Source organism: Plecotus auritus, assembly GCF_963455305.1.
Source record: "Plecotus auritus genome assembly, chromosome: 6".
NCBI lineage: Eukaryota > Metazoa > Chordata > Mammalia > Chiroptera > Vespertilionidae > Plecotus > Plecotus auritus.
Window position 1 is genome coordinate 55,600,031 of NC_137773.1, and position 288,358 is coordinate 55,888,388.

At 43.1% G+C, this 288,358-nt stretch overlaps 2 protein-coding genes across 4 annotated transcripts in view; one reads left to right on the forward strand and one right to left on the reverse strand.

Moving 5' to 3' along the window:
- The window catches only part of LOC308251646 (uncharacterized protein C4orf51), a gene marked incomplete at both ends in the record, with an annotated part of 22,813 nt that extends 16,224 nt beyond the window's left edge, over nucleotides 1–6,589 (forward strand). Inside the window, 2 exons of the mRNA XM_080675390.1 lie at nucleotides 3,279–3,373; nucleotides 6,553–6,589. Of these exons, the coding sequence (XP_080531516.1) occupies nucleotides 3,279–3,373; nucleotides 6,553–6,589 (132 nt within the window). The remainder of the gene's footprint in view (nucleotides 1–3,278; nucleotides 3,374–6,552) is intronic.
- Nucleotides 6,590–21,939: 15,350 nt separating this feature from the next.
- On the reverse strand, nucleotides 21,940–196,207 carry ZNF827 (zinc finger protein 827). 3 transcript variants are annotated; one of them, XM_080671756.1, is made up of 15 exons: nucleotides 195,697–196,207; nucleotides 163,828–164,883; nucleotides 152,491–152,663; nucleotides 145,985–146,465; nucleotides 129,765–129,998; nucleotides 107,970–108,209; nucleotides 105,571–105,628; nucleotides 86,268–86,371; nucleotides 40,742–40,879; nucleotides 36,332–36,503; nucleotides 35,109–35,275; nucleotides 29,852–30,043; nucleotides 29,355–29,532; nucleotides 27,672–27,738; nucleotides 25,087–25,925 (listed from the first exon to the last, which is right to left on the reverse strand). In XM_080671756.1, the coding sequence occupies exons 1-14, from the start codon at nucleotides 195,737–195,739 to the stop codon at nucleotides 27,714–27,716; spliced, it is 3,261 nt and encodes a 1,086-aa protein (XP_080527882.1). In that variant the 5' UTR covers nucleotides 195,740–196,207; the 3' UTR covers nucleotides 25,087–25,925; nucleotides 27,672–27,713. The 3 variants fall into 3 exon arrangements, with proteins under 3 accessions (XP_080527881.1, XP_080527882.1, XP_080527883.1); XM_080671757.1 differs by lacking the exon at nucleotides 27,672–27,738 and adding an exon at nucleotides 27,350–27,382 and having other exon boundaries at nucleotides 25,829–25,925; XM_080671755.1 differs by lacking the exon at nucleotides 27,672–27,738 and having other exon boundaries at nucleotides 21,940–25,925.
- Between the last annotated feature and the right edge of the window lie 92,151 nt (nucleotides 196,208–288,358).

Here is a 288,358-nt window from a genome sequence, read left to right on the forward strand (position 1 = left end):
ACTGTTTTCCATCGTGGCTGCACCAGTCTGCATTCCCATAAACAGTGCAAGAGGGTTCCTTTTTCTCTGCATCCTCGCCAGCACTTGTCAGTGATTTGTTGATGATAGCCATTCTGACAGGTGTGAGATGGTATCGCATTGTCGTTTTGATTTGCACCTTTCGGATGATTAGTGACTTTGAGTATGTTTTCATGTCTCTCAGCCTTCTGTATGTCTTCTTTCAAAAAGGGTCTATTTAGGTCCTTTGCCCATTTTTTGATTGGATTGTTTATCTTCCTTTTGTTAAGTTGTAGGCATTCCCTATAAATTTTGGAGATTAAACCCTTATCGGAGATAACATTGGCAAATACTAGTATGTTCTCCAATGCAGTGGGCTTTCTTGTTGTTTTGTTGATGGTTTCTTTTGTTGTGCAAAAGCTTTTTATTTTGATGTAGTCCCATTTGTTTATCTTCTCCTTAGTTTCCATTGCTTTAGGAGCTGTATTGGTAAAGACATTGCTATGACAAATGTCTGCTATTTTGCTGCCTATGGCTTCTTCTAGGATTTTTATCCAGTAATTTTTAACAGTATGTTAAAAACGGAACTCTTCTTATGTCTTAGAGTTCTGGCAGAACCTCTTAGAGAATGAGTTGAAAAAATAAAAACTGTTTTCTGCAAGTACCCTACTGACTTTACCTCATTTAATATAAACATTACAACTGCTTTTGCTATCCTATTGCTTTTGGCTATTAAGATTTTTCTAAATTAACTTAAAACAACAACAACTCAGGCTTATTCTAAGTAATTATACAGGATGGGGCAAAAGTAGATCAATAGTTGTTCATATGGAAAATAGTATAATAATTCCTATCTAATAAAGAGGGAATATGCTAATTGACCCTCACGCTATCACAAAGATGGTGGCACCCACAGCCAATAAGGAAGGAATATGCTAATTGACCCGCCTTCAAAGATGGCGGTGCCCACAGCCAATAAGGAGGGAATATGCTAATTGACTGCCCTGCCCTCAAAGATGGTGGCACCCACAGCCAATAAGAAAGGAACATGCTAATTGACTTCCACGCCCTCAAAGATGGCGGCGCCCACAGCCCCAAGATGGCAGCACCCAGTCCCCTCAGCCCCACCAGGGCGGCAGACGCGCATCAAGGCTGGGCCCACCCTTAGGTGGGCTCTGCATGCTTGCCTTCGGAATCCCCCAGTCTCCTCAGTCCCCCAGCCACCCAGGGCCGGCCTGAGGCACAGGCAAGCCTTGGATGGTGGCTAACCAGCTGCCCAGGGCTGGCCCGAAGTGCAGGCAAGCCTCAGATGGTGGCTGCCCAGCTGCCCAGGGCCGCCCGAGGCTCAGGTAACCAGGGCCGGCCGAGGCTTGCGCTGCCAGCAGTGGCAACAGCAGAGGTGTGATGGGGCATCGCCTTCCCCTGATCGCTGAGTCACCTCCCACCCCTGAGGGCTCCTAGATTGTAAGAGGGGGCAGGCCAGGCTGAGGGACCGCCCCCCTCCAGTGCATGAATTTTCATGTACTGGGCCTCTAGTTAATAAATAATACTATAAGAATAAACTGTGTTTTGCATACTCATAACTATAAACCTACTTTTGTTCCATCCTGTAGTCACAATACTCTGGGTTTGGTATGCTAGTTATGTGAATTAGAAAAAAGAAAACCTAACCATTAAAATAAAAAGTGTTATTCAAGAACCACCAGTTCTATAAAGATATCACTCTGGAAAGTGCTATCTGTAGGAACCAACTTGCTAATCTGATTAATTTAGCTAATGGGACAGGGGGTGGATGGCCCTCCTCGGTTCCCAGGCCTATTTAATGGTGGTCTTCCAGATATAGTGCATTTTTCTTGATTTTTCTGTGGTTGGCCCTGGTAACTTTCCTCTGGAGCATTTCAAGCATGGGAAGGCAGCATGGTGGCTGGCTGTGGAGGGAGTTATTTGGGAGCATTTAACGCTGGGCAGTCCACTGAACATTATAGTGTATGGCAGCCAGACCTCCCTTTGCTGTAGCGTTGGTACATGCCTCGAGGAAGGGTAGATGATTTCCTGAAAGTATAGTTACTGCTCGCTGGGCCCCTGAGAGTTGCTTAGGAGAATCATTAACTATTGTTAAATAAATCCCTCTTGCTGCATGGAGTTGTACCCGGGCCAAGCAATTCCACTGCCAGCGCCCGCAGCTGTTCTGGGCAACAGTTGCCTTTCTCTTTGAGTTGCTTCCTCGACCCCCTCCCCTAAAGCGAATTCTCTATATCACAGTAGCCTCTTTAACATCCACAATTCCTGACAAATTAGTGACATTACATCCTGCTCTTGTTTTTACGGTACAACAGCAAACTAAAAGTACACACACACACACACACACACACACACACACCACAATTCATATGAGGGACTTCTTTGGGAAACATTGGGCCTATAGTTTTTTTTCCCCAAATTTTATTGATTTTTTTTTAAGAGAGAGAGGAAGGGAGAGGGAGAGAGAGAAACACTGATCAACGGCTCCTGCACACCCCGCACTAGGGATCAGGGATTGAGCCCAAAACCCAGGACATGTGCCCCAACCGGGAATCCAACTAGCAACCCCTCAGCGCATGGGATGACATATAACCAACTGAGCCCCGCTGGCCAGTGACAGCCTACAGTTCTGGCCAAAAAATAAATCAGGACTTCTTACTTACTAGATAAGGAAAATTATGATTTTTAAATAGATGCTGTGTTTTGGGGGAGGAAAACAGCTTTGAGATATAAAATGTACATATTCTTGCATCAGCCACAAATAAGGATTGAATGAAATTTTCAACCATCATTAACAACATTCTCATTTTAAAAAGTATTTGCTTGGTGTCTAATGCCTTTGATAGGCAACTTCTAAATATTTACATTTCTGGGCCCAATCTTCAAGAAGTTCATGATGTAAAAGTGAAAGCAGAGAAACTCATGCCACCCAGCAATGTCCAGACCAAAGGATAGAAGGAAGACAGGCAAGAATCTTGCCGCTGAAGGATGGTTAAGGGGCGGTAGGGAGCAGTGGGCGGTTGTGTTAGTGGTTCCAGGACTTCTTGCCTGGTTTTCTTTCCTCTTTTCCTCTTTTTGAACTGGCCTCACTGACAGAGACGGGACAGATGAATTAGGAAGGTTAAAGGAGCTGGAAGAAAGAGCAGGAACAACCCCAACTCCCACTCCTGAGTGATGTCTGGCAATTTCATTCCCAATTCTGTGCAAAAAGTAACCTTTGCGGTTGGGCGCGTGCTGACAACTGGGCCATTTTTCAACAGCCACGGCAACCACGTAATTCGGCCAGCAAGACTGAGTCGTCTGAGGACTCGGATGCTGATCAATACTACGTTTACAGCCTGGGAGGACCGTTAAGGTAATTTCGCTGAGTCGGAAAACAAAGCCACAAAGCTGTACGCCCTGGAGTTTGCCTAATGACAGACTTTGAGGAATGAGCAGGCCTTGGACTACCTGGACCTTGGTAGGCTGCCTTTCTTGCACCCTTCCCTGGGCTTCAAAAGCCTTCATCCCTCATTTTTTCCCTTCTCTTTATTGGAAGAGGGGACAAATGTTATCGTTACCAATATTATTAAAGTTTCCTTTAACATAAATGTTGGCACCCCACGTCTCTGCAAGAATTACAGAAATAGTGTTGGGGCCCCTACACTGTAGACTCCGGCGTCAAAGAGCCCATCCTTCCATCGGGGCGCCTGGGCGGGCACAGGGGCGTGAGAAAGGCGCGTTTGTATTCAGAGCGGTGGCCCCATGCCCCGCAGCCTTCCGCGGGCACATTGTCCTCCAAGCGAGGCGCCGACAGAAGCAAATTGGCTCCAGCCGTCGGGCAGGCGGGAGCGACCCAGGCGGGAGCGGGAGCGGGAGCTTCGGGTCCGGGAGAGTGGGGGGCCTTTCACGCCCCGGCTCTCTCTGCAGGGGCCCTGCTCCCCCAAAGCCCAGCCCACGGCCCGCCCCATCCACGGCTCCGCCCCTCGCCTGGGTCTTCCTCTCCACCCTCCTCCCCTCGGTTCGCCTCTCCACTTCCCAGTAGGTACTCCTCCTCCTCCCTCCACGATTCTCCTCCTCCCTCTACAGCCCTTCTTCCCCTGTAAGCCCCCCAAGATCCGATCCGCTCCCACCCGTTCTCAGTGCGCTGGAGGGGGCGGGGGGGACCTGGCTCGGAGACTCGGAGACCCTGCGCGCGCGGGGAGACCCCGCTGCTGTCCGGGCAGCACTGCCCCAGATGCTGCTGCCCTGGGAGGAGAGGCGGAACCACGTGTGATCAGGAAAGTAGCCCCCTCCTGCCCCTTCTGCCTCCCCACCCCAGCCGCTCTCTGCTTCTGCTTCACTTACTCCCGGTTACCAAGATCATCCTGTCCTCATTATGACTGATGTTGAATTGAAACGATAATTAAGTCACACCATCACCCCCCCCCCCCCAAACAAAACGAAACAAAACAAAACAAAACAAAACAAAACAACAAAACCTGCTAGTGGTTACTTCTGTTCTTTAGGCCAGGTTAGGCAAAATACATTCCTGGCCAGCCATCTGGCCTCATTCCCGGGTCCCTTCGTATGGTTTCCATTAAGCTCGCCAAACCCTGCTTTGAAAATGCAGCCCTTGGAGCCACTCAGAACCTCCAGGATTTGTGCCCTGGCAGCTGGGTCAGAGGCTCTCAGGCCTCTGTTTCAGTCCTGTCCCTAATGATCCTGGTCTTACCTGTAATTAATATGCTTTACTACTCCAAGAAAATTAGTTCTCCGTGTTATGGTTATTATTCATTCATTCAGTATTTTTTAATTGTATGCAAGGCATCGCTTATTAGAATTCTGTTTAAATTCTAAAAATCTATGTTAACATCTTTGCAGATGATTTTACAAAATAACCTGGCCACAGAAATTCATTTTGAGCCGTAACATTTGTATGGCTGGGTCAACCCTGCTGTCCCCATTTACTTATACCCCCACCTCCCAAAGACAAAACAACACACAAATGTTAGCTTGTGGGAAAATATTCCTTTACACTTGGGTTGGGGCTTGTGGTCCAAGGAAAAAGGGATCAGGCAGGTTCATAGAATGATAGAGTGTTGTAACTGGAAAGTTCCTTAAAATTTACCAAAATGAGTCTGCTCATTTATTGAGGAGACTCTGAAATTGTGGGGCTTAGGGGAGGTCCCAGAGCTTATGAGTAAAGTACTCACTCAGAACTGCAGCCTAATTTGGGAAGGCAACCTAGACATCAGTGTTTCATCAAATGCAGCCAAAAGGATTTTGATCACACTCAGTTCAGCTGCAGCTCATCCCCGCCCCCCCCCCCCCCCCTCTCTCTCTGGCCCTTCACCCTGTAGTTCCCTCCCTGTCCTGCTCTGGGTCTTGCCTATTTGGGGAGTTACAGCCTTTTCTTTCTTCCCCTCCTCACCTGGGCTTCCCTCCCTTCTCGCCCTTTCTTTCCTTCCTATCCCCCAACCCACTGGAGCCCTGACCATGAGATTTTATTTGGGATTTTAAAATGAAACCAGGTGCTGCATAAAACAAAAGCAGAGTAATAACAAGGAAAGACTATCCAACGCCTAAGGAATGTGCTGAGTTTTATGACTCAGGCTGTCCTGGCAAAGAACTCTGACTTACATGGAGAGGTGGGTGGCACGGAGCACAGACCATACATGGTAGCCTGGCCTCCCCAGATAGGTTGGTCAGGGCAGCCTGTGACTCATTTCGCAAAACCAGAGACTCTGTTCCTTGTGGAACAAGACTTCCCGGAGGCTAGAGCCAAAGGATCATCAACGATTCCCGACGGGGCCAGTTCAGCCTGACATAGCAGGGGCCACCCTGAGGTTTGGAGGGGAAGGGAGCCTGGGCAGAAGGCCATCCCTGGGAAAGAAACAGGCCTGATGGACTTGGGCAAGGGTTTCTGGTGCATTTAAGAGATGATGAATCACATGTAAGCTGCAAAGGGACATGAAAGTCAGCCTGTATGCTGTGAAGACAATGGCTTGCGAGCTCCAGGTGGCAGGATTGTCACAGTGCCTTGGAAGAGGAGAGTGTGGCGGTGCTGCTGAGGTCCCGAGGTGTTTGCTCTTTGTAGGGGTGCGTGGTGAAGAGTGCAGGAAAAGTGGGTCGGACTCCGGCGGGGATTCTGAAGGTGCCATCGCTAATGCAATCAGGAGGGGTAACTAGGAACAGGAGTGGTGGACTTTACATAAACATCCAGGCACACTTCCTCACATTCTGAGAATTCTTTACAAATGAGCAGAGTAATGGGGTGAGGTGCACATTTTTTTCTGTTACTAAGAGACGGGCTGAGAGAGCTGAGAGCGCTAAGGAGACCATCTCTGCCGGCAGAGGTGGTGGGAGGGGTCTGCACTTGAGGGACAAGGATCTGTTTGTGCCTCTTCATTACACAGGCCTGGGCTGACTGGGCCTCTGGCTTCTGCCACCCCAGAGAAGGCTGTCAGTTTCTGAATGAGAATGAACCTTGACTGGTGCAAATGAGATCTCCAATAGCAGCCTCACAGACACAAGGCCTTATTTCTTTTCTTCTTTTCCTCTTTTCCTTCCCAGGGACTACCCATGGAAAAGCTACAGTGACTATCCGTAATTGCAGGAAGAGCTCTGCTCACTTTTTCATTAAAGTCTACTTACCTGGAAAAATAAAGTCTTTTAAGGACCGTGACTTCATAAATATTTATAGTGCAAACAGGCGTCAATCCGGGTTCTGCAGGAGAATGGGCTCATTCAGTTTTATTTATGCTGGGACACTCGGGTGAGTGACACCCGTCATCTGGGTTGGCCCTACACTCTGTCCCACTGAAGCATGTTTATGGAGTGATTATGCCTGCAAATAGTTGCTATATTTAGTCTTCTCCTTCCCTAACCCCCTCTTAGCCCTCTTAACTCCCCAAACCAGCAAAAAGCCAAGCTTACGGTCTGGGGAGGATTTGAACCCTAATGACAAGGCGCAGGAGCTTGAACAAGCACTGCACGAGCGGTGGGCGAGTTTGGAGGCAATTAGACGGGGAATGATGGCTGTTATTATAGCCTTTATACACTAAGGTGGTTTTGTTGGGCCTGTGTGTCGTAGGTGAGGGCACTCAGCTGGGCATGAGGGGTTTTGACAGGTGATGGGCACAGCCCCGAGTGACGAGTACAGATGGACATTTATGAAACTTTCCTTTTGGGGAGCTTTCTCTGGACAGGATCTCAGATCTGTCACCGTGCAACCCAGAGCTCTGGGGCAGAGGATGGTGGGAGCTCTGTTTCCTCCCCTGGGTCAGGGTTTCTGGTGTAACCAAAGGCTGTCCCCTCTCAGCCACACCTGGCCCCTGGCTGGGGGACAGCAGCTGCCCTCCACCAGCCGTGAGGAGGGAGGGCCACCTCTGGCTTTTTGCATTACAGCTGCACATGCCCTGGCCTGGGCACTCCAGGCTGGACTAGGCCTGCATCAGAGCTCAGTGCTTGCCTCTGATCAGCTTGGCCACCTATTGTTTATTCTGGGAAGGGCCAGGTCTTGGCACAGGGGCCTGAAGGGTTGCCAGCACTTTATTTTTAGAGACAGGAAAATGCTTGCTTTTTGGCAGCTGCTCCTTTTTTGACACATACTGGGATGGCGTCAAAAAGTTCAAGTGAAAGATTCCAAGCCCTAAATCCATGGCGAATGTCATGGGCCATAGTACCATGAGCCTCTCACCAGAAACCTTTGTGGCGCCTAAGAGCTTTCATGAGCAGGCCTGCACAGAGCAGGTCCCACCCGCTACACACCTGGCAGCAAGGCCTCTAAGTCCTCAGACCTCATGGCCGGGACAGCTGAGTCCTTTTCCAGTGAGTCAGCTGGTCTGAAGTTCTATAGTTCTTACCTCCATTCATCTCCTTCTCTGCCAGTTGGTAACCTAGTCCCACTGGGAAAGCAGAGTAAGAAAAACAATCATTCTGCTAAATCAGAAGTTCATCACCCCAACCACTGTCACTGTCATCATGATGACTGATGCAAGGCAGCCAGCTTCTACGGCAGGGGGCGCATTATTACACTTGGCAATGCATTTCCAAGTTTTATTGGAATGATTATTGGTCCCCACTATGGTCCCTCTTAAAACATATTTTTGCAGGTCCTGTGATTTTGGCTACTGACAATTTATCTAAAAGCAGTTTGTAAATTGTAATGACATTATGCTATGGAAATAAAAGTAAAGAATTAAATTGTTTCCTACTTTCCTTTCTCCCCAACCCTCTCAAAAATTACTTTTTAATTATCAAAATAAAACACAAATGAATTCTCCTTTGCCTTTTGATTACATTTTGGATTCCTTTTTCTTCTTGCTGGAGTACATCCTCTGGTAGGTTTTCTTTTGTTCTCCCTCCTGTCTCCTCCAGAGAGTGTCTGTGGATCATACATTTTTCTGAGAACTTCTGCACCTGAGAATTTGCTTAGATTTCTCTCTCTTTTTTAGATAAAGTCGACTTTATTTTTTCAAAGCATGTATTTAAAACATTTTTTTACAATATACAAAATAAATCTATTACCAGATTGTAGATACAAAATAATTAGCCATTTACATTCAATAAACATTAATATTTCAAGAAAAACTATTTAAAATATAATAATGTTACATGCAATAAACATTAATATTTCAAGAAAAAGATTTTAAATATAATAATATTACCAAAACTATGCTAACATAGTATCATATCACAAAAGTTGTAGGAAATATTAAAAATCTGCAAATAACAGGTTTACTTCTATTATAATCTAAACTATTTTTCTCTGACTCTATTTTTGTTCATCAGTTTATGTTGTTCATTACATTCCTCAAATGAGTGAGATCATGTGATATTTACCTCTCTCTGACTGGCTTATTTCACTTAGCATAATGTTCTCCAGGTCCATCCATGCTGTTGCAAATGGTAAGAGTTCCTTCTTTTTTACAGCAGCATAGTATTCCATTGTGTAGATGTACCACAATTTTCTAATCCTCTCATCTGCTGATGGGCACTTAGGCTGTTTCCAAATCTTAGCTATTATAAATTGTGCTACTATGAACATAGGGGTGCATGTATCCTTTCTGATTGGTATTTCTGTTTTCTTGGGATATATTCTTCCAAGTGGAATTACTGGGTCAAATGGGAGTTCCATTTTTAGTTTTTTGAGGAAATTCCATACTGTTTTCCATCGTGGTTGCACCAGTCTGCATTCCCACCAGCAGTGCAAGAGGGTTCCTTTTTCTCTGCATCCTCGCCAGCACTTGTCAGTTGTTGATTTGTTGATGATAGCCATTCTGACAGGTGTGAGATGGTACCTCATTGTCGTTTTGATTTGCACTTAGATCTCTCTCTTGAGTGTTTTTTTTTGGCTTGTTACAGAACCCTAAGTTTGAATTAATTTTTCCTGAGCATTTCTAAGCTACTGTTCCATTATTTTCTTGCAACTGCTGTGGTTGATGTGACTCTCACTCCTTTGTATGTCATCTCTCTGGGTCCTATTGGCCTTTCAGGACTGCCTTTTTTACCTTGGTGTTCTGGAGTGTTATTATGCTATCTCCACGTGTGAGTTTATTTTTAAAGTTTGTCTTGCTGGGCACTGACAGGCTTGTTCACTCTGTGAGCCCAGGTCTCTCTTTAGTTCTAGAAAGTGGGGTGGCGAGTTAAAACCCAGAAAGATTAAATCGATCTATATAATAAAGTGCTAAGCAGAAGGGAAAGGGGCTTGTGGCCTGAGTGTTGGGAAGAATTTTAAGGGGTTCTAGAAAGACAGAGAAGAGTGAGGTTGGGAGGACTTCATTGCCAGTAGGTAAGGAAAATGCCCTCAGAAGATTTCTAACATCTTTGGATGTACATCAAGAATGTACTCCCTCTTTGGTGTTTTATGGGGAGGCTCTGGCTTGAGTGGCTGTTAATTACATTTTGTCATTGGGACTGTTTTTTTCTGTAATTTGATGCTGAGACAAACACAAGACTGCCTGGGGTTAATAGGAGTTATAGAAACAATTATTATTTAATTATTAAGCAAATATCTTTCTGTCTCTCTCTCCTCTTTTACTTTCCCCTACCCTGTCCAGGCCTTGGTTTCTTCTTTTTTCTTTTTTTTTTTTTGTTAATCCTCACCCGAGGATATTTTCCCATTGATTTTTAGAGAGAGTGGGAAGGAGGGGGAGAGACAGAGAGAAAGAGAGAGAAATATTGATCTGAGAGAGATACATCGATTGGTTGTCTCCCACACGCGCCCCGACCAGGGCCAGGGATCGAGCCTGCAACCGAGGTATGTGTCCTTGACCAGAATCAAACCCAGAACCCTTCAGTCCATGGGCCGATGCTCTATCCACTGAGCCAAACCAGCCAGGGCCGGTTTCTTCTTTTATGAGTAAATATAATTAGATGCTCTGAAGTCCTGCCATTTCTCTATACCTCTCATTCTCTCACTCTTACTCGTCTTTCACTGCCTACCTAAATGTTCTTTTTTATGGCTAATAGCTTACAAGAAGAATAGACAAATAGTTTGTTCACTCATTTCTGTAATTAGTCACTGTCTGAGCTGTCATGAATAGATTACAGATTTGGACAGAGAAGACAGCGCAGTGACCAAGCTTAGAGCAGGTCAGGACTCTTGGCTTCAGGGGTGGTGTATGAAGCTCTGCCGGCCTCCCCAGAAGCTCACTCCTCTATGCCGAGGAATCCTTCCAGAGATTCTCTCAGTCCACCCACTGGAGTTGACGTGTGGCCCAGGGCGGAGAGATTTGGGAAAGCTCAACCCACAGTAGCGTCTCTGAGCAAATAAAGGCAGAAGATGCAAACAAAATGAAGTTATTAATCTTGAAACATAATCATTGAATTCATTTTTATTTTATCATGTGCATGTGCTGCCTTTTAAAAAGAACAAAAATAGTTATTAAACTTTCAAATGTATGAGGAATATACGAGTAGCCACTGAGGGTCCCAATTCTCCTAGGAGATTTGGATCGCATAAGAACTGGCTATTTCTTCCACTTGCAATATACACCTTAAAGCAGGCATCCTAAAACTGAGGCCTGTGGGCCACATGCGGCCCGCCGAGGGCATTTATCCGGCCCACCGGGTGCCGCTGCCTGTCCTGCTTAGCAGCCAACGCGTCCCGGGCCCGCAGTGCGCATAGGAATTTGTTCATAGTTTTTTTTTTTAAACTATAGTCCGGCCCTCCAACGATCTGAGGGACAGTGAACTGGCCCCCTGTTTAAAAGTTTGAGGACCCCTGCAAAGTATTTGATATGAGAGATGGCAAACGTGTGCAGCCTGTGTAATTTGAATTACTCTCCTAACTAGACGGTTTGAGCAGCTGCAGCCCCACCACTGACAAGCACGGAGCTCCTAGTTGGTAGTTGCTGCTATTCTCACTAGAATTTGAGACATCCCGAGCAAGTAGTGTGTCATACTAATGCCATTTTGATGTGTAACATGGCCCGTTACAGATGACTCATGCATAGTGACTGAACCTGGGCAGGTGGATGCCTGATGGTCTTGAAGGGAATAAACTGTCACGTACTTGAAAGCTGTCAAGGTCAAGCTCTGCTGAACTCCCGTTGTCTAGACTGTGGAATTTGTTCCATAGATTCTCTACATCCACTCATTGGAGTTGACATGTGACATAAAGGAGAGAGATTTGGGATAGGGTCAAATGCAGAACCCATATTCAACCCACAATTGCATCTCTGAGCCAACAGAGGGAGAGATACAAACAAAATTAAGTCCAGGAATCCTCTGAAAATGTAGGGTGGCCAGGTGAACACAGTTCACCGGGCTTCTCAAGGAAACCGGACATTTCTTCCAGCTGTGTCAGCATTTCTTCTCTTCTGGATGCAAGGTTTCCTCCACTTTGTGTGTAACGGGTGCTCGATCCATCCCCAGAGAAGGTGATATGCTTTCCAAATGATATATTTATATCCCCTCCTTCTGCAAAAGATGTGAAGTTTTTAAAACTGCATTTTTATATTAGAAAAACAACAACAAACCAACCATGCATATACCTTATTTTTTAAAAAATATTTTTATTGATTTCAGAGAGGAAGGGAGAGGGAGAGAGAGATAGAAACATCAATGATGAGAATCATTGATCGGCTGCCTCCTGCACGCCCCCGACTGGGGATCAAGCCCGTAACCCAGACATGTGCCCTTGACTGGAATTGAACCTGGGACCCTTCAGTCTTCAGGCCAATGCCCTATCCACTGAGCCAAACCAGCCAGGGCCCATGCATATACTTTAATTTAAAGTTGCTGTTTTTTCAATTTTGGGTTAGTCTAGAATGGATGGTGGCTCCCAATTCTTTAGATTTCCTACATTCTCCTTCCTCTTCCCTCCAATCCGTACATTAAACAATGAATGCTCCAGAAGATTGTCCATAAACACCCTTCCGGAATTCGGTGCCCAAGCGAGAGGTTCTGAAATAATAACCACCCCTTGTTTTGAAGTTTTCGGTTTTCATATAACAGCATTTGTAAAAGCAGGCCCACCTCTAGAGAAACACGTAACAAGTATCTAGCAGATGTCATTACTGCAAAGTGCTCCCTTCAAAACCCTTACATTTTCACTGCGTCTGGATCTGCCGCTTCCGTGGACGGGCCGGCGTGGTGACACATTCCCTCTGCTTCTCAAAGTGTGGTCTGCGTGGCTCTGCCAGATGGCCTCCTTCAGAATGAGTGCTTGCAATATGATAATATTTACATTTGTGCTTCTGGCATGAATTAATAACTTTCTCATGCTATTTAATAAAAAACAGATTATTTCATCTCTAGCTCATAAAACCCAGTAGCTTTCTTTCTGTTCTGTTTGAGGAGAGTCATTTTTCCCTGTCGGTGAGGTGGCAGCGAGCGTGGCTTTTTCCCAGCGGCAGTGGTGTGCCCCTTAGAAGGGTTGGAAAGCCTTGATCTCAGTGCAGCATGGGCCCAGTTCTCCAACATAAATCACTTCTTTTAAGCTTCCCGGTTTACCCAGGTCTCATCTTCAGGAATTTTGGTGGCTAAGTCAGTGTTCTCTGGCCATGTCCATCAAGTTTTTAGAAGAGACGTGTCATATTCCCTTCTAATCCTTTATCTTTCCACACTGCAATCTTAAATATATACACTGAGTGGCCAGATTATTATGATCTCTGAACGCATAATAATCTGGCCACTCAGTGTATATCCTATGTAATAAAAGGCTAATATGCAAATTGTCCCCTCAACCAGGAGTTCGACCAGTAGGCAGGCTGGCCAACCGCCCATATCCCCTCCTTCTGGCCTGGCTGGCTGGACCCCACCCATGCATGAATTCATGCACCAGGCCTCTAACACACACACACACACACACACACACACACACACACACACACACACACACACTGAGTGGCCAGATTATTATGCGTTCAGAGATCATAATAATCTGGCCACTCAGTGTATATATTGATTTCAGAGAGAAACAGAAAAGGAGAAAGAGATAGAAGCATTAATGATGAGAGAGAATCACTGATCAGCTGTTTCCTACATGTCCCACACTGGGGATCAAGCCTGCAACCCAGGCATGTGCCCTGACCAGGAATTGAACCATGACCTCCTGGTTCACCAGGAATTGAACCATGACTTCCTGGTTCACAGGTTGAGGCTCAACCATTGAGTTGCTAGCCAGGCCACACTGCAACCTTTATTTTATAATTCTGGCCACAGTACAAGGATAGTGGGGTGACTCTACCCCTGGGCTTTTTTTTGCACTTCTCTAGACTCTTATATTTGGGAGAAGTGCTGTTGAATCTTATCTCTGCAGCCCATTTCTTGCAGATTTCTTTGGCTGAAGAAACTGGACCAGGCAGATAGCAATAGCAGGGATGGTGTGAAGATAGACTGAGCCACTTCAAAGGATGAGTTATATGGAAGGGAATGTGAAAAATTGGTCAGAGTGTGGCTGAGGATTGTAACGTGGGCAGCTTTCGCTTCTCTTCTTTGAAGGCATGTGAAGTAGGAATGGGAAGGGTTAGCTTTCCCTGAGAGGGAAGGGTGTATTTGGCATCTCCTGGCAAGCACTAGATTGGCATGATTGTTTTTTCTCGCAGTACCAAACTTAATACAAGAGCTGACTTTCTCTTTGTTCTCAGCTCCTCACCATCAATCCATTCTTTAATCTATTGCAATTAGGTTTTTACTCCAACCTGTCACTGGAACTGGATCCTTAAAAATCACCAAGGACAATCAAATTGATAGAAAGTCTCTAGATTCAACCTCACCCACTCATCCTCTGTACAAGTTCATATCAAAACCTCTCTAGCCTTAGCTTCTCCTAACAATGTTGTGCTTGGCTACAGCTCCTCTGATTATTTCTTCCCAGTCTCTTGTGTTGCTTCCTCCTCTTCTCCATTAAAGTTGGCATCTCCTATGGTGCTGTCTTTGGGGCTTTTGTTGTTGTTGTCATTGTTGCTATTGCTACCGTGGTATTATCACCCTCTCTGCTGGCTCTGAATAGCATCTCTGTGTCTACAGGTCCGATCATGAACATCCTTCTGAGCCTTGGAATTAATTTTTTCACAGTCTTTTCTACACAGGAATGTCCTATTCATACAGGAAACTATTGCTAGAACTGGCAAGGATGCTGAGGACCTGCACCAGGATGTTCTGAATCTATCTTGATTCATGAAGTACATTGTAGGTAAACTAAACAGGACTCCAATGGATTAGCTGTCCAAGGAAGGGGGTGGGTGAAGTGAAAGCAGGAGGAGAAATAGAAGGGGAAAAGTTGATGCCCCGTTTTGTAGCTTGGGTAACTTTGAGGAAGGGTGTGCCTTTATTGGGCTAAGGAATACATGATTAAGAGGCAGATCAGAAGAAGAAGATGATGGTTTCAGTTTAGGACATGTTTGAACATACCTCATCTCTGCTTTTCTGTGTGTCTTTTGAGCCTTGCTTTTGTAGTGCTGCTAGAATTATCTTCTTAAAATACAGGTCACATCATGCCATTCTCCTCCACAAACTTTTTTCTTGGTTCTTATTAACTAGAGAGTAGTTTAGATGTTTGGTCCCTTTAACAAGGATTCCGAAGCCCTACACAAGATGGCTTTGTTTGGTTTCATTATGATCTTCTAGCTCAACAGAGCCTCACCATGCAATTTCTCACAGTCTTGTCTTTTCCCAAGCTGTTCTCTCAATCTGGGAAGCCCTCCCACTTTTCCTACCCATGACAACCTCACCCACCCTTTAGATTGCTATTTGCATGCTACATTCCCCCCTCCCCAAAGTCTCCTCTCACCTTGTTGGAATTAGGAGCTCTTTATTCAACAGTTCCACAGCAATTTGTGTGTGTTTTTCCTGATATTACAATGAATTTATTCAACATGTTTCTTCTATTGGTTGGTAAACTTCTTAAACCTAGGAAATGTGTCTTGTTTATCTCCATTTCTTATCAGCTACTAGCATATGACTTTCCACATACTTGTTGCTCATTAAATAATGAATAAAGAGCAGAGAGAAATTGGTCAAGGTTAGAGTGGCAGAGGAGCTCCAGCAGGGGGTAGGGTGGGAGGTGGGGAGAGAAGGGATTGGTAGAGAGCTTTTACCTGATTCTCATTGGCTTGGACTTGCTTTAGAATATGGCCAAGGGAATGACATCTTTGGGTTGTGAAGAATAAGTGTAGAGAATAATAATGAGAGAGGCATTGGATTATGTGTAATGTGAGGGACACATATTTGTAGACAGGATGCTATGACATATTTGTCATATTTGTAGACAGGATGCTATGACACAAAATCATGCATGTAGCCTTATTCACAGGCAGATAAGCCAAATTGTCAAGTCCTTCATCAGCAGGAAATTTAATTATCTGCCCATCTGAGAAGATACATGGCCTCTTAGTGTAATCAAGACTCCTGCATATTCAGCTATCACTGCTGGTGTGTTTATTGTCTGATGCCATAAAGAGATGGGAGCCTGACTGATAGTATGGTGATGACCCATGGCTGTGCCCATTTATTTAATTGTAGGAAAGATGGGCAAGGGGATATTGATTAATGAGATTTCTTTGACCCTTAATTATTCTTTTCATATGTTACTCCTTTATCAATCTGTATTTATTTTCATCAGTGCAAAGGAAAAATGAAAACTATTCTCTTTTAATATTGTGACTCCCAGGATAATAAAATTCATGATTCTCCTTCTGGATGCCCTCACCCAAAAACATATATATTATGTTGATATCTATATTACGTATGTCCTCTATGCCATATATATATATATCAGTCCATGCTTAGCCCAATCTTCCATTAGTAAAAAGGCTGCTGGTTGTGGTTAGAGATGGAAAGAAACCGAGATCACCTATATTTCGATTTTCAATCAGCTGTTTTCCATGAGGACAGATACTGCCTTGTTCAGCCCAGGTTCCTGAGGGATATATATGTACAAAGAAAATGCCAGGCAAATGTAGCTTCTTTATTCCTAGCTGAGGTCTGGCTGCCAACCCCAGTGTTGTACCCCCATTCATAGTAGGTTGGGACCTTGGAGAGCCCCAGGATGCCTTTTGCTTGGGCTTGAGCTGGCCTCAGTGCCTGGGGGCTGGCCCCTTTCTTCCAGCCTCATTTGGGCTCTCCTAGGGCTTTCCTAGGGCTCTCCTAGGGCTCTCTGAGGTGGGAGGCAGCCCATGTCCCTGTCAAATGACTTCCTTTTAATGGTTTCTTAGAAGAGCTCAATCCCAATAGAGAAATCAAAAAGCAAACCTCAAGGAAGGGAGGACTCTAATGAGACTTTCACAGAGATGAGAGAGCCTTTACCTGCTTCTCATATGCCACCTCTTCCATTCTTTAGCACCATGACCCAGCACTGTCCTTGGGGGGAAAGAAGAGTTTTGAGCTAACCTTATAGGTTGGATGTGCACCCAACACTGGTTTAGAGGCTAAAATGATGCCAACATTCTTGCCAAATATGATCATTTTATTGGAAACCTGTTGTTCCTCATCTTACAAACTTACCTTCTTAACCCAGGCTTTGCTGTAACAACCAGCTACAGTCAGGTGTGATCGACAGCACTTCACTTCAGCTTCCCCAAGCATCTCTTGCAGTCAGCACTGCTGGCTCCTTTGCCACCTCGGTGCCTGCCTGTGGAACGTACTCAGCCACTCTCAATGATGGGCAAACCTGGAGGTGCAAAGGAGTCAGCACTCGCTGGGGCTCTGCGAGCCCCTTCTTCTTCCTGTCCCTGGGCTGTGGATTCTGAGGTGCCCAGAGGGGCTGCCACCCTGGTGCTCACAGCAATGACAGCCGAGCTGGCCAGTGCTCTTACTTGCCTCACTTTTTCTAGTTCCCCACTTTTGTTTCTGGGATTGCTTTCCAAAGCAAGCTATTGTGAACCAGGCAAAACATTCTCTTTTGCTGCTTTACCTTTTTTATCAACCATCACAGGTTCATGGGGAAGGTCTTTAACGATAGCGCTTTAAAATGGGTTTTAGCCAAAACCGGTTTGGCTCAGTGGATAGAGCGTCAGCCTGCGGACTGAAAGGTCCCAGGTTCGATTCCGGTCAAGGGCATGTAACTTGGTTGCGGGCACGTCCCCAGTGGGAGGTGTGCAGGAGGCAGCTGATCGATGTTTCTCTCTCATCGATGTTTCTGACTATCTGTCCCTCTTCCTTCCTCTCTGTAAAAAATCAATAAAATATATTAAAAAAAATAAAAAAATAAAATGGGTTTTAAAAAATGTTTTCACAGTGTGCTTTATTTATTTATTGCTTCCGTTTCTTTCTCTGGTACCTTCCTTTGAATGAACTATTACTTGCATTTGAATAGATTATTATTTAGCTTTCTAAATTATTATTTATTTCTTAATAACTATTAAAATAAATGATAATTCAGGGCCCTGCATTTTAGGGGAACCCAGAAAATAGATAGATAGATAAATAGATAGATAGATAGATAGATAGATAGATAGATAGACTGAGACTGCAAATGCCAATCAAACCCAGTGCACGGAGAATGTTCTAACATACTCTGCTTGAACTGGGACCTAAGGGGAGCGGGGCTTGGTGTCCTTTACAAAGCACACTGAAAAGTCTGTGGACCACCAATAGGAACTGCAGTTAAAAAAAAGCTAAGAGAACACCGAAGCCAAGAGATGGCTTCTCCTACCTCACAATCTTTCAGGCTGGACAGACACAGCATCCTGGGCTGGTTTGGGTGGAACCCACATTCGGGCCAGAGGGTGGCTAGATAAACCTCCCCGGTCCTCTCCTGGTGCATGCTCTCTGGGCCTTACTCGTCTGATGTTGGGGACAGATCAGTTACTTCGCCGTGTCTCTGTAAACACGTGGAGTCTTTCCATCCAGTGTGAGTGCCTGGGAGCTTCCATGGGCTTAGAGTTCTTGGGCTGAGAGTCTTTTTAAACAGGTGGCAGAATAAGAACGTTTAGCATTTTCTTTCATTGTATTAAAACTAACATGCCTTTCATTACCTGGTAAAAGAAACCATTTGTTCTTCTATGGAAAACACTGGGAACGTGGTTGGCAGATTTCTCAGAGGTCACCATTGCACACGTCACCTGGAGGAGATTGGAAACAGTCGTGTGGTGGGAAAAGGCGGGGCGAGAGGAAGAGACATGGAGCCGGGCAGGGCAAAACCTTCCCATCCCCATCCTAACTCATCCCAGCAGATTGGGTACCGCCATTTGATAAAATAGGTTGAACCACCCTCAAGATGACTGCAGGCAATCCAAGCCTGATGAGTTAGTGTTTAATCACAAGAGAAACATTTTAGACCTCCCAAACTCTGAAGTGGGCAGAAAAACATTTTTAGCCATTTTTTCTCTCTCCCCCTTCAGTCTGCTGTGGCTTGAAAATGTCAATGTGCCATTTTTACTATAACTGCCTTGCAAAGATTCCTCTCTGTGACCACTTTTGCTTGTTTAGGAAGAGTCATAGAATCCTAGCACAGCAAGTCCTCAAACAACGTACTTTCGTCCACGGAGTGTTTATTGTAACGTTGGTGAGATGATGTAGGAACTGAACTCTTGTTTCAGTTACACTGGGGTAAAACTGTTTCTACAGGTTACTCTGCTTAAAGTCGAAGAACCTCTGATGATATTGAGTGAGGACTGACTGTATATTGTAGGTTATCTGTTAGGTGGGTATAGATAGGTCTTGGAGATCATCTAGTTCAACCTTTTTTAAAAGATGCTTCCAGCGGGGCTGGCATGGCTCAGTGGTTGAGTGTCAACCTATGAACCAGGAGGTCACAGTTTGATTCCCGGTCAGGGCACATGCCCAGGTTGCAGGCTCGATCCCCAGTGTGGGGTGTGCAGGAGGCAGCTGATTGATGATTCTCTTTCATCACTGATGTTTCTCTCTCTCTCCCTCTCCCTTCCTCCCTCTGAAGTAAATAAAAATATATATTTAAAAAAAGATGCTTACAAGCCAGGCTTTGAACTAAGGTGATCTGACTCCATGGTTATGACCCTGTAATCCAGACATTCTCACTCCATCGGGTGGAAAGCCACCCACAGGACTGGGGTAGAGGAAATCATAATGAAGTATGAATTGAGGTAGATTTTCTGCTCTAGGTCTATAATTCTATCAAAAACTAAGGCGTGATTAACACTCTATCAAAAAGGAATTCCAGCATGGCCTGTGTGGCTTAGTGGTCGAGCATCGACATATAAACCAGGAGGTCAGGGTTCAATTCCTTGTCACAGCACATGCCCAGGTTGCGGGCTTGAAACCTAGTAGGGGTGTGCAGGAGGCAGCCAATCAATGATTCTCTCTCATCATTGATGTTTCTACCTCTCCCTTCCTCTCTGAAATCAATAAAAATATATTTTAAGGAAAAAGAAATTCCACAGGGATAGGACAATGGATTTCCTTTCCCCTGTGACGCTCCTACCAATGCGAGGATTTGCATTTCGTGTTCCATACCCAGCTGACAGGACAGTTATGAATGGGAGGTCTGCTACCTCGCAAAGAAGTGATCTCCATTGCTAACCTGAGACCATTCAGACCCTGGGTGGGTCGAAAGAGCAGTCCCCATAGTCACTGTACTTTACCTACCCCAGAGTCTGCTTGATGGGCACTAGTTGCAGTTATTTGCAAAATAAACCTCATTTTAGTGGGACTGTTCTGCTCTGAGAGAGTGATAGTAGTAAGAATGTTGGCTGAGGTCTCTTGAGTAGACCCTGTGAGCAAAATCGCAGGATAAAAACGGACACTGGGTGGGACTCCATTCTGAGGAGGCATAAACCACAGATTCTCCTGTGGTTTTGCTCACAGGGTCTAAGGCCACATGGAGAAGGATTCCAGTTTTCCATTCTCTGTCTTCTGGAAGCAGGGATGAAATCGCTCAGCTGCTCTCTCTCCCCTTCCTTCCCTCCTGGCCCATTCAGTGCACTGAGCAACTCTTGGTTCTCCTTCCCCACGATTGGAAGCACGGGACTTGATTTCTGTGTTTCAGCAACTAACCAGATGTGCCTTTCCCTTCAAATTTTCACGAGCCCCCCATGCCTGTTGGCAGGAAGTGGCCTAAGGTGAGGCTTCTGACTCTGGGGAAGGAGCTGCCTGTGTCCGCCAGGCCTTAATGCTTGACCCTGTTCCTGTGACCAGAACTGTGGCTGTGAAAGGGCCATGGGCAGTTTTGGGGGGCCCCTGAATGGAGCCAATCAGATGCAGACACATTATGGAAAACATGGCCTTGAGTCTCAGCTTAAGATAGATTGAACGTGACAGGAGGGAAAGTTTAAGTATGATCTTGGATTGAATTCAAACAGGAGCTGCATTGCTGGCTTGGGGAGGCCCCACCCACGTCTCTGTAGGTACCTGGAGATGAGAGGGGTGTGGCCTGCTCCAACGTGGCCGGGGATGGCTCCCACCCAGCCATTCCTCAGTCCCCACTACAGGGGAAACAATTACCAAACTGATGATTATTTTCTTGACATTTCTGGCTTTTCTCAATCACTGGGAAAATAGGTGACGTAGGTATGTGGAATCGAAGGAAAAAACTCTGTATGCAAAAGGAGAAGCCACTCCTGCCTCTAGTGTTAGCAAAAAGCAAATAAGCCTGACTTATTTTAATGTTTTCAATAAACACCAGCCACCCCAGAACAACACTGGAATTTGAATCACATGAGAGAGCTTGATTCAATCACCCTACGAAATAGCTATTGTATGAAAAAATGGAGGGGAAAACTGTCTGATGAGTGACTAGTCACTTTCAAAGTGGTTTCTCCTACATTACCTCATTTTACAAAAAGTAAATTTGATCTTTCTGAATGTTATGTGAAGCAATTCGTAATTTCTTGCGATGAGCCGATGATGTTACATTTATAAACATGCCAGTTGTGAACCAGGCAAAACATTCTCTTCTGCTGTTTTACCTTTTTAATCAACTATCACAGGTTCATGGGGGAAGGTGGCTAATGATAGCACTTTAATATGGGTTTTAAAATATTATTGTTTTAACAGTGTGCTTTTTATCTTTTCTTTCTCTGGTACCTTTCTTTGAATGAACTATTACTTGCATTTGAATAGATTATTATTTAGCTTTCAAACATACCATTCCCACCTCTCCTCATTAAAATCTCATAGTTGTCAAACTTCATTAAGATAAGTGGAATTATTCATCTGTCCCCCTGCCCCCCAACCCCACCCCTTGGGCTATGGGGTTAATAAAATGATGTTAAGCAGGAGAGGGTAAGGCTGGTGAACACTTTTAAATGTCACGAAGTAATTTCTGGAAGGAGCTGGCTTGCAATTGTACTGAATGATGGTTATACTCTCAATCTAATGGCTGCTAATGACTTAACATAATAAATGTGCATTATTAGCATGGCTGTTCAAAACTTGCATTTTGTAGTTGTTATACCTAGTAGTGGGCATTTCCTAAACTCATTTAAAATACACTTGAAAAGTAAAAATCAGAACAATGCAAGACAAACCAAACCCTGAGACTAACACGTAGTCAAGGATGGCAACCAAGAAAGAAAAAGAAACAAGAGTATAGCCAACCTTTTTTTTTTTAATTAGAGTATATTATACTTCCAAACTGGATACACTAGAAATTGGCAATGCAACATAAGATGCAAAGGAATATACCAGTTACTGTCAAAATGACCCTGTACAGCCTTGTAATGCAAAAAGCTTTATACAATACAAATTTTCAGTAATGTACACAAACCTTGATGGTATGATCATCTGAACATAATATGAGGGGTTAAAAAAAGGATAAGAAGGAAAGTGCTGAGAACACTAACTGCATTGCTATAGGGGAAAATAAGCTAGCTTTCATCGAAGGATGCATAGTGAAAACAACTGAAGTTAGTTGGCAGGTGAATTTCTCAAAGACGTTAGTGTTTTACACGGAAAGGATATCTATGGAATACATCCTTCCCTGAGTATCAAACTGCAAACCAAATTCAGGGGTACATATTACCTCAGTGGAGTCTGAAAAATGCTGTAAATTTTTTTCTTTATTAATAACAATAATAATAATATAAAAAGTCAAACAAACTCCAAACACACCTTTTCTCACTCAGAAAACTTTTTATAATTTACCAGAAAGATTGATGACTCTTTCCAAAGTGCTAAAAAAGTTGCCCAATTACATTAAGCATAACGAAGTAATTCAAATACAAGTTCAGTGGCAAGCAGGGAAATACATGGCATTCGAACGGTAAATGTCTCCTTCCTTCCAACGCCTCCCTCGGTCTTGTAGGTTTCAGCCGAGGACCTCATATTGCACAAGTGGCATGCTGTAAGAGCTGTCATCCTGATAGTCAGGGCCACCCTGTCAGGTTCTTAACCTGCTGGTGCATGATGTGAGTCACCTTTCCTGCCAGCCTCTGTGGGATCCCGTGGCCCTCTTTCCTGTCATCACTGAACTTGTAATTTTGAAAGCACATTATTAGCCAAGTGGCACATTCTCCATTATATGGGGATAAAGACATAACTTAAAAAAAAAAAAAAGAAAAAACACCGAAAACCAACCCACCCATTAGCCCGGTATTCTTGGAGTGTATTATACTTGTCTATAGTGTCTTTAACTGAGACAGTGACATGGTGAGGTTGGTTGGTGGTTCACACATGGCCAAGAACAGATGTCTGCTGGAGGATGATAGAAGGTGCAGAGCTTCCCGCCCTAGCCGGCTCAGCCTCCCTGTCCCCGGGCATCTCCGTAGTGTAAACAGGCTTGCCAGGGCCCATGACTGGCAAAGGGAAGTGGAGTAGACCTGCTAGGTCTGGGGGAAGAAGGGTGTGTGTGTGTGCGTGTGTGCGTGTGTGTGGGGGAACCATGGTGTGGACAGATGGTATCGTCTTCTGGCTTCCCGTACAACTGTACCAATTTCAAGGGGGCTCTCAGTGAAGCAAGCTGACTAGAGGAAGAACATCAGGGATGCTTTCATTTTCCCCTGGTGAAACGGATGAAAAAAATAAAATTCCCAACTCTAGGATAACACCTGATGGAAAACAGCAATGCAGTAAGAAGCATTCCTCCTGTACACAGTTCTTCAATAGATAAATAATATATAAACTTTTATATCCCAAGCTACCCATCATTATACAAAGCACATTTCTCTGCTCCTTTAGCCTGTTTCATACAGGAAATGCTGTTGTCTTAAAAATACAAGCACTTAACATATTCAACCAAAGATCCTTTTCCTCTTCTCCTTTTTAAATCACCCATTACTTTGAAAGATTAGCAAAGGGCTATGCTACCAATCACATCTGCTTCTTGCTGCAATAAAGTGCTGCACATAAGTTGCCATTTTAATGACCACAAAATAAGAGCTTTAAATAAGTATAAAGTTAGCCTCCTAGCAGATTACATCTACCAGGCGTTAACAAAATGGAATACAGAATTATTACCAACATGGAGAATACCTCTAGAGCCAGACGACCTGCAAACACAATGGACACGTCTCAGGGGCATAAACGGAGCCGCAGGACTAAACAGCACCTTGTTTTTGGGTGGTTATATGTCAACGAGCTTGTGACAAAATTTTCAAATATACAGTCTACTCGTTCCATATAAAAGGTACATTTTCTTTCACTTTCATTTTTTTTTTTTTTTTGCAGATGAGAAACAAAAACTAGTGCAAGACCAAAGCACTGTGCAAAACTGCCGTTTCTTTTTTTTTTTTTTTTTAGTCTGAGCATTTATACCCAGAATTGATCCAAACCCCTTTTAATCTCCTTGGCTGGATTTATCAACCATAAAATTTCCCACTCATACTATTTTTTTTTCTTGCAAACAAATGGTAACCACTGAATTAATACATCATATATATATATATATATATATATATATATATATATATAGTCTGCCCTTAAAAAACGATGCACTGCGTGTGTCCCACACGCATTGTGTATGTATGGACACACACACACACAACACACTTAAGTTTTGTGATGTTGGCCTCGGTGCTGCGGGACATTTCTTCCAGACGGGAATCTTGCTGCCTCGCATCTTCATAACCAGAGGAGATTCTGCGCGAGGTCTCCAGCTCTGTGGGAAATCTCCAGCAGCACCATGGGTGTCTACCATTCCTTCATGGACTGCGCACCAGGCCCCACCACTCGGCAGCCGTAAAACGGGTGGTGAAGAAGGGGCTCGGGGAAGGACTGCAGTGGATGAACAACCCAGGAGGGAAAATCATGTTCATCGTGGTGAAAGAAGCCAGCACAGAGAATGTGCAATAGAAATCTCATGGCACACGACACACGGCTTTCTCTTTCAGAATCCACAAATGCCCACACACCCCATTCACCCAACAGAAAACAAAAATGCACCAGTAGATAAGCTGACAAGTGCTGATTGCTATTAAGGACACTCTCTTTAGGGCTGAGCAAGACAAAATTCCTTTCAGGGAAAGGTTGGGAGCAGGGCTGAGAGTGGGCGCGGGGGCCGGGGAGGCATGCCTCTGAAGGTAGATGTACGCAGTAGGTCACCTCTCTGGAGATCGGATAAAGCAGCTTTCAGGTCAATGCAATAGGTATACACACAGAGCCAATTCTCTAGTCCTTCCTAAAGATATACAGTACACGTGGTTCAGACCCACGGGGGTCTGTGGGTTTTGCAGCAACATAAACCTGCTGGGGTTGTGTGTAAGTTTTGTGGGTTTATTTTGTTTTCGTCTCTGTCACTTTGTTTTTGGTACGGAACATGCTGCCCTCAGACAGTCTCTGCTCTTTCTCTCAGTCCGAGATAGGCGAGGAAGGAGTGTTTGGGGGACGGGATGCTGGGAGGCGCAGTCTGAGGTCGGGGCGGGTGGAATGTGAGATCCAAGTGGTTCTTGGGGTATAACATTGTCAAGGGAATGAGATGGGCAAAATCCGAGTTCCGGTACTTGTCAAAGCGCAAAGGGGAGCCGTTGAAGGCCAGAGCCTTGAGTGCCAGGTTGGGCTCTGAGCTGCTGCCGTGGACAGCCGACAAGGCCACGGTCTGCAGAGCCTGGGAGGCGGACATGACCGACAGGGGAGACAAGAGATTCCGAGAGCTCCCGACGATGAGGAGCGGGGCCCCGGGGCCGGCTGGTTTCTTGGGGGCCGGACACAAGCCCTTCTTGTCCTCCTCGGGGCAGTCCCCACTCTGGTGCTTCTTGACGTGGCGGCTGAAGACGAAAGGGTGTGTGGTCTTGAACAGGCACTCTTCGCAGCTGAAGGTCTGGCGAGGGGCGTGCTTCAGCTTCTTGTGCAGGTTGAGATTGTCCTTGCGTTTGCAGCTGTAGCTGCACTGGTCACAGTGGAAGGGCCGCTCCCCGGTGTGGACGCGCACGTGCTCGATGAGCTTGTTGGCGGTCTTGGACAGGTAGCCGCACTGGTCGCACTTGTAGTGGTTGCCAAGGCGATGCTCCCGGGTGTGCGTCTCCAGCTCCAGCTGGTTGGCCTTCACCATCTGGCAGATCCGGCACTTGTACTCCATCTTGTAGTGGGTCTTGAGGTGGCACTCCATGGCGGCGGGGCGGTTGGTAGAATAAATGCAGAATGGGCACCTGCCGGGGGAAGCAAGGGAAGGGAGGGTCAGCCAGACAGGTCCCGCCGCGGCCCTGCTTCTCCCCTCCTCACGGGCCACCCTGCAAACCCTGAGGCCTGGCTGCCCCTGCCCAGCCCAGCCCTGCTGCCTCTCAGAGGTGAAGAGGACCCTCTTGGGCTCTCTGTGCTGGCAGAGCCATCCCCCCGGAGGGGGAGCTAGCTCTGAGGAGGTGCGCTCAGCCTACTCTGGGTCTCCTGGCGGGAGCAGCGAACACCAACCCTCAGGAAGGGGAGCAGAGAAAGGGTGAGAATTACGTTAGCTGTGGCTCCCCTCCATCCTCCCGCCCCCTCGGAGCCCTCCCCACCCCCCACGGACACAGCAGAGGTCTAACCCTCATGACCTCCCCTCGAGATGGGAGCAACACAAAGAATCGACGTTTCATGCACCACACCAAGCACACGCAGAAAGGCTAAGAGTTTTAAAGAACAGCTTACAGGGGAAAGCTACCTCCAGCAAACAGAAAGTCGTAGGCTCAGAATCGTGCTTATGAAAGGTTAGGACGAGAAGGCCTGTGTGTGTGTGTGTGTGTGTGTGTGTGTGTGTGTGTGTGTGTGTGTGTGTGTGTACATAGGCCTGTACTCTAGGACCTGTCTCCTGCAGCTGTTTACCCACCAGGGAAGGAAGGTGAGGACCAGGACAGGGGCATGGGAGAAGGACGCCCACCCCCCAGCTGTCTACTAGGGAGGGATAAGAAGGGCGGGTGACACCTGCTCTCTGGAGCTTGAAGACATTTTTCGTACTTTATGACATCATCATGCTCAGGGGGCAGGACCACAGCTAACATTTCCTCTGGATTCTGCCCAGTGCTTGGTAAGTGCTCAGCACACGGTAGGCACTGCGTTATTATTGGACTGGTCTCTACACATAATTGAGGCAGATTCTGGCCCCAGCTCTGCCACCTAACTGGGCTCTAGCTGGATAAGCCCTGGGCCAAAGCCTGGGCCTCTCCGTGGCTCGGTTTCTCCACCCTCCGCAGTGAGGCTACACTCCCCGCAAGCCTCCTGGCTGTCCAGAGGGGCCAGGAGGAGCCATGAAGGCATGTTTACAATTTCTGCTCTTTGAGAAGCTGCCGGGCTCGAGTCAGTGGCTGATATGATAGCGGTAGCGTGTTTGCTCTCTTTACAAACAGAAAGCAAATGCAAAAGTGGCTGCCTGAGCTCTGGCCGGGCGCCCGCAGGGCAGGCCCAGGAGCGAGGTGTGCTGAGGGTTTGGAGAAGTGTTCAGCAGAGCCCAACACAACCAGGTGCGCCGTGCACTGCTCCTCAGCGCCAAGCTCGCCGTTAGCCTTGGACCCTCAGCTCACAGAAGAGTGCACACGAGAGAAATAAAAGCCCATTCCCAGGTCAGGTGCACACACAACCCCTACGCCAAGCTGGGCCTTACCTAGAGGAGTCTGAAACTCACCACTGTCCTGAGCTACGGCAAAAGAAAAATAATAGTATAATCTTATTCGATCTGCATTATGAACAGGATATAGAGTACAAGCAGTTCCATCACAGAAAAGCAATTTAGACATCGGCAGTCTGTTTCACTTTAAGGACATTTCTGTGACCCACAGCTCAATCTTTCTTGCGCTGCTCAGGGGAAGTGCTAAGGGTGTAGCAGGGGCCCGTTATTTATCGTCACGGCACTCTCTCAGGCGAATTAATGCTCCGATATGGCAAAGGGAAAACAAAACAAAACAAAAACAAAAACAAAGACTCACTGTATAGCCAGAAGGCTTTATCAATTTTTTCAAAGTATTCTTCTACTTGGTCATCCTAGAACATAAACTATTACACAGGGGACCGTTAGCACCGCACGGGAAGTGTCTGTACCGCAAAAGCATCAGGGTCACTGTGCATTCTCCCCAGTGGCTCAGAGCCTGGGACCCCTTGGGTCCCCGAGGAAAGGCTGACTGGCAGGGCCATGACTGGCCAGGCCGCAGTGCATGGCTGTAACTGGGCAATCGGGGAGGGCAATGAGCATAGTCCAACCACAGAAGTATATGGCTTCTCTTTACAAATAAGAGTGCACAAATATTTAGAAAGGGACAGTGGGAACAAACCCAATCACATTCCCCTTTACTGGTTTTCTTGAGTTATAACTGCCCCTCCCCCATCCCTTAAGACCTCCCCTCCCCGCTCCCACCTAAGCACCCCCAAGACTGAAACAAAATGGAAATCCACAGTAGGTGTTGCTCCCTGATTCTGCTGTTTGGGCAGGATTTTGAGGAGTGTCCCCATGACCGGTACGTGCGGGGGTGGGGGGAAGACAAGCCTGTGCTGCCCCCCCAACACTCGACTCCCAGGGTCCTGTGTCTCTCCATCCCACGCCCAGTCGGGAGAGTCATGCCACCCCTCCGGCAAGTTGTGAGTTTCAAAGGCCAAACTGTTTTAAGACAAGGTTTTTCCCCTTGTATTAAGTAAAATGTAATTTTTCATTCATTGAAATTACACGATCATTTCAGCTAAACATGAACAATTCCTGCCTCGAAAGTTGTGTGTCTTTCTGTGCCCAATGGCATAAGCTTCTTTCTCTTTCCTAGACCATAAGTGCCTTGTGAACAGGGACCCTGATTACCGACTCTCGGGAAGATTAAATTCTGGTCATGGTAGGACATACACTTCCTGAGGGTGGAAATTAGGTTTTATTCCTTATTTGCCCTCTAGCACCTAATCAAGCCAGACGCACCGTACACTGGATAATGACTGATTAGTCTCGCTTCAGACCGAGGGCTTCCTGCAAATATTGGTTGATGATGATGCTAACTGCCTAGGTCTCTGGAGGGAGGAATCTGTGAATATGTGACAGAAAACATCAGCTCTCAGGCAGGGAATCCCAATTCCAGGTCCCGGGAAGGCATAAGGCATGTCTGCAGGGACCTGAGAGGTTCATGGGCCTTGCGTGGAAAACGCTGCCTCCTGCCTGTTCAAACCGGCAAGGTTCCATTATTTGGGGTGGGGTGTGGATGAAGTGGTTGTGATACTTATTTAAAAGATACATGGCAAATCGCCTAAAAAAACAGAGATGGTGAAGTGCAGTGACAGTGTAATGATTTACACTTGGGGACACTAACCCAAGTCCATTACCATCAAGTCTGAACAAAACCCAGGCAGTGTGGGATGAGTCTACCCCTGCGTGCTCAGATGCTCCAACATGCCTTCCTGCTTGCTCCGAATCCCGGGCTATTTGTACAGTGGATTCTCCTGCTGATGTCTGCTGACCCCCTTGGGGACAGGTCTAATTCACACCCAGCTAAAAGCAGCAGAGGTGCCTGTCTAACTCCCCTCATGCCAAGCTCTTCCTCTCCATGACCCCAAAATCTTCAGGGGAGGGGCCGGGGTAAGGGTGGGGGAAGGGTGTTTAATAACAACACAGTAAAAGGTTCTGTACTTGCTTTCCTTACTTGAGCCCACCGGTGGGGACAGTGTGGCATTTCTTATGCTCCAGCAGCTGTTCGGGGGTCTTCATGAACTTGTGGCACACGTCACACTCAAACATCCGGGTGATGAGGTGTATCTGCAGATGGCGCTCAAACATGTTCTTCGTCTTGCAGACAAAGTTGCAAAAAACGCATTCGAACCCTGGAAGGACCGAAGCTGGGTGTACAGGTGTATGGGGTAGAGGGACAGGAGGGCAGGAGCAGGGCCAAGATCCCCTTTCTTCACACCTCCCCCCAGTTTTTTATACCCTTCCAGACGCTGTTCCCTGCATCTCTGTGCTAAAAGAAGTTACAGCTTTGGAGTCAGTGTCACATTCCCCATCCTTCACCCCATATTGGGTGCAAATCAAGCCAAAAGGAATGTTCTGGGACCCAATATCTACTTCCAACATCACTCCTGACAAGGGGTCATGCCTCCAGAGTGGGGAGGGCTAAGCAGGCCAAGCCACCTCCTCCCTTACCTTTCTCGGGCTTTTCCTCACTATTCAGTGAGGGTTGGCTCCCGGGCACAACAGAGATGACCAGCAGGTTGTTCCCGCTCTTGTTTTTCTGGGAGCTGTCTGAGTCATCTTTGCTGTTAGCTGAATCACTTAGAGCTGAGAGGGAGGATGATGAGGGGCTATTTGATTCACTTGGGGTCTTCCTGTCTTCCACTAAAAAGAAAAAAACCCAAGTCTGTTATTTAGGAGATGGAAACCCTGGAATAACAGAAGTTGGGAGGTGTGGGGTTGTGTCTCATGGCTACACCATCATTCAGGGGGCATAAGCTGCGGTCTCCAGCTCCTCTAGTGCACCTGCTGGGGTCCCAGGTCGCAGTCACCTCTGGTGATGACACTCATGGTACTTGGGGCCAAGAGCAGGCCCTCATGCATTTGAGGAGGGTTTATGGATATCTTACTATAATGGAAATAAATGACAATAGAAGCTAAGATGTACTGAAAGTGTTGCCAAGTTCCAGAATCTCGGTCATGCTTTAAATGCCTTATCTCATTTTATTCTAAAAAAAACTGCTGAGGCACAACTATTATCACCCCCATTTTACAGATGAGGATGGGGAGGCACAATGAGGTGAGTCAGTTGGTCTGACTCTAGCATCCATGTTCTTCATCAGTGCACTGAATTCTCTCTCAAAGCCAGCAGTAAACAGTCAATAGACCATTAAAATCTAGTGTCAGTAGACTTCTGCTTCCATTCAAGAGACGGAATTTATCATCGCTACTGAAACAACTAACAAAAAGACAGTCAAAACATATCAAACAATAGTTTTCACAATATTGGACACCAGGCAATGAAGAAGAATGACCCCTGAGAGGCAGGAAAGACCTTCCAGACTGCAGCATAGGGAGGGGTATGGAGGTGGAACCCAGTTGACTTGCTGATTTGAGGAGACAAGACTGGCGGTCTGGGAGATCAACATGGTGGCACCTTGAAGGACAGAGTACTAGAGGGGAAGAACTCAGAGACCTGCAGAGGATCTTCCAGAGTATTCAGCAGAGTATGGATCGGAGCATGTGTTGGAGGGAAAATAAGCCATCTGAAAGGCTTAGAGAACAGTGCCTATTTCCACCAGCCAGATTGGAAAAAACTTGTAATTCCTAAGGCATTGGGTAGAAAACAGGAAGTTCTTTTAGTAGTGGGTGATAATTAGCCCTAGATGGGGCACTGCTCCAGACCCATCAGACAAGTCATAAAAGCAAGACCCAAGAGGATCAAAGTTTCAAGAATATTTATAGGAATATAAAGTATCTGGCACCTAATAAGGTAAAAATCACAATGTCTGACACTCAAAAAGATTCTCAGGCATGCAGAGAAACAAAACACAACCCAAAGGGGAGAATATCAACCAATGAAAACGGACCCAGTTGTTGGAATTTGTAGACAAGGACATGAGAACAGTAATATAATTGTATTCCATATGTTAAAAAAGTTAAGTAGAGAGATGGAAGATACAAAAAAAATACCCAAATCAAATTTCTAGAGATGAAAATTACAATGTCTGAGATGAACAATACACTGAATGGGACCACTAACAATTTAAACACAGTAAAGAAAAGATTCATTGAATGGGAGGTGGGGGGTAATGGGGGAATAAGGACACATATGTAATACCTTAATCAATAAAGAAATTAAAAAAAAGACTCATGAACCTGAAGATAATAGCAACAGAAATTATCTGAGATGAAACAGAGAGAAAAGAATCACAAAAAGAAAAAGAGCACCCAGTGAGCTGTGGGATGCCTTCAGGCAGCTTGGTATAAGCTTAATTGGAGTCCCTGATGGGGCAGGGAGGGCAGGAAAATATACTTGAAATAGTCAAAAACTTTCCCAATTTGAGGAACACCATACAACCATTGATCCAAGCAGTGCAATGAGTCCCAAGCATAAGAAAGATGATGAAATCTATACAAGGGACATCATAATCAAATTGCTCATAACCAGTGATAAATAAAAAGTCCTAAAAGCAGCCAGACGAAAAAAGGACACATTATGTGCAGAGGAACAAAAAAAGGATGACAGCAGATTTCTCACTGTACACAATGCAAGTGTGAAGGAGTGGAACAACATCTTTAAAGTATGAAAACATATTTCACAAGCACAGGCAAAAGAAAAAAGATATATAAAAGCTGAAAGAATTCATTACCTGTAGACCTGAATTACAAAGAAATGTTAAAACAAATTCTTCAGGCAGAAGGGAAATGACACTAATGTAAAAATGGATCTACATAAAAGAATGGAGAGCACCAGAAATGACAACTACATGGGTAAATATGTGAGTTTTTCTTATTTAAATCTCTTTAAAAAGTAATAAAACTAATTTTGTTTAAAAAACCATTAATAATGTAATATTCATAGCACATACATATATGAGAACAATAACATAACAGCTGGTGGGGAAGAAATGGAAGTATGCTATTGTGAGGTTTTATACTACATGTGAAGTGGTATGGTACACTGTGATAAATTAAAGATGTACTTATAAATCCAAATAACTGGAGGCATATAATATTCATGGTTCAGGAGACTCAATATTAAGATGTCAGCTCTCCCCAAACTAATTCAGTGCAACCCCATAGTTTTTTTTACGTTAAGGTGAAAAATATAGGGAAACTGTACTGCAGATCCAAGGAGTGGACTTATCCTACTCTACTTACATATTTCCTTAAAATTAAATTTTAAGTTAAAATTAATATTTTGCTGGTTGATTTTTTCCCCTACAGATAAATTCCCAGAAGTGTGATTACTGGGTCACAGAGCATTACATTTTCAAGCCTCTTAGTATACATTACCTAAATAGTTTACCTACGTTCTGTTCCTTTGCAGGCCATAGACACAAGAGTACCAGCAGCACCCAGCAACAGTGGGTGACACTATAAAATGTGCTCCTAACTTAACAGGGTAAAATAAGCCACTCTTGAGCTTTACTTTGACTGCTCAGTGAGGTTGAGCATTTTTTCTTATGTTAAGCAATTAGCTTTTACTTTTTTTTTTCTTTACTGTGAATTGACTGTTCATGTTCTTTCCAAATTCTAAACTAGAGACCAAAAGTGTTTCTTACCCAATTTATATGAACTTTCTATATAAATACATGAGCTTTTTGTTATTTTTACAAACACATTTTCAGAATGTGGGTGTTTTTTTGTTTCCCTTCTCTTCTTCCTTTCTTTTGCAAAAAAAGAAGTTTTTAAGTGTCCAATCTCTTGATTCTTTTCCTTTGTGATTTCTTGTTATCCATTAAGCATTTACAAATCTTCCTCACTGTGTTTGATGAATATTCTATTCTATTTTCCTCAAGCCTTTCTAGGACAGATAGTAAACAAGGATTGTGTAGGTTATTTTGGTGTCAGTGTGAGGTAAATATTGATGGCTGTATTTTCCAAATAGCTATTCAAATTCCTCACCACCATTATCACAACTTTTAAAAATTGCAGCAAAATTTGCATTGAGGATATCACAGCAACAGAAGGAGTATTTTCCCCTTGCTGATGTTCTCCGCAGGGACAGGAGCCCGGAGAGGGAGAAAGAGAGTAAGGAGGGGTCACTGCAGAAACACACCATTCCCAAGCATACCTTGGCTAAGAGTAGCCAGTAAGGAAGTGTGAGAAAGCACATGGGTTCTGTGGGTGGCCAATTATAAATTTTGTGATGATTAAAGCTCATCACAAGTTCATTTAGGTAACCAGATGGCATTGCAGATCCCCTAGGCACTAGAAGAAAAGGTGCCTGTTCCTGTGACAGGTAAATCCAATTAGAGAACAGGAATGGCAAAATTAGAGATTTGAAGTCCAACTCCCTTCCAGCCATTGTGGTTTCTATGGTTTTCTTGAGGTGGGGTGGGGGGCGGTGGAGGGAGGTTCTGGGCTGGGTTTAGGCATACTTTGGGGTGGAGAAGGCTAGAAGAATAGGAGAATAACAGAAAAGAGAGTATCTGAAGAGCCCGTGGAAATGGGGGAGAGGCTGTCTTTCCCTCCAGAAGCCACTCCAGGAAACGTTGGATTTAATTTGTCTTCGACGTGGGTTTCCCAGCTCACCTGCTGCCCACGGTGCTAATGTGGTTATGGTCAGACAACCGACTGTAAAAATGGCACCTTCTCACTCAGCAGAACAGCTCTCTGCAGACCTCCAAGTCAGAGCTGCTCAACTTACTGACAAAAACAAGCTTTTATTGCTGTTGGCACCACGGACCCAGAGCGGCCAGGAAAGCACAGAGAGATCCTTCTTGACCATGCACATCGTCAGCACAAATGTCAGGGAAATTTCCCTTCCTGAATCCTTCAAGTGCCAATGATGTGAGGGGCTGCTCCAGCACCCAGGCCTGCAGTCAGCAACCCCAGCTTGTAATTTGTAGCAAAGGCAGGGAGCTCTTCCTCATTCTCACATAATGACTCCTCCTCAGTGTCATTTGTAACCATCACTTGCGAGAGGATAATTGCATGGCAAAGTCAAAATGTTAACTTCATTAAATAGAAGAAATTAACCAGAATGGCAAGAGTCTGAAATGAAAGGGAGCACTGGCAAAGGCGTGGCTGTGGCCCGGGGAGAGACTGGGTCAATTCAGGAGCATCTAGTCTTCTTTGCCCCTGAACAGACGGGCCACGCAGCATCATGGAGCGTGTCAGGCCTGCTGAGTCACGCAAGGAGCAGAGCCTGCAGAGGTAGGTGCATGGTGCCTGGCCCAGCAAAACAGAGGTCCAGCCTTTGCCAAGGTTTGGGTGGGGCTGCCAGAATGTCAGCGACTCAGACAGAAGGTTCTAGAATGATGACTGTTCTGGTGTGAGTTTCTGGAGTCATATCCTAAGGTTGACCTTGGACAGAATACCTCCCCTCTGTGAAGCCTCAGCTCTCAGCCTCTGTAGTATGATAACAGTAGTGTGGGCCTCAAGGGTCGTTAGGAAGCTTATATGGGACCCAGCATGCAAAGGTGCAAGCCTGGGGCGTCGGGAAAGCAATCGCTGTTACTAGATGATGATGGCAAGCAGACAGCTCAGCCCCTCTCAACCATCCCAACCTATGAGTGTTTCAGATCAGCCGGTGCACAAGCCGTGCCTGCCCATGGTGCTGTGGCCACAGGGAAGTGTGGCTCTGCTACCCCCGGGGACGTTTTTACTTCTGAGGAAAAAGATGTCAGTGTCACATGGTGATGAGGATGCTTCTGCCAGGTGGACAGGCAGTCTGGGGTGGCAGGGAATAGAGGAGAGAAGGACCGATGAGAATGGTCACCTGTGTGCTTGGTGCCAATGTGAGCCTTTATCTCTGCCTCCTCCATGGTGACGAAGTCGCAGGCAGTGCAGCAGATGGAGAACATCCACTGCTCCTTGTCCACGTGGAGGGACATGTGGCTGACAAACTGGACGTTGAGCTCGGTCTCAAATCCACACACATGGCAGCTACATGAGAGGACGAAGGAAAAGAGGGGGAGAGAGGAGCGATATTCTAAATGCAGGCTGCCCACTCATGCCCAGTACACTCAGAAAACGGGCTTGTACCCACTGCCCTCTCCATTAGGAAATTCTTCTGCTTTCTTGGATGCCTCTGAAGTGGTCGCTGGGCTAAATGGATTTAGTGCCCGAATAATGTAACAATCCCATACACGCTATAACGATGCTAAATAATCAGAGAGTTAATTAAAGATTCCAGATTCCAGATGCTGCATGCCTTCTCACGATTCCTTGGGGCAAAGGGATGCGGCACAGCCTTGCCAAGACATGAGTGCGGCTGGTACACGGAGCAGCGTGGCGCGCCCTGCACTCCCTCGAGCCTCCCACTGCCTCCCACGGCCTCCCACTGCCTCTGGAAACCTCCTGGGTAGCAGTGAGAGCACACAGGTCGTTGGATGGCACTCCTGCCTGTGACAATTCCCGATAGAAGCCACCCATCCATGGAGACATTTCATGCAAATGCAAGTTTCTACCAATCCCTACAGCCTCTCTCGTGGGTAAGATTTGGGGTTTTATGGCACCCAAACCAAATACTGATTTATGGCCAGAATGGGAAAAAACCATAAAATTCCAGCCACTAAAGGACAAAACACGACTGGAGGAGAAGAAGCTATGCCTTCACGGCTACTTCCTCAGGGTTTTTGGGTTTATTTTTCCCAGTCTGTTTTCCTTTGGACACTTCTCAGGAAGCAGCAAAGTGCTCAGTTACTAGGGCAGGAGCTTGCCAGCTGCCCAGCCCTGGAAGCTAATAATCCCCAGAGCACTGCCGCTCTCTGGAGCTCCTCCCCGCCCCGCGAGAGCCACCTCTCAGACCGTTTCCCTTTCAATTCATTCCACCAGGGCACCATGCCAGGGGGAGTCATTGCAACTGTAGGGTCTCATCTAAGCAAAGCAACTATGACAATGCAGGCCAGTGCGTCTGTTGAGCAGAGGTGCCTGTCAGGTCTGCCTCGCAGACGGCAGGGAGGGTGGGAAGGCTGGACTAGGGTTCCAGCCCCAGCTCACCTGTAATAATAAGGGTGCTTCCTCCCGTCACTGCCTTCAGAGGTGACGGCGCTGACAATGTCCTCAGTGTCCGTACTCACCAGCTTCACCGAGTGGACGGTCAGGTGCTGGTTCAGATTCGCGCGGCACTTAGCAGCGTAGGGGCACAAGTGGCATTTGTATTTTCTTTCCTCTGGAGGAGAAAGAGCAGAAAACCCCCAGCTGATCTGAGAAATGAAATCCCAACACCTTGCAAGGGACCACTTAAGGGTATCAAGGAAGAGTGTGGGGGGGTGTTCAAGTCTCATTTCAAGTGGGGACAAAGGGAACACCTTGGAACTGTAAGTCTCTAAAAAGTCTTTACCCAGCAGGTCACTCCTGTATTAACATTTCCAAAGATAAAAGAAAGTCCCCAGGCAATTGGATCATCTACTTTTTCCTGCATACCCACAGGCTAAGGCTAGCGAAAGTATATTAGTGCATGTGTGTGTATGTGCGCGCGTGCGTGTGTGTGCATGAAAGTGTGCTGTGAGTGTGTGTGTGTGTGTGTGAGTGTGCTGTGAGTGTGTGTGTGCATGAGAGGGTGCTGTGTGTGTGTGCATGAGAGTGTGCTGTGAGTGTGTGTGTGTGAGAGTGTGCGTGTGTGCGTGTGTGCGTGTGAGTGTGTGAGCACACGCCTCCCCACGTGTCAGGTGTGGGTGGGTGCTAAACCAGGGAAGGGGGAGTGAAACTGTGTTCGCAGGACTGGTGAGTAAAAGAAGCTCCATCATTTTCCCTAAGCTCCAGGCCTGGGTCAGCCAAGAAATAAAAAACTAATGAAATTAAAGGAATAAAAAATGACTCATGTGATATAATTGAATTGGAAATTTACATTTTACATAAAATAAAATTTCTCAATTACTTTCTTAATGGGAACTCTCTCCTAGCACTGACAGTGTTTCGGGACTATTTCCAGAGTGGCCGTCTGAATACATTTGGTGAGTCAAGCAAATTAAAGTAAAAGGAGCAGCCCCTGCTTTCACTGTGCAGATAAAGGCAACCGAGGGCAGCGGAAGACAAGAGCTACTTCATTTTCTGTCCTTAGTGCTCTTCCTCTGCGAACTGAGCTGGCCTTCGAAAAGAAAAATACCTGTCTTGTCTGCTTCACAGGGAAGGACACAGACAAGTTTTTCCACAACAACATGTAAGGCATGGCTGTTATTACAGGTGGCCCCCAACATCTGAGGGGCTGCCGGCCTGGGCTCAGTGGGGCTAGGGAAAGGGGCCCTGAGGTACAGATAAGAGGGTCCTCTCTGGAATTTTTGCATTTGTATTAATAAGCAAGGTTGTTAATTTGGTATTAATGAGAATTGCTGAACTTTCTTTTTCTATCATTTGGAAAGGTTTATAATACTGGACTTTCCTATTCTCAAAAGGCTACAAAGAACCCATCTGGACCTGACACCTTTATCAATAATATTATCTCCTTCATCATCTTTCCAAATTTCCCTTTGGTAACTGATTTACTTAAGTTTTTTGTCCCCCCCTGGGGTCAGTTTTGGAAACTGTGCTTAAATTAGCTATGTCATCTAAGTTTTTAACAGTTCTTTTCTTTTTGTCATAGAGTTGCCCTTATTCTCCAAAAATTCTTTAATAGCATTAATGGTTAGGCTTCCTTTTCCATTCCTAATTTTGAATAGTTTTGCTTCCTTTTCCTTTCTTAATCAGGATTAAAGAAATTAATCTTTTTTGTGGTATTTTTCTTCCTAGATTTTGTTTTTCTTTTACCAGTTCTTTTTTTTTTTTTTTAATCCCCATCCGAGGATATTTTTCCATTGATTTTTAGAGACAGTGGAAGAGAGAGGGAAAGACGGAGAGAAATATTGATTGGTTGGTTCTTGCAAACATCCTGACCAGGGCCTGGGCCAGGTAGGAGCCTGAAACCAAGGTATGTGCCCTTGACCAGAATTGAACCTGGGACCCTTCAGTCTGCAGGCCGATGCTCTATCCACTGAGCCAAACCAGCTAGGGCTTTTTTACTAGTCTTTAAGATGAATGCTAAGTTCCTTTTCTTCTAATTAAAACATTTAAGCCTATGAATTGTCCTCTGACCAGAGCTGAATCTGTTTGTTCCAGGCCTAGGAATGAAGTGTTCCCCTTTTCATTTCTTCTAGATGTCTATAATTTGAGTTTTGATTTTCTTCCTTTTCTTTGACCTGGTTAGCTAGGGCATTTTATTGACCTTTGGTTATTTTAAATTTCATTTAAGTATGAGTAGAGCATGTGACCTATAAAACTCCACTTTTCTGAACATGTTAAAGTTTTCTTTGGGCTTAAGTATATGACTAAATGTTGTCTAGTGATTATATATATATATATATATATATATATATATATATATATATATAGTAATCTTGTCATATTAATACTGCCTGTCCTGCCTTCTTTATGATTTCATGTGATATGGGAAATCTCTACTTATTTTCTTTGTCATTTCCTATAAATAAGATACACCTGAACTTTTAGAAAGTCTGACCTTGGGTGTAAATATGGAAAACTTCATTTTATTATTTCTATCTTGCTTTATGTTTACAATCAATTCTACTGTATTTCTTTTTGTCTTCACTTATTTTTGCTGCATTGATTAAGTTAATATGTATTCCTCCTTTATTCCGGAACTTGGTTGCTTTCCCTTTCCCAGCACACAGAATCAACCGTATTTCTTTACTATCCTATCTAATAAAAGAGTAATATGCAAATTAACCATACCTCTGCTACACCCACCAGCCACGCCCACCTGCCAATCAGGAGGGAATATGCAAATAAACCCAACCAAAATGGCTGCAGCCAAAGAGAGAGCAGGAGGGAGGCTTGGGTTTCTCTGGCGATGAAGGAAGCCAAGCTTTCCGCCTGCCCTTGCCGGACTAGGCCTGTACTCAATGCTACAAAGTTTCAATTATAGAAGATAAATAAATCCCAACAGAAATGGCGGCAGCCTCGGAGCTGGAGAGAGCAGGAGGCTAGGGTTGCCCGCGGCGATGGAGGAAGCCAAGCTTCTGCAGCCCTGGCCTGCTTTGGACTCCGCTTAAGGCTACAAAGTTTCAATTATAGAAGATACATAAATCCCAACAGAAATGGCTGCCACCACTGAGCGAGCAGAAGGCTTGGCTCCACTCCAGGCTACAAAGTTTCAATTGTAGAAGATAAATAAATCCCAGATCCCAGGGCTTCTGCTTGGGTCGTCGGGGGCCGTGGCTGGCATGCAAACCACCATAGGCCCCTCTCCCAGGCCGCCCCATGCCCCAAGGGAACCCCCACCCTGATCTGGGACACCCTTCAGGGCAAACCAGCTGGCCCCCACCCATGCACCAGGCCTCTATCCTATCTAATAAAAGAGTAATATGCAGATTGACCATCACTCCAACACACAAGATGGCTGCCCCCATGTGGTCAAAGATTCTGCGCCCATGTGGACACAAGATGGCCACCACAAGATGGCCAGCAGGGGAGGGCAGTTGGGAGGAACAAGGCCTGCAAGGGAGGGCAGTTGGGGGTGATCAAGCCTGCTGGGGAGGGCAGTTAGGGGTGACCCGGCCGGCAGAGGAGGGAAGTTGGGGGTGACTGGGTCTGCAGGGAAGGGCAGTTGGGGGGGGACCCAGGCCTGCAGGGGAGAGCTGTTGGAGGGTACCAGGCCTGCAGGGGAGGGCAGTTAGGGGTGACCAGGCCTGCAGGGGAGGGCAGTTAGGGGTGACCAGGCCTGCAGGGGAAGGCAGTTAGGGGCAAACAGGCTGGCAGGGGAGCAGTTAAGCATCAATCAGGCTGGCAGGGGAGTGGTTAGGGGGTGATCAGGCTGGTAGGCAGAAGCGGTTAGGGGCAATCAGGAAAACAAGCAGGCGAGCAGTTGGGATCCAGCAGTCCTGGATTGTGAGAGGGATGTCCGACTGCCCGTTTAGGCCCGATCCCACTGGGACATCCCTCTAGGTGTCCCAGATTGGAGAGGGTGCAGGCTGGGCTGAGGGACACCCCCCTCCCCCGCACGAATTTCGTGCACCGGGCCTCTAGTTATACATAAACAAGGACAGTACCTGTTCCTCCACCAAGGTGTCCCTATTGCTCCCACCTACAATAAGATGAGCCCAATAAGATGGGATACAGCTCCATCCCCTGTGCCAACAAGATCAATAAATTCCTTACAGTTGAGGAATTTTACCCAACTATGCTTAAATGTGCATCTTTTCTCATCAATCCTACTTGAACTCTGTGAGTCCTTTCAATACAAATAAGAAACCCTATCCAAGGCCTTATTTGAACACGCCCAGTTAAATGGCTTGAGGTCATGATAAAACACTCCCATCACTTCCTGTAATAATTCTCTTAGGGCAACTCAGCTTCTTGGTAATGGAGGCGCTGGTGATCCAGACCCAGGAAGGCATAGCAGTGAGGCCGACTCACCTGTGTGCAGCGAGAGGTGTCGGGACAATGTCTGCTGTCGGCCGAAGACTTTCCCACATACATCGCAGGGGAAAAGCTGGTCATTGAATTTCCAGGATGGCAATCCGTTGCCTGCCTCTAGCACGAGCTTTTCTGTCTCTGCACCAAAAAAACATGAGGAATAAGCAAGGCAACATGAACGAATTTCAGTTTAGTCAACATTCAGGAGTTAAGCAGAGGCTTCCTTTGACGAATGTGGCTGGTACCTACAAAGAAGTCCCAGTAACCTCTGGTCTTTATGCTCATTTGCTGTCTCTGAGAAGGCTATTCTTGAACGTTGTGGTGGCAAATGAATCCCAATTTTAGTCAAGTCTCCGGTGTTTTCTTGCTTTCATCACTAAAGGCCAGCCGACCCAACCTTCTAGTAGGTGGGTGGCATGGTTTAGCACTGTGTCCACTGTACAATCAGTACTCAATAAAAAAAAAACTGTGGAACGAGTCAATGGTTGAGTTGCACGTTAAAATTCCAGAAATGTTGACTTTTGCTACAAGGTAGTAAGTAAATCAAGAATGCTGAATCTCAGATTCTGATGCGAAAACAAATGGTTTGATCCCTTGAAAGGAAATACACTTTCACTGCCCTTTATGGGGAAAAGTTTTGTCCTATGTTCAGAAGGGTCACACAAAGTCTTTAATGAGGAACTTATGCTACAGAGAATCAGTGACGACAACTGCAAGCTGCTTGCTGTGGTCTGAATGTTTGTGCCCCTCCCCCACATTCATATATTGAAATCCTAATCCTTAAAGTGATGGTATCAGGAGGTGGGCTTCCGGGAGGTGCTTAGGTCATGAGGGTGGGTTAGTGCTCTTATAAAAGAAGCCCCAGAGTTCCCTCATTCTTCCCACCCTGTGAGGACACAGTAAAAATATCTGCGATCCAGAAGAGGTCACATGGCCACACTGGCACCCTGACCTTAGGCGTCTAACCTTCAGAACTGTGAGAAATACATCTAGGTTGTTTATAAGCTGCCAGTCAGTGGTATTTTGTTATAGCAGCATGAACACACTAAAACACTCTTCCACAAAAAACTCCCTAATGCAAGATTGCACAACCTGAATTTATCCCAAGGTTTCATTACGTTCAGAAAACGGTGAGCACCACAAGTTATCTGTCTATAATTCACAGCCATAAATGAAATAAGTGGATGTTAATATGTTCTCTATCAACTTAAAAAAAATTATTTTCTCATCAGCATCCATAGGATTACCTTGAATTTTCTCAAACTTATTTCTTCTCACTGAACTCCAACAGATTATCCTATATGATAAAAGGCTAATATGCAAATCAACCGAATGGCGGAATGACTGGTTGCTATGATGTGCACTGTCCATCAGGGGGCAGACACTCAACACAGGAGCTACCCCCTGGTGGTCAGTGTGCTCCCACAGGGGGAGCGCCGCTCAGCCAGAAGCCGGGCTCATGGCTGGCAAGTGCAGCTGTGGTGGCGGGAGCCTATCCCACCTCATGGCAGCACTAAGGATGGCCTAGCCGTCAGTCAGACATCCCCCAAGGGCTTCCGAACTGCGAGAGGGTGCAGGCTGGGCTGAGGGACACCCCTCCCGCCCCAAAGTACATGAATCTCATGCATCGGGCATCTAGTCCTTTTATAATAATGCTAGAGGCCTGGTGCACGGATTCGTGCACCATGGGGTCCCTCAGCCTGGCCTGTGGGGGTCAGCTGAAATTTATGTCCCCTGAGGGTTGTAGTAGTGCACGAAGAGGCAGGCAGCCAGGGAAGAGCCTGAGCCTGGGCAGGCGCCATGCTGCTCCTGCTCATTCCGGTTCCGCTGTGCCTATCACTGTCACCGCTCAGTAGGCTCGCTGCTGCCCCGCTGCAGTCTCTGTGTGCCTGTCCAAGGATGATACTGGCGCACCCATGACCAAGAAGCGGCAGTGGGCTTGCGCCCAGTCAGTCCCACTGCTGGTCCCGATCCCAGTCCCAGTCCGGATGGGGGAGGGGCACGCAGGGGGAGTGTCCGTGGGAGAGACTTGTGCTACCACCGCAGCTGTGCTCACCAGCCATGAGCCCGGCATCTAGCGCCCATTGGTCAGCTGAGTGGCGCTCCCATTGTGGGAGCGCACTGACCACCAGGGGGCAGCTTCTGCGTTGAGTGTCGGCCCCCTGGTCGTCTATGTGCATCATAGCTATCAGTGGAGTGGTCAAGCGGTCAAATGGTCACTTAGGCTTTTATATACAGCCAGTCCTTGGGTTACATCAGACTCGATGTACATTGTTTTGTGGTTACATCACCATCTCAAATTAAAAAAAAAAAAAATGTTCCATCATTTCAGCGTATATACATATGTGCTTTATGTTTTTTATTATTTATTTACCACAAGTAAAGGTCAGGAATTGTTATCTTTCTTTTAATTTTTGTTTACTGTTTCACTTCTTTACTGCTGTGTATGTGCTCCATGTGAGTGACGTAGGTGCTTATGTAGGTGGGTTCCGACTTACGGCGAAAATTGTGTTACGTTGTGCCGTAGGAACGGATCTCCAACGTAACGCGAGGACCTACTGTATATAGATAAGAAGACAGGTGACAGAGAAAGTACCAAAAAGAGGGAAGAGGATGCTCCCATGAGGACAGCTGCCTGGTCACTAAAAGGCCTTTAGGCCTTACTTTGAAGAAGACAAATAATTTACTGGGTTATTATCTTGCCCTTTACCTCAGTAAATTACTGTGAATCTTCTTAAAGCACAGCGCTGCTTTATAAAGCTGGCACCACGTGGTGATAATTACACAGTGGAAAGACTTTTCATAAGATCCAAGCAGATGAAATTCTCAGGCCACCAGTCAGAGACAACTTCAGAACAAAGAACTTCATTTCATGCAATTTAGTTAAAACTGTGACTGGATCAATTTTTATTTGAATGCAGACTTGCCAGATAGTATAATCTAAGGAAAGGAGAAACAAATCCAGTGTGTGTTTGGAAAGGGAGGGGTGGCGGGGGAGTGATGGAATGACGGTGAGATTGCAATAATGTTTGCTGTGAGGCACTTGCCAGCAATGCCAACGATGATAAGGTCCATTGATTGACTGAGCTGTGTTTGTTAAAACACTGCTCTTTGGAACTCAGAAACAAGAGCTAGTCTTATTAAAGTTGGAATATGTGAATGAAAACTTCCAAAGGGGAAGGGGCAGGATTGCAGGGGGGGGGGGGCGGTGGGGAAGGAAGGTGAAAAGAGGGGCCGTTGACCTGCTGGGGACAAGAACCACTCTGAGATGACTGTCCTGGAGTTCAAGCGGTGGGCATTTCAGCCACGTAGTGATGAGAGGGTGTTTTAGAAGTTTCTTTAAAGTGTGTAATCAAAACAGTGCTTCAAAGCAGGATGATAGTCTTAATTACAAGGAGAGGTCAAGAGGGTACAGGGTCTTCCAATACATTCACAACAAGAATTAATTAATTGAGCCTCATACCAAACAAGTAGATGCAATTCAAAATAAAGAAGTCTCTTAATTCTTTCAAGTATTAGTCATGCACTTGAGAAGTTGAAGCATCATGAAAAGTCCAATCCCTTCCACTGGCCTTAAAAAACTATTAAAACTATGAAGGCTGTGCTTCAGCGAAGCAGAAAGAACAGCCTGAAGCAGTGCTGAGCAGGCCAGAGCCACCACGAGGGCATACATGGCCGATTGGCCACCTCCCTGTGCCTGGACCCCAAGCCTGGTCCAAGGAACAGCTCTCTCCCCGCTTGCTGTCTGCATTCACTACAGACACCTGTTTTCACTTCACAGGCACAAGGCAACCACAGCCATTGGGATCCTTATCCCAGAGCACGAATTTGAAATCACAGCTGGATGAAGCTGTGGGAAGAGTATTACGGAGACGAAACAAGTACTGAAGTAAAAGGCCCATTCCTCTTTTCACGGAGCAGGAATGCAGCTCAGCAGATGCCGCATTCTCCCACATTTCCTGTGAATGGCACCACCCAAATGCCACATGAGAAACTTCAGTCACTTTTTTGATTCCTCCCGCTCAGTCTTTTAACCCATCCAATCATTCATCAGAGGCTGTCGATCTTATCTCAGAATCTTTTTTTTGATTCCTTCCTCTCTGTCTTTCAATACGTCCAACCAGCCACCCAAGCTGTCTGTCTATTTCTAGGGTGAGACCTGTGATGTGCACGCAGCAAGGTCAAGCTTCTGAACGTCCATGGTCTGCCTTTTTGAAACAGGACTGGCCCCATTGTCACCGAGAGCAGCCAGCTGTAACCGCGGGTCCTCCAGCTGGCTGCTCTCGCATGGAGGAGGCATTCCAGAAAAGAGGGGCATGTTTTGTCCCCGGGTCTTGATGATCAAAAGTTTTCAAAACTATTTTCAAATATTTAAACTAGAACCTATTGATGAAGACATATTTATAAAGCTGATATGCAGGCCTGTTCTAATCTCTGTGCATGAGCAATATTGATGGTAACCCTACAGTAAAGAGACCACTGTGGGGCAGTGGTGAGTGTCCTGTGGCTCTACATTTAAAAAAAAAGATATGTTTTTATTGATTGCAGAAAGAGGAAGAGAGAGAGAGAGAGAGAGAGAGAGAGAGAGAGAGAGAGAGAGAGAGAAACATCCATGATGAAAAAGAATCATTGAACAGTTGCCTCCTGCATGCCCCTACTGGGGATCAAGCCCACAATCTAGGCATGTGCCCTGATGGGGGAATCAAACCACAACCTCCTGGTTCATGGGCCAACACTCAACCACGGAGTCACACCAGCCTGGCTGGTTGCACATTTTAAAGCTCACAGGCACCATGCTCCACCTCCATCACAGTGCTGTAATCAAAACAGTGTGTAATCAAAACAATGCTTTGATAAATCAGCCTGGCTACCCCTGGGGTCACTGAGGTCACATGCTGCAGGTATAACAAAAAGATATCATCCTTCAATTGTGTGTGTGTGGACAGCAATGTGGAAGCTAAAATTGACATATTTTTATGTAAAGTTTTTCTATTCTTTGATTTTCAATAAATTTTGGAAACTAGGAAAAAATAAAATAAAAAAGGAGCCCTAGTCCCTTCATTGAGTCATCATCTCTCACCAGGATATTTGCAAAATCCTCCCAAACAGCTTCTCTGCTCCCAGCCTCCCTCCATTCCAGAAGCCCATTCTCACAGGTTCCAGCACGATCTGTCTGAGGCACAAATCTGACCAGGTCCTGTCCTGTATGCCAATGGCTCCCCAAGGCCCAACTCCTTCACCTGGCTTCTGAGGCCCCTCACCACCTGGCTACAACCATCACCTTCAGCATCCCACAGTACCTCCCACCAGTGAAGGCTCAGCAGAGCGAGCTACTCGCCCCGTTGGGAACACACTAGGCCCTTTGAAGCCATCAATGCTTGTGAGTCAGCTATGCCTGCACCAGGAGTTAGTCCCCAGCCCAGCAAAGTCTGGCTCATTTTCAAGCCCTATCTCCGATTTCATCGCCTTGGTAAAGCCTTCCCAATTCCCGGGGCAGGATGAGTCATTTCCCCTACTCTGTCCCAAAGCACTTTTATAAATACTTCTATTGCACCACTCTACCTATTATATTACTTGTTTGCATAGCATATATATCATATATACATCTTTTTAATATAAAGCTCCCACCATAGTCCAACACGCAGCAGTGTTCAATAAATATGCCCCTGGCCTCCCTTTCCCATTAGAATGGGAGTCACCAGGGAAAGGTTCTGTTATTTATTTGTGTCTTCAGCATTAACATGGTGCCTGATACATAGTAGGTGTGTAGTATATAGTTGTTGAATAAATGAATGATTTAAAAGGATTCAAATGAGGCCTAGAATAAACATTATTCTTATTTTATGGTGGGGAAGACTGAGGCCTGGAAATAGCACTAGTTAAGGTTTATGGCCAATTCTGGGTGAAAAATAGGGCTATTTGCCTTCTGAATAGGTGTTTTAACTCAACACAAGAACCTTGATTTAATGACTTTATTAGAGGAAATGTCTGCAATCATGAGCCTTACCCCCAAGGTTCCATATCTTACTTCTTCCTAATAACAAGCCACAAGATTATTCTCTTCAACACAAGCTCTCTGGCAGACACTTCATTGGTTAACCCAACAAATACTCACAACTTGCCCTTTTTTCTGCTCATTCCCACTAGAGAGGTAAGATTTCCTTCTTTTTTATGGTGGAATAATATTCCACTACATATATATATATATAAAATTTCTTCCTTCATTCATTCATTGATGGACACTTAGGTTGCTTCTATGTCTTGGCTGCTGTAAATAATGCTGCAGTTAACATGGGGGTACATATGTCTTTTCAAGTTAGTGTTTTAATTTTCTTTGGATAAATACCCAGATGTGTAATTGCTATATCATATGGTAGTTCTATTTTTAATGTTTTAAGGAAGCTCCATATTGTTTTCTACAGTGGCTGCACCAATTTCTATACCAACCAACAGTGTATAAGCGTTCTATTTTCTCCACATTCTCACCAACACTTGTTATTTCTTGTCTTTTTTATAATAGCCATTCTGATAGATCTGAAGTGATATCTCATTGTGGATTTGATTTGTATTTCCCTGATGATTAGTGATGTTGAGCATCTTTTCATATGCCTGTTGGCCATTTGTATGTCTTCTCTGATAAAATGTCTATTCAGATTTTCTGCCCATTTTTTAACTGAATTGTTTTTTCCCCCTCTCTTGAATTGTTTAAGTTCCTTAGATATTGTGGATATTAGCTCCTTACTAGATATACAATTTGCAAATATTTTCTCTCATTCCATAGGCTGGTTTTTCATTTTGTTGGTGGTTTTCTTGCTGTGTATTTTTCATTGCTTTTACTAGTATAACAATACTTTTCTAAAGCCAATACAGATGTGGGCAAAGTAGGTTTATAGTTGTGAGTACATGAAACACAGAGTTTATTCTTGTATTATTTGTTAATGACTAGAGGTCCAGTGCACAAAAATTGTGCACTCAGCGGGGGAGGGAGGATGGTCCCTAAGCCTGGATTGCGAGAGGGCACAGGCCAGGCTGAGGGACCCCACTGGTGCATGACTGGGGCAGGGGAGGGACCATGGGAAGGCTCCAGGGCGTGTCTGGCCCATCTCACTCAGTCCCCACTGGCCGGACCCCAAAAGCAAGGTAACCTACTGGTCAGAGTGTCTGCACCCTGGTGGTCATAGTGAGAGGTTGAGCAGCCTTAGCACATATCATTAGCACATTACACTTTGATTGGTTGAATGGCCGACTGGATGACCAGACACTTAGCATATTAGGCTTTATTATATAGGATTGTGTTATTTTTTCATATGAACTATAAACCTACTTTTCCCCCCACCCCTGTATTTTATTTTATACAGAGTTTCAGAGGATTTGTCTCCTATAAGCATTTTATTTCTCTTCATACTCTTATACTCTGATTCCTGGGATATCCATAAATTCCTATTTGGTATTATCTGAACAGGTGTCTGTCTCTCTATTTTTCTACCTATGGTCTTTGCTTTGAATGTCATTTAGGGATTTTCTTCTTCCTTAAACAGGTTCTTGTTTTATATGAAGTCAGTGTGTTCACCGGGGCAAGCACTTTGTCCCCATTGTGCAGTTGGGGAAACAGGAACAGAGCATAAGGAGAGTCACCCAACACAGGTGTATTAGCAGTCCCAACATAGCTCTTCCCCTTTATAGTGAACTGAGGCCCCTCATTCATAATGAGGAGGCTTAATAACCAAGAGAGGGTATTCCAAACTCTGCCTGTTATGACATCGCGATCCAAGGGGACAAGTCTCATTTCATGTACAGAACCTGGGAAGATGAAACCCATCAAGAATTTCTCCAAAAATTTCCATGAAATAAACCATCTGGTAGAATCTGGGAGGAAGTTTGACAGACTTGAAAGAATATTAGATCAAGTATTCTTGGAATCCAGCTCCTTCATTTCTTTGAGGATGAAACCAAGGCATGAAATTCCAGGACTCTCCCACCCCAGGGCACCCCACAACTTGTAAAGTGTTGACTAACAGAATCAGGGTTTCCGCAGTAACTAAGTCACCATCCTGCCCCAAACCTTAGTTCAGGGAGGAACCTTCAGGATCATCTTGTTCAATGTTCCCTTCTCACACATAAGGAAACGGAGGCCCAGAGAACTTAAGTAACTGCCTCAGGGAACCAGGCTAGTGATTCTGGGAGAGCAGAGGCTAGACCCACAGTCTCACCGAAACTCCTCCAAGGCCCATGGAATCAACGCCAAAGTCTACAACGAACCAGGAAGGGGTTTTTCTTCTCCTCCTGTTCTTTGGCTCTGAGTTGAATATTCTTGGTTACAAGTGGACATGTGCAGATTTAGCAACAGTTCACAGACACTAGGATTTCTTTCTGTCTCTCTTCTCAAAAGTGCCAGCCTAGGATATTTCCAGCCACAGAGAAGTTAGAAACTGCAATATAGCAAAAATACAAGGAACAAAGAGGAAGATCACATAGGAGAATCCTAAAAGCAAATCCCTTCTGAGATAAACTAGTTATTACTGAAGAAAGATACCTTGGACCTTTCATTGACATTTGGGGAGTTTTGTTGGAAAAAAACACACAAAAACAAACAAAAACAGAAAAACAAACAAACAAAAACAGCCCCCTCCTCCCCAACCATAGCAAATCAAACAAAAAAGACAATGGGTGCAAAGGTAAGGACTGTAGTTTGCTTTTTCAATTTTTAACATCACTTAGCCCCCTGACGTGTATCATTTGGCTTTGTTGATGTGTTTTGCTGTGTGAGAAGATCCCTATATCTCCTGCCAAGACAATCCTCTCAAAGAACCATCTCTCAACCTGACTTTGGCAAGGGAAGTGCAGAGAGGGAAGGCTTTATTTGGTTAGAGCCGTAAGCAGAAGATGGGCCAAACGGTGACCTCAGCGCACAAATAAGGGTCCAGATTGACTAAGTCCGCATCGGCTGCTCATTGAGGAAGAGGTTTGGGAGCCGCTTGGGTTTTCCATTGTGACAGATGGTATTTTGATCATTTCTTTCTTTCATTAGCAAGCCTGGAGAGTTTCAAGGCACACTGCAACTGAAATCCTGAAATCCTCGGCTAGGTTAGAACCTATCAGGCCAGTTCTGGGCAGAGCATGAGATTTGCTGGCTAGACCCTGTCGCTACCGGCTCTATCTTCTGGTTTCATGGGCTTTGCGGGGCCTCTGCTGGAAACAAGGCACTGCCTTCTGAGCGCTGCTTGTGAGTGCAGGAGTAGCTGTGATTAAAGACTTTTGGGGGGTTAAGTTTTCTATATGCATACAATTTTCCCCCTTCTTTTTAAGGGTCACTTTAATTTAGGATAACTTGGTGGGTCCTAACAGATCTATTATTAGGTTCCTTATGACCACCTCTCTGCAGGTCTTGGTGTAACCAGATACCTATGAAAGACCATCCCAAACACTCTTCCAAAGTATGGGATTTTCTGCCGGTCAAGATGCCAATTCAAAGAACAGCCGAGATCGCAGAATTCAGCAATAGTTTTTGTGAATCTGCGCCCAATTAGAAACACTGGGTGGAGATTCTTAGACATAAAAGAGTTCACAGCCTTGATCTTCTTTGGGCTCATTTCAAACTTTAATGCTTAACAAACTTAGCAAAGTCCATGCATAGGTCCTGGGAAGATGAAACCCATCAAGCATTTCTCCAAGAATTTTCATAAAATGAACCCATCTGGTAGAATTTGAGAGGGAGCTCTCTGGAATTTTACTTGACAGAACATTAGATCAAGCAGAGGACTCAGATTTCTTAGAATTCAACTCCTTTATCTCTATGAGGATGGAATCGAGGCATGAAAGTCCAGAGCCTCTCACACCCCACAACTTACAAGGCTGAGTAACAGAATCAAGGTTTCCACAGCAACTCAGTCTTCTTTCTGCCCTGAACCTTAGTAGTTAGGCAGGAACCTTAAGGATCCTCTTGTTAAATGTTCTCTTCTTAAAAATAAGAAAACCGAGGCCCAGAGAACTTAAGTACTTGTCCCACTGTCTCATTCAAGCTCCTCTCAGTCATGAGAAATCAATGCCAAAGTCTACAACCAAATAGGTTTGTGGAATTGGTTCTTAGCAAACATCCTGAGATTAACCCAGAAAAGTTGGACAACATGTTTTGCTTAGTGCAGGGCAACAGTTAGCTTCAACGAATCATTACTGATTGGCTTTTAATCCGTTAAACTGGTAAAGAACCAGAAAAGTTTTCCACATCTGATTTTATACACAGGCCATTTAAAATCAATGGAAGAAAACCTGTAATCCTCTAGAAAATGGCTAAGACTTGGTACTCTGAAGTGCAGCGAGGCTGATGATAGAGAACTTGAGAACTTCAGGGAACTGCTCTAAACATCCAAACATGGGTCATCACTGCCAGAATCTAGGCCAACTGATGTCTGTCACCTTTATATAACTTAACCCTTAAAAATATCCACTGGGATTTCGGATGTTGCTTCTACATTTTCCCTTTACTAGTGTTTCTAAGATCAGTGGATCCTCAAGAAATGTTTACTGAATAAATGAGACAGTCACATCACCAAGATCATGATTGTTGAACTACATGGCAACCTAATTTTACATTGAAACACAGAAGTAAACTCACAATAGTGATTCAGGAGTCACACTGAAAGGGCTTTGGTAATTATCTTGTCAGTTACGTAGATCAATGATGATCGTAGGACTTAAAGTCTTAGCAAATGCCCTCAGAATGTCCCAGTGTTGAGGACATTTATAAATCTTTGCTAGAAAACCATCAGGCTTGGGAGCTGGGTATTTCTTGTGGCTTTGTGGCAGATTCAGCTGGTGGTTTATTCAATATTCAACAAAGCTACAGTTATTTTTTTAGGGTGGCAATGAGCCCAGTTTAAAACATGACTGTGTCTTCCCAGCTTCTACTGTTGTTAAAGGCCAGCAATGAAACACAATTCTGGCCAATGAGGTATACAGATGGGCGTTCCTAGGGATAGAGGCTCTGACACTCCCCACTTCCTGAAAAAAAAAAAAGTTTTGAATAAAGGCCTTTCACCCTGGGCTCTTCTTCCTTGGATGTCAGGTGGTAGAGCAGCCCTCTTCACCCATGGAGATGAGAGCCATCTGATAAGGGTGGTAGAGCAGAAAATTAGGAGGCGGCTGGGACCTCATGCTGCTGCACCGGCCCTATACTGCCTACTTCTGAATTCCTTATTATGTGAAAAAACACACACAAAAAAACAAAAAACAGAGCCCCATTTGGTTAAGTCACTGTGGTTAAGTTGAATATAATTCTAACAGATACAGGCTTAAAGTATATAACTAGTTTCACTCCATTTTCAGTTTATCTCCATTATGCAAAATAATACCAGTTTGTTAAGAGTATATTAAGGGGATAATGCATAATTAAAACAATAGCTTATGTTTATGAGGATTTACCATTGTACTAGGCACTGTACTATGCAGTTTCCAAATATTATATTTAACCTTATAACAGCACTATGTGTTAGATACTATTATTACCATTCCCATTTTACAAAAAAAAAAAAAAAAAAAAGAGTATCAGGCTCAGGGAGGTTGAACAATGAAGTTTCATCCAGCTGGTAAGCGGCAGTCTACCCCAAACCCAAATCTGTCTGACTCCAACGCCTTAACTCTTTGTTACGTTATCTATTACTAGAGGCCCAGTGCATGAAAATTCATGCACTGGAGGGGGATCCCTCAGCCCGGCCTGCCACCTCTCACAGTCTGGGAGCAACTCAAGGGTGGGAGGCGACCTGGAGATCAGGGGAAGGTGACGCCCCCATCACACCTCTGCTGCTGCCACTGCAGGCAGTGCAAGCCTCAGCTGGCCCTAGTTACCTGTGCCTCGGGCCCGCCCTGGGTAGCTGGGCAGCCACCATCCGAGGCTTGCCTACACCTCAGGCCCACCCTGGGTGCCTGGGCAGCTGACATCCGAGGCTTACCTATGCCTCAGGCTGGCCCTGGGCAGCTGGGGGGCTGAGGGGACTGGGGGACTCCGGAGGCAGGCGAGCGGAGCAGCCAGACCTGCCTGGGGGCGGGCCCGGCCGTGCCACACCCCTGCCGCCCCAGCAGGGCTAAGGGGACTGGGTGCTGCCATCTTGTGGCTATGCATGCCGCCATCTTTGAGGGCATGACAGTCGATTAGCATATTTCCTCTTTATTAGATAGGATACTAGAAAATCAAAGAAGAAACTCTAAGAGTTCTGATTTATTTCACCAGAGACAAATCTATCTGCTGCAATCTTGATTTGTTCTACTCCTGATTGCCCTGTATTCAACAGGCATAAAGAAGAATGTCTATGATCACATAAATTTAAAGTGGGCTTCATTGGGGCAACCCAAATGCTTTCAGGACCTAGATGGGAAGAGAACCGTGGAACTTGGAGCCTCCATCTCACTTCTGTTGCCCAGTTCCTCTTGTCTTCTTTCTAGGTTTTGACACTGGCGGGTTTCTGCATATCAAAAACCTGAGCACCAACTATGTCCATTTTAATTACAAAACTGCTTTCAGATTAGCTTTCACTTGCTTCAGAGTCAGATCCTATAATGGCTGTTCTTTCAACTTTTCCCAGGAAAGAAAAGGAACCGGCATTCAAGTGTGGAGCTATCTGATGGCTGTATTAAGTGATGGGAGAGCTCTAAATTCAAAAGTTTCCTTCTAGAGATTATTATAAAGTACCAGAGGCCTGGTGCATGAAATTTATGCACGGAGGGGGGTTCCTCAGCCCGGCCTGCACCCCCTCCAATCTGGGACCCCTTGGGGGATGTCCAACTGCTGGTTTAGGCCTGATCTCACAGGGATTAGGCCTAAACCGGCAGTCAGACATCCCTCTTGCAATCTGGGATGACTGGCTCCTAACCACTCGCCTGACTGCCTGCATGATCACCCCTAACCCCTCTGTCTGCCGGCCTGATCGCCCCTACCTTGCTCCCCTGCCAGCTTGATCTCACCCCCAACTGCTCTCCCTTGCCGGCCTGATCACCCCTAACTGCCTTTGCCTTGGCCCCCACCACCATGGCTTTGTCTGGAAGGAAGTCAGACGTCTGGAAGATGGCTGGTTGACCCGGTCTTATTAGTATGTTACCCTTTTATTAGTATAGATGGGCACATATGAGAACTTCTTGAGAGTAGACGTTACCACTATCTGGACAAACAAGAGAACTACTTCTCTTCCCCAGGTTTATTGCTGAACTAGGTTCTCAGTAAAAATTTATGAAATAAATGAGGAAATGAATGAGCTAAATGAAAACAGAAAATCACCCTTGTTAGAGAATTTAACGTTTCCAAACATACTCTAAAATAGGAAAATTCAGACTGTCTAAAATACTAAAATTTTAATGTCCATTACTCCTAAAATTATATGATGTGCTATGTTCCTAATATTATTCAAGTAAGCCCTTAGGGCTTCTGCCCTTTCTTCACTAAGATCAAAATCCACTGGCATTCTCAATTATTCTAGTCCTCTTTTCTTATGGACAAGCCTTGATTATATCATCCATCCCTTTAAAGATTTCTAAATTTCCTTAAAGCCTTTATCAGCTCCCAGACACTGCAATATTCTTGTGTGACTACATCCAGTTTCAAAATTTCAGTCTTCTTCCTCTCTCTGCTCCTTATCTATTGAATTCTGCACTAACAGACACTTTAACTCTTCTGTTTTGCCTTTCTCTTGACCTTGGGTTTTAGCACAATATAAAATGTACATTAGTTGATGGCAGATTTAACATTTTAAGGTAACATTGATCAAAAGTATTTTTTCTCCTTGACCAGGAAATACTATCTATTTGATTAAGCAGAGTTATATGTTTTCATATGCTGGAGATTTCTCTTTATTGGCTTATTTAATTACTTTTCCTCAGGCAGGGATCAAAGATATAAGATTGGAAAATATCATGTTAGCTCTTAGAGGAGGGAAAGGATTGTTAGTATTTTCCTATGAAAGCGCGTCAGAATAATCACGCTTGGTCATTTGTCACCAGTAATAATAAGTAACCCAGTTGGCAAACATTTTATTTTTAAATAAATAAAATAGGCTACCTCCATAATCATGTCACTGTCAAGAATGTGAATATCCATGTACTCCACACACACACACACACACACACACACACACACACACACACACATTTTATTGATTTCAGAGAGGAAGGGAGAGGGAGAGAGAGAGAGAAACATCATTGATGAGAGAGAATTATTGATCAGCTGCCTCCTGCATGCCCCCTACTGGGGATCGAGCCTGCAACCTGGGTATGTACCCTTGACCGGAATCAAACCCAGGACCCTTCAGTCCACAGACCAACGCTCTATCTGCTGAGCCAAACCGGCTGGGGCTCCATGTACTCTTTTTTAATGGGGGATAAATATGATGTAGCTGAAAGAGGAACTATGCGTATGAGTAACTAAGATGGACTTAGCACTTATTTTGTTCCAGGCACTGTTTGAAGGCTAAGGCCTTTATTTATAGGCCCGATGCACGAAGATTCGTGCAATAATAGGCCTTCCTTCCCCTGGCTGCTGGCACCACCTTCGCTCCGGCCTGGAGCCGCCTTCCACCTCTCACCTTGTCATGTCAATTTGCATATTCCCTCCTTATTGGCTGTGGGCACCACCATCTTTGTCTCAGAGTTATGGTCAATTTGCATATTCTGTCTTTATTAAATAGGATTTCATTTAATCCTTACAATAACATGCTAAGGTCGGTCTCATTTTTATCCTTGTTTGTAGATTAGGGAAATCAGAGATCAGAGTGATGAAGGAATTAACCTGGTTTCACACAGCTGGTAAGAGTTCGAGCTGATCTGGACCCAGGATATGCAACCTGGCAGAGTATGCACACCATGGTCCCTTACAGCAAACTTAGCTCTAGATGAATCCGCAGGCTGTTACCTCTCTCTTTTTTTAATTTATTTTTATTTTTTAATTTAATAAATCTTTATTGTTCAGATTATTACAATTGTTCCTCTTTTTTCCCCCATAGCTCCCCTGCACCTGGTTCCCACCCCACCCTCTGCCCTTACCCCACCCCCACTGTCCTCATCCATAGGTGTATGATTTTTGTCCAGTCTCTTCCCGCACCTCCCACACCCCTTTCCCCCTGAGGATTGGCAGTCCACTCCTTTTCTATGCCCCTGATTCTATTATATTCACCAGTTTATTCTGTTCATCAGATTTTTTTTATTCACTTGATTTTTAGATTCACTTGTTGATAGATATGTATTTGTTGTTCATAATTTTTATCTTTACCTTTTTCTTCTTCTTCCTCTTCTTAAAGAATACCTTTCAGCATTTCATATAATACTGGTTTGGTGATGATGAACTCCTTTAGCTTTTTCTTATCTGTGAAGCACTTTATCTGACCTTCAATTCTGCATGATAGCTTTGCTGGGTAGAGTAATCTTGGTTGTAGGTTCTTGCTATTCAGCACTTTGAATATTTCTTGCCACTCCTGTCTGGCCTGCATAGTTTCTGTTGAGAAATCAGCTGACAGTCGTATGGGTACTCCCTTGTAGGTAGCTAACTGTTTTTCTCTTGCTGCTTTTAATATTCTCTCTTTGTCTTTTGCTCTTGGCATTTTAATTATGATGTGTCTTGGTGTGGTCCTCTTTGGATTCCTTTTGTTTGGGGTTCTGTGCGCTTCCTGGACTTGAAAGTCTATTTCTTTCACCAGGTGGGGGAAGTTTTCTGTCATTATTTCTTCAAATAGGTTTTTAGTATCTTGCTCTCTCTCTCTACTTCTGGCACCCCCATAATTCCAATGTTGGTACGCTTGAAGTTGTCCCAGAGGCTCCTTACACTATCTTCATATTTTTGGATTCTTTTTTCTTTTTGCTTTTTCAGTTGAGTGTTTTTTGCTTCTTTGTATTTCAAATCTTTGACTGTACTCTTGTGATCCTCTAGTCTGCTATTAGATCTCTGTATAATATTTTTTATTTCAGTCAGTGTATGCTTAATTTCTAGTTGGTCCTTTTTCATATCCTCGAGGGTCTCGCTAAATTTATCGGCCTTTTCTAGAAAATTCTTGAAAAACCTTATAACCATGGTTTTAAACTCTATATCCAGTCATTTGCTTTCCTCCATTTCTTTCATTTGTGATCTATTTCTTCGTCTCTGCATTTGTGATCTGTTTCTTTGTCTCCGCATTTTGGCTGCTTACCTGAGTTGATAGAGTGGCTTTGTGTGCTAGGTGTCCTATAGGGCCCAGTGGCTCAGCCTCCCCAGTTACCTGAGGTGGACACGCTTGGTGCTCCCCTTAGTGGGCTGTGTGCACAGTCTTGTTGTAGTTAAGCCTTGATTGTTGTTGGTATTGCTGGGAGGAATTGACCTCCCAATTGGCTGTGAGGATCAGCTGTGTCTACGCTGGGAGAACTTCTGTGCTGGAGACACCCTTATGGGAGAAGACTTGCATAAGCCTCTGTGCTCAGCTTGAATGGGGTGGAGTCTCAGGGCGGAGCAGACAGCATTGGTTTCCCGTCAGCGCTGACCTAATAGGCCCCTGTGTCTAGTGTCCCGTGGTAATTGCTGCAAGCACCTCTAAGAGAAAGCCGCCCTTGAGTTTTGCCCGCTGCCAGACAGTCCAGTTTCTCCCCGAATGAGTCTGGGTCCCCAGAGTCTCGCCCAGAACTGGAGTTCAGTGCAGTCGGGAGCTTCTGTCTCCCTCCCACTTGAGAAAGCCAGCCACGTACTCAGTTGCCCACCCTCTCCGCACACGTGCGCCTCGGGACCTCTGCCTTCCATAGTTCTTCTGAGTCTCAGTGTGCTTTTCTCTTTCCTGACAGTCCAGTTTCACTCCGTATGAGTCTGGGTCCCCAGAGTCTCGCCCGGAACTGGAGTTCAGAGCAGTGGGAGCTTTTGTCTCCCTCCAGCTTGAGAAAGCCAGCTGAGCACTCAGTTGCTAGTCCTCTCCGCGCACGTCTCATACCTGTGCCTCCTGCAGTTCCTCTGAGTCTCAGTGTGCTTTTCTCTTTCCTTCTAGTTGTAGAATTTCCACTCAGCCAGCCTTCCTGTGGTTCTGGATGATGTCCATTTTGTCTTTTAGTTGTAGTTTTGAAATTGTTGTGAGAGGCAACAGTTTAGGTGTTTACCTATGCCGCCATCTTGGTTTCTCCCCTGATACCTCTCTTTATGAAGGACCATTGATCTCTGTGTCACAGTAGAAAAAGGTGGATAGCTGCTGGCTTTGGGATTTTTATAGGTTGATGACCTTCCTTTGGACTGGGTCCTAAAGAGGCCAAGATCATGTGTTAAGTTTTCTCTTTCTTGGTTGCAAGTGCCACTGCATTTTATGGCCTCATGAAAATGCAGGGCAGGGCAAACATAGGGTTATAGTTGTGAGTATGGAAAACAGAGTTTATTCTTGTATTATTTATTAATTCTTGTATTATTTTCCACATGAACAACTGTAAACCTACTTTTGCCCCGCCCCGTACAACTTTATCAGTTGCCTTGGACAAAAATGTCCTTGTTGAAGAACAGAATGGAGTTAACAGTGTGGAAGGTTTAATGTAAATTTAAAACTGCTCCAAACACATATCCCATCAAGAAGGGTTCTGATAAACTGAACTTGTAAATAAAAGTTAGGGCATTTCCATTATCAATATAACCACATGAAAAATAGAAACCACTTCTATTTAATCATTTAAGGACTGAAATAGTCAGAAATGGATTTTTGGTTCACAAGTCAGAAATGTAAATATCCGATAGCATAAAGATATGTTAAGAAACAGATAAAACTCAGTGATACAACTCCAGAGTAGCTGAGCAAAAGGAGAAATAAAAAGAAAAAAGTATCTTCCTTCTATTTCAAATTGAAAAAAGAAATCAAATAAATTAAATACAAAAATATTCATGTGATATTTTGGTTACAAATCAACCTCTAGAAAAATCAAATAACAGAATCAGATATATGGAGGCACTATCTTACTCCACAGTGGAAATGCAATATATTCTACTTATCTGTCCTGTATTACTGACTGTAGGTTATATGTATGTGTTTTTCTCATACATTCTGATTTGATCATCTTTGAAAGCATCTCTTCTTAAACTCTCTCTTTACACTGATCTTAAATATAATAGGCAATAAATATTTGTTGGTTTGATTAAATTTCAGTAATTCTAGGCAAAGGAGAGAAAACATGCATTGATATATGCTACAGGTCAATTAATGCAAATCACATGCAAGTAGACAAAGCCTATTAGTCCTAGCCTATCCCTGTTGCACCACTTCTTACCCCTTAATAGAAAGTCACAATCTCTAACTTTGATGATGGAGGTGCAGCATTTTTTGGAGACTTCATCTCAGCATAATCTGTGATTCACTTCTGTGAACTAGGGAAAAGGCACATTATTGTTTCTAATTTACAGGAAACCTGAAATGTGGGTCAGCTAAGTGCTTGCCTAAAGTCACACAGTCAAACCCAGACTGGGAGTGACCCAGTCTTCCCTCAGTGCCCTCTTCACCTCAGCCCCACACACACCCCGCCCCCACCCCATCCGGAAGTTCAGGTTCTTAATCACACTACATACCAAAGGCTTTGCATAACTAATCAGTCTTCAAACTGTACACTATATTATAGAACATGTACTGTACTGGAGAACAGATGTCACCATGAGAATCGTATTTTCTGCTATTTCCCAATTTGGCATGTGAACATTTGTAACCTTAATGATGCATGAACCAAGATCCTTGCTTTTAATATTAATATGGGAACTCACAAATGCTCCTCGATTTGGAATGCTGCCACATTCTGATTTCAACAGCGGATGGCTGGCTGCCTTTCCAGTGTACACATGCACCTCAAGGTCCTGTTGGTGTCTTCTGAGCTGGAAATGTGGTCACATTCTAGTCTTATAGACACTATCTACTTATTGCTGTCAGGTGAAACTCCCAGCGGTAACTGTACTTCTCACTTAAATAGCAGACACATACCCAACACAGGTAAAGGCCAAGGGGAAAGCTCTTTACTTGTCTCTACCCAATTCACAGCGTTTTTCCTACTGTTAAGGAAACCAGTGTCATCCATAGCAGGACAGAACACTGAGTAAAACCAGATACCAAATACTGGTCTGGCAGGGGGCCATGAGTAGGAAGAGTGTTTCTGAAGGCAGGGCTTTCAAATGGACTAGCACACCCATTTCTTCTTCCAAAGTGCAGGTTTAACCAAAATGGTGAACTATGAAACCTGGCCGAGGTCTGTTAACCACATATGCCTGCCAAATGATGTCAGAAACAATGTCAGCTTCTTTCGGGGAGTGTCTGTGCCTGCATCTCCCTCCCTGCATTACGTATACATCATATTGCCACATGACTTAGGCACCATGGAAATCACAAGTATGCCAATCATTTTTGCTATAAGTGACAATGGGGATGGGCTGAGTCATGATTAGATTAGGTTCACGTATGGGGGCCAAAGGGTATGTTTGAAAGAAGGGAAGTGGAAACAGCTGTGATTTTCCTGAAATTCTTTGCTGTAGCTGCTCAGCTCAGTAGGGTGTCTTGACCAATGGCTCCTCAATCGAGGCTTCTAATTCCCTTTCAATTTACTTTGGCACCAGTCAGCTAATAAATCGTATAAAAATATGTAAAAGGGAATTGGTGTTGATTCTGGGCACCCATACGTTCGGCCCACACAGTTAAACAATCATGGAGATAAATGGCTTGCTGAGTGCAGTAATAAGCTGCACCGTGACTCCACTGAACCACTGCTTTGGGCCTCAGTGTCTACCCTATCAAAAGGATGCAAATGTCCTTCATCTATATCATTTTAAATCGGAAAGGATGTAACCATATGATTCCACAGCGTAGACAAATTTGCCATTTGTGACTATGAAGGGAAGAGACTCTTATTTCCTTTCCCCATTTCAATTATCAGCTTGAAAGGAGGTCCTTTATTCTTTCAAGTAGAGAACTGATTAAGAATAAGTGTTCCAAAACTATTGACACAGGCAGATATTTTTCTCACTTGACTGTGCATATGGTATCTCTGGAAGGTTGCCCATGAAACAGGTACCACTGGTTGAGTGGAGGAGAAGAGGGAGGGGGGTGAAGAGTGGCAAGAGCAGGGAGCAGTGGGGAGAGAAGGGTGGGAGGGACACCCAATTTCATCACTAGCAAATAAAATTTCTAACCAACTCTGAAAGTTTGGTATCATTTCCCCATTTATCTTCTTAATACCCATGCAGGAAATATGGCAACAGCACCAATAATAAAATTCATTGAGCTAACGATGCATGAGGGTCTGTAATATACCTGACATAACTTATATCATTTGCTCCTCCTAACTACCTATGTGGTAGGTGCTGTCCCCTTTTCAAAGACACTGAGCAGAACCACACACACGGACCAGAGGTGCACATCCTGGGGGTCATGCAAAGTCAGAGACAAGGTCAAAGGCACTGATATGTTTTGTAAAGAAATTCTGGCTCTTAGGACCAGGTTCCCAGAGGAGTCACACGATTCTGGGACTTCATTTGCAACAATTATTAATCATTGGAATCCTAGTTGAATATCCCAAAACAAAAATTGGAGGTCTTGAAGAGTATCCCACAAACAAATCCTATCTCAATGTCAAGCGAGGACGTTTCAAGTCAGAGTCTGAGTTTCTCTATGTTGCATAAGAGATGCTATAGAACAAAGTGCAGATCTTGCTCTTAAAGGTAAACTCTTTATTTTAGGAAGCTTCACACTGACCTTTACTAACACTCCCTCTACTGCTCTTATATAATACTAGCCAGAGGATTATCTTCCTATCAAGTTACAACTGTTCACCTGGTCTCTCACATGAGTCTTATGCGTTGATCAAGCTGGCCAAGGAGAGGTTTGTGAAGTCCTTGAACTTTGAGAGATTACTGATAGCACTCATCCCGCGCCCCCTCCCCCCCCCCCCACTCGCCCCCACTGCCTTCCAGGAAAAGGACTTTGCCCCTTTCTCTTTGGGACCTGTTCATCAGTGTAAGCCTACCAGTCCCCAGGCTCATCTGCTCTTTCTATGCCTTTCTGTTTCCTGCATCCACTTATTTTTAAAAAGAAAAAGAGTGGAATCCCTCTTCTTCTGTTTGGAGGAACTAACACTCAAAAACCTGTTTCTTCAACTGCTGAATAAATTTAAAGCATTATATTGTAATATGTTGAGTTTTAAGAGATTGACTCTTCTGTGGTAGAAATGAAAATTTTTTTCTGGAAATTCTCATTTTATTGTTGTTAAACCCACACACCCTCTAAATGCTTAAAATTTTAGCCGGCCTAAATATTTTGACACAGGCCAGTCTAAATAGTTTTCATATGATTGTGTGAAATTGTTTTCTTTACCATTTTCTGTTGATAAAAGTAAGAATTACTATAATGGATCAGCATCATTCCCCCTCACTGAATTTAAGATTAAGTGGACAGAGAATCATGCTTAAAATTTCAGCCAATCTAGTAAATATTTTGACACAGGCCAGTCTAAATAATTTTCATTTCCATATGATTGCATGAAATTGTTTTCTTTATCATTTTCTGTTGGCAAAATAAGAATTACTATAATGATCAGCATCATTCTTCCTCACTGAATTTAAGATTAAGTGGATGTAGAATCATCCTATTAAATTTTATGTTGTGAGGACCAAAGGGAATTTGAGAAGAAAATCAAGACTGAGATTTGAATACTGCAGTTTGGCTGTCCTCACTAACTTCACATTCACAGCAGAGTATTTATAGCCTATAGAAAATCCTGCTTCCCACTCAACAATGTACGTGGTTTGCATTTCAATCACTTCATATAGAGGAAAAGCATTGACCAGCTTTCAGAATTTACACCAGTAAAAGTATAAAATGACTTAACAATTCATGTGTGTTTTAGTGGACAAAATTTTCTCTAATACACACATGCAGATGCTGTAAAGATGTTCTAACCTTATTTTTAGTCATTTGCTTATTAGAACTGATGAGGCAGAACATCAGGGAAGAATGGGCATCTGCTACAAGATGTTGAAATCCTATATAATAAAAGGCTAATATGCTAAGTGTCTGGTCGTCTGTTCAACCAATCAAAACATAATATGCTAATGATAGGCTAAGGCCGCTCAACCTCTCTCTATGACGTGCACTGACCACCAGAGGGCAGATGCTCCAACTGGTAGGTTAGCTTGCTGCTGGGGTACAGCTGATTGGGACTGAGCAAGATGGTCCGGACATGCCCTGGGGCCCTCCTGCAGTCCCTTCCCAGCTGGCCAACCTCCCACGTCTCTCCCCAGCCCTGATCATGCACTGGTGGGGTCCCTAGGCCTGGCCTGCACCCTCTCGCAATCCGGGACCCATCGGGGATGTTGGAGAGCTGGTTTCAGCCTGATCCCACAGGCCAGGCTGAGGGACCCCACTGGTGCACGAATTCGTGCACCGAGCCTCTTGTCTGAAATATTAGAGTCAATAAGACAACTAATGCCATTTGTAGGTCTGAGTGGCAATGTTTTCACTATGAGTTCTTCAATTATTTGAGTTTAATGAACCTTGTTGAATCAAACCAGAAATCTGTGATATCAGTTGAGAAATCAACAAATGTGACAAAGCCAGGGCATCCGGTATCTACACTGAATTTCTAGCTTGTCCACCAATGTGGCTCAGATCTAAGATGCTGCCAATCCACTGATTCATGAATTGGCCCAGGTTCACATCAACCCCAATTTTGGACTGCAAATCCTAATTGCAAATCCCAATTGTGAATCAAATTCTTCATTCTGATACTTTATTGGTGGTAGGGGTGGGGGGCTACACCTCAAAATTAGATCAATGCAACAATATATTATTGAGATTTTAAAACTACATGAAATGAACAGACATCTTCCCATAACACATTAAGCTCAAATTAGCAGACATCAAATCAGCTGGTCAGGTGCAATAATAACAGCATTTAGAGCTTTTAGCAGTGTTCACTATGTGAGACACTGTTCTGAGTGTTTGACATGAATTACTTCACTAATCTTCCCCACAAGCCTAGGAGTTAGGTACTATCATCATCAGCAATTTACAAAGGAGAAAATCCAGACATGGAGAGCTGAAGTGAACTTGCTAAAATCAACTCAGCTAAGTGGCAGAGCTAAGGTTTGAACCCTGGTGGTTTAGCATCTGAGCTACTGCTGCCTCTCATGTGATTTAGGATTAATGTAACAGAGTGAAATAACAGGCCATTGTAGACACAGTCACAGCTTGTGACCTCTATCCTGACCAAAGGTCATCTGGAATTAATAAGCAGCTTTTGGGCCCCTGACCTTGAATTAACCTAAGATAAGATATCCAAGGCAAAGACTGCTAGCTGTCCTCCAGCATCCCAGCTCTGCTTCCTTTAATAAAGGAACCCTGGAGGGGTAGTTGGGCACATGGCTGTCCAGCAAAATACTCTGTCAATCTTCATAACAGCTAGGTGTGACCACGTGACTAAGTTCTAGACCACATTTGAAAAGCAATTCATGTGAACAGAAGTGATGTGCTCAAGCTCCAGGTTATGGCCTTAAAAGGAGGGCCATGCCCTCGACTTCCTTCTTGCCTTGCTGCTGTTTAGGAAGTGGATGTGATGGCGAGAGTTGGAGCTGGCGCATTGGGCCATGAAATGGAAGCCACATGCCAAGATTGGCAGAACAATGAGCTAGAAGGAGCCTGGCCACTTTGGAGTCACTGCTGTGGCTGCTATATGAGAGAGAAGCCAACTTCTACCTTACTTAAGCCACCACTATTTTGGCCTTTTTTTTTTTAAACAGCCGTCCAGGCATAGAAGTTATATCTTAATACATCTAAATTTTTTTTTTATCATTTAAAGTATGCACACCCTGGCCTGCTAGCTCAGTTGATTAGAGTGTCATCCCTATATGCCAGGGTTAAGGGTTCAATCCCCGGTCAGGGCACATATAAAAATCAATCAATGAATGCATAACTAAGTGGAACAAATTCATGTTTCTTTCTCTCCCTCTCTCTCCCTCCCTCTCTCCTCCCTTCCTTTCTCTCTCAAATTAATAAAAAAATTAAAAAGTAAAGTGTGCTCAGTTTATAGGGAGTAGACCCCCCCTCTATAATGTATATTCTCCATTGCCTGAGATTGTAATAATTCATGAGCAAGATTCTGTCCTGTTCAATGTTTGTTTTTCAGGCCACTGTTATACTGAAATAGTGTCACATTTGCCCAGTATTTATTATGAATCAAGTACAAGTGTTAACAGAGCTATTAACTGACCAAACTGTAACTTAAAAACTTGAAAAATTTCTAGAAGTACATGTTTACACACAGTTGAAGCAATGCCATTTAATTTGTGTATCTGGTCCTGAGGCAGGTTTCTCAGCATCAGCACTACTGACCTGTGCAATGCTGGATGTTTAATAGCATCTCTGGCTCCTACTTATTGGGTTCCAATACCTGTACCCCAGTCATGATGATTGACAAGATCACCAGACACTGCTAAATGCCCCCTAGAGGCAACTCCCCCACACGCTCCCCACCTCCTCGTTGAGAATCATTCACCTTTTATGTCCTAGTTAGAAGATTCTGAGAAAGCAGAGGCTATATTATTTAAATTCTAGCAGGATACAGACAGGTAGGCCCTTCATACACATTCTAGGACAGTGGTGCCCTGGTGATTACCAGGGGCAAGGAGCATGAGCTGATTCGTATTTTTTTAATTAAGGAGTTCACTGAGCTTTCAATAGGAAAATTCACGGGGTAGTAAAAAAGTCACCAGCATAATTCCAAGCACATTTAACTATTAGTCCAACTTCCTCTAGCCGAGGTTCAGATGGAAATAATTGCCTATGTGAAGTTAAAAAAAATTCCTCCATGTATGAATAGGATTCTTTTATAGAAACGCTAATGATAGAAGAAAATTTGACCCTTTCAGAATCAAGAGGAACTTCCAGTTCCTTTAGCCTTTTTTTTATGTTGCTAGCACCATATTTTCAGACATTTATATATTACATATGCATAAGTGAGAATTATTTGCAGGCATTTTCAAACATGTAAACTTTTTTAGCCCCACCTGTCAAGGTCTCCTACCTTGGTATCCCCCATAATCCTTAACATAAGATTTATTTTGACCATGAAGACTTTCATTTGTTCCATGGAATCAGCTCACTCAAAGCAAATCATATCTTCAAAATCTCTTTCCTATTAGAAAGAGTTGGGCAGACATGCACTGGAAAGAGATATGTCAGGCCCGTCACCTATCCTGAGGTGGGACTCAGGGTGAGGAAATGCTGTCACCTTGCGTTTCTTTCCGATCTCTGCACGCAATGGGAAGGACCCCAGCACCTTTGACATAATTAATGATTGTCAGGATATGGGAAGCCAATCAATTTGATGTTCACTTTCATCAACATAGCAGATGATGGGGTGGGATGGAAATTACATTAGATTTTACTTGAGATAATTCTCTCTTTGCTGATTTCTGGAGTTGGTGGAAACCAAAACATCTCTTCTTTTCACTTTTAATACACATGCTTTTAAAAGCTTAGCTGATTGTTGCAATCCATCATTGCCAGCAACCAAAACACTCCATTATTTCAATCTGTACATTTTACCATTCATAGGGGAGCATGAGATGGGAAAGGGGGACAGCAGCAAAGATGATCTGTTATTCTTAGGAAGAGATTATTTTCAAAAATAAAAGTTAGCCCTAGCTGGTTTGGCTCAGTGCATAAAGTGTAGGCCTGTGGACTGAAGAGTCCCAGATTTGATTTTAGCCAAGGGCACGTATCTGGGTTGCAGACTTGATCCCAGTCCTTGTTGGGGCATGTGAAAAAAGCAACCAATCAATGTGTTTCTTTCACATCCATATTTCTCTCTCTCTCTGTCTCTCCTCTTCCCTTCTCCTCTCTCTAAAAATCAATGGAAAAATACCCTCAGGTGAGGATTACAATGAATGAATGAATAAAAATTAAAGGCAACTTATTGGGGAGAGGAGGCCACTTATCTTTATCTAACACACTGAAAAAGAACCAGTCATAGTTACCTGTATCCAAGAAATTGCAAGACCGAAGATGAATTTCAGATACTAAGGACCTAAAGAGTTCACTTAATGCCTAAATGCAGAACTTAAAAAAATCTCTTCTTTTTCTTCCCACTTAATTTCACTTTGCCATTACTTTAATAAGATTTTTGAGAAGCAATTCAGAGATATTTGATATTCAGTGAGATTCACTTAAATGTAAAGACATCATTACTTTCTCTTTCCTACTTGAGATACAGAGCCGAATATTCCCAGCCCACACAGGGAAAGGGTTTGGTTCCAATTGTTTTCTTCGTTTTTAGTGTTGTGGGCACAGCTTCAAAGGTCTGGTTGGGGAGTGATCCGATCATCTCAATAAGAATGGAAATTTGGATCCATAGAGTGTTTGGCACAAACCAGCTTGTTGAGTCAAAACCAAAGCTGCTGGCACCAAGGTGGTAGTCTGTATCTGCCAAAAGGTAACTGAAAGGTGGGAGAGGACTCTGGGCATCCTTATCCCTTAGCCGAGTGATGCTCAAATTTCTGGTTGTGATCCACTGGCACATCATGAAATAAACTTAGTGGGTTTCAACCAGCATTAAAAAAAAGGGTGAAATAAAATAAGATAGATTGGAAAATATCAGATATGATACATGTTAAAAATTGTTTCATTGACCTCAATCTCTATCTATCTATTTACCTACCTACCTATTTATTAACAAATCTATATGTATTTTACATTGTCATTTAACATATATGCACCCATACATAAACACATGAAACTTACTCTAGGTTTTTGCCAAAAAGTTTGAAAGCCACTAACTTGGTACATCATCCTATCTACTTTGTTATGATAAAGTACCTTAAGAGTCCAAGTCTATTAGAACCAATACCTAAAGTAAATATCCTTTTACAGATTTAAAATTCCTCCTTTTAGAAACCTCTTTAATCTCACCCAGACTCAGCAATTTGAACAAAATGAGCCCAAGCTGGTTACCACCTTCCGAAGGGAAAGAAAATTACTCTATACTAGCACACTGTATCACCGTCACTCCTAGTTCTTCAATTGTACAAATAAAGGCGGCCATGCTGGAATTCAGCTGTTTGCAACGGGATTTAGAAAGTGTCATGGATAGAGTTTAAGAGCAGTTAATATCATCATCTTGAGAACGTCAATCACACAATCTGACCCATGAGACATATTCTCTGCCTCTGTTCTGAGCAGCATGAAGCTTTTCCAGCTCATCAAAGGATTCCTTATGAATCAGTTTATCAGTTTATAGGATTCCCCAAGATTCTAAGAGCATCAGAGTCAGCAATATAATTGAGCTTGAGCCAGTAAGATTTCCCAAAGGTCTAACTGCAGGTTTATGCCCAGTTCCCCAAGAAAATAAAAAATGACATAGATGTATTCAGTGGACTAAGCACCCAGGGTTATTTATGCATTAAAAAAAAATCTAGTTTCTTAAGACAGATGCAGTTTTCTTTAAATTCATTTCTTTTTGTTATAAGTTTTTCTAATATATGGTGTGCTACCTTGAAAATAAGCCACCACCGCTAGGGAACCATTAATTAGGCAACTAAAAACTTTTTTTTTTAAACTATAAAATGTCTGAAGGGACAATTTCTATTTCAAATAGCAAAACCCTTTTTAGAGATTTTGCAGTTTGCTCGCACATGCCAAAGGAGATGAACACACACACACACACACACACACACACACACACACACACACACACACACGAAAATGGATGTAAGGTTTCTCCTCTCTCCAGCTCACCCTTTACCCCAGTGAATTTTGAAGCTTGCATCACCCTGGAGGAAACTGTAATTCAGACTCACTCTCTAGCTCTGTATTAAGCAGTCAACCTCACAGCTTGCCAGCAAGGAGTGGACTTCTTATTTTATCACTGAAACATATTATCTCACTCCTATCTCAGCCAACTGCCTCTGAACAGCTTGTCTAAAGAATGGTACTATAACAGGTCTAGACTAGATAATCAACTACTCTCTTCTGGTGGCTAAATATCATTTAAAAATGTAGCCGAACAATGTATTTATATAATTCAAGTCTTGAAAAGTCTATGAAGAATCTACATTTCCTCAGATATTATGGATAACAAGATATTTTTTTATTTTTTTAATCTTTATTGTTAAGATTATTACAGTTGTTCCTCTTTTTTCTGCCCATAGCTCCCCTCCATCTGGTTCCCACCCCACCCCACCCCAAGCCCTTACCCCCCGCCCCCCACTGTCCTCATCCATAGGTGTATGATTTTTGTTCAGTCTCTTCCCGCACCTCCCACACCCCTTTCCCCCTGAGCATTGTCAGTCCACTCCCTTTCTATGCCCCTGATTCTATTATATTCACCCGATTATTCTGTTCATAAGATTTTTTTATTCACTTGATTTTTAGATTCACTTGTTGATAGATATGTATTTGTTGTTCATAATTTTTATCTTTACCTTTTTCTTCTTCTTCATCTTCTTAAAGAATACCTTTCAGCATTTCATATAATACTGGTTTGGTGGTGATGAACTCCTTTAGCTTTTTCTTATCTGTGAAGCTTTTTATTTGACCTTCAATTCTGCATGATAGCTTTGCTGGGTAGAGTAATCTTGGTTGTAGGTTCTTGCTATTCAACACTTTGAATATTTCTTGCCACTCCTGTCTGGCCTGCATAGTTTCTGTTGAGAAATCAGCTGACAGTCGTATGGGTACTCCCTTGTAGGTAGCTAACTGTTTTTCTCTTGCTGCTTTTAATATTCTCTCTTTGTCTTTTGCTCTTAGCATTTTAATTATGATGTGTCTTGGTGTGGTCCTCTTTGGATTCCTTTTGTTTGGGGTTCTGTGCGCTTCCTGGACTTGAAAGTCTATTTCTTTCACCAGGTGGGGGAAGTTTTCTGTCATTATTTCTTCAAATAGGTTTTCAGTATCTTGCTCTCTCTCTCTACTTCTGGCACCCCCATAATTCCAATGTTGGTACGCTTGAAGTTGTCCCAGAGGCTCCTTACACTATCTTCATATTTTGGATTCTTTTTTCTTTTTGCTTTTCTAGTTGAGTGTTTTTTGCTTCTTTGTATTTCAAATGTTTGACTTGATTCTTGCGACCCTCTAGTCTGCTGTTGGATCTCTGTATATTATTCTTTATTTCAGTCAGTGTATGCTTAATTTCTAGTTGGTCCTTTTTCATATCCTCGAGGGTCTCGCTAAATTTATCGGCCTTTTCTAGAAAATTCTTGAAAAACCTTATAACCGTGGTTTTGAACTCTATATCCAGTCATTTGCTTTCCTCCATTTCTTTCATTTGTGACCTGTTTCTTTGTCTCTGCATTTTGGCTGCTTCTCTGAGTTGATAGAGTGGCTTTGTGTACTGGGTGTCCTATAGGGCCCAGTGGCTCAGCCTCCCCAGTTACCTGAGGTGGACACTCTTGGTGCACCCCTTAGTGGGCTGTGTGCACAGTCTTATTGTAGTTAAGCCTTGATTGTTGTTGGTATCGCTGGGAGGAAATTGACCTCCAGGCCAACTGGCTGTGAGGATCTGCTGTGTCTACGATGGCAGAACTTCTGTGCTGGAGACACCCTTATGAGGCAAGACTTGCTTCAGTGGGGCTTTGGTGCTCACTGAGTCTGCCCCCTGAGTGTGTCCCTTATGGATCTGAGGGGTTGTAATCTGGATGGTCCTACTCTGACCCCTGGGTACACTGGCTCTTGGATCTCCAAGGAGGTGCTAATTTAGCCTCTGCCTGAGGCCACCCAGCAGGAGCTACAGAGAGATCTGCAGATTCCTCTTCTTTGTTTGGGGTTTGGAGGTGCCCAGATGAGGCCCAGCTGTGAAGCAATACAAGCTACTGTGGGCCCTTGGGCCTTCTTTTGGATGTTCTGGGTCTCTCTGACTCAGCTGCAGTTTGATAGGTAAGTTTAGATTTCAAAGGACCAGGCCATTCATATGCAAAAGCCTCTGCACACAGCTTGGATGGGGCGGAGTCTCAGGGCGGAGCAAACAGCAATGGCTTCCCATCAGCCCTGCCCTAAGAGGCCCCCTGGGTCTCAGTGTCTCATGGTAATCGCTGCAAGCACCCCTGAGAGAAAGCTGCCCTCGAGTTCCACCCGCTGCCAGACAGTCCAGTTTCTCCCCGTATGAGTCTGGGTCCCCAGAGTCTCACCCAGAACTGGAGTTCAGTGCAGTCGGGAGCTTGTGTCTCCCTCCAGCTTGAAAAAGCCAGCCGCGTACTCAGTTGCCAGCCCTCTCTGCGTGCACGCCTTGATACCTCTTCCTTTACTTCCGCAGCTCCTCTGAGTCTCAGTGTGCTTTCCTCTTTCCTTCTAGTTGTAGAATTTCCACTCAGCCAGTCTTCCTGTGGTTAGTTGTAGTTTTGAAGTTGTTGTGCGAGGTGGCAAGTTCAGGTGTTTACCTATGCTGCTATCTTGGTTTCTCCAACAAGATATTTTTAAAAGGTTATTTCAACATCTGAGGATTATTGGAGATAAATCGGAAGTGATATATATAGCTGAAAGGTGGTCTTGAACCTGAGCCTTTCAGTGGTGGTGGTCACCTTACTTAGTAACTGGGTAGTGTTTTTAAGAATGAGAGGCAAAGAAATCACTTATTAAGTACTATTTCCATGAATGGCACAAAGGCATACCCCTCATTTCAAAAGATTCATGATATGTACTAGCAAGCATGAACTTTTTTAATTGTCAGTAATGCATGTATGTAACAAATATTTAGGAATTCTGTTGTAAATAACTGAATGTTACTGTCTTATACAATATAATTTGGTAGAACGTTTGTAAAATGTCATCATTAGTGGTTTTAGGATTGTCAGTCACCTCTTCAATGACAATACTGGCGAAACACAAATACACAGTAACCTCTAGGATAGCTTTGAAAGCACCAATTAATTTGCAGTTTTACTGATGATTCATAGCTCCTGAAAGAGCACCTTGTAAGTGATGCTGGAGCACTTCTGTGAAGCCGAACCCACATTTCTCATGAAGATACTCTCTTTCCTTCAATGAATCCTAAAGAATGAATTTGTCTTTTCATTATTTTTAAAATTTTGATTTTAAATTCTATGACTTTCTGAGTCATTTTGTTATCGAGATGAACTTTGGAGACTCCCCCTCCCCAAATATTCAGCTAAATATCTAGATAGTAATTTTTAACTGGTTAAAAAAAAAACCACCCACACTTTTGGTTAAGCATAATAAAGTAAAAATATAACTCCTCTTTTATAACTTAATAGGAAGAAAAGTTAAATGAGGTAAATATTGGGCAACAGTCACCATCAATAATTATAGCACTGATTCTATCCACTATAAAAATAATACCCAACAAATTAAATTAACTTTCTTTGCTTCTCTTATCTTTATGCAGGGCCTTTCTGTTTCCATTAAGCCTTTCGGGGAACTTTATTAGGGCTTTAAATATTAAAAAAGAAAGAGTCAGATTAACTTTTTAAATGGAAGTGAGATCATGTCACTTCTCCACTCAACACATTCCAATGGTTTCTGGCATACTTGCAATAAAAGCCCAAGTGTCCTGGGCTCTATAAGCCATTCTCCCTCCCTCCCCTCCAGTTCACCTCCTTTCCTGCAGCCACTTCCCCAAGAAGCCACACCCATCCTCACCTCAGGGGCTGGTTACTGCTCCCTTTGCCCAGAACACTCTAACCCACACATCATGATCACTTGCTTCCTACTTGCTATAAGTGTTTGCTTAAATTACACCTTTTTAGGAGAACTTTCTTTGACCACCTTACCTTAGTTGGCCCCTTCCTAATCCTTCTGTTTACCTTGCTTAGTTTTTTTTCCAGATGTTATATATATATATATATATATATATATATATACACACACACACACACACATATATTTATATACAAAGTTACATATTATACATGAATATGTATTATATATATCTTATAATGTTATGAGGTTATATATATATATATATATATATATATATATATATACTAGTATATTATATGCACACTGTATAATTATTTGTTTATTGTCTGCCTCTCTCCCTAGATGTAAACCCCATTAGGACAGGGACTTTGCTTTGTTCATTGCTGTTCCCCAGGATCTAAAAAGTACCTGGCATATAGTAGCTGCTCAATAAGTAATTGTTGAATGAAGGAATGAACTTCCTTTTTACCCCAGTGGTACCTGCACCTCACAATATAGCTTTTCACACTGCTCATCAAATACTTAATGGCATTCAGATCCTTTTATGTTTAATTTTCACTTCATAACATCTCAGTATCCTCTGACACTGTTGGAGAAGATGGAAGATCATCTGAGGGGAAAGTCAATGAACCTCTCTCTAGCCACTGAGACCATTTTTCTAACTGTCCTCTCCCATTAGGAAACTAAACAGATGCCACAGAAATGTGAACACTCATTATATTTCTTGATAAAACTATTGAAAATACCCTCAATCAGCAGTGATTATTTTATTAATTATACCCAAGTACATGATATGAGACCAATAGAGCAATGCAACAGTCTGTGGACTATTCTATTAAACACTATTTTCAACAATCACCTTAAATAAGAAGGGGTGAAGTTACTTTCTAATAGCTGGCGCCCTAATACAAATTTAATTAATTAATCTCCCTTGTAAGGTTAAGAATAAGTCATTATCCTCAAGTGAGCTTAGTAAGTACCCAAATTGAAATTCATATTTAAACGACAGTGGTCATATTTTTCATATGAGGATTTCATAGCTCTTTGTTAATAACTTACAAGATGTGTAACCTATATTTTTTGAAACAACGCTGACAATATTTTTTTCATTGTGTTTAGGAACCTTGGAAGAAGGCCTATTCTGTGTGTGAGCACAATAATTATTATAGTATAACTAAAAGCATCATGGATCTTATCTTTATTCCTTAACACCTTATGCCTTCTAATAAATTTGACATTTTCTTTATAAAAGTGTCCCATGCTCATTATAGAAAACTAGAACATAGAAAAGTGAGGGTACAAACCCCAAAACCACAACCACAGTTCCCATCATCATCCAAAGTCAACTGCCTTGAGCATTTTGGTGGACTTCCATTTTATTCCTTTTTCACATCCAAATGCTTTTAAAAAAATTAATTACTATGAAAGGCTTGCAGTCCAAGACAAGTCTTAGTATGACACCAGTGATGATATTTTTAAAATACCACATTTCGAGTGATAAAAGTAACAGTTGGGAGATAGACCAGAGTGCTTTAAAAATTAACATTTTTCATAAAAATGAAAAACAATTTGGCCGAAAATAGTGTCAAAAATAACTTTCACATACCAAAAGCATGCCTACATGTTAAAAGCATTTGCAAGAGTACACATTTTCTTTTTCCTGAGCAAAATTTTCCTTTGCTTTTTTCTTGGCAAGTACCTAGCAATGCATTAAAAATTAGTGAGCAAAAAAATAATTTGTATGAGTCATGTTGCCTTTAAGACAAAATAGTTGTTACCTAAAACACATATAATGAAATAATTCCTGCCTCTATGCTCTAGCTAAGACTGACAGCCAGAATTTGGGCCTAATATTTTTTTGTAAATTATTCTACTTCTGGGCTATTGAACTTCCAAATTATTCTGCTTCCTCGAATATAGCCGATTTCCCTGAAAACCTCACCATTGCCTTTTCTGGGATCCACCCATTCATAAATCTTTCAATTGAATGTTCTCGAGCTTAATTCCATTCAAGTTAAAAGAGAAGCAACTGATCTGAGTGACTCATTCCTGGATACATACAACAGGGAACTAGATTTTGCAGATGGATGAGTCATTCTGACTGGATGGGAAAAAGGTACCTAAGGGTACATGTAACAGAAGATGGAGAAATCGTGATGGTCATGGGTGCCAATAAACACAAGACATTAAAACAGAACTTCTTAGTCTGAAGTACTTTGATATCTTAAGATAGATTCTACTTTGCTAACACCCCTTATAAGTTTTTTCCCTCCAACATTTTCGTCTCTTCCAGGTGAAAATATCTTCATTCATTTTTGATGATTCTAGATCTACCTTTTGTTTTTTTTTCTGGGATCACATTTAAATGTGGTTTGGTTGAAGCTGATCTCCTTGTCCAAAGCTCCACACATATCCTTATGATAGAAACTTCCAGAGAGATTTGGTGTCGAGCATTCAGTACCAGAATATACAGGACAGTTTCTCCTTTGTTCAAAATGAAAGGAGCATAGTGATGATTTCTGATTATAAAAATAATAGAGGCTTATTTAAAAAATGGAAGTCCTTACAAGTAGAAATCATTTGAAATCCTATTTAAACTGACAGAACAGTTAACATTTCTCCATCTACCCTTCCTGATTTGTTTCCTGTATATACATATTTTCACAAACCATGGGATCACAGTATTCATGTGGGTTTGTAACCACTTTATATTCTCATGAATTGTATGAAAAACTCATTTAACTCTGGCATCTAGCTGGAGGAGTTCATTGTAGGAAGATGGCTAAGAAACATTGCTTTATTTATATTTTTACTTATTTATTTATTTATATTTCTTAATAGGTTTTCATTGATTTCAGAGAGGAAGGGAGAAGGGAAGAGAGATAGAAACACCAATGATGATAGATAATCATGGGTAAGCTGCCTCCTACATGCCCCCTACTGGGGATTGAGCCTGCAACGTGGACATATGTCCTGAGCGGGAATTGAACCGTGACCTCCTGGTTCATGGGCTGATGCTCAACCACTGAACCACACCAACCAGGCTTAATCTATATTTTTAGTAGTTCACTTAATTTAGAGATTATTTATTAAGGGTCCAAGTCATCATATACATAAATGACAGATTCTAAAAAAACTGTGATTTGAATACATATGTATCCCACTTTACTTTCTTAAAATTTTTAAAACATTATAAAAGTAATGTAAATTAATGGTAAAAAAAAAGTACAAAGGACATAAACTTAAAAAATGAAAGAATAACTCTCATTTACTATCCCTCGCTTGCCCATCCGAGTCCCTTTCACAGCTCAGTGGTAGTCACTGTTAACAGTTTATCTGTTGAGAAATTATCTTGGCACATGCAAGCCCATTATGGGCACATAAAATGTACCACACCTCTGGTTTTTTTGTGTGTGTGTGTGTTTTTTTTTGTTTTTTTTTTTTTTTTAACATAAATGGGATCATGTCACACATGTTTTCAGCAGTCAGCTTTTTGTTTATTTTTAAAATCTAACAATATATCTGGAACATCTTTTCAAATACATTTAAAAAATTAACGTCCTTAATAGCTGTGAAATTTTCCATCCTATGTCTTATGGTTCATTTCACCAGCTCCCTACCTAGTTTGTTTTCAGGTCTTTTTGCCACAAAATGCACCTTTGTCCATATACCTTAATCTTTGTCCACATACCTTAGTGTGACTTGCTCAAGTCTATTTGTATTCAATTCCTAGAATGGGACATCGAGGTCCAAGTTCACAAAACCACATGGAGCATTGTATTTCTCTGTAACTTAGAGAACTCATTTCTTATTTACATGCTTAACATTATTTAATGGAAGTCTTGCCTCATGTAAGCCCTACAGTGGCTCATAATAGAAGGAGGGAAGGAAAAGATCGGGATGAGACAGAATGCGAAAACATTTGGGAGTACATATAGGAGACTGAGAGCAGACGTGGCTGTGTGGGGGCATCTCCGAGGCCATCGGGCCTGGCCCTGCTGTGTCCTGTACAGGTGGGGGTGCGGCGGGGAGGTGTAAGACTAGAGAGGTGAGCAGCCTGAGAGCTGTGGAAACTTTCTCCATGTGTAAGAAACAACTGAGGAAGTAGCAGAAAATTTGTGGGACTTGTTTCCCAGGCAAGAGGAAAGGCCATTACAACTTTTAAATAATTTGAAAGAGAAAGAACTATTTCCATTTCATGGACTTCCCGAATTTCAGAGACAGTCAGATCTGAATTCAAATCTGCCTCACACACAGTTTCCCATAAGTGCTTACAAGACACTCCTACGTGAAATTCTGCCCTATTGGGATCAAAATATAACACTGTTACTCAATAAAATAATTTACTTTAAAAGAGAAGCTCATTTGAAGGAGTGATTGGCTCACAGATGGGAAAACGTTCTTTTTGAAATAATTCCAAGCTTTTTAATATAAGATTAATGTGAGTTGTTTTTTTTTTTTTTGTGCTTGGGAAGTCAATTATTACATGTGAAAAATCAGGATTGGACTTTCACATCAAATCATCTAAAGGCTTCTTATACCTCCATCTCCTACTATCTGCCCTTAGAAAAGCTGCCCTCGACTTTCTCTGGCGGTTGTGAGTTAGATCTGTTTTTAAGGTGGAAACCACAAGCACACTAGCTCTGTGATCTTCCTCCTGTCAAGATAAACCATTTAATTCTAAAAAGAGAGCTTCAGCATGGTAGCGAGACCAGCTATACTTGGAAAGGGCTTTACTGCACACCTTGTATTTATAGACAGATCCATTTTAATCTGTCTGATGTATTAAAAAACCATCTTTTTTACTATGTTTTGAAATCGAAGTTTTATCAGATCTCTTTTTTAAATTATTTAACATTAGTTCCACAAACAACATAGTTGTTTTGGGGGAACCCAGACAAACGGTGTCCAACCTCATGGTCTGTCATGGTGGGTGCCGGTGATGATGCTATCCACCAAGATAGGAAAAAACAGGATCTAGAGGAGGATTTAATTAGTGAATTTTGGAGGGAAGGTATGGGGACAGTTGGGAGGTGGAGGACATGATCCACTTAGCTCGGGACCTGTTGATTTAAAGAGCTCGAGGAACCTCTGTGTGGGATTTCTCAATAGACCACCAGAGGCTGATGTGGTGAACCTGATATCATTAAGCAAATGCAAAGACTACCCTTCCTTCAGTGCTTCTAGTTAACATCTTTCTTTTCTGGATGCTAAATTGAAAACATCAATGATAAGTACTTTGCTAAAGGAAACACACCAAAGGGCTAAAATTGCAGCTCCTGACTGTCACTCCAATAGCTACATCAAGGGAGGGCTGTGTTGTGATGTGGGGGAGCCTTTCTTACCTTGGAGAGGCACCTGTTTGGCCTATGTATGGGAATATAGGATGGGTTTATTTGAATGAAAATAGATGGTCTAGTTTGCAAGTGGAATGGCTTTTTCCCCCTCCCCTGGTTGCCAGAGGGCAGTTGCTGCCCTGAAAAAGAATAAACATAAAGAAGAAATCGCATGCAATTCATAGCAAAGGAATGGGAGAACATATTGTGTGTACAGGGAAAAGGCCTTGTAGATTGAAGGAGCCAGTCCCAAACTGAGGCCAGGCTCCTTGCATTGTGGTTTTCAAACACTCTCCACCATCCATTACACATACTTGAGAGCTTGGTCTATTACAGTACTAGTCATTCTCAAGGCATCTATCTCAAGAGTCTGCAAAAGTAACGACACAACCACAGGCCCAACGGAGGCCATGTAAATGCTGTGCAAAGTATTTTATGTGAGCACACGCAACTCTTCTCTGGTCCCAGGAAGTTCCCAGGCATTCCCCCCACACCTGCCCCCAGGTGACCACAGCCTCAGTGGGTAACAGGTATCTGAGAAACAAAGTCCTCATGCCGGGTTTTAAAAAGGCCTTTTGAGTGTTTCCCACAAAGCACAAACATGAAAGTGTTGATGATTATCTTCAACACAATGACTCTACCCCTGTGCTATCTGGGTGGAGATAAAGAAGCTTGGCCAACACCACAGTTTTCCTCTCAGTCTTTGTGGTTTTCTATAGATAGCTCAGGTGATGCAGCTAAACTGGATAGAAATGTCTCCATTGGATAGGTTACTGCCCTTACCAAAACATGTGCCTTACCCCTGCAACTATTGGTCTGCAGACACCCAGTTCGTTATATTTTTGACAAGAACTAAACTGAACCCAGAGCTGCTTAATGTGAGACCTTTCTCTACAGAGTTAATGTCATCAGTAGCGCTCCTTGGCAACTCACCTACACTAAGACCAGACGGGGCTAGTTGTGAGCCCACCATTTTCAGTCTGAAATAACATTATCTGGACCGTGAAGGTCCCTAGCAATGAAAACTTCTTCTGGTAAACAGCTGACAGACTAGAGCTCACCTACTGCAGGCATATCAACAAAACGCCATACACAGGGCAGAATCCTGTCTCAATTTGAAGCACAACAGGAATCAGCTACATCAACTTACATGCCATTTGGTTTAGGGCAGCGAGCTCATGCTACCAAAGGAAATGGTCCTGCAAACGGGAAATTGTAAAATTGAAAGACCGCTGTCATCATTAGCACTGTCGTGGTCTCTGAAGTGAATGTGCACTGGCTATCGATGGCCTGGAGGCAAATGCTTGGCATCCAGACCCACCTATTTGTGAATGAACCAATCAGCCCTACCAAATGCAGAAATACCATCATCAGCACACAGCTTGGTGAATTTGCATGTAATCAGCATCCAGATAAAGAAACAGAACGTCCAGCGCCCCCTTCCTGTTCCCACCCTCAACTCCAAGAACCGTGTCTTTCAAGCATCACTTACGGTGCCCTGTTCCTTCCCCAAGTCTTGGTGGGGGTGGTAGAAATTCAGGGGGAACACACCTAGACTCCACTCGGATCTCCCCCTGTACTAGCATATAGTTTTGGCCGAACAAAGAAAATAAAAGAACCTGGGCAGTCAAAGTAGTGTCACGGATGGCAGAGCTTTTGAAAGAGGGGATGTGGAAGGTCAGAGATTTCCCATTCTCTTTCTACTGGAAACCCGGCCAGGACTACACCTGGGTTCTCCTGATTCCCAGTGAAGAACTTTTTCCTCTGAGCCGCTGCTGACCAGATCACCACTCACTTCAGCGGGACAAGTTTTATTTAACCAGGAGGTTTCTAGACAGTTTCATGAAGCTATTTCTATGGCCCAAATGATCCATTAAAGATTACTGAAAAGAAACATAAACAGTTTCTTTAACTTTCATAACTGAAAGAAACATTCCAAGTGACTATGATCACCAGACAGCAAAGAATTAAAAGAAAAATAGAAATGGAAGAGAACAGAATTAGAATGTTATTAATAAATAGTACAAACCCTGGCTGGGTAGCTCAGTTGGTTAGAGCATCGTCCTGACACACCAAGGTTGCGGGTTTGAGCTCCGGTTAGGGCACACACAAGAATCAACCAATGAATGCATAAATAAGTGGAACAACAGACTGATCTCTGTCTAAAAATATAAAGTCAATAAATAAATAAATAATACATTCTTATCTTGTAAATTCTTTGAAATGCCTTAAAGGACTACTTTGGATTCCTATGTAAAAAAAGGCATTCCCCTATGTTCCCAATTCCTATGTATAGAGGCATAAGTTGGACAGTGAAGAAGATTGATAGGGGAAAAAGGGATTCATTTAAAATATGGTGTTGGAGGATTGCTCTATGGATATCCTGAACCACCAGAAAGATGAACAAGTGGGTCCTACAGCAAATTAACCATGAAACATCGCTGGAGGTAAAACTGAAGCTGTTCCATTTAGGGCACATCATAAGAAGGCAGGGTTCTTTGGAAAAGACAATGATGCCGGGAAAAACAGAAGGCAGCAGGATAAGAGACGACCAAATATGAGATGGATTGACTCCATAAACGAAGGTGTAGGCATGAGTCTGCAGGAGCTGATCAGGGCTGTTGAGGACACGACATCGGGGACATCACTCATCATAGGGTCACCAGGAGTCAGAGCTGACTCAGTGGCACACTGAAGGCAATCCATCAGTAATAGTTCAAATGCCAAATGTGGGTACGTGTGGGCAAACACTGGGGAGATGTGGTCACCGCTGGTGACGCATTCTCTGACTTAGTGGGCACTGTGACAGGGCAGAAAGAGGGAAGATGTACTGTTCAGTTCTGCGTTTGAATTCCTGTGTTGCCACTCACCCACATTGCAACTTGGAACAAGCTATTAAATCTCTCTGCAAAAGGTACAAACTTCTGGTCATAAGATAAATAAGTCCTGGGAATCTGATGTACAGCATGGTGACTAAAGTTCACAATACTGTAATGTATGCTTGAAAGTTTCTAAGAGAGCCCTGCCCGCTGTGGCTCAGTTGGTTGGAGCATCAGCCGGTGCACCAGAAGGTTGCCGGTTCAATTCCTGGTCAGGGCACATACCCGGGTTGTGGGCTCGATCCCCAGTAGGGGGCATGCAGAAGGCAGCCTCTCACCGGTGTTTCTATCTTCCTCTCCCTTCCTCTCTCTCTAAAACCAATAAAAATATTTCTTTAAAATAGAAAGTTGCTAAGAGAGTAGATCTTAAAAGTTCTCATCATAAGAATAAATTTATAACTATGTTAGGTGATGAATGTAAACTAAACTTATTGTGGTAATCATTTTGCAATATAAGCATCAAATTATACTATGTACCTTGAACTAACACAATGTTATATATCAATTACATATCAATAAACTAGAAAAGGTTATTAAATCTCCCTGAACCTCTATTTAGTCATCTGTAAATTGAGCATAACTTCTGTCAGAATGAGTTGTTTACAGAATTAAATGAGATGGCATAGGTCTTGTGCCTGACAATTTAGAAGGTCCTTGATAACTATTAGCTTCCCTCTCTGTACAGAATAAATTTGTTTAATCAAAAAGGAGCTTAAGCTACAAAATGATACATGCCAACAATACCCGATGTTCTATTGTTTATCTGTGACTTAGTCTGAATGTAAAAAGAACCTGGTATGTTTGAAAAAGGATTGAAGAAAATGCCTTGCTGTAATCCAGGGCAGCTTTGTATGTGTCTCCCTTGAGGGATGAGTTGGGAAGTCTTAATATAAAGAAGTGACAGGCACATTTTTTTAAGCCACTGTCTGAAAGAGGTCATTCATATCTGGCCAGTAGCATGGCAGGCTGGGTTAGTTGCGAGTGGCACTCTAATTCAAGGCATCATTTATTTAGATTTCAGATAAGTGTATGACATGGTACCAATCCTATTAGATTGATGGGCCAATAGAGAGAGGACAATGGATCAAGAATTGGCCTGGGGACAAGGCAGACCATTCCAAACCAGCTTTTTCACTTGACATCAGATCCTGCTTGGCATCTCAGGTCCTAAAAGGAACTAAATTTTCCCCATGTTCTTTGCTCCCTGCTTGTATATTATAAACAACAACAATGGAAAGAGGGCTTTTAAAAAGAAGTTAGCAAATAATGGGAGTTGGGATTTATACCTATAATTGCTGATATGCTCTACACCAGTGGTCAGCAAACTGCGGCTCGTGAGCCACATGCGGCTCTTTGGCCCCTTGAGTGTGGCTCTTCCACAAAATACCACGGCCTGGGCGAGTCTATTTTGAAGAAGTGGCGTTAGAAGAAGTTTAAAAAATTTGGCTCTCAAAAGAAATTTCATTCGTTGTACTGTTGATATTTGGCTCTGTTAACTAATGAGTTTGCCGACCACTGCTCTACACTAACTCTGAGCCCCATCTGAAATAACAAACAGAAGCACCAATGACTCCGAATGCTGTGAAAGAAGTCCACGGAGACCCACATTTCCCTTCACACCCGCATGGGTTGTGTTATTGTGTTTTGGCTTAAAACAGAGCAAACAGACTGTGACTTCAAACGTCACAGTGTTTGAAAGCTGTGCTGAGACAGACACTCTTCCCTTCGCAGCAGACACAGGCAGCTACAGGTGCAGGGGTCTGCTCCCCACTCAGAAGCACCGCCCTCCGTGCCCTGACGAGCACCCGAACTCAGAACCTTTCTTCACTAACATAGTTCTTCCACAGAGCGAGACAACTGTGCATTAGACAAAGTGCACGAAACTATACACGGCCTGTGATTCTATCTGCCCCAGAACAGGAAAGTTCTTCTCTTTCTTTTGCAAAATCACCACCAGCAGCACCACCACCCAGGGTGCACTCAGCATCTGTTCACAGCTTGAAGGGTATTCCGTCCCCACGCCGCTCCGGCAGGTGACAGCAGCTTCTAAATCATCGTGTTATTAAGGACTCTGGTGCTACCTCTAAGACATTCACAGCAAGCAAAGACCTTAGGTCTGGGCTCTCGAGCATTCTTTGGTTTGCAGGAAAGTCATTCTAGAAAATAGTGGCAACACCAGAGGCCAAGGCGCCGTGCAGCTCTGTGTTGATTCTGTTTCTCTGGCATGGTGGCAGCTGTGTGTCTCAGATACCATCTGCTGAAGGCACATGCCTAGTTAACTGTGCTATTCTCGATGTCTCCACAGCCCACGGTCCTCCCCACCCTCCCCACTTAGCTATCCCCCACGTGGCTGCTTCATTCTCCACGCACTGGCCTTAAGTGAGCCTCCTGTGAGGGACGGTGCCCCTGCCCCAGGGTCTCACTCCAAAGTGTTTGGAAAGAATTTCATCCCATGGATAGAAGGGATATAAACATATACCAATCTATACTGTTGAACGAATGCTATGGGTTCTCAGCATTTGCAAGGGATTTCTTAGATTGGAACTAGGCCCATGTAATCTCATTAATTACGGTCTCTACTAATTGGGTGAACCTGAGATAATTCTCCGGACTGACATTTATCTTTGCACTAGAGGCCTGATGCACAAAATTCATGCAAGAATAGGCCTTCCTTCCCCCGGCTGCCGGCACCAGCTTCCCTCTGGCACCCGGGACCCGGGCTTCCCTCTCAGCCCTGGTTTTGCCTGGAAGGTCCTCCAGAAGGCCATCCAGTCTAACTGGCATATTACACTTTTGTTATTATAGAATATCTGTGGAAAGAAGTTTTCAAGGTACATAAAGAATAGAAATAATATTTTAATGGCAAGGTTGAAAGCACCCAATGGAAGATTTCTAAGGACTCTGGGGCTTTTGTTGCTATACTAACCACAGATTATTTTCTGCTTAGTCACTAAGCCATCTGTCTCCTTCCTGGCCTCCTCATTTCTGCACAGTCACTGTCATTCCTTAACTCAACCTGTTCATAGCACAGCTAGCCAGCTTCCCAGCCCAGTCAGCCACCCTTATCTCCCCCACCTGCCTCTCCCCCACTCCTTTCCCTCTCATCCAGGCCCTCATTACTAAGGCTGCCCCAGCACCGTGACGTCCCCACTGAACTCTGCGCTCTCGTCATGTCTTCTCCAGTGATTCAGCAATGTGCTGCCCACTTGGTCTTTCAAAATTTTCTGTATGAATTCGTGACTCTTATACCGCAGAACTTAAGATCCTCAACTATAGCTTCAAATCTCCTTGTCCCCAGCATAGCATTTTAGCAGAGTACTAGAGTAAATGTAGGCCCACCATATCCCAGACCCCTGGGGCCTGATGTACTTTGGGATTCATACTTTTTCTGATTTTAAGAAGATAATATGGTGCACAATGCATATTTTCTGCAACACTCCAGTGGGCCTTTATAATTAAGTACTGTGTGTTGATATTTCTGCAACAAAATCCATGAATTCTACCCTTGGCCTATTACATAAAGGCTCCCATTCGTTTGTATCACCGAGTAATTTATTTTAAAAATAGTGGTTGGGAGAGCTTTTGGGTTTCCGAATTGTGGATAAGGGAGTGGGGAGCATTTATTTAGTAGGGGTATCATGTCCAGTCATCACTGCCCGAACTTGAAAGAAATGTTTACTTGGGAAGTCTCCATGCTTCAATAATTTGTTAACTCAGATTGGTCTTCTCCACAATTAGTTCAAATTACTGAGGCTTTCCTTACAAAACATGTTTTCAGCTTACAGAACTTCGTGCTCACAGGTTGTCCTTATCATTTTTAACTTTTCTCATTTTAACGCCACTTGCCAAGCATGGCCACCTTGCTTATTTGTAAAAAGCCCTTGTTCACTTGTGGGTTTTAGTAAAATGTAAACATCACTTGGCTTATCCTCTGCCTGAAGAGAGGCTTTCTGAAGGACAGAGGTTGGCTCTCCCTCAGAATGGTGCATTTACATTTCTAAAATCCCCGCTATGCTGACTTTCCCCTCAAAATAAGTTAACTTTTTAAGTGTGAGTTTATCTCATTTGTAATAGAAGTCTTCCAAGCAAATCACAGAAACGCCGCCTGTACACAGTGAGACATGTACTGATATCGCTCTTTGAGGTCGAGTTGTAACGTGACCATAAACCCTTCTTAAAATATAGCCAAGCCCAACACTGAGGCTGCAATGCAGGGTCGGCGCATCCATCACAGCGCGGGCTGGATGGGTAACAGCACTCTGACTAGCAATTTCTAAGCAGTTATTTTGACATTAGAAAGTCACAATCCATCAACTTAACAGCAGGGCGATAATTTGGGGACCAGGGAGATGGCTATTCAAAAGGACACTGTGGGAAGTAAACAGTAGTTCAAAAAGCCCTGTTTGAGAATAAAGACAGCGACTAAGGGGAATTTCCTTCCACCCCTGGAACCGGGTGTCAGGTAATGTGTTTTTGTGTACGTGTGTTATTTATGGTGTTTGGACTGAAAAGTCTTGTGGAGCTAAACAGCATGCCGGTCCCTGGACTCTGTGGAGATGAGAAGAAATGGATCTGCCATCACAAGACTGAAGGACAACAAAGCTGCCCTTTCCCAACTGTTTGTCAGACACCCCTTCCGATGACTTGTGATGCCCAAGCCAACGTTTCTAAGATGCTACTTAGTTCTTTCCGAATTACACACTACTCAGATCTCCAGCTGTCTGTTACCTGGCTCCTCGGCTGTGTGGAGGACACCTGGACTTATTTTTGCAGGGGTTCCCAGCCAGTACCCCTGCTGCTAGACTCTCCTGCACACGCACCGAGCCATGGGCTCCCACCGCTTTCCTGGACAAAGGAATGGGTGTGGAGGCCACCGAGAGCTTCTGAAGTTCTCCCTGTGGCTGGGAAGGAAGGTAACCACAGCAGGAAGCTTCCTGGCTGCAGGACTGGTATTGGGGTGGGGTGCGGGGGGGGGGGGGCGGGCGGTGAGTAAGGAGTACAGGCTTCAGGGCAGTGGTTCTCAAATGTCCTCATTTCATAATAACTCTGAGGACACCCACGAGCCCTGAGGAAGGTCATGCTGTTGATAAAGGGACAGCAAACACATCTTTCTTTTTATTCTTGAAAGGAAAAAGGAAGAGTAGGTAAGAAATTATGTACTGATGCTCAAATGGCAAAAAGGAGCGTTAGATGGATATACGCAGACAGTCTAAGAAGAGTGAAATCTGGGGGCAAGATTGTCTCCACGGAAACTGAAGCGGTCTTTGCAGTGGCCCACACCACTGGGGTCCTGACCTGTCCCGCCTGGGCCACCACCCTCCCCTACCTTTCTGGCTGTCTCCCTGAAATACTGACAACGTGAAAAGCAAATTATTTTCAGGGTACACTTCACTATTTCAAAGATTAAGAACGTCACTACACGAATGAAACATCAGCAGGTAAACAACAATGAGCTGCTGAAGCAGACGAAGAGCTTTCTCACGGTCTGCATTTTCTTTTAATGAACTTTTGTGGCTGCTGAAATTGAGTTCCTCCCTCTTTTTAAAAAACCTGGCTTCTTCATATGAATAACGTCAACACATTTGCCGAAAGCCTCTGAAAATTCACACATTTCAGAAAAGTAATTTTTAAGCAATCGATAGTAGAAGCAAAGCCAACAGCGTTTCCATACCTGGCGCTGGTATTCTCCCGTGGAGCGCAGAGTCGCTGGGCAGCAGGTCTTTTGAATTGGAGGAGAATGGTGATTGTCTAAATGTATCTTCTGAAAAGAAAGGGCTGGGGGTCGGGGAGGAGGAGTGAAGTTTAGTAAATTAAAGTTATTTAAGGTACCCAGAGCATCAGCCCCAAACACACACACACACACACACACACACACACACACACACACACCAATGCTGGATAATGTATTTTTTAAAATGGTGTTTAGAGACCATAAGAAGATTGTGCTTAAAACAGAGAAAGTATATTACATCAGACAAGTCCCATATGCACATTCTGCTGCTAGTTTTATATGTCAGGTGAATACATGACATATTGTATTTGAAAGACGGGAAAGCCCGCAGTCAGGACAGGTGAGCACTGAATTTTACTGTTGCGTTATATGTTCTGCGAGTGTGTTAAGCCCAAATGAAGACCAAGCATCTGGGTCAGAATCAGAAAGCCTGTCAGAGGTTCTTCCCAGAGTGGCAATAGGCTTGCCCTGGATCACCCACGTGCTGGCACCTGATCCCTTGGGGACCAACAGTGTGCCTTAGCAGGGCAGATGGTTGGAGTCAGGGGCCGTTTCACTGAAGGAGAAACCTCAATGCTCCCCGCAGATACGTCTTAGAATTGTCTTGGTTCGGAAGGAGTTAAAGCCAGCTAATGGGGCTGCCAGAAGGATACCAGGAGCACCTTCATTTTCCATGAAACTGAGGCCCTGACTTGAGTGATTCTCAGTACGGGGGCTGGAACCAGGGACACAAACACCCAGACAGGGTTTCCACTGATAACACAGCCACAGTGAGCACAAAGCCTTTGGATGCTTTTAATCAGAGGGTTCTAACCCAATCACACCATCCATCTTCCATGCCTCAAACATAAACTGTAAAGAAGTATTGTGATCACATGTGAGAATACCGGAGTATCCAGCAGCGTCTAAGAACTGGCAATACCTACTTACAACAGGAAAAATTTCATCGAGGAAACTGGGTACACAGGTGGTGGACAATGCATAGGGAGCAGTAAAGCAAGCCAGAGATAGGAAAAGCTGGAGGCCACCACCACCCTGAGGCTATAGGGACAAAAGGACATAAATGGGAGCTGGGGCCACAGGGAAGAGGCAGGGGCTGCAGAAGAGGGAAAGAGGTAGAAACACCCTAGCTCTTCCTTAAGCCCCTCCCCCATCTCCCATCAGGGCTTCTGATTGGCTGAACCATCCCAGAAGCCAAACACAGCCCTTGGGATCAGGCCCCCTGCAAACCCACAGATGACAGGAAAGAAAAGATCTGAGGGCACACAAGCCTAGGACGCCCATAATAGGTGCTGCTTTCTAAAAATGCTGCAAGGCTATGGTTACTATTATTAAATGTTATAAAGGAAACAGTAAGATAAAATGAAAGACATATAAATATGTTCAAAAAGTAAAACATACATTAATAAACATATGGTTTTACAGGACAGTTAGGCTAGGTTTAATGCAACGTTGTGTTGCATACATTTTTTTCTTTGTTATTTTTATCTTTTTTCCCCTTTCTTTATTAATTAAGGTATTACATATGTGTCCTTATTCCCCCATTGCCCCCCCTCCTGCTCATGCCCTCACCCCCCTGGTGTCTGTGTCCATTGGTTATGCTTACATGCATGCATACAAGTCCTTTGGTTGATCTCCCCCCCAACCTCCACCCTCCCCTACCTTCCCTCTGAGGTTTGAGCATCTGATCGATGTTTCTTTTTAGTTATATCTTACACAAAAAACAATTTAATAGGCTTAACAATGAACTGGTTGTAGGCTAGCAGGCACTGGGGAATGGGGAGACACGCCATTTTATGCCAAACATCTCGTGTAAACGATACAAACACTGAAAGGAAAAGGCCATGCGGCATGGAGTCTAAGAGCATGCGCTTGAGAGGAAGCAGTTCTGGGTTCGAACTCCAGCTCCCCCACTCAGGGCTGTGTGACCCTGCACCGATCAAGATCCTCCATGGAACATGCTTTTCACAGTGCCGGGCAAACAGTAAGTGCTCCATAAATGTGAGCTGTTTTTTATTTGCATCTGTCTACCTGAAGGAGTGCATAAATGAAACATTCCTCACAAGATGGCAAGATGTGCAGTTTCCTTGAATAAAATAAGTGAAGGAAAGGTTGCTCTGATTTGGAAGGGTCAGCTGACTGCTGGAGGGACTAGGTTAAGTTTCAATATTTCCATGAAGAAAACTGTTTAGAGTCAGAGCACTTTTACTGGTGAAGATGTAGAGACGTTGGAGGATTGTTGGTCAAACCCAGAGTGTAAGATTTCTCAGTCCCCACCTCCCTAGTTCTGAAGCTTCCACAGGAGGCAACAGTGACATCCACGTGTGGACCGTTCACACGGAAACACCACAGGCTGGCCCTGGGCACAGGGTGAAGAGCGGGCAATGGGCCTGCCTGTTATTGTCACGCTGGCTGTAGCAGTTACCTTGACATCGGAGAGTCCAGGGGAGCCCATGGAACTGTTTGGTCTGAAATGTGGAGTCTTCCATGAGTCGCAAGAGGGTCCCCCTAAAGGGTATCAAGACTATCACCCTCCTTGCCACAGAGAAACACGTACACTGCCCTCATTCCCTCGGGTTCACAGTAACCGTGAGGGCCTACACTATGCCAGGCCTGGGAACAGATCTCAGGAAGCGCAGAGGCCTGTGTGCACAGGTGAAAGGGAACCGTCACGTGACTAGTGCTGAGGACGGGAGGGGTACAGAGCTAACTTGGGGGTTGGCCTGGCCAGGACGACTGGGAGGCTTTGCTGCAGAAGCCACAGCTGCAATGCTCAGAGTTCATGTCCATTCAGGCCGGGAGCTGGGCGTGCAGTGGGTTACACAGAGTTTGGAATTGGAAGGATCTGAGGCTGAATGCCATACTGGCCACTTAGAGTCAAGTGACCTTTTTCAAATCAATATCCTTTCTAGCCTCAGTTTCATCATTGGAAAGAGGTTTAAAAATACCATCTCTATAAGGGTGCTATCCTGGTTAAATAAGACATTTCATGTTAAAGTTCTTAGTACATGTACAGTAAAACAGGAACACGTGTATTGCTTACTAAGTATCTGGCACTGTTCTAAGGTGGTCTGTGTGTATTAACTTCACTTAATCCTCACAAGGACCCGAGGGTGTAGCTACCACTATTATTATCTGTATTTTGTACAGATGGAGAAACTCAGGCACAGAGAAGTTAGATAAGTGTCCATGCCATGAGCGGAGCCAGCATTTGAATCCAGGCAGGTTGGCGTCCACTGTGCACTTTCACCCACTAAGCTGCCTTTGTGTGGTCTCTTAGCATCTAGACAACTCATGGACAACACAGAATCATGATGCTTGGAATGGACAAAACAAAGGGAAGGGTTGGGGGGAAGGATGAAGGAGGATGGGAGCAGCCACTTCAGTAAGCAGAATTCTGGGACACTGCAGGAAGACTGTATCAATTGAGAAGTTGAGCAAGTGAAAATAATTTTAGTCTTTACTTCTCTCTAGAAGTTAAGAGATGCTCCACTTTTCGCATACTTCCACCCACCGGGGATGGGGCAATTTGCAATCCTAACCCTTCTCCACTGCCTGTACCCACTGTTCCTGGGGGCAGCTCCTCACTATTATCAAGTCCAAATGAAAAGCAAAGGGTAATGAGGCCATGAGGTGTTGGCTAACCTCTAACTCAACACAAATATGAAGCTCATGGTGGCACTATGGCCACCTAGATTGGCATCCATGCCTCAGGAAGAGGAGGGGAGGCCAAACTCGGAGCATGCCCCATGGAGCATGGGCTTGCTCAATGGTTTTAGATCCCCAATAACACTGGTCATCTTTAACTGTGCCCGTGCTCTGAGGACAGATGACCACCCTGCAGCTTCGTGCTGAGTGATGTAATGTTTAGTGTTGGGATGGTGTTCCTTAAGCGCCTTTTCTTTTCCTGTCAGGTCACCCATTCTCAGCAGTTGCCCAGCTTTGCGGTGGATGAAGCCGGCACCCCGTTCAGGCTGCAGTGACTGAAGGGAGGGAAGACCCAGGAGGGGCCCCACACAGGGTGAGCTGAGTTCGAATCTTCCCAGGGAGAAAAATACATGAAACACAGCTTCACAATGTAGTCGTCTCTGACACACATCTGTACAGTCCTCAGTTACCACTCCTTCCACAAAAGGAGCCAGTTTGTGCATGTTGCAACCTCTCACTTCCTGACTCTCCAAAACTTGAGTAATTTTACTATGAAAAAGCCTCTCCATCAAAAAGTGAGCCAAGGAAGTGGAAAAAGGCAAACACTGTTAAAAATTGATCTATGATCAATATATTTGGTTAAAAAGTTGGTAAAGGAGCAGGTTGAAACTAACTGTTAATGGGGGGCGGGGGTGGTGGTGGTCAGTCACCTGTCACTTAGGGAACAAATCACCATCTACCACAACATACTCCTGTTGGCCCTGCACAATAACAGGTTACCTGGAAGACATAGCTGATTCGTGTAAACATTCAGTACACATTCGGAAGTAGCATCTACAAGCTGTTGGAGTAGAGTTAGGACTGCCCAACATGCCATTACTTTTCCTGCTTTGTGTTACTTTAAAAAAGGCAAAACTTTTATCTATTCAACGCTCTTTTCTGGGTAAACATGAAATGGAGGTTAAATGTGTATTTCTGTAGAAAATCTACAGGTTAAAATACGTGATTGGGCAACTCCAGGCATTAGACGGCCTGGGCTGTAGGGTCAACAGCACGGGGCTTCAGAACGAAAAGATTTACAGTTAATAATAAAACAGTCCGTAAAAGATTATGACTCTACGTAGTGATACGTTTTGCTAAGTGCCGGCTGTGGCACAGGGTTCTCCACCTTTGACATCTGAGGGCCAGCAGGGAGCTCGCTGCCCATAGAACAGCCGGTTTGCCACCCCTCCCCCAGGGCCACCGTGAAAACCAAAACACCACGGTGATTCTCAGTGAGGTGGCCATAGCAACACAGAACTGAAAGGAAAAGAAGAAGGTGGACACAATATGTAAGGGAAAGTTAAGAAGAAAAAATTTGTTTAGTAATGACACAATAATTTTTAAGGAACGACAGAAGTAATTTTTTTTCCTTCTAGAAGACAATGATAATAACTCCTAGGACTGAATTTGGAGATGGCAAATTGAAAAGAAAGATTAAACAGAAAAAAAAAAATATCTTGCTCCATAATGACTTTTTACTCAGAACACATAGGGATCTACGTATTTTAAAATGGAATGAAATTCTATTAAATGTAAGGGTTTCTGGTACATCATCCTGAGTGATATTCTGACTTCAATCCCCACATAGACAAAATTTTCTTTAATGAATAAAAAAGATGGGGTATTTTCAAGTGAAAGTACTTGAGTCTCCATCCAGCTTCCATATTTTTTTCTAAGAGCTGGGTAAAATATGTCTAAAAGAATTTGGACTAATTTTTAATATTTTTAAAATTGATTTCAGAGAAGAAGGGAGAGAAAGAGAAATAGAAACATCAATGATGAGAGAGAATCCCTGATTGGCTGACTCCTGCCCGCCCCACACTGGGGATGGAGCCGGCAACCAGGCATGGGCCCTGACCGGGAATTGAACCGTGACCTCCTGGTTCATAAGTCGATGCTCAACCACTGAGTCACGCCAGCTGGGCTGGGTTAATTTTTATATTGCTTTGTTCTTTTTTAAGGAAATGTCAAGAATAAATGATCTGACTCAGATATTCCTGAGAAGCCACATACTGTGAAAGGAGAGCCAGAAGCCCCATTCTGAGCTGGAGAATGGCCGTGGGAGCCAACGTTACCTTTCTCTGGCTGCTCCCTGGCAGGCCCCAGTATGGGCCACCTCACCACAGGCTGTTACCCCCCTGTTAACGGGGCCTTTCTGAGTCTTCACTTAGCCCCAGCCATGTACTCAGTGCACTGAAATACTCGTTCTCTGTATTGGTATATCATGTTATTTTTAAAGAACTGAGATTCCATGTACAGGTGTCTCCCCCCTCCCTCCCCCCCAAAAAAAAAGGTACACACACTTTAACAGCTGGTAGCTCAGTTTTGAAAATGAAATGTATTTTAATAAACACTGCCTTTACAATTATTCAAAGTGTTATACACATTTTTTGGGCCACCCTATATTTATCTAAAACCATTGTGCTGGCATTTTTAAAACTCTGACCTCTGAACCACTCAGACCTTGAGACGTCCCCAGGAGTGACACACTGCGTGACATGCTGAAGTGCACAGGAAACACTAGTCAAAAACAATCCTTCAAGCCTCCAAAAGCCTCCAGAAGACACGGCGATAGACCAGTTATTCCAAGAGTAAATCTCACTCTAGTTCAAAGACTTTCTGGATGTGTGCAATAGGAGGCGGAAATGGATACAGTAACTTCCATTTGGAATCTCCGTGTATATATAATGAAAGTAAAGGAAATGACAACAAACCGGAAATGTTTCTTTGAACAAAACCCAGACCTTGCTAACAATAACAGAATACAGTCCTTGCCAAAACCAGAACAAGTTTTTTTTTTGTGTGTTTTTTTTTAAAGCTTTTGCAACACATCAATGAAAAAAGATGGGATTATTTGAAGATAAGGAAGAGGGGGAAATATTTGGATTAGTTGTAACTACCTTCTCAACATTTCCTTAAGGACTTTAAGGTCAGAAGAAACTTTCTAAGAAGCAGGAGCAGCCTGCATGAAAATATACTCACAATCAACAACAAAAACATTGCCACTTTTTAAACAGATATTCATTGTTTTAAAAAGATAAAATAAGATGATTTCATTTTCACCTTAATTATCACAATGAATGCAGCTTTCTTCACTTTTAGGTGGTGCTTACTTTTTCTCAAATATGACCAACCTTGATTCATTTATTTGCTAATAATTTAAAATAAAATAGTAGATGCTTAATATTTTTTAATATTTTTATATGTCTATATGTTGTAACATATTTATAAATTATTGTATTTGAAATATACAAAATGCTTAGGTCCACAGATTTTTTAAAAGAATTTTGAGGAGAAACCAAGATGGTGGCATAGGTAATCACCTATATTTGCTGCCTCTCACAACCACATCAAAACCACAACTAAACGGCAGAACAGCTACCACCCGAACCGCGGGAAAGCTGGCTGAGTGGAAGTCCCACAACTAGCGAGGTGAAGAGAGCACAGTGAGACCGGTAAGAGGTGCGGAGGCACGGAAAGTGCTGCACCTGGATGTGCTGCTTTTTAAACCTGGAGGGAGATACAAGCTCCCGACTGCTCTGAGCTCCAGTTCCGGGCGAGACTCTGGGGGACCCAGGCACATACGGGGAGAAACTGGACTGTCTGGCATCGGGACAAGAACACAAGGGCAGCTTACTCTTAGAGGTGCTCACAGCAATCATTGTTCCTGCACCAGGTCGCTGGACGCAGAGAACCAGGGACTTCTCCAGTTCAGGGCAGCCATCGCTGTTTGCTCCGCCCTGGTGATTCCCAGAGACCCCGCCCCACCCAATTTACAACCCCACCCAAACTGTACGCATTGGCTTTTGCATATGAATGGCCTGTCCTTTCTTCTAAAACAAACTGCAGCTGGGTCAGAGAGCCCCAGAGATTTTAAAAGAAGGGCCACTACCTGGCAGCAGCAGCAGCCTTGCTTCACAGCTGGGCCTCATCTGGGCACTTCCAAACCCCATACAAAGAAGAGGAATATGCAGATGTCTCTGTAGCTCCTGCTGGGTGGCCCCAGACAGTGGCTGACCTTGCACCTCCTTGGAGATCCAAGAGCCAGTGTACCCAGTGGTCAGAGTGGGACCATCCAGATTACAACTCCTCAGATCCATAAGGGACACACTCAGGGGGCAGACTCAGGGAGCACCAAAGACCCACTGAAGCAAGTCTTGCCCCATAAGGGTGTCTCCAGCACAGAAGTTCTCCCATCATAGACACAACTGATCCTCACAGCCAATTGGCCTGGAGGTCAATTCCTCCCAGTGATACCAACAGCAATCAAGGGTTAACTACAACAAGACTGTGCAAACAGCCAAAACCGGTTTGGCTCAGTGGATAGAGCGTCGGCCTGCGGACTGGGAGGTCCCGGGTTCGATTCCGGTCAAGGGCATGTAACTTGGTTGCGGGCACATCCCCAGTAGGGGGTGTGCAAGAGGCAGCTGATCGATGTTTCTCTCTCATCGATGTTTCTGACTATCTATCCCTCTTCCTTCCTCTCTGTAAAAAATCAATAAAATATATTTAAAAAAAAAAAAAAAAAAAAAAAAAAAAAAAGACTGTGCAAACAACAAACAAAGGGATGCATCAAGAGCATCAACCTCAGGTGACTGGGGAGGCTGAGTCACTGGGCCCTATAGGACACCAACTACACAAGGCCACTCTATCAACTCAAGGAGACTAAGCAGCTACCCAGTACATAGAAACAAACACAGGGAAGCAACCAAAATGCAGAGACAAAGAAACAAGTCACAAATGAAAGAAATGGATGAAAGCAAAACACTGGATATTGAGTTCAAAACCATGGTTATAAGGTTACTCAAGAATATTCTAGAAACCTCTGAGAAATTTAGTGAGACCCTCAATGATATGAAAAAGGATCAATCAGAAATTAAGCATACACTGACTGAAATATAGAATAATATACAGAGATCCAACAGCAGACTAGAGGGTCCCAAGAATCAAGTCAAAGATTTGAAATACGAAGATGCAAAAAACACCCAACTGGAAAAGCAAAAAGAAAAAAGGATCTAAAAGTATGAAGATAGTGTAAGGCGCCTCTGGGACAACTTCAAGAGTACAAACATCAGAATTATGGGGGTGCCAGAAGAAGAGAGAGAGCAAGATATTGAAAATATATTTGAAGAAATAATGACAGAAAACTTCCCCTACTTGGTGAAAGAAATAGACTTACAAATTCAGGAAGCACAGAGAACCCCAAACAAGAGGAATTTTAAGAGGACCACACCAAGACACATGATAATTAAAATGCCAAGAGCAAAAGACAAAGGGAGAATCTTAAAAGTAGCAAGAGAAAAACAGTTAGTTACCTACAAGGGAGTACCCATACGACTGTCAGATGATTTCTCAATAGAAACTATGCAGGCCAGAAGGGACTGGCAAGAAATATACACAGTGATGAATAGCAAGAACCTACAACCAAGATTACTCTACCCAGCAAAGCTATCATTCAGAATTGAAGGTCAGATAAAGAGCTTCACAGACAAGAAAAAACTAAAGGAGTTCATTACCACCAAACCAGTATTATATGAAATGCTGAAGGGTATTCTCTAAGAAGAGGAAGAAAAAGGTAAAGATAAAAATTATGAACAACAAAGTAACAATAAATACATATCTAAATACAAGTGAATCTAAAAATCAAGTGAATAAAAAATCTGAAGAACAGAATAAACTGGTGAATATAATAGAATCAGGGGCATAGAAAGAGAGTGGAATGACAATTCTCGGGGGGAAGGGGGTGTGGGGGGTGTGGGAAGAGACTGGACAAAAATCTTTCACCTATGGACAAGGACAATGGTGGGGGGTAAGGGCATGGGGTGGGGTGGGAACCAGGTGGAGGGGAGCTATGGGGGAGGGGAAGAGGAACAACTGTAATGATCTGAACAATGAAGATTTATTAAAAAAAAAAAAAAAGAGTTCTGATCCCTTAAACACCCAGTGAGATCCTTTTGCTTGAGTACAGCAATTGCTAAATGCTACCCTGGACTGTACGTGGTTCTCCTATCTCCCACCTTGGTCCTCCTATCAGTTTCATTTCAGATGAGAGATTGTGTAGCTTCACTTCTTGTGAAGCGGACCCAGACATTAACTGTTTAGGTAGAAAAATCAGTGCCCATTTTCATATGGACATTCCTGTCATCAGTTAAAAAAGTAATCTATTATGAAAGAAAACACAGTTTTAATGGTGCTCATGACAGCGTCCTTCCCTCCTCAATCCCAGAAATGAGGGCCCCTATTTCTGAATGGTTTTATTTATTTACTTACTTACTTTAATAAAAGTACCCAGGATGCAGGTCAGTGGACACAGGGGTGGAGAAGAGTGCTCAAGTTTAACAATGACTGGGCCCTGGCTGGTGCTGCTCAGTGGTTAGAGCGCTGGCCCAAGCACCGAAGGGTCTTGGGTTCAATTCCCAGTCAAGTGCATGTACCTGGGTTGTTGGTTGTCTCCCCACCCCCTGTCAGGGCACATGTGAGAGGCAACCAGTCCATGTGTGTGTCTCTCACACCGATGTTTCTCTCTCTCTGTCTCTCACCCCCTTCATACCTCCCTCTCTCTGAAAAGCAATGGAAAAAATATCCTCTGGTGAGGATTTAAAAAGAAAAAAGAAAAAAAATGGCTGGGGTGATAGTGTCTCTGACCTAATGACAACCCTGACCATCCAAATACTAAATCCCCTATTCAAGCTTAAAATGGACACAACAGAGAAGACCTCCTGTGACCCCAGTGGGCCAGGCCTGGAAGCCCGGTCATTGATTAAGTTGGGTGGACACATTTTCAAAGACAGAACTGTAGTGAATAAACATGAATTAATGGCCATGCATTGGCAGGCTTCGGCGGGGGCATGTATCTACACACTGAGGCTGGCATTGCAGATTCAGTGGGTTCTAAATGGCGCTTGTGGGCAGATGGAGAACCAAGGTCACTCCATCATTCGACTACCCCTATGAGCACCAGATTTTCTTCTTTAATTTTTGAGGTGAGGAGAAAGCTAAGATGTGTTTCTTTCTCCTCCTAGTCCATTGACATGGCTGTGCACTTGGCTGGTGCCTATCAATAGAACCTTCTCAGCAAAGATAAAACCAATCACCTATATTGTGAATTCTGTAAGGTGTACAATGGTATTGTAGAAAATATCCTTAATTTTTAGAGATGTATATCAAAGAATCTGAGAGTAAGTGTTATGATGTCTGGGATGTCATGAAAACATAGGGGGAAAGATTGGTGAAGTAAGCATGGCAAATGTTTGTTTAATCTGGGTGGTGGGATATGGTGATGCATTACATTATTCCTTCTACATGTTTTAAAATTCTCATTAAAAAAATCAACAGCAACAATCAAACAAAAAGTTCAATCCACACAAACCACCAAATGAAATAATAAATGACAATGAAAGAAAATGCACAAAAGGACAAATACAAATGCTTCCCCCTGAACAAAATGCTTGATAACACTAGGAATCGATAAATGAAATGGTTGTAACTAGAAGATATAATTTTTAACTCCCAATTGGTAAAAAAAAATTTTTTTTAATGATAAAGCACAGAGATCCTTGAAATATTCTCTCTCTCTTTCATTAGCTTATGGTAGAATCATAGAGTCAACCTTTCTGAAAGTCAATTAGACAATTCACAGCAAAAGCCTGAAAACTGTGAATGCTTTTGTCAGTCAATTTATTCCAGTACCGTTTATATTACCAACAACTTGGGAAAACAAAACCAAACACAACCCTTCATACCCATTAACAGGAGGCTGATTAAGTCTGTTATGACATGCAAACACTGAATACTATGCAAACACGGAAAGAACAATATTGAGTTATGTTTATTGACATGAAAAGAATATATTGCTAGTGAAAAAGAGATTACAAAACTGTATATATAGTTGTAGCTGGTTTTTATAGGAAAATATATGCATATAAATAGGAAAAAATCCAGCCAGGATATGCAGCACCATCTTAGCAGTGGTTGTCTGGGTAGCAGGACTGATTATTCATGATTCTCTTTTATTCTTTATGTTCTCCTGGAAATAAACGTTATTTTAAAAATTTAAACAAACTGCTGTATGCCTGAAACTAATATAATATTGAGTGTCAACTGTCATTGAAAAAAAAATTAAAAATAATATTTTAAGTTTTATGGTTTGGGATCCTTTATTTCTATTTTAAAAGAGACTCTGAGTCTTTTAGAAAGAAATCCAAGGAATAACATTGAAGGCAGTTGTAAAAGACATAGGCTGGGACAACTCCACCTAAGTTATGATCCCACCAGGATCAGTCAAGTTCAGTTGCAGAAGGCCGAAAGGTATCGAAGGAAGAGGCTGTTTCAAATATCAGAACAATAGAGGACCTTAGGAAGAAAAAAAAAAATTGGTGATTTAAAAATTTTATTTTCTTCTCTGAAAAGTACAAACACCTTCTATTTAGAGTTGTCTTAGAGGCGGGCCAACCCGTACAACCTAACACCACATTTTCAAGGAACAATTCCTGTCGTGGTGGCTGGAGCATTCATCCGCTGTGCAGCCGGGAAACTTCTCAGGACAGGTAGCACAATGCCAGGCCTTGTGAGGGCCACTGCGCCGGGGGCCAGGCCCCGAGAGCCCGAGCCAACGCAGGCCACGGAAGTGAACCTGCATGTCAAGCTCGGCTCGGCGAAATGTCAGCCAGCGAGGGCCCTGGCTCTCCCGCAGGAATCTGCCTTTCTGCATAAGCAAGGGCGGCAGGCCCTCGCTGGGGGAGCAGAGGACGGTGACCTCAGTCTCCCTGCAGGGAGTCGGTACTTTGTCCTGTGGAAGCTCCAGGGAACACCAGTGAAATGTGGGTGCCCCCAGGCCATGGCATCATCCCTGAGGGATTTTCAGCCCTCAACAGAGGTCAACCCTTGAACATTTGATATCTTTTGAGTAACAACCGTGGAGACAGTCTTGAGAGCAAATCCCAGACAGGAGGAACAAAGTGAGGCTGGCACCTCAGCCGCACAGACCTTTGGGTCGTGTCACCTCTGCATCACCTGTCAAAGGTGACTAGGAGAGACTATAGGTTCTGGGTGTCTACTGACAGGGCCCTACAGATTTACACTTTGTTCCTGACTGTCCTGAGTTACGCAAACAAGATGGACACTGTTGCAGGCCAGGAGGAATAGAGGTGGGAGAGCCCCTGCAACACGAAGAGAGAAAGGCACAGCCCTCGTGCGATCTTGACGAGGAGATTTGAACTGGCCTCTTCATAGTCACACAACACGAAACGGTTCTGGCAGTGTAGTCCCAACGACAACAGTTCAATACAGATGTCACAGGGGTGCGAGAAAATGGCAGAGGGCGTCCCTAAGGACAAAGGGGTAGAGAGATAGACCAAAGTACTGAGAAAGGTTTGGTGAAGTAAGAAAAAGGAACCTTCAAATGGCAGCAATCTACAATGTCGTTTCAGACTTTTTATTTTAAGAAGTGATTCATTGTGTTCCGAGATTAGTTTTAATTTCTTTAAAAACTGAAAACGCAGAGATCAGTTGAAGGGTGTGTGGCCAATGAAAAGACTCTCAAGTCAACATCTGTGTCGGGGCAGCTGCGACCGTGGTACAGGCTGTGCCCTGCACACCAGAACCACATTAGGGGCACAGTGACATCGCAGGCATCAGAGGTTTACACATTTCCTAGGACAGTCTTCCAGGTGGTGGCAGTGGAGCAATAGTTCCCAACATGGGGCACATGCCCCACAGGGGGGCAACTTGATTTTTAAGGGGGGCAATTCAAGCATGAGTTATCAACAGTGAATTTTTTGCATTTCTTATGGTTCTAGGGGCCTCATATACAGTATATAAATATATAGTATGACATATTTATGCATTTCAGTTCTCTATTATATGTTTTGAAACCTTATTTGCTATTTTTTTCATATCTCTTCATATTATTATTTTTTTTAATGATTTCTTCCTCAGTACTTCAACTGTCCTTTCATTCTTTTATTTTTCTCTTTGATGGATGCCATGTTCTTTGGAAGTTTGTTTTAGACCAAGATAATGGCCTTTTAGGCTTCCTCCACATGAATAAGAATATGTCACAGGGGAGAGGGACATCAGGATTTTAGAGCTGCTTAGGTGGGGCATGGCCAAAAAAAAGGTCGGAAACCACTGGTCTAGAGGAAGGCACTTTATTTATCACCTGAGGATATTTTTCCATTGATCTTTTAGAGGGTGGAAGAGAGAGGGAAAGACAGAGAGAAACATCAGTGTGAGAGAAACATATCTATTGGCTGCCTCCTGGAAGCACCCCGACGAGGGCCCAGGCCGGGGAGAAGCCTGCAACCAATGTACATGCCCTTGACCGGAATCAAACCCGGGACCCTTTGGTCCACAGGCTAGAGGAAGGACACTTTAAAAAGAGTTGCAATGCCCACCAACAGCCTTGACTTCACTAAAAAAGCTTGAATATCCTAAACCCAGTGGTCAGCAAACCGCGGCTCGCGAGCCACATGCGGCTCTTTGGCCCCTTGAGTGTGGCTCTTCCACAAAATACCACGGCCTGGGCGAGTCTATTTTGAAGAAGTGGCGTTGGAAGAAGTTTAAGTTTAAAAAATTTGGCTCTCAAAAGAAATTTCAATCCTTGTACTGTTGATATTTGGCTCTGTTGACTAATGAGTTTGCTGACCACTGTCCTAACCAAAGGGACGCCATGAAATGAGCAGTAATTTCCATTTTTTAAAAATAGAATTCTCAGCATATTTGATCTTAAAACCTTAAACTGTAAAGGGTTAAGAGAATCTAAGGAGAGCAACTCAGAAACCACCAATTTCATTTGCTCCCTTTCCTGTTTTCTTAATCGCCTCCGTCTAATCCCGAGTTCTCTGTGTGTCATCTTTTACTTTTAAGGTAATGGAGCATTGTTCTCTTGTGCCTTTCAAAAAACGTAAAGGGAAAATTGCACAAATTGAGGCAGCACATTATATTTTTACAAATTTGTGCAATTTCTATTACTGAATCATAAATATTTAAGGACATTTCATCCAAACCCTCACATGGGGAAATTCTATATTGAACACTTCCAAATGCGTATGTTTCTCAGTAAACACTGTAAGTGCCATTATCTAAATCACAGAAAAATAGCCTGCATTTCCAATTTTGAAAATTGTGCAAATTAAATGTTGGTCGGCACAGCATGATATAAATCTCCCTTTCTTGGATTTTCCCCACTTCTGCTTTTTTGTCTAGTGAGGGAGAGAAAAGGACAATTCAGGTAAACACTTCCTTGCTTTTGGAATAGAGTGTGCCAGGTGTGAGAAGTTTTTCTTATAGGCCTGCAATCTTATATCCCCAGGGACACTGAATTATTAATGGGGGAAGAAGAACAAATAACCAAGAGAGGGTTCTTGGCAGCCATTGTTTGAAGTCCATGGTGTTACACAACATTGAGCATGTCCAATTCACCTGCCAGGAGCTATCTGACTCTGACTCTAGGGCTCCATTTTCCTATTTCGATCTTATCCTGCACCTGGCTGGGTGATGGTCCATGTCAGAAGATGGAGATCTTCTTTTTATTCCATTAAACTTTGGGATCTGGTTATGATATCATGCCTCATGTATTTTCATCGACAAACGATCATAGTAGCTGGTTATCTGGTCCCTGTGGAATCCAGGCTTGTGCGGGGGAAGGAAACAGAAAAATCAGGATTTGGTTAGTCTCTTAAGGGTTCAAGCCTTCTGTTCTCATGGGTCTGGCTGGCCTGCCTTCCCATCTCATTTGTCAGGTCGGATGGCGTTAAGAACACTCTGTCCACACACTATCTCAAAGGAGACACACGGGCTTCTTTACACTTGGATTGAATTTTCTAGACTCTAAGGTTAAACAGGCAAAGGAATGACTATTTTAGCATTTCCAGTGATGTCCCAACCAAGGGACTGATGCGATGGAGGTGCCAGAGGAGGGCATGCACGAGGGAAGAGGGGTGAGGTCAAGGCACTGGTGAGCAGGACCATATGAGCCAATCATTCTGGCTGCTAAGTAGATTGATTTTTTCTGCCTGGCTTACATGGTGGGTGCACTTTGGTAATTGTTTTTTCTCTTTACTTTTGGGAAGATGATCCCAATTTAAGCAGCTGCATCTAAGTTTTTAGGATTAAAAAAAAAAAAAGGAATTCTTAAACCAGTTCTTAAAATGTCTGGGATTTGTTTCAAAATAATCCAGGGGAGAGAAAGGAACCAAAAGGAGAGGATGGATGAAAGTATATGGGTTATGATAATTGTTCAAACTGAAGGATGAGTACATTCTGTAGTTTTGAAATTCTCTATTGTAAAAGTTAAAAACAAACAAACAAATGAAAAAAAAAAAACACAAAACAAAACACAAGGCAGAGAGCCAATGATCCAGAACTTGCAAGTTATTATTTTCAACCTTTAGCTTCACCTAAGCCTCTTTTTAAACATTGCTAACAAGGAATGCTGTCTAACATCATTTTCTCTTTCCATATCTCCCCACCTTATAACAGAGGTATTAACAAACAGCGGATTGCCAATGGACAGTTGGGACCAGGGAGGGTTTGATGAGGAGGGAGGTGTAATCACGGCCCATGTGGGATGGGGAGTTCCCTGTAAACACATCCACCGGCTTCATGTTCTCTTGGTGCCCGGGCAGGGAAATCAGCACCCCCAAGTCTCACTGGTCGGCACATATTGAAATGCCAACCTACAGAGGGTGGCTACACTTTTCCTTAGTTCTTGTGGTTAGAATGAGAGTCAAGATCACTAATGATAAACCATTGTGGGGGAAGCCATGGGTTTATAGAGGACGGGGAGAGAGTCAGCTCCTTTCTTCAGTGCGGCCTGTCTCGTCTCTCCCCTCATCCCCCCGGGTGTCAGACCCCATGAGCGGGAGGTGTCACAGAAGCGAGGAGCTCATGCATCCATTGGTGTTTGAAAGAGCTTGATCGGAATTCTTCCCTGGGAGCAGCACCCCAGGGCTTCCCTTCCCCATTATCCTTCACTGTTAAATTATGCTCCATCTTAAATGTGCCTGGCAACGCGCAAACACGGTAGACTCGGAACTTGATTCCAATCATGAGCCATTGTTCTGTACAGTCAGAGGCTTCTAGGAAATCAAAAATGAGAAATCCGATAACTAACCAAACATCCCACTAAGTACTTACAAATCTGGAGATATGAGAATGTGGAGATGATGCAGATCTTTCTGAAAAGTATCCCAAATATTACCTAACACATAACCCATAAGTTGACCTTGTGCATATGAAATAAACCAGGACTCAAAAAAGGAGAGAGTTGACACCCCTCCCCCACCCCCCTGCATCCCTGCTATCAGTTAACTCAGGTTAAAGAGGATTTCTTGGCACAGAGAAGCTTGATTCTATTTCACCTGAAGTAATGAGGTGAAAAGGTAAAAAAGGAGGCCTATGTGAGGAGAAGCTAATTGAGTAAGTTGCCAACTCAAAGGAAAAATAAAAACACACTGAGGATTTTGTAGAAAAACAATAAACCAAAAATTCTGTAATACTGATTTCTGAACACTATTTCATGGGGTGGGGTGGGGGAGGGGTTTATAGGCAGCACCTCTTCTTTTACTTTGGGCAAAAGATCTGATTTCTTTTTGCTCCCATCAAGCGGAGGGTTTAAGCATTGCTTCATTTTTGCCCAATGGCTAAAAGACATTCTCTCCTGTCCTGTAATTATGCTCTAGCTCCAGCCAAGGCAATGAAGGCTACGAGGCTGGTTCAAACCTCCTCTTCCCTCTTCCCAGAGAACACCTGAAAAGCATAAAATAACGTGGTCTTGCCGCACACCTTTCTGTGATATAAATATTACAATGTAAGCTTAAAGAGCAGCATAGGACCTCCATGGGAGATGCTGCTGAGGTCCTGCTCAGCCCCCTCTCCCCCGCACCCCGTGCACTCTCCGAGTTGCTGGGAGTGTGGGCTGCTCACTGTCCTCACCATCCGCACCCCCTCCTGGGGAGGTCACAATTGCCCCTGCTGAAGTCTGTGAATACTATGGGCTGCCCCCTTGCCTCAAGGCAGGATTCACTCTGATGCAGTTCACCTTCCAGAATTCACGGTAGGACAGAGCTGAAGCGCGAATCCAGCTACAACCGCATGCTTGCTCAGTGACCTCGCCTTCCTCTCCTGCCCCGTCACTTCCCCGCAGCCTCTGGAGAGTACACTCCTCGATAAAGCCCTCCACGGCCACACTCCTCTCGGGCTCTGCTGCCAGGGAACTTGGCCCAGGACACTGCGAGAAGCCCATGGAAGCCAATGAAAAGGAACATTTACTATTTGTAGCCTGCCACCTTTCGATGTGTACCAATATGACCAGTTTCATGTGTTTAACCCACAGACACAAGCACATACACTAAATAGTTTTCAGATTGCAGGGAGAAGGTAGGCTGGGATCTACAGTAGCCCACGTGTCCTATCTGAGCATCCCACTTCATTGAGGAAATAGACTTTCCACCGGCCAAACCCATTTCCCCGCCGTGTCCTTATCGGTGGAGACCAGGCTAACACCACTCTCCTGTTCTGTTAGCGGGAGGTTCCTTCCCTAACACTCTGTCACCTCTGTGTGAGGCAGGCTGGCTCTGTGCTCATTATTACTGTATGATGTGTGGTGTTCTTCAATTCCAATTCATTGAATGAAAAAGAAAACACAACTCAGGTAAGGTTTGACTGAGCCCCTTCCATGTGCCTGATGTTGCTGAGGTCAATCCAGACCACATCAAAGAGAAAAACATCGTTTGTCTTTTGTTGCAAGAATTAAAGGCACAAAGCTAATCAACGCTCCCATTAGGGAGCACCCAACTTTGTTCAGGGAAGCTAAGTTCTTTGACTTAAAGCCTTCGCATCTCCCCGGAGCAGCTCATCCGCAGCGGCGGGGTCTGCGCTTGCTGGCGCTCCCCTCAGCAGCTCAGCGTCCGATGGCCAGCAGCACTGGCTGGTTCCTTCTATTTGGCAGCCTGACTGGGATGCCCACTCTGGCCGACCTCCTCAAACTGCCTGTAGCCAATGGCAAGCTTCCTTACCCACAGTTGTTAGCGATATCAGCTTTCCTGCAAGTTTTTTTTAAAGCATTGTCTTTCTTCTGCTTTGTACCTTTTCTGCCCTCCTACTAATACCGTGAGATAAAACGCTGGATTTCCTTGGTGACAGATTATCAGCCCATGGCCTCAGACCTACGTAGGAGCAGCTGCAGTGAGCACTGGTCTCCACCCGAGCAGGGCTGTCCTGAGATGCAGACCCAGCTCCCAGCCTCTGCTGGGCCACCCATTACACTCTCAGGTCCAGAAACTTCTGCCAAGAGGAAAATAATACCTGCTTCCCAAAGTGACTGTCAGGAGTAGAACACAGAAGCATAAGGGGACTCCCCAGCAAAGGACCCCTCTAGGATGTATGATCAATACGAATGGTCCCCCCCTTAGTGTCATCGCTTGCTGTATTGTTTCCACCAACCAAAGTTCTCACACAATATGGTGGTCAAGGGCATAACTGCTTCGAACCCAGTGGGGGAACATGGTTTGGGGAACAATGTTCGACGTGGGTGTTCACATAAAGCACCTACCTGGTGGTCGTGCGGATGGTGTTTTCTTTTGTGTGATTGTGCTCTTTGCTCACTTTTTCTGGAAGGAGAAAGAATGAAACACATCTCTTAGGACGGTCATTCACACACAACTTGTGTCTTTAAGGCTTCAGCCGAAAGAGCCTCACTATTTCTCTCTTGTGGTTTTCTTTTTGTTTTCTCTTTTAAACAGCCGAACCCTCCCTGTCTCATTGGTAAAGACCATCATCAGAAGCATGTAGATAGCATCCACAAAAATATGATTAAAAACAAATCAAAGGGAACAGTTACCAACAACATTCAAGCATGTTGTCTGCTTTTAATTAGGCCTGAGGAAGTACATGTACACACACACACACACACACACACTTGTGCACAAAGATAGTTATTTCTACTGGATCTTTCCCCAGCTGAAAATTTCTGCTTCCCTCTGATTCAGCAGGAAAACTGCCATTGTTGCAACTGTTCCGCTCCTGACTTCGATGGCAACCTTTGTGCATTCTGTACTGTCGGCCCCTTTGTGAGAGGGGATATAAAAACAGCCGTAAGACCTCTGTGTGCTGCAGCCACCGAGCGCTGGTGCTGATAAATGTCACACGGGACACAAACTATCATTAGACAAGAAGAGGTAGACTCTCCCTGCCTCTGTCTTGAGGTCCATCTCTACCAGCTGTCAGGAATTATTTAATTAGCTTTCAAGAACACAAAAGCTGAACTCCGGCCTCCCCTACGCAGTTCAAATGTGAAGATTCTGCCCTGACTGTCACAGCTCTCAATGGCTTCTTTTAAGTGTCTAGAGAAAACCTGGCCAACTCTACAAGGGTTTCAGGTTTCAACATCAGGACAACTAAAAAAAAACAAAAACAAAAAAACCCCACCTAATCTTAACGGATTTGGGGGGAAATTTCAACAAAGATGTACCACATCTGTCCCATGCTCTGTAACAAGAGTCTGGAGCTGCCGCACGCCAGTTTGCGGGGACAATTCCTTTCTGTCCACTCACCAGTGACAATGAGGGTGAATTTAGATTCCCAGGCAGTGTTCTTTTAGAAAGCAGGAAATCGGGGCTAAATGACTTGCCTGAGGTCACCCGGGCAGTTGTGGCAGCGCCAGAGTGAGAACTCTCAGACACAAAGTTTCGAGCTGATAGCAGACTGTGATAATGGACTCTCAGAGACGAGACTCTGAAAAGAACCTCACAAGCCCCACTTTTGCCAATTGTAACTTCTAAATCATCTTCCAAGTTATACAGTTTTTAGAGATTTTTAAGCCTATAAGAAAAAAAGCACCTTGCACGTTTTGGAGCTTGCAAAGATCTGTGTCCTATTAAGTAGACAGAATGAACTATTTCTACCACGGCAGAACTCTGCACAAATACAGTCCTTGATTGAGAACCCGGAGGCTTCCATTTTCGGCACCAACTATAGTATCACAGGTGTGGGGGTTGTGACTGGGCCAATGGAAGGTGGACTATCATGGTGGCACACGGAATCTAGCTTCTTTTCTCTTTCCAGGTATTTTTCTTAGCGGGGAAAACAAGTGAATACTTAAACAATGAGGCATTTAATGGGTGCTTTAAATTTGTTATCTGTCACAAAGAGCTCTGTCACAACCTTAGTAACAAACCTTACTGATGCATGGACTTCAATATATAGACTTGACTGTGGACAAGGGAGGTATCTCTATGTAAGTCTAAATCTAATATGTGTTCGTATCATCAGCCTCAATCATGTTCAGACAATCTGTTAAGGACAGAAGTATGCAGTTTGAAAGAATTAACAAAGGGAAAAATGTAGGTACTAGAACTCTCAGCTATTCTATCTAGACCCTTAGCCGAGCTGGTAATTACTGCACTTTTGAATTCCAAGTATTTGAAGTAGACACAGTTGGTTTACAGAAAACCTTCTACTAGGCTAGAGCCAGAAAGAATCCGCACCCTTCAACTTATGCTTTTTCCTTTCCTTGATATTTTTTTTGTGAGATACAGTACAATCTCATTAATTCAGACCACACTAATTTGGAATTCATGGTAATTCAGTCACTGTTGGAGTAAACTGAAGTTTATCTTTTGCACATTAGAAAAAAAAAAAAAGGCTGTTAATCAGATCAACTGCCTAAACAAAATTAGAGGTGAGACGTGTAGCCTAGTCAACAGGGATCATTTGCACAGGATTGAATAGAGTTCTAATTTCAAACGATTCTTAACTATTTATTAAAGAAAGTTTGGCAGGAGTTCAACTTGGCAACCTTTTATTAGCTGAGTTTGAGTTGCGGTAGGCATATCCAAGGAACGAAATTGATTTCTGTCTAAAAACAAATTCTATCACATGGGTCTTTTTACTTTGAGCGGCTTTCCTCACAATTATTCCCAATTACTGACATTTTCCTGCACGCAAACATACCTGACAGTTGAAACAGGAGCTCGGAAGCCATCTTCACAGAGATGTCCTGACTGAAGAGGTTCCTCTCTGGGGGCACCCTGCCCTCTGGCATCTTCTGTAAGGGTTCGGTTTTCTCTCGCCCGATTAAAGTGCTATAGCCAACATTCCGGCTGGGTGATATGGAGACATGTGAGTCCTGGATGTCAACCTCCATGGGTTCCTCTTTAATCTTCACGGCCTGGCTTTCCTTGTAGCTTTCCGCTGCAAGCAGGTGCATGAAGAGAAACAAAAACACCAGAGTTTCTTAATTTGGAACCAACCCCAGTTTTCTGATCTCGGAGAGAACAATGAGGCTGGGGTTTAGAGGAGGATGAAATGGCACACTGGAAGGTAGTTGGAAAAACTACTAGTTTAACCCATTGGGCTTCCTGAAAAAGTAGGCAACTGAAGCCTGGAAAACTAAGTGACTTGCCCAAGGCCACACAAATAGCAGCAGAGCCAGGCCTAAGTCTCCTGATCTAGAACTCAGGGTCCCTTCCTCTTGGCCATGCTGTTTCCAGAATCTACAGAGAGGATGGTGTCTATCTGTCTTTGCTTTAAAACTTAATTTCCATGCATCAAATTAGAGCTAGCATATTAATATAATGACTCTCTCCCCCTATTTTTAAAGTTCTGATGATTTTTTTCTCTCTCTCTTCTAGGGCACCCAAATTAATAAAGGATAAATTCAGTTGATTCAACTAAAACGTTTACACCTTGCTGGGAGGTAGTAATCCTCAAGACCACCTAGGAAGTTAATTGCAGCCCAAGGATTAACACTTAGAAAAACAGCACTCTTACAGGTTATAATAACGATTCAATTTACGGACTGTGCTTACTTTCGGTGTGACTGTTATATGTGTGGTCTCTAGTCTGAAACACACATTCCCTTTGCAAGGCTGGAGTGCCTTTGTGTCCAGGTGTCCCTTCGAGCTAATGGCAGAATATCTTTGAAACAAGGTGAGGCAATTAGCCCAGCCATTAATTTGGGTCACTTTAAAATAAGGCCGCCACAAATAAGTTTCAAATCAATCAGCATTTATTAGTGACTACTGTGTACTCAGCATTCCAGAAAACAAAAAACAAAAAGAACTCAGACAGACAGATAGACAGAGTAGTGAATTGCATGGTGACCTCCCAAAAGATATATCTATGTCCTAACACCAGGAACCTGTGAATGTAACCTTATTATGAAAAAAGGTATTTGCAGACGTGATTAAGTTAAGGACCCCAAGATGAGGTCATCCTGGATAATCCAGTAGGCCCTAAATCCAATGACAAGTGTCCTCATAACAGACAGAAGAGGACAAGACACAGACACAGTGGAAAGGCCATGGGAAGACAGACACAGTGCCCCGCCCAAATGTATATGTTGAAACCTAAGCCCCAGTTAGATGGTATTTAAAGGTGGGGCCTGTGGAGGTGTTTAGGTTACAAGGGTGAAGTCCTCATGAGTGGGATTAGTGCTCTTACAAAGAAGACCCCAGAGAGCTCCCTCACCACTTCCACCATGTGAGGACATAGTAAAAAGACACCTGTCTATGAACCAGGAAGAGGGTCCTCACAGACACCAAATACTAGGACTCTTTGATCTTGGGCTTCCCAGCCTCCAAAACGATGAGAAATAAATCTCTGTCGTTTACAAGCCACCTGGTCCATGGTGTTCTATGAAAGCAGCACTGAGACACTGAGACAGAGACTGAAGTTATGCAGCCACAAGCCAAGGATTGCCTGGGGCCCCTAGACCCTGGAAGAGGGAAGGAAAGATTCTCCCCTAGAGCTTTCAGATTCAAACTTCTGGCCCCTAGGCCACGAGGGAATACATTTCTGTTGTTTTAAGCTACCAAGTTTGTGGTGTTTGGTGATGGATGGATGGATAGATAGATAGATAGATAGATAGAGCAATAAGAAAAATATAAAGCAGATGTTGATCTATGGGACAGCCAGGGGATATAAAGGGGAAAATCTCATTGCTGTACACTGGGTGGTCAGAGAAAGCTATGCTTTTCTTGCTAAGTATGAGACAAGTGAAAGTCAGGGACATGTAGAGTTTATTGATTTGCAATGAAGAAGATAGAGGAACATTTTTAATTAAATGATTAAAATTCATATGGTGCTATCAATAAGCTCTTATGTAAGAAGGGTGCTAATTGTTCTTTTTCCCCCCTTTTGACAGATTACACATGCTTCTCAGGGAAAACGACTTGTTTTTTGTCAGCAACTAAACTGCAGGCAACTGTTATACTTAATTTAGATCCCCTCCCCCTCCCCCTAACTCTGCCAAGCTGTTTTATCTCTGTCTGCGAAGCCACATTTCCTGATTCAATCACGCTTTAAAAAAGGAATACAAAGCTTTGCAAGTTACATGCTTAGCTCCCATGCCTCTATTCCAGTCCACCTAATTCTCCCTCGAGTACCGACCACACCCCCCTGCCCTCTTAGGTTCTGGTGACCTGACAGCCATCCTGACTTCTAGCCGGGTCACCCACCGCTGCACCACAAAACACATTTCCCTCTTTGTCTTCCCTCGAAGTGCTTTTATTTTTAATATGGAAAATAAACAGTGGGGTAAGTGTCACAGGTACATCATGATGTCTCTGAACCCTGCAAGTCACTCTCAAGCCTGAAGACAAACACAAGGGAATACTACAAAGAGATTCATTTAGTTAAAAAGTAAATAAATCTCAACAGCATACAGAGCAAAGCTAGAAAGAAGCTCCATTATTCTCCCCCACCCCCACCCCGCAACATACACACACACATGCACACGCTCACACCTTTCCCCAGCTTTGCTCCTGGATTAAAAACCACTTGGCTATTTGCACCACTGAATTTAATGAAATCGTTTTTAAAAGCTACTTGGGATAATTTCAAGTATGATTTCCATGAAGTACTTTCTGCCCTTTCTTATGACAACCCTTGACCTTTCAAAAATGCATAAAACACTGGCCACTGATAACATCCTTTAGCATTCTTAATCTACCGATGGACTCGAAACTCACGGAGAAGAGCTTTCAAACTGACATCTCAATGGGCAAGTGAGAAGTAATGCAAGAAATATTTTTATAGTCCTTGCTCTTCTAGGCATTGCTGCCAAATGTTTTCTTGCCTTCTTGTTTTAAGCAGGGTTTCTCCACCTCAGCGCTGCTGACATTGGGGGCCAGGTACTTCTTTGTTGTGGGAGGGTGTGCGATGCATTGTAGGATATTTATGGACAACCCTGATCTCCACCCACTAGATACCAGTGTCACTGTTCCCCTAGTTGTGACCCCCACAAATAACTCCAGACGTTGCCAGTGTTCTCTGGGGATCAAAATCACCCCAACTGAAGATAATTGCTATAAAGTTTTTTCCACAGTCTAGTTTTCAAACCCCTCCTCCCAAATTCAATCAACACCCAGGGCTTTAAGGAAGAAAGAAAAAGGTCTTCAAGAGTTTTAGCTTATTGTTTTTGTTTTTCATTGAGTTTATTTGGGTGACAATGGTTAATAAAGTTATATAAGTTTCAGGTGTACAATTCTATAATACATCTTCTGTATATTGTGTTGTGTGTTCACCACAAGTCAAGTCTCCTGTCATCACCATATCCCCCTTATAACCTCTTCCCCCCTCCCCCGTCTCCCACTCTCCTTTCTCTAAAGCTGTAGCTCCAGCTCCCAGTGTATTCATCACCATCACAGCCAGGTGTGGGGCAGACTGGCCTAGAATGCAGGGGGCAGGCTGACTTAGGAGCAAGTTGTTTGCTATAGATCCCACTTGGTCCCCAGGCCAGCTCTCCCTCTTTAGCTTGGGGTGTTGGAACCTAACAATGGTTGAATGAATCATGTCACTGACTTAGCTTTGACTCCCACTCTCAGGGACAGGTCTACACATCCAGGGTTTTACTCTTATCCATCATCCTCCTTCTCCAGGCACATGATAATTTTTTTTTTTAGAATCTCTTCCTAAAATAACAGGACAAATATTAATTTTACCCCAAGTGACCTATCCTGTTATTCCAAGAAAGAAATTGGCACACGGAAAAAGATGAGAGACCGCGTTAACAGTAGTTTATGCCTGGGAGGTGGTTTGCAGGTGACTGTTGATTGCAATGCTTACTTGTATTCTGTAATTTTTCAATTAAAAATATGAACATTTTGTCATTTATCTAAATTAAAAAAAAAATGAAAAAAATTATATACGCCCATAAAAAAGCTGATAAGTCCTCTTTAGATGTGTTTAGAATACTGTGTGTGTAGGCAGTATCGGAAAAGTTGGTCTGTGATTCAGATACACCCTCTCCAAATGCTGCTTGGCAATGGGGGGAAAAGAGGGCAATGAGAATGCAATAATTCTGTCTTTTCTACCTTCATAAGCATAATGCATACCAGCCATCAAATGGTATTATTTCACTCACTAGTCATTTGGTCATTCTATAATCTTTTTCAAATGTCTACATGTGCTAAATACTATGATATATGATGCGTGGGATACAGAGGTAAATAAGACATAGTTCTTTCCCTCAAGCAGTTTAAAACTAAATGAAAGATCAGACAAGTACAAACAGCCCTCTAATGCAAGAAGTAACATTAAAAAATACAGTGTGGGAAGAGGAGTCAAGGAAGACTGTAAACCAAAGCACAGAGGTGGAATTGCACTCCTCCTGGGATGTTCGGGGAATATCGTTGTCTGGTTTGGCTGGGGGTCCCATACTGAGGTGGAACTGGCACCTTGAATAAGCAGGAGTCATAGGGTGTAAACATAACAGCAACTCTTAGGTTTTGTCATTCATTGTCTCTTTAAACCTGCCTGGTAGGAAGAGTTCCTCCCCTCTCCCTGGGGGAAAGCTCAGGCAGGCCCATACCTGATACTTCTTAGATGATACAAAGCCTTAAAACCCCTTTAAACAGCAAAACAGTCTTGATTCAGAATCCAGAAGACCCAATCCCACGCGTTAATTCACAGTTCAACCTTCCTTCGAGGATTGTCCTTCCCGTTGTCTGGAGGAGTCTACTGGTTACCTGTTTCCTGGGGAGGGGAGAGTGTGGTGGGCTTCGCCCCTCCTAGAGCCTTCTACCCAACATACCAGCTGCCCTTGCAGACCCCAGAGAAGGGCTAGAAGCCTAGGGGGAGGGAGGAGAAGTGAGTGATGATAAAGGCCTTACTTCACTCCCTGCTCTAGAATGTGCATGGGGTCTTGGAGATCTTTGGTCTCTCCCCTGCACTTCCCTTCACCTGATTGAACTCCCTCTTGCCGGGGTCACTCATTTCTTCCACTGACCCTAGGAACACACCTGTTCACTCCCAGCTCCTGTTGGGTTGAGGGACCATCAATTCTCTCGGCAGCCCCACTGGACAGCATTTAAATCAATGTCCACGATGCCAGCCCTCTTGTGGGAACCTATTCTCTGTCAGGGTCACAGGAAACAGTGCCTTTTATTTGACCAGACAACGAGGGCAAGCTCAGGCCCCATGCAGCACACTCAGCCACCAAAGTGGCTGCCCCCCCACCCCCGTGTCTCACCGTCTAGATTTCCCAGGCAGGCGTTAGGCACCAATCCACCAGGCTCCCCAACGGAGGACAGCACACGGCAGACTGCCTAGATGTGTCCTTTAAGCCACGCTCTCTAGATTTGGGGTGAGCGGCCGGTTCCCTGCATCCATCCCCTTCCCCTGCAGCGGGGGAATTGCAGCACAGTTCTCTCCACGATCCTCTTGCCCCAAACTTCAATAACCTCTTGCTTTTATATTCTCTCAACTTGGACAAGAGGTTCAAGAGTTTGTGTGTGGGGTGGGGAGGGGATAAAAGATACATAACATGAAATTTGTCATTTTAAATATTTTTAATTTAAAAAATATTTTTATTCATTTCAGAGAGGAAGGGAGAAAGATAGAGAGATAAAAGCATTAATGATGAGAAAGAGTCATTGATCAGCTGCTTCCTACACCTTCCTACTGAGATCGAGCCCGAAACCTAGGCATGTGCCCTGATTGGGAATCGAACTGTCACCTCCTGGTTCATAGGTCGATGCTCAACCACTGAGCCACGCTGGCCGGGATAACCATTTTTAAGTGTGCAGTCCATAGCACTAAGCAGATCCCATTGTTGTGCGGGCATCGCCACCATCCACCTCCAAAATGCTTTGTCTTCCCCAAATGAGATTCTACCCATTAAACACTGTCTCCCCATTTCCCTTTCTACCAACCTCTGCACCCATCATCTATTTTCTAACTCTGGTGAGTTCTTTTTAAAAAAGATTCTTCTACTGTAACCTTGATGCCGAAGCCAAGTCTTCCATTTGACATACTGTTTAACTAAGAGTGTCAGAAATAAAATTAGAGAGGTAGGTAGGGGCAGATGGGGGCTCTTAGGTCCTGGGTCCAGAAGCCTGCACTGATAGGGGAGGTGTGCACAGGGGGTGGTGTGTGTGTGTGTGTGTGTGTGTGTGTGTGTGTGTGTGTGTGAGACATGGTCAGGGTGCATTTCAGAAGGAATGGAGGGAGCACATTGTCTCATCCAAGCATGGAGATGATGAGGGCCTGACCAATGGTCGTGAGGACTGAAAAATGCACGAGACAGTCCAGAGGTTGAACGGGGAGGAATTGGTGGCGAAGAATCTGAAGGGAGAATGAAGGGACCAATGTGGGAGAAATTATGAAGAAACTTTGTACACGGCCTGCACAGAGGGTAGTGGGATTGCAAAAAATAATTCCATGACTTTGAAGCCTTGAGATTTGGAAGATGGTACTAATAGGAGTAGGAATACAAAAAGTTGGGTTGGGGGAAAAGACAAAGGGAAATTTTTAGTTCTGTTTTGGCGAAGTGTTTATGATTCCTGCAGGAAGTGGGCTTCCTGATGGCTCGCAGGCAGCAGAAGACTCCGCAGCGATACACCGGGCAGGGGTCATCTGAATCCGGGGACTGGGTGGGGTCAGCCAGTGAAGAGCATGTGGGCAGGTGGAAGTGCTACCTTTACGCTTAGAGAGGAGGAGGAAGAAAAGAAGTGAGGAAAAGAGGTGGAGAAAAGAGGTCTATCATGGTGTGTGCCATGGCAGCCCAGAGAAAAGGGAGAGTTTTACAGGCACCCCCACAGGAGCCTCCTGCTTCCCGCCTTCCCCGACCCCCAGCACCGCTCCATTCCCACCCTTGGGTTGCGGTCCCCTTACCATAATGCCTTCCCTTAGTTTCTGTCCCACAGCAGCCCAGCCCCCTGGTGTCCCTGCGCCGCTCTCAGCACTCTTCCACGTGCCTTCACGCTCCCCCAGCACTGAAAGTTCCCACTTGCCTGGATGTGCCATGTGGATGCTCACCTTTTCCCCTTCTTAAATACCCTATTCAGATTCCAAAACTATTTCGATGTCCCTTGTGAGCAGCATTCCTTTATCTCTCCTGACTGGCGCTCTCCCTGCTCTCTACCTCTGCATTGTACTGACATTGCATACTGTGGTCACTGCAATGATCATTTATGCGTTCGTTTCCCTCTGGACTGAGCTCTCCGGGAGAACTAGATGCTTATTCATCTTTCATCCCCAAGACTGTGCACAGGGCCTGGCACATGCGATATGCTTAGTGCACAGTAGTCACCTGAAGCATTGCTGGCAGAAGGCGTGCAATGCTATGCTCCCTCTCCTGGCCCCCAGTCCGCCACAGACACTCACACATGTTACAGGACAAAGCACCAGCAAGGGCACTGAGATAGACAGTAATAAGTGGCCTCTCTCTCTAGACTGCTCACTGTCACAGTCCTGAACTAGACGTGTTTTACAATAATGAGAAGCTTCAAAGAGCCTCTAGAAGCAATGGCAACTATGCCGTGTGGGAACAACTCACTTTCTAGAGGGATATTCCTATCCATCAGAAAAGTTAAAAATCTTTCTTCTCCAACCTGCCGTCCTCAAAGACACAAAGTTCTTGGTTGGGCATAAAAACATTGTCCAGGTATAAAACGATCCCTGTAGGCGCCGGGGTCATACCTTAACACTCTGTGAGTAACCGGGTAGGCTGAAGGGAAGCGAAGTGAAACAAAGGACCAGGAGCAAGAAGTGAGATCACACTGCAGCATCCTATCGCAGGGCCTGCCATCTGGTAAAGGTGCGCGGCCTTCTCCCTTCGTTTTCTCTTACTTGATTTTGCCTTTGCCCAAATCGAAATGGAATGAAGAGTTGGGCTGGGTTTCCTTGGTGCACAGGGAGAGGCAAGGATGCAGGCCTAGTTGGAAATGCTACTCCACAGAAGCTGTGCATCAGAGTTGGTCTCAGGTGGGAGCGAAGCGTTTCCCTCACACTACGTGTGGGCTGTGTCCCTCACTCTACATGCTATCACAGAACAGCAGCACATGCAAACTGAGACACATTTCATGCTCTTTAAAGGACTGGATTGTTGTGAGCTTCCCCACCCGAGTTATACAGGAAATTTCATTCTCCTGTACGGTGTGGCCCTTGGTTCATCTACACTGTGCTCAGAGTCCGGTGGTCCCCAGTGGGGAGAGGCTCCCAGTCCTGCTCTGAGGAATGAAATCCGAAGCTGAACCTTTCCCACGGGGGCTGCCACGCTGCAGAGGAAGCACAGGCTCTGGTCAGTTACCCACTTTCCCTAATAGACATATTGGTCATCTGTTCCTGGGGAGAAAGTGAGGAAACTTTCTCCATGAGAGGAACCAGTGGTGAGGCAGACTTTTGTCTGGTTCTTCTAATATCCGAGAACCTTCAAGAACAGCATTTTCCAGCCCCCTCTTCTTGGAAGAGTGGAATGGGAGATTAATTCCCTGGAATGGACAAAACACATGGTCCACAGGATAATAGGCACAGTGGGCAGGGGTGCTAATGGTGTGGGATAGGGAACTGAACTTTCTTCCTCCCTGAATTAAAAAGAAAAAAAAAATAGTATTCCTCAACAGAGGAGCCCAATAATGACCTCCAATACACAACACACACACACACACACACACACACACACACACACATGCATACACACCACGTTTACCCAGAACTGAGCAAACCACGAGACCAATTCAATGTCTAAAAGAAAGACAAACTAAAATTTGCACAAAATTAAATAATGCATTAAACAATCAATTAATTACTGGTAAATTAAATCATCTTTCCAGGTGGTAAAACCAGTCTTCACAGTAATCTAAACATTAGGAGGATTCTGTTAAAATGATGAGGCTAGGTTTTTTGTATGCTCCTTCCCACAAACACACACACACACACACACACACACACACACACACACGCACACACACCTTTCTGATTCCTGAAACAATTATAAGATACTTTATCAGACTTGACCTTTTGAATTGGATCACCAAAATTATTAATTAACCAGCGTTTGCCTTCTATTATCAGTATGCTACCTGGTGACTTAAGAAGGAGAAATAACGAACATTGAAGAATCAGCTATGCATGCTAGAATCCACAATCAGACAGAAGTAAGCAGGGGGTCAACTTAGAATCAAGTTCTTAAAAGCACACAATGAGCAGCCCCAGGTGTTCCATTTCACTAATTGTTCTGAATTTGCAAAGAACAAATATGCCCTAAAAATGGAACTCGAACTTTAAAGGCAATAAAGAGTTAGTGAGATCTGGAAGTTCTCTTTCAGGGGTCCAAGGGACATATTTTCCATCAGCTTTAAGTACTAGATGCTTTCTTCATCTGTGGATTTTTAAGTCAGTCTTCATTCGCATCCCCTATTCCAGAAGCAATGCCACGGGTCCTTGGCTGAGATACCTGGGCCTTTGCTAATGTTTTCAGACTGGCCACAAAACTGGGCCCAAGGTTGCAGCACAGGTTTTGGACTTGATTCTGGGTAAGATACTGCCTAGCGTGAAGCTATGTGGGAGGTTCCTGTGACACAAAGGAAGGTCTCTCAAATAGTCACAAGTCAGAATGTCTCCATTACATTTCACTGTTGTCCCTTTCACTCCTTTCCAAATGACAATCAAGAGTATTGGGGGCCCTGGGAGATCAACTTCTGCAACCAGCCATCATGTGGAGTGGCTCAGGCATTAGCCGTTGAACTCTGAGTCCCGGTGTTAATGTAAAACCTTTCCCAATCATCTTGTTTTCTTTTCATTTGATGATTTCACTGGAAATTAGCTAAAGAGGTGCATTTAAACTGTATGTCTGCCATTTGGTAACATTCCAAATGATCTCATTTTTTAAAAATTAACCTATTTTTCATCTAATGTCCAGAATATACTTTCCTTGTCTCACATTTAAAAAAAAGAAATAGGGTCAATTAAAATATCTGATCTAACCTTAAAGCTATTTAACATCATTATCCTTTGCCATTTAATAAACCTAAGCCCTGTTCACCTCATTTGTTATGATTAATAAGCCTTCCTCTATCTTTCCATGAACTTGAATGATAAGGAGGGGTGTGCATGTCGGTTTTAAACAAAATTCCTGAAAGATTCAATAGAATTCCTGCTGACATAAAAAATTACCAAAAAGCAGGGTCCATCTCTTGTCAGGTGCCTTTTGCACAAAGAGGGGAGAAAAGGGCAGAGGGGGTCCTTAATGCCTAAAGAGAAGAAGGAGCAAGCAAAGAGTTTTATTTAATTATTGAGAGTTTTACAAAACTTTTAAAGTATTTTCCACTAACAGGTGGTTAAAGGGCTTTAATATATGCAGACAAATTTAAAGTACTTTTCTTTGGTGGTGCTAAATCTTACTGAGTCATGTCACAAAGGTCTGTATCTCTGTTGAGACATCCTGACTACATAGCCTTTATTGGTCGATGTTTCTAGCAGGCAGGGAAGGGCCGGTAAGCATGGAGCAGAGAGCAGAACATGCCTGAACAACAGAGACTAGGACCCAGGCACTAACAAGAGAGAGAAGTGGGTTCCAATAGATGGGATGGGAGGAGAATGCAGGCTCCATGAAGCAAAGGGCACGGTGCTGTTTGCCTTCGTATCCCTGGTGCTCAAAATGGGGCTTGGAAAACAATAGGTGCTCTATAAATATTTGTTGAATGAATGAGTAAGGGCAAAAAACAAAACCAAAGCAAAAAAGAAAAGGAAGATCATAGAAAATAAATGGAAAGATAGAAAGAGAAGTAAAGGAAAGTTAAAGTATAGGGTTCACTTAAAGCTCAACAAATCTTTGCATACTTTTGCCAAAAATCAAGGCAAAAGTATGATAGCCTAATAGCCCATGATGAATGAGCCTTTGCCTGTGATAGGGCCCCATCCCTAGTACCATGCCTGTGGGAACCCCTGGACTGAGGGTGGGACCATCCGATGGTGGAAAATGATCTCTCTGGGCTCTTAATTTCACCTCATGATTCTTGGAGACATAGAGTACATGAAGTCTTCCCGGAGTATTTTGGCTGGGTTTCAACCTTCTTTTCCAAACTTTTTTTTTTTTTTTTTTACAATCAAAGTTACTTACAAGTATGGTAAGTGACTCATTTTAATTCCCCTTCCTCTCTCTGTTCCTGTATCCTCTCTAGAGCACGTGGTGAAGAGCAAAAAAAAAAAAAAAAAAAAAAAAAAAAAAAAAAACCGAGGGAGAGGTCACCAGCCCTCAACCGAGAACCAGGCCCTAACACTTGCACACTCACTGTCACATAGGATGACTACTGTAGGCTGTGGTGTCTCCAAGAAAGCGAGACAGAGTCAGACAAAAAGAGCTTTCTAATGTGAACAATGTTTCAGGAGAAAATGTTTTCAACAGTACTTGGATGGGACAAACAAGGTGCAAAAGGTGTTCTTTAGTACAAGTAATGGAAAGGAGATAACCATCTGTCTTGGTTAAACTATCCTCCTAGTCCCCAGTTTTCTTCTTCAGTCCCAACAGCTCTTTAAAAAAAAGTCAGAAGAAAGACAAGTATTGTCTACATACTACCAATATGTTGGTTAAATAAGCATTGATGAATTCCAAGCAAAGGTTCCTATCAATATTGGAAGACACAGCGAGGGGTGATGATTCCGCTTTCAGAGTTAGTCCCCCAAATCACTGTAATTTCATGGTTGGTCCTCCTGAACCCTTCAGCTCTGCTGACGGTCTCGCTCCTTCTCTACTACAGGGTATTAAGTGTACATTGGGCGACATGTATGTGGACCCCAGGAAGCCTGTGTTTATGGGGATAAGGATGGTGGTAGCAGGAAGTAAGCAAACATGTTTGTAATTTGTTCTTTACACAGGTGTCCCCATCACCTAATTTCAGACCTAAGATAAAATGTGGCGGGGCACATGTGTAGCCAATCACCTCCCCTATTTCTCCAGTGGTGGATGTAAACGATACAAGCATGTGGCAAACCATGGAAAACCAGGGCAAGTTGTGAATCCAGCTGCTATCCCATATTTAGGAAATGTAAGTCAGTCAACTCCCAGCACAAACTCAGGATGGTTTAAACATGGACGAAGCTATATGTGGGTGGAGAAGACAGAAGGATTATTAGGAGGGAAGACCAAGGTCCCTTCAGAAAGAATGCCACAGGTCCTGCCGCTCTGATAAAGAAGAAATACCACTTTCCAATCCAGTGTCTTCCTATAAGAACAACAGAAGCCATAGGGAGAAACAGTTCCTTTTATGAAAGTGTGCCATTTTTGGACACTCCCCTGCCCAACGAAAACGAATGGCCCTGGCATCCCCAGGTGCTCACACTCTCTGAGGGGACATGGCCACAACAAACGGGCTACCTGGCAGTGGGAGAGGAGTCCCCTCTCCAGAGGTAGGTCTGCGATACCAGCCGGTACCCAGATGGGCACAGGATCCATGGGGGTTAATTATACATGCAAATGGTCCCCTTCTTTGACATGAGTAAGTGAAAGTGAAAGATTAATTAAGAAGAAAAACCACTATGGAATGAAAATGTTTTAGATCTCTCGCTGAGAAATAGAATAGTTGTGCGCTCCCTTGCAAGGCCATAACTGTGGTAACATTATAGCCGAAAACGCGGGCGAGAACCATAGAAGGCTAGAGTGGTGAAGACAATTTGAATGCATGGATAAGGTACACAGTTTCTACCCGGCAGGGAAATTTATCCTCTCAGTGAAGAATGGAATAGGATGTCTGACTGGTTACTCAAATTTTTGCATCCACACTGCAATTGGATCCCTCAGAAAATAAAGCTTCTTCTTAGAGTTTTAACCATCCAATAGTATTTATGAATGGCCTCTCTGTTAGTGCCACAGTTTATCTTGTAAATAAGATAACACCTGTAGTCATTTATACCAGAAAACAGAAAGCCACGCAGAAATAACCGGAGGGGGGCACACCATCTCCACTTCAAACACATTTCCTAGATGTCATTCCTCTTGTGCTCAGTATTGTAAAGAAGGATCTGCAACCCCCGCCCCCCACCATCACCACATCCTACTCCACCCCGCACCCCCTACCCTACTGCCCTACCCTCAACCTTACAGCTGTGCTCAAACCCCTCCCTCCCTGGTCCAGCCAAACAGAAAAGGAATCTCTAATGAAGGTGGCGTGTCCCTGGGAACACAAGCCAGTACAGATGTTCGTGGCTGTATTAACATATGCAGCTATGCAACAGGGAGATGATAAAAAAACAAGAGCCCTTTGAGTCTAGCATTTCTGAGTCCCAGCCTTGGTGTGGGAGGCAGAGGAAGCTGGGCCAGGAAAGCAAAAGGGTGGCCTGAGGGTAAAGGGCTCTGAGGGGTGAAGCATGCAGGGTCACTGGCCCTAGGGTGTGCTGGCCAGCCCAGCTCCCACAAGAAGAGGGGGAGCAACCACCGCCACTCAGGTGTGTGGGTTTGAGGACCGGCAAGCAGTGGGTAATGTTACAAAACAAACAGAGGGTGCTTGCTTCCTAGTCAAAGGGTGAGGGTAGCTCATTTGTTGGGGGAGAGGAGAGCCTGTGAGAAAAAGTTCCCTCCTCTTGCTGGGAAAAGAAGGCCCTTCAGAGCTGCATCGGCTATTTCGGATTCCATCTGCTGAAACGGGCAGGTAAATAACACGCTGTATATCCTCTGAGCTTAACACGGTCTAGACCTTCAAGAAAAGAATTCTCTGGATATATAAACGTCATATTTTTATATTGTTAAAGTGATTGATTCTTTGTTTGTATAAGATAAAGTTTTTGCACCCCAAACATCTTTTGTTCTCACTGAGTTTTTAAGTGCTAAAATTCCTTACTTAGATTGAACTTTCCCACATATCCTGGGAGCTGCTGAGGATACACATGGCAATGAGGAAAGTCATCTGGCCAATTAGTTGTAAGCCCATTGCTGGTCAAATTCATTGTAAGTCATTTGAGAAACTGGCATGCAAATATTCTCTGCCATCAGATGAAGCACAAAACATTGCAGCAAATTTATATATCAAAGGGTTAACTCTACTATGGAGCTACTCATTCAATAAATTAGGCTTCATAGTGTTCATATATGAAAATTAAATACTTGCTAATATAAGTAAAGATGGGCTTTTAGTTTAATATTAAACAAGTCTCCATTTTTACCTAATTTTTGGAATTATGGAAAATGCAATATTCCATAATTATCACAAGCAATAAAATAAAAGACAGATAAATTGAATTATATCAAAATTGCAATTTTGTGTGTTTTTTTGTTTGTTTGTTTTTGCTGCAAATAGTACCACCAAACAAGTGAAAAGAAAATCAGCAGAATGGGAAAGAATTGCAATGTTTGTGTGTTTTTGTTTGTTTTTTTTTGCTGCAAATAGTGCCATCAAACAAGTGAAAAGAAGATCAGCAGAATGGGAAAAAGTTGCAAGTCGTATATCTGATAAGGAACTGGTATCTGGAATACATAAGGAATTTTTACAACTCAAGAATAAAGACAACTCCATTAAAAAGTGGGAAAAGGACTTGAATAAACATTTCTCCAAAGAAGATATATAAATGGCCAATGAGCACATGCAAATATGCTCCACATCACTAATCATCAGGCAAACGCAAATCAAAACCACAAAGAAATACCAGTTCACGCCCAGTATGATGGCTATAATAAAAAAGACAGACAATAACAAGTTTTGGCAAGAATATGAAAAAAACTGGAACTCTTACATGGTTGGTGGGTATATAAAATGGTGCAGCTGCTTTGGGAAACAGCTTGGCAGTTCCTCAAAATGTTAAACATAGAATTACCATTTGACCCAGCAATTCCACTCTTAGCTATCTACCCAAGAAAAATGAAACATATGTCCACAAAAATAGTTGACAAATGTTCACAGTAGCAAAAGTTGGGCAACAGCTCAAATTTTGTTCATCAACGAATGAATCAATGAAAAAATGTGTTAAATCCATTTTATACCATGTATAAAATTAATATTACATATATATTCTCGTTGTAGCCATTGCTGTAATATCCAATAGAATATTATTCAGCCATATAAAGGAATAAAGTATTGGTACATGTTACAACATAGATGAATCTTGAAAACATTATGCTAAGTGAAAGAAGCCAGCTACAAAAGACCACATATTATATGATTTAACTTCTATGAAATGTGCAGAATAGACAAATCAATTGAGATAGAGAGTAGATTAGTGGTTGCCTAGGCCTGGTGGGGGGTGGGTAAGAAATGACTGCTAATGGGTATAGAGTTTCTTCCTGGGGTGATGAAAATATTCTGTAATAGGATGTGGTGATGGTTGCACAACTCTGTGAATATACTAAAAACCATTTAATAGTATATTTTAAATGAATAAATTTGTGATGAGAATTATATCTCAATAAAGATGTTTTTTAAAATGAGAAGGTGCTTGTGCTTAACAATCAGTCTAGAAGTTCTCTCTAAAGCAGTGGTTCTCAACCTTTCTAATGCTGCGACCCTTTAATACAGTTCCTCGTGTTGTGGTGACCCCCAACCATAAAGTTATTTTCGTTGCTACTTCATAACTGTAATTTTGCTACTGTTAATGAATTGTAATGTAAATATCTGTGTTTTCCGATGGTCTTAGGTGACCCTGCTAGCGGTTCTCAACCTGTGGGTCGTGACCCGCAGGTTGAGAACCATTGCTGTAGAGCATAACAATCTAAAATATATAAGTTCTTAGAAAAGTAGAGTACTGGGCTCAATAAATTTCTCCAGGTGCTCAAAAAAAGTTTAAATAAAAAGAAGTATTTTTCAGTTTCAGACTGAGTAGACTATGCCATGTTGACAGTCTTAAGCTCTCAAATGCTTTAGTACCATGTACTTGACAGTGTGATAAATAGACAATATTAATAAAACAAATAAACTAAATACTTTTCTACTGATGGTTCTAAATTACTCTTTAACTCTTTCACATAGCTTTGCTAATATGTCACCTGCTCATTTTAGGAGTGAGCTTTGCTTTCAGCTGTACATAAGGGGGCAGAATCACAAGGAACTAGATACAGCTAGGCCTCCCGTGTTCTTTTCACGTAATTAAGTAACATGAGCTTGAAGTAGGCAAATGTGAGATGACATTAATATAAAACTGAAACAGCTATTTTCCATCCTTGTAGATTATTATTGAAGTCCTACTGCTTATAAAGTTTGATAGATTACAAATTTCCAAAGGAGACATACCAAATGGAACAGTGAATAATTTTTGCCCTGAGAAATCATTTAGTTAAAACCTCTAATTTCTCTTGAGGAATTCTTTAGAATAGAAGTGTCTCCGACATGGTCTTTGATTTGTTGGGGGTGGGGGGAACCTTCTTCCTCCTAAAAGAATGCCAGCCTTGCCCAGGAATAACCATGTAACTTAACAGCAAAAAAAAAAAACCACACTGAAAACAGTAGTATTATCGGAGGCTCATAATCCACACTCTACTAACTTATTAGGTACATGTGCCCTTCTAAGAAAGGTTTCCAGGTACCATTATTTCATAACAAATTAAGAAGAATCTCCACTCAAGAGAAATGGTTCTTTTTAAAAAGTAAAATGTACATTCAGTAGAGATTTGCTCTCCATCAGCTTCAACCTAAGGCATTCTTTGCAGGTGGACAAACTTATTTCTCTAGTTAACCATTGCCTCAGCTCAGTGTTTCTGGAGACTCAGCTGTCAGAATCACTGGTAGGGCTTGTAAAAACCACAGGGGGTCAGCCAGGTGCAGAGCAGGGCTCAGGAATGTGCATTTCTAACACTTCGATGTGCTTCCCAACCTGTGCCGATGCTGCTGGTCTGTGGACTGTCCTTGGAGAAGCACCGCCTAGACACACAGAGCTGGGGCTGGCTGGGCAAAGTCCTGGCTAGGCAGGTCTTCCCTGAGAGTCTACCAGAAAGGAAACATCACCCACAGGCCAAGACACATTTACATTTAACATTTAAATACCAGCAATCACCATAATCTGCTCCTCAACGTCTGTGGTTCATACTCATTGGTTATCTTCCTGGTCTCACACCACCCTCACTCTTGCCCACCCAGGATGTTTCGATACTATATGATAGCACCTATGTCTGCCCAACTTGCCCTTATCCCTAGATACAGGAGTGTCCACTGGTGGGCCCCGATCAGAGTGAGGTAATCTGCTGGAATTTGGAATTGGGACTAAGAAATGTCTGCCGAGTTGCTCTTTTTAATCAATATATATATATTGATTTCAGAGAGGAAGGGAGAGGAAGCGAGAGATAGAAACATCAAGAATGTGGAAGAATCATTGATCAGCTGCCTCCTGCACGCCTCTCACTGGGGATCGAGCCTGCAACCTGGGCATATGCCCTGACCCGGAATTAAACCTTTAACTCCTGGTTCATACACAGGTCGACACTTAATCACTGAACCACACCGGTCTGGCTAGTTGCTCTTTTGAACTCAGAAGCTGTTGGCATCACCACTTTCTACCATGTGGTTGGGTAACAGAAAAATTCCAACTGTATGTGCAGAGAGAAGGAGAAATGATGTGGAGGGAGAGGCCTCCTGGGTTCCATACAGTCCTCCGGCCCCTGGCTTCAGCGGACAACGGAGTCCCTGCCCTTGGGTTCGCTCCATAAGTAACCTCAAACCTCTGTCTTCTATTAAGTTCCCTTCTTGCCTAAACTGGCTGAAGAAGATTTCTTATTTACAACCAAAAAAGCCCTAATGAAAACTGTTAATAAAGGCAATCTTCAGGTACTTCTCCTCTCTGCTTCAGTTCACTCAGAGATTATATTTACCTGAAAACGTCATCCTGCCCAAGTTCAACTGCTTCAACATCCCTCATAGCTGAAGCCCGCACTTATTTAGCTGACTCCCTGAACTCTGCATCACTATGTATTTCAAATCCAGGGCCCACTCGGATTCTTCTATTAGAGGCAGTTATCATTTCTATTCCTCTCAACACTAGGCTGGGATAAATGAATATAAATCAGAAATTAATATAAGTCCATTTGGTGTCCTTTTTTGCACACAGAAATAAGAAAACCAATAGATTTCAAATTAAGGTCTGGATATGCAGTTTTACTTACCATGTTGGATAAATTTAAATGTTTGGTTTTTTTCAATAATGTTTCTGAATAACTCTGGCTTTCCAGCTACTTATTTTTGTGAAATTACATTTTTAAATCACTGTTACCCGCTACTTCTAGGTACAACCATATACATGGTACATTTTATATACAGATCCCCATATAAGCCCGTGGCTCCCCCAAGAGAGACGAGAGCCTGACTTGATCTCTTCAAGTACAACAGAGACAACGCAGATGGGATTTGGTGTCCTTTTTGGCGTTAAGTCCTATCTGTGGTAACACATCTGTTCCGTAAGTTGGCAAGGTCACTAGACACTGCAAAACCGGAGTTTAATAGTGTGACTTGATTCCCTTAGTCTGTCGAATGTCATCTATCCTCTGTATTGAACTTCAGCATGTTGGCCTCCTTAAGTCAAGACTTCTGGGAATTATCTTTGGCAACTATACGCTTAGCAGAAAAGTGTGATCGTTTTGGCTGCCTCGTGTCAGATAACAACAGGTAGTCGCAGGCGCCCAGTGGTTTCCCCGGAGTGGCTTGCTTTCTTTATGGTAATCAATTTATCTGGCCCAGCTGTCAGGCACTTGACTTCCCAATTAACAGCTGACATAGAACTCGAGCCACAGGAAGGAAGAAAACTCAGATGTCCCCAAACACGCAGCTAATGAAAAATGTAGTCTAGTCTCTAAGCATCTGTGTTTTCCCCCATGAAATGTAAATGTCCATTTGGAAAACAATATAACTACAGAGGTTTCTCCACATAAGGGAAGTTTCACATGATATTTGACTGGGCCACGGGCCCAACATCCATTAAGGCTTTATCATAAATTAAAATGGGAATTGAAGCAGCCAAAATTATTGACTAAGTCCCTCTTATTAATTTCATGAAAAGACTGAAAGGGCCTAAACTACCACAGATCACAGCTTCCATCTCCAGGAAAAATCCTTTCGTTCTACATTGTAGCTGTTCCTTGAGTCCAAACTGAAAGAAGGAAAAACATGTATGACAATGACCGGGCCGCCCTTTTCCCACCCCCCGAGTCCTCCTGACCGGAAGGGTTTTCCCCCGCCTGACAGGATGCCAGCAGTAAGGCCTGGGGTCTCATGGGAGGTGCACCCAGAGCAGCCCTGACTCCCCTGCATAGATGCTTTGGGACTGAATGACTGCCCTTGTCTATAGAGGGACAGGACATGCCATGGAAAAGGGGCTCTGAAGACACTGACAAGTCCTGTATTTGGATGTCTTTCAGGGCACAAACATTGAAACTGTTCAAGTTACAACCTGAGGAAAGTCGGAGCAGCAGGTTTTTCCTAACACCTTCCTCCTTCTGAGAGCGCTAATCTATCCATGCTAAGAAACGCCCATGTCCACCTTAAACCTAGTCAAGGGTGAGTCCTTTTGCCTTGCGGCTTCGGAATGATGGCCTTTGTGTTTGTCACACGCCCATATGGAGGACTAGCTTGGACCTTCCTGTGCAGGGCACTGGGGAGTAGAAGCACGGAGCTCCAGGTGCCAGTCACTCACTGGAAGCATTCCCCTGCCCTGGCTTTCTCCTGACCAGACAGACATAAGCATCTGGAGCATAGGGACCAGGGTGCATATTTTTTTTGAACCAGATCTCTTGCACTTAGAATGCTGGGAAGTTTTTTCAGGGGAAAAAACAGTTATCTTCGTCTTCAAACACATTTTCACTTCCACAGCACAAGGTAGGGCAGATGCCCTGTGGAAAGGCGATCATATCGTCCACTCAGTGATTGTTTAACCCACAGCACGTGGACTCAATAAAACTCAACATAAACATTTAGAAAGGCCACTTCTGTCCACAGATGTCATCAAATGTGTGTGGCTGCATGGCCATATTCCATTTGAGGGACCTCATTAACTAGGAAATGATTTCCTACTTCATGACTCAATGCTCATTATCTAAAAGGATTAAGATAAAATGCTTTTCCTGAAAAAACATCTTTCTTGAAATCTCATTTTTGCATATTCTCTTTCAGTGCCACCCCAGCTTTCTCCGCTCACAATACTGGCTGCACAGCAAACTCTGAAACAGAAATGTTATACACTAGACTCTTACCATCAGGAGGGGGAAGAGTCACTGGTAGAAGAGTTGAAGTCCCTGCAATGTGAAAGCCTATGATATGGGAAGGACTCAGAGAGCCAGGTGGCCTCTCTGAATTGACTGAAAAAACAACAAACAGATTCTTCTCTGTCACCAGGCCTTTGACACTGAAGGGAGGGTTCAACTGTATGAAAATATGTTCGCTTGAATATCATGTTTTTAAACATTCAGCTTTCACCAATCAGCAGTCTTGCTAAACCTCCCATTTATAGGGGAAGCTACCATATCATAGGCAAGTTTAGAAAAATGAAGCTACAGTAGGATGTAATGGTGGCATTATACTTTATCTATAATAAAGCACTCTCCCCTGAAGTCCCAACTGGCAAATACAGGAATTTCAATGTTCTGATACAATGACTTGAAGTAAATCACTATTAAGTTCTTAACTTCCAACCTACTGGTCAACCAGAAGCACAGTCAGATTCGGTTGGGAAATTACACAGGGAAGGAGCCCAATGCACATCCTGCTTTCATCCTTCACAGCAAGACACAAACTGAAAACAACTTTTGATTCATATGAGCATTTTGAATATTGTTTCTAAAAATTACCTTTAAGCAGTTGTGAACTAAGGATGTGGTATGACTGGGTAAGTATTATTATTGATATAACCTTTCTTTCCATGTTCTGAAAGTCACACCTTTGAATCTAAAAGACACTAAATGTTTACCTGGTCCGAAGGGGATGGGGCAGATAAGAGGCTGGGTACATAAATTTCAAGTTACTAGTACAATCTATTTTGCCAACATTTGATAGGCTGGGATTACATTTAGATACTAATTTAAAAAGTCATTCATCTTAAGGACTGAGATTAATTATTGCAATATCCCATTATGAAATGTTCTGTTTCTAACATCTCACGGCTACTCTATGGATAATTACTTCAAGTGCCATATCAACTACTTATCAGGTTAAGAAAAATATTTTTAATGGTTCTTAAAGAATATAAAGTATAAATACACAAAAAAAATGCAGGGTCCTTTACTTGGAAAAAAGTAGATAATCTGATCAATTAGCAGAAGTGCTTTGACTGTCACTAGAATCCATTTAAAACTATGACCTACAGCATCTTAGAAAGCAGCAGTGTTTTCCAACAATGTGCAGTCATATTTAGGTCGCATTTAATAGGGCAGATATACAGTGAACATCCGAAAACAAACTCATACATACAACACAGGAATTTAAGGCAAGTGATCCATCACCCCTAAATTCACCAAAATAATGTGACAGTACTGCCATTAGGTTAATTATGAGCCATGCAGGAAGCTACCCGATTGGCTCCCAAATCAAGTGAACAGACATGAGCATTTTAGAATAAAGCAAGTACCTGATAGTTTCATGAGAAGTTCAGAAGCTGCTTTGACTGACATGTCCCGCCTTAGCCCACTTCCCTTCCCTTCCTGGGCTTTCAGCGTGTCCTCAGAGATGCTTGGGGCTGACACTTCAGATTCCGGACTGAACACATAGCTGGACCGAGGCAAGGAGGTGCTGAGGGCCTCCTCTTCCTGGGGCTCCTCTTTCACTTGAAAGTTAAGATTCATGGGCTCCTTCTGATTTGCAGCTGTCAAAAGAAGAAAGGAATTATATATATACACAGATATAAAAGGCCACTCCCCTCTTAGCTGCCCCCAACTTAATGAAGTATGGATGCACGATCACACTGTGCTAACAGCAGGAGGGACCACAACCTAAACAAAATCAGCTGCGCCCTGGGCACAAAAATACAATACACTCCGTGAGCGCGTGGGCTTCTGAATCTTTCCCACCTATCCTATGTAAAAATGAGCCTTTCTCTTTGGTCTCCCTCAAGGTCTTCTTTCCTGTCTATGTGGCTGCCTCCCTGGCCTATTTGCCCCCTCCCCACCTAGTCCCATTAGAGAATAATGCCTTCAGGCAGTTATTCTTCTATAAAATACTGAATATAAACACGAGTCAGAAGCAACTTCCACAGCGAAAACCTGTGGTGGAGTGTAAGGTGAGGATGGAGAATTTGCCAGAAAGAAAAGCTCAGTCTAGAGAAATACCGCTTTTATTTTGTTATAAGCCGACACCACTGACCCACAAACAATGGGACGTGCACTTGGCATTGTTTTTTGGGTCCATGTCTGTAGCCCAAGTCATCTCCGAGTCCACAATGGGTATTTCTTTAAAGAAAACTTACTTTGGAATAATTTCAGATTTGCAGAGAAGTTGTAAAGATGGTTGGAAGAGTTCCCACATAATCCTTCACCCAGCATTCCCGATGTTAACATCTGACCTAACCACGATGCATTTGTCAGAACTGAGAAATTCACATTGCTAATGATCTAAACTCCAGATTTTATTCAGATTTCACCAGTGTTTCCACTTATGTCCTTTTTCCATGGTCCCTTTTTAGCATGGTTGGTTGGTGTGGGGTGTGCGGTCAGGGCAGAGCTAACTGGCCTATTATGGGATGGATTCTGTGGCTTGGTTACAGCATACCACTAAGCTACATACCACTCAGGAAAGACCAAGAAGGAAGGCAAGCATCCTCTACTACCACTTGCAACGTTCACAGGCATCCTGCTTCCTGTTAAAAGGCCATGTGGTGGGACTTTTAGGTTGGTTATATTGGGTGTGTCTGTCTTTTGAGAAAGAAGATCTCATCCTGATACAGACTTCTTAGTAACACCTAACAGTATGAGCCTTAAGCCCATTCCTGCTAAACAAATAAAAGGAAGAAAAAATACATCCCTAAAACAAACACCTATTACCCCTTGCCCACCATCTGCCCCAGTCAATACACAGACACAAAAAAAGTATTTCTTTCTACCCATGCCCCCTCTAAGAATATATATTCTGGAATCACAAGTTCATACTAGCATATTTGGAAACTGGAGCCCAGAGGCCCAACATGACATTTGGAAGTTTTGCTACCAGAAAGAGGAAGAGCTACCTAGTCTATGGGCTGCCCATCTGGTGTCCCTGACCAACCTCCATCACACCACTCCTCCACCTCTGGTCCCTGTGTTATAACAACGCTAATGTAACTTGACCTCCAGGTCTTTGATAAAATACCACCTTCTCAATGAAGTCTACCCTGTTCAAAATTGCAACCCCTCTCCAGTACTCCCAGTCTCTCTTACTCTACTTTAATCTTCCTTTTCTCCTTAAAATATAGGGTGTCCTCAAAATGCATGCATACACTCTGAATAATTATAAAGGCAGTGTTTATTAAAATACATTTCATTTTCAAAATTGAGCTATCAGCTTTTAAGGTGTGTATACATTTTTGGGGACACCCTGTATTTATCATCTCATAACATACTGTTTAAGATTGAATTGTGTCCCCCTCCCCCAAATCCATATGTTAAAACCCTAAACCCCATTGTGACTGAATTTGGAGATAGGGAGGTACTTAAAGTTAAATGAGGCCATTAGGGTAGGACCATAATCCAATATGACTGGTGCCCTTATAAGAAGAGAGACACATGTGAGGACAAAATGAGAAGGTGGCCAACTTCAAGCCAAAGAGAGAGAGAGGCTTCAGAAGAAACCAAACTGGCCAGCACCTTGATCTTGGACCTTCAGCCTTCAGAACTGTGAAACATAAATTTCTAGGGTTTCCATCACTCAGTGGTATTTTGCTATGGTAGCATAAACAGACTGATCACATAAAATATAGTTTTCTTATTTATTATGTTACTCTTTTGTGGTTTGTTCTTCATGAAGGCAATGATCTTTGTTTTAACGCTGATGGATCTTGAGTGCCTAGAACAGTGCCTGGAACATAGTAGGTGCTCATTATACATATTTGTTGAATGAGTAAAATACACTGGCCACAAATTAGTGACATCAGATGGCACTCCACTATTCCTTGTGGCAAACAAAAGTTAAGAATCTCAAAATATTCCACCAAAGGTAATCAGAGGTGCTTTCCCGGAACTGATCATTCTTTTGGGGATAAAACCTTAATTATAAAGTTAAGAGTTTTGCTGCCTACACCACAGCACTAACTGAGGTGTCTTTGAGTGATCACTTATACTATGGCTTTACTAAGAGGGGAGTCCAGACATCAAGGAAAGAGCCTAAAATGTAGCCATTTGGGGACAATGCCATCAGAATCTGAACCAAAGGGAACAAAGTCAGTCTCTAGAGTCTAGAGCAATCTGCAACAAGTATGTATTCCCAACCTCAACCAGGAAGGCAGCTCCTGAGAAGACTTTTGTTTATTTAGCGCATTTCTCCCTTTCAACCACTGCCTGGGGGTTTTGCTAACCACCTCCTAAAGCTTCTCTTGCCCTAAGCCTTTCTTCCATAAAATCCTTTCCCAAGAGCATGCCAGTTAGTCACGACAGAGCAATTAAACAGTGTATGGTCTATTGAGTCTGTGACTTTGATTCTTTGGGAAGGAATAATATAAAGTGAATGGTTAGGCATTTTTAAAAGTGCTTCAATGCTATATCTTTTATTTTAAAACTTTTTAAAATTCTAAGGTGAAGCTAGGGAAGATAAGAAACTACTGAGGTCCTGGAAGTAAATCCCAGTTCTAGAGAGGACACAGCCATTATGCTGAGGCTCTGAAGGTATAAGGACCTTCTACATGCTACGTAACACTTGAGGGGGAGAAAGATATTCAGCACTATTAGTACAACCCAGATTTAACAGAACTTCAAGGACACTTAAAACAACAACAGGCAAGCAGGATGTTGCTGATTATTAATTTGAAAGTCTTTCTACCTGGTCTTCATTCTAACAAGACTAGCATAAAACTAGTAAAGTGCTGGGGAAATGGAAATAAAGTTAATGACATGTCATAAAAGCATGTGGGAGACACTCATGTGCTCAAGTTTTTATTTCCCAAACATTTGGGCCTAAATAAAAGGTGGAAAACTAGAAATATGAAGGTTATCCTGCTTTCTTTCAATTACCAGAAATATTTACACTGAGAATAGTATATAAAGCCTGTATTTTAAAATTAATATGGCTAAATAATTACCATTGTGTGTTTTTTAATTATTATTATTATCCTCAGTTGGAAAAAACAGAGAAAGTTAAAATTAAAGATATTTTCTTTTGGACATAGGGGGGATTGCTAAGGGAAAAGCAATCCTATCTGACTCACTGCATAGTCTTGATTTCATTCTTACTAACAGAGATTTGTGCACAATGACCTCAGTTTGCAAAGGACTTTTCCAGCACCTGTCTTGACTTCTGCATGCATATCTTAAAGCTTCCAGATACTCCACTGTTTTTAAGATGCTATCATAATATTTTTGTTTTTTCATTTTATTTTTGTCATATTATTTTAGGAGTTATTTATTGTTTTGAGAAAGTTATCAGAATCCATCAGTAACTCAAAGTAAGAGAAAAATTCAGAAGGTAAAGAGCTAGTAGTGATGCTGTTGTAATAACCTGGTTATTATGTAACAGGAAAGGAGGAAAGGGGAGATCAGACAGACGCATGCCCAGCAAGATCTGAGCGATGTGGGAAGGTGCTGGTCTGTCAATCACACCTGAAAGCAAGTCAGTGGCTAGAATGGGTGTGATCACTGCAAGAGAGCAAAACCAGAATATTCAAAACTTCCAAACAAAGGAAGTTCCTTCCTTCTCTCTCTTCTCTCTCTCACGCCCGGGGTTCCTGGCTCTCCTGTGGCAGGGGGATGTCTCCTCTGTGCCCACATGGTGCACGGCCATGGTGGGCTCCACACATGGGCTAATGGACTTTAACGAGCTCGGATGCTGAACCACACCCGGCTGCAACATGGGGCGGAAGCTCTGGACACTGGCCTTGTTTCTGGCTCTGCTAGAACCCCAGCTGCACCTTTTCCAGGACTGGCTCAAGGGGCGGGGGGCTTTAGAACCTGAGAAATTTAACCTCATACAAAGTCTTCTTCTACATCCCATTCTCATTCCAGAGACGCCCCAAAAACCTCCACCTCACTCTGAGTGACAGGGGAGTTTGATTCTCGTGTAACATTAGAACCTAATCTGTTATCTCCTTTTATCTCTTTTTTCATGTTTAAATTTTAAATTTTTTCTTCAGATAGTCTGCTTTGAACACATTGAGGAAGCCCCACTAATCAAGAGGCCCCTTCTCTCACTGTTCAAACATTTTAGGACCTGAGCCTAAATGATGCTATCTTACGTTTACACATTTAATGGAGGTGGGCTGCCATTTAGAAGAAACAAGCTAGCTTTTTGAGGATTTATAGTGGATTCAAGATAAAGGCTAATATGGGGAAGGAGTGGAAGCCACTGGGATAAAGTAACTCCAAGTTGCTAATTCTAATAGGCAGGCGTTAATATGTTGTAAAAGAGACCCTTCTTTAAAGTAAGGTGTCATCAATTCTCCTGAAGATTTCTCCCATGACCGCCCCCCGCCTGAGGAAAATTCTATATAACTTCCGTAAAGGCCATAATTTGTTTTAATAATGCACATAACTAGCATTTGAATAGTTACTCAGGAATTGATCCATCAACCACAGTAGATAGGGATCATTATTATCTTCATTTTAGAGGTGAGGAAACTAAGGTCCTAGGAGGTTAACAGACTGATCCTGCACCCCTCTACCCCCCCCCCCAAAAAAAATCACAGAACCTCTAGACTCCAGGGCTTCTGACTGAAAATACACCCAAGCTCTCTCCTTTCTCTCCAAGAAAACCAGGCTTCTTTATGAAAGATGCTAACCTAAGAGGTTGGACTGTGGGCCTTAGAAAATAAGTGAGATGGAGTGAACTAAACATCGTACATGATAAAGGGGAGGGTGCAGTGCAACCTGAAGGTAAGGGTCGTTTTCTGAAAGGAGAGAATTTTGTGAACATTTGACTAAGAGGGTGGAAGAGGAGAAACCAACTGCAACATGGCAGCTTCTGTTCTGTCCTGCTCGTTCCCTCTGGTGAAGGAAAACATTTTCCTTGAGTTTAATAAGACGGAGCTCTCTTTCAGTCTAGAGTCTAGCAATTTTGCAAATTCTGAGCGTTACATGAAACAGCTAGACCAATGAGAATTTTATTTACTAACTCTTCCTAAAGCAGAGCCAAAGACTCTCAGACTTAGAAGGGACTGCAGATCAGTGGTTTTCAAACAGTGCTCCAAGGAACCCTAGGGTATGCTTCAGGGGTTCCAAATGTTTGCTTCAAATGTAAGATTATTTTAAAATTAGTTTTCCATTTGGCTTGAAAATTAATATAAAATTTAATTTTAAAATGTGCACCCCCAGCTGCATTATCCAAGATGTCAATCAGAGACCACTAATATGTTAACTTGTGTTGATAAGTTTATCTGGAGATCACTAAAATGTTAACTTGCAATGATAATTTATAGTAATTGAGTTTTATGTATCACTTGTAAGGCAGTTTTTGCCGCTCTCATGAAAGTGTTAGAGTTCTAATAATGAAACATGAATAAGGAAATGGTTAGCCATCTTTCAAGAAATTCACACCTGGGCATGTGTATCCATGTAATACTACACTCTCAGCCTAGAGTCTATGGGCATACCTTAAATCAGGCTTTCTCATCCTTGGCACCACTGACATTCTGGGCTGGATAATTTGCTGAGATTGTCTTGCACATTATGGAATATTTAGCAGCATCCCTGGCCTCTCTACCCCTAGATGCCAATAGCACTTTCCAGTTGTGACAGCAAAAAATTTCTCCAGACATTGCCAACTATCCCCTGGGCACACCCCTGGTTGAGAACCTCTGCCTTAAACTCAATGCCAGGACAGGTCTAAGTGTACCTGCTTTGGTGAAGCTTCTGATGGGGGCTGATAGACTTATGTAGATACAGAGAGACAGCTGGCTCTATCATTTACAGAGCACTTACTACGGGCCAGGGCGTACACTAGGTGTTTACTTGGGTTAATATCTCTGATCAATCCTCACAACAATCCTTTGAAGTAGGTACTACTATTGTCTCCATTTAGCAGATGAGAAGCTGGGACTAGAGATGAAATAAATTTCCAAATAACAGTTCACTGACTAATAACCAAGTGGTTAATACAGAATGATAGATGGCTTTAGTGTGTATTGAACATTGCAGATGCTTCCTATCTGCCCTTTATTATGATAAGGAATGAGGGCAGTTGCTAAATATTGTCAACTTTGAAACAAAATTTTATTATTATTATATTCTTCTTTCAAGTATCTGAATACATTCCAGTAAAGGGATTCTGAGATTACAAGGTGAATTCCTTGAAATCTGCCTTCATTTACCACAACATTTCCCTGTGTAAATGGTGTTTCTTGAATCTTCAATAAGCAAAATAAATTTAGAAATATACTAGGTGCTTCACCTAGTAGGCTCAAGACTTCACCTGATCATAATGCTAATTTCACATTTTGTTACCCAATAGCAACTGTTTTCTCAATTATGTGATTTTTTAAGTAAATAAATGTAATAAATGTGAACTTAAAAAATAAAATTATATTTAAAAATATATGTTCTATGTATTTTATATGTTGAATCTGCTCTTAAGACTTATTTTGGGGGGAAATGGATTTAATATTTAAAATACAAGCCAACAAAATAAATATCATTACTGTTTTCCACCCCCTTATTTTACAATAAGAAAACAAAGGCTTGGAGGACGATTTGGCCTTTTTAAAACCACACAGCTTGTTAGCGACAGAACCAGAATCAGAGCCCACCTCTCCAGGTCTCAAATCAAAGCTGTTCCCTTGTAAGTGTATGAAAGTATGTATGACCAGGCTGGGAAGCTGGGCTTTGTTGACAATTTGATGTGTTTTAAGTGAGAAGAAAAAAATAAATAAAGTGCCTCCTAAAATCATAAGGAAAGGCAAGATTTGATTAAATAATAACAACAGTGGAGTATTACTTTTAGATGTTAAGCATATTATATCTAAATGGAATGTTCAAAACATTAGCTAAATATTTTTAAGCCTTGCTCTCCAATAAGGTAAACTACTTAATTTGCCTTAAGTAGTTTTGTAATTAGTGTTTAGTGACGTTTTAAGTATCTCATATTTTTCATTAATGCCCACCGGAGCTAATACTTGGCCACACTTCAGGATCTATGTCCCAAACCCAAGACTACACAGGTCATCGAGGGCCACTGCAGTTACAGACACGGTGACAAAGGAAACAAAACAGCCCCTGGAGCAGGGTCAAGGGGAGTGACAATGAGCGGGCCTCAAGAACGTTAGCATAACTCTGTACTTAACTACTAAACCCAACACATAAGGAGCAAAAGTAGCTATTTGCAGTAATCCACTTAACAGACAGGATATCTCCCTTGTCAAAAGCAGGAAGGACAAGTCCTGGAAAACCCATCAAGCGGGGAGTGAATGTGAAAGAAAGCTGTACGTTAAATTCATACCATTCAACCCAAAGAATGAAATGCATGAACAGCGAGAAATGATTGGAGATTAGAGAACAGGAAGCCTAACGATCGGATAATATATTTCCAACACTCTTCAGGGAAGTTGGTGACCATCTGCCCCAAATGACATCTCCTCTTGATTGCTACACTTGTCATTTTCCATTATTATGCCGACATTCTGGTTTGTTACATCCGTTTTTTAAGTGATGTTTGTTACTACAGAACACCCGGAGAACCTGCAGGACTCTGGGCTGAGGTAGACAGTGAAGTGTCCGTAATGATTTCCTTCCCTGACAGCCCTCCCTTTGCAACGAGACTCTGCAGCTTCTCCCATGAAGAGGTGGAGTCGGTGTTTCCACTCTTTGAATCTGGGCTGGACTTGGGACTTGCTTGGGTCAACAGAAGGTGATGGAAGTAACCTTGGGCCAGTTCTGAGTCGAGCCTCCAGAAATCTTGTGCACTTCGGCCCGCTCCTTGGAACCCGGCCCAGCTGCATGTGAGTGAGCCTGGGCTAGCCCACTGAAGGACCAGGGACCCTGGGAGCAGAGAGCAGCCATCCCAGGTGAGGTCACCCTAGACCAGCCAGCTCCCAGCCATGCTGGCCATGGACTGCAGATGGGGAAGTCAGCCCGGGGGAGACCGGGAGCCAGCACCCCGTTGAGCCAGGCCCAGATTGCCAATCCATAAAATCATAAAGGAAGAAAATGGTTATTGTTTTGAGCTGATAAGCTCTAGAAAAGTTTGTTCCTTAACTAACTGTGTGATGGACTCTAGTTCCTAGACCTGGCACTACAAGCTGAGGTCCAGGAACATAAGACATGAGAACCCCAAGGTACTCACACCCTGTGGGGCTCCCTTTACATGGCCTGCTCACTTTCTATAGACCACACTCTACTCAATCTTGTTTCTTACAGCATATGGAGGTGGCTGTGAATCTGCAAATCTTTTTCAAGTGAAATAATATCACAATCTCTGAAAACCTGACTTTCAAAATATGAGTAATGGAATATTTTTCTTATAACCCATTATGGAATGCTCTGTGGATGATACAAAGATAAAGATGTTATAAAAGAAACATTCCCCCCCTCCCACCTCCCACCCAGCAACTTGAAATAGTTGAAAAGCAAGACTAATATACAGCAATAGAAAGAACTAGTCATAATACAAGCACCAATTAGGGTGATAAAGACTTGAAGTATCACTGGAATTCACAATGGGGGAGAGCACTGAAGACCAGAATAATAGGAAAGGGTTCACTCAAGAAGTGGGAGCTATTTTTGGAAGGATGACCAGCGTCTACAAGGGCCAGGCAGTAGGGGGAGAGTAGCACAGGGATGGGGCCCAAGGTTGCTAGAACTGCTCTACAAAGATACAGGAAGAACCACTGTGGGTCAGAAGTGCATTAAAATAGTTATTTTAGCTTTAATCACATTATTACTTACTTTTGTAAAAGTTCCCCCTTCCCATTTTATCGAACAGGAGGAAGACACAGGGAACTCCACAGTTCAAATGACCAGACCCCCAAGCAACAAAGGTAAAGGCAGAGAAATGGAAATGAGAGGGCTGGGTCTATGAGCTGGTGCAGACTGTAGACATTTTTCTAGAGAAGTGGGGATAGGGTTACTCAGTAGACAGGAGCAGGTGCGGGCATAACCTGATGCAAGAAGCATTAGAAGAAGAGTCCTCCAGAATGCCTTGGAGGACCTGGAGGTGGGGGGCAGCTGGGGTGGAGAAGGTGTCAGGGAGAGAGCTGGAGTGGCAAGCTGTCTAGGTTTGAGGTGACAGCCAGGAAGGGTTGCACCTGTAACGATGGATTGTAGGTCTATTTTGAAGACACAAAAAAGTTTACTCAGATTAGCAACTGAATTAGCATGTAGAAATGATGCCATGGTTTGAAGCCAAAGAAAATAAACAGTGAAGCAGACGGAGGTCAAAAGACAGTTTGCTCAACTGAGGAAAAAAAAAAGATAATAGCGAATAAAGTGGTCATTTGCCAAGGCCTTGCAATTAGGATCTTTGTTCTGTCCCGTGGAGCTGAAGCCTTTAAGCCTCAGCTTCCTCATCTACAAAATAGGTTAATATCAATGACCCCACAGAGCTGTTGGGAGGATTAAATGAGAAACTACATGAGGTTGTGGGCACAGTGCCTGGCTCACTGTAAACACAATTGATTAGTAATAATGCTTATAATAATAGTAGATTAGTAACAACAGCAGTAAGTAGAAGAAAGTGTACTTCTCAGGGAAGAAAAAAATGAACTGGATTCCGTTTTGCAGAAATATAGACTTCGATAAGTTTTCCCATGGGTCTATCAAGATTAAAAAAAATATTCTGTGGGCAATTTTAGAAAATGGAGTACTCTGTCTACCACGGTGAGGAGAGATATGGATTCCAGTCTTGAGCCATTTACAGGATGTACACCAAGTCCTGGTTTCCTCATATACATGCTTGTTACTAGACAATGTATTTGGGAATACAATAGGAAGCTCTACAGAAATATAAATTGGCCTTATTGTTACTAATCTATTTGCATGAAATAATTAAATAATGCCTAAAAGTATTAATGCCACTTGCAATGACATCAAGCATACCACATGCATGCTGGGGACCCTGGCTAACTCTACAACAAAGGACAGAGGACAGAGCCAGGTTCCGGTGTCGCTGCTTCCTTAATGATTTGGGGTGTAGGCAGCCTGAGGAAGGGAACGCTGAAGCCAGGCCCCCTGAATTAGAATCCCTGCTCCACCACATGTTAGCTGTGTAAACCTGGGGAAGTATCTTAATCTCTCTGTTTCTTCATTTTCATCTGTAAAATGGGAATGCTGTCTTGCTACAGGGTTGCTATAAAATTCACATGTGTTATGGAATAAAGTAAACACTATATAAATGATTGTTAAGGGGAGAAAAAAAGAAACAATGAGTAAATGTCACAAAGTCCCCTTGGGTTGGGGACCCATCCAAGCTTTCTTGTCATGCTACCTGCTCCTTTCTGTGACCCAGATCAGCCCTGGTCTCATGGAGTAGCAAGTCCCTGGAAACCAGGAGGGCCTTGTACCCTCCCTCTCACAAGACTCACCACCAGGTTCAGCAGTAAAATCCAGGGTTTCAAAAGGGCATCAGGCTGCCTGTGTGTAGACGGCCCCTACACGCAGCTGTGACACGGGGATTTTAGGCACATGCTCCGTGAGTGCCCAGCATGAGAAAAGCGATGTGGGGTTAAAAAGAAGGGCCAAACTGAAGATGCTATGGAAGGTTGTCCAAGATAAACCCGCTGGGGAAGATACCTAAGTGTGGGCGTGGGAGAGCCACTGGCACCGAAGTCTTAGGGCAAGAATGGCCCAAGGATGGCATTTACTTGAAAGAAGCCTCCTTTGTTCAGATGTTTCACAGAAAGCCAATCAGAGCCACCAGGCAATAAGGATGGCCCGGTTTACTGGGCATCTCCCATTCCTCCTCCAGCAGCACAAACCAATGTATGGCAGCATGGGGGAGCAGCCAGTCATAGACTAACCAAATTGTAACTACAGGCGCATAAAACTGTACAAAATAGATGGAAGCAGCAGAACAAAGGCCTATGGGACGCAAATACATCCACCAGTTCCCACTCATTTATACAAGAGAACCTTTGCTGTTTATGGCTGTGCTCCTAATAAATTAAAAATTTGGCTTGTGCCTATATGTAAGTCCTGGTTAAAATTACTTCAGCCTTAATTTTATGAAATTAATAGAATGTGTGAGGTTGTATAAAAAATTATTTTTGCCTGCTTCCAAATTAAAAATAGTTGAAATGACTTGTATCTTTTATTTTCGAAAGCCAGAGACAAAAAGCTATTCCCAGCCGACAACGGAGGTGCCAAGTTTCTGTCAGCTGCTCGGTTATAATTTGGAGAGCTAGAATTCAATTATGTATCTTGAAGAGTGTAGTTTTCAGAGAGAGACATGATGTAAGGCCAGAGCAGGCAACTGTTACTCAGGCTTCAAGTAACGACACTCCCAGCCCCTCGATGTTCCAGGAGTCTTGAGACTTTCTAGTTCTAACTAGAGAACATTGAGATGCTTCTTCTAATTCTGGCATGGGGCCCCACGAGGAGAAACACGGGGTTTCATGACCATGACTCACCCAGGCCTCTCATGCACGTCAACCTTGACCTACGGTGAATGCCTCAGACCCAGCACACACCATGCCCTTTCAGGGTCTGGGATACAGAGGAGGGAAGAGAGCTGCACCAGGTATCAGGTTCCTATTCCCATCAGTGGTCCTCAGTCTTGGTCACATTTAGAGTCATTTGAGAATTTTAAAGAGAATACCAATGATTAGCTCCTATTGTAGACCAATTAAATCATAATTTCTGGGAGTGGGGCTAGGCCCTGGCATTAAAAAACAACAACATTGTCCTAGCTGGTTTGGCTCAGTGGATAGAGCGTCAGCCTGTGGACTGCAGAGCCCCAGGTTCGATTCTGGTCAAGGGCACATGCCCGGGTTGTGGACTCCATCCCCAGTAGGGGGCATGCAGGAGGCAGCCTATCAATGATTCTCATCATTGATGTTTCTCTCTCTCTCTCTCCCTATCCCATCCTCTCTGAAATCAATAAAAATATATTAAGAAAACTAACAACAACAACAACATAAAAACTCTATAGAGTTAGAACTGCTGCTGGAGGCTGGCTCATGGGGAGAAGGCCCAGAAGAGCAGGAGCTTGCTCTGAGGTCAGGTGAGCGCCTCTCCCCTGTGCACTCCAGGTCATGCGAGCCCTGGCTCCCTGCCCCGACATGCAGGGGCCTGCATGTGCCTTCTGGCTCCCAAGAAAGATCTATGCAAACACCCAGGGCTGCAGCCTCCAAGACCTGCCTTCCAGGCCGAAACCCAGCACAAAGCTGACAAAATTATTTTTTCTCTTAGCCCGGAAAGCCAGGGGCAGGGGCTGCCCCGTTCTCTTCCCTGAATCAATTATGGTGCTGCGCCTGGACAGCCTCGGTCCCAGGGAGCAACATTAATCTTGCAGACCCAGGAATGTTAAGTGTGGGCTCGGGCAGAAGAAGAGTTAGTTGATGATCCGGAGAAAGGATTTGATTTCACAATCACATACGCTGGGAAACGTCAAAATCAGGGCGGGGGTGGGAGGAGGATTTAGAGTCCGTTTAAAAGAGCATTCCACCCTTGTTCTTTAATCTCACTGGGTTCCCTTAAGACTTAAGTCATCTTTATGCTCAGTTTTAGTGGAAGGAGCTAGAAAGACTCCCCTTAATAACCAAGCAAGAAAGAATCAAGTGTTTTCCCTCTCTCTTTTGGAAACAAGTAGGTGTGTCCATGCTTGAATTTGTCACTGTGCTCCATTTCTGCAGACAGTGATGTGGCTGGCACCGGGACTCGCAAACTCCGTGCCCGCAAACAGCTGCACCCTCCGGTCCCAGCAGGTGCACGCGCAGAGCCCAGCTAAAACTCATTGCAAGAACAATGGAGCCCTTATGACGCCGAGGGACAAGGCCCGATGTTCACCACGGCTGCACTACATTAGACGAGGGAAAGAGCTAGAAACTCAGCCTCAGTTCTCTGGAGTTGGGCCTTTTGGTCTCAGGATCAGAGCCTCAGACACAGCCAGCCCCAGCAGCTATCAAGGATAGGGCTCGACCCAACGAAGAGTTAGTGGTATTCAAAAACAACAGCAATACACAAAACCCCTCCAGAAAATGTATCCCCCTCCTTTTAACACATCTTCTCCTCCCGGGGGCTGCATTGCCACAGTCACCAAGTTTACATTCACATCCAAATATGCACACACACAAAAAATTACCGATGCATCTCACTCCCCGGTGACTTTGTAACAGGTTGCTAGGTAACAGTGCACACAAGTCAGGTTTCAGGACCTTTAGTAAGCCACCATAAAATCGCTGCATGGGCCTTTTGCATAAACAGTGTGCATTTGTTATCTATTTTCTTCTGCCGATTGATCGGTCGGCAAATACTTCGACTGCCAAACCGTAAACAAGTCCCCATCAATAGCTAGCTGAGAAAACAGATCACAGCATGAGGCTTTGGTGCACATTTTTACCCCAGCCTACCAACTGGCTTCTCTGCTGGGGATGCCCCTGTTTGCAATTCTGGTTCCCAGCAGCCCCGGGCCTTATGTTACCCTCCCTGAGACTAGGCTGGAGCTAGTTACAGCCAGATGTGGGGCACCCAGGGCTGAGCCGAGCAGGAGCGGTGTATCGTACACCAAGTATTTTACCCAATCCTCCCTTCATCCCTTCCTGCAGCTCTGAAAACATCCTGGGGTGGTGGAATAAAGGGAATAACCCCTTCCTAAGAGTTACTCACCCCACTTAGTTTTCCCGTTAGTAAGGAGATGTCCGCCCCCCTATCTAAGCTAGGCTAAGTGAAGATGCCATTTGCATGTCGTTTTTTGCACTAGAAGAACCCAGAAAAGGAGCCCCTTGTGCTGTACTGTGGCGGGAGAGACCACCAAGAAAGGACCAAAGATGCTCCGGAGGGGAAAACTAAAGTGTCAGCAGCAAAAGGGACAATGGAAGCTGCACTTCCCTCCACCTCCGCCCCCCCGCCCCCGCACCCCGCTCCGTTTTAAAAAATGTTTCAATATAAAACCCAAAGTCCCTAAAAGATCAGTTTTCCCTAGATGAGCTGGAAGAGAAGGGGGGCGTAGAAAGCCCCCTGTCCGTCTGTGCCGCAGTCAGATGCACCGTAATCCCTGGGACTTGATTGTGCCCGACATAGGACTGCCTCCCTCCCCTCGCTCGCACGGCAGGTCTGGGTGCCCCACGGAACACTCTCTGCTCTCTTTTCCTACGCAGCTCATTTCTGTGACACCTCATTTCCATCCCCTACCTTTTCTCATTTCCTCCAACTAGAGTCGCGCGCTCCTGAGGGGCAGAGATCTGGGGTGACGGGGACAATCCAAAAGACCTGACTGCGGTGTCCCTGAGCACGGGGTCTTCAGAGTGACGCTGAACCTCTAATGCACCTGGCAATGACATTTAGTGAAATGCGACTCACAGTCCATTTAAAGGAAGATGGTGACCAATTATTCTCCATTTAAAAGGCTATTGTCAATCTCCAAAGAGCTGAAATGGCATTTGGAAATCATCCTGGGGACTGCAAGACAGAACCAATGCTCAGCCGACCTTTCCCCACCCTCCACATTGCCTTTAAAATTTAAAACCATACTTTAAAAAAATGGAATGAGCAGCAGCGCAATCCCAGGACACGTTTTCTCATTCCAAAAGGGAGTCAGGAAAAATAGCCTTCCTCAATGTGGCACCCCGTTCTATACACAACTTAAAGAAATTGAAAACAAAAACAAAAAATAAAAGAAATATCACATATAATTTGATGGTCAAAGTAGTATTAATCAATAAGGATAATTTTGTACAACTTCTACTCCATATTCTTTTCAAATGGCATTGGGACAGTTGGAAAATAATTTTAAAAATATTCTAATTCCACTTTATTAGAGTAGTCAAATTGACAGAGACAGAAAGTGGAAGAGTGGTTACCAGGAGTTGGGGGCAGGAGGAATAGGGAGTTATTGTTTAGTGGGAAGATGATAGTGTTCTGGAGATGGATGGTGGTGATGGTTATACAACAATGTGAATGTACTTCATGCCAAAGAACTGTACTTAAAAAGGGCCGATTTCATGTTGGGTATGTTTTACCATAATAAAATGTTTTCCACTGGGAAAACATTTTAAGATAATATTTATCCTTTAATCCAATTTTCAAAGTCTCTACTTCCTAATAGTCTCTGTACATATGTCCTTTAAAAAATCGTTTAAATTAAAAACAAACAAAACACCTGAATAATGCAAAATGAGACGTACCACACAAGCACGGTAAAGAACCCAGTGCAGAGACAGGTTACATAGAGGCCAAGGTCACACAAAGAACTGCCACCAACCGGGCTCACCATTGACCCTTCCCCCACAACGAGAGCCCATAAAGGAGAAAAACCAGAAGGACATCGGCAATCGCTGCTGCTTTTAGACCCCAAACCACAGCAATGCCTACACCCAAAGGACTGGAAAAAAAGTCAAGAACATGTATGAAGGTGCTGACCGTTAGAATTTAAAGGGACCTCAAAATCACCTAGTCCTACCAGTTGATTTTACAGATGAGAGCACTGGTAGAGAAGGAGAGAGAGAGAGAGAGGGAGAGAGATAGAGAGAGAGAGAGAGCGAGAGAGAGAGAGAGAGAGAGAGAGAGAATGAATACAACCCTATTCAAGTACCTGACAGCTTCATGAGAAAATCAGACGCCATCTTAACAGAGATGTCCTGGCTGAACAATGCTGACGCACTGTTGGCCACATACTCGGAGGGGTCTTTCAGCTTTGTGTGGTTGGCCGGCCTGTCGGCAGCATTCAGGGGAAAGGAGGCTGGCAGGCCGTTATCTTCCTTGGGCTCCTCCTTCACCAGCAAAGGCGAGACGCCAGCCCCACCCTGGCTAGTCCTCTCTGGAGTGCTGGCCGGCATCATGGTCCCCACTAGCTCTGTCCCTCCTGCTTCCCTGTGCTGCCCCAGGCAGGCACTGTCACTGAGGTGGGGCGATCCCTTGACATCTGGGTCTGGGATCTCCTCCTTCACCTTGGCTTCTGTCCTCAGGAAGTGCTGGTGGCAGCGCATGTGGAGCTTCAGGCTGAAGTGGCGTGAGGAAGTGAAAGGGCACAGCTGGCACTGAAAGGTCTCTCCCCGGTCCTGGTGCTGATGAACCTGGCGGAGAAGCAAGAACAGTGAGCCGTCCACCACGTGCTTACGGGAAATGCCTGGCTGTGGGTGCACACTCATCATCAACTAGTCTCCGCACCGGACAAAGGGCTGGCCCCGGGGAACAGAGAACCAGAGGGGAGCATCTCATGACGGCGCTCCGAGTGATGAGGTCACCCCCAAAAATAAAGTGGGTCCATGTCGGGGAAGAGTCCGCTAATAGAGCCAGGCTCACGATGGAGGTGCTGTCGCCTGTGGAGGCCGTCCAGGGTAGAATCCTCTTAAGGGTCTAGTCATCCGATCTCACTCAGTGTCTTCAGAGAAAATATTATAAACCCAGCAGAATGCACACTTACCTAATTACTAGTTGGGGGTCAAAAGAGGTCACCTGTTACGTAATTCCTCTCTTAATGATAACGCTTTGAGTGTTCCCAATGACTGTCGCCCAGAGAATTAGTGATGTTTTGCAAAATAATTTCAATTTTTCAAAATGCTTTTCTAGGTAATTAAGAATGTGGAAAATAATGGCTCCAGGGTATTCCCATTTCATAGACAGTGAAATTGAGACCTGGGATTGAGTGGCTTGAATAAAATTACAAGTGAAGAAAGCCGAGTGGGGTGTGGGGAGAACCAGGGTCTGGTCCCCACCAAGGATTCTCAGTGAGACGAAGCCAGTGTTTCCCACCGTGGTGACCCTGTGCTCAGATCCTGAGGTTTGCAGTAAAAGAGTGCCCGGCCAGCGTGGCTCAGTGGTTGAACGTAGACCTATGAACCAGGAGGTTATGGTTCGATTCCTGGTCAGGGCACATGTCCAGATTGTGGGCTTGATCCCCAGTAGGGGGTGTGCAGGAGGCAGCCAATCAATGATTCTTTCTCATCATTGATGTTTCTCTTTCTCCCTCTCTCTCTCTCTCTCTCTCCCTTCTTCTCTGAAATCAATCCTACCCTATATAATCCTATATAATAAAACCCTAATATGCAAATCGACTGACCAGTGGAATGACCAGTTGCTATGATGCGCACTGACCACCAGGGGGGCAGACGCTAAACTCAGGAGCTGCCCCCTAGTGGTCAGTGTGCTTCCACCGGGGGAGCGCCGCTCAGCCAGAAGCCAGAAGCCAGGTTCACAGCTGGCAAGCGCATGGGGCAGTAAGGAGCGAGGGATCCCGGACTATAAGAGGGCACAGGCTGGGCTGAGGGACCCCCACGCCCCCAGGGCATGAATTTCATGCACTGGTCCTCTAGTAAAAATATATTTAAAAAAAGAAAAAAGAATGCAGACTTTGAAATCCAGTTCGTCTTGCTTGCACGTATACACCTGTAAAAACTGAGAGGAGCTTTTTTTCCTTCCTGTCACTCCCAAATTTAGAACTTGAAAAAGCAAGGAAATCATTGCATGGGCCCGAGCCAGGCTCCGTCCGAGCTGGCCGGTGCTCACAAGCTTGTTAACTCCCCCTTTCATCTCTGCCAATGCCTCAGTGCTGACCTGCTGCACCCTGCTATTTCAGGACTGGCCCTCCCTGCGTCAAAACTGCCAATTGTGTAGATTTGGGCCAAATGATTTGAGGAGTTGTGTGCCCTGGACAAACAAGTCAGGGGTTGGAATTCAAAACCAAAACCAAACTGACACCCCATCTGTCAGGGGTGACCTGAGTGGGATTTGAACCCAGGTCTCACGAAGGTTAAAAGTCAGTTCGTTAATCCACTGCACCACCTGGCCCCTCGGCGGAGGCTGCCTTTCCAAGAAAGCAAGTTTTACTACAGCTGTTTATGCATTCTGAATGCAATCCAAAAGTATTATTCACCAGCCAAAACATACTTTTAAATAATGTTAAGTGACCAACAAAAGCAAAGAAATTAAACGTTAATGGTGAGATCCTGTCGCTACAGCACCCCACTGTGGCTTTTTGAAAAAAACAACAGAAGAGATTCTGGGTCCCCCAAAGCATGACTTTCTCAACAGAAATCACCATATTAACTTAAAATCAGTGGCAGCAAAGCCTTGCTCACGAAAGCCTTTCCCTACCAGGTCTGGGGGTGGGGGCGCTGGGTTGGGACGCCACACTGTCAGCACTGTCACACCATCACTGGCTGTGAATATCATCACCCCTCTCTTTTCTTTTTCAACAAAGGGACTTCACTCTGGAGCTGATGGGTTCATTTGTTTTCTCACTGAATCGTACGATTTCCCTGCCACCTCTCCACTCAATTCATGCAGAAGCAGGCACCTGGGGTCAGGTCACCGCCCCAGGAGACCCTGGCAGGTGCTGCCCACAGCCTGCCCTGCAACCAGGTGGTAAAGGTCACAAGGCAGAAAGCTTGGGGCGTCCCTGGGAGAATTCCATTTCAGAAGTGTCCTTACATCTACTGACTCGGGAGAGGACAGGGGCAAATCCAAAAACAGAAGCCCCCGAAGCAGCTTCTGGGAGAGGGAAAAGCACCGACAGAGAGCAGGTTCTGGAGCCGAAGGGGAGCCCGGCTGGAAGAGTCTGCATGCAAGTGTTTTACCAGGCGGCCTTCCCACCAGGTCCTGGCCTTGCTGCATTTAGTTGTGGGGAACATTTGGTGACCGTTTTAAGGAAAAGCAGTGGATGTGGACTTGACTTGCTCACTCACAATTTTATTTGAGCTACACCTTCCCAAAGGGGCTAGGGGCCACATTTGATCTTGGAGAGGTTTTAGCTCCAACCTCTGCAGACCAAAGAGCGCTTTCTGTTACCATTTTTATTCTCTTTAGCTTAACACAGACTTCAAAACACACTTGTCTGAAGCATGTCATTCTTTCCAGGCCACATGGTGGTGTCCTTACTGACTGGTCATTTTGCACGAAAAGCACATCTGCGCCCTAAGGGGTGGGACGTGAAGGTGCTGTTATATCATTCGGTCCAGCTCCTCAGTCGGATGAATAGGAGGAAACCTTGGGAAACATCTACTCCACCGCCCTTGGGGGACCTGGCCAGCCGGCAGGGGCTTACCCATGCGTCCCAGCTCCTCAGAAGGCAGGCCCGGGACCAGCAGAGCTAGGTGCCCTGACCTTGTCCACTGTCTTGCCACTCCTTCACCCATGTTCTTTATCTTAGCAGTCCTCCTCACCTTTTTCTGTCCAATTTCAGCTTATGAATGTCCTATTTAATCCCTGTATGCTCACTCATCCAGGAAAGTTGTAAAAGACTTAATGGATATCTAAGATAACCCTGAGGAAGCTGGAGGCATCTACATCTCCTTCCGCCGCTGCTCATAAAAATACTTGCACGGTATACTAAAGAGGAAAGGCAGGCTTAGAAAAACACACAGGGCCCAGCACCCAGAACATGCTAACACTATATGTGTTGAACAAACAAAGTGGAAACCCATTTTTTTTTCTTAAATAAATCCATATAATGAGTATAGAAAGAGATGCATTAGAATGACACTAAGGGTTAATTCTATGTGTGATGAGATTATGGGTCAATATTATATGCTTTTCATTTACTGGTTTTTCTAAATTCTCAACACTAAAGATATATCATGAAAAGAGCAATGAAATTCATTTTAGAGAAATGTTTTAGTCCATGTCGCTGATTTATTTCTAAATGTAAATGTTAATATGTATTCTGATGGCTTTCGGACAACAATTACTATGTTAGCTACATTTACCTAGTGTTTCTTCACCCTGGGCTCTGTGTTAAGTGGCTCATGTCCATTGTCTCATTTAACTATTATAACAACTCCATGAGACAGACCGCATGATTAGTATCTTCATGACCAGAAATGGAAGCTTGAGAGGTTAAATGATTTGCCCAGGGTCGCACAGCTACCAAAAGTCGTGGAACTGAGATTCTAACTAAGGTTCTTATGACCACACAGTTTGAGATCTTAATCTATAGGCAATGCTGCCCCCACTTCTTTGGCAGAAATGGTTTTAGAAAAATCTATTCATCTTTGTAATCTCTGGTCCAGGCAGCTGAGGCTCTCTCCTCCTAAAACCATGGCCATCGTGTTTCCCTGTGTACTCTATTTTCAAAATGTAGCCAAATTCAAGTACGTCCAATGAAAATAAAACCATGAATTGATTGAAGAATTTAAAAAAAAGAGAGAGAGAGAGAGGCCCATGAGTGAGGTGTAGAGCAGAGAAAAGAAACAGTACACCGTTTGATAAAATTAAACTTGTATGAGCCCTTCTCACACTTCCCTTATCAAAAGCTCAGTTGGAGCTCAACAGGTTAGAACACAATGAGTGTGAATAAAGTAGTAATTTCGCACACAGCTTTATTGTACTGGTTATTGATTTGTTCTGAAAGCCTTCTAAGACCCCACGACCCGCAAAGCCCTCGCCACTCTCATCAGTAACACTGTCATGGCCGACTGTCTGTATCATCAAGGCACCCAACTCATCTCTCTGTAGTTTCGGGGTCAGTAGTTCCTGCTCTTGAAAACCCAGCTTTTTTTCCACGGGTTTATAAATAGGTTGTTTTAAGTGACCCTGAGCTGAAACCAAGCTTACAAGGTGTCAGGCAAGATGCAAGTTTTCTGCTCACTGAAGCTTTAAATTTGCCAGACCTGACTTCGGAACGCAGCGTAGGGCACAGTCACGAAAACAAATTTTAGTTTTAAAGACGTTTCTTTTGAAGTCTCATCCCGCTAACGAAATCCACTTTGCAGGTGTAAAATATGAGATTTTACTTTGGGAAGAGGTGATGGAGGATGAGGAGGGTTAAAGTAAAAACTAAGCAGGCTCACTAAAATTCAACCAACCAGAACGCCTGGTTAAATGGATTCTGAAGATGAAGGGCATACTACTCCCAGGAGAAAAAAAAGGCAAATGATAGAAAACAAATTACACCATGGATTTAATTTTTTAAAATCTTCTGAGCTATTGCCTAAAGTCAATAGAGGTTCCGTCTGATCATACTTTTTCAGAGCTACAATTCTTAACAGTGATTACTGACAAGATTTTAAAAAAGCAAATTCTTAATTATGTACATACACTATACTTCTTATGGCAGGAAAGTAAGAACTTGATAAACAATGTCAACAGTCAAACCATATTGAAAATATCAATAAAAATGACTTGTTATTATTAAGGTGTTAGATGATAGTTGTTGAAATTACATAACTATTAAAGAACATTTCTGTGTCAGATACTTTACTAATATAATCTCCTTAAATACTAATAACAGCTCTTCTCAACATTATTGTTCCCATTTAACAGATGAGAAAATTAAGTCTAAGGGCTCATTTGTTCAAGGCCACTTAGCTAGTAAATGGCACAATAAGATTTAAATGTGGGTCTATCAAATTCAAAAGCACATGCTCTTTTGATCTCATGAGTTTCTTCCTTGAATTTCAGACAACACCCTTAGTATTAATGGAGTTTGCTAAGTTTTAGACGACTAAGTTTTCCCCCATCTCACTTGAGTGACACGTAGACTCTACTTAACGTCTATTACAGGTGCAAGCCAAACCGTTTTCAACAGGACATTGAAAACAAAGTTCTTGCATGTTGGGTAAATGTGTTCTTGGGAATTATGACAGCTTAAACCCTGACAGCCTTGGGGAGGACTCAGTCTTGTCAGGAATAGCCCTGAGCCCTCCACAGGGCTAGCGTTGAAGCCCAGGTGTCTTTTAGTGTCCGCCCACCTCCTATAAGGTGTTTCTGGGTGTTCCTCTGGATTTGTAAGCAGAAGAGGGCAGTCTTGCCAGGAAGGGGAGCAGGTCCAAGCACCCTCTCTTTGGGCACAGGCCCAGTAGCCCTTCCTGTACTCTTTCTGCCCCTCCAAGCACCCCAGAAATGCATCACCATGCAAGGCCAGGTTAGGCTGCTGCTCCCCAAAGAGGGATGGCTCTCCACCACATATATTATTTGGATATTGAAGCTTCTCTGTTCCTGGTTGTAAACTGGAAACGAAGACCTTCACAAGAAGACTCTTTGCAAGGTGCTTCATTTCTGTTGCATTCTACCTTGTAACCTTGAGCACTGTCATCCACCAAAGGCCCCTCTCCTGCTTGGTGGTACCTGCCTCATCGGAAGGGCTGTCTACGGCTGGCTTACCTTCATGTGGGATTTGAGATTGTCCTTGCGAGCACACCGGAATGGGCAGAGCGGGCATTGATGACTTTTTAAACCTGTGTGAATCACCATGTGCCGCTTCCAGTAGCTCTTCCTTTTTATAACCAAACCACATATTGGACACTGGAAAGGCTTTCCGCTTTCCTCTTCTGAGGCTTGGAAGAAAGAGAAAGAAAGGAAAATTAAGGAAAACGAAAAGGCACACTGCATCCAGCACTAATTCACATGCATTGCTATATAAAGAACACTAAAAATGATTGGATTTTTTTTTCCCCTGGCAATCTCAAGACTTTATCCAGGAGGTTTTATTGCTGCTTTTCTTCAGGTACAAACCCACATTCATCTCATGACTTCCATCTGGGTTCTATTTTTCAAAATCTGATTGCCCTGCCTTGTGAAAGTGTAACTTCCGAAGGCCATCCCACACTTAGGAAGACATCTGCAAAGGGACGTCGCTAGGCCTGTCCTTTCTCAGCCCAGAGTAGCCTCAATTCAGGGACTTTGTTTCCTGAAGGAAGCTGCCAGACTCAAGTCCATCTATGGATTCCTGAACTTGGAAAATGGCAAGAAATAAAGACAAATCAAACAGGACAAAGAAGAATGCACTGTAGCACAGCAGAAACCCAATGGCCATCGTCAACCTCACACACTGACTCCGTGGAGACAGATGTTAGGATCCCTACTGCTGACTCATTTAGTTATGGCCTGAGCATCTGCTGCTGCCAATTTAGCCATCGGGGGGTCTTAAGGTCAGGGTTTTACCCTCTTATTTCTGCCCCTCTGGCTGCCACTAACAAGATGCACTGCCTTCCTCTGCACTGCCATGGGGCCCCACTGCCCACTTTGGGAAAAGCTACCAACCAGGCAGTCACACCTGCTTCAGTTTTTCAGAAAAGCAAACAAACCAACTGGTTCCTCCAAGGAAAGCTAAGCTCACTCTCTCCTCCAACATCTCCACAGGGAAGGGCTCTGCTGGGACACTGAGTTGCTACCTGTCTGGTCTATCAATTGATATTGGTCAGTGCCACACCAGCCTTGGCATTTGGGAAATATAAACCATCAAAACAGGTAGAGTTCAGGCCTCAAACTTTCCTTTCTTAATCATGAAGGACCACAAATATTTGCAAAAGGTTATATAAATTGTAATGTGCTCATAAAATAAGATCTGTGAAGCTATATTTTAAAAATGAGATATGTCTATAGAAGCTAATATAGAAACATGCCCAAGATATTAAAGAGTTAGTGGATAAAGCAAGACATAAAACTATGTCTGTGGTGTTTCTATTTTTGTTTTCTAGAAAGTGGGAATCAATTGCTGTTTAAACCATGAGGTGAAAGGTTGACAGGGAACTTTATAGAGGATGGATCAAGCTGACAACACATACAACCACTGATTAATCTTAACATCACTAAGAAGGAAACAGACATTGTGTGCCTTCTGATAAGCCATCTATGAAATATTCTTACAAAAATTTAATCCTCTATCTAGTTAGATAGAGGCCAAAAATTTAGGCCTCTATCTAACTAGCAATTCACTGGAAATACAGGTGATTAAAACAGCCACATGTTAAACACACAAAGGGGACGGAGTCAGCCAAACTCACAGTGTGGGAAAGTCTGCAGGACAAATGACACAGTCTCTTTTTTTTTTTTTTTTTTTTTTTTTAAATAAATCTTTATTCAGATTATTACAATTATTTCTCCTTTTTCCCCCCATAGCTCCCCTCCACCCCTTTCCCACCCCACCTTCTGTCCTTACCTCCCCCCCACTGTCCTCATCCATAGGTGTATGATTTTTGTCCATTCTCTTCATGAACCCCCCATATCCCTTTCCCCCTGAGAATTATCAGTCCATTCCCTTTCTATGCCCCTGATTCTATTATATTCACCAGATTATTCTGCTCCTCAGGTTTTTAATTCACTTGATTTTTAGGTTCGCTTGTTGATAGATATGTATTTGTTGTTCATAATTTTTCTCTTTACTTTTTTCTTCTTCCTCTTCTTTAAGAATACCTTTCAGCATTTCATATAATACTGGTTTGGTGGTGATGAACTCCTTCAGCTTTTTTTTATCTGTGAAGCTCTTTATCTGCCCTTCAATTCTGAATGATAGCTTTGCTGGGTAGAGTAATCTTGGTTGTAGGTTCTTGCTATTCATCACATTGAAAATTTCTTGCCACTCCCGTCTGGCCTGCATAGTTTCTGTTGAGAAGTCAGCTGACAGTCGTATGGGTGCTCCCTTGTAGGTAATTAACTGTTTTTCTCTTGCTGCTTTTAATATCCTCTCTTTGTCTTTTGCTCTTGGCATTTTAATTATGATGTGTCTTGGTGTGGTCCTCTTTGGATTCCTTTTGTTTGGGGTTCTGTGGGCTTCCTGGACTTGTAAGTCTATTTCTTTCACCAGGTGGGGGAAGTTTTCGGTCATTATTTCTTCAAATAGGTTTTCAGTATCTTGCTCTCTCTCTTCTTCTGGCACCCCCATAATTCTGATGTTGGTACGCTTGAAGTTGTCCCAGAGTCTTCTTACATTATCTTCAACTTTTTGGATTTTTTTTTTTGCTTTTTGCTTTTTCGGTTGAGTGATTTTTGCTTCTTTGTATTTCAATTCTTTGACTTGATTCTTGTGTTCCTCTATTCTGTTTCTGGGTCTCTGTATAATATTTTTTATTTCAGTCAGTGTATGTTTAATTTCTAGTTGGTCCTTTTTCATACCTTCGAGGGTCTCGTTATATTTATCGGCCTTTTCTAGGATATTCTTAAAAAGTCTTATAACGGTGGTTTTGAATTCTATATCCAGTCGTTTGTTTTCCTCCATTTCTTTCGTTTGTGATCTGATTCTTTGACCCCGCATTTTCATTGATTCCCTGAGTTGGTAAGGTAGATATTTGTGCTAGGTTTCCAATATGGCCCAGTGGGTCTGCTTCCCCAGTTAACCTGAGGTGGACACTCTTGGTGCACCCCTTTGTGGACTGTGTGTACAGCCTTGTTGTAATTAAGTCTTTATTGTTGTTGGTATCACTGGGAAGAATTGACCTCCGGGTCAGTTGGCTGTAAGGATCAGCTGTGTCTATGCTGGGAGAAGCCCGGTGCTGGAGACAGCCCTATAGGATTAGACTTGCCAAATTGCAATAGCCTCTGTGCTCAGCTTGGATGGGGTGGAGCCTCAGTCTTGGCTTCCTGTCAGCCCCGCCCCTCCGCGCACGTGCGCTTTCAGTCCTCCGCCTTCCCCAGCTCGAGTCTCCACCTGAGAGTCCAGACTCCCCCCACAAGAGTGTGGGTCCCCAGGGGCTCGCCTGGAACGGGGGGGGTTCACTGCAGTCAGAACTGGGGCACAGTGCCGTCAGGAGCCTCTGACTCCCCTCCACCAGGGAAAGCCCGCGGCAACCTCCGCAGCCCTTGTGCGCACTGGCCCGCGTGCGCCTTCAGACTTCTGCCTTTCCCAGCTCGAGTCTCCGCCCGAGAGTCCAGACTCCCCCCGTAAGAGCGTGGGTCCCCAGGGGTTCCCCCGGAACTGGGGTTCAGTGCAGTCAGAACTGGGGTTCAGTGCGGTCGGAGGCTTCCTTCCCCCTTCCGCCAGAGGAAGTCAGCCAGGCTCTCAGCCGCCCTTTCTCTCTGCGCGCACAAAGCCCCTTTGCCGTACCTCCAATTCTCTGTGAGCTTTTCTCCTTCCTTCTAGTTGTAGAATTTTCACTCAGCCTGCTTTCCTGTGGTTCTGGATGGTGTCCGTTCTGTCTTTTAGTTGTAGTTTTGAAATTGTTGTGCGAGGCAGCAGTTTAGGTGTTTACCTATGCCGCCATCTTGGTTTTTCCCCTGACACAGTCTCTTCAACAAGGAAATGACATTTTAAAAGAGCAGGGGTTACGGATGAAAAGACATTTAAGACACTTGGAAAAAATGCAAGGTGTGAAGCTTGTTTGGATCCTGGTTATAGAATGATAAAATAACACTTTTGAGATAAATTGAGGAAATACTGATGATAGCCTGGGTGTTCCTTAATATCATGTAGCAATTGTTGATCCTGTTAGATGTGATCATAGTCACTATGGCTATTTTTTAAAGTCCTTATCTGTTGGAAATACATATGGAAATATTTACAGGCAAATGGATATGATGTCTATGATTTGCTTTAAAATACTTGAGCAAAAAAAAAAGAGGGTGAGTAGGAAGAATGGGTTGAATAAATGAAACAAACAAAAAAAGGACACCCTTTCATGTGTATGAAAATTGTCTGGAAGCATACCCACGAAACCATTAAACAGTTAAACTCTGAAAGACTGGGCATTAAAAGACAGGGCGTCAGGGAGGGAAGCTTTCACTTTCATTTTATATTCCTCTTTACTATTTGAATTTGCTTAATGCACTTGTTACTTATATCATTTTAAAGGGAAATATTCCCAAGTGTGAGCTTTAAAATAATTTTATATTTTTCATTTAGTCAACTGAGTCCCCACACCCAAAGAACCACTTAAAATAGATGGAACTAGAAGGGTTCTGAAATAAAGCTAGGTCATTCCAAAATGCTGTTTTACTAATACACTAATGATAGGCCATATTGCTTAGCTTAACCACGTAACTTGAAAAAGACTCCTCTATCTAAAAATATACCCTACAAGCCTGGAAATTATGCTTGTGACATGTTCCATCACGAGTATTTCCTCTTCCGACTGTGGGATGGGCAGGAATGAGGGTTTCCTTCCACTCCAGGAAAAGCATGCTTCTTGGGCACCTGTTTTTATTAACCCACCAGGGCTCTCCTGCGGTCTGTTTCTGTTGACTGCTTCTGCTGACCTGGAGTCCTACCCCTAATTGGGCCTCTCATTTTCTGTCCTTCACTGTCATTTCCTTCACTCTGGTGTCTTGATGGCAAAAACCACGTGTTGAACAGCAGATTGGGGAGGAAAGACTGAATCAGGCTTCAGGTGAGATTATTGTCATAAGCAGGGGGAGAAGGGACTGATAATGATGTGTATTTGGGTTATAATAGAATATCCAAGCAGAAAGAAAGAGGCACACAAACAGGCTGCCACCAATCCCATCTTCAGTAAGTACTTCCCACTGTATAAACCCTGAACTGCCTAATTTTACAGAACTGTCTGGGAGAGGAGAGGAAAACTGAGATGTCCTCCACTGACCTGAGATTTCAGGGCACATCATAGGAAGGCAATCAAAAGGCATGAAGTGACAAAAGGAACGTAGCTGGTTTCCCTGGACACCTTGCCTTGCCTGACGTGACCACCCCCAGCCCCCATCCTCATCACCTACTCTATTTTGCAAATGCAGCTCAGAGTACACTACATAAACCCTGCATATTAATATTTCACGTAAATCTATTTTATTTTGGAGCTATGCTTCCTAAGTTTTAATGAATACCAAAACACTATGAATCATGTACCAATTAGGGTATCCTTGGACTGACGGGGGAAAAAAATTAGAACAGCCCCAATGGAAAGAAACTAACCCCAAGTCATGTGGTCAAACAGCTATGCTACTACAACTGTTTGAAATTTTTAACTGGTCACGGCAAGAAAGGAAGAAAACAATACAAATGGTAAAAGTAACTAGAAAACAATGATCCATCTTCAAAGTTGGCCAGTAATCTCCCCTGATAAGATCTGCATTTTTATTTATTCAAGAAAAAGGATTTCATGGTTCAGTAGGATGTCCTGCATGTGCATATGATGGGAACTACTTGGAGAAGGGAGGAAGTGAGGATGTATTCTATTTCGTGTGCCAAACTATTTTCAAGGAGCTGACAGCTGTTTCACCCAAATGTACAGCCTAAGGAAATGTGACCACTTCCTCAGAATAAGCCACACATTCTTGAGGCAATCGGATTGAAATGTTCAGGAATTTACCTCGTTTACAACTGTCTGATAAACAATTTCCCCCCAATATATCTCTAGCTAATTATTATCACAGCAAACAAAACTAAATCCCATCAGATGCTAATCAACCCAGTGGAATGGATAGCTGCTAATTTGTTACTTTGAAGAAAAATGCTCTCTTTATAGGCAATAATATTATTGGAATAAAGGAGATAATAAATGTGTGTGAAATGCCCGTCACGCAGTAAATGGAAGCTATTGGGAGCAGCTGTAATAGTAATAGTAGTGACAATAAACTCTGGTCATGCCCTCCAAAGCAGAAAACTCACCATTAGAGCAGATGTAAATTTAAACAACTGGCATCACATAATAAATACGTAGCTCTTGGGCCTGGCCCGACATGGTAGTTTATCCCTGGAGCCCAGAGGAAATAAAAGAGCAAGGGTCCATTGTGGTGCTCAGGTAGGGTCTGGCTCAGCCCAGACAGAATTCTGAGGGCCAAATTCAGCTTGGCAGGAAACCAGAGAGATGGAGAAGACAGGAGGAGAGAAGAAGAGGCTGTGTTTATCTGGCTGGGGCAAGGCTGGAAGTCCTCATCTTTGTGTCTCCAGCATCCGAAACAGTGCTGGGACAACATACAATTCAGTAACTGTGTGTCAGACTGTAATAAGATTAAGTGGAAAGGGCTGGGTCAAGAATATGGAAAAGAGAAATGAGCACTGGACATGAAAGTAAAAGATACAGGAAGCTGCCAATAAGTCCCAGTGCAAGTGGGGTTAGCCCAAGAGTGCATGCCTTTCACACAGGAGCCAATACACCTCGTGCACGGATGGTGTATAAAGAGGGGGCTGGATCTTTGTGAGCTTACACCTCGACCTATTTCCAAAGTGAACCTGGAGCAGCTTATATGAAAAATGCACAGTGTGATGACATTGTTAATAAAGTACAATGATATATGTTTAAACTATCTGCAATGGATCAGATCTGCCCAAGACAGAAATGATCTTGTAGGAGATTTGATCGTGAATTTTAAGAAGGAATATATTTAATTAAAATTTTTGTTTAATTGTTTTTGTTTTATTTTTTAGTTGATGGAATTAAAAATAAACAGAAAGTAAAACAAAGGAATTTTTCAGCAGGAAGGAGTCCTGACGATAATTCCCAACCAGCTCAGTTTAAAGATGAAGAAACTGAAGTGACTATAGAGTGGGGGGGGAGGGGGGGGGGAGGGGAGGGGCGGGGGAGCACAGGGCTAGAGCCAATCTTTTCACTTCTGTTTGGTGCTCTACCCTGTTGTCTATCTGTCTATTTATAAATGCACAAAGCAACACCACCAATACTTCATTGGTCTAAAAAGGGGGAAAAAATCATAGTAGCTGACTTGCTATAATTTAAGGAAGGTATTTTTTTAAAAAAAAATAAATGTAATTATTTTGTAGGCTTTTGAAATTAAACTTTCTCTTGTTTGATCCTATGTAACAATTTGCAGAAAATCAAGGTACTTTGCAAGTGGGTAGTTTTTGCATACAAACCTTACCACACTCATAGAAGGAGGACAAGATGCCAGGTGATCCCAGGTGTGCATAATCCAGGCATCATCACCATCTCCACTCTGGGCCTGCCAACCCACCAGTGCACACCTGTGTAAGAGGACCCATCCCCCTTCCTAACAGCAATGTACACACGGATTTAATATCTTTTAATAGAATTTCGTGGGCATGTCTCTCAAATGCTATTTTAGGGAAGTAAAAAAACTATGTTAGCAATGGATGCCACTGTGTCTATCTGCTGTTATGGACATTGATATTATCAATGCATATTTTAATAACTGGTAAGTATTCGATAAAACTCAGAAGTCAGATATCTAGAGGCAGTCTCCATTTGAGTCACTGCAGAAATATAATTGAGATCAGCGACAGATAGATCTGAATCTTGATTAAAAGTGAATTTTCTAAGCAAGTTCCTGCATGCAAGCATTTCCAGATTATAGCCAGAATAACCAGGGACCTGAGAGGAGTATCAGAAGAGGTTCCCTCACTGTTAGGGGTCTCTATGCTTTTGCAACAATGTTAATAACATCATGTAAATATGACAGAAAACAGCAGCCAAACACCCCCTGTCTACTGACCCAAGAAGTAGTCTGAGCCTTCAGATGTATGAGACCAGCTTGCTTCTAAGCATGTTTAGATTTTAGGCAGAAAATTAAGATGTTTTTGGAGACCCTGTCTCTGAAAGTCTCCTTGTTATTTAACTAGGAGCCTGGCATTCTGAGAATCTTGTTGGTCTTCCACAAAAAAAGAAACAAACAAAACAAAAAAACTTTGTCTTTAAAATAAAAACCATTTATTTTTTTTCTGAGCTGCAACAGAACAGTAGCTTCAAAGAGAATGGAGTCAATGTGTGACATTTATCTTTAGAGCAAACGGACATAATCTTCCTTCTATCGTGTCCCCTTTCAGAGGAGCAGTGTAGCATGTGCCGGGGCACAGGGGCACATGAAAGAAACCTCCTCCTCAAGTGTCACGTCTGTCTTGCAGGGGGAACGGCTGCTGAGGAGTGGATTCTTTAAGGAATTAAATACACCATGACCTGGCAACAACCGAATCCTATTCAAAAAAGAGGAATAAGGCCAGACCTAAAAGACACTTATTTTTTTCATGGGTTGGACTTCCCTTGACCTGAAGAAGGGCAAAGAAATGCCTGAGTCTAAATTACTCAATACACTGGCTTTTCTAGCACATATCTCTTTGTAACTCTAGAATTAACTTGATATGCCCTTTTTGCAACATTTTGAGAAATAGCTTGGAAATGGAAGCCCTGCTTGAACTCAGGATGGTGTGTAGTTTATTTTTGTGGATTTGTTTTGTTTATCTAAGTTATTAAGCAACAGAATCAGAATTTTCTTCTTGCTGTGAGAAATCAATCCCACCTATCTCTTTTGCATTAAACTAAGATTTCTTTCTAAGGTAAAGGGGAAAAAATAGAATATGAAATGTTTAGAAACATCTCACCACATCCCCACAAATGCTTTTTAGGTAAAGCCAAGTGACATCCGAATCCAGCCCCCAGGTTGCCCTGAAAGCAGTAGTATAGTGTATAAAGGGGAGGGGGGCAGGGGCAGGTAGCAAAGACACACTTTCCCTTCCACTCCTCAGATTAAAAAATCAGTGATCCAAGTACCACTAACCAAATCATCTCTCCATGATATAAAGATAAGCAACAAAGGTAGATGTTTTAGCAACGCCTTCTCAGCCCATAATCTGGTTAGGATGCTGGGAAGGGATGGCATTCACTTCAAATGAAACGTGCACGGAGATTCAGGATGCGTCCATATGGATGCACGGGGCATTTTTCGAATGACCATTTCCAGAGCCCTTGTGTTTTCCTCTGCAGTGATCTCTCCTCTCTCGTGAGTTTGGCAAAACGAATGGTTTTTTAATACAATGACTCCATCAGTGGAGCTGCTTCACCAAGCCTTGGATTGTGAACAGAGGCCTGAAAACCGGGACCCAGGCAACCATCAACAGCCGAGCCCCAGTCCAAGCGGTTCCTTCCTCTCCTCCTTCAATGTGAACATTTTAAACATTCGTTGATTAAAATATTAAGTGTTTCAGCAATAGAATAAATTCAGTAAGAAGAAAAGAAAAAAAAAAAGATTTCTTATAGATCTCCATATTGAATCCTGCTGAGAGAAGCTCATTCAGATGCTGGCATGAACTCAGTGCATTTAAACCCACGGGGAGCTCACGGCCTTTTCCTTATCTTTACATGCATCTAGTCACTGGAATGAAAAAAATCATACCTCACAACCATTGCTAATTATTCCTAAGACACTATGAAGTGACAAAGCCACTAGTTTTTCAGGAGGCACAGTTTTATGTTACCTTTTTCCAATGCTTCAGTCAAATAAAGTCTATTATTCATTTTATATAAGTTTTTCCAAGTAACTAACGTCCAGGAGAATTTACAGTGTGAGCACCATTAGTCCGTGTATTCGATCACCAGCTGCAGAGAATATTTATAAAATTACATGTGACATAGAGCCATGCCTCTCTTTCAGCTTCTACCCTAAATAAAATTTCCATAAACCAGGAGTGATTGATTCCATGGCAAGATTGCCCAGCTCCCTCTGTTCTTCTCCTTGTTTCCAAATATTAGCCATTTCTCTCTTTATTTCACCAGATGGCAAGTGAGAAGTGAGGAGAAATGATACTCAGAACTGATAAACACTTCAGGATTTTATTGACACTTTGGAAACTCTGGCGTGAACCATTTGGATGGCTTGGAGTCATAAAAGTTCCAGAGATCCATTTTCCTCGTTGTATTCTGCTGTTTACACAAGTTTTAAAGTAATTATAATTAGTGCGTATAGCTCACTCAGCAATTTAAATGGAAATTTGTCATAAATGCGTCAGACTGATGTTAGCTGCGATCGTTCAGTCAATTATTTGCCATTCTCAACACTCTTCATCAATGCAGCTGCAATAATCAAAGCCAGCTAGACACACAACGGCAGTGTTTACACTGCTGAGGACACACACAGCCTGCTTCCTGTTCTTGTCTGGCAGGATATCCTCGGGAGACATCGGAAACTCCATACGTCCATCTCCACGACCTTATACTTATCGTGCGCACAACTGAACAACAAACCAGTCCAAGAAATGATTTTTCCACTGTGAGGATGCAAGTGACTAAATGCCTCCCTCAGATGAATAACTCCCTCTATATGATAGCGACTTCTCCTTTGGAAAAGCTGTCCCCACGAGAAATGCTTATGATTCAGATTTTCCACATGCACATTCCTTCAGAATCTGATTGGGTTGGAAGAACATACAGCACTGACAGGAAATGCTTTGATTATGTCTGAATGACAATATTCTTCAGAGTTCGTGTATGACAAGAAATTATACCAGGGCAGGATCAGTGAAAAGCGCTTAAATTCCACAAAAAGGTAATAAGAATGCTAACATAAAAGTATACAGTGTGATAAATTAGGGCAGAGTAGTTACTGACTGTACAAAAGCCCATTTGTGATGGAGGCAGCGGGAAGGGTGGGCTCTCCCTTGTCCAAGGTTTCAAAAGCACTTCCCTCTCCCATGTTCAGTGATGCCACGCAATTCATGACAAAGATGCTTTGATCTCCCCCATTAAATATATCTCATATGGACCTAGCCTGAACCTGGTAATGAAAAAAAAAAATCACTTCTATGAAAGGGAGGAGAGTACTGTATCTCGCTAAGATTATTCATTACCTTTCAGAAATGGAGCCATTTGTAAAGTCTTTGTGTCACACATGCAGGAAAACCACTACCCTGCTTAGTTAAAGTACTTTGTTGTGCGCCTGCTTTTTCATTCCCGCCACAGATCAGATGCGAAACCCAACCGGATAAGGCAAAAAAAAATAAAATAAAACATGTTTTAAATGAAATAAGAAGACTTAGCGATTTACAGTCAAAAAGACGAACACAGTGATTGAAATAAAAAGATTCCATACCTGAGTTGGAGGGCTTAGAAACTCTTCCCTTGGGAACTGGGAGTAACAATAATTCCAAGGATTGTGGCGGCGGCGGCGGTGGTGGCGGCGGAGGCGGTGGCTGTGGTGGCGGGGTCACCTTTTCTTGCATCTTCTCTGAAGGCGGTGGCGGTAGGGGGTCCTCGGGCACCAGGGACGACTTCTCAGCCAGGAGACTCCCCGCAGCCCTGGCTGCGACCTCCTTGAGCAGGGCGGCCGAGGAGGTCATGGAAGCCAGGGAAAGGAAAGAGCTGGCCGGAGGGGGGTGCTCCTGGCCAGGAGTCAAGCTTCTCTCGCTGACTTTCTTGGACAAGGCTGCCAGGGTGGAACTGGCAGACTGGGCGCTGAAAGGGGAGGAAAAGGACTCAAATCGCAGGGTCTCCTCCGTCCTGGCGAGAGACTTGTCCTGCAGGACGGCGTTGGCGGCAGCTTTCAGTTTGAGGATGGCCGAGTCGGGGGACAAGCCGCAGGTGGTGGTTGAGTTTGGCAACCACTTACCTTGATTCCATATAAAACGGTTACTTGGAGTGTATTGGTCATTCTGTTCCTGCTTCTCGGCCAACTTCCTGGCCAGGACACTGAGCTGCTGGGCGTGGTGGGACGGTGGGGAAAAGGAGAGGTTGGAGCCCACGTTCACCGGGGACTCCACCCTGCCATTGGCCGTGGTGGTGGTGTCGAGCTTGAGGGACCCGGCCTCCAGCAGCCGCCTCAAGTTGCTGCTCAGAGGTTTCGTGGAGCCCGGGGAGTCGTCTTCACACAAAGAGGACAGGCCGGGGGAGAGGTGGTCCTGGCACTGCAGGGAGTCTCGCAGGACGTCGCCGTCGAGTGCCACCAGCTCCAGCGTGTGACTGCTGGGAGTGGCGCTTCCCAAGGAGGTGTCGGGGGAGGTGGACTGCTCCTGGATCCGGTCCTCCAGAGACAACTTATAGTTCTCCTGGACTTCGCCATAGGATGCTTCGGACGGAGTCTCGGAGGAGTTTCCATACCAGGGCTCTCCTTCACTGAGTTCGCCCTCCGCCTCGTCCTGCCTACTTACATCTGGGGGAATCAAGAAGACCGGGTTTACTCCCAAAGTGAGCAACAGGCAAGTCTGAAGACATTCAAACGGCCCTGCCGCCACGCTTCCTCCTCCCTTCCACCCAAGAACCACATGAAAGACGGCAGCGGCCTGAACTAGAACGGCAGGTGCTGAGTCAGACAGCCTTGGCATCGGAAAGAAGGTAAAATGCTAAACAGGCAGAGGTAAAAACACACCCACTTATGACACGCGTTAACCTTTCTAAAAATTATGCCAGATCCGTGGAGAGGGACAAGGAGGAAAGTGGAAAATGGATCTGGTACAGAAGCAACTGCTATTTTCAATGACATGGGGAAATGGAAAGGAGCTTGTACCCTTGTGAGAAAACCAGCATGATATCTTTAGTCTCGAGTCAGAATTAGAGAGGCAGCTGGCAGAGTGGGGAAACGCTGGCTGTGAGACAGACAGTGCGAAGCCGCTTCTCCACTTCCTAACTCCTCCACCTCAGGCAAGGCACTTAGCTGGGCTGATGTAAGATGCAATTCACTTTTTTAGGTTTATTAAAAATGTATGTATTTTAACAACTTCACCCAGTTCTTATGAAGCTTGAATCAAAATAAACATGTGACCATGTTTTGAAAATGGTCAAGTGCTATATAAAAATCATATCTCTCTGGCAAACACTATTCACATTACTGATTTCTTAAAATGACCATATCTGCCACATTACCCATGCTACTTGGTTGAGAGTCCTTGATTCCACTCACCGACATGTTGCCACCTTATCCCAGGCAGAGATTAGTAATTTGGCCCCTCACTCCACTAAGAGTCCCCTTTAATTATTTTCTATCCATTAATTTATCCACCCACTACTCCCACTCTCAGTGTCCCCACCACCTACCCATCCCTGCCCCAAGCACCAGTCAGTTGGGACTCCTTGCCATTTCAGGAGCACTCATGTGGTCTGTCACTTTTCTACTTTTGCTCAAAATATTCCTTCTATCTGGAATGTCTTTCCCCAGAAAACCAGAATGTCCAATTCTGCTCATCCTTCAACACTCAGCTCAAAGGTTTCTTCCTCATGATTCTCCCCAGAACTCTCCGTCAGAATCAATCTCTCCTTCTCATTCATTCACTCACATATTCAACAAATCGTTATGGACTATCTGCTGCATGCCAGGCATTGTTCTCGATTGTCCTAGATTGAACAACATTGAACAAAACAAAGATCCTGCCTTCTTACATTTCAGTGGAAGGAGATAGCTGTTAAACAAAGTTAATAAATTAGTAAGTCATAGAGTAAGCCAGAGAGTGACAAGTGCTTTGAAAAACATACAGAGCAGGCCAAGGAGGGTGGTGGGTCACGGACAAGAGGTGAGGTACAGAAGCAACTGCTATTTTCAATGACACGGGGAAATGGAAAGGCGCTTGTACCCTTGTGAGAAAACCAGCATGATATCTTTAGTCTCAAGTCAGAATTAGAGAGGCAGCTGGCAGAGTGGGTCAGCTGAGTGGGTCAGGGTATTTTAAATAGGGGGTCAGGGTGAGGCTTCACTGAGGTGGCGACCTCGGAGCAAAGACTGGAAGAAGTGAGGAGAGGTTCATGCAGATCTCTAGGACAGTCCCACGCAGAGGGTGTCACTGTGAAGGCCCTCCTGTGGGAAGATGCTTGGCATGTCCATGGAACAGCAAGCAAGACCGTGTGGGTAGGGTGGGGTGAGTGGGATTCAGAGCAGTGGGGGAAGAAGTCAGAGAAAGAGGAAGAGAGAATTGTGAAGGAGGCTGTGCATGTCAGTGGGACTCTTTCAACTATTGAAAAGGTTGTGGGCATCTGGTGAAATTAGGAACCACTGGAGGGTTTGGGGCAGGGAGTCAGATGACGTGACTTACATTTTCAAAGGATTGTTTTGGCTGCCATGTGGAAATTCAGGCATGAGGGTGGGAGCAGGAGGACCAGCTCAAGGTGGTACAGGAGGTGACAAGCAGCTGAGTCTGTGCCTATTTTGAATGCAGGGCCAACATTCCTGTGCTTTGTTTATTTTGCTTTTACATCACTCTTCATTATCTGTCTGCTATTGGTTTATCTTCTGAAAGGTAAGTAGTGGTGTTCCTTGAAGGCAGGGATTTATTATCTACATATTCCACTCTGTGCCCAATGCAACGCCTGGTTCCTAGCACAGTTCAACGAATGTTTAGGGATTGAGCCAGAAACCCCCACTGTGCCAAGTTTTGCTATATAACATGCTGTCTTTTCTGAATAGAAATAGCTAGAACTGGGAATGCATGAACTACAAGCTAATACATTGATCTTCCCATGCTATCTGGAGAAGCAATGTCACAAATGACAAATTCTCTTTCACTAAAGTTTTACAACTCTTTCCTGAGAGTCTTTATTAAGTTATCAAGAAAACGTAAAATATCAAATGAAATTTGCTGGGGAAAAGCAGATAAAATTGAATTTCCTCTTTTAAAAACGGCCTGGTTCCTTGTGATTTGCCACATTTCCTTCTTCCTACTGGATTTCAGCATTTTTCATCAGTCCTGAAACCAGCGGGACCCTGAATAACTCCTCTCCCCAGTGGAGATGCCTTTTACAGAACACCAAGCAGCCCACCTCCATTTCAACAATTGGGCTAATTTTTCATTCCTCTGGCAAACCACCTTTCTTGATTTCAGATCAAACATCTCATTCTTCAGGAGAATCGATGGGACTATGATTTAAAAATCACTTCAGTGAGAATTAGCTGAATATCTCCTTGAAGAATCTCTTCTTCAATCTTTATCAATATTCGCTAAATGAACTAACATAAGAAAACGGAGAGATTCAAAAGTAAATACTGTCAGATTATATTTTTGTCCAACTAGAGTAAGCTCCGGATAGGCAAGACTGGTCCGGAACTTTGCTGTAAGGGTCAACTAACAAGGTATATGTAAGATCAGGGTTTTGAGAACCACAAAGAATGACAGTCACATGTACAGACCTGTGATTTTACTGAGACTTTAAATATTACCAAGGTTACCCAGTTGGATCAAAGATACACAGCTATTTAGTGCTACTGCCCAAACCAAGAACCCAAATCTCTCAACACGGAGCTCAGCGTTCTCTACCAGATGCACTCTGAATAGCAACTTCCCATGAGCTCAGTCTGCAAGCTCCACTCGTCCATCCTTCCACCCTCCTGAAACAGAAATCAGCTAGATAAGGACGGCGTTCACTCTTTATCTTGAGATAAACCATTGAGAGGTAAATGCCCATTATTCCTTATACCCTTCTCTCTCCATCCCCTCTCTGCCTCTTCCTTAGTTGCAGTTGGTCAAATATTGATTCAAATGCCTCCATAATTCAGCAACATCTATTGGCAAAGCCCCAAAGGCAAAGCCTCATTCCGACCACCTCCGTGTACACCCTCAGCGTGCAAGAATATTCCCCTTTCAACGTGCCGAAGTGGATAAGCGTGTCAAAAACTAAAGAAGTTGTCAACTCGCTCTAATCAGTGATAAGGAGATCCGAACATTCTTGAATGATACAAACAGCTGATATCTACATTTAAAGCAACTTTCCCAACCTTGCCAAAACACAAAGCAAACAAAGCATTTCCTAAACAGACCGGTTTGTCTCTAAAATACAGGATAGAACCTCAACCATCCATTCTTCTGTTCTTTTCAATCTCGAACACGGAGATACCACGCTCTTCTGGACAAGAAAACTCGAATATGTAAAGAATATTTTAAAACTCACAATACTCTATTAATCGCTTTTCCGAAGATGCCGCTATTGAAATTGAGGTTATCCGAGTAATAAACCACCAAATAATTGTAATGCATGGCCTAGAAAGAGCCAGGCCAGAAACCTGCAGAGAAACAGATCTGAAATTATTCCGGCATCACCTGAGGTCAAGCGAAAGGTGGGGGAAGCTTTCAGAGAAATGAATGCAGGAGACACAGGGACGTGCAGAGGTGAGAGAGAAATCGTAGGAGGTTCAAACAAATATGCTTGCAGTTCACGAAACAGGAGCAACAAGGATTTTCTCCCACAAATATTCATTTTCTCCCCTGCTGGGTTGCGCTCTGTTTCCGCATTCAATTCCATCAAGCAGGTGGAAGTCTGCATTGGTCCAGTTGCGGGAGCTCCCCTACAGCAGGGTCTGCAGGGCCCTCGAGCACCTTGGGTTCTCTCCGCTGGGAGCTCAGAACAAAGCATTCCTGCAGTCTAGGAGGTTAATTTGTTGGCCACCACAAACTTTAGAATAAGCCAGGCTTGACTTGAGTTTCCTTCACAACCTGAGAAGCCCCTGGGCAGCACACAGCTCCCGCTCCTGTCACCAGCGTGGCCCGGTGGCGCGCAATCACAGAGCCCTGGGAATGCTCCCTGCGCACACCCACCCACCGTGGATCTCACAGCTTTCCCAATCGAGGCTCCCTCCCGGGGAAGCCTCTCAACAGCCAATGTAAATAGCTTCCTTCTAAATACATTATTTTTAACCTCCAGATAGGAAGCGATTTCCGTGGCTAATTTTGCAACAACCTCTGCGTCTCACAGCCAGGTTCACACTCATTCCTGTCAGCTTTACACAACGGTCTGTTTTTGTGTTTTTCACTTTGAATCAGAAACTCAAAGAATTAAGAATAGAAATGGTGCAATTACAGAATGAAAATATGCTGAATAAATTTTGTTTCCATGCAGCAGCAATTTCTCCTTTGGGGGAAACACAACAAAATTCTGCTACCTAACACATTTATTTATAATTCAGTTCCCAAGTAGAAATTCAGTAACTCGATATCCACAACTCTTGCTGCATTGTTTTTCAACTCACTTCCTTTTCGGTGTGAGAGTTATAACCAGATGCATTTATTTGGACCAATATTAATCTAAGATCCTCATTCAGAAAGATCGGACAGAAGAAAAAACATAAGAAAGAGATTTCTATTCATTTTCGTGCCTTTTGGCTGAGATTAAAGCAAGTAGAAATGGGAGGCTAAAACCCCCACTTCTATGTCTACCCATAAACCACTCCCACCAGCCGGTGCACAGGAATCTACCAGCAGGTTTGGAAGAGAGCAGGCTCAACCAAAATTTCCATGCAGTTTTATACAGCATTTATTGGTTTGTAATGTTTAAGGAGCTGTGCATAAAAGTCATTAGCAAAACCAATGCTGATAATTGTTTTAATGCAACAAACATTTACTGAGCATTTACTGTGTTCAAGAAACTATCCTCTGAACAAGGAGACCAAGAGGTACAGCAGTCTCTGGCCCAACAGTTTATAATCCACAGGAGTGCGAGGCTTGCCCAATCCTAGGACGCACAAAAACAGGGCAAGGGTTGTGTGTGCACAAAAGAGGCAGCGACTAATCCCGGTGATGCAGGTGGCTATGGAAACAGACCTCGAAGGATGGAGATCTCAACAGATGATATTGGAAATTCACTAAGAAGTGGGCTTGCTCCTTGCAAACCATCAAACCGGAAATAGTCCAGCCATTGAGAAAGCTAATATCTAGGTGATAATTGTTGGATAAATCAATGTAATGAAAAAGTTTTTCTATTCCTAATTCTTCACATTTTAAAAAGACACCATCCATTGATTTGTTAAGGGCAGATTTTATCAATCATCTTACTATGCTTACTAGTTGGGAAACCATTAGCTTACAAAGACCAGAGGCAGGACCAAGAGTTAGTCATTTTGCACTCCTGCTCAATGCCCTGCCCATAGCAGGGGTATTAGGGCTCCTGTGGTTGTAATGGCTATCAGGAAGGCAGGAAGCCATGGCTAATGTCCTCAGTCCCTTATCAAACAGAGAGGGGCACAAAGAGTTACTAGCAGCAGGAGGATGTCAAAGCACCCTCAAGGCACTCTCTCATTTGCCAGTAGTCTCTTCACTCAGAGGTTAGCCTCATCCTCTCCAAGCTTCCTTTCCTAGGAGGCTGACAACCTGGCTACACAGGTTCTGGACTTTCACTCTCAGTGACTTACCAATGGAGAAAGGTCCTTCCCCTCTGATTGGCCTGTGAGAGGTCATGTTCTGCTCCCTGGTCCTATCACTGAAGCCAGGGGGTGGGGTCTACAGTTGGCTTAATGTGGGTCACAGAAGAAAGGAGAAGGAAAGAGGCACCAGGAAGACAAAGGCAGTGACCTCTGTAATGTTTAATAAAGGTTGAGTATGCTGCATGTCAGGCTGTTCAGAACCAATTTTACAATTTTAAGCATAAAACATATCCTCACTTAGGCTGGTTTTACCTGCCAAGTTTTAAATTGTCCCTTTGTAGCTTGAAAGCTTTAGCACATTTCCCCCCGCCCCCACGCCCCTACACATCAGTTCTGCCCGAACCTAAGAGACCTCTCAGGGGTCGGGGCTCCAAGTCCACAGTCTGAGTTAAACGCACTAATCGCTCCACAGGACAAAGCCTCAGAGATCACAGTTATTGAAACATCGATGCCCAGGGCACCCAACAGCTTTCTGTGTGGCCAGGAAGAAAATTTAAGAACTGCTAGTTATTTAAAACTGCCAGGGTGGAGAAGACAGCCAGATTCCTGTCCCCAGTCCAGCTGGGGAAAAGGTGCCATGAGGGCATGGGGCAGTGGCAGGGAGTCTGGGGAGGACGAGTGTCCGCAGCTGAGAGAGCAGGGAGGGCTCCTGGGTCCTGTTGAGCATTTTGCACACAGCAATGTTTTCAAATAGTTGTTTTAAAATGTCCACGAGTAAAAGAGAGGTAACAAAAATGAACACGTCACTCCTTGTCTTCAACGTGAGTTGCAAACAGTATCTGAGCCAGTTTTAATATTCTCATATAAAGCTACTTATTAGTCAGATCTTCCAGTGACCAAGGAACTACCCAGACTCCTCCATCAAACTGCCCATCTCAACATCAAGGGCAACTCCTCCATCCTTACTATTGCTTAGGCCCAAATCCCTGCAGCCAGCCTTGACTCTTCTCTTACTGTTACACTCCACATCTAATTCCTTTGCAGATCTGGATGATTCTACTTTTAGTACACATTCCAAATCTTGTCATTTTTCACCATTTCTACCACTACAACCCTGATATATAGCACTACCATCTTCACTTGGACTGTGGCAGTAACCTTCCAACTGGACCCCTTACTCACGATTCTCAGCCAGCAGCCATAAGCTTCAAAAATATGTCAACCCAGTTGGTGTGTCTCAGTGGTTGAGCATTGACCTATGAACCATGTCACAGTTTGATTCCCAGTCAGGGCACATGTCTGGGTTGTGGGCTCAGGCTCGATCCCCAGTGTGGCGTATGCAGGAGGCAGCTGATCAGTGATTCTTTCTCATCATTGATGTTTCTTTCTCTCTCTCTCTTCCTCCCTCCCTCCCTCCCTCCCTTTCTGAAATCAGTAAAAACACATTTTTTAAAAAGTCAGGTTCCACTACTCTCATCAGTGGTTTCCATGTTTCTCAGAAAAACATCCATGCCTTTACCTTGACCTCAAGGCTCTATATAATCTATATCCCTCTGACCTCATCTCCTAAATAAAGCAGGCTCCTGCCTTAGGACCTTTGCACTTGCTGTTTCCTTTGCCTGAAATCCTTTTTACCACCCACCCCCAAAGTAGCCACATGGTTGATTCCCTTACTTCTTGAAGTCTCCCCTCAATCATCACTGTGTATTAAAATAAAAGCTCCATGAGAGAGAGGGGTTTGTAGTTTGCTGCTATTTTCTTAGCACTTAGAATTGTACCAAACAGAGCAGATGCTCAATTATTATTTAAATGTATGAATAAACGAGAAGAGTGGGCTTAATCATTAGAAAGGTAGCACTTAGTACTGGAAATGAGAACTATTTTCAAAATTACAAATGGTAATTCTATTTTTCTCACGTGAGTCAAACACGGAAAAGGAAAAGAGAGTCTGTTTTGCAAACTTTCCTACCAAAGGCTACCTAGTGGCCAAGAACAGTGAATTGCACCCCAGGGGAAGACAGGACTGAAGTGTTGCCCCCTTCCAGGGAACCCCACATTTCTTTTGAGTTTTATTTTAACATTTGAAGGTACTTCTGCATTCTATACTATAGCTATGCTTGTCCTTACTTAATAATATGGGGGTGTTTCTCACAAACCAGCTGGGGAGATTTATTCTCCGGGACGATGCACCATGTTTCTCTGGATGCCCACCTGCCTTGGAGAAACATGTACCCTATTTGGAGAAGCAAGAATGCATGAAAAGTACTTGGCATGATGTCAAAGCTCAATAAGGGTGGCTGTCATTGTTACTATGAGAAGACAGATAGTCCTAGTGCTATTACCCCCATTTCAGAGAGGAAAGTTAAAGCACAGAGATAACTTCCCAGGCTGCACAAATGATCTGCAGGATACCAAGAACTGTAGTCCTATCTGTTGTGTTTGTTACATGAATCATTTTACAGACAGAAATGCCTTGGAGATCTAGTCCATATGGCTCATCTCTAGGCAGAGGCTGGGGAAGGGCCAGCGATTTGCCCAAGTCCCATTAGCTGATTTACAGGCACAGTCAGGACTGCAGCTCAGATGCCCCAATCCAAAGGCCAGTGCTTCCACTACTAACTCAGGATGTAATCATCATTAAGTGGATGAATGGATTCTAGAACAAGGCTGGAACATAATGGGCTCCCAGTGAACATTTGTCGAATAGATGGACAATTCTGCATAAAGCACCGAAAATATAGCTTCTATATGCAGGTATATTTTAACATGCATAAGCGAAGTTGATCCTCACCATAATTTTACATGGCAGACCATCTCTCCTCATTTTACAGACCAGGAAACCAAGGTACCAAAAGGTTAATAGCCTACCTAACATAAACATTTACTGAGTGACAAAGCCAGGTTCAAACCCAAATCTTCAGAACATCTAAGAGAACATGAGTAGCTTGACAAAAATAGTAATTTTTCAAATAACCAAAAAATACCAAAGTGCCGTCAACATTTTAAAATTTCATTTTGATGGGCTTTAAAAATGCAGACACACCCAAAAAGATGTGTTAAACATGATTATTATGTTTGTAACACACAGATGTGTCTCAGAGGCTCCTGGGACTTTTCAGCAGCTTGCCCCCATATTAAGTGGCCCCAGCTACTGTGTTTTAAGTTACTGTTCCTACTTTAATAGTCCTTTTGAACTTGTTTCCTCTATTATGCCCTATGCAGAGCCCCTTCCTTCTACATGTGTCTTTCTGTCTGCCACAGCTGAGGTAACCATCACCAGGCTTACTAACACTGTGTGCAAACTAAGGATGAAAACCTAGTGTCATGAGTTGAACTGTGTCCCTCCAAAAGATGGCAAAGACCAAACCCAGGAACCTGTGAATCTGACCTTATTTGGAAATAGGGTCTTTGCAGATGATCAAGTTAAGATGACGTCATTAGGGTGAGCCTGCATCCAGTAGGACTGTTGTCCCCATAAAGGGGACATTTAGACACAGAGTCAGACAGACACACGGGGACAACGTGAAGATTGGAGTTATGCTGTCACAAGCTGAGGAGCTGCCAGCGGCAGGGACAGTGGCCTGCAGCAGGTCCCTCCTCAGGATCTTCAGAAGGAGCTCGGCCCTCCTGACACCTTCATCTTGGATTTCTGGCCTCCAGGACAGAGAGACAATAAACTTCTGTTGTGTAAGCCCCCCAGTCTGTGGTGCTTTGTTATAGCAGCCCCAGAAAACAAATACGCTTAAGTTTAAATAAAGGCCTAAGGCTTTTTTTCTGGGTTTATTCACCTCTGGATTCTAAGCTGTAGTTTTTAAGTTGATTATTATTGTATAAAAACTGGCCACACTGCTGCTTGGAGTGAAGTCCTCCATGGCTGGAAGGATGATGAGCTGACGAATAGGTTATTTTTGCCCATCTCTAAACTTTAGCCAACTTTCTTTCAAATAAAAGACTTTGAAAAAGATGTTAAGCAAGATAGTCTTTTACTAGAGCTACTTAAAAACCTCCAAACAAAAAAATATATATATTCACCACCACATATGTTGTAGCAAATTAATAAGAAAGGGGCAGTTCAATATATAGCATGAACCCACTGGCCTAAATCTAGAAACCAAATTACTGGTTAATCCACGGATTGAGTACTTGCTCCCTCACCCTTTCATGCACCTCCATGTAACAAAAAGCATATAGAATCTGTCCCCTCAAGCAATCAGAAGTAAATTTACCATGGCCACCATGGCGTTATCAGAAAAACAGTCTGCTAAGGCTGATAAATCGGTCGATTATCTGCTTCCTTGACTTTTATTTCCTCTTGTATGAATGTTTTCATCCCACCATTACCAATACCTGTTATAAGGTGAACAATAAATTACCAAGCTACTGAAATCACCAGGAAATGCTTAATAGATCAAAAAAGAACTTAACAACAACAACAAAAAGCCCTAATAACATAATAATCCATTCTGTAGTCTAAGAACAGCATGCTATTGGGAGAAAAATGGCTACTTATTGAAAGCGTAGAGTATGCATAAAATGAGACATTCCTTCCTGGGCACAATTACCAACCACTGACATCATGTACCTTGTCATGAAACACTTCGTGGTCATCATCATTCACCTGCTAATAGAAAATTTCACACAGTGAGTCCTTTATTTACTAAAAATACGTGTATATCCAGAAAGCAAAGTGCCTTGGGGATAAGAGATTTAGCAAGGGAGAGGAGGTGAAATTGCCTTTTATTTAGTGATTAAATACATAGAAAACAAAAGCTGCAGAGGAAAGGGGAAGAGCTCCCCACCGCCCACATATTCGGAGAAGGATATTGGTGCTTTGGAACTGTGAACGTTCTTTTGGTTATGTACAAGAATCTGTGACACCAAAGGGCACCGATTATGAGGACAACCCTAATTCAAAGTTAACGTCAAATAGTGATTTAGGCCAACGATGTTAACCTTCACTCTGACCAGGCTTTGGCCAGGGCTGCTATCAAGTGGTCCAATGTATTCTGATTGGTTGTCTCCTTCCAAGGGCCGGGGTACCCTGAAATCTGGCTCTGTTTTCTAGTGGTCTGTCATCAAGAGCGATGCTCCGGAGAAGAAGCCATTCCACTGTCCAACAAAGCTCGATGCTTCTGGAAGCACATTGAGTGGTCAGCAGGAGGTTGGGCTAGGTCAGTGGTCGGCAAACTGCGGCTCGCGAGCCCATGCAGCTCTTTGGCCCCTTGAGTGTGGCTCTTCCACAAAATACCACGTGCGGGTGTGCACGTACAGTGCTATTGAAACTTCGTGGCCCATGCGTAGAAGTCGGTTTTCGGCTCTCAAAAGAAATTTCAATCATTGTACTGTTGATATTTGGCTCTGTTGACTAATGAGTTTGCCGACCACTGGGCTAGGTAATCGCTCTAACTGCTGCTTCAGATGAAAGCTCAACCCCAAGGTAAATGCTCAAAAAGATAAATTAAAAAGTCCCTCTGGCATTGCATATGCATGCCCCAAAGTGACTCCCATTTCTTGGGAGTGACCTCTTATATTATTGGGACATTAGTTCCTCTTCCTAACTTTTGGGGTCTAGCAAATGCCCTGATGCTGTACTTGAACAAGTACACCACTTCCTTTCCATCTTACAGAACTGTCTGCAGTTCTCCGCAGCCACATCTGCCACACAGTGTAAGAACTTAGCTGACTAGCCTATCCTCCACCAAAAACGTGTACTGGAAAAGGAGGATGCAAACGTATTGGGCAATTTAAAGAAGTTCATTTGAGGAATACAAGTTTGAAAAGCCTTTTGATATAAATGTGCTCAATTTCTCAGGCTTGGTTGTAAACCTACGTGTTTTGAAATTCCTTGGAGAAAGTCAAATTCTTTGGGTGTTTCAGGGTGCTATCAGCAGAGGTGTGCCCTGTAAAGCAGGGTCAGCAATCTTTTTCCATGAATGGCCAGATAGTAAATATTTTAGGCTTTGTGGGGCACATACAGTCTCTGTCCCATATTCTTTGTTCTTTTTTTGTTGTTTTTGTTGCTTTTTAAAACAAAACAAACAAAAAAACACACAACAACTTTTGGAAAATGTTAAAACCATTCTAAGCTCAAGGGGCTACACAAAAACAGGCCATAGTTTGCTGACCTCCGCTCTAAAGAATAGGTGCTTTTCTTTGTAATAAAAGCAGAAAGGTGCTTTAAAACAGTATTGGAAATTCAGATACATGGCAACAAGTTTCATCATCACCTTCTTAGTGCCGCCACTTGTGTGAGTCACTAAGCACCTTGGTGCCTCTGTTTCGTGACCTACACAATGAAGTGTTAGAACAGATCGGTGATTTACAAAACAAACCTCAAGGAGCCCTCATGGCTCTATAAATCCATCCCTACTTCCCACTCCCATGCACACCTCATCAGCCCAGAGGCTTGGATCTCGTCTACATATTGGAGCTCTCCATAAAGGCAAGGCTTCCACTATTTATTTTAGTTTAGTTTAAATTTTGAAAAACACTCTATTAGATGAATGCTGAAATTCTTCTGGTGCTAACCCTCTGCGAATCCAGTATTGGATTATTGATCTCTTTGCAATCACTTTATTGGGATGTGTCAGGGAAATAGAAAATGATTTAAAATCCTATATTGAAATATTTAAGGAAAGAGAAACAAAAGCATGAAATATGTTTTTCTAGAGGCCATTTAGATGTGTAGAAATCTACCAGATAAGCACATCAGAGTACCCAAGCCCCACCTCTGCTAATGACAGAGAGTTCATTCTTGCCCCTCTCAGGTAAGAGCTGTGGGGAAAGCAGGATGGTTTCACAGTGGAAGGAGCCCTGCACTGAGACTCGAAGACTTGGGTTCTAGTCTGGATTTGGAACTTGCCAACTACGGAAGTCCTGATGTTTATTTAACAAAAACCAGAGAGCCTACTAAATACTAACCCACAGAATGGGAGTTAGGAGGACAGCAATGAACCAGACAGATGTGGAACACTCTGCCCCCATTACTCAGATCCCTCATCCATAAAGTACAGTCAGGTCATATAGCACCTGCTCCTTCTCCCATCCACAGGTGGTCCTGCAGAGATGGCAAAACAACTGTAAACTACAAAGCACAGGCCACATAAACTAGAAACAGTACAGGTTCTTCTCCTTTTAAGTACATGCAATATATGCAACTTTAAGAACTTCCCAATTTGATAAAATAAGACCACAGAAGTTTCAGCACCAGACACTCCCACTCAAACCCTACTCTGCCTCCCCATAGACCCACCTGACATCTCAAAGCCTTTCTCTTCTTTATAGAATAGGATGCTGATACCTGCAATTTCAGAGTAACTGTGAAGGCAAAATCAGAATTATGTATGCAAAGCACCTCACACAGAGTTAGCACTCAGTAAATAGTTTCCCCTTTCTCTCCCTCCCAGGCACCTAGAAATCTCAGATGAAAGAATATTTTAAGTAGTAGGGCTTACCTCAAAATTGCTGCTATTGCTACCCAGCTCTATATCATAATCACCTCAACCCAAGAGGACAGGAAACTCCTAGCTGTTATGACCATGGAATCCAGATGTGGAATATGCCCAGTCATCAGGAAAATCTTACAGTCTTGGCACAGTTTGAGGACAGAGAGACCAGCAGCCAATAGCTGAGGGGAAGCTCTGCAGTCTGGAATGTGCCACAGACTTCCAACCACAGAAGTTCTCTCTCACTGAGACTGTGGTATCCCCCTGTGGTGGAGGCCATGGCCTCTGCTCTTCTCGGCAAGTCTCTGCCAGGAGCACATGACTTTCTCCAGTCATCTCTAGGACACATCCAAGTGAATGTCTGTGGCACCATTCATAGTCCCTATCCAAGCCAGTTGTACAAGTTAGGCAAACCGTGTTCTCATTTCTGACAGAGGAAGACAGCAGGAGATGTTCTCCAAAGTCCTTTCTAACCCTAAAACCTTCTAATTCTGTGACATTTTTAACTTCAATCATTCATTCATTCAACAGTGTTTAGGGACTACCTCCCAAGCCTTTGATTCTGTGACCTATTCTTACTTTCATCCATTCATTTAATCAACAATGTTTATGGAACACCTCCTATCTCTTTGATTCTGTGATCTGTTCTTAACTTCTCCTTCCATTTATTTAACAATATTTACTGGCCATCTCTTATACACCAGGTACTGTTATGTGCAAGAATATACAAAAACTAGTAAGAAATAGTCCACACCCTTAAAAAGTTCACAGTCAATGAGGACACAGATGAATGAGTCATTTTTAATGCAGTATGGGAGGATGTTATGAGCAACCTATGGGAACCAGAGGAGGGGATGGCTACTAGTAAGTGGTACAATGAAAGGCGAGGAGGGGAAGCAGGAAGGCTTCTCAGAGAACTGAGTGTTGAAGGATAAGTAGAAGGTTATCAGGCAAATCAGATGGGTTAAAGGCATCCCAGAAATAGAGAAAAGAATATAGGCACGGTTGTTTGCAAAACAGATAATTCAATAAGAATGAAATACAGAATGTACAAAAGGGCGGAAGAAAGGGGGCTCAGATGATGAAGTATCTTTCTACATTTTACTAAAAATAGCAAACTTTATCCTTTTAAGACATGTCTAAAAGATCCTAAATAAGGATTATCTGGATTACATGAGTGTTTTAGAAAGACTACTATGGCCCTAACCGGTTTGGCTCAGTGGATAGAGCGTTGGCCTGCGGACTGAAGGGTCCCAGGTTCGATTCCAGTCAAGGGTATATACCTTAGTTGCAGGCACATCCCCAGTAGGGGGTGTGCAGGAGCCAGCTGATCGATGTTTCCCTCTCATGGATGTTTCTAACTCTCTATCCCTCTCCCTTCCTCTCTGTAAAAAAAATCAATAAAATATATATTTAAAAAAAAGAAAGAAAGACTACTGTGAAGACTGGATCACAGAGGCCCAGTGGGAGGAGAAGGGGAGGGAGGTGAGACTGAGGCCAAAAAAAAAAAAAATCATAATTTTTATGGGAGAAAATAATAGCAAAAACTAAAGTGGTGTTAGGGAGTGGGCACAGTAAATTCTAGAGATATTCTGGAAGTAGAATCACACAGACTTGGTGATCAATTTGATGCGGGAGGAAAGGAAGAGGACGGCACCTAGGATTGTGCCCAGGTTTCTGTCTTGGGTGAGGGGGTTAATGGCTGGTGAGAATAGCAAGCAACCCAGCAAGAGAACACAGAGGACCAGGAATACTCTTGGCTTGCCAGGCCTGAAAACTGTAACCATCTCGTATATGCAACTATGCACCCTCCAAGATAAATCATGCTGGATACGTGGTGCCCACTGGAGCTCTCCTCTAACCAGGGTACTGGGAGGTCATAGGATAAACATGGCACATCTTTACAGACCAACAATGTCACACATGTTTGTGGAGAAGAAAAGTAATTTAATTCATGAGTTTATTTTAAAACATGACTTGAATTTTAAAACAGATATAGAGTAAAATGCACATTTTCAAACAGATATAGAGTAAAATGCACATTTTCTAATTTACAGACAGAAAAATACTTCATCAAAGAAACCTCACAGAAGCGGAAAACCCTGGTGAGGTTAAGGGGTTCCTGTCTTCAGATTTCTCTCCTCCTTTTTGGTTCTTCAGTGAAAATATTCACAATGTGGTGTATTATAATATTATCAAGTAAAACTGAAGAAATACAAACATAGAGACTTGACATTTCCATTCCTATGTAGACAGCTTAGCTGTTTCTCAAAGTATGATCTGTGGACCCCTATGGACCACAGGAAGCCACAAGATCAAAACGTATTAACATCAAGATGTTATTTGTTCTTTTCACTCTGTTGACATTTACACTGATGATGCCAAAGCAATGGTGGGTAAAATGATGACACCTTAGCTCGAATTAAGGTGGTTGCACCAAGTCATACTAGTAATCATTGTGTTCTCCACCACCACATACAGTAAACACTCACACCAAACAAAATAACCCGACCAGTTTGACTTACCAATGTTTTTGAGGAAGCAGCAGTAAAAATTATTGATTTTATTAAAGACTGACTCTTGAGTAAGCATCCTTTCCATATTGTATGATGTAATGAAATGTATGCATACAGCACTTCTGCCATTACTGAAGCCTGGTGGTAATGAGAGTTGAGTTGGGAGCTGACCTTGCCACTTTTTTTCATGAGATATCACTTTTAATTGAAAGAATAACTGACAAACTATGGTCATTGAAGTATGAGTATTTGGCAGACTATTCCTTGGAAATGAATAAAGTAAGGCTGAAACTTGAAGGAAAAATAGACAGTATTTGCAACCAACGACAAAATTCAACTTTTCTAGCATGAATTAAATTTTGGAAAACCCATATCCTGCACTGTGAACTTGACAGCTTCCTCATACAGACTTTTCAAGTAAGATCAGTGTTGATGTTAATAAATTTTTTTACATTATGTAATGAAATATGCCAACATTTGGTAGGTCTACATAACTCAGTGAACCAATATATTTCAAATGACCAATGTATGATGATCCATTCGAAGTCAAGATAGACCAGTAGATTTTAATGTAATGAAATACAAAAAGTTCACTGAAATTGTTTCATATTTCATATTACAACTAAGTTTATGAAGCTACCTCTTTTTTGAGTCTTGGCACAGTGGCACAGGATCAAAGAACAGCCATAATTATCTGAAAAGGCTATTACATAGCTATGTGAAGCTGGATTTTCTTCATATACCCCATCCAAAACAACAAGTCACAATTGACTGAATGCAGCAGCAGAGATGAGAATCTAGTTCTCTTCTATTAAGCCAGACATCCAAGAAATTTGCAAAAATATAAAATAATGCCACTCTTCTCACTAAATATTTTTTGGAAAAATGAAATTTTTAAATAAAAATATGCTATTTATAGTTAACACTAAATGGTTTATAATAATTATTTTAATAATAAAAATATTTAATTTCTTAGTTATAACCTCTAATTTGTTATATATAGGTACAATGCATATACAAAAAAGCTCTTTGCAGTCCTCACTAACTTTTAGAAGGCCCTAAGATCAAGATGTTTGAGAACTAGTGTCAGAAATTTACCCTCAGGCCAAAGTGATATGTATGTGCATATTCATAGCAACACTGTTCCTGACAGCAAAAAAAAGGAAAACAAACCACACATCCAATGTGGTATATTTGTACAGTACAATACTAGAGAGCAGTGGAAATGAATGCATCAAAGCCACATGCATCAACATGGACAAATTTCACAAAGATAAGTCGAATGAAAAACCAAGGTGCAGAATGCATGCTGTATGCTACCAATTTTATAAATTTCAAAGACAAGCCAAACTAAATATAATAAAGCTATTGAGAAAAAACAATGGAAACAATAAACAGACCACTTAAGAAAATGGGAACAGGTAGGGGAAGAGTCCGGGAGAAGTTCGATTGTGTTGGAATTTTTAGATTGGGCGATACGTTTACAGATGTTACTTGAACCATTATGTTTCATTATATATGTATGAATGTCAGCTACGTTATTGTTTGTAAATAACACATACTTTACAACCTCCTAAGGGAGCTTTCCTTGCCAAAGGAACCCAAAGAGGTGAGGAAGGGCCAAAGGGGGGTAAGGCAAGCTCTGGCAGAGGGTCTGCAGCACTGGCCTCAAAGAAGTCCATCACTCGGGCAGTTCTCTTCCACGGACACCCATGGAGGTTGTATCCACTGCCATCCATCTGGTTTGGTTTTTCAACAGCCCTCCCTACTTAAAAATGCCATTTCTCCCTTCATCCTCTATTTCTTATTTTTATCACAAGGAAAGAAACTACCACATTTCACAGATAATTTTGTGTTGTATCCAAACCACTAAATTTAGCCATCATAATCTCTCATCACTGAGCCAGCTCCTACTATATTTTTCCTGCCTCCTATCCTTACATCACCAATAGGACTCCTCGGGTTCCATAAAGTTTCTCTCTTAGTGTCTCCTGCATATGTTTGGTCTATTTCAACCTCTTCTGGCTAAAGCCATTTCTTCTGTTTGGAATCTTCTCCCCTCTCTTTTCAGGATCTAAATCCATAATTTCCTTGGGAATGCTTTAAGTACCACTCCTCTCCAAGAACCTATTACCCATCACTCTTAATCTGAGTTGCCTCGAACATTTACACAGCTGATTCCTATTATATTGTCTCATACTTGTTGGCATATTGATTTATACTTATCCTATGCGATTGTTTTGTATCAACATTTGAAAGAACAGTCAGCAGAGACTGCATCCTCAAAACTTTTTCGTAATGAATGAGCACCAAGTAAAGCTACAACTCTCAGCCAATCAAATCCTCACTGCTCTAATGGTGACACCATGAGGGTTGACATAGACCCTTATTCTCAAAAGGCTTTCAATTCATTTTATTGAGGTAAGTTTTCCCCTGCTGTAGGAAAAGATTTCCCATCCTATCTAATAAAAGAGTAATATGCAAATTGACCATCACTCCAACATGCAAGATGGCTGCCCCCATGTGGACACAAGATGGCCGTCACAAGATGGCCAGCAGGGGAGGGCAGTTGGGAGGGACCAGGCCTGCAAGGGAGGGCAGTTGGGGGTGATAAAACGTGCAGGGGAGGGCAGTTAGGGGTGATCAGGCTGGCAGAGGAGGGAAGTTGGGGGCGAGCGGGCCTGCAGGGAAGGGCAGCTGGAGGGGACCAGGCCTGCAGGGGTGGGCAGTTAGGGGCAATCAGGCTGGCAGGGGAGCAGTTAGGTATCAATCAGGCTGGCAGGGGAGTGGTTAGGGGTGATCAGGCTGGCAGGCAGGCGAGCAGTTGGGAGCCAGCAGTCCTGGTTTGTGAGAGGGATGTCCAACTGCCCATTTAGGCCCAATCCTACTGGAGTCAGACATCCCTTGAGGGGTCCCAGATTGGAGAGGGTGCAAGCTGGGCTGAGGGACAGCCCCCCCCCCCCATGCATGAATTTCATGCACCAGGCCTCTAGTTTTATAATAAAACCCAAGAAAATCAACATTTGCTTTATTGAATTCTTTTTCATAATATTAAACAACTTTAGAATTCAACATTTCTCCTCCCCATCCCACCAGTCATTACTTGAAGTCCTTAAAAAATCACCCTTGGCAGGTGGTTGAGCCAACTTCTTAGTGAACCCAAGATCTTCTGTTTCATTTGGGAATAGTTTTATTTATTAGACAGGCCTTGACTTAAGAAATCAAAGTTATCTTCTCTATAACTTCTACTGTATTGGTCCTAATCTCTGTTTTCTGTTCAGCATTTATAAATCTATGAAAATGCTTTTGAAGCTGAATTTTAATTGTTTCCATCTCTTTTTTCACCCACTTGTCTCTGAGCTCCTTGAGAGCAAGGACTAGTATGCTCACTTCAGCTCTACAGACCCCTAGTCCCTGGCACAGAAGCACTCAGTTACTGCTGCATGAATGAATCAATGAATCAGTCAAGTATCAGTTATTGGATACAAGCTGAGAATATATGGAACTTCATATATTTAAGTGTAGTTGCCATGCATGGTTTTTCTCCACTCTGATGCTTATCTTCAAATTTAGCACTCCCAATTGCCTCAGTAATTGATTCCTCATATGATGATTTCAAGAGCCCACACATTCTAGTTGTCTCCCTTCTGCTGAGTACTTTATCAATTTCCCCCTTTAAATCAGGACACCCAATTTGGGTTTCAATATTACACATCTGACCTAATCAGTTTACAAGACATTGTTTTGAATTTAGTACTTATGTTAACTCATCCAACTCTGCTAAAATAAATCCATTCTTCAAATAAAAGTTGAATTTTAAATGTTGCTCGATGATGCATAGTGGTTATCTCTGGGATATTTCCCATTTTACTTTAAACATTCCTACATAGCTTTCATTTAGACTAAGCAGGTACTGCTTTTTTTTTTTTTCATTAAAAAGCTAATATAGATTTTTTAAAATAAACTAGTAAACCAAATTAATACCTGTGATTTGTATGGTTTCAGCCTTATGGAGTACACTTAACTCGTATTTTAAATACTTGTACTTATTTATTTTCTTTTGTATATATTTCCTCACCTATCAACAAGTATTCAAGTAGCCACTGGTACACAGCACTTGTAACTATGATGAAGTAGTCTAGCCAACCCAAACCCTACTTCTAGATTATGAAATTTCTCTCTTCCTATAAATGTGAGAAAGAAGCTCACTATAATTTGATTTCCCTCTTTCTTAAGGTCAGATTAAAACCGAGTCAGTTATTATTTGAGATCTGCTTTCCCCTCGAAGGGAGAAATCAGAATGCACGTTTCAGGAATATCTCCTAAAGCAGAAGGTGTCTCACACTTTGCTCCCTCCCAAATACAGCTGTGTTTCACGGTCTAGAGGGCTGTTGGGTTAACAAATAGGGCCAAACAAGCACAGATCAGAAAACAACTCATAATTCTAGGCCATTACACAAGGCAGTACTCTCCATATGGAGCACATAATTCAGACCCCGGACAGTGCCATTGCATGTGACTCTATTCTATTGCCCTCTGCTTAGTCTGACGTCAAAATCAGTCTCTGAGGAAGAAATGTCATTGCTGTCACAAGTTCTCGTGAATCAGAGCAGTGTGTTCCATCAGCATCTAAGGCAGTGGTTCTCAACCTTCCTAAGGCCGCGACCCTTTAATACAGTTCCTCATGTTGTGGTGACCCCCAACCATGAAATTATTTTCGTTGCTACTTCATAACTGTAATTTTGCTACTGTTATGAATCATAATGTAAATATCTGTGTTTTCCATGGTCTTAGGCGACCCTGCTAGTGGTTCTCAACCTGTGGGTCATGGCATTAGAAAGGTTGAGAACCACTGCTCTAAGGGGTCCTCCTGTACACTAGAGGGTCTCCAAGAGGAGGTGCAGCTGGGGAAGGCCTGTCCCTCAGGTTGTGGGACCCCATGAAGATTTCACAGACCCCATAGATGCAATGGCCCTCAAGAGATGGTCCCTCCAGTCCTTGACAGCACTGACACTGGTGCCATGGGCTCCATTTTTACTTCTGTCCAATTGGTTAGAGGAACACTTCCCTGTCTGCCTCATAGGCAAATAATATTAGTGAAATGCTTTGTGAACAATGAAGCATAATATAAATACATAATGTGATTAATGTACTATTGTCCATTTTACAACATGGCACTACATCAGCACAGAGAGGTGGAGTGACTTGCCCAAGGTCACAAAGCTAGTGAGAAACTCTAATGTTTGTGGTGGGCAAGGGGGACAGACCAGACTGGAGACTGTGTCTCATGACTAGTGCTAGTCCTTCCCTAAGCCTCTGGTTTCCAATCGGGAGTCAGCTATTCAGGTCCATGAGCTATTTTTAGGATTTTAAGAGTCTAACAAATTATTGTTAATAAGCGGCCCAGGCTCAATCTTACGTCTTTATTTTTGGCTGAAATGGCATTAACCCAGTGTGGGTAATCTGGGAGTCCTCAGACGTGTGTTCAGGAGTCCTCAACCCTGACTATCCATTAGGATCACCTGGGGAGCTTTAAAAGAATGCCCATACCCAGGCTCCACTTTGGGCTAATTAAATTTAAATCTCTAGGGGTGTTTGCATTTTTTTTTAAATCTCCCAGTTGATTCTAATGTGCAGTCAGGTTTGAGAACCACTGGGTTGGGCTGATGTGATCAGAAACTGATAGGAACCAATAATTGTCGGTGATTAATCACACAGGGCAATTAAAGCAACCCTAGTGAGAGCCTTAGTTGAAATGGATTCACACCTTGTGTGTATCAATGTGGCTGGCATTTATTGCACACATATTTTGTGCCAGGCACGAGTATAATATAAATATCTATATGTATGAACTCCGTTGCGATACAACCTACAATGTTTCCCCATTTTACAGATGAGAAACAGGCAGCGAACTGCAGCAACTTGCCAAGGTCACAGCTAAAAGGTGGTGCAGCCAGGATGTAACTCATGCATCTGGTACCAGGATCTTAATCCCATATACTTCCCGCTTCTTGGCACAGGCACAGAATGTGGTTTACAATGCCTTAGCCTTGGTGATGAATGAAAACACAGAATAATGGGGAATGTAGACAGTTTCTAATCCAAGTGCCTGCAGAGGCCAGAAGGTAAGATACACAAGGGAGATGGGCAGGTGTACGTGCAGATGGGGACAGGCGGCAGAGGGGTAGGAACTGTGGCAGACTGACGAGCACATGGCCGGGGAAGGGAGACAGCCGCCACCGACTACAGCAGATTGCTGCCATGTGGGGAGGTGGGCCCACTGCTGCTGGCTCTTCCAAGTTTTCAAAAGAAGCTAAAATTTTTATTTTTATGTGAAACTGCCCATTTCCAAATGCTTTCTCAAGCTCTTCAACATACATCCACGGGCCACTAGCTAGTGACCGCTGATATGATCTATCTCACACACACAAACACACACATACACACACCTCTCAATCCTTCATTTAATGTGTTCTCTTGGATTGGTTTTCTACAGTTAGAAGAAACAGCACACCATGTCTTTTTTCCTTCATGCAAAATTTCAACTGTTATCTATACAACACATGGAAAAACCAATATAAACCCCCCCCCCCAGTAATTTTAATCAGTGGACTGACTGTTGAATAAATAAATAAATAAATAAATAAACATTTATTAAACACCTAGTCTCTCATTTGAATCTCACTGTAAGACTGTGAACGTGGATTTACTACCCTCACTTTACAGGACAACCCAGTCATAATTCTCATGATTACTATACAATTTAGGTACAATTCAGGTCAAATCATATACACAGGAACACGTTCTGATAGTAAAAGTCTAATGTAATACTGCTGGCCTATGAAACAAGTATTAGTCAAGCCCTATTATAACAGCCTTATAAAAGAAGTTTACCATGCCATATTATTCCTCATCACCCCAATTAGATATATGGAAAATGAAAAAAATCAAAAACCCAGAAGTCACCAAAAAGGTCTGGGTCAGAAATGACTGTAGTTTAATCACAATCTAAACCAATAGAAATCTATTTCATATACTTAATAATAGCTCCTTCTTCTTGAGCTCCTTCAGTGCTGCAGGCACCAATTAGGCATGGTTTGTATGTGTACATAATATTGATATTTATATAAGTATTCGATCAATCTTTGCAATAACCCCATGATATAGGAACTATTGCCACTATTGAAAGATGAGGAAAACAGAGGACAGGGAAGCTAAGTAATTTGCCCAAAGTCACACAGTTAGTTAGTGGCAGAGCTGGGATCTGAACAGCCTGGCTCCGGAGTCTGTCCACTGGACCACCACACTATACATTTAAAAAGCATGTGAGTCTCTGGTTTTACTAAGTGGGACCATATACAGTAGACACAGTGAAAAGAGTGTGAAGTCACATTATATTTTCTCTCTCCCGCTGCAAAACAAAAGCTTTCTAAAATCCACCACCAGACAACCGAGGACCCTAGCACTATATAATATTAGAAAAATCTATTCCCTACACAAGTACAGTAGCTTGTTTTGAAAGCCCAGAGAAGCGGAGTGCAGCTGATCATGTAAAAGTCCATTCCCCTGGCCCTCTCTGGTCCCTCCAGAAGGCCAGCTTCTCCAGAGCACGCAAAATAGTTCATCCTGAGATCCCATCTCTCTCTCACTCCTTGCCTTTTTTCCTTCACTGCACACTTTTAAGGGGTTCTAACCACTTTTCTGAGCCATGTAGAAACTGCCGCAAAGAGAGATAGGTATCATTTTAGGGTCAGCTTTTTCAGGCCCAAGCCTTGGAGAAGGCCCATGCATTTCTTCCTTGCTGGTACATAGCACTGGGCTGAATTGGGACTTTCTTTAAAAACAGAAGCAAAGAGTACCTACGCCTTAGTCATTTCAGAACTCTAGAAACAGAACTTGAGTGGTGGAGGGTGTTTTTTCATAAGAAGGGAATGGCTGGCTAGAAACAATATCCTTTTTAGGCACACAGAATCTGCTGCATTTAACAGAACCCTGGGTCAGCCTGTGAAAAGCAGAGTTGCTACAGGCCACATGCTGATCTCACACCGTGGGCGTGTATCACTGCACACTTTATAAAATTAGCTACAGTGCAGCCTCTGTGTGTGTCTGTGTGTGTACGCAGTGAAGCTGACTTTGAGCAAATAAACAGCAATCTGCACCCATGCAGCTAAAGTCTGATTTCAATTTATGAAACCACCTTGTAGCTACAGCAATTCTGTCCCAAGGTAGGTCCCTGGGGAATGAGAAGAGTTATCTGAGAGGCCCTTGCTTCAGCACCTAGTCATATACTATTCTCGCATATCATAAAAATGCCATTTACAGACAGAGGATAGAAATGCAAAACTTGCTCCTAAACAGAAGGGGAAGGCAGCTAGAAACTTCAGCCCACCAAATCTTCTTAGAAATTTCTAAGGTCTGTGCTTTGCACATTAGTTTCTTATGAAACATGACAAAAGAAATTTTAGCTACGACGAACCATAAAGTATTCGTACACTTGGTCATATGAGTTACTGAGCTACACCTAGCAAAGGAAGAAACAGAAAACAATGCATCAAAACAGAACCCAGTACCTTCATTTACATCTATATCTCTAAAATGTGACTCTAGAGCACCTTAATTAAGCCAAAATAGTAATGAAATCTGATTTGGGCGGGGGGGGGGGGGGGACCAGCCACATGTTCTTACCATAACTAGGCCTGATCTGGATTTATTTCCGATAAGAGAAAACTCAAAATCTATTCTTTCACCACAAAGCCCATGGTCTTGAAAAACCTTACGCTAGAAAGCCTTTAACGCCCCCAAAAGTCCTATTTTGTAGGTCACACTCTCATTATCTTGTTCTGGGATCAGTCTGATGAAATTATAGAGAATGACTAATGCATCACTCAGAATGGAGAGATCAGCTCCAGCTTGGTGTCTGTGTTTCTGTCCTCCTCTCCTAATGCACCAGCAGTGACTTTTAAAGAACAGAGGCAGGATGAGGCAACTTCAGCAAAAAAAGCTGTGATGCACTGAATTAACTTACCCGCAGGAAGATGCTGCCCTTTCTTTAGCTTTCACGGATGCATTACGGACCAGTCACAGAAACCAAGGGAGCTTTGTACACCGTGGCAATTTGGGCTCCACCACCATTTCCTTCACACCTTGGCATCTTTTGAGTCCAAAGACACCACTTTGCATATAAATGACCAGAGTCAGTGATACTAGATGAGTTTTTCTCTTTGGTGAAACTAAACTCATTCGGACAGGATCTGAACCCAAACTACTGGAATTAGCAAATAAGCTAGTTTAGCAACCCAGCCGGGCACCATACATTTCGAATCCAATCTTTCCTACGAGAACATTTTGACATTAATAGGACTCCTTGTATTTTAAACCAACTTTTGACCCTAGGAGAAGCCTGCCTGGTTACTCCAACACAACACCATCCCTTGGGTATTTCCACGGCCTTTGTCCATCTAGTTTTATAAGCCTCGAAAGACAGCGATTTTCCACACCTCTCTTGGAACTCTCCTAATAGAGGCCATTCAAAGACTCTAAAACTCCAAAAGCACAGCGAGCTCTAACCCTGGCCGAAAGCTGTCCAGTTCCTATTTCTCCAGCATGATTTATTAACACTTTGTGCGGGAGGTTTGTCAACGCACAGCAGCCATGTCATCCCCAGGGCGAGATGGCAGCATGTAGATAAATTAAAAATCAATTTTTTTATTAGAAACTATTTGGAAGCATTAGAAGGAATGTGATTTTGAGCTATCTTTCTTATTTTAACAGGAAAGCTCAGTGGACCCTACTTACTGTATTAGGAATATATGGATTTCTTTTTAGGAGAACAAATAGCCATTATTGCCCAGTATCAACTCAGCCTGCTACGAGGCACCTCAGAATCATTAGCTCTGGCTGACAGGAGCAGTGAAATACTTTACTACTTCAGATTTGACAATTTTCCCTGTGGTTCCTGTTATAGTTATAAGGTATGGCCTCAACACTGAAAAAAAATTAATAAGAATCAGTAGGAAAAAAAGTTAGGTTTTCTACCTTTCTCTTCCATCAGACATATAAAGACTCCTAAAAATATAAAAACGAGGGATCCAGTTGCTTGCCAGTCATTTTGCTTCCCAATTTTACTAGAAAGCAAGGAAGAATTTTAAAAGTTTTGTTAATGAAGAGCACAATAACCTGTTCTGTGCTTGACCCACAACAGAGTAAACAATGAAAATACTAGACTTACAAAACAACCGTTTTATTAACTTTTCCTTTGTGCGTCCCCTTGAGCACGGGCATCAGGCTGATTTCCACTGGTAAACAGAATAGGATGTAAACTCATACACATTTCTGGTAAGTTGAAGCCAATGAGGAAAACTTGAAAGTACAGATGGCATCAATGGAAAAAGGATTTACAGACGCAACCAACACAGGAGAAAGCCCTTCCTTACCCTTTCCCTCAGTTTGTGATCCCCAATGTAATGTACTGAGCCCCAGCCTGGCCAAAAGTCACAGACAGTATCAGTTTCTCTCTGTTCCTTTTTCTTAAGCTGACATTTTTAAGCTATGCAGTTCGGGATTCTGCGAAAGATAAGCACACGGTATAGCTCCAAGGACCTCTAGGATATTTTTTGGACATAGTATTGGACCTTGTGAATGGAAAGAACTTTTATAAAAGAGCCATCAACAGCAGCAGCAGAGTTACAGTTAAATCCCAAAATGATAATGACCACTCTAGGCCAAGAAATAAAGGCTTTTTAAAGCCACTTCTCCAAAATAATTTAGGTTTAACAACCTTTGTTGGAGGTCACCTCCAAAAGCTAGTATAACTTCTTTTTCATTTGTAGCCAGTAGGATCACCATTCAACTCTATAGGACAGGATTTTTTGTTTTTCTGCATATGTAAGAGGTCTCTCTCTCTCTCTCTCTCTCTCTCTCTCTCCCTCTCTCTCTCTCTCTCCAGAGGCCCAGGAGGAAATGACTGTGTAGAATTTTAAATCAGAAACCTAACGCTTAGGTTAGTAGTGTCAGGTTAAAGGCTCACCCATCCCCAAAGCTAATTCAGTTCTGAACAGTCCCATGGGTGTTCAGTTGAACAGAAGGAGCTAGGAAACCTTAGCAGGCCGAAGCCCAGCCTGGGGAATTGCTGGGACTCGGTGCCAGGGGCCGAGGCTCACCCCAGACTTGGTATCAGATAATACCAAGTGCTAGTCTGGACTTCCAGGACTAATCTACTCGAGGGTGGAACTTCCAGGTTCCCTGGTGTCTGTGCTGTGGAGTAGGACAGTGGCCTTTGTACAGCCACACTGCGCCTGGCTGGTGTAGATTTAGTAACAGGAAAATAGATTCAACACAGAGAAAGAGTCTATTCTCAGCAATTACGTATGGGAGGTGCAGAGACAAGGCAGGGGTCCTCCGATAAAGTGGAAAGTATTCCAAATTTTCTAGAGATTCCGATTTCACAAGTTTCTTTCTTTCTTCCTTTTTTTTTTTTTTTTGTATTCTAACTTGAACTTCTTAAATGTGTGTTTATAGGTTCTCTAGATTCTCAAAACCTTATATCAACAGTGGCTGTTCACCACTTTTGTATTTCCTCAGAAGGGCTCTTGGGTTTCAAAAGCAATTTTCCCTACCTAATTCCCCCTGCAACTTTCCCCCACCCTCCAAATTACACACACATCAGTCCTTCTAGGGTCAAATTTTAAACCTGCCCTTAGATAACTCCTTAAAACCTTGGGATGACTTCTTTGATCCCCAGACTAACTAAATTTTAACTTTGAAACAAAACAGTTCTCCAGGGAAAGAAAAATCCTTCTTCCACACACATAAGCAAACAATAAAGAATTTAGCCTTAGAACCAGGATTTTAGGATTATAATTATTTTCTACATTAAATACCAATTAACACTATTTACCAAAGTCAATATTTGTTACCTCTTCACAAACTGCAAGTTTCTTCAAGACTCATCCGCACTTAGCAAGCCTTGGGTTACTGAATTGCAAAATACACCATTTGCCCAGAAATGTGTCTTAGTCCCAATGCAAATTGCTTATAAAACATGTGTAAACCATGCTTTAAACAAGCAGCACACACCCACAAAAATCCATTCAATGCAAAGGTAAGTGAAAAAGCTTCTCAAATTAGGCTTCCCTTTACAAACTGGAGGGTCATTTACAGTAACTCAGAAGGTAATTGCTTCTTACTTCAGTAAAAGTGGCTTTATGTGACTAGAAGAGAGAGTTGATTTTTTTTTTTTTTTTTTTTTTTTTTTTTTAGTGCATAACAGTATTCAATTAGAGAACAGGGTGGGAGAGCCCACTCTTAAAATATAACTTAATCACCAGGCACCAGCGCGCAGAAGAGGTCCAAGCACACGAGCTAAAATGGAGCCTGAATTTCCTCTCAGACTGAAAGGGTAGTTGCAGGAGGTCAGGGTCAAGGTCACCAGCAGGGCAGGCTGCAGCTGCCCGACCGCGCTGCACACAACAGAGAGAAGGCGGTCCATCTCCGTCACTGCCTAAACAGATAAATCCCTTCTCCTCTCCTACCCTGCCTCTAACCTCGCCAACATTTTTTTTTTTTTTAAGCAGGAGATGAGAAGAAAGGAAAATGACCAAATAACCTCACCGCCCTGGTCTTTCGCACACAAACTCATCAGCTCCCAAAGTTGCCATCTAAGGGCAAGTTCGCAGAAGAGCACTGAAGCCCATTTTGTCCGAGCAGGGCAAGCCTCCCCCGGACCCCGCGGGGAGTCCTGCCTCCTCTCCTTCCCTCCGCACCCCCCCTCCCCCCAAAAGAGCTGGGAACTGTGGCCGGCCGGCCATGTGCACACACACACACTCTGCCACCAACTGCTGCGAGTTTTCTGTGAATCGCAGCGCAGAGCCTCCCAACTCGCCCTCCCTGACTCCACCGCCTTCTCTCTCCTCGCACCAAATTCCCCTACACACGCAGCCGCTTGCGAGCGATTTTATGTGCATATATATTACATATGTGATATTATCCTCAGAACCTCTAGCGGGCAGGCGAAGAAAGGACTGCACAGGGGCATTTTTTTTTTTAAAGGAAGGGGAAAAAAAGCACAACCCAAGCTCTGTGCGCCGACTCCAGCGTACCGGGAAGGGGAAAGAAAAGAGGAATGTTTGCGGAGAGGGCTGCCCGCAAGTGCCCTTGCTCGCCACTTTGGCCGCGGCCCGGGTGACACGGAGCCGCGGGGGCGCCCGGCCCGAGCCACACGCGCCCCCTGCCCGTCCCCCGGGCAAGCACCGCCACGGATATTTCGCGAGGGGGAGATCGATCGCGCTGCCTGTCTGCAGCGGAAACGCACACGCTCACACACAACCGGAGCCCGAGACACCATAACCTTAACCCTTCCCCCACCCTCCGTGAACTTCAGGTGACCGACCACGTCGGCCTGACACCCGGGCCGGCAGGCGCTCCGACTCCGCTCCCGCCCCCGGCCCGGGTTTTGCAGGCTCGGACTCCGAGCAGCGCCAAACCGCCAAGAGAGGGGAGCAGCGCGGGGGGAGAGAAGAGAAATTGACCCTCCGTCTCCCCGACCCCTCCCTCTGGCGCCTCCGGCGTCCCCTCCTCCCCGTCACCCCGCCCCACGCTGCTCCCCTGCCCCCTCCTCCCTGCATTCAAGGAGCCGGGCGGCCCCGGGGGATATTTTTAGTCGCTTCTTTCTCCTTCACTTTTAGCTTTAGCAGCATCTCAGAACACTCAAAGCGGAGAAAGATTGGGGGGTGGGGGCTGGAGAGGGAGTGGGGGAAAAGTTAGGAGTCTTGCAAAGAAAAGCCGGAGAGAGGGCGGAGAGGGACCGGGGTGCGGGTGGAGGAGGGGAAGGGGACCGGGCCGTGCCGGCGGGTGTGAGTCTCCAGTTGCTGTGTGTGGCTGCAGCCGGGGAGGGCTGTGATGCACTTTAGTCCTGGACTCTGCACAGCTCGCGGGGAAGGGGGGTCTGAGCGCCCGAGTCTCGCCCGGCTCCGTCTGCTCCGACTGACCCCGCATTTTATTGCGGCCAGGAGCCCTGCTCCTCCCCTCCCCTCAGCTCTGCAGGGACCTCGCGCGCCGCGAGCCGCCCTGCCTCCTGCCTCCGCCTCGGCGCAGCTCCCGCACCCCACATCCGCCCGCCGCTGCCCGGCCTCGCCCCCCGCCCCGCGCCCCGGCTCGCCCCTTCGCCTCGGCGCCGTGGGATCAGCCGCCCCGCGGCGCGTGTGGACTGTGTGTTTGTGTGCGGTGCCCCCACACCCTCCCCAGCCGCTCCCGCCTCGCCCGCCCCCGACTCCCCTCCTCCGCCGCCGCCTCCTCCACCTCCGCCTCCTCCTGCTCCTGCCCCAGCCGCCGCCGCCGCTGCCGCCGCCGGCTCCGGGGCCGACCAACCCCGGCGCAACCTTTAGCCGGAGACGGACCTCTCCCTGGATCCTGTACCCGGCGGGCGGCCGCGCGCCCTCGGCCCGACACCCCCAAACGCCATGTCACGGCCCCCGGCCCTCCGCGCACCCCGACCCCCGCACCCTCAGGCACTGGGATCCACCAGGAATTTTTTTAAAGATTCCAACCTCTCCCACCTCCCCTCCACCCCCCGATTAAAAAAACACACACACAAAAACCGGCATCCACACTACTCCCCTCCTCCTCCTCTGGCCCCCTCCCCCCAGCAACCCGGAGTGAGGAGGGGGAGGGGAAGGAAAGGGGGGAAAAGCTCGATCTCAAGGAAAAAAAGAGGGGGGCTGAGAGAAAGAAAGAAAAAGAGAGAGAGAATAGAAAGGGCACGGGGCTGATCATCACCAACATGGCTGCCTCAGCATAGACCTAAACGAGGAGTAACCCGGGCTGTGTCTTTGTCAGTTTCACCTCTGTAACCCTAAACTAATGCAGAAAACAACGGAGGAGGCTGCGGAGGGGAAAGAGGAGAGGGAGGGCGAGAAAATGGCACGAGAGGAGGTGGAGAAGGGATGACTTACGTGAGGGAAGGCGCTTGGGCTGCTCCTGCTTCCTCCTGGGCATTTTCCCCCTTTTCTCACATTCTCCTCCTTGGTTAATGTGAGATCAAATAAACCCCCGTGGGGGCAGAGAGGCAGACACTGGCAGGAGCGGGGAGGTAGTTGGGGGGCGGGCGGGCGGGCAGGGGGAAACCCCTTCTCTCCGGTGTGTACAATGGGTTGAAGCTTGTTTCCTGGAGCCAGAAGAGGGGTTTTCTTCTTTTCTTTCCTTTCTTTTTTTTTTTTTTTTTAATTTTTTGGTCGTGCACCTGGCTTGTCCCCCGAGCGTAATATTCTTCAATGGAAACGGATCTAATAGGTGTGAGTGTGTGTGTGTCCTGAGCTCGCGCGTGTGATGGGAGGTATAAATAAATGAGTGCCGGTGCGGCGGTGTCTATGGCCGCGCTCTGTGTCTCCGAGCCCCTAACACTAATGTCGGGATCAAAGGGCAGCGGCGGCGGCAGCACAGCTCACAGCTCGCTCTCGCTCTCTCTCTCCCTCGCTCTCTCTCCTCTCGCGCTCTCTCTCTCTCTCTCTTTCTCTGTCACACACACACTCACACACACGGAGGCACAGACTGAGGGAAAGAGCGAGAGCTAGACACACACACACACACACACACACACACACACACACACACACACACACACAGCAAAGAGGAAGGTGCCCTAAGGCTCCCAGGGCGGACTCAGCCAGGGATTTGCAACCGCTCTATGTGGAAAGAATGGGGGACGCGCGTGCGGGGGTGGGATGGAGTTCTTCGAATTTATCCCGCTAGTCGCCAAATCGAGGGGGGGAAAGTTTTTCCCCACTCTTGAAACGATTGCTGCATTATCCTTACTGATTTTAAAAAAGGAAATAGATTTGCCTCTTAACTTTCTTTTGTTTATTAAACTACATGTTCTTCTGCACAAAATTCTTCAGGGTGTTGTCCCTAAAAGAATGGCTCTCTTGCTCCATCACCTTAAGCATCTGGAGGTGACAGTCTCCCATACACTCTTAAAAACATTCTAATAAAAACAATTTTTAAAAAACTAGAAAGATAACATATGGTGAAATCAATAAGTCGGTTGATGGAATAAGTGCCCCGTTTTGGAGTGTCCAGTGGAGTTAAAACTGAAAAAATGCTGCCTAAATGACAATTACAGCTTCTTGACAAAGGGTGGGGGGGGAGGGGGATAAGATTAGGTCACCCCTGATGGTTGGCTTAACTGCTACATGATACTCCTACAGTGCATACAGCAATTTTGACTTCTGAAATTTACCTTTTTCCCTATTATAATTCAGGTATATGAAGCTTACACTGAAGCAATTCCAGTTTGCATTATTAGCCCAACCTAGCCGTTTTCATTAACTGATACATATTTTCATTACTTTACAAATCACACATCTTTCTTCAAAGAGAGACATGAAGGGGAAAAATAGAATAGGATGGGTCTCACTCTAGCACAAAAGGTACTTGGTGAAAGAGGACTGTTCTCTTTGTGACTTGGAGTCGTTTGGATAAAAGTTCACTCAGAGGTTGTTAATTATTTAAACTCCAAAACCTGCTACTATAATTGAAGTAAAAATGGTCTGAAGAAGAGTTGTTTCATAAAACTCTCTTTGTAAGAGGAAACTTTGAACTTAAGCAGAATACATTATATGTCATGAGTCAGATGTAGCTACAAAAAAAATAAAAAGGTGCATTATTTAAGTACGTCTTCCCTTTTTAGCTTTTTAAAAACTGACTCATCATCTCATTATGTTAAATATTTTCTTACCAATTTTAAAATAGACTTTTTTATCAAAGAAGGTGGAGGCACGGGGAATGTACAAAACATTAAAATGACACTTATAAGCTTACATGGATAGCTAATGTCTCTTTGAAGTTCTGACTTAATTCTCACAACTCAAGTGGTGTTAAAGACAGCCACGGGGGTTAGAGCCCTATGTACCCCTTCAAAAATAACAGTAAGGCTTTATATTGCACACTTTTATTAGAGAAGCTTAAAGGTGTTGTATCTCCCAAAAGATGTTTTTTTCATTAATAATAAAAATCTCAGAATGACACCCTCCCTGACAACTCCCTTGAAAGATCTAGCTTCCCAAAGACAAGTAATGCCATCTGAAGCAGGTATTGAAACACCTGCTTATGTTCAACCTAAAACCAATGCAGAAAAACAGTCAAGTTTAAAATGAAGCATCATCCTGAAACCAATCCTTCCTTGAATGTTGGCTTAAGTAAACCGGTAGTTAAGTCTCCCCATGTTTCAACTTGAAAATTGTGACTATGTTTCAACTCAGATCAAACTCCATTTGCCATGACTTTGACTATTGTCACTAGTGTTGGACTTGAAATTAACATATGAATGATAAATCCAAGCCCATCCATTCCAAGTAGACTGGCTGCCCGAGTGTGTAGGATCTTGAAACCTAACACCGAGTGAACTGAATGCTCACAACACTCCACCGTTCTCCCTCAGAACCTTGGCTAGGAGATGGAGGACTATTACTCCGCATAGACACACCACCACCTTTTCCTGAATTGCTATGACTCTTTACAATGCTTAGTACACTGAATTGAAAACACACTTTAGGCCTTTCCTCAAAGTAGAGTACATTTCCTGCGACCTTTTAAAGGCAGGCAGGCAAACGCTGTCAACTTTTAATTATATAGGTGTTCTAACAACAGCCAAAAGCATTATTAAATTGAATTTATTCATACCTCTACCTCTTTCCAAAAAAATCATTTGAAATAGTACACAACAATAGAAAATGGAAATAAGGACAGAACAATTTCTGTTTAAATCTCAGCTTGGTATCTCTCCGCTACAAAGCACGCTTCAAGGGCACCAGTGCCTCACCCTCAATTGCTATATGTTCAGGGAACACAAACTAATTTTAATGTTCGACTAACCTAAAATATTAGGGAGATAAATAGCTGGCAGTTGCTACAATGGATTTCAAAACTGAATGAATAAATAATTTGGGGAACGTGTGCCTTTTTGATGCATGCATCCATGAGCCATTAACTTAGATTATTGTTGACTAGTCATCACATTGGAATATTCTATTTGATTCACCCCCACACCCAAGCTTTTAAAAGCAAATTTTATCTTAATAATTATAGTGCTCTTCACCCCCATCTTCATCACCTCTCAAATGTGAGATTAAAATAGATTTTCTCAAAATTTCTAAGATGTTTCATAAATGCTCATTCTCACACGAGTGAATTCCATCCTAGCCCAAGTATTGCTAGAGTTAGGTAGACACTTCTTCTAGAATGGTATGTGGTCTGGGGAAGGTCCTTGAGGTCAAAGGTATTTGCATAATAGCATTAAGATGTCATTTGCCCTTTTATCTGTGTTGACATTGACACTGATGATACAAAAGCAATGGGAATAAAATGCTGTACCTTAGCTCTAATCAAGGCAGGGGCAAAAAAAAGAAAATATTAATAATAGTCACTCTCTTCTTTACCATCATGCACTGAAAGAGAGAGAGAGAGAGAGAGAGAGAGAGAGAGAGAGAGAGAGAGAAGGAAGGTTTATTTAAAAGTATTCTTGCCCTGGCTGGGTGGTTTACTTGACTGGAGTGATGTCTTATACACCAAAAGGTGGTGGGTTCAGTTTCCCTTCAGAGCACATACCTAGGTTGTGGGTTTGATCCCTGGTCATAGTACGACTGGGAGGCAACCAATCCATATTTCTCTCTCACATCAATGTTTATCTCTCTCTCTTTCTCTCTCAAAAAAAAAAAAATCAATAAAACATATCCTCTGGTAAGGATTGGGGGGGGGAGGGGAAATGTCCTTGATGGAACAGTAGAAATTATTAACTTTATTAAATCTTGACCCTTGAGTACAAGACTTTGAAATGTTATTTGTAACAAAATGGTAGGAACTTATAAAGTATTCCTGCTGCGTATTGAAGTCCATTAGTTGTCTCAAGGAAAATCTCTTCTGAGATCATTTCAGATAGCTGCTTTTTTCAGGGAATATTATCTTTTCTTGCAAGATTGACTGACAGATAAACTGTGGTTCCTCACACTTGGGTATTTCTCAAAAAAAAAAGCATGAAGTGAGTCTGTAACTTCAAGAGAAACAATTCATGGTATTTTGGGCAATGATAATGTCTGCAGTTACAAATGAAAACTAGAATTTTAGATAACTGGTATCCATCACTATGAGCTTAACAGCTTCCTAAGACTTTTCTGATGAGATTCATGTTGATGTTAATGAATGTGATTTTCTGATACTTTATCAACATTTTTGAAGAGCTGCATAACCGAGGGAACCATTTTTTTTCCAAATGACCAGAGCTTGATGTTACAAAAACCATGCTGTAGGAAAGGATCCATTCAAAGTACAAGGCCAACTAATGGATTTTAATGTAAGAGTATTAAAAGTTCATAGATATAATTTCAGATTCCATTTGTCAGTAACTTTTAAGAAACTCCCACTCATCAAATTGTGGTGTAGTATCAAAGAAGAGTATCCACAATTATTTGAAAAGGTTTTAAAATACTCCTCCCTTCCTTCAACAACATATCTATGTGTGGCTTAATTTTTTTTTCATGTAAGCCTTTAACCAAAGCAACATATCACAACAAATTGAATGCAGAAGCAGACATGAGAATATCTGTCTCCTAGTAACCCAAGCATTATAGAGATTTGCAGAAATGTAAAATAAGGCTACTCTTCTTTCAAAAAATATAATTGTTTTTCATAAGAGTGTATTAACTTGTATTGTGTTTATTATTATTATTTACATATGAATTAATAAGTAAATATTTTTTAAAGCCCTCAGTTGTAATATAGAATATAGGACATATCAGACATAACCCACATATATGAAAGTTCTTTGGGGCCTTCAATAACTTTTAAGTGTATAAAGGTGTCCCGATTTAAAAGGTTTGAGAACCACTGCCCTAGAAATTAATTGAGATGCAGTGAAAAAAAAAAAGAACATATATGGGTGTTTTACTAGAAGTCTTAAAATCCAATTGTAAATATGATTACACTTCTAAAATAAAGCCGCCTTCGCTCCAAGAACTGAGAGCTGGTTTCCTGTGCCCAAGTTTGGCTTCCCTTATGAGACACAGAGAGGATGCATTAGTCAGGGTTCTCCAGTGGTGATATATTCTCCAGAACCAATAAAACTGTTACTAATTAGTTACAGGGATTTGTTCACGAAGTTATGGAGGCCACGAATTCTCATGATCTGCCATCTGCAAGATACAGAACCAGGAGAGCAGTGGTGTAATTCAGTCCAAATCTGAAGACCTAGGAATCGGAGGGTTGATGGTGTAAGACCTGGTCTGAGACCAAAAGCCTGAGAACCAGGAACTCCAACGCCTAAGGACAGGAGAAGATGAATATCTCATCTCAATCAGGGTGAATTTGCCCTTCCTCTGCCTTTTTTGTTCTAGTCAGACCTTCAATGGATTGGGTGATGCCCATCGCATTGGTGAAGGTGATCTTTACTCAGCCTGTGGATCCAAATGCGAACCTCTTTTGGAAACACCCTCACAAACACATCCAGAAATAAGATGTAACTGGCCATCCAGGCATCTCTTAGCACAGTCCAGATGACCAATAAATGAACCATCAGGGAGGAGATGTAGGTGTTCAGCATGTCCTGTTGGTACAGGTTGTCCAGCCATGCAGAGAGGCTGGCTAGTCTGTACAGAAGGCCCACGCCTCTTCCAGCCTCAGACCCTTTAGGAGAATAAAACCAGTGAGGGTCTCTCTCTTTCCCAGGGCCTGAGCTACCGCCTCAAGAGTTAAGACAGGGACACCCTTTCCCCCAAAGAGCTCCAAGTCTGACATTTTAAATAATGAGTGCCTGTCCCAAAGTAGAGATATGGGTCTGGCGTCTCTCCTGGCCTGGACCTCACGTGCTGTAAATCAGTATCTGGTGACGATGACCAGCCATCGTTTACAGAGGGGGAGGCTTTTGCTGTAATCTGTACTTGTGTTCTTAGGAGGCGAGGGCCTGGCTGGGATCAGCAAGTTTTGTTACAATTTGGATAAATCATGCCTTCAAAAGTAGTGGATGTGCAAGCACGTGACCAGACAGAGAACCTGGCAAAGGAAACACTTCTGGCATTTGGGTTTCTTTCACCCAAATTCATGTGCTTGGGTTCTAACATCCTCCTACTAGTTCTTCAACTCCATACCATCTCAGAATCCAAGTTGCATTTAGATGGTAAGTTCCCCATCACTGTGGTCCTCCTTTTCCTCACCGGGTCCTTCCTGTCAGCTCTAAAGATGGCATCATCCAGTCCTTCCTTATTTATTCTAAACTTGAACCCCAACTGAGACTAAATTCTTGTCTCCCAAGCCTCATTTGCTAGAATTCTTAGCATCTCTATCAATTTAGATTCCCTGCACCGTTTTTTGTTGTTGTTGTTTTTAATCTGCATGGATGAAAACTCCCCTGAGCAGCTGCTCCTCACTTCATGCATTTTTTCCAACTGATTTGTCTGGTCGCTTCATGTACTTCTTTGCTGCCCGACCCAGTCACCCTCTGACCTACCTCAGATCATACTGCTGTTTCCTCACGAGTCCCCTGTGCATTGTGGCTTCTCTCACAGCCCCTCTCTAGAGCTGCAACCACTCTGATTGAGTTTCTTGACAGTGTCTATCTTTCCCTTTGTCGATCTGCTCCTCATCTCCTTCCCCACCTTTGAGGCACCCACCCAGGGCATCTGGGCAAGGTTGTTTACCCAACTCACATGCTAAGCAACTCTTCCTTAGATTGCAGCATTGTGTGGCCTAATTTAAGAATAACAAAGCACAAAATCATCACACACCAAGAATCATGATTTTTGTTGATCAGCAAATAAAATGGGGGGAAAAGCCAATCAAAAAGCTTCCTGTGGGTTTTTCTTAAACTCTTAGCTCCGTGATTCCTATCTTTGCCATCTGGAGTCATGCCAGTCTGCCTCCCTCCATTTTTGCCAGATCTGATGTACTTGGATATCTCATGGGAGGTAAAACCAAGTTACCTTGAGCTCCAACTGTGTCTTTTTGGTTCTAGAGGGGTTGGCTATGCCTTTTTATTGGATTAAAAGTCCTTTTATATAAAATAGCAAATGATAATGCCATGGGAGTTAACTATTCTATGTTCCCTCTTTTCCATCATTTAATCTCATACTTTAATAATTCTAATAAGAAAGGAAAACAGAGCTTCAAGTGAGAATCATGGAACTTTATGACCAGAGGTGCTGGCAGATCACTGAGGTTAGCCCTGGTATTTCACCGATGGGGAACTGAAGGTCCTGAAACCGTGGTCCTAGCTGACCTTACCCACACTCTGACGAGTGAGACTGCTATTCCAGAAAATTAGAGCTGAAACCTAACATGATGTAAAGACATACCTGTGCATCCTAATGGATTTAAGCAAACCAATTTTGCAAACCAGAACTTAGAAGCATTTGATATAGCAACATACAAAATTAGGGAATTGAAGGCTTTCAAATATTGTACATGGAAAATTCAGCATAGATTTGATATTATTTTACTAGCTTCTGGGAGGTTCTTTTAAATGGGAATAAAGGGTAGCTATGGAGCTAGAGAAAAACCTTTAAAATATTTTTTAAATCACAAACCACAGAGATAAACTCTATGCTACGTATATAGATACCATTGCTTCAACATTGGAACCTCTTAACAAAAAGTAGGAGAGGGGCGGTGTTGCATCTCCTGAGCAGAAACCTTGCAGACATTTCAGAATAAAATAATAAAATGTTTGCAACCACCTGCGTGAAAAGAGCGCTTCTTCAGCCAGCGTCAGCTCCATTCCAGTGTGAGCCGGCCGCACACTTAGCCCTGGCCAGTTGTCTGACAAAAGTCTGTCAGTGGGGTTTGTAGTTACCTTGGAAGGATGTCAATGTATCAGTGCACATCTATTACCTTTAAAGCACCAACCCAGTTCCCGACAGCAGGTCAACAGGGTCATTTTCACAAGGGAAGGATGGGCGCTCTGACAGCAGCAGCTTCTGAGACCTCACCCTCCTCTGCGCTGTACTCAGGACTCACTGTCAGAGGGACATTGGGGAAAATAGAACGTCATGAACTGTTCAGGACAAAAAAACACACAAACAAACAAACAAACAAAAAAAAACAACAACACGACACCCACTAATGGTTCAAAACAACAGGAAGGAACAGAATGGGTAAACTACAATACACATACTTGTCCTGGGATCTGAACACAACTGGTTCAGCGAGTGTCTCTCAGTAAATAGCCTCTGGTGAACGGATTAACGAGTCAGTCAGGAGACACTCTCCTGGAAGGGCTGCACTGCAGACACTGTGTTGTGTGAGGGCCTCACAGACCAAGGCTCCTTTGGCACCTGTCTTCCTCCCATAGAGCACAGAAGCCTGGCTGCCATGGGCCTCCTTCTAAAGATGTCCTCAAAACAGGCAACCAGCATCGCAGGAATGACACTTTCTAAAGGTCATGCCTCTAGAAATGTGCACCCCAGGAGGTGCAAGCTCTATTTGTGCCAGGTTGGTTATTGTTTTAGAGAAAGGTTAGGTGGCTGACTGCTTTTTTTTTTTTTCACATAATCCAACCCCTCCGAGGGTTTGCTGCTTTGTAGGGTGTCCACAGGAAGCTTTGTTGTAACTTTTGTATAATATAAGTGGTTTTGTTTAGCACTGTTTCTGTCTGGTGTCAACATAGTTACATACGGAAGGGGAGAGAACATACTGTCTCCGCCAAGGTTAATTCATATAAACCATGTCTCTCTTCACTTGATGGCTGGGGAAAGCGAGGCAGGGCCCAGGCACAGAATTGCTCAAGGTGGTGTGTCATGAGACCACTTTCACTTGGGGCTGTAGAAATGTTCTTTCTATGACTGGTGTTCTCCTTCAGCCCTAGTGAGCTCCCTGCACTGATCAGGCACAAGCCACAAGGAACAGAAGGGCCATGTAGCATGCCCTAGAGGCCGAGAGACTCCAGCTTTGTTTCACAAGGAAGGAGGAAACTCAGATGCCGTGAACTCTCCCCAGGAAATTTTACTTCCAGTTCTCCAAAAGACAAAAGATGAACTCCCATGTAGATATCAATTGTTATGTTATTGAGAGCCAAGTAATCTCTAAAAGTAACCAGAACATAGACAAGCAGACCCCGAGGCTGAGTTTCCTGGGCTCTGTTGCAGTTGCACCGTGCAGGTTCTTCAGCCTTCGCCTCCCCCAGGTCCTCTCCCTCTTCTGTGCCCCAGGAGCTAACCGCCAGTGACCACAACACCCAAGCTCCCTGGCAGGCTTGACACACAGATGGGTTCAGCCAAAAGGAACTACTGTAGGAGGGAAAAGAGATATTTCTTCTTTCCCCCCTCCTGCTTTGAGGGCTTGTGTCTGGCTGTAATTCTGTCCCTCCATGAATTCTTGGCCTCAGGATACACGACTTCCTCCTCTTGTTCCATCAGCCCTAGAGGTGGTAATGGCCTGCCACCCTTGTGAGTGTCTGGGTGCCTCATCAGCCCCCATTTGTTCCTAGAACCTTACCCACACTCTGTAAGTAAGTAGTCCCTTCCTTAAAGGCTCTGCCTGCGAATCATCTGAGAAGAATTCTGTTCACTACCTGGACCTACACTGATCCAAGCTCTTTTCACTCATTCACCAAATATTTAATGAGTATTGTTCTGTACTGCACAAGCCACTGGGGATGCCATAGTTGAGCAAATAGAGATCTTATCCCTGACCTGGTAGCGTTTGCAGAACTCCAGGGCTTATTTTAGTTAACCCTTCTTTGTCATTTCCCATAAAACTAAAATGGTTGGGTTTGTGAGTTTGTTTTTTTAACCTTTAAAGTACAGAAATTCTCCAGGCCAGCTGAGAACTCTGAGAACAGACAATGAGGCTACGCGAGAAGTAATAATAGGCCCCCGCCCAATTATAGACACATAATTAGTAGATCCTAAGGACTGAATTGTGTCTGCTGAAATTTCATATGTTGGAGCTTTCCCCTCCCCCAACGTGATGGTATTTGGACGAGGGGCCTTTGGGAGGGAATCAGGTTTGCATGAGGCCATGAGGGCGGTGCCCTCATGATGGGATAACACGCACACACGTGTGCACCCACTCCTAGATGGTACTCACCTAGGCTATATGGTGTACCACTGTCATATTTGCAATATGCAGTCTGTCGGTGACTGAAATGTTATGCAATGCATCCCTGCATATGTACCTATATATATCTGAGAAAGGATCATGTGAGGACTCAGGGACACACAGCCATCTGCAAGCCAGGAAGAGAACCTCCCCAGAACCCGACCTGGCAGCCTCATCTCAGACGCATAGCCTCCAAAACGAAGAGAAAATTAATTTCTGTTCTTTAAGCCACTCGGTTTATGTTATTTTGTTATGGTCGATCCAATTAACTAATATAGTAGATAATTTAAAAAACCAAAAACAAAAACCAAGAGAATCATTTGCCAAAGGAAAGTCTTGTTTCCCCAGGATCTAGGATGGTTCCATGCTCTGAACAGCATAAGCAAAACTGCCCAGCGGCAGTGTTTTACTCCAGACCAGTCTCCTCTGTCTCCTCTGTCCTTTCTCCTAACCCCACTGCAGTATGTTAGGTGCCTGTGTGCACTCTCAGCAGCACCCAGAAATAGCCACTGTGCTGCCCACCAAACCTACCCTCTCCTGATCGGTGTGGCCCATAGTCCTTCTTCATTCAAAATATAACTGCTCCTCCCCCCACCCCACTCCCACTTTTCCCATGACCACATCATGCTTTTATCCCTCCCAAATCATAGCCAATGGAACAATAAGAGCTATTCCTTTCCCCACTCTTATTGTCCACATTATTAAACTATATTGCTATTTTTTTATTTAAAAATTTAAAAACAATAAGTATATTAGTTACTACATTCCCATGTCTTCAGCAGTACAGGTAGCTTGTTCTCCTGTTGTTGTTTTTTCAACAGGGATATATATATATATATATAAAGTTGCCAGAAAGTACAACAGGGCGGTCTTTCTGGAATGCTCCTTTCATACAAATGTTTGTTGGGGGAAAGTTAAGTAATTTAACTTTCAAATAATTTAAAACACATACTTTTAGGGAGCTAGGTTTGGATGTACCATGCACCTTGGTTTTTCTCCTGGAAAATGGGGGTAATGGTAGCACTGTTCTTACCCTGTAAGATGGGCCTGGGATTTCAATGGTTCTTGTGTGTCAAGCCCTGAGCACAGCAACTGCTCCTGATGGCATGAACTGTGCCCTGAGGGCCGAACTCTGCGTGCATTTTAAGTAAAAATGCAAGGTTTCAGAGAAATTTTGCCCGGAAACCTTTTCTGGCTCCATCCCTAGATTCCCAGAGGAGGAGTTTTCATTTTCTTTGGCTACTAGAGGAAAAGTTTGAATATATTACCTCTGTTTTCTGGATTCCCCATACTTTACCCCAGAGCAGTGACTTTAATAGCAGAAACTTTAGGCATTGCAGCATTCATTCAGTTATAAATTTCACTTATAAAACATTTATTGAGGTTTTCATGATTTGATTTGTTTTAAACCAACCTATTCTCCCTCCTCCACCCCCACTATTGTGCCTGAAACAAAATAAATGACCCAGTATTATTTGGCATTCATCTGACATAAATCATAACCCACATTGGATTACTTTCAAGTCTACATTATGGTCCTACAGAAAAGTATAGTTCTGAACAAGGACTACTCTTTCCCTTTTAACACTTCTCGGTGTCTAAAACAGATAAGCAAGCAAAATTTAAAAAGCAAAACATGCAAAACAAAATTTATTTTATAAACCTGGACTTTCTCTGATTTCAGAGGAAAATTTTTATACCAAACAAAACAAAGCCCACATATACAAGTTTTGATAATGTTTAACCAAATCTTAGGTTGGAATCTTACCCTTGAAAGGACTAAAGTCACAAGACAAGTCGAGTTGTCTCGATACGCTGTGAATGAATGAATGCTTTTAATTACAGGTCTGAGTGCCTGTGTCACTCTGTTAGTTACTATGGTTGAAACTGCATTCAACTCACCACAAAGTATACTCGATACATAATAATAGCATTGCAGGCATAAGAGTGGCCAATATCTTACATCCCCTATGCTTTGGGTATGCACTATGAAAAAGTCCATGGTCCCTGCTGTCATAGAACAAATATCTTCATGTCTAGTCATGATCCTATTTGTAAAAGGCTCTACAGATAGCACTTTAGATTTTACCCATTACTTTTGTTTAAAAATTAATAAAACAAAATAATTCAGTCTATGAACATTGGGAAAATGATAAATGTGATAATGTCTCTTATTTCAGATGCTTTGGTCAAAGAGCTTGTATCTGATTGAAAGCTCTTTAAGTACATAAATCACCTAAATTTCACCAGTCATGTATAATTGAGTAGCTTGTCTAAATGGACAACAGGGGCTGGGAAAGGGCAGTGAGGGCACCGCCTGTTTCTCTACTCCAGGGGCTGTGGACCCTTTAGTGGATGTCTTCCCATCTTTCAAAAAAAGCAGGAAATACAAATTTTATTGAGAAATCTCCAAGTAATGGGACATATACAGCATACCAAACGAAATACATCTGAAGGTCAGATCTGTGGCTCACCAGTTTGCAATCTCCCCTCTATATATGCATAACTCCCGATTATTGTAACGTATACTCTGATCTCTTCTTACCTCCATTGGATCAAAAGGTAAGTAAGGCCCTCAAGTACTGTCATGTGTCATAGATTCAGAGACTCTCACTTTTGGAAGTGGGTTATCACTCTAGTCTAGTTTTCCACTTGATTATTCCCAGTAATGAGGCAGACTCTAGCTGGGCAGAACTTATAGTGAGGGAGTTCTTCCTTAGAGTCAGTCAAAATCTATCACTTCCTTTCACACCCATTAGGATGGCTATTATCAAACAAACAGAAACTAACAAGTGTTGGTGAGGATGGAGAAACTGGGACCTTTGGGCATTGCTGATGAGAATGTAAAATAGTGCTGCCAATGGGGAAGATAGGGAATGTAAAGCAGTGCTGCCAGTGTGGAAACCAATATGGTGATTCCTCAAATAATTAAGTATAGAATTAGCATATTATCCCGCAATCCCACTTCTGCATATATACACCGAACCATTGAAAGCAGTGATCCTATTCACCCATGTTCATAGCAGCATTATTCACAGTGGCCAAAAAGTGGAAGCAATCCAAATGCCCACTGGTGGTTGAATGGTGGTATTTACATACAATGGAATGTTATTCAGCCTTAGAAAGGAAGGAAATTCTGACATATGCTACAACATTGATGAAACCTAAAGACATTTATGCCAAGTGAAATAAGCCAGACACCAAAGGACAAATATTATATGATTCTACTCACATGAGGTACCTAGGGTAGTCAAACTCACAGAGATAGAAAGTGGAATGATGAATGCCAGGAACGGTGGGGAGGAGGGGATGCGGAGTTATAGTTGAATGGATACAACACTTCAGTTTGGGAAGATGAAAAATTTCTGGAGATGGATGGTGGTGAGGGCTGCCCCACAGTAAGAATGTGCTTAAGGCTGCTGAACTGTAAGCTTAAAATTGGTTAAGATGGTAAATTTTATGTTATGTATATTTTGCTACAATAAAAAATATATAAAGAGATATCTATCATTTCCACTCTCTGCTCTTTCTTCTGCCTTCGGAAGTCATACCGCACAGGTCTGCTCTTTTACATGACTATCCTCCGAATATTGGCAGAGAGCAGCCCTGGTACTTCCCAGCCTTCCTTTTCACGTCTTTGCTGCCCTCCTCCGAGTCCTCCCAGTCCCTCTGGGTCCTGCACTCAGGCCAGGACATGGCGCGCATGCACAGGGGAACGGGAAGATGCCTTTCTGCTCTACGTGCAGACTTTCAGGAGGCTGCCTCCCAGGGCATGACTCAAGTGTTTTAGGTTTTATCTCATTTTCTTCTGTGCCTCCAGTATCATGAACATGGCTCATTATGTGCGAATGACAGATAACCTCGAAGGAAAGAAGCAGAGAAAAGGAGACACGCAGGACTGTTATTGCCTCATCAGACGTCATCAAAGCCGATCTATAAGCACTACTTTAATCCCCTCCTGAGTTCTGGAACTGCATGGACAGAACTGAATTTCCACTGAAATTAACCTGCACTTTAAAAAGACCCTAAAAAAGCCCTAACTGGTTTGGCTCAGTGGATAGCGCGTCAGCCTGCGGACTCAAGGGTCCCAGGTTCAATTCTGGTCAAGGGCATGTACCTTGGTTGGGGGCACATCCCTAGTGGGGGGTGTGCAGGAGGCAGCTAGTTGATGTTTCTCTCTCATCAATGTTTCTCTCTATCCCTCTCTCTTCCTCTCTGTAAAAAATCAATAAAATATATTTTAAAAAATAAAATATAAAAAGACCCTAAAGGGACTGTCTGGTTCATGATGGGCTTTCCCGTCTGTCAGAAAAGAAGAGAGACTCTGAAAGATGCTGAAACAAAACCTTTTTTTTTCTCTTCACCTTGCCCCCACCTTTCCTGACACTTTTACTACTGAAAGGTAAATGTAATCTTATAAGTTTAAAAGTTAAATTTCTAATAAGGGCTCCTCCTACCTTTAGTTATCAATAACAAGCCAGGTCTGTCCTCCTTCCCGTAACACTCCCTAACCCTAAAATACAAGGACCCTTTTGCATTATTTCCATTTTGGTATTTGCCCGTACAGTAGAATGCAATAAGAAGTGATTCCTAAAGAAGCTCTGACAAAATCTGTGAGCCCTTTTGACCTCACAGACTTTAAGCTATCCCAACTTATTTTCTTCCAAGAAGAGAGGCAGAAAAAGAAAAGGCTTCCTTGCTCAAACAGCCAGCTTTGCAAAGGTCTGGGGGATGCTGGGAGCTCCCGTCTTGCCGGCTCAGGCTTCGGTTCCGCTGGGTCATGTTAAATATGAGAGTGCACACAAGAGAAGGCAGATGACCTCAATTGTCTCAATAGGATGTAGGACAGTGAAGGGGTGCTGCAGCAAGTGGCCCTGGCCTTCACTATTAAGCGCTTTAAATATCACTGGTATTAGTAAATGAGCAGCTACAAGCAGTGTCATAACTTTATGAGTTCACAACACAATGTGACAAATCTTTCTTGAAATATTGGTGGTGGCTGAGGGATCTCTGAGTGTGCAGAGTATGGACATGAGGCTGACGAGCCAGCCAGAAAGGTCATTTGTCGCTCAGCCAAAGTCCATCCGTGGGTAGGAGCATTATCACTTTTCATTATTCACTATAATGACAATGCATGCTTTCATGGCATTTGAATATTGCAAAGTGCCTCCACATTGTTCTCTGCTATTCGACCCCACAATGGAGCAGGTGGAAGGTCAGAAGGAAACCACCGAGCTTTAGAGGCCACAGAGGCTGATCTCGAGACTCGCGTGGAGTTGGTGCCCACGAGCAGTCATTCATTTATATTGCTGAAAAGTGAAAGCGCCGATAGTAGCGTCTTGCTTGAAATGGCCAGAAATGTTCAATGTGCTCACTGCAGACTTCGAAGTGTCAAAAATTCTGAGCATTAGGTTTTTTCTTTGCTACCCCTTTCCCTTTTACTACCCACTCCCTAACTCCAAACTCTAAGCCAGGACCTGAGGCTCGCCCTGTGCCTGGGATAGCTCTTCTACACTGAGTGGCCAGATTATTATGATCTCTGAACACATAATAATCTGGCCACTCAGTGTATATCCTATATAATAAAAGGTTAATATGCAAATTGTCCCCTCGACCAGGAGTTCGACCAGCAGGCAGGCCAGCCAACCGCCCATGTCCCCTCCCCCTGGCCAGGCTGGCCGGATCCAACTCATGCATGAATTCATGTACTGGGACTCTAATATATATATATGTGTGTGTGTGTGTGTGTGTGTGTGTGTGTGTATGTATATATATGTGTATACACACACACACACACACACACACACACATACTGAGTGGCCAGATTATTATGCGTTCAGAGATCATAATAATCTGGCCACTCAGTGTATATTCCTTCCTTATCTAGTATGTAAAGAAAATACAAAGTGTGCACAAAGGAAGAAGGACAATTCGTTCTTGCTCAAATATCCAATTTACAGAGGATTTCGAAAGACCAAGCCATGGGGCAGCCACCAGCTCTCCCATCCAGGCCCTGCTCAGGGTTTTCCATCACTTTTGGCATTTCCCTATGCTAGTGCACACCACCTTGCGCTGCAATTATGCAAGGTTGCTGGGACTGAGGCTTTGTATCCCTCAGGCCTTCTTTTTATTTTCTTTAAATTTTCTTGTAGTAAGAATCCATAACATGAGATCTACCCTCTTAACACCTTTTTAAATGTACAACACAGTACTGTTATCTGGAGTCACAGCAGATCTCTAGAACTTATTCAGCTTCCTCAACTGAAACTTTATGCCCGTTCATTAGCATGTCTTCCCTCCGTGCCCCTCAGCACCTGACCACCACCATTCCATTTTGGGAGTCTGTATGTTTTCCTATTTTAAATACCTCATACAAGTAGAATCATGCAATTTTTGTCCTTCTGTGACAGGCTTAATTTACTCAGTATAACCCTCAAAGTTTACCCATCCTGTGACATATTAGAGAATTTCCTTCTTTTTTAAGGCTGAATAATATTCCACTGTACACATATACCACATTTTCTATATCCATTCATCTGATGACGAACATTTACTTTTGTTGTTCCTTGGCTATTGTGAATAATCCTGTAAAGAACATAGATGTGTTAATATCTCTTCCAGATCCTGATTTTAATTCTTTTGGATAAATACCCAAAAGTGGGATTGCTGGATCATATGGTAGTTCTATTTTTAATTTTTTGAGGAAGTCTCCTGCTGTTTTCCATAGAGGCTGCACCATGTTACATTCCTACCAGCAGTGTGCAAGGACTCAAATTTCTCCCCATCCTCGCCGCCATGCTAACAGGTGTGAGGCGATATATCATTGCGGTTTTGATTTGCATTTCTCTGATACTAGTGACATTAAGAATCTTGTCATATATCTGTTGGTCATTTGTACGTCTTCTTTGGAGAAATGCCTATGTAAGTCTTTAGCCTATTTTTAATTGAATTATTATTTACTTTTGAGTTACAAAATTTCTTTATATATTTTGGACATTAAGCCCTTACCAGACAGTTGGCAAATATTTTCTTCTATTCTATCAGTTGCCTTTTCACTCTGTTGCTTGTTTCCTTTGCTCAGCACCACCTGGCTTCTAAGAGCAGGTACTGAGCACTCAATAAATTGTTGCTGAATCAAAAGGACTGACTAGAAAGAAGAGAAAGATACAAAAGATTCTGTAGACGTGTAAAGAGCTTATGTCTCCACAATGGGTTGCACAGGATTCATGAGGAAGGCTTCAACAAACTGGGGAGCCCTTACCAGGGAACACTGTCTGAGAGTACAAGAAGATCACCTTAGTGTGCAAAAGGAGACCTTATAAATATAGCCGCCCTCTAGCAACGGGTCTCTGGAGTAGCAGGTACTACTCTTCTGGTTGCGAAATTCTCTCTTCAGGAAAAAAGAGACCTATTAGCTCTTTGAAAAGTCCAGGGATGCCCAGCTAGCATGGCTCAGTGGTTGAGCATCAATCTATGAACCAGGAGGTCACGGTTCAATTCCCAGTCTGGGCACATGCTTGGGTTGCAGGCTTGATCCCCAGTGTGGGGCTTGCAGAAGGCAGCCAATCAATGATCCTCTCATCATTGATGTTTCTCTCTCTCTCTCTCTCCCTCTCCTTTCCTCTCTGAAATAAATAAAAACCTATTTTTTTTAAAAAAAAGTCCAGGGACAGGTTTGCTGCAGGCCTTCTGGGAGTTAGCGCTCTACCAGCCTCATTGGGTTGTGCTGTTCCCTCTTCTCAGCTCCTCCTCCTGCTGCCCTGGCCTTCATCAAAGCCTCCACATTGTAGCAAAACAGATGCACAGCTCTAACCTCTCTCAAATCCAGCAAGGAAGAAAGAGGTTCTCTTTCCCAGAAGTATCTGTTGTGTCTCACTGAACTTTATTGGCTTTGATTCCGTCATCCACTTACCTTTGGCCCAGTGACAGCACCTTGGAACAGTGAGATGATGCACTGACTGTCTGAGGCCGGGGTCACCTAATAGGATGACGCATGGTGTGTGTGTGGCAGGGGGAGGGACAGCAGGATACCCCCAGCCACAGGGAGTGAGGAGGAATGGAGTGGGGTTTCCCTGACCACAGTTACAGGAAGTAGGGACTATGGATGCTGAGTGGCCAAAAAATAAAAATGTCCACTTCTCTTGGCTCCAGAAAGAAAGTGTAATGGATTGGTTTGGAATCAAGGGCCTGGCATTGAACTAAGAGGTTGCAGGGAAGTATGCTAAGTATTGGATTCCCTAAGGACAATAAGAAAAGATCATTAGCCAATATGGAGGAAAATTAGATTCTCTTCTTCACAATTCTTGTGTCCTGTTATGTAAGCAATTTCTATGATCTAAGGAATATGGGAGGTGTCCGTTTTATTGCAACATTAAAAAAGGAAAAGAGGCAGGGCATTAATTTTGTTTTAATGCAGCTTTGGCCTTGAGCCATGGGTGTGGGTATGGGTGAGCAGAGAATCACCTGTCTTCATGAAAGGGAAGGGAGCTGTCCACTGGGAAAGCTGCTGTATAGGCGGAGTAGGTGATTTTAATACAGCTGTTCTAACCAGATTATCTTAAGTAAGTCATTTCTGTGCCTCGGAGAAGCTGAGTAAATGCCCGATGACTTCCTACCTGGGCTGAAGTGTGAGGCAGGAGAGCTGGTCGATGTCTCATTTCATTGCATCTTATTTTATTTAGGACAAAGAGGAGACGGGCGGTCCTCCAGCCCTCTAGGAGCCAGAGGCCACTCACAAGAGCAGACGTCCCTTCCTCCAGGCTCTGGTCAGAGGAAAGAGGATGTCCGTATCCCTGGAGAGGCCGCCCAGAATTGAGATGTCTGCTCACCTCTCCACTGCTCTATGGCGAAACCCGCTTAAGACCAGAGCAAACAGACGGACGCTCCATGCTCCTTGCTTCAGCACTGTGCACAGCGGTTCCCCTGGAGTAACGCGTCCCATTGAGCCATCACTGGAGTATTTTGCTTCTTCAGAGGAAAGAGAAAAAACACAAAACAACACAAAGAAAATAAAATATTTAATTAAATTCTACCCTGTTTCATTGCCATACTTGTTTTTTCTAATGAAAAAAAAAAGTACTTTCTGTCTTATACTTAAAATATCACTGTAAAAGCAACAAAAATTAAAATTCAGTAAGTGTGCTCCTTTTAAAGAGGGGGGCGGCTGTTGGGTAGAGGCTGTGCTTTATGCTGAAAAAATAACACAAAAAAACCCAGACACAAAAAAAAACACATTGAAATGATGCTAGCTAGTTCTGTTTTGTTTTGACCAACTAAACTGTCACAAGATGTTTTACTTCTGCTTCCTTCCTTCACTTAAAAGAGAGAGTGTGCATCTTTGATTAGTTGACTAGATTTATACACTACATACTGATTTCCTCCTCCTTGGACTGGGGAGGGGGAGTCTTTAGAATCTTAGACATAGACTTCTAGTCTGATATCATGACTTGAGCATCAGTTATTAAACCCAGGGAGCCTTCTCTGAAACAAGCCTTTCTTGTCTTTCACTTTCACTTTGTTTTACTCCTTGTCATTCCCCAATCTTTATCCCACCCTTAACATCACCTAAAGGAACCTAAGAGATGAAGTGATGGCTTCAGACTCAGAAGCAACAGGACATAAAATCTTGACACCAATCCAGATAATGCAGTTAACATCCATCTTTGCCTTCCCTTGAATGAATAAATGCAAGGATGAACGATATTCCATCCTACATGCTAATATTGAACTTCCTCCATCCTGATAGTCCACCAGTGCTGCTATTCCCATGTCCATTAGCAGGATTTCACTGTGACCTTTTACCCAAATGCATCCTTCTACAATCTGCCTTTTGCCACAGGGAATTCCCTCCTTCCCATTTTACATTTTTAATTTGGTCCCTTATTTCATCAGTTTAACTGAAACCTGAATTTCTGTCCCTATGTTATTCTCTTACCTGCCTTCTCCAACAGAGGCCACTCTTCTTGCTTATGGGCTGAGAAGTAGGGTTCCCCTCCATGAACTCCGCTAATTGCAGGCAACATTTCCACCAACTTCTCTTCAGAAGTTTACCATTCACTTCTGCCAGCCTCTTTTCATTTTCTCCATCATTTCTTATCTTGCAAGCTCCCATCTTCCCCAGTGACTTCAGATCTGGGCTCCACATACTGTCAACATCCACTGGTGTTCACATCAACCATAGCACAGCCCTTCCATCTCTTGACCTCTTAGCAGGATCTGAGACAGGAGATGGTCCCGGACTCTCAGCTCCTCAGATCTCCAGCACCCATGGGTGGGCACAGTAAGCCCTCCCACAGCCTGAAACTAGTGCTGGATCTGAAACTAGAAGCTTCAGGTTGAGTTCTCTCTCTGCCGCTCATGATTTGCGTGAGCATTGGGGAGTCACCTCACTTCTCAGAAATTTAAAATCGGGAAGATAATCACACATCTTCTCTAGACCGATTGTGAGGATTCAGAGAAAATGATGCACACGTAAGCATAAAAATGCCATGCAAATGTTATATCTTTCACTTTTGTTAAATAACATGACATTTTAGAGGGAAAGGTCCTGGATGAAAGGATAGAGCTACAGAGGAACGAACGCTTCAGGACAAAGGTGGAGGGGTGAGGTTGGAACTCGGAAAAGGGCACCTCCTTTCCTGAGAGAAGAGGGACGGAAGGAAGGCACTGTGAAGACACACAAACATTCTAAGCTGAGGAGGGTTAAATGGGGGCCCGTGTAAATCTGATCTCTTTGAACTTCTCAGGAAAGTTAAAAATCGTGTTCTTTGTCCAAACTTACGTGACACTGGGAGCTGAAGGCTCCTGGACAAGGTTTGGGGTAACTTTCTTTTATTAATTAGTGTAGTGGTGGGTGCGGGGGAAGGGCTGTTTGTGAGACAAGTGGTGAGGGAGATCCCCAGGAAGTTCCCTGGGGCTGAGCAGGGGAGCAGAGTCTGGGAGGCAAAGCCATGACTAAATATGATCCTTTTCTTCTTTCTTTCACTTCCCCATCTTTCTCATGTCCCCATCTTTCTCAGGTCCCCATCTTTCTCAGGTCCCCATCTTTCTTAGGTCTCTTCCACGCCTCCCCACGCCTAATAATTGACCATAATACAGCCAGTTTTAAAATGTAAGTCTTAAGACGTGGATTTACTGAATTCAACATTACTTTACAAGCTTGGAAGTTGAATGTTTTGTCTTTCTTTCTCTCTGAACAAAGAAATTAATAATGAAAGTGTTTTCCTTTTCATGTGGCCAATAATGTTTTTTTTTAAAGAGTGCATTCTTTATTACTCTTGTAGGGGAAAAAAAATCTCCCCAATCTAAGACGATTTATATAATGTTTACAATATGTGACATTAAAGGCTTTTCTTCAATATCCATTTACTATGTAGTGTGTCATTTTCAACTTTTGTTTCCTGTGCACCTTTCTTTCCGGGGAGTCAAAATCTCTCTTCAGATCACCTTTCCCTTGGTACTAAGAGCATGCAATAGTTGGATCCCCCCAAAGGTCACCTGCCTAGTAGCTTGTCCCATAGCCAGTGCTGTCCATGAAGAGGAGGATTTAGGTTCAACAGTGGTGAAGCCCAACTGCCCCAATGCTTAGGCTGCTTTGAGTGGCTGTGATTATTTTCATAAATAATGGAGTTCCTTAAAGGATTGCTTTGGCCCTCGTACTGTAAGTGAATCCCTATTCTCATGACCATGCCCTCACTACTTGTTTGTTATGAATACCTTCATGCAGGCACACTTTTTCACATGTTCTGGAACAATCATGGTCATATCTCTATCTTTGGCCTACAGCAAGTGAAGGATTAACCCCCTGCCATTTCTTGGTTTATTGAAGTCTGAGCCATGAGATCATTTCTAAAGTTGAGTTTAATTCTTTTAGCTTAGTTGTTCAAGGTAAATTTATGACATGCTCAACTAACTTGTAATCTCCTTACTAGCGCACAATACTTTAATTGTGCATAGAAGCAAGAAAATTGTATGTAAGTATAGAATGGTCTTAGACTTTCAAATATTGTATTTATCTTCTTTCCTATGGTTTTAAATATCAACCATCAAGTCAATAAGCCACTATCCGGTATTATTGTTCAATATGTAAATATGTCTTCATTCACCTGGCATTTCCAATGGCCATAGATTTCATTGAGCTACTGGGTTCTGTGTTGAATTCCACATTTACATAGGAAACAGTTCAAGACATTAATGATATGCAGTTTTGAAATATCCAAGCTCAGATATTTGGATAAATCCAATCCATGATTTTCTATCAATTTGTATTCCATAGCCATCTCATGTGGTATCAAAACGAATGGCTGAGTATCGGAAAGTTCAGCAAAACTTTTTGCATTGCCATGCATTTAATCTACCACATTAACAACACTTTCTCCTTAGAATTTGATAACAACTTTTTGCTGCCACCTCTCCCCATCATTATTTCCTGCAATCTTCTGACTTCCAAGTGACTCTCTGCCTTTGTATGGTAATTGGAATTTTGATTCGCTGTCTTCCTCTTCACCCCCAACGTCTGCCATCAGGTTTACTTCAGTGTCCGTGTGAGCACCCATTGAACACCTGACCCCACAGTTCCTTAATCCCTTGTAGGCCAATGACCTTGATCTCTGTCTCTCCAAACCTCCACCAAAACCAGACCCTAAACATTGTTATCATCAAGAATCACCCCACCTTTGAAACGCCACTGTTCTCCTCTTGGACCATAACCTATCCTTTCAGCTCTTGTTCTCTTTGTAACTTACCAAGCTCTTTTCTCAGTCTTCTTCACTCATGACACCTCCTCTATTTCTTGATATGCCTGTGGTTTCATTGAGCTTGGTTCTCTTCTCTTCTTGCTCTACATTCTCTCCTTGAGTGAACTCATCTACTCCATTGGCTTCCATAACCTTCTATGTGTTTATGACTCTCTTGTTTCTTTTCTATAACCCTTAGCACTCTTCCAAGAATCAGAAAAACATTTCTAGTTACTTAGTCATAAAAATAAGTAGCATTTATAAAGGCATTACTATGGAATAGGCAGTGTTTTAAATGCTTTAAGTGGGTTGACTCATTTATAACCTTATGAGGTAGGTTATTCTTAAGTACTGGTTTCATTCAATCTAAAATGCTATTACTCCGTGATCCAGTAATTCTGGCCCTGAGTGTTTTGAAAATAGGGACTCAAATAGCTATTTTGTACACAATATTCATAGTAGCTAGAAGGTGGAAGAAGTTGTCCATAGATGGATGAATGGATAAACAAAATATGGTATACACCTACAATGAAATATTCAGCCTTAAAATATAAGGAAATTCTGACACATGCTATAATGTGGATGAACCTTGAAAATATTATGCTAAGTGAAATAAGACAGACACAAAGGGACAAATATTACATGATCCAACTAGAGTATTCAAATTCATAGAGACGGAAAGTAGAATGGTGGTTGCCAAGGATTTGGGAAGGAGAAATGGAAAATTATTGTTTAGTAGGTACAGATTTTCAGTTTGGGAAAATGAAAAATAACTGGAGACGAAAGGTGGTGTTGGTTTTACAATAATAAAAGTGCACTTAAAGTCATTATTTTAAAATCCTCACCTGAGGATAAGTTCTTATTGATTATAGAGAGAGAGGAAGGGAGAGGGAGAGAGAAACATCAATGGGTTGCTTCCTGTACACACCCAAACTGGGGATCTAACCTGCAACCTGTACCCTGACCAGGAATGAACCCACAACCTTTCGGTGTACAGGACAATGTTCCAACCAATTGTGCACTTAAAAATGGTTAAGATGGAGATTATTAAGCTGAGTGAAATAAGCTAGTCAGAGAAAGATATGTATCACAGGATCGCACTCATATGTGGAATCTAATGAACCAAATAAACTCATGATCAAAAATATACCCAGAGTCATAGAAGCATGAACAGACTGTATAACCTCAGAGGGAAGGCAGGGGAAGGTGGGTGGGAAGAGGTCAACCAATGAACTTGTACGCATATATGCATAACCCGTGGCCACAGACAATGGGGTGGTGAGGGCCTGGGGGTGGGGAGGACGGGAGCGGGCTGCAAGAAGTGTATGGGGGGAAAAGGAGGACCTATGTAACACTTTCAATAATAAAGATTTAAAAAAATAATAATTTAAAAAAATGGGTTAAAATGGTAAAATTTATGCTATGTTTATTTTCCAAAGTTAAAAATTTGTTTTAAACGTAAAGAATATAGATTGCAATTAAAAATGGTTTAAATAGTTTTTAAAAAGTATATTTTTTATTGTAAAATACATCACTATTTTATGTACCATTAGGGAAAATAGTACCATTTATTTAAAAATAGCACAATGATTTCTTATTACTTAGAAAATTTTTATTTTATATTTATTGAAAGAGCTCTGTTAGACTTATTTAGGCATAATTTTTCTTATGTATCATTCTTATGTATATAAAAGTAAAGGAACTTAATCTTAAGTGTATGCATTTTTTGAATTGCTTTTTAAAATGAATATTTGATAACCATGATTTCCGACACAAAGTTGTCCTTCCTACTACCCACAGCATTGGTGACAGAGTATTTTTACAAGAATGCCACTTGTATTGTCTCTGTATTTTCTTCCAAGACACTGACACTCATCCTGCAAGTTTTGATGTTGACACCTTATTGATCTAACCAGGAAGTATCAATGGAAGGTTTTGATGACATGAGGGTTCATATTTCTTCCTCAAATGGTCTTTAAATGATTTGTTGACTGAAATGTCAAAGAGATGTCATTGTCTAGTCATGACACCAGAAATAATAATCACATCACCATACTTCCTAACAAGCTTATCTTTAACTGTTAATAGACAAGTACATAAATGCATCAAGAACAAATATGTGGGGTGAGTTGTGTGGGGTTCATGGAGGACTATTCCAGGCATTTCCACTTCTTTCTTTCCTTGTGCTCTGGGGGATGTCCTTTGGCCCAGGAGTATCCTCTTCCCTTTACCTTTCTTTGAGAGGACCCCTTATGTCTGTGAATTCCTGTCCCATACAGGCTAAGCCTTTGCTCAAGCAATGTACCCAATGCAATTAAAATGATATAATATAAATAACTATGATCACATGATCATAGATACAGAGACTGAAACAACTGTCTTGCAACTGCAGCCTGACCAGTAGCAAGTGAACGCTCAACTTTAGAGAGGTTACAATGTGTATCTTCAGACTTCTGTTTCTAGGGACATGGAGGAGACTAGACATATTTTCCCTATTCCTTCTGTTAAATATAACTAAAAACCCTGGACACTACAAGCAACACAGCTACAAAAAACTTACCCTAAAGGATGGCCAAAGGAATTTCTCTAAACAGAAAGGCAGCAATAAAAGATGGAACCTTGGAGGTAAGAAAGAGCATTGTAAGCAAATATATAGGTACAAATAGCAGGCTTTCCTTCTTGAGTTTTCTAAATTATGTTTGATGGTTGAAACAAGAATAATACTCTCTAGTGTGATTCTAACTGTACATAGAGGAAATTTTAAGATAACCTATATATATATGAAAGCTTAAGCAACCATTTGACCGGTAGCTATGACACACACTGACCACTAGGGGGCAGATGCTCAACGCACAGGCATTGGAAACATGGTACAGACTGATGAATCTCAGAGGGAATGGGGGAGGGTGGGAAGAGATTAACCAAAGATCTTACATGCATACTAGAGGCCTGGTGCACGGATTCATGCACCAGTGGGGTCCCTGAGCCTGGCCTGTGGGGATTGAGCCAAAACTGGTCATCTGACATCCCCCGAGGGTTCCCAGATTGTGAGAGGACACAGGCCAGGCTGAGGGACCCCACCAGTGCACGAATCCTTGCACTGGGCCTCTAATTTATATATATAAAGAGCCAGGGTTGTAACATCCAAAATGACTGAGGCTCAACCGAACGCCAGGCTGCGCATGTAGCAGGCGAGTGGGCTGAACTGCTGAGAGAGAGAGAGGCGGGGCTGATCAGCAGCAGCAGTGGCTGCTGGTGAGGCCCAAAGAGAGAAGCAGGATGATCAGACCCTGCTTCCCTCTCCAGGCCTCACCAGCAGCCAAACCTCTCTCTCTCTCCCAGAGGTCAGCAGTTTAGCCTGCTTGCCAGCAGCCTGGGGCAGCTGCTGATTAGCCCCGCCTCTATGATCAGGCTGGGAGATAGGCCTGGAGATGCTGACTGGCATAGAAACCGACCAATCAGAACCAAATCTGGGTGAACTGTGAAGGCAGAAGCTAAGATGGAGGCTGAGGAGTGGTTTTAAGGGCAACAGCTGTTTGGTGTAGGGTGTAAGAAAGTGATTCATTTTTTTAATGACCTGTTTAGCAGTATAGTGCATATGGCTGGCTATTAGTCCAGATATAGGGAATATGTGTTTTTGTCTGCCAAGAGCATCTCCTCCTGCTGAAAAAGGCTCCTCCCACCCCAATTTAAGCAATCCTATCCTATATAATCTATCTACACTAATAAAAGGGTAATATGCTAATTAGACCGGGTCAACTGGCCATCTTCCAGACGTCTGACTTCCTTCTGGACAAAGCCATGATGGTGGGGGCTAAGGCAGAGGCAGTTAGGGGCGATCAGGCCGGCAGGGGAGGGCAGTTGGGTGTGAGATCAGGCCGGCAAGGAAGGGCAGTTAGGGGTGAGAACAGACCGGCAGGGGAGGGCAATTGAGGGTGACCAGGCCAGCAGGGGAGGGCAGTTGGGGGTGAGATCAGGCCATCAGGGGAGGGCAGTTAGGGGTGATCAGGCAGGCAGGCAGAGAGGTTAGGGGTGATCAGGCTGGCAGGGGGGCAAGGTAGGGGCAATCAGGCTGACAGGCAGAGGGGTTAGGGGCAATCAAGCAGGCAGGCAGAGGGGTTAGGAGCGATCAGACAGGCAGGCAGGTGAGTGGTTAGGAGCCAGTCATCCCGGGTTTCGAGAGGGATGTCTGACTGCCGGTTTCAGGGATTGGGCCTAAACCGGCAGTCAGACATCCCCTGAGGGGTCCCAGATTGGAGAGGGTGCAGGCCAGGCAGAGGAACCCCCCTCCGTGTTTGAATTTCGTGCACTGGGTCTCTAGTTATATTATAAGCAGTAAAGGGTAAAGGGCGCTACAGGGAGTTAGGTTTTTTATACTTCACCTGACCTGGTAAAATGAAGACATCAGTGTACTGATAAGTTATGTATACACAGTGCAGTATCAAGAGCAACCTGTAAAAAGGCTTTACAAAGAGATACACTCTACACCAGGGGTAGGCAAACTTTTTGACTCGAGGGCCACAATGGGTTCTTAAACTGGACCGGAGGGCCGGAACAAAAGCATGGATGGAGTGTTTGTGTGAACTAATATAAATTCAAAGTAAAGGAGCAGAGGGGAGAGCAAGAGAACCCTCCGCTCTTTCTGCTCCGCGGGCCAGATAGAACAGCCGAACGGGTCGGATCCGGCACGCTGGCCGTAGTTTGCCCACGGCTGCTCTACACCAAGCATATCAAAATCGCGGCCTGGTATGTAAGAAGCATTTTAATAAAAATTTCGTAACTTAATTTTTACAATATCCTGTTATACATAATTATTAATGACAAACTACAATGTTTGCTAATGACTGATTACTATAATCATGTTGAATTCATTTCCCTTACACGCCTTATGCACAGGCACACCATTTCTCTCCACTAATACTAGCAGCGAATATTTTAGCAGCTGATTGTCACATCATTAGTTTTGTGCTGACTTGTTTGGTGTGCCCAACAGGAAGTATTTCGCTTTTGGAGAACAAGAAAAATAGGTTTATTTGTGTTACACTTACTAATTTGTACAGTTATTCAGTGTCTGGTAAGTTAATATTCAAGAAAAAATATTAATTTTTATTAAAATGTTCTATTATTTTATGTTAACAATTACTCATTTATTTCAGCCCTTTGTATTCAGCATGTCTCTATTGAAATAAATCTACGTTTCTATGAAAATTGAAGCTTTTGTTTTTTTGCAGCCCACATAAACTTAAACCTTGTGTATTTGGCCCGTCTTAGCCTTTGATTTTGACATGCTTGCTCCACACACTTCAGTCAAATCAAAGTGGAATTCTAAAAATATGTTTAATTAATCCACAGGAAGAGAAGAGAAAGAAGAATAGAGAGAACAAGTGGAAAACAAACCAACAAAAATGCCAGACCATATACGTTTATATGTTTGCATGTCTGTATGTACATCAATATACTCAGTAGCTCTGAGAGAGCCTTGGACAGTGATACTTCAATGATATGAGCACTAGCTCCCAGAATGTGGCTTCTAAATAACATTCTTCGCTAAAAGGAAACAAGGCTCCTTACAGAAATGACTGATTTTAGAGCTGATAGAAAAAGTACAAGATGAGCCTGAAATATCTTATTTATGGCAGGAAGCAAGGAATTGTTCAAAGAATGATAGGAGCATGTCAAAGGTACACAGAAACCAGCCTGAAGGGGCTCCCACTGGCCAAATCTGGGACAGTTTTAAGCACATCAATAATGATAGTAATGGATTATAACCAACTAAATAAAGAAATCATAAATCCATTCTGATATAAATTAATGAATGGAAAAGTTGAAAGTTTGATGAGGAATAGCAAACTTATTTATTAACATTAATAAAAAGAGAAAAGTGAAGAAAATAGCAAATACCACTTTAATCAAGGGATCAAAGCAAACATCATTAGTAATGGAATAAATTGAAATCATGTACCATCTGATACGATGCAACAGAGAATCACTTCTTTGATTTTCCTGCCCAAGATGCATAACCTGAATTTCAACACTAGGAAGCATCCGACAAACCCAAATTGAGGGACATATAACTAAATAACTGACCTGTAATCTCAAAAGAGACAAGGATAGGAAAGGCAAGGAAAGACGGAAGAGCAGAGAGACAAGGGGACCTGAAAACAGAGCATAGCTCATGATTCTGAACAGGATCCTTCTGTTAAAAACGAATGAAGGGGCAGTTGGCAAAACTTGACTAAGGATTGGATGGTAGTAACCTCGCAAGTTGATTTTCTAATTATGTGGCTATCTTCTGTTTATATGGGAGAATATTTCTATCTGTAGAAAATACATACTAAAGAAGTAGGGGGACATCAGGTCAGCAACTTAGACATAGTAGGGTTTAGGGAATGAAAAGTTTTCATTTTCCTTTGTATTAAACTTACAGCTTTTCTGTAAGTTTGGGATATTTCAAAATTTAAAGAAAAGCAAACAAAGAAAAAAATATTGCCACCTGGTTAAACCCCAGGTACTTTAAATTTAGCATATCTCAAACAGAAATGATCACCCTTCTAATCTGCACCTTTTCTGATTCTCAAATTTGGTGAGTAGTGTTTTTACCTAAGCACTTATTAAAACTGAAAGTCTTGAGTTGATTCTTTTAAAAAAAGAATTGAAAAAAATGATTTTTTAAAAAATTGATTTTTTAAAGAGAGAGGAAGGGAGAGAGAAGAGAGAGAGAAACATGGATTTGAGAGTGAAACAACTGATAGACTGCCTCTTGCATGCTCTCTGCCCTGACTGTAATTGAACTGGCAACCAACTGAGCTATATGGGCCAGAGTGGAATCATAATTAATGTTTCTTTCTCCCCTACTCCCATTTCTAGTAAGCTTTATCTATTCTGACTCAGAAATATCTCTCAATTTTAACTCATCTTCTCCATCCCCATTGCCACTGTCTTGGCCTCCTTCCTTGTCTTTGACATCACCAGTCAGTCTTCCTGCCATCAGCCTCTCTCCCTACAGTCCTGCTGGCAATTATCTTACTACTAGAGGCCCGATGCACAAAATTTCTGCACTGGGGTGGGGTTTCCCTCAACCCAGCCTGCATCCTCTCCAATCTGGGACCCCTTCGGGGGATGTCTGACTGCCAGTTTAGGCCCCATCCCTGTGGTCACCCCCAACTGCCCTCCCCTGCCAGTCTGGTTGCCCCCAACTGCCCTCCCCTGCTGCCTGGTCACACCCAACTACCCTCCCCTGCTGGCCCAGTTGCCCCCAACTACCCTCCCCTGCCAACCATCTTGTGGGGGCCATCTTGTGTCTACATGGGGGCAGGATCTTTGACCACATGGGGGCAGCCATCTGTGTGTTGGAGTAATGGTCAATTTTCATATTACTCTTTTCTTAGATAGGATAGAGGCCTAGTGCATGGGTGGGGGCCAGCTAGTTTGCCCTGAAGGGTGGCCCAGATCAGGGTGGGGGTTCCCTTGGGGCATGGGGCAGCCTGGGCAAGGGGCCTGTGGTGGTTTGCAGGCTGGCCACACCCCCCGGCTACCCAAGTGGAGGCCCTGGGATCTGGGATTTATCTTCTATAATTGAAACTTTGTAGCCTTGAGCGGAGTCAGGGGCAGGCCAGGAAGTTTGGCTTACTCCATCGCTGGGGAAACCCAAGCCTCCTGCTCGCTCCATGGTGGCTGCCATCTTGGTTGGGTTAATTTGCATACTCACTCCTGATTGGCTTGTGGGTGGGTGTAGCGGAGTGATGGTTAATCTGCATGTTTCTCTTTTATTAGATAGGATAATATAATTAATATAATATATAATAATTGAATGATATCTATACATCTCTATCTCTATCTCTACATCTATATCTATATCTATATCTATATCTATATCTATATCTATATCTATATCTATATATACACTGAGTGGCCAGATTATTATGACCACCCCATCAGTACTTCGTTGGGCCACCTTTTGCCTTCCATACTGCGGCAATTCTTCTTGGCATTGACTCCACGAGATGTTGAAAGATGATGCGAGGAATCTGACACCAGGCCTGATGAATAGCACTGTCCAGTTCTGTGAGATTGGATGGTTGTGGAACCAGCTGCCTGATGGCTCTTTTAACTTCGTCCCACAAATGCTTAATTGGATTGAGAACTTGTGATTGTGGGGGCCACCTAAACAAGGTAAAGTCTCCCTCATGTTCTTGAAACCACTCCTGCACAAAACGAGCACCGTGGCATGGCGCATTGTCTTGTTGGAAGAAGCCATCTCCATTGGGATATGCCATCAACATGATAGGATGAACTTGATCAGCAACGATACTTAGGTATGTTGTGCTATTCAGACATTGTTCCACACGAATTAAAGGGCCCAAATCATGCCAGAAAAACATGCCCCAAACCAGCCCCCACCAGCTTGAAGGGTTGTACTCATGCATGTGGGGTGCATGCTTTCATGCTGTTTCCATGAAATTCTCACTCTGCCATCTGCATGATGCAACTGGAAATGTGATTCATCGGACCACATGACTTTTTTCCAATGCTTGACTGTCCAATCCTTGTGTTCCTGTGTGAATTAGAGACATTTTATCTTGGTAACTGCAGACAGCAAAGGTGTTTGAACAGGCCTTTGGCTTCCATATCCCATACGATGCAGTGTATGGCTAATTTGCCTACAAACATCAGGTGGTCATAATAATCTGGCCACTCAGTGTATATAAAAGCCTAAGCAACCATTACAACCAAACGACCAGTTGATCAGGCGCTATGATGCACACTGACCACCAAGGGGCAGACGCTCAATGTAGGAGCTGCCCCCTGGTGGTCAGTGCGTTCCCACAGCCAACCTCCCATGGTCCCTCCCCTTGGCCACACAACCTCCCAGGGTCCCTCCCCCCAGATGGTGAACCACGCCCCCCCCCCCCCCCCACAGTCCTCCATCGCTGGCCAGGTCAAGGGACCCCACCCATGCACAAATTCGTGCACCGGGCCTCTAGTATAATACATTATTATATAGATAAAGTCAGTCATAGATATTTTATATATATATATATATATATATATATATATATATATATATATATATATATATATATATATATACTGTTCCAGTCTAGCAGGGCAGAAAAGATATTTCTGTTAAAATAATTTTAAAATCTTTTGGTTATGTGAGTCAGCATCAAACTTTGGCTCAAATAGAAATGAGCAGAAGGATTTTCATGATTCCACCAATACTGTATGAATGTTTACTTATTTATTTTTGGATTTCAATGGTGTTCTCTCAGTGCACATTTTTAGAGGGTTTTAAAAATTAAGAAGGACCACAAGCAGATGAACAGAAATGAGGAAACAACACAGGTACACACCAGGTGGAGTCCCTGAGTACATTCATAGTTTTGTTTGCTCCCATCAGAAATTAGAACTCATGGAAGCCAGTTACCACAGGGATGGCAGGCAGATGCCAGACACATGTGGTTCCCTTTAAGAATGATCTTCTATGAGGTGTTCTCCGTGCCTCTGACAATCCTCTCAGTGTGTCTAATTCCCGGATCCCTCGGATGAACGCATGCTCCTTGACTCCATCCTGCAGTGGGAAGAGGGAGGTGGATTAAGAGAAAGGGCGTGAGAGGGTGTGGCTTTTGTATTAATCAGAAGTGGCACTCCGTTCCTAAACCAGATCCCTTGTCTGTCTACAGAGAAAGCTACAAGTTGCTAAGTCAAATTCTGGTGATTATTAACGTTAGAAAACTTTATTTCTTCGTTCTACAGTTTTTTCTTGGATAGAGTGGATAGTGAAAAGTTTCAATTTCTCAAAATCTAAGAAAAAAGTCTTTTAAAAATGTATCATGCCATTAGGGATGGTGGTGATAATCCAGATGGAACAATCATTATAGACCTTTTGGTGAGAAATAGGTTTATCAGCTTGAAAATGTGGATCTCAAATATAATAAGCCTTGTCTGTCCATTTGGTTCTTTAAAAATACCTGGCAATTTGGGATGTAAACTCTGGTGACCTCTGCCTAGAAGCACATACTAGGAGCCCTTTACCTGGGAGCATGGATGACCAACCTGGCTTCCCTAATTTATGTTCAATAGACCTTGGTTCTGAGATGCCTCACAGGCAAGATATACCATCATTTAATGACTTTTAAAGGGGAAAGACCCCCATTACACTTAATGTGCATATTGATTGTATGATAAATTCTGATTTTAGAAATTTTGTAAAGTGGCAGAGAGGAAGAGGAAGAAGTGCATCTTCAAATTGGGATAGAAACATGAATACTTGGAGGGAATTTGTTCTTATCAAATTGGTTCAACTAAAAGATGGCATTTATTTATTTTTCATTTTATTTTCCACATGTTCATTGCTGATATGTAGGAAAGTAATTGACTTTTATTTTTTTAAAAAAATATGTTTTTAGAGACAGAGGAAGGGAGAGGTAGAGAGAGAGAAACATTGATTGGTTGCCTTCAACACACACCCCAACCAGGGATGGAACCCACAACCTGGGCATGTGCTCTGACCAGGAATCAAACCGGCGACCTTTTGGTGCACAGGATGACACACAGGCCAGGGCAATGGCATTTATTTTAAAGACATAGGAAGATCTCCTAAAATCTAGTGGCAGGAGATGTAGGAAGAATTCACAAGAACCAGGTAGTCACCAAGACAAGGACTTTAAGGGCTAGTGCTATCTTCTCTCTGCATGGCTCGCCAGTTCAGCTTTCTGCTGACCTCCCCATGTGCCACTCCACTTCTTCTCCCCTTGATTTCAGCTTTGACTTTTCAGGATGCCAAATTTAGACTCAATTTGACTGTTTCCTCTTGCTCAGAGACTTATTCTTAAAGTGTTCCAATCACAAAGGAAGAATCTGATTGGCTCAGGTTGGGTTAGGTATTCCCTCTTTGTCTAATTAGGTTTGGTCCTGGCTTTTGAGTCATGTAATAAAAGTATGGGCAGCCCTGGCCGGGTGGCTCAGTTGGTTGGAGCATCGTCCTGTACACCAAAAGGTTGCAGGTTCAATTCCCAGTTAGGGCACATACCTAGGTTGCGGTTCAATCCCTGGTTAGGGCATATGGAGGCAACCAATTGATGTCTCTGTCTCTCTCTATCTCTCTCCCTTCCTCTATCTCTCAAAGTCAATAATTTTTTTTTTTTTAATATGGGCACATAGACTTACTTCATCAGGGTATGGGTGGAGCTCAGGTCTCTGAAAACGGGAAGGGAAACAATGATTGCCATCACATGAAAATCAGAGATTCATAGGGAATTTTTCAAATCCATAGATTTTGGAATTAAATGAAAGGTGGTTATAAGCTCCTTGGCTTATATGAAAAAATGACCAAAATAGTTTTATTTGCTGCTCACCTAACTGTGTCTGTTATTTTAAGTTGTGAGGCTCCATTGCCTAGGCTATAAGCTAGCTAGTCTAAAATGTCAGGTATTTAAAGATACAGGATATTGGGGTATGTACTATACAATCCATGCGACAGCTTTTACTTAAGATTTTAATTTAACGCAGGACATACAGTGAAATAGGGTTTTTATTACATTGCTTGTGGAAGTGCAATTGTCAGAATCCTTTTAGAAAGCAATTTGGAAATGTGTATCAAAAACCTTAACGCCTCCATGAGTTCATTCTGAATTTGGTTTGAGGCTTACTTGAATTGGTTACATAGTGCTCAATGAAAGATTATTGAGAGATTAGTATATATTTTTTAATGGATTTTAAAAATATAATTTTTATTGATTTCAGAAGGAAGGGGGAAAGAGAGAGAGAGAGAGAGAGAGAGAGAGAGAGAGAGAGAGAGACATTAATGAGAGACAATCATCAATTGGCTGCCTCCTGCACGCCCCCTACTAGGGATCAAGTCTGCAACCTGGGCATGTGCTCTGATCAGGAATCGAACTGGCATCTCCTGGTTCATAGGTTGATACTCAATCACCAAGCCAGACTGGCCAGGTGAGAGATTAGTTTAGACTTTATTTGCTTTTTCCATCATGTCCTTTCGAGTTTTTCTGTTTGGCTTGTCTTCCTATGTATGGCACATCAAGCTTATGTTTGAATGACTAGAACAACATTTGTGAAAGCAGGTTAAAATGTGTGCATGCAGTTTGTACAACTGAATAAAGATAGCATGAAAATGAAGCTTTGTGTCCAAGTTGGCCTGTGAACACAGTTTATAATATGAGCTTTAGGATGTGATGACTGAGGGCAAACTTGGAGGAAGGGCACTGATGAGAGGTTGAGGTTTTATGTCCACTCCTGAGTGAAATTCTATCCCAGAATTTTCTTGGTCTACTTCAACTCAACATCATCTGCAGCCAGAACTCACCACCTTCCTTAACATGCAAAGGCCTGTCTCTTTCCATCAACACTGGCTCTTTGGCATCAGTTGGAGAGAAGGTTGTGTAGCATAGTATTTCTTTAATGCCCTAGGCTTAAGAACTCCTCCCCTTCCCCACTCATATCTTGTGGTATTTTACCTACACCAAGCTGTTCTATGGAATTCTCATTTACAAAGACTTTCAAGAGTGAGATCACGTGTCTGTCCTTCCAGGGCTTGTAAGCTAGGAGATGTTTTTCCTTTCCCAGTTTTACTGAGATACTAGAAGCCCGGTGCATGAAAATTCATGCACTGGAGGTGGGGGGGGGGGGCCTCAGCTCAGCCTGCCCCCTCTCACAGTCTGGAAGCTCTCAGGGGCAGGAGGCAACCTGGCGATCAGGGAAGGTGACACCCCCATCACACCTCTGCTGCAAGCCTCAGCCAGCCCTGGTTACCTGTGCCTCAAGCCGGCCCTGGGCATCACCATCTTGTGGCTGTGGGAATCACCATCTTTGAGGGCATGGCAGTCAATTAGCATATTCCCTCCTAATTGGCTGTGGGTGCTACCATCTTTGTGAGGGCGTGACAGTCAATTAGCATATTCCCTCTTTATTAGATAGGATAAGTGACATATAACATTGTATTAGTTTTAGGTATACAACATGATGATTTGATATATGTATATATTGCAAAATGATCACTACAATAAGTCTAGTTAACATCCCTTGCTTCACATAGTTACAAACTATCTTGTGGTGAGAACTTTTAAGATCTACATACTTAGCCACTTTCAAAATCATAGTACAGTATAATTAACTATAGTCACCATGCTGTACAGTATATGCCTATCACTTAACTGGATGCATGATGTTTGTACCTTTTGATCATGTTCATCCATTTCTCCCATCCCCTACCCCCTGACAGCAATATGTCAGCAGGAGGTCTTACAGCCAGATTCTGGGTGTCATTTTACAGAATTACACAAAGGTGGTCTTTAAACCCTGAGAGAAGTTGTCATCACACATTCCCGCTGCACACATCGAGGTGTAGCTCATTCCCTGTTTTCTTTAGGACTGCTGTTCCCATGGTGGCAGTGGGGATTAGTGGAGGCCACTATTCTGCTTCCTCCCGGTAGACAAGATCAGGTAGATTTCCATCCCCACCTGTAGTTTGTCAAGAATTAGACAAATCTACATTGAAATCCCCATACTCTGAGGATGTGCAGACAACATACATATGCATGGCAATAGCATTTTTATTTGACATGTAGAATTTAGATGCTCTTAACACTAGTGGAAATTCATTGTTAAGTAGAACTCAGCATTTGACTGTGAAATTACTTAAAATAACTTAAAAATTCAATATTCACTGAACTCAGAGTTTTTAGTGGGTTTCTGAGATTCCAACGAAATCTTTAACAACATCTGTTAAAGGGCCAGCTGTTTTTGGCAGGTTTGTGTGATCTAAACAAGAGCATCTTTTACTAAACACTGCTACAGATCTCAGATGTGCCCTTCATTTCTCATCAAGATTCTCATACCTGTATGCTACCCAAAAGCAGGAGTGAGGAACGTCCAGCCGGCAGGCAGTACAAGGCCGTGAAATCATTTGGCCTGGCCCTGCCAAAGGATTAGGGGTGAGTTAATTAAATGTTTGACCAAATACAGCAGGCTAATTTTTAAGTTGATAATTTTTTATGGCCTGAGAATGATGCTATAAATATCCAAATGGCATTTGGCAGAAAAAAAGTTCCCCACCCCTTCCCTAAAGCAAGTTAGATGAGTTTGGGGGGTTGAGAAGGATTTGTGAGGAGGAATAAGAAAAAGAAGGCAATGATTTTGTCTCTGTTGGTTTCTATATAAGCTCCTGCCAAAATCATCATAAAGGTGGGTTCTTGTAGTTCAATTTATACTCAGTGTTTCAACTGTAATTCTAACTCATTTTCTAGGATTTCCTGCTAAATTGGAATTTTCTAAGAATTAATGATAAAGTAATAAGATGATGGCTTTTTTGATCTCTAGTTAGTTCAAGGCCTCAGTGTGCAGAGTTCTTTTCTCCAAAGGCTAAGGGGTAATTGTAGGCTTATCTCCCCACTCCAGACGCTATAGGGTTCCGGGAAGCCTTGGCCTTGTGTCCCTTTGTCCAACAGTTCACACAGAATTACAGACAGATCTGGCTACTGGGTCGCGATGCAGAATGTCAGCCTGCCAGGATGGCAGGGAGACTTCCTATTACCCACCTGTTTTTGTTGTCAATTCCTAAGTTCAACAACAAAGGGAAACTTTTGCCCTGTCCTGGACCACATTCCTTCCTGGAAGTGAGAAAGCTGTTGGCACTAGTACACACATTCAGAACAAGAGCAGCTGGCTCTCCTTGAGCCTCTGATAACTGAAGGTATGAAAGATGACCACAGAGCTCTCCTTGGGATTGCTCGGAGGCACTGAGGCAGATTTGAAATTAGTCTCTTTTTGTTCAAGGTCAGAAAAATGTTATATAAAGAGATATCTTGGCTTATAGAAAGATATCTAATGCTAATGCTAGATACACGTGTCAAGTAGCTTCAACCCTACATTCTGCGTTAAGAGTTACATGGAAACAAACCAGAATCTCATATTCAGTATGCCGTGTCTTTCAATCTTGCTAAAGTAAATAGTTTTGGTAAAGGTAAATGTTTCTTCTTTGTCATGGATGCATCCACTGACAAAGGAAGTGCCAGTGGTCAGCCTGGACAGTTGTTAAACACCTGTAATGTCGTTACTGTCACCATGCAAAGTCCTAACAGAGAATATTAGATTTTTATCTTAACTGCTTGGTAAGCACATAAATAATTGGAATTTAAATAATTAGAATATTAATGTATAAGGCTAACGAGGGTTTTTATTTATTTTCTGTTTATTTGTTTACTTGCTTGACTAGCCATTTTCCTTAGATAATCCTATCTAATAAAGAGGGAATATGCAAATTGACCATCACACCATCACAAAGATGGTGGCACCCATAGCCACAAGATGGTGGCGCCCAGTCCCTCAGCCCCGCCAGAGTCCCCCAGTCCTTTCAGCTCTGCCAGGGGAGGGGTGGCAGGTGCATGGTGTGGCCGGACCCACCCTCAGCTTCCCAGCCGCCCACGGCTGGCCTGAGGCACAGGCAAGCCTTGGATGTCAGCTGTCCAGCTGCCCAGGCCCGCTCAAGGTTCAGGTAACCAGGGCCAGCAGTAGCAGCAGCAGAGGTGTGATGGGGCGTCGCCTTCCCCTGATCGTCAGGTCGCCTCCCACCCCTGAGGGCTCCCAGACTGTAAGAGGGGGCAGGCCAGGCTGAGGGACTCCCCCTCCAGTGCATGAATGTTTATGCACCGGGCCTCTAGTATTTTATATGTAAATATAAAACACCTTTTTTTTGTATTGAAAGTATTTAAATTCTGGAAATGTTAAAATTAATGCTTTCCTGGGTTTTATATGTTTAGCCATTTTTTTAGTTTTATATTTTACTTAGCAGAAGAGAACTCAACAAAGTTCTGCAAAGTGTTTCTTTAACTTGCAATTGGCTGTGATTATATTTACAATGCTTACTTTCTCATCAGCAGGAATCCTAGCTTCCCTTTCTCCTTATGTTCATACTTCTGATTTCCAAGCATTAAAAAAGGGAAATCACATAGGCAGATACGATTGTCCGAATTTTGCTATTCTCTTTGCTCATGGCCTTAAAAACACTAAAAGTGTATTATTCTATAACATAGTGGATAATTTTGCATAGTAGAGGCTGACTGTAAGTCTTTTTGGTTTATATAAAGAGAATAATTTTAAAATAAGTTATAGTTTAAATCCTGAATTTACCCTCGGTCTGAATCGTTGATGATATAATTCTCTTACAGGAAAATAAACTGCCATGACATCTCATTTCCAGAGCTCTCACTGACTACTGTGCTTTCCAAACTTGGATGTCTGAGTGTCTTTAAAAATGTTTAATCATCATAATGCATAAAACAATGTGGGGCAGTCTGACATTGTTTGTCTTTGTGTGGTCGGAAAAAAAATACAAAAATAAATTGTTTGTATAGTGCTGAAAATGGAGGTTGGGATTAAATTGACCTAAGGTTAATGATAGGATGAAGATCAACTGTCAAGTAGCAAGCAGATTCGATAGCCTTGGCAATAATTAATGTTGAACAATGACTGGAGTTCAGATTCTTGTAATGAGAGATGAGATGCTGCTCTGACTGCCCAGAAGTCAATGTTACTTGGTTTCCTAAGGAGGGCTTCCTAGTACAAACAATGTAACTGGACACAATGAGCCTGCACTGACCCAGGGCTCATGGGAGACATGGTTAGTATATAGAAAGAGTTTATAAAATATGCAGCAGCCAATGTTTTATGGAATTTGGAACCTGAGTGAGGGGTAGTGTGGAGAGCCTGTGGAGCTAGGGAGGTATTTAACTGTGGAAAACAGACCAAGATTATGGTTTCAGAATCCCATATGTTAACTATTTTCCTGTCATTCTAATGAATCTTTTCTCAAATCCTTCATTTTCTGAATGGCACCATTCTTCCCTTAATAGATCATCAGTTGTCCTTGCTCTAATAATGTAGTACATTAATATATCATTAAAGCAGCAGATGTACACGAGTACTACATTATCAGAACAAAGCACTCTGGTGGTAGGGTAGTTCATGAAAGATGGCTCCACCTGGGGCAGAACAGGTCCAGAAGCAGAGTCAGTTCAGCGATAGGAAAGGTGAGTCTGTGGCACATGCTCGTTGGCATCTAACATTTGGCTCCGGCTATAGGTTGTGACCTGAGTGTGATGCGCATTCCTGTCTCTGTTGGGCCATTGAATCTTCATGAAAACCCTTGGATAGGATGAGTCTTATTTCTGAAAAAGAAACAGAGTGGAATGAAAGCTGTCTATGACCGAAGACCGTTTGTGGGCAGTGAATTGTACAACACTGTTTTGTTTCTAAGAAGGCAAATTCATCTGTCAGGGTGGCATTTGCTGACACCGAATGGCAGCTGTATTTGCTTCTCCTGCCACCTCACTACAAACATCACCATTTTCTATCAACACTTGATCAAGTCCTTTAACCTGGGACAGGTGCTTTCAAAATCAAACATTTGATCTATAAATAAAGAGAACAAGTTTTAAGGATGTGCAATACCTCCAGGAAGAAAACAAAAAGTTAGAGAAAAGCCATACACTTAATCTAAGATGGTCATATGTTGCTGTTGTTGTTGTTTTCTGCAAGAAACTTTACTGTTTCCATTTGGTCCAAGGCCTGGGAGAGGGCTCCAGGGTGTTTGAAAGAATGCTTGGTGGCTGCAGGGACAGGCTCAGGCAGAAGCCAGACACCAGGCAGATGCAGAGATGCAGAGAGGCCCCTCCAAGGCCTCTGGGCTTCAGAGACTCCTACTTGTGCTTGAAAGTGAGCCTTTCTTTTTTTTTTTTCTTTAGGCAAGGGAATAATTTTTTGAAAGTTTTTAATTTTATTGATTTTGAGAGAGAAATTGTTATGTTGTTCCACTTATTTATGCATTCATTGGTTGATTCTTGTATGTTCCCTGATGGGGGATCAAACCTGCAACCATGGCGTATGGGGACGACGCTCTAATCAACTGAGCTACCTGGCCAGGGCAGAGGGTGAGACTTTCAAAGAGATACTTGCCCAGCACAGCCGGGGGGCCAGGCAGTCAGCAGAAGTTAGTCAGGTTGGTCACCCATTTTCTTGATGGGTTTCACCTCCTCATCCAGGAAATGGTTCTGCAAGAAATCTCAGAGATGAGGTCTGGGCAGGCAGAACTCAGGACATGCAGATCCGAAAGGGCTGGTTCAGGTTCTTCTCCCAGCCATGCTGGCTTCTATGGTGTCCTGAGATTCACTCCACTCATCTTGGGAAGTCTTCTGGATGTCCTGGAAGAGGGTATGTCCACCGGTCTGGTTTAGCATCTTTAAGAGATGCGTAGGGGCCCTTGCGCTTCTCCTCACTTCTCCTTGGCCAATTCCAGGGAGAAGTGACCCACACCCTCCAGAGCCACATTGGGGAGGTTGAAATAGAAGCTCAGAGAGAGGTAGGTGTGGGAGGCCCACAGGTGCAGGTTAGCCAGGTGATTGGTGGTGGCCTCTGCTTTGGTAGAATAACTCTGATGAATTTGGGAGCTCATGGTTGCTTGGCAATAAGGAGGTAAGTTAAAAACAAACAAACACAGAGTTGGCTGGTCTCAGAGGCCAAGGATGGCTGAGATGATTCCAAAGGTTGAGACTGAAAATGAGGCTGGAGGGTGGTCAGAGGTGGAAGAAAGGGACGTCTCTCATCTTTTTCGTCCAAACACTGTTGAAGCAAGAGATAGGTCTGGGTGAAGGATGGTCTCTGCCACAACTGGCCCAGAGAAATGGTGCCCACATAGGAGCAAACCTGGAGGACTTCAGTACTTGCTTAGTGCACTTTCAGATGAAGAGGGGTTTTTCATTAATGGTTTGTTTATTATCATCTTCATTCTCTTGATAATTGGTTTAGGGATTCAGGATATGGGGAGGGTTGGACCTATAGAACATTCAGATCCCATGTGGGTATGTTGACAGGTTACCTACAGATAGGGCCATGGCGGGCGCCGTGATCAGGGTTGGGATTTTTATGGCAAAACCCAATCACATTGTTGCCATCCCTGTGCAGAAATCAGAGTTCTTGTTCACTTTCACCCTTTATAGCTTGGCCAGCAAAAAATATAAGGAAATGAACAGCATATTTTTAATAACTCAAAGGCAGACTGGCTAGAAGCAGCAATTTATGAGAAAATTTCTATTAATCAAGGTGTGGCTGAGGAGGGGTTAACATTTTCTAGGTAGTGACTTCTTCTATTTGAATGAGCCTGAGAGAAAGGGTTAATGATTTAAATTCCTTCTCTTTTTAGATCCTCTCACAGTAGGAACGTTATCCAGCCACTGCCCTTTCCCAATCCTCTAGATTCTAGAGTCTAGAAGAAAGCAATAATCACTCTTCGTAAGAGCCTGTGGCAGTAGCCAACACCTTGAGAAAATAGCCCCAATTTAGAAAATGGCATTCGTGGGGGAGTTTTCTCTGGCACTTGAAGGAAGGATGTGGGAGTGTCCAAAGGGAGAAGCATATATACTTGCTAATGTGATTTTATAATAACTGTTGTGAATCTTTGTCACATGACTTTTCCTAGACTTTTGGTATGAGATGCTTGTAAACTAACTGACCATTTTCTAAGTGGATGACTTAGATGAACAGATAGATCTGTCCGTTAATGGACTGACTATCTCTTAAGAGAATGCCAGATATGCCAGGAGAAAGTGGTGGAAGGAGAGCACGCTGTTGTCTTACTAATTCTAGTTTCTTGCCTGGAAGTTACAGAGCAAATACACGAGTTTTATGCCTGAAGGAGAAAGAACTTCAAGCAACATTAATTGCAAAATGCTAACAACCTTAAATCAGAGACCCAGAAACAGGCTTGTAAGAACAATTATCCCCCACGTGAACTTGGGTCCTGCCGTGTGTGTATTTACCAGTGACCTTGCCACTGTCACTTTAGTACTGGATGATATGAGAAGCGATTGAGTGTCATCTTTTACATTTCACCAGAGTAGACTCATCCCCACAAGGCCTGATATATCCAGTCCCTAAGGTATTATAGATTAATTCACTGATTTTGAATATTTTATAAAATGCACCCATCAAAAGGGCTAGAAGCATATATCCATCAATTAAAAATTAAACAATCAAGACAAAACAAAACACACACACACACACACACACACACACACACACACACGTAACCATGCCATCCATTACCATGAATGTGCCATCAAAGGAGACCAAGGAAAGATAAATACCTTACACCAGGCCTGCTAGTAAAATACATTTATCTGCCCACTTAATAAATGCTTGTTGACATGTAAGAGCCTATTTCTGTGTGGTCCTGTACCACGTACACACTGTGTGCCTTCTCAGAGCTTACAGTTTAAGATTCTTAGACAACTGAGCAGAGCCCACAGAGGGCTCCCAGGCATGCTATCCTAATAGAGAGTTACTTTTAACATATAACAAATTAATATGGGCGACTTAATATGGTTTTCTCATATCACAATCCCAACTTGGAAGACAGATGAATTAGACGGCTCACATTGTATGAGTGGGCAATGACTGGCAGATATTTCTGAGGGGAGTGCAAATTGTTTCCAACTTCCTAGGGCAGTTTGGCAGACTTAAAGCCTTGAAATGTTTTATTCTCTTTGGCGCAGAAATTCTACTTACAGGATTTTATTTTAAAGAAATAGTCATGGAGATTGCCAAGATTTAGCAACAAGAATATTCATTTCAGTATTGTTCACAAGAGCCCAAATTTGTAAACAGTTTTTTAAAAAAACAGGATTATTTCAATCTCTTATGGAATAGTCATAATGTGGAAACCAATCAAGTTCCTACAAAATAATGAGGAATAGTTAATAGATTTTAAGGTGAAAGAAGTATGCTCCAGAACAATATTGCTGAATCATCCCTTTTTGGTTAAAAAAAATGTATAATACAAATATACATGCATACTCTAGCATAAGACTACTCTAGCAAGGAATCACATCCAAAGATGATAATCATCTCTGTGTGATAATATTATAGGTGGTTTCCATTTTATTTTTGCTTATTTTCATTATCTTCACTTCTAAATTGATATTTAAAACTAATAAAAATGTAGTAAGATGGGTGAAAACAAGTGTCAGTAAGGCCTGGGATCAAACATGGACAGAAAGACTTTGGGTGGTTAGCACACAATGACGTATACAGACGTTGTATTGTAAAGTTGTACACCTGAAACTTATATGATGTCACTAACCAATGCAACTCCAGTACATTTAATTAAAATAAAAATATAAACAGAAGGTCAATGCCGGGGGGTGGGGAGAGGAGATATATGTACCACTATATGTAATACTTTAAACAATAAAATAAAATTTAAATAAATAAATAAACAAACAAAAAAAACAAACAAGGCATTTTCTCCATATACAATACGCTTTATGGAAGTTTCATAAAACTGAGCTAGTGCTATATAAATACATGGATAGTCTCACTTTCTGTTCAAAATTAATTTAAAGCCCCTTCCTCCTCCAGTGAAAAAAACCTTCATCAAGAATCCCACACTATCAGAGCTGGTGGGCTGCGTGGCAGGGAGGCGTGTTCGCTCTGCGGCCACAGGGCAGCCCCCCTTTGCCATGTGGTCCTGGTAAGCGCTTGGCGAACCTCCGCTGTTTATCTGCCTGGGAACCTCTGTGAGAGACCCGATGGTTTCTCCTCTGTTATTCAAACATTCGCTGCCGTTATAATTTAAAGTCTTCTTTCTAGTCTGTCTACAATCCTGTAACAAGGTCACCCCAGAGTTTGTTAAGTGGTGGAGCTGTAAAACACAGGAGCTTCGGAACAGAACCTCGGATGCGCTAAATCTCGGTTGAGGAGGCCAAACAACCAACAGGATGCTCTCTATTAATTCAAGAGAGAGCACTTCAAAATATTAGAGAAAATGCGGGGGAAATAAAAAGCAGTTCTAAAGCAAATATACATTACAACATTTGCAGATTTATGCACTCCAAGAGGGCATTCCCCCTCCTGCACACACTTTATATCTGGTCCTCTGGGGAAAGCAGGCTTGAATTATGTAGGTTTGGAATGACATGAGGTCTTCAGGAATACATTCTTTGCATGAAATGTAACCATCTTGCACCGGGGGGGTGGGGGTGGGGAGCAGGGGGGTAAGGGTGGTGGTGGCAGAATAGAGGGCAGAGGGGGTGCTGAAAAGAAGGTGACATGAGTGTAGGGTTTTAGAAGCCTACTCAGCTTGGAGGGTGAATTGCAGGGAAGAGAAGCCGAGATCTGGGAGACAACTGCAAAGGGCAAGAAGGAATTCTGAGTGGCTTTGCGTGGACCAGGTGGCCTAACTTGCATAACCTGCAAGACACGATTTCTTCTTGACAAGAGAAGAAAAGCAGTGGAGACGTGCGTGGAAAGGCTCTTATTTACTGATTTGGTTCTCCGCCTTTTTATTGTTCCAAACCGAAAAATGTTAATTATGAAAGCAATGCATGCTTTACAAAAAAATAAGTTCAAATAATGAGGAAGTGGGAAGTCCACCATCCAACAACTTCCCTGCCTGTCACCATTAAATTCTAGTCCTTAACCATTTAGTTAGGGCCTTCTGGACATTTTTACACATATAAAAGGTCATTTATACCTACTGTTCTGAAACTTGTGCTCCCCCTCATTCAATCATATGTTGTGGATATTAAGACATGAACCACCTTATCCTTTAAAAAATTATTAAACTTCATTTTTAGAGGAGTTTTTGGTTCACAGGGAAAGTGAACAGAAAGTACAAGTACCCATATAGTCCCTACCAGGCATATGACTCAACCAGGGCAACCTGGTCCTGACCTGGGAGGTTTTGCATTGAATAGAGAGACAGGGGCTCTGCAAATGGAGCCCCAGAGCTGCCAGCAGGTGCGCCTTCTGTGTGAAAACTTTGGCTGGTACTCATGATTTTCGGTCCTGCATGTAAAGGGCTCAGAGGTCACCACTGCATCCTAACAACAGGTGAAAAGCTGAACAGACTGAAAAACCAGCAACTCTCCTGAGATCTGTAAGAGAGGGGAGGACACAGGGCAAACCACTGCACCAAATATGGGGAGAATCAGACGTGCACATACAGGGAGTCACAGCTTACAGGAGCTGAGACTCACCAGGGAGCAGAAGCCTCGGGGGGACCAGTGTCAGGAAGGGAAAAACTGAACTGTGATTGAGGAACTGCTGGAAGCTCACAACTCTGGACAGCTGTCACAGGGAGACCCCACCCCATACTTCTGTGAGTTTTGCCTCGAAAAACTCAACGCGATCCCCATAGTAAATATTACACAAAAATTGTCTCTTCCTGCAAAGGGAGGGGAAAGGGATGATTTTGAAATATACTAGAGCACTCTGTTCCTTTTTAAAATTAAATGTATTGGGGTGGCATTAGTCAATAACATTATATGAGCTTCAAGTGTTTAATTCTATAAAATGTATCTGGCCCTAACCTATTTGGCTCAGTGGATAGAGCATTGGCCTGCTGACTGAAGGGTTCCAGGTTCCATTCTGGTCAAGGGCATGTACCTTGGTTGCAGGCACATCCCCAGTAGGGGGTGTGCAGGAGGCAGCTGATCGATGTTTCTCTCTCATCAATGTTTCTAACTCTCTATCCCTCTCCCTTCTTCTCTGTAAAAAATCAATAAAATATATTTTAAAAAAACATATCTGTATATTCCTCACCACCCAAAGTCTAGTCTCTTTCCATTACCATATATTTGACCACTTTTACCCTCTTCAACCCCCCTCAACTCCGTTCCCCTCCAGTAGCCACCACACTGAGTCTATGAGTTTTGTTTGTTCATTTGTTGCTTTCTGTTTTATATCCCACATAGGAGTGAAATTATATGGTTCTTGTCCTTTTCCTTCTGACTTATTTCACTTAGCATGGTACTCTCAAGATACTACTCAGACATAAGAAAAGATGAAATACTGCCCCTTTGTGACAACATGGATGGATCTGTTCCTCTTCTTCTTGCTCCCCCCTCCTCTGTTGCCCCAGAGACCCCCCTCTGTCTCTCCCCTTTCCCCCCATTTCAGAGCTTGCTATCTGCATTTCCCCATCTCATTACATAACAACCAATTTAACTCTCATTAGTGGAATTTTGCTCAACAAAAGTGCCATCTCTCTCTAATGACCCTCGGCAGAAGTTTTAAAATTTATTTTTTTTTTCTACATCTGCAGGATCAATTTCTTAAGCAGGGTTTACTGCACCATATAATCTGTGCATTAGGAGTAGAATGTAGGTGAAGTGGGTTTTTTTTCCTTTTTATTGAATTTATTGGGGTGGCACTTGGGTGTGGAGTGGTTCCTTTTCTTGGTACAGATGGAGAGAAAATAAAATGATTTATCCTAGAAAAGACAAAACAAAGAAACAATTTAATAAGTTTCAAATGAAAATGTACTAGCATCTTGAAAGAGGAGAGTGGTAACCAGCTCAGATAATCCTAAATCTATGAACAATATTGGAATGTATATTTGCCCCATTGACTTGGCTAATTTTATAATGAGTTTGCATTCTCCTTCAGGTTGAGAATATGCTAGCTGAGTCCAAAAAGGAAGTGGTGCTGTGGTGATGTGTAGCATGACATGGGAACTTAACCTATGATTTTTTTTTAATTCCATGAGGTGGATAATTAAGAGCTAACTATCCATGAAGAGATATTATATAACAATTCTTCAACCCCAGGAAAGACAGAGTGGGGTGAAGGAGGAAGAGAGGAGGGGGGTGAGAAAGCAGAGGGGATCGGCCAGCTGTTCTACTTCTTTATATTTGTGGGGTTCAAATTCTCTGTCATCTCCGCTAAGGGTCTTTCCTGCCCTTTTAAAGGAGACTCACAAGGCCTTTCCAAACCAATTAGTGACATCTTAGTTCACTCTGCTGGAACTGTGTATCTAGAAGCTGGTAGCCCAATCTAGACATAATGGCATTCTTCAGCCAAGGCCAGTGTTCCTCGGAAAAGCTTTGAGCCTCTGAGAATTAAACAGGGACCAAGTTACAGTGTGCTGACTTTTCCCTTTTCTGCTCCCATATGGTGTTCTCCTGAGGGGGGAACACAGTGAATGTACAACTGGAGGAAAAGAAGGGCAAGAAGAATGAGGGGTATTGATAAAATCCCTCTATGAGAAGAATGACAATGATAAAACTCCCAGGTTGCAGGGCTATCCAAGACCCTATTTCATGCAACATACTCAGCACCCCCACCGCATTTGTCTGGCTGGTGCAGGAATGAGTGGTCCAAGGTATATCCAAAGTTCAGCTTAGCGTGGGCCTGAATGCTAGCTACTCCATCCAAGACAGCAGACTTTCTAGATTCTATACGAATTAAAATGAAGGTTTACCTTGAGGGAAGGGAGGCAGGGGGATTAGGAAGCTAGGTGGAAAGAAGGAAGTGTGGAAACCATTGTAACAAAGTGTGACCCATTGTAATGAAGGCCACTGTCAAGGTCCTCCCTTTGGTGAAAGGTGGTGGGCCCCTATTTGTTTCCGGTACTATTAAAATAATTAATTAACACGATAAGCAAAAGCAGGTTATGCATCAACCTGCAATGATGAGAGTGTGTCACAAATCAAGGATTAGCTCAATCCAAAGCTGAGATCCTGAGAATAAAAGGAAAAAAGAGTGACATCCGTTCTCTCCCATGGCAGTTTTAAATTCCTGACCCACATTTAAAAACTTCAGAACATTGAAAGGAATTTAGGAGGGAAGAGAGCACCATTGATTACAGTAGGTGACCCTCACCACAGAAAGTTTGTGGATTTGCTGTTATACCCATTTCACAGATGTGAGAGCTGAGGCTCAGATGTGCTCAAGGTCACAGAGTTAGGAAATGGGGTCATCAGGTGTGTAACCTGGATCTGACTCCCAAACCTGAGCTCTCCCTCCGCTGTGGCACACTGCAGGACACTGCGCCTGTGGAGACTGAGTCCTGGGTGGGCAGGGAAGACATCACTCCACTCCCTTGGGTCCCAGACAGGTTTGTGGACAGTGTTTGTACTGTTATAACCATCCTTTAATAGGGTGAAGCACAAGAATAATAATAACCCTGCTCCAAACTGGGAACAGGCTCAACATGCCCGGTTTCCCAGAAATCTTTGTTTTCCATAGTCAAAATGCTTTTCCTAGGAACCAAGTTTTATAAGTTTCTAATATTAAACAATATTAAAACTATGCTACATTCTCATCTATTAACCAAAACGTCAACAACAATATCAAAAATAACAGCAAAGCCCCGTGGTTGGCATAAGGCACTCTCAGGACTTGTAAGAAGAAAATACGGTGACAGACAAGGCTGGGCACCCAACACAAGGTCATGCGACCTCTCTGCACAGGACCACAGGTGTCCTTCAAAACAGCCAATCTTGGGCCATTATTGGGCTTTGAAATCCATTTAGTAGGTCCCAGCTACTTTTTTTTCAAAGAATAGAATGGAATATGGAATTACTCAATAGAGTAAGGGTAAGTATATTTCAGAAGGCATTTGTCTCAGTCACACAGGTGTAGGTGTGTGCTTGAATGTGTGGGCCTTGCACATGGATGCAGGCTGAGATGTGGGTTTCTTACTGTGGGATGTGGTCAAAGGAGCTTGAAGGCTCTCTGTGTGACCCCCTCAGAACATCTGCGGACCCCTTTGAGGTGTTCATGAACAGGTGGTCTGAGGTAGGAATATGGGGAGGGGAATAGCATTCATAGCCACAAAGGGCCAGCAAGGCCCATGGCCTGGAATACCAGATGTCCTTGACCAAGGTGCCTATTGCCCTTGAGTTGTTCTTAGATGGAGCCTGTGAGCCTGCCCCCCGGGACCCCAGGATGGCAGGTAAGTCAGATTTGCCCAGTGGCCTTCGCACAGTGCTTAACAGACTCTCAAGATGGGAATGGAGTGAGTGAATGTGCTCTTTGCTCTCTCCTTTCCTTCTCCCAGGGTATCCAACACTGCTTCAAACTCACCATTATTCCTCTAGCTATGTTAGTATCTCCCATCGGGTTACTACGCTCAACACGATGACTTTGCCCATCTCTGTGCCATACAATATATATCGATTGTGTTGTTTAGCTCTTGGAGGGCAATTTCATTTTCCTTCATTCCCGATACCAGGTTCTTTAGGGTCACATTTCCCTATAGCTGTCCCGTGCTCACCATCTTATTCCTATTCTACAGTCACTTAAGAGCAGAGTCAAAGGTCACGGGGAAAAAGTTACTGGGTGTGCTGGTTGAACCACCCCAGTCAGACATTAGTGTTTCACAGAACTCATCAGAGAAATCCAAGTCTCTATAAAACCCTACATCTATTTACACCTCTCACAGCAGTTGTCTTGCCCAAGAGAGGAAATCATTTCCAATTTACACATAGTAAAGGGCACCTTCGGGAAATTTCCTCTGGGGCCCAGAATTTAATCTCAGCACTAGGTTAGTACCTTTATTTGGGTGGCTCCTGAACCTAAATAAGGGCAGAATACTCTCTCCACCGTCACTTCCATAATTGCTGTGAAAAGCGTATCTGGTGGGGTTGCTGCAGAAAACCAGTGGCGTTAGATCTGCTGCTTGAAAACAGAGACGCCCAGTCCCACCCACTCCAGCCCCCGCTATTAGATTTGGTCACCAAGGAGCTGAGGAGGGCAAAGGCTGGTTTCTCTTTGCCTTTTCCTCTCACTTCTTGTTCTTCCATGGCTTCCATTACCTTCCCACAATTAACCTGGGCTTTTCTCTTCCTTTCCTCCTCTCTTTTCATGTTCTCAAAAGACAGGCTAACTTTCAAAGCCTTTCTTTCTCTCCTCACTCCATCCACATCCCCTCAGCTACTCAAATGCACAAAGTTCACCCTCCAGCTGCTAAGAAGACAATGCAACTTTCCCAGCTGGGAATGGAGGCCGGGAAGCCAGGCCTTCTGCGACGGAATCCCAGCTGCCTATGAGAGTTCTTTAACTGCGTGTGCCTCAGTTTCCACATCTGTACAATGGGGGTGATGCTAATAGTCCTTATTCCAGAGGGTTATTATGAAAACCAAATGAGTTAATACATGTAAAATGCTTAGAAATGTTGCTTACTTAACACATGTTTGCTGGGCTAGGGGGTATGCCACCCAAATATGCCACAGGTGGATAAGAATGAACAGGAAAGTGAAAATGGATCCTATTCTACAATCTGTCCCTACAATTGAGGGTGGGGGCTTGGCTGTATGCCTGTTTCTTCTTGTAAAACACCCGTATATCCAACCCTGGGTCTGCTCTTTTGTAAGCAGAACTCAATCCAGATGTATTCGCTCATTTTCTTGTTTCCATTTGCTCAGATTTGCTACTATTTTCTTTTTGCAGGGTGAAAAGCCTGGTCTCTTTTGTGAAGAAATATGCCTGGCCAGTTTTTAAATAGTGTTTATATTAACGACTACTTGTTTATGCCCATGAGATCTATAAGCTAGATGACTGCCCTTGCATCATAAAATTCAAGTCCCACAGTAAGGGCAAGAAAAATGCCAGAATAGCATGGGAGAGAAAAAAGTAAACATCACCAACCCCCCAGCAACGCCCCCCTCCCATATTCACTCTTTAATTACAGAACTGTACTTATGTACACAGTTAGGTAATTACATGTGTAGACGTATTGTCTCCTCTAGATCATAAGCTGGTGTCTGTTCCGTATTATGCACCCTGGCACTCTGAACGGTGCCGCTCTGCTTACCCAGGGGCGTATTGGTACAGTTTGCTGACAGACTGAGGTTGTTTACCTATGTTAAGCTAGTTTTATAAATATAGAGCCCATCAAATTTACGAGTTTTAAATGACAAAAATTAAAGGAAAGAATTGAAGGAAAGTGAGAGTGGTTTGCATTTTTCTAATTATATTTTCTACAGAAAGATCTGAGAGCCATTTTTAAGCATACTTTTGTTTTCATATGCATGTGGAAGGGTTAGATATATGTATAGTATATGTGGCATATATATGAAGCATTTATATATGTGAGTTATACGTACACACACACACACACACACACACCACATATACACATATACTATGACTTAACATGTGAATTAAGCTATTGTCAGTTCTTCCACAAGAAGAAAATCATGTATAACCAAAATTACCTTAGGAAATTGCATATGTCACTTGGGGCACCCTGCTTAAAAACTTAAAACTAAGGTTTAGCTTCTTTTGTTTCTATTTACATTCTTTCTGTGGCCTTCCTCTCTTTGGATATTGGAATCTAAAGTCTAGTTTGAAAGGGGGTTCATGTAATGGGGTAAAATTTTTTTTTCCTTTTTTTATAAACTGAGATTCATGAAAACTAAATGCTCTTAAATTGCAACTTCATGGATTAGTTTGCTCTCCGTTTCTACTCAGTGATCCTGACTAATAGAATTTCTTTATTCAAGACCCTCTGCTGAAGAACACCCTTGTATTAGTCAGGGTTCCCCAGAGGAACAGAGCCAATAGAAGATGTGGAGATGTATTGTAAGAACTTGGTTCCCATGATGATGGAGACTGAGAGGGTCACAGTCTGCTGTCTGCAAGCTGGAGGCCCGGGAGAGCCAGCGGTATAGGCCAACCCAAACCAGCGGCCTAAGAATGAGAGGGGAACGGGCATCGGTGTGGGTGCTGGTGTAAGTCTCAGGCTGAGTCTGAAGTCTGACAAGTAGGAGCACAGATGTTCTGGGCAGGAAAAGATGGGTGTCACAACTTAAGCCAAGAGAGCAAATTCACTGTCCCTCTGACTTTTTGTTCTATTCAGGCCCACCCTTATTGGTAAGGATGATCTACTTACTCAGTCTACTGATTCAAATGCTAATCTCTTCTGGAAACACAAGTACAGACACACCCAGAAATACTGTCTTAGCAGCTATCTGGGCATCCCTTAGTCCAGTCCAGTTAACACAAAATTAATCATTTCAGACCAGCCGGCGTGGTTGAGTGTCAACCTTGAACCAGGAGGTCACGGTTCTATTCCCAATCAGGGTACATGGTTGTAGATCTCCAGTGTGGGTCATGCATAAGGCAGCTGATCAATGATTCTCTCTCATCTTTGATGTTTCTATCTCCCTTCTCCTCTCCCTTCCTTTCTCTGAAATCAATAAAAACATATTTAAAAAATTAAACATTACAGTCCTCAAAACTAAAATCATTATTAAAAGTTCTTTCCAATTTTGCAGAGAGACTTTTTTGTTTTGCTGCATGACTTTCAGACATGCCCAAGGCTTGTATCATTTCCACAGGAACAGAGACGTGGGTATTTCAAAGGGCAGACTGTAGATAGGGCTGTGTCTATGCTATGGTGTCTCCATATTGACCTTCCTAGGAACAGGACTTAGGATCTCAGTTTCGCTGACATCATACATTAACCAAATGACTTTATATGTGCTCCGAGTCACAGTGGGAGCTCTCAGTGTAGGATGATGGGTGGCTCAGCTCGACCCATTTCTTGTTTCTGAAAAATAATTCTAAGCTCAAAATCTATAGCCACAAGCCAATTGGGTTATATTCATACAAGGGCAGACCAATTTCCTTCTATGTTATCATTTCTTTAGAAAGTCAAAAATAAGTTGCTATGCATCATCACCAATCACAGGCAAATTGGTGTGGCAATTTCAAAAGAACATATCTCTTAAGCAAGACCCATTGCCCACTTATTTTTCATAATTTAGTAATTTTTGATAATCTTTCATAATTTAGTAGGGCAGAAATTACCCAAAAGATTACCATCAAATTATATCACTGACTTTCTAGCAGAGGCAAATGGAAAATTTTAAATTTTTACTAGATACGGGGTTACAAATTGGGAAATTACTGAGGAACCAAGGGAAACTTATGTACCTGTTCCAAGCAGAGAGATTATAATAAAATAATTTTGACATTTAAAAAAAGAGAGAGGATCAGTTACATGGCTGAAGTTAAACACAGCAAGATTCTGCCTAGTTCTTACTCCCAAGGAGTCCCTTAGAACTCACTGCATATTTTATAATTGAGCTATTAAGATTATTTTGAATAGTGAGGTTACCTGTCATTGCAGTTTATTTTTAAAAAATCTATATTTATATCTAAATTAGATTAATGTGATATTATATTTTGTTTCTATGGACATATAGGTAAGAGTCAAGCTGAGAACAGCACGGACCTTTGTGCCTGGCCCAGTTTAATAGGGAAACACATGAGAAGGAGTTAGGCATCTCCAAGTCACAGACAGTAGCTAAATATATTACTGCTTCATTTCTAAGCAGAAATGAGTGGTCCTTTGCGTATACAATAACCTGTAAGATCAGAGGATGAAAAAAGAGTCCTCGCCCATGGAAAGAGCACTCAATGACTTGCCGAATAATAAAACTGCCCGCTGTGATAATCAATCCTGAGGGCCTTGCAGACACTCATTTTCTCTTAATTTCCAAATAAGTTTTTGGTGAGCACCTCCTGGGTGCTAAGTGCTACGGGAGATAAGTGATTCAGTGGAAAAATGACTCAAACGCTCATCCTGTCTGCAGTGTGCTCTCTCTAACGTCAACAGGAGGACCACTCACCTGCTCCAATCACTATGACCCAAGAAGAAAGTGTTAAGTGTACTTTGGTAGAAGTTGCAGAACAGTGGTCTTCCACTTGTGCTGCTGTGGGAGTATGAAGGGACGAGAGATCATATTTTGATGGAGTTAAAGCATTAAGTCATCTAGGTGGATCACCAAATTGACAGGGGTTAGATTAGTTTATGGGTAAATTGTTACCACCCTCTATTATTTTCAGTAGTGGTTTCTAGACATTTTTTATTGTACAGGCCAAGAGTAAATACCATTCTGAGTAGCAACTCCCAAGTATGTGTATTTATATTTTGTTTAATACATGTATTGCTGTATTAACACATTACATACATCTTGACATACACAAAATACATATCTATATATATAAAAGCCTAAGTGATCATCTGACCCTTTGACTGTTTGACTGTTCAACTAGTAGCTATGACGCACAATGACCACCAGGGGGCAGGCACTCAATGCACAGTCATGGAAACATGGAACGGACTGATGAATCTCAGAGGGAGGGGGAGGGAGAAGGGTGGGAAGATATTAACCAAAGATCTTATATGCATATTAGAGGCCCAGTGCATGGATTCGTGCATTGGTGGGGTCCCTCAGCCTGGCCTGCAGAGATCAGGCCAAAACCGGCAGTCTGACATCCCCCAAGGGGTCCCAAATTGCAAGAGAGTGCAGGCCAGGCTGAAGGACCCCACTGGTGCACGAATCTGTGCACTAGGCCTCTAATATATGTATATCCTCACCCAAGGATATATTTGATTTTAGAGAGAGAGGAAGAGAGAGAGAAACATCAATACATCAATGTGAGAGAGAAACACTGATCAGTTACCTCCTGTATGTGCCCCACCAGGGTATGTTCCCTGGGTATGTTCCCTGACTGAGAATCAAACCCACAACCTTTTGATGCATGGGATGATGCTCTAACCAACTGAGCCACCCAGACAGGGCCAAAAAATGCATATTTTTAAAGGGATGAGCTAAGTTTGAAGTAAATAATATTTGAAAATATTTATTAATTTTTTCAGAGCATAAAACTTTTTTCCGTGAGAATGCTAATTTTAATCAGCATACTGTGTTAGTATATGTTACATTATTTTTGAAAAACTGTAGTTCAGCATCTTGTGATGTAGAAATTTGAAGGTCTCCTTCTGAGTTCAGTTTGTTTTGCCATTGGTCTTAATGGCTGTTACCGTTGACAGAAGACATTCCACAGACACAATATAAACACTACAGGTGCACCTCAAGTGAAATTTAGGTGTATGGCAGCAGACGCGCCTCTATATTTCTGGCTGTCTTCTTGGTTTTCAGTTTGGTTGGAACAATTCCTTGTTGGATCCTATTCGATCGCCCTTGTTTGTACTGAGCGGTGTGACTAGAGGAACCTTGTTCTGGAAACACGAAGATCAGCTCTGCCTTTACCTTGTTCAATTTTGCTTGCCTTAGTGAGACCTTCAATCAGAAGGCTGTTCCTCCCCACCACCCTTGTAATATTTTTAAGTCATTTGTATATTTTGAGAGAGCTAGTTTACATAAAATTAGATACTATGATCTATACGTCCACATGTTCCCAGGCACTGGGAGAAGATGAGGTGTGGGCTGCCACAGTCAATCCTCCCCACCCCCGACCAGGTATAAATCCTCTGCTCCTCCTTAACAATGTCCCATATGGCCAGGGAGGCCTGACCATCGGACATCTCTACCGAGTGCTGGTGCTGCTGTCAGTCCATACAGTGAATATTTGTAATGCATATTTCCCTTATGTTTAACACAATCCATGTGTACATGTTCTAATATTTTCTTCTCACACTCTGGTGATTGCATTGAGAATCCCACGAGGTGCACATCACACCCGATTTGGAGACCTTCAAACTAGACGACTGGCTCTCCCTTCCCCTGGAGAGGCAGGGGACCGGGGAGGGACTGGACATCCCTGGATGGAGCCCTGAAGCCATGCTCTTTCTCTGGCAAATAAAACTCCAGGTGCCTACAAGGCCAGGTGACTATTATGTTGCAACTGCACCTTTTTGTTTTTCTTATGGATTTCTTGACAACAAATCAGATGTACTCTGTGCTATGCTCCAAGTCTTTCTGAGTCTTCTTAAACCTGTGTCAGTAGATTCATTAGATTGACGGAATAGAGCTAGCTCTCCTCCCTCCACAAACCAAAAAGTGCAACACAGAACAGGAGGCTCCTATTTGTTCATCATCAGCATTAGGAGCTTGATAAACACTTTTCATCCTAAATGCCAAATATCTGTGTTTGTAGATGTGTCAAAACAGATGTTCCGCATTGTTCTTTTCTTCCTTCTCAGACTCAGAATGAAACACTGCCCTCCTGAGGGTTTCCCTCATTCCGAGGACAGCCCCCAGGGCCCAGTCTCAGGGCCTTGATAATAATAGACCTAGTCCCTCCCCTGCTCTTTCACCGCCAGAGAGGGGCTGCCTTGCCCCCTAGACGCCAGCTGTGTCCTCAGCTCTCCATACGCCTTCAGGTAGAAGGTCTAGAATTTCTACTGGCCTGAGAAGGTTGGTGTGACCCGAAACCCCCAATTCAGCTCTGAGTTCAATTAGATTAGTGGTTTGGCATCTTCCAAATGGGCACAACACCTAAAGCCATGTTTATTAACCTTTTGGGGGGTCACCAACTTCTTTGAGGATATATGTAACATTTCATCAGGAAAAATGCTCCAACATAAATTACGTATAGAATTTCAAAGGGGGTTAGTTTATATCCCACCTGAAGTTCATCTTAAACTGGATTTTTTAGAAAAACTAAATTCATGTCCTTCAAACAAACTCATAGTGGAACTGATTGTTTCAGGTTTCTAATTTTTATTGCAGTTTTTTCCCCAATGGGTTAGCTTTGAACAGTTATACAATGTTTATGGTATGTCTATTTATACTTCCTTAAACAGCCAAGGACTGTTCATTATGGCATAATGTTTACCCTTAAAGACATAGTTATAAAGGCCCCTGCTTTATAATTTGGTTGTCGCTGAAGTCTGTGGCCTCTCTCCTCGTCTTCCTCACTAACAGAACCCTGATTTTGCTGGGGTGGCAATGAGCCAGCTGAAAATCTACATTTCCTGTTCTCCCTTGTGGACAGAAGTGGCAATGTGGCTAGATTATTGCCAACACTGATTTTAGGAATGTTCCTTGAAAGAGGCTGACTCCGCTGGGATGTGCTGTTTTGCCTCCCCGCTCCTCATCTATTCTTTCTTTTTCTTGCCCGGAATCCAGATGCAATGGGTAGAGCTCCAGTAGCCATATTACAGCCATGAGGCAACCTTGGGAGCAGAAGCCATGCTCTCTGCAGATGGCAGATCAGAGAGTGAGAGGGACACTGAGAAATGCTGTAACTTTGAAGCTTCTAACTAGCCCCAGGCCTTCCTCCTTTGGACCTCTCGTCTTCCTGTTACATGATCGAAAAAGAAACCCTGACCTTTGCCAAATAAATAAATAAGTAGGTGTGTGTGTGTACACACACACACACACACACACACACACACACACACACACACCACATTTCTTAATACAAACCTCTTCTGTATGTATTTTTTAAGTCTATGAATGTTAAATAGCAAATTCTTCCTCCTAAAAAAACTGATCATTTCAGCAAATTCAGCAGTCCTTTGTAAATAAGTTACCAAACAACCTATTTGTAAATTATTATCGAAAATATGTACTGGTGTTCAGCGTATAATAATACATTCTTGCAAAAATTCCCAGCTTAGAAGCATTAATATCCCTGCTGTCTCCTCCCACTTCCCTCTTCCCCAAAACCTACTTTCTAAGAATAAGCACTGGCATCAGTTTCCTGCTGAAACAAATTACTGCAAAGGTAGAGGCTTAAAAAAAAAAAACAACTCCACACATGTATTATCTGCAGTTCTGGGGGTTTGAATAACAGAATGGGCCTCACTGAGCAGATATCCAGGTGCCGCTGAGTTCCTTTCTGGAGGTTCCAAGGGAGAATGCATTTCCTTGACTCTCTTTTAGCTTCTGCCCACATGCCTGGCCTCCCTTCCAAAGCAAAGCCAGCAATGGATGGTTGAGTCTTTCTCACATCGCATGACCCTGACATTGACTCTCTGGCTTCCCTCTATCAAGTATGAGGGCACTTGGATCACCTGCATAATTCAGAATAATCTCCCTACCTCAAAATCCTTAATTTAATTTTTAAAAGTTCATTTTGCCATATATTCACAGGTTCTGGGAACTTTTCTATAGAAAAAAAAAAGAAAACCAAAAAAAAGGGGGGGGGGCAGGAAATAGAAGATTCTAGGCATCCCTTCTAAGGCTAACTGAAATGAAAAATGAAAGTGGGAATTTCAAGAGAAACACTCTCACCTGTTTACATTGTTGTCGATGAATGTGATATTTTTACAAAGCAGTCGATATTCAGTTGTGTTCAGTTTAGCTCTGTTGGAAACACTGGAATCTCTCTGCAGTGGCATTCATGGTTATTTTACTGTTTAGCACCCATCCCTCTTACCAACAGCATTTGAATTCCCTTTGCAGAATTACAACTTCCCAATGGACAAAGTATATTGGGGTTAAAACAGGTGCCCTGCCCACCTCTTAGCTAAGGTGGCCATGGGACCCAAGCCAGGCCCATTAAATGCTCCCTCTCCAACATCTACATTTTGATCAGTGTTATGCACTAAATATTTATGTCCCAACTTCTCAAATTCATATGTGGAAGCCCTACCCCTCAATGTGATGGTATTTGGAAGTTGGGCCTTTGGGAGGTGATTAAGTTTAGACTAGACCATGAGGTTGGGGTCCCCATGATGAGATTAGTGTAATTATAAAAAGAGAGAGGGGGATAGAGAGAGAGAGAGAGAGAGAGAGAGAGAGAGAGAGAGAGAGAGAGAGAGAATCCCTTTGTCCCAGGCCCACATACCAAGGAAAGCCCATGTGAGGGCATAGCGGGAAGGTGGCTGTCCACAAGCCAGGAAGAATGCCCTCACCAGGAACGGGATTCAGCAGCACCTTGACCTCAGATTTTCCAATCTCCGGAACTGTAAGAAATATATCTCTGTTGTTTAAACTACCCAATCCATGGCATTTTGTTATGGAAGCCTGAGTAGCCCAAGGCACAAAGTGACAATTCAACTGAAATGGCTGATGTTCATTGTAATATTGTAACAACTCTAAGAAGATTAAAAACAGGGGAGCATTCAATGAAATATAAAACAAAACCTATAAAACAATTGAAGCAAATGTCCAAAATTGAAAAGAAAAAAGAAAAAGTTAGGAACTGTCAATCCTGCAGTGTGAGATAAGAGCTCTCACTGAGATCTTGCTTTTCTCATTGGGGTAAAAAGGTCAGGGCAGTCCTAGGAATCACTTGGGTGTTTTGCGAACATTGAGAGAACCTCAGCAATATGCTCGCCACTGAATCTGAGAGGAGGTGCTCACCCACTTCTGTAATCTGTAGCCAGGACAGTGGTGGTTAACAAGTGGCTTTAGTCAATATCTGAGGGATTTTATAACTATCTGATAAAACAACAACAAAAGTAAATGTGGTACATCCCCCAGAGCTCTTGGTTGTAAATACCAGAAACTCAACTGGACTTGCCTTGAGCATGAAAGGGGGATAATGTGAGAGCTATTAGGGGACCTTGCCGAATAGAAGGAGAAGGGAGACCATCAAGCCCCAGAAGGCAGTGGAGGCCAGACGAAGGCAATGGGGACCTTGAACACTAGAGTCAAGGTCTTGACCTTTGTATCCCCAATCTCTGCCCCCTGGCTTCATCTTTCAGGCCAGCTTTCCCCCGTTACAAGGCTGTTTCACTAGAAAAAGAAGGGCTTTCTCTGCAGCCCTAGCTCCACTTGGAAACTCCTGGAGAAGGCCTCTCATTGGTTTAGCCTCTGGGAGCCATCATGAAGGACAGTACATAATACAGGAAGATGAGCTACAGTTCAGCCCCTACGGCAGCATCGGAAAAGTCAGGGCTCTATGAGGGATTCGCACTGGAACCACATGGTTGAAATGGAGACAGGACAGTTCCTTCCAAAAAGCAAGAAACTTACTATCAAAAGAAGTGATAAGCAGTACTAACTAGGTAGACAAAGACCACAGAGGTTCAACTCAGCCCTCATAGGGAGCAAATATGCCACGGAGTACATTTCGGTATTCAACAGGCCTGCTGGAGGGAAGGGTCTGGATACCATTTGGTTTCGGGAACTAACATCCCATCAAACGTGAAGACAAATGAAATGGGGTTTATTCAACAAATATTGATATCGTTTACAATGAGCAAAGATTGCTTATCTCGGTGTTTGGCTGCTCTGTGGCTTTCTCAAGACTCGGACATTTTCTTCCTTTGTGCATGTGGAGGCCCTTCTAAATTTGGCTTTGCAACATCACTTCTGGAGGAGAGAGCAGAGAACTGGACACTTGCCTCCAGTGTAGGTTTCTTTGCAAGCTGCATTGTAGAGGGAATACGGCATGCATTACCAGAGTTTAAATGTATGAGTCTGTAGAGCTACACTTTGAAAATGTTTAAAATGCAGGGAGGTGTGTGTGTGCATGCATATCTGTGAAAACTCTTAAAATGAAAGATAAAAGGGGGGGGGCTGAATAATCTAATATCTCAATAATTTATAAGGAAGAATGTATACTTATTAAATTTGACTTACAATATTTATCTCTTCTGCATCATGAAAATGTTGATTTCATTAATCCTAGTAGTTGGCCAATGATAGCAATTTCAAAATAATCCCTTGACAGTTGACAGCCCTGCCAACTATTTCTATAGTTATTAAAATACTCCTCTTCTTAGGGTATAAGTATATATGACCACATTTTTTTCAAAGTTTCATTTCCTCACTCTTTATAAACTAGTGAAAGTAATTTTTTCTATTCTTTACATTTTTACTATTACTATAAATACGTATTACTTAGGCCTATCCACTAAAAGTATATCATTTTTCTCAAGAAGATTAGTTTTGTGGTAAATAACAAATGAGTATAGGTAGATGCATGAATAGGTAAAACTTACCACCTTTGAGGTCCCCCAAAAGAAGACCCAGAGGTAAGGATGGACTGGGGTAGTTTATTTGGTGATCCCAGGAAGCCCAGGATGGAGTGAGCAAAGGGAGAGAAGAAAAGGAGAAAAGTCAAAGAGGTTGTGTTAATGAGCAGGTTACCACTTAGGGCCCCTGGGCTCATGCCCACTGGGGTCTCCTAAGAAGCCGCATAGAACATGCCCAGCATGAATCCACTGAAGGGTAGGGAAGCAGGAGCACTTCTCTTCTTATGCTTGGACTTCTTGGTTAAAGGTTGACCTTGAAGGCATTAATCCCAGCACTTGTGGGCTGAAAAGGGCCTGAGACAGCGAAGCAGAAAATAACTGCACTCCAGGTAGAAGGCTGTCAGTGTGCATAGAAATGTTTGCTGCAGCCCCAGGGGAGCTGAGAGGTGAACTGGGGACAGGAGCAGAGTATGGGAAGTGACTGCCATGTTCCCTCCTTGCTCTGACCAGATCCTCCCATGCCTACCTTGAGTTTCCTGTGCTACTGACAGTTCAAGATTGTGACTGGCTGCAATAATAAAGAAAAAAACAGATTGAAAATAACAATTAGTAAGACAAGCCACAGTCTTGACTACTGCAGCTGGTCCCAAGGCCATCATCTATACTCATCATCTCTCTCCTTTCCTACCTATTCCAGGTGTCCCCTACCCTTGGTCAGCACTTCCACTAGTCTAAGTGGCTTGCTCAGTAGGATGGCCAGATTGTCATCTCTGAGCAGTTGAGCCCTGATTACCTTGCCCGTGTTAGGCCCTGGTTATCACCAGACATAAAGCACTAAAGGTTATCCCAAGGAAGCCCCCAAATTTCAGACATCTTCCTTCCTGCCCCCATTATGAAGTAGTAACTCCAACTCTTCAAGATAGTCAGAATCAATTATCCCCACCAGTATAGTAGTTCCCATTTTTGCCTGCTGATCTATTAAGATGAAGATCTCAACATCATTTGGTGGTAGTCATTGGTTTAGATGCAGTGGAACCATTACTATATCCCTAGTGGAAATGTTCCTCTCTCTACACACACACATCCTAAGACCTAGGCCTTGATCAGGAAGAGCCTAAAGCTATAAGGATTAAAACCATAATTTCCACTAGTAGGTCCCTGGGAGTATGGTGCATGGGACCAATCCTACGTGTATCCTTTAATTACCATTCCTGCATGTTCTAGGCATTGGGGACATAGCACACCTAGTGACTATATGTAGTGATCCTTTGTTCTTATCCTTGAGAAGAATGACCCAGCTATGCAAGGTGCCATCCCTAAACTGATGCTGGATCTTTAGGAGGCTATTCAGATACTCTCTCAAGCCCCCCAAAAACCAACAGCTTCTAATAAATGGGTCACAGTAGTATTCTCAGGGGTGTTATTATTTTTACCTCAACAATCCAAAGTAACTCACCAAGTGCTGTGCCTCTTTCTTATTGATAATAAATGCAATGCATCCTTTTAGATGGGGTGTCCCCATTCTTTGGGCACCTACAACATTCCCTGATGTGGCAGGCTTCAGATTCTTTGTACAGTTTATCTCTCATCCTCCAGCACGACACATGTTACTCAAGCAACCAGCATATGTGCTCCTTCTTAAAAACCAAGTGCAGTTATCATGATCTCATTAATATTGCGGGCCAGTATGTCAAGATGATCAGGTCTCTGCAGACCAATGTTGTAACAGAAAGGAGGAGTGTTAACATAGCCTTAGGACCAGGCGGTGAATGATGAATAGAGTGCATTTGCTAGAACAATAGCCTTTGGCCCTTAGCAGGAGGCTATCACCAAAGTGGTTTGCATTCACAGGAGAGAGATAACTGTACATTCAGCATCATATTCTGAGCCTTGGCTTTCTTACAGCATGGTGGCATCAGGGTGGGTGGCCACCTTACATGGTGTCTCTAGCCTACAAGGGCAAATGTCCCCATGAACAGAGAAGCTGTATCACCTTTTATGACTGAACCTTGGATATCACAGAGCATCACTTCTGTTGGTCAAGCAGGTAAAGTCCAGCCCAGATTTAAGCGGAGGCAAATTAGACTCCCATCTCTTGGTGGGAGAACGGCAAGGTTTCATTGTAGAAGAGCCATTGAGATGAGGGATATCACTGCCACCATCTTCAGAAAAGAAAATCTGTCACTTTTCACAGCATAGATAACTCAGGCTATGCTGGGACTTATCCCTAGTTTTTGGAATTGAGGCAGCGAGGGGCGATGAGGACAGCCTTTGAGGCATCTGCTTCAGAGGAGAATGTTTTAGGGTCTCTGGGCATTTGGAAGCTGTTCTCTTCAACTAATAGGGTGAAGGAGACTTCTGCTAGCTTGGATGGTTTAGGGAAATCTAGGTGGTCAAGGTTCTCTACCTATATGCCCTTAGTCCAGTTCTCAGGGTCCATTTCCTACCTGCCAGGGCTTTGGCTTTTGCATAAGATGCCTGCCTCGCCTGTACCTTCAATCTACATTGCAGTTCTGTTACCCGCACAATAACTTTAGCATGATTTTTCAGAAGTGTGCCTCTGGCTTCAAGAAATGGAGATCTCCAAGGAGCTTCCTGGCTTTCATTTTCACATTCTAAATTGATGGTCAGATGATGTAAACCTACCATTCTCTTTCCTCAGTGCTTCTGGCCAGTGAACCAAAGCCAGACACCTCTTCAAGTCCTATGATATCACACCCCAATATCTGTCAGACATCGCACTGTTGCATAATCCAAGCTTCTCCTTTACCTCATCCCGGCACACCATAGGTGAACGTTTTGGCAATTGTGATCTACAAAGTGTCACGTTCTATCACCACCAACTTACCATCACCCATGCTGTCTCGGTTGCCTCCATATCATTGAGAATATATTTTCTATAGCTACTTTCACTACCAGTTGTCTTAGTTTGAGTTCCTCCAAAAGTAGAGCTTAAGACAAAGTCTTGGGTACAGGGGAATTTATTTTGGAGGCTATTCCAGGAAGCATAATCAAGAGAGTGTAGAAAATGAGAGCAGAAAAAGGAGAAAATCCAACTGATGAAAGGGTTTCTCCAGTGGGGACTTCTGAGGAACCTGCAGGATGCCTCATAATAGTCCCACCAAGCTATGGGAAAGTTGGCTATTCATCCACTGGTTCCCATTGTTCATGAGTGAGAGGTGTTAAATCCCCAGCAATTGCAGGAGACCTTCCTTATGGAAGGGCTGAGCGAGAGCTTGAGGTCCTGGAGGACATCCTCAGTCAGAGGAGCAGAATGACGCCAGTGCTTGAGTGGTAAGCAGCTGGCACACTGAGGCAACGTGCACTGCAGCTACAGAGGGAGTCAAGGGGACATGGGCCAGGGTAGCAAGAGTGTCTGCTCTCCCTACTTTGCAACATTTATGTGAGAAAATCAGAAAGAAGTCCCTGTTGAACATGGGGGATTGAACATATGCTTTCACCACACCTCTATCCTGATGCCTGTCTAAAAGAACTGAAAAGGAATTTTAAATTATTTTAATAAAACTTGAAGGATAAAGAGAACAGAAGAGGCAACAGCAGACAAGAGCTAGCAACAAAATGTTGGAAGACAGAGGGCAGATGGATGAGCGGTAACAGAGTTAACAGAACAGCAAGAAAGTTTGCTGTGGAAACAAAAGCAAGTGGGAACCCTGGAAAGGCTCAGAAGCAGGATGGATTGTTACCTCTGGAAAAAGAACTGGAATTAGATCCTCAGAATCCATCTCATGTTCTGTTGTGGGCATTACCCCAGCTGGCAAAAGGAAGTTTAATTTCTGGGAAAATGGAACCAGAACGTCTTCTGATTGGATGATAACAGGGTTGACAGAGGATGAGTAACTGAAAAAGGAGGCTCAGGTAAAGTCTATATACCACATACTGAATTGTGAGAACTTCCTCCTGCTTCCCTCACAGTGCCAGGGCACTGGCGGCTCGATTTATATTCCCCAGACAGGAGAGCTTGGAAGATTCACCTCTGATGAAACCAACTGATTGAAGAAAAGACTTACATACTGACATTTGGAAGTCCCCCGATGAAATGATTAGGTGCCTGACTGATTGTTCTACAGTAAATAGTAGCAATTGACAGGCATTGCAAATATACACAGAGCTTTCAATCAGCCTTTTTAAGTGCCTCATTCTTAAATATGAAGACAGTCCAATATCACCAGGGAAGTCTCTAACATAAACTATAAAGATTAAAACAAATAAATGATCAAAAGTAAGGTAACTTGGAGTAAACAAATACAATGCAGTCAAAATAAGAACATTTAAACAAACCTATTAATGACCTTAGAAATATAGGATGCAATATATTGCATTGATAAAATAAGAATGTGATGTTAAATAAAAAGGAACATTTAGAGAATAAAAATATTAAAAAGTTATTTGTTATCCAAAATTCAAATTGCACTAGGTACATATATTTTATCTGGAAATTTTAATATACTAGAGGCCCGGTGCATGAAATTTGTGCACTGGAGGGGGGGTGTTCCTCAGCCCAGCCTGCACCCTCTCCAATCTCGGACACCCCTCTCACAATCTGGGACTGCTGGCTCCTAACCACTCGCCTGCCTGGCTGCCTGATTGCCCCTAACCACTATGCCTGCCACCCTGATAGCCCCCTAACCGCTCCCCTGCCAACCTGATTGACACCTAACCACTCCCCTGCAGGCCTGGTCACCCCCAACTGCCCTCCCCTGCCAGCCCAATCACTCCCAACTGACCTCCTCTGCAGGTCTGGTCCCCCCCAACTGCCCTCTCCTGCAGGCCTGGTTGCCCCCAACTGCCCTCCCCTGCCAGCCATCTTGTGACAATATGGGGGCAGCATCTTGTGATGACATGGGGGCAGCCATCTTGTGATGACATGGGGGCAGCCATCTTGTGACATGAGGGTGTGAGGGTCAATTTGCATATTACCTCTTTATTATATAGGATGTATCAAGGAACCCCCAAATTATATCTCCAGCCCAGATCTTTCATCAAAACTCCAGAAATGTATAACTGTCTATGCTACATCTCCACTTCAGTGGCCAATAGGGATTTCAAACTCAACATGACCCAAGCTGTGCTCCTGATATTCTCCATCCCCAGACCTGCTCTACTCACTGCTTTCCCCAATCCTGGTTGATGGCAATGCCTCCCTTCCAGTTGATCAGGACAAACCCTTGGAACCATCATTTTCTTTTTTCTTTCTCTTGCATCTCACATCAATCAGTCAAGAGGGCCTGTTGCCTCAACCTTGAAAAGGCATCCAGATTTCAACCATTCTTCATCAGCTTCACTCCACTATCATCCTGGTGCAAGCCATCATCATTTCTTGCTTTCAATATCCTCTTAGCTCATTTCCATTCTTCCCCCCCCCCCGCCCTTACCCACTCTATAGACTATTCTCATTATAGAAACTAAAGGGATTCTTTTAAAATGCAAATCATATGTTCCTCTTCTGCTTTACTATCTCCAAAGCTCACTTTCATGCAGAATAAAATCAAACTCTTTAATGGCCTTCAAGGTCCTACATCGCCAAACCAGCATGATCCCTGTAGACCTTTTTTGACAGAAGTTTATATAAAATATGTTTCCCTGTAAAACTTGTTTCCTATTTTAAAAAACCCTAAATACCTAACTACTGGGTATCTATATATATAAAAGCCAAGTGACCAGAATGACTGAATGACTGGTCGCTATGACATGCACTACAGCCAGCCAACTGGCCAAATGGGGGAAGGGCTGGCCGGCCAACCTTTCTCGACCACTCTCCCTGGCAGCCTGCCTCCCACGTCCCCTCCCCCCAGCCAGCAGGCCCTGATCAACCCCGATTGGGGCAGGGCAGCCAGACCCCACCTGTGCACGAATCCATGCACCAGGCCTCTAGTTTATGAATAAACTATTTCAGCAAATGAAATATTATGAGGTAATGCTTCATAGCATGCCTGGCACATGGTAGATGCTTCATAACTATGTTTTAGACACTCCCCATTCTCTCTTCCTTAAAATGTACTACTACATTTTTCTCGTATGAGCTCTTGGCTCAGTCTACCTCAGCAAGTTTAAAGCTATTACTCCATTCATTCAACTTGTGAAGTAGAGAGTTAGCAACTGCTATTGCCCTCATTTTGTGGAAAGGGAAATGGAGTTACATGTAAGTCAAAGCGATTTGCCCTAACTTTTACTTGTCATTGTCACAGGTTTTCATTCCATCAACTCTTGGTACCTTAAAGCCAATATTTGGTTGCAGTTTCATGAGAGCCTTTAAGTGAAACTAGCTGTGAGAAATCAGCCTCACAAAAATTCTTGATATTTATTACTCTTCCCTAGACCCTTGAGTATTCTGCCTCTCAGTACTCGAGAAACGAGCAGTAAATTCTCAGGTCCATTTCATGCTGAGTGCAATGATTGAAGTCAACAATCATTAAAGGTGATGAAAGTGATAAATTCTGCTCCATATTTCAACTGTTTCTCATCCCTGCTTATGCTCATCAATCAGCAAATTAGAAGATAGTGCCTATATTGACATTGCTACTCATTCAAATAACTTATTTAACCATTCTTATAGACTTTTAATATAGCAAAAGAAAGATTTTAAAAATTCCACCAAATTTATAAAGGAGATAAGTGTAAATCTAATCCAACATGTTAGCAGCCTCACAAATTACATTTCTAAGAACTCTAAATGAAATCTATGAATATCAGCTCAATCAGTAGTTCCAAAATCTGGTTGCATCTGAATCATCTGGGTAGATTTAAAAAATGATAAAAATAATAAGAGAGCATTCACCCAATCCCCAAACATTCTAGATTCAGTTAGTGGCTCAGAAATTAGTATTTGAAAAACATCTCCCTACTGAATCAAGATGTAAACAGACTTTTAGGAAGAAAAGAGAGTCATTTTGGAATTTCTCACCGGTTGGCTAATGGACCCAAAGCAGACAAACCAATTTCATTGGAATGTCTTCATCCAGAATGTCAAACAGATAACTTAGCATATTCAATTTCCTTTACAAACTGCCAACCTGTGCCATGTAGGGGCAATGGGGCAACTTTTGTAAAGCATATGATAGAGGCTGTGGTAGACCCATCCCAACTCATGCTACCATCCCTCGGGTGTGCACTCTACCTGCAAGCTCATAAGTATCCTAGATTTTGCTTTTCTTCCCTACTTGCCATCCTCTCTCACCACTTCTCATATCCCCCACCCGCAACACTACCTTGCTCCAAAGCCTTCTCCCAAGGGGAAGTATGAAGGATGTGCATGTGAAGTAATAGCCTCAAGCAAACAAAGAGCTCATGTAGGCCTAGAGGACCCGATTTATTTTGATAGAGTCTTTTTAAATAATCACCTCACGTAAATTCATATTTTTCTTTGTTGTATTACTCCCTAATCCTTTCCCTCTACTTAATTTGTACATTGAATCATTACTGTCTCCTGATAGCTATTCTATATTTATCATTACTAAACTTATTTTATTGATCTCATCCTTTGCTTCAATTTGTCATGATTTTATGAATTTTAATTCAATTCTTTTTGCATTTGTGATCCCTCCAGCATCAAAGCATCTTTGCATATTTATTAATGTGGTCGCCAGTCTATCTTTTAAGCTGCTATTGTTATTATTATTATGTGATGTTAATGAGACTATTTAAAAATATTATGCCACTGCAGCACCTATTGGAAAACGTCTTACCTTGACAGTAAACCATTAATATTACCTTTTATGTTTAATTTTTTTAACAATTTGACATCCATTTCATAGCAGAGTTGCTTGATTTACATGTTTCTAGTTTTCCTCTAAGTCTTATATAAAGGCAAATGTTTTTCTAACACAGTGAAATAATACCATGCAATGCTCACTTTAATACTATTTCCTTTACAAAAGAGCTTCTTAGTCCATTCAATAAATAAATTCTCAACTTTCCTTCACCTCCATTAGCTAAGGTAAAAAACAAAATTCAAGGCAATGTTAAAATAATAGAAAGCCTTTGACACAAAACTACAAATCCTAGACATGTATAGGGAATGCTGATGCTATATCCTAAATTCATTCCACAGAACCTAAGTTCTAGTCAATACAGGATTTCCAAATTTCCCCGAAGAGCTGCTTATCATGGGTACTTACTGTACATAAAACCAGTGGGTTAAGGTAAATTAGTGGATTCAGATACAGAAATCCCAGAGCTTTCTGGCAATTTCAGTCAAAATATTATAAATCTACATGAAGATGATAAATCTCAGTTGTATCATCCTGTACTTGTTTGTACTTTCTAGTCACAAATTTCAGCTCTTTCTAGAATCATTACATTTCAGAGCACTTGAGAAACAATAAGCCAGGTTATTACCTATTTCTATATTAATAAACAGCAGAGCGAGGAGTGTTTATACCTCCTGGACTTTTAAGCTGAGGGGTCCTTCCGCTCCTGTCTCCCACACTGTCACCCAGTTCTTTCTGCATTAATCTGTCTCCCCAAAAACCTCGAACTTGTTTCCAAATTAGGCTTTCAATGTGATGACCAGTGTTCAGTCTATCTTTTTTTTTAAAATATATTTTTATTTATTTTAGAGAGGAAAGGAGAGGGAGAGAGAGAGAGATAGAAACATCAATGATGATGATGTTAAAAATCATTGATCGGCTGCCTTCTGCACACCCTACTCTGGGGATCAAGCCTGCAACCTGGGCATGTGCCTTGACCGGAATTGAACCGTGACCTCCTGGTTATAGGTCAACACTCAACCACTGAGTCACACTGGCTGGGCCAGTCTATCGTCATTGCCACTTGCCCAGTTTAGACCTTTTAATGCCCAATGGCTTAAAATTTACACTTTAGAATTTCTCTCAAACTGGGCTTGTTAGCTACTCCTGGCAATTGCATTTCTGAGTCCAGCCCCTCAGGCATTTCATCTGAGCAGGACCTTGGGTCTGGCACCCGGCTGTGTTTACTCTAGATCCTTCTGGAAAATACAGATGGTGTCCACGCAACCACAGCCTAATTGGCCTGAAATGAAAAATGTGGTTATTTCAAATCAACAAGTTTTGTCTGTTTAGCTGAACCATGTGATGCTGCCCCTCATGCTTTGGGGGCCTTAAGACACTGCCGACCACACCTGTGAATGGCATTTTGTGGTATACATTAGATTTTCCTGAGTAGAAAAGGCCTAACCATCACTGAACCAGAGACTTCAAAGGTCAATTTGTCTAATGTTTTCAATTACTGGAGAGACTGTATGATGCAGACTTCCAAAGATGGCCTCTTGAATTCCTTCCATTCTCATCAAATATTAAGGGCAGAGAGAGACCTCAAAGAACATATAATTGACCTTCTCATTTAACAGAATCAAAATATAAATCACAGACAGACTAAGTAAATTTTCTAGAGCTTGCACTATAAGGCAGATCTTCAGTCCTGATCTAACCTCTTTATTATTCTACTTGACCTTAGTGTGAAAATGTTTCTACTTTTCCAATGTTTAGTAAAATGAGACCATGATGCATTGGTAAGAAAATATAAGCATTATAAGGAAGATAACCTAGTATATGTTGGAAATTTCTAGAATGCTTTATGAATTGTATCCTATTGTGAAATTGGACCATGGCATTTTGACATTGGGGAGAACACATCCTTCCCTCTACCCCAGCCTGCATCAGAAGGCAATGGACATGCCTTGTGCCTATTAGCTTAGAGTTCACTAACAGCTGCCTGTGCTTAATTCTGTCCGAAGAAGTTGCTACCAATAAACATTTCCTGTTGTGATGCATTAAAAGTGATTTAAAATGATTTTGTAACATGCATTGTTTATTTGGAAAATACTAGTTTACTGAATTATGCAGATCTTCCTAATGTTGACATACCTCACTATGTGATATCAGAACCACATTCATTAATGTCACCCAAACTCATTTTAAAAATCTCCAAGTATTGGGAAGCTGTCCGGCTCACAGTGGAAAATATAGATTTTCAAATATATTCTAATGTTCACTGGAAAGCTCAAATTTTAACCTTAGCAACAAAAACTCTCAGTTGTTTTCCTTCAGGTGGCAGGATCATTTCATTCATTTTTAAAAAGAAATGTCTACCAGACACACCAGTGAGAAAAACTATAGCTTCTTTGAGAGTAATTTTTCTAGGTCAAAATAGCATTCTATGAAAAGAGCGGCTAGTTCAGCCATGTTCAAACAACCACTCCAATACTTTGCTTGGAGACGTCCATTGTACTGAGGGTTGCAGCAGAAATAATATTTGTGTGCTTCACATTTCTTCACTTATAATATTTTCAAAACCTGTATTCAAGGGTCTAGATTTAATGAAGTTAATAATTTTTACTGCTTCATCAAGGGCATTCTTAAGTGAAACTGGCATCTTTTCCCCCGAATGTGAGGTGGGGAAGGATGCAGTATAGTCTGGGGTCACTGCCTTCATTCACTCTGAGGCACTAACAGCTTTATCTTCCATTGTTTTGGCGCTATCATTGCATATAGCAACACAGTGAACAAGGCAAATAACGCTTTAGTATTATTATAAAAATAGTTTTGAGTCCTAGCTGGTTTGGCTCAGTGCAGGTGTCCTCAAACTACGGCCCGCGGGCCACATGCGGCCCGCCGAGGACATTTATCCGGCCCGCCAGGTGCCACTGCCTGTCCTGCTTAGCAGCCGACTCGTCCCGGGCCTGCAGTGCGCATAGGAATTAGTTCATAGTTTTTTTTTTTAAACTATAGTCCTGCCCTCCAACAGTCTGAGGAACAGTGAACTGGCCCCCTGTTTAAAAGTTTGAGGACCCCTGGAATAGAGTGTCAGCCTGTGGACTGAAGGGTCCCAGGTTCGATCCCGTCAAGGGCACATGCCCGGGTTGCGGGCTCAGTCCCCAGTGGGGAGCGTGCAGGAGGCAGCTGATCAATGATTCTCTCTTATCATTGATGTTTCTATCTCTCTCTCCCTCTCCCTTACTCTCTAAAATCAATAAAAATATATTTAAAAATTTGAAAAAAATATATATATATTAACCTCATTGGCCATCTAATGGTTCTGGGGGCCGCCAGAGGTCCATGGACCACAATGGGAGAACCGTGGGGCTAAGTCAATGTGAGCCTAAACAACCCAAACGAGAGGCTTTCAAAGTCTCTACTATTGCAGAAGCAGGGGAAATAAGGCCTGTTGCCTTGGTTTATACTCTTTTGTTATAATTTTATCTAAAATTAAAGAGTAGAGAGAAACCAAGATGGCAGCATAGGTAAGCACCTAAACTGCTGCCTCGCACAACAATTTCAAAACTACAACTAAAAGACAGAACAGACACCATCCAGAACCACAGGAAAGCTGGCTGAGTGAAAATTCTACAACTAGAAGGAAAGAGAAAAGCTCACAAAGAATTGGAGGTACGGCAAAGGGTCTTTGTGCGCGCAGAGAGGAAGGGCGGCTCAGAGCCTGGCTGACTTTCTCTGGCGGAAGGGGGAAGGAAGCCCCTGACTGCACTGAACCCCAGTTCTGACTGCACTGAACCCCAGTTCTGGGCGAGCCCCTGGGGACCCACGCTTTTACGGGGGGGGGGGGGAGTCTGGACTCTCGTGCGGAGACTCAGGAGCTGGGGAAGGCAGAAGTCTGAACGCGCGCGCGTGCCAGTGCGCACAAAGGCTGCGGAGGTTGCCACAGGCTTTCCCTAGTGGAAGGGAGTTGGAGGCTCCTGACTGCACTGAGCCCCAGTTCTGACTGCACTGGACCCCAGTTCCAGGTGAGCCCCTGGGGACCCACGCTCTTGTGGAGGGAATCTGGATTCTCGGGCGGAGACTCGGGAGCCGGGGAAGGCAGAGGACTGAAGGCACGCGCGTGCCAGTGTGCACAAAGGCTGTGGAGGTTGCCACAGGCTTTCCCTAGTGGAAGGGAGTCGGAGGCTCCTGACTGCACTGGGCCCCAGTTCTGACTGCACTGAACCCCGGTTCCAGGCGAGCCCCAGGGGTCCCACGCTCTTGTGGGGGGAGTCTGGACTCTCGGGCGGAGACTCGGGAGCCGGGGAAGGCAGAGGTCTGAAGGCGTGCATGTGCGCGCAAGGGCAAGGCTGACACGAAGCCAAGACTGAGACTCCACCCCATCCAAGCTGAGCACAGAGGCTATTGCAATTTGGCAAGTCTAATCCTATAAGGCTGTCTCCAGCACCGAACTTCTCCCAGCATAGACACAGCTGATCCTTACAGCCAACTGGCCTGGAGGTCAATTCTTCCCAGTGATACCAATAACAATCAAGACTTAATTACAACAAGGCTATACACACAGTCCACAAAGGGGTGCACCAAGAGTGTCCACCTCAGGTTAACTGGGGAGGCAGACCCACTGGGCCATATTGGAAACCTAGCACACAAATCTACCTTACCAACTCAGGGAATCAGTGAAAATGCGGCGTCAAAGAATCAGATCACAAACGAAAGAAATAGAGGAAAACAAACGACTGGATATAGAATTCAAAACCACGGTTATAAAGCTTTTCAAGAATATCCTAGAAAAGGCCGATAAATATAACAAGACCCTCGAAGATATGAAAAAGGACCAACTAGAAATTAAACATACACTGACTGAAATAAAAAATATTATACAGAGACCCAAAAACAGACTAGAGGAACACAAAAATCAAGTCAAAGAATTGAAACACAAAGAAGCAAAAAACACTCAACCGAAAAAGCAAAAAGCAAAAAAAAAAAAAAAAAATCCAAAAAGTTGAAGATAGTGTAAGAAGACTCTGGGACAACTTCAAGTGTACCAACATCAGAATTATGGGGGTGCCAGAAGAAGAGAGAGAGCAAGATACTGAAAACCTATTTGAAGAAATAATGACCGAAAACTTCCCCCACCTGGTGAAAGAAAAAAGTCCAGGAAGCGCACAGAACCCCAAACAAAAGGAATCCAAAGAGGACCACACCAAGACACGTCATAATTAAAATGCCAAGAGCAAAAGACAAAGAGAGAATATTAAAAGCAGCAAGAGAAAAACAGTTAGTTACCTACAAGGGAGCACCCATACGACTGTCAGCTGATTTCTCAACAGAAACTATGCAGGCCAGACGGGAGTGGCAAGAAATTTTCCATGTGATGAATAGCAAGAACCTACAACCAAGATTACTCTACCCAGCAAAGCTATCATTCAGAATTGAAGGGCAGATAAAGAGCTTCACAGATAAGAAAAAGCTAAAGGAGTTCATCACCACCAAACCAGTATTATATGAAATGCTGAAAGGTATTCTTAAAGAAGAGGAAGAAGAAAAAAGTAAAGATAAAAATTATGAACAACAAATACATATCTATCAACAAGTGAACCTAAAAATCAAGTGAATTAAAAACCTGAGGAACAGAATAATCTGGTGAATATAATAGAATCAGGGGCATAGAAAGGGAGTGGACTGATAATTTTCAGGGGGAAAGGGGTATGGGGGGGTTCATGAAGAGACTGGACAAAAATCATACACCTATGGATGAGGACAGTGGGGGGGAGGTAAGGGCAGAAGGTGGGGTGGGAACCGGGTGGAGGGGAGCTATGGGGGAAAAAAGGAGAAATAATTGTAATAATCTGAATAAAGATTTATTAAAATTAAAAAAATAATAAAAAATAAAAATAATTAAATTAAATTAAAGAGTAAGTTGCCCTGCTTTCTTGCAAAATCCTTTTCTAGCTTACTCCAGGTATAGGCCAAACAGGATTTTAAAGGCTGACATATTTGGGTACTTAGCACCTTGTGACAATACTGGTTATTTGGCCACTCTGACCTCTCCAACTGAGGTAGGCTGCGCCATAAAGTAGCGCTAAACTCATTGCAAGGCGTGGGGCTGGGGTGTCAGGGAAGGTTAATTAACTCGAGTTCCTGTAGCGATGTGCGGCCATGTTGGGTTAGATGTCAGAGATTGCAGGAAGTAGGATCAGTGAAACCTCTCCTGAAATCTAGCCTTCATGGGTTCTGACCCTTTAATTAAAAGCTTTTAACATTCTGTGAAATAGGGGCAATTGTAAAGGTGAGATAAGAATTTTACATGAGCTATGGTCATGGCACCCCAAAGGATCCTCGTACTAGATCACATTGGATAGGTAACAAGGAGGACCTGTGTGAAAAGTTCTCTTAACAGTAATAGTATATTAGCGTAGAGGGCCATTCACAAGTTCACCCTCAGGTTCAGGGAGCTTTCTCACTAGCCATTGTATTTTCATCCGAGTAGTAGAAAAACTCCCTTTTTTTTTTTCTCCAGAGAAAATGGGTTAAAGTTGCTTTTGCAGACCACATCTGGTAAAGACTGGAGTGAAAAGAAAAAATTCCAGTTTGAAAGGAAAGCTAATTAGATAACAAATGGAGTTAATCACAGTGTAAAGCATCCTCAGTTAAAAATGTATGATAAAAATGCTAAGGAGATATATCTGGGAGCCAAATACCTAGCAAGTTATGAGATTTGTCATTTTTATTTAATTTAAGGAATTAAATACCTCTCACACAGTTTATCTAAAATTACATGCATTCTGCAGTAAAATTCCTGCATGTCTTGACTTGAGATTTAATTCTAAGAATCAGAGTCTTTGGATTGGCACAAGATCAAGGTCATGGGCCAAGTACTAGTAAGGTGTGGAGGTCATGAGACCTGTTTTCATGGCTGGAAGGGTGGAAATCAGTCCAATGTGGGAAACAACTTGGCAATATAAAAAATCTGAAGATGCATGTCTGTAGGACCCAGAAGTTCCACTTGTAGAAACATCTCCCAGATAAAACCTCAATCATGTGCACAAGGCGACATGTGGAAAAAATAATTATAGCATTATTTATAATAGCAACATTTAAAAAATCTAAATAGCCACAACTATTGAAATGGAGAAATAAAGTGTGGAACCATTAAACAATAAACTAATAGTTAAAAAGATTAAACTAGAGCTACATATGATGGATCTATAAATATGAATAAATTGTATAAATATAATTATGAGTATAAAAATCAAGCTACCAAAGGTATATGTTCATCATGATACCAGCAATGTAGGAAGGTAAAAAAAAGCATGGATACATTTATAAAAATTAAATATATATAAAAATATGAACACATGAATGGGAAGGATGCATTCAATTCCAGGCTGGCAAGTTGATTTTAGAGAAGGAAGCAGTATGGAAAGCATATAGGTGACTTTATTTTCTCTACAGCATTTTATTCTTAAGTTAAAAGGATTAGAGGTAAATACAGTAAAATAATATCATTTATTAAATGGGTGGCAAGTAGGTGGAAATTTGATATATCATTCTTATTTTTATGCTTATAATTTTCATAATAAAACAAAAAGCAAAGAAATATATGAGGAGAAGGACTTGAGAGTTAGAGAAGTCCAGGTCCCAGTTTAGTCCACATCATTTTCAGTAGGTCCATGTGCAAGTTATTTAATCTCACTAAACTGTTTTCCCCCCATCTGTGCCTACCTCAACTGTGAATAGTGGAATATTGTGAAATGTAATGGAGCTTATATAAACCACTTGGCACACAGCATACAAAACAAATGCTAGCTCCCTCTCTTGCAAAGTACTGTTCAGTGACATCAGTTCAAGCTCCATGCTTTTGTGTAAATTCGAAAAGGGCTCTGGGTGGGGCTAGGGATCCAATAGGAAAACATACTCTTCCTGGTTGCTTTATCCCAGCCTCCCTTTCCTTTTAAACCTCTACCTTTTCTCAGGTGTTGAAGTGTGCATGTGAATAGATACACACACATAAGCTATAATGCACAAATAAATGTTTTAGAGCAGAGGCTAAGCTCTTGGAGGGAGGGGAAGCTGTCTGTGTAATTGTATGTAAACATGAAGCCTCTCTTGATTTACGGGCTCCAAAGAATTATATCACAGTGAAACTGGAAAGCAGTTCAACTTTTCATGTTAAGCTAAGTGCTTGCTGGTTGAATTCTCACGGAGTATGCATTCATTTTTATGTAGGCTTTCACAGCAATATAATGAGGACAGTTTTGTATGGTCAGCTTTCAATTATCCTTGCTATGGAGATATCAGAGAGCTCAGGCTAATACAGAAATCTCATCTGAATCAATAGTGCCAATTTTTTCCCCCAATTGCCATTTGAACTCACCAAAAAGGTAATAGATTCAAGCACCTACTCCTTTTTGTTCTTTTTCTTTGTGCTGGAGAATTTATTAAAGAAAAATGGGCAAGTCAAAACATCAGCAGCAATAAAAGTAACAAAGGGATGGAACAATTAAAAGGTCTCTGTTACTTTGGAGATCTTGTAAAATGCCTCCAGAAAATCAAGCTGATTGAAATGGTGGCTTTCAATTCGATGTTGTGTATCTCTAGACTGAAGCTCAGAGCTTCTCATAACTAAGCTTAGCCCACAGAGGAGGGAGAGGTGGAGAGAACAGGTAGAAAGGAGGCTGGATCACCAAGGTCAACAGCAGAGAACTCCATTCACATGAACAACCACGTATCCATGCGGGGTCTGAAAGGAAATGTCCAAATAAGGAACAGCAAAGGCCCCTAAGGACACAGAAGATTCCCTAGTGTCCAAAAATGCCCCACAATCCAACTCTAGGGGTTGAAAGATTGTGGAAAATCAAAGAAGTCCATGATGTAGATAATATAGAAGACTATTCAGTGAGGTACCTCCCAAGACCACGAGAATAAAGAGAATGAAATTAATAAGAAACAATACATAATGAATAAGATTACACATCCACAGAAGTTGCCCAAAAGATTGCAATTAAGTAGCAAATTAATGTAACAGCCAAATATAATTAAAAATAAATAAATCAGACCCTGATGTATGTTGAGTAGTTTCCTGTATTTATAAGGATAATATAAAGCAATAGTAATCGGTATTGGGAAGGAAACATGTATTTAATGAAAGAACCCTATCTCTCCATTAGTAGACACATCTGAAGAATACAGTTTATACAGTGTTTGGAGCTCTGAGAATGAGCTTACTAAGTGTGTAGAGAGAAAAGTACTGGACAGTTCTGCCGAGTATCTTGAGTTTCATTGCTTATGTTGGAAATGTGAAGTGAGTGAACCTCAAAGGTCCTTCTATTTATGTATGAGCTCAGAAATAAATTCAGAGTTCTTTTTAGCTTTAAGGTTCTGTGATTCTATTAGCGATGATGGATGACACCTGAGGAAGAAGAGCAGCAAGAAAGAATTCCTTTTCATGGATTGCTGTTGCTGTCCTTTATCCCTGTATGTGAGTGCAAGTAACTTCTTTAATTTTGGTAAAACACTATACTCTTTCAAATGCTTTGCTCCAAATCTGAATAGAGTGCCTTCGATGTAAGCAATGCAGGACAGTTGTTTAAAAATGTGATTTGGAGATCAAGTTCTTGACCTAATATGGTCGAGGTCTATTTTGAACTCTTATTTGAAAGTAGCAGCAACAGACTAAAGACCAGTTTATATTGCAAATTGAAAGAAGAAAAGTCTATTTGACCAATATTTAATTTCTTCTTCTTTAAGATTCAAATTTGGTAAGTCTTTGGAGGTTGAGTATTAAGATTATAGTACTGCCTTGTGCAGAAGAACATTTCTAGTCTACACTATGGAATGGTAAGCATGAAGAGTGGTCCATCACTTGTGTTCATGGCACATTGATGGCTACTGGCTTGTGACCCATTAGCAGGTCAAGTTCATTGTCAGTAACCACCATATTATCCTAACCTCTCCTGCTGCCACAGAACAAATGAACCAGAAGATAAGGTTCCTTCCCAGATCATTGCATTCTTCCATTTTAGTAAATTTATTTCTTTCCTGATGTAGCGAAGTAGCATTAAGCATTGTCATGCTGAGAGCTGATGCAGAGGTGCTACAGAAGAAGCCAGATGGCTGCCAATGCAGTGGAGGGGTTATGCTGAGGTCCCCACAGTCCCAAGTCTATACTCAGATGTTCAGGTCTAAAATTCGTTCTGTTTGCACATTTATTTATTGTTTTACAATATATTTTTATTGATTTCAGAGAGGAAGGGAGAGGGAGAGAGTTAGAAACATCAATGATGAGAGAGAATCATTGATTGGCTGCCTCCTGCATGCCCTACACAGGGGATCAAGCCTGCAACCCGGGCATGTGCCCTGACTGGGAATCGAACCATGACTTCTTGGTTTATTGGTCGATACTCAACCACTGAACCATGCCAGCTGAGCATGTTTGCAATTTAGATTTTACTGGAGTCAAGTGTAACAGCAATAACCAAACTCACAAAAGATTGATGTAAATAAAAAACTAATATTCTATTCTCTTAATTATATTGGCAAATACCATTTTGTCATGAACAGATTATTGATGCTCCATATTTAGGGACCACTCTTTTAAAGACCTTTTGTTCCTGGAAAGGTGAGTGAATTTCACAGGGATGCTTGCTGCATCAGCCAGGCTCCAATCAAGAGAGAGCTAAATCACACAGTAATTCAAACAGGAAACATTTAATATAACGAATTATTAACTATATCAGAGCATTGGAGTTATAAGGAATCAGCTATTAAGAGAAATGAATAATTCTAGGGCAAATATTTTTACCCAAATTTGACCTCAAAACAATCACAGAATATACACAACTTGTGAAATGCCAGGATACATGTTGGAGTTGTATCAAGGAACCCAGGGTAGCAGAATCCTGTATAATCACACCTGGAATTTACTGTGACATCACTTGGGAAGGTACAAGAAGAAGCTCTGGCCACTGGGTGCTATTGGCTGTTCCATGCTGCAGGAACCTGGGGGTGGAGAGGCCACCCACGGCGAAGGAATCCTGTGAAGAGAGCAGACTAGAGCCAGGAAGACAAACCCCTTCCTCCTCTGGTGCCCCTCCTGTTTCCTCTAATGACATGCATAACATTATGCCAGATGGGAAAAGGAATATATCTACAGGGTCCCACGCCATTCTTATTGAGTAGGTAATGAAAGGTGGATTTAGAACTGAGGCGATAAATTGACAATTGACACACTTGCCAAGTCAGCATGAAATTAGTTCATAGAAAGGTAGACAGTTTTGAAAAATGTGTCAATCAAGCAAAAAAAAAAAAAAATCCAATGTAGTCTCCTTATCCTAAGACAGATCATACCTCTCTGTTCAAGGAAAATGTCTATGGCTCCAGACTCATAGCTCAGGTAGTTCTGGATAAACACGATCCAATTCTTGTCTTGTTTTCTAAGTTCTGCAATGACCATCTTCTTGCTGTTTGGGCAGGGGAATGATAGAATTAACCTGGTTTTAATTTTCGTAGATTTTTATCACTTGCATGGCCTATCTCCCTAATGTGATCCTACTACTGCTTTGATTAGTCTTGGGTGTTTCCTCCTATCTTCAGCCATGCATTGCAATCTGTGGGTGACAGCTACAGGTGGCTAACTTTCCAGGTCAGAGTCCCAAATCAGAGATGGCGTTAGTTTCAAGAGACAAACTATGTCTCACTGTAGCCTCCTTTATGCCTATAGAAGGAGCTCTAATTCTCTCCAACCTGACCTGAGAAAGGTAAAATCATTTATCTTTTAAAAATTTTTTTAATCCTCACCCGAGGATACATTTTTATTTATTTTAGAAAGAGAGGAAGGGAGCAAGAGAGGGAGAAACACTGATGCAAGAGAGAAACATCAATGAACCATATGCACCCTGGCCAAGGATCGAGCCCACAACCCAAGTACCCTGACTGGCAATGGAACCTGCAACCTTTCGGTGCATGGAACTATGCTCCAACCAACTGCGCCACACCAGCCAGGACAAATCATTTATCTTTTGGGGCCAGTAGTGTTTGATTTCACAAAGTACTTCACAAAAAACTTAGTAGCCTTCCTAACAACCATTTTTATTTCCTGGGAATGCGCATGGCAAAGGGGAATTATTAAAATAAAAGGAACACATACCCCCCCCCCAAAAAAATAAGTACTATTTACTAGCTGTGTAACCTTAGGAACTCCCTGTGCTCCCCCTACCTCCAAAGCAAAATATAGACTCTAACAGCAACCATTGTGTTGGGTTATTATGAAAATCTATTGAGTTAATACATGCTAAAGCACGTATGCCAGTGCTTGATACATAGTAAAAACTTGTAAGTGACATATGTAATCTGATGTGAAAACTAACAAATGACTAAAGAGAATTTCAGACTATTTTGAAGAAAAAGATCAGTAGGAATAAAGAATTACAATAAACTCTTGAAATAAAAAGGAGGTATTGTAGACCTTGGTACTAGGCTAAGTTTAATTCCATTGGCTATGGTCAGATATGCTCTGTTTATTTAAGCATAGTGGGAACTTGTGAAAATTTAGATTGGTCCCTTTAGGGCCTAAATAACATGAGGGAATCACTGTCTCAAATGAGTTTATGAATTATGATTCTCCTTGCAACATCCAGTGTCACTAGATGGCGCTGTAGAGCAATTAAGCTTTGTGCATAAATGTGGTTTTTAAACATTATTTTAAAATTATTTTTATACAAACATTTTGCACTGGCACTGGGAGTTATATGAACTGAAAATAGTGTGAGAGTATGTTCATCAGGTTCTTTTAATCTAAAATAGCTGGTGTGGCAAGTCTGAGAGACCTTGAGAGCAAAAAGGACTAGGAGGAATAGTAGACATTTAGGAAGATAACAGAACCAAGGTCAAATTCAGTTGCTATTTGGGATTATTGATGATGACAGAGAAAGTATGTTTCAAAGTCAAATTGTCAAAGCCAAACTGGCATCACCAAAATGAGCTAAGTAAACACTTCAAAAATAGGGGAGGGGAGAGAAGGGAACAAGCAGAGAATAACCAAAGAACATATATGCATATGGACACAGACAATAATGTGGTGAAGGCCTGGGGTAGGGTGGAGGTTGGGTGGAGGGGTGCAAAGTGGGAGGAAATGTGGGGCATCTGTAATACTGTCAACAATAAAAAAAAGTTTTAAAAAAGTATGATTTGATATCATTATTTATATGCAAAGTCTAGCAATATACCTGATGTTTTACTGTCTAGTTCACATGAACAATGCTAACTTGTTTTATTTTATTTTTTTACTAGTCTTACTTTGGATTTTCACTTTGTAAAGGGAGTGTTTTAAGCAAGCATGTCAAACTCCCAGCTGGCAGGCCACATGTTTGACATGCTTGGTTTTAAGGGATGTAAGCGATGATATAAAAATTGTGTTTAGGCCCTACCCGGTTTGGCTCAGTGGATAGAGCGTCGGACTGTGGACTGAAAGGTCCCAGGTTCGATTCCGGTCAAGGGCATGTACCTTGGTTGTGGGCACATCCCCAGTGGGGTGTGTGCAGGAGGCAGCTGATCAATGTTTCCCTCTCATCGATGTTTCTAACTAACTCTCTCCCTCCCTTCCTCTCTGTAAAAAAATCAATAAAACATATTTTTTTAAAAATTGTGTTTAGGACAGTGGTCGGCAAACTGCGGCTCGCGAGCCACATGGGGCTCGCGAGCCGCAGTTTGCCAACCACTGGTTTACGATATAGTAGAGCATTTTTAAGGAGGCAGTAAGTGACATAGCAAGGCATGAAGTCAAGCAAGATAGGAGTTGACTTTATATACCAGATGTTAAGAGAGACTATAAAGAAGGAAGAGAAGGTGCTGGCCATGTTTGGACATTTGACTCATACTGTAGGGCAGTAAAACTAGTTGATTCAGCTCATTGCTTTCAATCTCCTCAGTCAGTACAGCCCTGCCAATTTTTAAACCAGACAGCAGACAGCAAGAATGGCTGGACGGCTGTGCTGCAATCCATTTATTGTACTATACAGAGCGATATCATAACATCAAAAAGAGCAGATTGTACTTAACCTATAGATTAATGGCTTTTGACGGGGACTTAGCTGGAGATAGGGAGTCAGCGGCCACGGCAAAAGCAGGAGATGTGGCAGGAAAAGGAAACAACCCAACAGCTTTGGAATAAAGAAGAAATGGCAATAAGGGACTTACAGGGTCAAGAAATGAAGAGGAAATACAAAGGAACTTAAAAAGGAAATTATTCCTTAACTTCAGGAAATTAACTGCTGGTTTTTTCCTTGTAAATTAGAGCCTTGAGTAGTGGGAGATGCCTGTGATGTGTTGAGAGGAACACCTGTCAGATTGTATTGTAACTCGGACACTCGATGCCTAAATGTATGACATTTCGGCAATCTGGACTTGAGGACCCCATCGGGGTTTAGTGCCACAATCTCCTCAGTCTCTACAGAGTTCACCATAGCTGAGTATTGATACCTCATTATCTTCTGATTATTAGACTTTAAGTTTGAGTCATAGAATTCCTATTCTGGATACCTTCTTAAAATGAACCTCGGGCAAATGTGTAATTCTTAGGTATTGCCCCTGTAGTCAAGGTTCAGGAGATAAAATGGTTAACAACAACAACAACAAAATAAGTCAGTCAGTTAGAGTGTACAGAGGAAATGTTATTTCTATTGCGGCTGTTCTGGGAACTCCAACTTTGAGGAGGTTTTGCTGAGCAGGGACTGGACCACTCATTCTAGGGCCTCTCAGTGGTGGCAGATGTTGGTGACATGGCAGAAAGGGAAGTGATGCTCATGTTAGTCTCTTATGTGGATTGTCGAATCTTCTATCACATCATTCAACATGTGGTATGCTCAGTGTGAACAGATCCAGGGCTTTTAGGAAAAACCCTGCAGGGACTGGGCCCTGTATCAAGTTGGCATGTTTGAACTTAGGGGTAGAGACAGAAGCAAGAAAAAGAAAGTATGATGTCTAGAATTACGTTTATTTACTGCAGGCCTTTAAAGCTGACCTCAGGTCACCCAGCTAGAAAGCAGCAGACCCAGCACAGCACACTGACCCTAGCAGTGGTACCCGTAAACTCTTGTACAATGAAATTAATGAACATGGCCGAAACCGGTTTGGCTCAGTGGATAGAGCGTCGGCCTGCGGACTGAAAGGTCCCGAGTTCGATTCCGGTCAAGGGCATGTACCTTGGTTGTGGGCACATCCTCAGTGGGAGGTGTGCAGGAGGCAGCTGATCGATGTTTCTAGCTCTCTATCCCTCTCCCTTCCTCTCTTTGAAATATCAATAAAATATATTTTTTTTAAAAGAAAGAAATTAATGAACATGGAAGTTCCTTCTTTTTAAAAGATGAGTAGTTTTTTTAAAATATTTTTTATTGTTTAAAGTATTACATATATTAGTACATATATCTCCTTTTTTCCCCCCATTAACCTTCCCCCAGCCTCCCCTACCCCTGTCGCATGCCCTCATCCCCCCACCCCAGTGTCTTTGTGTCCATTGGTGTGCTTATATGCATGCATACAAATCCTTTCGTTGATCTATTTCCCTCCCTCCCCAACACTCCCCAGCCTTCCCGCTGTAATTTGGCAGTCTGTTCGGTGCTTTACTGCCTCTGTATCTATCTTTTTATTCATCAGGTTATAATGTTCTTTATTTTCCATAAATGAGTGAAATCATGTGGTATTTTTCTTTCATTGCCTGGCTTATTTCACTTAACATAATGCTCTCCAGGTCCATCCATGCTGCTGCAAATGGTAAGAATTCCTTCTTTTTTATAGCAGCATAGTATTCCATTGTGTAGATGTACCATAGTTTTCTAATCCACTCATCTGCTGATGAGCATTTAGGCTGTTTCCAAATCTTAGCTATGGTGAATTGTGCTGCTATGAACATAGGGGTGCATAGAGCCTTTCTGATTGGTGTTTCTAGTTTCTTGGGATATATTCCTAGAAGTGGGATTACTGGATCAAATGGGAGCTCCATTTTTAGTTTTTTGAGGAAACTCCATACTGTTCTCCACAGTGGCTTCACCAGTCTGCATTCCCACCAGCAGTGCACGAGGGTTCCTTTTTCTCCGCATCCTCACCAGCACTTGTCGTTTGTTGATTTGTTGATGATTGCCATTCTGACAGGTGTAAGATGGTACTGCATTGTCGTTTGATTTGCATCTCTCAGATAATTAGTGACTTTGAGCATGTTTTCATGTGTCTCTTGGCCTTCCTTCTGTCTTCTTTTGAAAAGATTCTACTTAGGTTCATTGCCCATTTTTTTATTGGATCATTTATCTTCCTTTTATTAAGTTGTATGAGTTCCCTGTAGATGTTGGAGATTAAACCTTTATCAGTGATAACATTTGCAAATATGTTCTCCCATACAGTGGGCTTTCTTGTTGTTTTGTTGATGGTTTCTTTTGCTGTGCAAAAGCTTTTTATTTTGATGTAGTCCCATTTGTTTATTTTCTCTTTAGCTTCCATTGCCCTAGGAGCGGTATTGGTGAAGAAATTGCTTCAGCATATGTCTGAGATTTCTCTGCCTGTGGATTCCTCTAGTATTTTTATGGTTTCCCATCTTATGTTTAAGTCCTGTATCCATTTTGAGTTAATTTTTGTGTATGGTGTAAGTTGGTGGTCTAGTTTCATTTTTTTGCATGTATCTGTCCAATTTTCCCAACACCATTTATTGAAGAGACTGTCTTGACTCCATTGTATGTTCATGCCTCCTTTGTCAAATATTAATTGAGTATAGTGGTTTGGGTGGATATCTGGATTCTCTATTCTATTCCATTGGTCTATATGTCTGTTCTTGTGCCAGTACCAGGCTGTTTTGAGAACAGTGGCTTTGTAATACAGCTTGAAATCTGGCATTGAGATCCCACCTACTTTACTTTGTTCTTCTTTCTCAGGATGTCTTTTGGGGTTCATTTTGCTTGGGACTCTGTGAGCTTCTTGAATTTGTGTGGGTTTTTTCTTCCCTATATCAGGGAAGTTTTCTGTCATTATTTCTTCAAACAGGTTTTCTATTCCTTGCTCAGTTTCCTCTCCTTCTGGAACCCCTATTATGCGGATGTTGTTTTGTTTTGTGTTGTCCCAAAGTTCCTTTAGGCTCTCATCCTGCTTTTTAATTTTTTTTTTCTAGAAGCTGCTCTACTTGGGTTTTTTTTTCCTACCTTGTCTTCTAGCTCACTGATGCGGTCCTCTGCTTCTTCTAGTCTACTCTTGATGCTTTCTATTGAGTTCTTTACAGCAGCAATGTCATTTTTCATTTCTTCTTGGTTCTTCTTCATTTCCTCTTGGTTCTTACACATATTGTCTTCCATTCTTTTCAGCCACCTTATGACCATTTCTCTGAATTCCTTCTCTGACATGTTGCTTGCCTCCATTTCATTTACTTCCTTTTCTGGTGATGCCTACTTTTCTTTCATATGCGGCCTGTTTCTTTGTCTCCCCATGATCTCTCTTCTCCAGGTGTCTGATTATGTAGTTCTCTCTCTTCTGCGTTGATTTAAAGGCACAAAATACAACACAACCAGGTACAATGCACAAGGCACTGAACATAAATGTATTCATGATATTAATAACCCCACATAAAGGTGACCACCAGAGAAAGACAAATTAGGGGGTAGGAGAGAAAGAAGAAGAGGAAAAAAAAGAAAGGAGTGCAAAAATGAAATTGGGAAAAGGAAAAAAAAGTAAGAGAGAAAAGAAAGAGAATAAGAAAGAAGGGGGGAACAAACTATATATATGGGGAGAAAACTCCAATAGAACAGCCACTAATCCCAACAAATGCCAGCAACAAGTACCTGGAGATGAATACAAACAACAACTAATATCAAGCAAGGCGAGGGAAAACAGAAGCAAAAAACAAACAAACAAAAAGAATAAGCAAAACAATCTCACAAACAAGCATAAAAAATCAATATAATCAACAATCAAGCAAACAACAACAAAAGGACAGAGAGAAAAACATTGTTTTGGATAGTGAAGACAGAAGAGAGAGGTGTGTATGGACTTGGAGCAGGGGATTGGAAATTACATATATAAGTAGGGTGAAATTTTAACAGGGGGTAAAAAGAAAGAATAGGGAAAATCTAAAGCAGGAAAAGGGTAAAAGAAACAGGACAACAAGAGGGGAAATGTTAGGAAGAGAGTGATGGCATAAAGGTAAAGTTGAGATAGAGTAAAATGATGCTAAAGGAAAGATGAAAATAGAATGTAGAACACTAATCCCAACGTAAAATAAAGAGAAAATAAAATGACACTTTTTTTAAAAAAAAGGTAAAATAGTAGTAGTAATAATACTGATTGAAAATAAAAATGTAATAATTAAAAAGGTAAAATCAAGTGAGGAAAAAAGAAAAAAAATAGTTTCTTAAGTAAAAGATGAAAAAAATAAAAATAAAAATATGAAGTAGTGAAGGTCATTCACTTCCTCTACTGTTCTGTTTGGCACGCCTGTCTCTTAGTCAGGACAGTATTGCAGTTCCCTGCATTCCACTGTTCTCAGTGTTGTAAGCCAGTCCTGATTTTTAAGCAGGCAGTGTGTCTTAATTTCTTGCATTTCTTTATTTGTGTTTACACAAGAGTCAATTTGTGATTCAACCCCTGGGTGGGAGTGTTTCTGGATTGACCTCTGGGTCTATAGGTCCTCTCTAGCCAGTGCTTATCAGGGGTGGGCAAACTTTTTGACTCGAGGGCCACAATGGGTTCTTAAACTGGACCGGAGGGCCGGAACAAAAGCATGGATGGAGTGTTTGTGTGAACTAATATAAATTCAAAGTAAAGGAGCGGAGGGGAGAGCAAGAGAACCGGATAGAACAGCCGAACGGGCTGGATCCGGTCCGCGGGCCATAGTTTGCCCATGGCTGGCTTAGATCCTGCTTTCCCTGTGACACTCAATACCGGTTTGTGGGAGTGGGTTGTCCCAGAGCTGGTTCTTTGATGGTTATTCCCCGCTCTGATCCCCAGGTTCCAAAAAAAACAACTTTCCCTTGCAGTCTCTTAAGGTGTCCACAATTTGGTGATCCTATGTATTGGGCTTAGTAATCAGAAGCAAGGATTTAAAGGGGAAAAAGAAAAAAAAAAGCTGAGTAGTATTCCATTGTATGCCTATGTTGCATTTTCCTTATGTTTGTTGATGGACAATTGGATTGTTTGTACATCTTGACTATTGTGACTAGTGTGCTGTCCATGTGGGAGGGATGCTGTGTCTTCCAGAGCATGTGCAGCCACACAAGTGAACCTTAATTTCCTTTTTAAGTTCCTTTGTATTTGTTAGATGAGCCCATCACAGAAAGACTGACTCTACATGAGTCCACTTACATGAGGTATCTAGAAGTCACATTCATAGATTCAAGAGTGAGATGGTGGTTGGCAGGGGCTGCAGGGAGTGGGGGGAGGGATAAATGGGGAGTCACTAATCCAAGGGCATAAAGTTTCATTTAAATAAAGTGAGTAAGTACTAGAAATCTGCCTTACAATATTGAACCTATCCTATATAATAAAAGGCTAATATGCAAATTGTCCCCTTGACTGGGAGTTTGACCAGGGGGCAGGGCCAGCCGGCCAAACACCCGCAGCCCCTCCCCCTGGCCAGCCCTGGCCCCAATTGGCCTCCCCCACCCCTATCAGAGACGGGGCCAGCCATCCAACCATCCATGGCCCCTCTCCCTGGCCAACCCAACCTAATCGGCCCTGATCAGGGCAGGCCGGCCGCACCCCATCTGTGCACAAATTCGTGCACTGGGCCTCTAGTCTATATATATAAAAGCCTAAGTGACTGTTATGACCAGTTGACTGAACGACCAGTCAACCAGTTGCTACAACACACACTGACCACCATGGGGCAGATGCTCAACACAGGAGCTTCCCCCTGTTATTCAGTGTGCTCCCACAGCCAACCTCCCACGGCCAGCCAACCTCCTACAGTCCCTCCCCGCAGCCAGCAGGCCCCGATCGGCCTACCTTCCACAGTCCCTCCCCCCAGCAGGGGCTGGGACTGGGCAAGCCGGCCCCGATTGACCCTGATTGCTGACCAGGACAAGGGACCCCACCTGTGCACAAATTTGTGCACCAGGCTTCTAGTTGTCAATAATCCTGCTTTGTGCACTTAAAAATGTAAGAGGGTAGATCACATGTAAAGTGTTGTTACCACAATAAGATAAAATAAGTAAAAAGAAATTAATGAACCTGGAGATGAGTGAGGCATTCCCTCTATCACAGCTCACTCCTCATTATGTATGTGCACCTCTATGTTAGCTGGGACCTCTGTCCCTTGAAGGATTGAGTAAATGGAATAACTGATAAATTACCCCCTCACTTTCCTTATCTGTGAAATGGGGACTTAGTGAGGTCTCCCCTGAGAAACGTGGTGATGGTTAATATAAAGCTCTTAGATGATTGCCTGACATGTGGTTGCATATAGAACTTACGTTAGTTGTCACTATCATTAAAAAATGAACTGGGGAGTTGTTATTCAAATAGTATGAGGTTTCAGATATGCACTAGGTGACTAAGTTCCAGAGATCTGCTATACAGCATAGCACCTATAGTTAACAACACCTGTACGGTGCACATCAGAATTTGTTAAGCCCTAGCCAGTTTGGCTGAGTTGGTTGGATGTCATCCCGTGCACTGAAAGGTGGCCAGTTGGATTCCCAGTCAGGGTACATGCCCGGGTTTCGGGCTCTATCCTTGGTGGGGGGGCATGTAGGAGGCAGCTGATTGATGTTTAGCTCTCATATCAATGTTTTTTTTTTCTCTCTCTCTCCTCCTCTCCATTCTTCTCTTGGAAGGAAGGAAGGAAGGAAGGAAGGAAGGAAGGAAGGAAGGAAGGAAGGAAGGAAGGAAGGAAGGAAGGAAGGAAGGAAGGAAAGAAGGAAGGAAGGAAGGCATCAATAAAAAAAATTTTTTTTAAATTGTTAAGAGGGTAAATCTCATGTTAAGTGTTCTTACCACAGAGAGGGGAAAAACCAAGGGACACAAAAAAGCTTGGGGAGGTGTTGGATATACCTATTACCTTGATTGTGATGATGATACCAGGGGTGTCTGCATATGTCCACACTTACCAAATTGTACATTAAATATGTGAAGTTCTGTGCATATGAATTATATCTCAGTAAGACTGTTATGTTTTATAAAAGACCTCATTTAATATCCTCTGCAGTATTAACAAATGAAGAAAACTTTGCATTCAGTGTTTAAACTTTCCTCGTTCTGTGCCTAACTACCATGGTTTCTGAGCCCCCAGCAAAACTAACAAGTCTGGAGAAACTTGGAACTTTGATGTGGGAAAAGACCCCAAGGTCTCAAAGCCTCACGGTCCACCTTCCAGCTGTAGGCGCTGCGGCCAAATGGCAAGCACTGAAATATTCCAAGAAAGATGAAGACTGGAGCCAGAGCCGAAAGAAATCAGAAGGGGAAACATAATCATTTTAAGGATGCCCAGATACAATTAAGTAATACAGAACTAAAACTGAACATTTTTTGTTACACTCCCTATGAGTAATGTTTGTACTTTGAAACTTTTAAAATATTTAAGACAAGAAGAAATGAAACACATGGCAACCAGTTAAGGTCATACATTTAGGACAAAAATGATGAAATATTAAAATGAAAGAAAGAAATGTTCTCACTGAAATACTGAGATTCTGTGGAGATGAATTTTTCAAAGTAGGAGACCCATGTGACCTCCAATCTATTATGTAACAGGGGGGAAAGGGGAGTAAAGATCAAGTGCTGAGCAATGCCAGGGAACCAGGAGCTGACGGCAGGCACCACTTAATAATATTCTAGCTTCATGCTTAGGTTCAAGGGAAGGGTCTTCAAAGAAAGAAAAGGTACAGTTGGCTTGTGTTTTCAATCAGGACACTAAAGTGGTCAGGATAGACTGGGGTATGTTGCAATAACAAACAACCCAAACCTGAAGGCCTAAAACAACATAGTTTTATTTCTTGCTCACAGTAGACGTCTATCATGAGTTGGTGGAGATCTTTCTTCACCAGTCACTTAAGGAGTGAGGTGGCTAATGATACAGCTTCTACCTTGAACTTTGCCAATCTCTGTTCTCCAGAAAAATGAGAGCCCAGGGTTTTAGATCATATGAAATGCTAACATCCAAAATTGACACATCACTTTTGTTCACAACTCCCTAATAAGACCATTTCAAGGGTCAGAAAGCACAACTTGTTTCCAGAAGTGAGGAAGGAACAAACAGATTTGGAGGACAATCCTAGTGATTCCCATGCAGCTCAACATAGCACTTGTTGGGAGGAAAACCTGTTTGCATGGCTGGAGGCTTCACACCCCTTCTTTGTTCATGAGAAAACAGCTCCTGACTCCAGCACTTAACATGAGCAGAACATTTGTGGCTAAGATGCTCATAAACTCAAGATGATGACTTCAAGGACTTCGGTTTTAATTTTAGTATTAATTGCCATAAATGTAATGGAAATCCAGTGGACTGTGGGAGTAGGCAAGGGCTTTAACAAGCATCTAGCCTCAGGGACTTGAGCTCAAATGGCCACAGGTTCATGCCCATTCCCTTACATACTGTCAATGACTGTGTTATGCTACAATGCTAGAGATAGTTGCAACACTGTCTGTACAGATGCAAAGTCTAAATATTTACCTACCCAACCCCACCAACCAAAAGTCATCACAACTATTATTTGGCATACTTCAACTTTTTCTATGTGTACCTATACAATGAAAAAAATATTCTATATTAATGCCCTCCAGTAGAACTTTCTGTAAATAACAGAAATATTGTATCTTCACTGTTCAATATGGTAGCAATTAAATACTTGAAATTTGCCTTGTACAACTGAGTATATAGATCTTTAATTGTATTTAATTCTAATTAATTAAAAAGTAACTGGCCACATGTGATACCATCCATACCAACATAGTACATACCATATTAAACAGAATTTTCTCGAAATATTTTTATTTGCTTAATATTTCATGATCATTTCTACAAATCACTTAATAGTCTTTATAGAGCCCCTTATTCTGACTGCATAATGTTACAATGTATTATTGTGTCATGATTTACTTTATTTAATCAAGCCCCTATCACTGACATTTAGATTTTCCAATTTTTCACTATTATTATAATCAAACTAGAGGCCCGGTGCACGAAATTCGTGAACGGGGGTGTGTGTCCCTCAGCCCAGCCTGCACCCTCTCCAATCTGGGACCCCATGAGGAATGTCCGACTGTCCGTTTAGGCCCTATCCTACTGGGATCGGGCCTAAACGGGCAGTCGGACATCTCTCTCACAATCCAGGACTCCTGGCTCCCAACTGCTCACCTGCCTGCCTTCCTGATTACCCCTAACTGCTTCTGCCTGCCAGCCTGATCACCACCTAACCACTCCCCTGCCAGCCTGGTTGCCCCTAACTGCCCTCCCCTACAGGCCTGGTCACCCCTAACTGCCCTCCCCTGCAGGCCTGGGTCCCGCCCAACTGCTCTTCCCTGCAGGCCCGCTCGCCCCCAACTTCCCTCCTCTGCCAACCTGGTCACCCCTAACTGCTCTCCCCTGCAGGCTTGATCACTCCCAACTGCCCTCCCCTGCTGGCCTGATTGCCCCCAACTGCCCTCCCTTGCAGGCCTGGTCCCTCCCAACTGGTCCCTCCCCTGCTGGCCATCTTGT

Excerpts from the sequence above, each read along its gene's own strand:
- ZNF827 (XM_080671755.1), bottom strand. The coding sequence starts at position 195,739 with ATGCCCAGGAGGAAGCAGGAGCAGCCCAAGCGCCTTCCCTCAC. Across the intron at positions 108,210-129,764 it reads ACTTCTCATGAAACTATCAG|CGGAAAGCTACAAGGAAAGC; the intron begins GTACTTGCTTTA and ends ACCTGCTTGCAG. Across the intron at positions 35,276-36,331 it reads AAGCACCCTTATTATTACAG|CTGCCATGTGTGTGGATTTG; the intron begins GTGAGCTGGGGC and ends CCTCTCATGTAG.